General features: G+C 45.1%; 1 protein-coding gene across 1 annotated transcript; it reads left to right on the top strand.

Annotated features, from left to right (window-relative positions):
• Positions 1-48,857: 48,857 nt before the first annotated feature.
• GRIK3 (glutamate ionotropic receptor kainate type subunit 3) lies at positions 48,858-278,641 on the top strand (the record flags this gene model as incomplete). The annotated part of the gene is made up of 16 exons (XM_081335134.1): positions 48,858-48,981; positions 166,597-166,773; positions 182,716-182,973; positions 185,068-185,249; positions 188,485-188,538; positions 205,575-205,748; positions 206,117-206,260; positions 212,739-212,846; positions 221,366-221,479; positions 228,871-229,074; positions 253,021-253,244; positions 262,908-263,026; positions 265,749-265,966; positions 275,676-275,898; positions 276,834-277,084; positions 278,125-278,641. 16 exons carry the CDS (start codon positions 48,858-48,860, stop codon positions 278,317-278,319), a joined length of 2,769 nt encoding a protein of 922 aa, XP_081191260.1. The 3' UTR covers positions 278,320-278,641.
• Positions 278,642-288,358: the final 9,717 nt, after the last annotated feature.

Here is a 288,358-nt window from a genome sequence, read left to right as displayed (position 1 = left end):
TTTTAGTCTCCAGGTCTTTGATCATCTTAGTTGCTCTTCTCTCTCTGTGTCTCCCTCCCCCTCTACATGCACACATACATACAAACACATATATACTTACATGTGTGTGTGTGTGTGTCTATGTTTCCAAGTGAGCTGTTATTAACTGCTGTACATGTTTTCTGCTAACAAAACCTGAAAGTAGCACATCAAACTCGCTCTCAGCAGCAGATTGTCAGTTCATAAAAAAAATCTGGAATCTTAAAATTATGGTTCCCACAGCAACTGCAAAATAGCAATTATCTTCATTTTGACCATTTCTTTAGCAGAAAGTTGTATTGATTGCTTAAATGCATAGCTCCCCTCCCCCCTTTATTGAAGCTGAAATAGGCTTTTTTAGAAGTTGTGAGCTGTGTGTGTGATGCCTGGAAGAGCCCATTGACTCTCCTTTTCCATCTGTGCATCTCGCTTCTTCTTGCCTTCCTGCTCGGTCCTGCCTTAGCAAATAATATCCAATCCTGGTCCAAATGCTGAAGCCCTTTGAAGGGCTTGTGCACAATTTGTTTCCAGTTAGATTGTGAGATTCTTTGCGAGGCCTGTAATTTGTGGGATAGACTGCATCAACCCCTGTCTTTCTATATATCATGAGTAATAAATATTGCCACGATAAAATTCATTGCTTGTGACACTTCTTATTACTGGCACCGTGGCTCAGCAAAGAGATAGCAACAAGGGAAGAATTTATGTAGCTGCTGGACAGTGAATTGGCTTCCATCTTGCACCTTCCAAATCCTTCTGTGATATAATTAAACAAGAAGCACTTTGTGGGACAGCACAAAGTGATGCTGAGCGTAGAGGAGCACAAGCTTATGGGTCCCCAGGAAACTTCTTTCGCTGATCCTAAAATAAAAGTTTCTTTCCTTCTCTCTCCCCTTTCTCTAGTCACACTTCTCCTGGACTGACTGGACCTAAAGAACAAAAAGTAACTGGAAGAGGGTCTGTGCTAGGGCAACACGCAGAGATATAAAGAAAAATCTTCCCCAGCACAGTTTTTGGGGAGGTAAACTAGTTCAGAGCCCAACCACAGATTTCCCAGGTAGCTTTGCCTCAATATATTTCTGTCTCTGAACATAAAAACAAATAAAACAAAATGAAGAGACTTTGGAATATATTAGTCATAGTATTTGACACAGAGTGATAAGTAAAGAAATGCTAAGAAAATTGTAAAGATTACAATTTTAGAAGGCATCAGAGCTATTATTTGTAATATAATTTTGCTTCAATTTCTTGCTATAGTCAAAATGTGTATGTACAATGAAAAAAAGCATGTAGAATAAAACAATTTAAATAGAGACTAGAATCAAAACCCAAATTTAAAAGAGTCACCTGAACCACTCTCTGTTTCAAATTTTGTCAAGACTTCAGACTCACTCACTCCATCCATCCATCCATCCATCCATCCAGACTTCAGCAAGGCATTTGACAAAATAGACCACAACCTATTCCTTGGTAAGATAAAAAAACAAGCAAACTGTAGGATAGAAAGCATCGCCACCTGACAGATTCACCACTGATCAGCTGCATTCAATGTGTAATCCTCAATGGAATTACTGTACATCTTCATGGAGGGAAGCATGCAGTAGGCTAACTCAAGGTTCTGTTGGGACCAGTACTCTTCAACGTCTTCATAAATGATTTAGACAAGAGGGTAGAAGGGGAACTTGTCAAATTTGCAGATGATACCAAGCTTGGGGGGGGGAGAGGAATTGCTAATACTTTGGAAGATAGACTCACGATTCAGAAGGATCTTGACAGATGAGTGTGGGCCCTATTCAACAAGATGCACTTGAGTGGTGTGGAAAGTAAGGTTTTACCCTTAGGCAAGAAAAACCAAATGCACAGGTACGAAACAGGTGGTCCTGGCTCAACAGCAGTAACTGTGAGAGGGATCTGGGTGTCCTACCTACTGGATCATCACTTGAGCATGAGTCAGCAACATGCTGCAATTTCCAGAAAAATCAATGCAGTCCTAGGCTGCATCAACAGAGTGATAGTATTAAGAACACAAGAAGTGATAGTACTGCTTTATACTGCACTAGTGAGGCCACACTTGGAATACTGTCTCCATTTCTGGTCCCCATGATACAAAAAAAAGATGCTGAGCACCTAGAAAGAGTACAGAGAAGAGCAACAAAGATCATCATGGGTCTTGAGACTAAACAGTTGTGAGAATTTGGTATGTCTAACTTTTCATTTGACAAACTGTTGAGAGAGCTGGGTAGGTCCAGCTAGCCTATCGAAGAGAAGGATTAGGGGGGACCTGATAGCTGTCTTCCAGTATTGATGGTCTGTCACAGAGAAGAAGGGATGGACTTATTTCCTAAGGCACTAGAGGGCAGGACAAAATATAATTGGTGGAAGCTTCTTAAAGAGAGATCCAACTTAGAACTAAGGAGGGATTTCTTGACAGTAAGAACAGTTAATCAATTGAACAACTTGCCTCCTGGACTTGTGGGTGCTCCATCACTGGAAGATTTCGAGAACAGACTGGACAACCATTTGACTGGGATTGTATAAGGCTCCTGCATTAAGCAGCGGGTTGGACAAGAAGACCTCTAAGCTCCTTCCAGCCCTAGGATTCTATGATTATAAATTGTACCAGAGGAATTAAGGAAGTCTAAAAATAATGAGAATCTTTATAATACGATCTTTAAGAAACCCAGATAATCTCACGCAGAAGCAAGTCAAGACTGTTTTCACCCCAGAGTACAGGAATAGATTCGAGCTACAGAAAGGCAGAATCTGAACGAATATCACAGAGATCTAACAGCAGCCTGAGATGGAATCAATTAACTCAAGAAGTGGTGGTTCCCCTCCCTGGCCCTATGGGCACCCTCTTCTAGGAAGTCTGCTGCCGATTCTTGCACTGAACAAGACATCAGACTCCATGACCAAATGGCCCCTTTCTGTGGCTATGATTTTCCTTGCAACCCTTGAAGGCAGTGAAAGAAAATCGGCTTAAAACGATTGCCAGGTGGATTGACCGAAGAGGAGAGACTGCACAGGTCTTCTGTGTAGTTTGTGAGTTTTCCCTTCGGCCAAGGAGAGAGGCCAGACTGCATTCATCTCGAGGTAGTTTTTCAGATCACGAGCCCTCCATTTAGTTAGCATTTTATTTGTCTCTCTGAAGTCGTGATTTATGAGCAGCCATCAGCTGTAGGAAATGCCAAACGGAAAAAAAAGGCAGATATTTGGCAGGCTTTGAAGGGGCGCTTTCAGATGGACTGGGGGTAGAGAGCACACCATCGGCTGCAATTTCAACCCCAGTGATGCCGCTTGCCATGTTCCTGGAAACTGCTCTCCGCTTTCTCTTTCGTAAAGTCAATTGTCTCAGTTTCCTTTGGGGCATGCAGAGTGTCTTGGCGCACCTCGCCAGGAGGGTCTCACTGCCTCTTTGTGTCAAGCACTCCCAGATCAGGGGGAAGCCTCTTCTAGGGAAAAAGCCCACCCACCCACCTGCCTGCCTCTCTGAAAGAGCATGAATATTTAACAGCCTCCCCAGCCCCCCACCTTACACACAGTGGCTTGTTCATCTTTAAATGGAATTAGTGTTGCAAACTGTCTCAATTGGTTTAACATTCGTTCGGTAGTCAAGCTTCTCAAAGGTGGTGGCAACTGATGCAAATTGCTTCTGTCAGTTTTGATTAAAAATTAAGTAGGGTACAGTTAAAAGGGAATTACATTAAGTTTTTTTTTACTCTTGCGTAATTTAAAGGAACAATTAATGTAGTTGGTAGATTTGCAAAGCTGTGATTTTTAAATGCACTCTAGGAAATATGTGTTCCTGTTGGGAACTCACTCACACACTCGGTTGTACAGAGAGAACAACAGCATGCGCAGCAAAACAAGATCCTTCAGAGATTGTGAGTGTTCTTTTTCTTTTTTCTAAATCCAACTGCGTTGTTGTCTCTCTTTCCTTTCAGCAATGGCTACCCCTTCAAAACACATCCCAGATGTTTTATCTGCAGGCTAAACATAACCAGCTCCTTTAATCTTTCCTCACAGGGCTTTATTTTCAGATCAAAGTGCTAATTTGTCTGAGTAAGAAGTTTCTTTTCTTTTTTGAAATGTCAAGTTTGCATACTTCAAGTACATCTTTTCAATAAGTTGCTTGGGTTCTGGGAGACATTAAGCGTGGGGGGAAGTTCTGTCACCAGAGTTTGTCTTTTGATCAGAGGCGCAGGAAATTAACATGTTTTATAACCCCAAAAAATACAGGAGCCTAGCTCTAAATGGCAGACTGCTGGCCTGAAGTGTATTGTCTCTCATATGGACTGGTCAAGATACGTTTGAATGAAACATCAGATGTTTCATTTAAACACATCTTGACTAGTCCATATGAGGCCAGCAATCTATCATTTAGTCAGTAAAGCTTCAAATGGAACAGAATGGGACAACTTGCGGCAGCCAACTCGCCACTGGACAACTCACCATGGCCAACTCGCTACTGGAAAACTTGCTGAGGGACAATTTAACAATTCAATTTAATTATTTAAAATAAATTTTAAAAAAATATTTTAATTTTTGTCATTCACATTTCATTCTGTCCCTCCTTTTGCATCCTTTCTTTAATGTTTCTATTCCACCATTTCTTTGATCTTAGTGTAACTCTTGTCCTGTGGCAAGTTGGGACCCATTGTGTATGGAGAGGAAAAATTTGAAGGAAATCCCTTAGAGAAAGACTCGCCCGTTACAGAAGGACACAGGATTGATGCAGTGAGACCCATGAAACCAATCTCACTCATCTCTCATCTATCTATCTATCTATCTATCTATCTATCTATCTATCTATCTATCTATCTGACTGCCCATCTTACCATAATGTAAACTCTGGGCAGTTTGCAATATTAAAACAATGAAAAAACTGGGATAAAAGTCATAGTCTTTGATGTCTGTACTGTTCATACCATGAGAAGTGAACGGGATGTGCTTGAGCCCTTATTACAGAAAGATAAATAGGACTTTATAGAGATAAACGTTCAACCGAAAGAAGCTGCTGTGAATGTAGAAATGCAAGAAGCATTAATAAAAGCGGTTTTGTCTATTAATTCCTGCACAAGGAATGAGCAGGATGATGCCTTCAAAAAACAAATTGCAGATCTCAGAATCACAAAGTAGCAGTGACTGCCCTATTTATCCCAACATCTTCTGGAAGACAAATTTGGCTAAACATGGCCCTTCCAAAAAATAATGGATTTGTCTTACTATTAAGTTTCCACTTCAGAGGGTAGAAAAAAGAGCAAGGAAAATCCATCTTTGACTTGGTAATACCAGGAATTTAGTCAAGGAACTGGAAATAGTAAGACTATCAGGGGGAGAAGCTCTTGTAATGTTCTTGAGGAAAATTAAAGCTTAGTCAGATGCTTAGGACTTCCATAAAAAGTAGATTTCAAAAAACGTGAAGAAATGATAGCAAAGGAGGGGGAGGAGGAGAGACATACAGGACAATCATACTATTTCTTTGTAGATTAAGCAACATTATGCAAAGAATAGATGCAAAAACAATAAACCAAAGAAATAAAGAGGAAATTACAGCTACATTTACTTTATATGCACAATATTCACTCTTTCTTGCAAATGATCCCTGCTTCCAATATGTCTATACAATTATTTTTACATTTTTTATCTTTCTTTTTGAGAACCTCATTAATTTCATCTGACTTTCTTGATCTTCTTCTTCCTTTTGACCTTTTATATATTTCTTTTGCAGTCTAATGCTCATTTAGTCTCTCTACAGCACCAAGCTGCACAAATATAATGCTTTGGTGCAACCAAGGTCACCACTTACTTTTTAATTCAATTCACATTCATTCCTGTCCTTCTTGACCCTATTTCTTCATCAGTGGTTACTCACACTTCTTAAATAACTTCCTTCTTGTTTCAATTTAATTTTTATGTTTCTACTGATGTACCCAACTCCCCATTCCAGGCAGAGACACACTCAAAATACTGTTCATTGATAGAGCAGTCGCCCAAGAGTCAAGTTCTAGGCAGACCAAGGCCACAGCCTGGATTGAATGTAAGAAAGTCTACAGCTCAATGCCACACTCATGAATCTGTGAATGCCTGCTGCTCTACAAAGTCAACAGGGCTATGGACCTACACTGGAAGTCAGTGACAGAAGTGGCCATCAAAATACAGCATCTACCAAGGCGATGTACTCTTCCTGCTGCTTTTCTGCAGAGGCCTGAACTCCCTCAGCCAGATAATGACAAGGACTGAATATGGATACAAGTGCAAAAGTAGAATTGCCATCAGTTACCTCTTCTACCTAGATGACATCAAGTTGCATGTTAAGAGTGAACAAGACATTGACCTGCTGATCTATCTGATCTATAGTGAAAACACCGGGATGTCATTCGAACTGGAGAAGTATGGCCAGATAATAGTCAGAAGAGGGAAAGTAGTTAAGACTGATGGAGAGAAATTACTACTGGGCCAATAGCAAACTTACAGATCAGCTGCAATTACCTTCTATCCCATAATCAAATAGGAACCACGACGAGAAGGAAATGAAGACAGCTAAAGTACCATCAAAGGATAAGAGAGGTTCTGAAGAGTCAGCTCAACGGGAAGAACAAGATTCATGCCATCCACATGTGTACCCTGCCAATCATTGGATATCTTGCCAGTACAGTGAGTTGATAAAAAGAGGACATTGAGGCTGCTAATGTGAAGCTCCTCACAAAAGTATAGAGACTTCCACCCCAAGTCCCAAAGATCAGCCAGAAAGAGGATGGATGGGGGAGGGCGGTCAAAGCCACTGTCCTGGAAGAAACCCAGAGCAACCAGAAGTACATCAGTAAGATGGCGCACAAAGGTGAGCTGCTGAGAGAATCCCTGAGGCAGCCACAGAAGTTCAAGCAGAGGAAGGAGCATGGCAAGACAAGACCCTTCATGGTATGTGCCATCAGCAGATAGCTGAAGTGATAGAACCTGGGAAATCCTGCCAGTGGCTGGAAAGGGTTGGACTAAAAGACAGTATAATCATAGCAATGCACTGAAGCACTAAGCATCCGATAAGTAGCGATCTACCACAATAGACAGGACTCAAAGTGCAGACCGTGCAGAGAGGCCTCAGAGACAGTCCAACATGAAGCAGACAGGGTGTACAATGCAGGCAGGAACAGCATACACTGAACAGCACAACCAAATAGCTGGCCTATTTGGTGTTGAGGACCACCTTTATGGTGTATGGGTTACACCTTCCCAAGTCCAGATGGTCTTGGAGAGTAAGAGGATTATGATTCTGTGGGACTTCCAGACATCATGTTAGTAGACAAGAACCAGAAGGCAGCAGTGGTGATAGATCGTGGTGCCAAGTGACAGGAGAGATGCCAGGGCCTGAAGAGAGAACCAGAGAGGATGAAAAGTCAAGGTCAAAGTGCTCCCAGTGGTAGCAGGAGCACTTGAGCAGGAGCACTTGCGGCTGTGACTCCTAAGCCTGGCTAGGGTGGCTCCAACAGATCCCAGGAATGACATCAGAGTTCTCTGGCTAGGAATAGGGAAGGTCCTGCACAAAACCCTCAAGCTCCCAGGCCTCCGGCAGAGAAGCCGAGATTGAGCAAGACACAGAGTGAGTGTGAAAAAGGAGTGAAAAGGGAACATCTGCTTCTCTGTGTCTGTCTCTCTCACTCTCTCTAATCTCCTTTTACTTTATCATTGCACAAAGCATCTTTTTCAATGGTTCCCATTATTAGGGTAATTTTATACACTTTTGTCGCACTGTAACATAATTCTTTTCATTTTGCTGTGAGCAGCTTCACATCCTTTTTTCTCTCTGCATTCAGTTTATTGAGAGAGTAATCAATTTTCTAATCCTAGTGTATAAAGAAGCTATAATACACTCTCATTTCCTGCTAATTTCTTCAATTATTTCCTTTATTTCCATGTCCATTTTCCCTAAGATCCATTCTTGACACTACAAAAAACAAAGCCCTCTGTGCCTGTTGCAGGTTGTCGTTTTTCCCCCTGAACTACAGATAATCAGGTTGACTGGGTCTCAATACAGAGACAAAGCATTAGCTTCCCCACCCACTGCCAACAGAAGGAATTGTAAATGATGAACACATTCAACTATTTCGACTATATTCTACTTTCTCTGTTTTGCACAGTCTCTTTATCTACACTACGTTCTTCAATGTCCAATATTTTTCTGTTCTACCTGTTCTGTACTAAAAAAGCAAAATCCTTCAATTGCCAAGCTTTCTGTTTCTATTGCCTTAATTCCAGTGGATCTCTGTGGCCATTCTCCGTGGAGCTGCACTCTTTCCCACAAGAGTTCAGTCTGTCATTCAGTTTTTTCTACATCCTGTTTTCTTTTGCAAGTCAGAATTTGGACTTTTCCTTCACCTTTCCTGCTTGTCGAGTTCCTTCCTGGTGAGGCCACATGTTAAGTCGTGGGCTCTTGGGTGCAGGAAGGAAGACACGAGGCTGAGTACAGGAGAACACATACTTTATTCTTGCTAGAACTGTACTGAAACTTGGGCTGCAACCAGCCACAATATATAGTCTAGCCCCTAGGCGGCAGCCAATGGGTTTGAACCCACTCTTGCCGCCTGGGGCTAGCCAATTGGAGGACCGGAGACAGCCAGTCTGGGTTGCTGGAGAGCCGTTGGCTGCTCCAGCAACGCACGTGGTGTATCACCACATGCCCAGTACATAACACCACACAATGCCTTTTGTGCTGCTTTCCTGCTTCCTCTTTCTGACATGCAGCTTCTGGAGCTTTGCTCTCCACTGGGGATCCTGGACCCCAACTCTGGGGACTCAGCCTCTGCTTCAAGATGCCCAGGACTGTAGAGCATCCTGGCAGCCATCTTGTCCTCCTTTTTCACCAGCGCTGCTGCCTGGCTGGGTTGTCCTGACACGAAGGAAGAGGAAGGAAGCCCCTCCCAAGTGCTTTGAGTCTGGTCAGGCAATCTGCCCTTCTGCAGCACCTTATTCAAAACCTCTCCGTGCAAACTGGGAACCAGACCCTGCAACAAACCCAGATGTCTACTTTGCTGCCACATCTATCCTAACAGTGCCATTACAGGCCGCAAAAAAAAATGCACCCGAGATTAGAGATACTTTAGTGATACTTCAGGATATGCTATCGTCTGCCACCAATACCAGTCTGGATTCTATAATCAACAGATAGAACATACTTTGTGCAAAACCGGTAGAATATATTAATTGTAAAAGGTGTGATCAGATTCTTGGGCTGACTAATGTTATCTAGCTGTTTTAGACTTACGCCTCAGCCTCTTTTCCCTGGGCAAGACCTCCTGCATTCCTCCATTAAGTCATCTTCCTTACCTTCTATGTTGCCTCCCCCATTAACCTCAGCCTCCCCCCCCATGTGTGCCCAGAAAATGCAGGGCCAGGGCCATGGGAATGAACTCTAGAGTCACTGCTCTCATCCTGGGCTGGCAACTCCCCGAAAACAAATTAATCACAAGCAGATACCTCCTACTCTTTACCTCCTTTCTCCTGTTCTGTTTATTATTTCACCCTTGCAGCCCACCCACCCACCTTACGGCCCCAAAGCAGATGGAGCTGGGAAAGTTGCTTCTTCCCCCTGCTGGGCCTGCACCATGGTCCATTTCACTCTGGAAAACCTGCATTCTACCTAAGTCTCTTGTAATGGTGGCGGTTCATGTTGATGGGGTTTCCTGGAAGGTTGGCGGCAGCTTTGCACAATCTTTCTCACTCTGGGTAGACTTTCTACTGTGTCAAATATTCTAAATATTTCTCATCTATCTAAAGTCCTGAACTATCTTCACTTCATACTCTTCCCTCTTGTCCCCCAGGAGGTGGGGAGATAGAGCTGCTCTAGTTCATAATCTGTGGGAGTGGAAAAGAGAGGGCATCCTGCACAACAATTAGCTATAGAAAATAGAATCCATCTTCACTGATGCTGGCAATTGCAAACAATTACAAATGAAGGTCCACGGGGTTTATTAGCCTAACCCAGGGGTAGGCAACCTTGGCTCTTTTATGACTTGTGGACTTCAACTCCCAGAATTCCGAGCCAGCACGAGTCATAAAAGAGCCAAGGTTGCTTACCTCTGGCCTAATCACTAGGAAGGGACTTAATAACCTTTGATTCTAGCTTTTTGAAGAGTCAGGTAGAAGACAATAACTTTGTAGAAAGCCTAACTGAATCCCTTTTACTAATTTTAATGTCTTCTCTAAGCTGGTTTGTATGTCTCCTTGCCAGGGTTAGCTGCTTCTTTAAGAAGCACTGGCTACTTTCTTCTCCCGCAGGAAGCCTGAGGCCTGAAGAACTTCCAGGGCCACCAGTTCTCCAGAAAAATGTGCAAGGGTGGTAACTGTAACTTACCTGAAACAGGCAAGATATTGCAATGGAGACTGGACAAATAGTGGCGAATGTCTGTAGCTCAGGTGTAGGATGAGAGTGGAGGTTTGTTCTCTAAGCTTGTGGGTTGGTTTCTGAACGTTTTGTTACCAGGCTAGGTAGCATCTCCAGTGGAATTTAGGGAATATCAGGGTTGGAATTTGGGTCAGATCAGACTTTCACCTGACGTGACCCACATGTGACTCCTCACAAGACCCATCACTAGACCTTAAATTCCATTGAAGATGTTACCTAGCCTAGTAATCAAATATTCAGAAACCAACCCACAAGCTCAGAGAATGAACCTCCACTCTCACTGGACAAATGTCCAGTCCTTACCATCCTTACCCTTACCATCAACAGAGGAGAAATAGTGACAGTTGAAGGAATCAAGAAGCCCTACGGAAATAACATCAAGAGTCTTCATGAAGAGGATCACTACAAATACTTGAGTATCCTTCAAGATGACATCAAGAACACTGAAGTCAAGAAGAATATTACAGTTGAATGTATTGTGAGAGTGAAGAAGATCGTAAAGACCTTCACCTTTCAGTGGAGGAAATGCCATCAAAGCAATGAATACTTAAGCAATTCCAGTCATTAAATACACAGCTGGAATAGTGGTCTGGATTCAAGCTGAACTAAAAGCCCTGGATAGGAAGACCAGAAAAATAATGGCAATGAATCATGCCCTTCATCCACGCAGTGATGCTGACAGATTCTATTTATCAAGGAGCATACAGATAGTCTGTGGCTTATAACCAGTCTCTTAACAACCATTTAAAATTATAACAGGTCGGGAATGGGTGCTTTACAGCCCATAAATAGGATGGAATGTGCACTGGGAGAGGCACCAAGCAGGCGTTCTCACAACAAAGAAATTTCACAGAGAGGGTCTGTATTAAGAGATTGTGTAGTCCTGAGCTGGAGTGGGGGGTGGGGGTGGGTGGGGGAGAGGTTCAGGGAAGCCATACCCTAGGATCTACTATATCAGGAGCTTAGAAAGTTATAGCTTGAGTCTGACAACATTCTAGAAGCAAATAAAGGATTGGGTTTCATTGGATGTTGACCTGTCATCTTTGGCTCTTGACTCACTCACACTCTCTCTCTCTCTCTCTCTCTCTCTCTCTCTCTCTCTCTCTCTCTCTCTCTCTCTCTCTCTCTCTCTCTCTCTCTCTCTCTCTCTCTCACACACACACACACACACACACACACACACACACACACACCACAGTCCCTTGACCACATTTTGGATCTTGACAACTGGCTCACCCTTAAGACTGGTTGCAGTATCCCATAATAGTGTGACTGTGATTTCTGATGTTTTTTGCTGCCTATTCACACTTAAACCAGTGTTCACTTGTGCATTCACAATGTGGTGATTCACTTAATTACAACCGAAAAAAATATTATAAAATCAGGTCCAGTCACCTGGGTGCCTTTAAGGACAACTGTATTGGTTTATGACTGAAATCCGGTGCCAACTGTAGGTGGGGGTAGAATGTTTGCAACTATAGCAGAGAGCTGAAGAAGAAAAAAGCGCATTGGAAGAATATATGAAGTTCAGTGAAGAAAATGCACTGAAGCTAGTACAGCGTGAAGACGTACTGAATACCAAAGAGGCCAAACCTGTCTACAGCAAAGGCCAAATGAAGAAATGAAAAGGGACATGGCAAGCAAAAGTATTCCATGGAGCACAGAATAACAGGATTGGATGGGACCTGTTGTTGTCCACAAAGGCATCTAGTTCCCTCTCTCAGTCACTACTATTGAGCTAGATGCCACCTATCTGTGCATTTTCCTAAGTGTAAGACCTTACATTTCTCACCACTGAGGCAAATTCTTCAAGTCTGTAAAAATCTTGAGTTTATCATCTAGAGCAGAGGTTCTCAACCTGTGGTCCATGGTCCCCTGGGGGGCAGGGCTGCGATATTGTCATAGGGCATCCATGAAGGCTTGAACAAATGTTATGATTTAAAATCTTTAGCCAAGTCTAAAGGGTACTTAAAGGGGAAGAAAAGGTTGAGAACCACTGGTCTAGAGTGTTGGCTATTACCCCAGCTTCCATTCAACAAGAAAAAAAAATTGAGGAAACGATCGGTCCACTAAGGGGAGGCGATGGCAAGAAGACGACGACGAGCAGCAGAGAGAAAACAGCTTCATTCATTCTTTGAAGCTGCCTTTACACAAAAGGGAGAAACAGTACAACCTACCAAAAGCAGTACTATAGGAGACAGAATAAGAATGCAACTCAAAATAGGCAAGAAAATAATAAGGCAACACCTGTCTACCCTAGTCAAATTCAAATCACCAGGACCAGAAGGATTACATCTCGGAGCTCTGAAGGAGCTGGCAGATGTGCTCTTGGAACCGTTCAAAGATCCCAAAGCACTGGGGAACTGCCCGTGGTCTGGAAAAGAGCTGATGTGGTTGTTCTGTACCAGCCTGCTACTGGCCCTGCAGAAAAGGCAGGGACAACCCCTTTTACAAGAAGGCAAGAGGCTGGAATTACGCCTGCCAAATTTATTACTACAAAAACAAACGGAACAAGACAAACCAAGAAACAGGAGCTTTAAGAAACATGAACTATCCAAGCGGTTGCCTTCAGCAAACCAGCCCTCCCAGACATTCCCCTTATATAGAGTTCAGGGCGTGGCTTCTCTCTGCCTCCTTCCGAGAAGCCCCACAGCCTTCCTCTGTTTACTCCTACTTGACTGCCTCCTGCGTCGGGCGTCCTTGAACAAGGCCAGCTGTGGGTCATCTTCATCCACACTGTCAGGCTCACACAGCTGGGTCTCCGTGGTGACCAAGTGGGAGGGGCCTGGCTGAGGGCTCTCATCAGCAAGATCTTCAACCCTCTCAGCAAGGTCTTCAACACCCCCCTCCTCCTCCTCTGAGTCGTCCGACCCAACTGCCGAACCCACAGGCTGACCCTGAATCACAACAGTGGTTCCCATCTTCAGAAAGGGAGGAAATGGGAAACTAAAAGACCAATCAGCCTGACATCAATACCTGGAAGGATCCTGGAAAAGATAATCAAGCAATGAATCTGTGAACACCTAAAGCAAGCAAATTTATAACTAGAAGCCAGTACGGATTTGTCAGAAAAGATCATGCCAGACAATCAATCAATCAATCAGAATAGAGCTGGAAGGGACCTTGGAAGTCTTTTAGTCCAACCCGTTGCTCAAGCTGGAGAACATATATCATTTCAGACAAGTAAGTGGCTGTCCAGTCTCTTCTTAAAAGCCTCCCATGTTAGAGCAGGCATAACTTCTGGAGGCAACTTCAGTTCCACTGATTAATTGTCCTCCCTGTCAGGAAATTTCACCTTAGTTCTAGGTTAGTTCTCTCTCTGCTTGATTATTGTATAATCTGATTATAATGCCACACAAACCTCATTGAATTCTTTGACATAAAAACTACACTTCCATTAAGAGCTACATGTTGAATGTGGTTAATCAGCCAACTGTGAATCCACCCAGTGTTGATGCTGTCTATCCCACACTGTTCTATCTTACCAAGAAGTACCCTTTGTCAAATCCTTACTGAAGTCCAAGTATACTATACCCACAACATTTCCCTGATCCACTAATTTAAAGCTTTATCAAATAAGGTAATAAGGTTTGTCTGGCATGATTTGTTTTTGACAAACCCACACTGGCTTCCAGTAATTGCTTTGTTCATTTTAGATACTTATAAATCTATATAAATCTATATGAATTATAAATCTGCTGCTTCATTATCTTTTCCAGTATTTTCCTAGCAAGCAGATTGGTCTATAGTTACGGATTATGTTGAATAATGCCAATTTGTTTCTGTTAGCACCATCTGTATCAAGCTATTCATTTGGGGCCAATACTTGCCATGTCCAGCACTTGCGGTGTTCATGGCTGGGTCTTTCCGGGTCACTTGTTCACAGGTGTATCAGTTGAAAGGAATATTTGTCAGTGCATTTTAAGAGCCCCGAGAGCGTCTGCCTTTGAAGAGCCTATAGACTGCTCTTCCACAGCCTTTGTGGCTTACAGCAGCTGCTGTTCATCGTAAATGTTGAGGCCCTGGAATCCATTTTGAAGCTGGAGAGTTGAAGAGCTCATCTTGGCCTGCTTGGGCCTTTGCGCCACCTCCACTTCTCTTTTTTAAAAAAATCTTTTGGAAACGTTTGGAGCTGTGGTCCCTCCACAAGACCTTCAGAGGAGATGGACGATTTTTCCTCCATCCCCTCTTCTTTGAGGGCAGCCAGCTTGCAACTATACCCTGCGTAGTTTTCAATGGTTTTTTTTAAATTCCATTTATATCCCGCCCTTCTCCGAAGACTCAGGGTGGCTTACAAGCTTAGCAGTTGTCTTCCAGGAAGAAAACAAACATGGCGTATCCTTGACAGATCACGAAACAGTTTCCTCCATTGCCATTTTCCCCTAAAGTTCCTCCTCTGTCAAACTTCTGCTTTCTCTTCTCTACTCTCTTGCCCATGAAGCTTACTCTCTAGGACACTGGCTAATATTTCCTGAAGGTGGTTGCTAATATTCAGTTTCAGCTACTCTGGTTTTCTTCTTATGCTCTAAGTATCCCACATCTTCTTCCAGTGCATCTGATATTTGTTTCCTACATGAAGAAGTTTGCACTTGTCTGTTCAATTTCATTGTTACTTTCAATACATTTCTTCACTCTCTCAAGATTGTTTTGAATTTTAGTCCGGTCTTCTCTAGAAGTAGTTATCCCACTCAATTTAGTACCATCTGCAAATTCAAAAAGTATTCATTCCACCTCTTCACCCAAATAATTGATGAAAGTATGGAAGAATACAAAATTCAGGTCTAACCTTTGGAGTATTCACTTAATCTCTCGTCCCATTTTAATAAGAACTAATGATGTCCTCTCTTTCAGTATGATTTTCAAGAGAACTTTATATCTGTTCCAATACTATGTCAAGTAGTCTACATTTTTTTAACGTGTTATTCAATATATCATAGAATACTTTGTCAAATGATTTTTTGAACTCAAAATGTATAGGCATATCACATACCCACAATCTACTAGAAAAGTTACCCATTGAAATGTGAAGATTAGGTTGGCAAAATCTATTCTTTAGAAATGTATGTTCACTTCCAATAATTTTTTCAAGGTATTTATGATGAATCTCTTTTTTTCCTCTACTGTAGAATCTTCCTAGATATTATTGTCAGAATGACTGATTTGTAGATTTGCTGGATGTTCTTTTTGCCTTCCTTGAAGAAAGAGTAGTCTTGAAGTCACTACATGGTTCTCTGGAATTTCTCAGAGATAATGCAATACTTTTTTCATGCAATGGTTACATTGCATCATTAGATACTGCCTATTTTTGAAGCATTTATTACTAAACTGAACATTTGGCAATGGACGAATATTATATATTTTTCTATTTTAGCTACCTGGGAACTTAAACTGTCCAAAAACACATTTAATGATGTGCTGTTGAGAGTGTTTGCTGATGGCAATCCACGTTTTGCACAAGGTATCCACTGAAAAAAGCCTCTTTTTAAAATATATGAATTAATTAGGAAAGTCTGCATTTCCCTCCAATTATCCTCCTTTTCCAGCCAATGCTACCTTTTAGTGATGTGCCCCACTGTGCTCTGTTTAATGGTGCAGATGAGGGGCAGATCCTGTTCTTCATCACTATTTCACTGTAACATCATTCCACTGTTTTTCTGCTTCTCATTTGTACAAAGCTGGTTGGGCCTGTAGAATTAAACAACTCCAGGACTGCTGGCAGAGCAGTCTAGCATGATTGCCTCATCCTGAGAAACCATCAGCAGAGCAATGCTTGTTCAGCTCCTGAGGGAGACCAGAGGAATGTCAGCACACCGGGCTCAGCGGGGACAGGATGGAGGGCAAGACATGCATTTGCCTGAAACAGCGAATAAGCACCCCTTGGATATTGGCCAGACAGTGGCCTCCAGGGTAATCATAGACTTTGCAACCTAGTTTACCACTGCCATTGGATGCTCCTGGCTTGAGGGGGATTACTCTTTTTTAATGGTATCCCAGCTAAGGGTGAATGAAGTACAGGTAATCCTTGATTTACAACAGTTGGTTTAGGACCATTTGAAATTACAAGGGCACTGAAAAAACTAACACAACCATTTTCCACACTTGTGGCCATTGAAGCATTCCCAGGGCTATGTGATCCAAATTCAGATTTTTGAGTTGGCCACTAACTCAAAATTATGACGGTCGCAGAGTCCTGGGGCCCCGTGATCATCACTTTTTGCAACCTTCAATGGGGAAGCCATTTAACAACTGGGTTACTAACTTAAGAACTGCAGCTATTCACTTAACAACTGTGGCAAGAAAGGTTGTCACTCACTTAACAAATGTGTTGCTTAGCAACAGAAAATTTGGGCTCCATTGTGGTCGTAAGTCAAGGACGACCTGCAATCGATGGCCAAGTAAAAACATGTGGCAATTCTCAAGTTGGACTCTGTGGGAACTGACACTTGGGAAGTGGCCAGCGTAATGGCAATTTTCAGGAAGGGCTCTAGGTAAGATGAAGCAATATGCAAGATGAAAAACCTTTTCCCTCTTTATTTTTTATTCTTCTGATTAAAATAGAGCCAAATGCCCTCATAAATTAAAGAACAACTCGTCTGCATTTCATCCTCTTCTGGGTGATGGGCTGATGAAGTGAACAATTCTGATAGAAAAAGGTTGGAAAGTATGGAAAAATCAGATTGATGGTTTAGATCTGGTATAAAGTGGTATGGTAGCCTAAGATTGGATGTGTTCACCTCTTTCCTCCATCTCTCTGCTCCTGCTTCACCTGGACACTTTTCCAGGGGGGAATGTTTGGTGCCCATCCGTGGCAAGAATGAGTCAGACATAGAACACAGAACATAGACTAATAGGATTGGAAGGGACATTGGAGGTCTTCTAGTCCAACCCCCTGCCCAGGGCAGGAGATCCTATACTGCTCCGGACTTTCTTTGGGCTTGATGGGATCATAGCAAGAATAACAAAATAACAAAAGAGAGTGATAGAGTTGGAAGGGACCCCAAAGGTCCTCCAGTCCAACCCTCCTCCCCAAGCAGGAGACCCTAGACCAGGGGTAGGCAACCTCGGCTCTTTTATGACTCATGGACTTCAACTCCAAGAATTCCTGAGTCAGCTATGCTGACTCAGGAATTCTGGGAGTTGTCCATGAGTCATAAAACAGCCGAGGCTGCCTACCCCTGGTCTAGGGTCTCCTGCTTGGGGAGGAGGGTTGGACTGGAGGACCTTTGGGGTCCCTTCCAACTCTATCACTCTCTTTTGTTATTTTGTTATTCTTGCTATGATCCCATCAAGCCCAAAGAAAGTCTGGAGCAGTATAGGATCTCCTGCCCATTTCAGACAGATGGCTGTCCAATCTCTTCTTAAAACCTCCAGTGATGGAGCATCCACAACGTCTGGAGGCAACTTCAGTTCCACTGATTAATTGCTCTCCCTGTCAGGTTTGTCTGCCTTTTCTCTGTGGCAGCCCTTCAAATATTGGAACACGGCTGTCATGTCACTCCCAGTCCTTCTTTTCACTAGATTGGACATCGGCAGGCAGTCGTACCTGTCCTCTGTTGCTGCAAGGAAAGCAGAAGAGTGAGGGTTAAAGTCAACTGTAATCAAGTTTTCAAACAACCAGGCAGAAAACATCTTTGTCTCCATTTTTTCCCCTCAGAGATGAAATGTAGTAGATCCTCTTTTGCTCAGCAACTTTGCTGCCTCCTGGCTTCCTATGCGCTTATTTTCCATTCAGCCCTGCCAGAGGAAGGACTGGTGTTTTGTGTGTCAAATACAGACAATATCTGCGGATGGCAGCTTAATTCCTCCTCTTGTAATGTCCGCGCTGCATTGGTGAAAAGCACCGTAATTACCCCAGCTTGTTGCTGGAGAGACAGTCTTGTGCGCACCTGAAAGGGACTCCAAATGGGAGCAGCTGATGGCCCAGAACAATGCCTCTCCATCAAGCAGCCTTCTGAGAGGCTTCTGAGCTTCCCATTTGTCTCAGGGCTTCGTGCTTCCACCTGAAGTGGGCTGTGAGGCCCTGGCTTCTGCCTGCAATCACAGCTCGAAGACAGAAGTGCCTCCCTTGCTGAAGTGGGGGCCTTTTAGCCAAGGGTCATTTCCCCTCAGCGTGGGACTGCCTCGTCCACCATCCATCTCTTCTTGTCCTACCTCCAAAGCATCCGAAGGCAGGACGAGAAGCAATGGATGGAAACTAATTGAGAGAACCAACCAGGAAATAAGGAGAAATTTCCTGACAATGAGAGCAATTAATCAATGGAACGGCTTCCCTCCAGAAACTGTGAGTGTTCTAGCACTGGAGGCTTTTAAGAAGAGATTAGGCAGCCATTTGTCTGAAATGGCATAGGGTCTCCTGTTTAAGCTAGAGGTTGGACTAGAAGACCTCCGAGGTCCCTTCCAACTCTGTTATTCTGTTAATATAAATTATCCAAGAGCTGATAGAAATCCTAAAGTCACTTGTTCTTTGGCAAAATGTTTCTGCTTAGAAACAGGGACACCCCATCAGAAGAATGGGTACTTGACGCAGGTAGTAATTTTCCCTATACGTAAAAACTGTGGTGTAACGTTTTGGATCTGGTTTAACTTGACCTGTACCATGTGGGTTTTGAATGCTGTGAGATTGCTTAAGCAGGGAGTTGGGTAACAGTCGCTGGCTCCTCAGACAGGCCGTCTCCAGGACCACCATTGGTTGGCTCTAGGGCGGCAATAGGTTCCTTTAAACCTATTGGCCGCCGCCTAGTGGCCAGAGTATAAATAGCTGTGTAGAAGCCCTGGTTAACAGTTCAGTTCCTGCATTCAATAAAGCATGTTCCTGCCTGAACTCTGTTGCCTCGTCTCCTGCTTTCAGCAAAGAACCCAGTACACAACATGTGGAATGTTTTAAAATGTTTTAGGCTTATTGGTGCCATTTCTCCCCAAAGCCTCTTTTCCCCTTGGCAGCTTTCATGACAGCTCCTTTGGGCAGGCATCACTTTCTTTTTATATACATATTTTTATTAATTCTTATAATCACAGCAACATATTGTCTGGGTTCCAACATTTAACTTACTAATACATATTAAGTTCCTTTCTCTCTACCTCATTTTTCTAGCCAATGATAAAAGGTATCCCATGTTCTAAAATAAATTGAATCTTCTTTCTCTTTCATTTTCAGTGTCAATCTATTCATTTCTGCACACTCTTAAGATTTTTTTTAATTAACTCTGTTGGTAAATCTTCCTTTTTCCAGTGCTGAGCGAATACAATTCTTGCGGGCTGCTGAGGGTGACACTTCCAAAGTTCAAAAACAATCCCTTTTATTTCTGAGCGGGTGCAACTTCTCTAAGCAGAGAAAATCATGCTGAGGATTTTATGCCCCCATTTTGAAACTGACAAGAAGGTGCTACAAACTTGACAGAACATGATAGCAGTGTTCCAATATTGGAGGGGCTGTCACAGAGAAGAAGGGGTCAACCTATTCTCGAGAGCACCAGAGGGCAGGACAAGAAGTAACAGGTAGAAGATCATTAAAGAGAGATCATGAGGAGAAATTTCCTGACAGAATGAACAGCATGCAAAGCTCATGAGATCCTGTTGTGAGGCACCTGAGCACTGAGGGAGAGTGAGTTATAGAAAACTAAAAACGGAAGGGACCTTGCAGGTCTTCTCATCCATCCCCACGCCCAAGGCAGGAATCTTCATATCATCCCAAACAAATGGATGTCCAATCCATTGTGAGAGGGATCTTGGAGTCTTACTGGACAATCAATTAAATATGAGGCAACAGCAGCCACCAAAAAAGCCAATGCAATCTTAAATTGCATCAACAGAGGGATTCAATCAAGATCACGTGAGGTATTAATACCACTTTATAAAGCCTTAGTAAGACCACACCTAAAATACTGCAACCAATTTTGGTCATCACACTGAGACTCTAGAAAGATGTTGAGAGTCTAGAAAGAGTGCAGAGAAGAGCAATTAAAATGATTAGCAGACTGGAGGCTAAAACATATGAAGAATGGTTACAGGAACTGGGCATGGCTAGTCTAGTGAAGAGAAGGACAATGGGAGACATGATAACAGTGTTCCAATATTTTAGGGGCTCTCACAGAGAGGAGGGGGTCAACCTGTTTTCCAAAGCACCTGAAAGTCAGACAAGAAGCAATGGATGGAAACTGATCAAAGAGCGATTCAACCTAGAAATAAGGAGAAATTTTCTGACAGTGAGAACAATCATCCAATGCTACAGCTTGCCTTCAGAAATTGTTGGAGCCTCATCACTGGAAGCTCTCAAGAAGAGACTGGACCGCCATCTGTCAGAAATGGTGTAGGGTCTCCTGCTTGGGAGGGTGATTTGACTAGATGACCTACAAGGTCCCTTCCAACTCTGTTATTCTGTTCTATTCTGTTCTATTCTGTTCTACTCACTCTACTCTACTCTACTCTACTCTGTTCTGTTCTGTTCTGTTCTATTCTCTTTTCTTGAAAACTCCCAGTGATCGAATCCCCATGACTTCAGGAGGGAGGCTGGTCTACTGCTTAATAGCTCTCAATTCCTACTTATTTCAAATTTCAATCTTTCTCTGTGTAGCTTTCACCCTTGCTTCTTGTCCTACCCTCAAGTGCTATGGCAAATTAATCCATACCTTCTGCTCTGTGACATCTTTTCAGGTATTGGAAGGCTGCTATTATAACAACCGAGAGCCTTTTTAATCAGTTGGCTAAATAAATAAATTGGTCTTCTGTCCTTTAAGCTAAATATGTCAAGTTCCTTCGACTGTTCTTTTATAGGACTTAAATTCTCAAAAGCACTCAAATTCTCTTTCAATCTAGAGCACGGGAATGAATTTCCATTACTGCAAGGCAGATATTGAGTGAATGTTAGGAACAAATCCTAAGAGCAGTTAGTGGATAGTAGAACCTGTTTCCCCCTCCCGTGGATGCAAATGGAGGCTGGATAGCTATATATCAATGATGCTTTGAACCTGATTCATGCACTGAAGAGGGGTGGAATTTGAAGGACTAATTCTTAGTCCTGAATTCTGCAATGGGCTGCCAGAATGACCTTGAGGAACAGGAGGAAGAGCTGCGGCCAAGGCAACAGATCAGAAAATCCAAAGCAGGTGTCTCCAAACGTGGCAACTTTAAGACTTGTGGACTTCAACTCCTGGAATTCCTCAGCCAGCCAGTCTAGAATCCACGTTTGGAGAAACCTGGTCCAAAGCAGGAAGGGAATATGACAACGTGTCTCGGACTGGACCTTCTCTAGTTCTCTGTTGGATAAAGGCCGGGAGGGGGGTGGGAGAGCCACGCAAATTTGTAAGATTCTGTTACTCTAACATTATAATAAAAGTATTCTTACTATTCATGACTTTAGTGTTCAGGTTTGGTCTGTCTCAAGGAGCTGACACTTCCTCGGACAAGGACTATTGTTTCCCCAGGACTCAGATCTGGTCTGGATGGGCTGAGATTTTGGATTTGAAAGCGAGGCTTTAAACTGCTTTGAGACATTCGGGGTCGGGTTTGGGGACCACGAGATGCCTTTCTCTCTCTCTCTCTCTCTCTCTTCCTGACGTGGCGGTGAGAGGCCAGTCTGCCTAACCAGCCTGCTTTCAGCTGGTGAAGTGAAAGCTGGTTGCTGGTTGATCTCCCAAGCCTGAGTTCTCACCTGCTTCAAGAAGCTCTCTGCTACGACGTGGATGGTCCACTGAGGTTAGCTAAGAGTGGTATTATCTGGCACCTTCTCACTCCCTTTTTAGCAGGCGGCACTAAAGAATTGAAAAAGAATTACTTTAATTTAGAAACACATGACAAGATTCCCCACCGAGTGCTTCACCCGTGAAGGGTGATGACTTTTCTGTTTTGCATGTGCAGAAGGCTTGAAATATGGTCTCTGCAGCCTCTCTGGGGGTGGGAGGGGGTGGTATAAGTGAGCTGGGGGTACCCTTCATGGGTGAGGTACTACCTACTTGTGATTCTCCAAAGGGAGGAGCGCTCAGCAAGAAGGCCTCTGAATGAATCAAAGGAAGCAGCAGTCGGTGCCACTTGAGTCAGATCACAGAATAACAGAGTTGGGAGGGACCTGGGAGGTCTTCTAGTCCAGCCCCCTGCTCAAGAAGGAGAGCCTGTACCATTCCAGACAAATGGCTGTCCACGCTCTTCTTAAAAACTTCCAGTGACGGAGCACCCACAATTTTTGGAGGGGAGCCATTCCACTCATTAATTGTTCTAACTGTCAGGAAATTTCTCCTTACTTCTAGCCTGGATGTTGCCTTGATTCATTTCCATCTGGTGCTTCCTGTCCTCTCTTCAGGTGCTTTGGAGAACAGGAATATATAATAATCATACAGAATGGAATTCTCGGCGTGGTGCTTCTCCCAAAGCAAAGCGGGATCTGCACCGAAGAGCACGTTTCCAGGCGGATCCTGGGATTGCCACTGAAAGACAAGGTTGCCAACAGAAGAGGAGGAAAAACTGGCAGACAAAATAAAATCAGATTCACACAGTTCACACCGAATGATGACTTTAATGTTGGCTGAAATAAATATCCCACTCTGCTTTGTTCTATTAGCACTTCACACCACAGCCTGTATTGGCTGCATGGCTCTTTTAAAATGGTTTGCATCTTGATGGCATTGAACAGGGAGTTGAGTGGAGAGAGTCCACCACCCCAAACGCCACATCGGTTCAGAGCAGGATTCTGTCTGCTTGTAAAGGGAGTCCTTCGGAAAGAACCAGTCACTGAATAGCCATGCAAAGTTACAACAGGACCCCCAAAGCTACTTATGACTCCATTTCAGAGTTGTGGCCACTGAAGGGCCCCAATCACAGGGATGCCACAGGATATGCCTGTCAACAGACAAGAAGATGGCAGTCTAGAATCCACAATGTACCGCAAGGCCAACATTTCGCACATTCTGAATTTCAACAGCAACCATCCATTGTTGCACAAAAAGAGTTGCATTAGCACACTGTTCTCACTGTAGCACCCAGCAAGCTAAACAATTGGAGAGCAGCTACCTATGTGAACAATGCAGGCAGAATAGATACCCACAAGCATTTGTTACAAGGTATCCGAGTAGCACAATGGGGAGGCTGGTTGAGGAATTCTGGGAGTTGAAGCCCACAAGTCTTAAAGTGGCCAGGTAGACCCCCTGCTCAGTGAATGGCATCCAGCCTCTCGTTGAAGACATCTTCAAACAGAAGTTGTTAGGCTAAGTCAGTTTTCCTACTCTCTTGTGGCCTATCCAATGGACACATATCAAGTGGGACAGAAGTACGTGACGTAAGTCGCCCATGTTCTTTGGAAAGGAGGAATAATGAAAACCAGTCAAAATGAACTTCAAGGCCTGAACCATGTGGACTTACAAGTTTGCAGTGATGGCAAGCGTATCGCAGCTGATCAAAGGTAGGTGAAGATTGTTTTACATATATTTTTGCGGCTCCACAAAATGAATGCATTTTCGAAAAATACGTTCAGTACTTCCTGTTTCTGGCAAACTTTTATGAAAGCATCATCTTTATTTCATTGTTGTTGCATTTTAACTACCAACAATTGTCCTTTAAAAAAGAAAACAAGACCTCCATCAATCCCGTATTAAAATCAGATCTCACGTTTTGCAGTGAAGATGCTCAAAAGGATCAATAGCGGCATGTTCCCCTCCATTCTGTGTGTCAGACTCATTGTTTCTAACAAAAAGTGAATCGATAACAAACGTGACTTACGGTTCATTTTCAGTGCTCAATAACCACAGTGCAATTTTGAGCCGCAGTTATGAATGATCTGTTATCTTTTCCAGCCAATCTTCTGCTTTACAGTCTGCTGGCAATCACGGGTGTGTATCTGCATGGAGGGTATGGGGAAGGGTTGAAACATTGACGATTTCCCACATTTTTACGATAATAATTTAGAAAAAGGTGAGGCGCGTTGATCAATTTCTTCATCCAAATGGAAGAGTTATTAATGTCTTTAAGATGAGAGCCAAAACTTTTCAATCCATTAGCCATGCAACCTATTGATTAAATAAATAAAGTACAGCCACCTGCTGAACAAACAACAATTGGAGACTTGTGCTTTTCAAAGCTTCTATGATAATGCAATTACTAGAGCCGCATGAAATGATCATGTACTTCCAACACAATTACTTCCTCTTGTGGTGACAAAAGTTCCAATAGTCCATGGAATTGTCTCGCCTGCCTCTCCCCAAGTCTTGTTTTCTATGTGCGCGGCGTTTTTCCCCCAAAATGTTCAAAGAACGTTGCAAAATTGTTAAAAGCAAGCAGGAAGCAGAACATTATTGGACAACTTCCATCACCATTTTCACTTCCCAATCTCTCCGAAACACGTTGTGGAGGACCAGCAATTTTCTTTTGTGTCGATCTGGCACCTCTGAGAACAAAGAGCGAAGAATTGCCGCCTTCTTTGACTTCTACAGGTCCTGAAGAAACAGGATTCCTCTTATCTCTAGATGAATAAAACAAATTCTTGTAGAGCAATATTCTCCTGCCTTTATTTCACCTGGTCTATGCACATCTGGTTGTCTGCTTATCATCATCATCATCTAAGTGGATCTTCTCTCAGGCTAATCCTAAAGTCACTTTTCCCTTAGAAAACCTTAAAAGCCCAGGAGCTGGAAGGAAGGTGAGGCAGGGGCTAACTGCACATAGACCTGGGGCTTACAGAGTAGGAAATACAGATCTCAGGGCAGAGGTCATGCCCCATGGTAATCTGGACATGTAGTAGCCCAGTTCTTGAACTCTGCTGACCCCAGGGGACGGTAGATCAGACGGTCTTGATCTGCTCCAAATTGCACTTTCCTCTTTTCAGCAGCCTGGAAATAGTATATATATATCAATAAATTCAAGCTGGAGTTCCTTAGCTAATTTATTTTCATCAATTCTGCAAACCACTGAATAGTTGCATTCACATCATAGAATCCTAGGGCTGGAAGGGACCTTGGAGGTCTTATAGTCCAACCCCATGCCCAAGGAAGGTGTCAGAATCCATTTATATTTCATTCCTAACTCCCTATTTGGGCAAACCTAAATCTCACCCCCTTACTGGATTCTGCCATTCCCAAGGAGGGGAAGAGAAGACAGGATGCTAGTTGGCCATCTCTATCCCTTAGACACAAGAGTTGTTTATTCAGCCTGCCTGGAGGCCATCATCAAAGACCAGGGAAAGAACTTTTGAATTGAGAAGAACAAAGAAAGAAGTGGGGGGGGAGATTCTGTTTTGTATCTCCGATTGGAATTTGAAGGGGAGGAAGCAACGATGTTGTAAATGCATGGAAGATTCCTTTTCCCATGAAGGGTTTTGACACATGAAACTTAACTGATCCAGGACTGACCAAATGGACTGAGGGGAGGGGTTTTTACTCGGGGACAATTTAAATGTGTCGACCTGTGAGACAGTTTCCAGATCCTGTCTAGATTATCCACTGTCAACCAGGTTTTAGTAAAAGTTCCTGCTTGGACAATCCTGTCTCCAAGAGTTCTTCTTTCCTGAGAGGTGGATTGGGGTGGGTTCTGACAGAAGGAATTCTTATACCATTCCAGACAAATGATTGTCCAATGACCACAGCCTACTTCTTGGTAAGACAGAAAAATGTGGGATAGATAGCATCACCACCTGATGGATTCCACAGCTCGGCACGTGGTCCTTAGTGGAATTACATGGAGGGAAGCACACAGTAGGGTACCAGAGGACTCTGTTGTGCCCAGTGCTTTTCAAGCTCTTCATAAATGATTTCGATGAGGGGATAGAAGGGGAATTCATCATGTTTGTAGACAACACCAAGCTGCTGGGCTGGAGAATTGCCAACACTTAGAAGATAGACTCAAGATTCAGAAGGATCTTGATAGTCTTGAGCACTGGACCTGATCCAAAAAGATGCAGTTCAGTGATGAGAAAAGTAAGGCCCTGCAGTTAGGCAGGAAAAACCAAATGCATAGGTATAAAATACATGGTACCTGGCTCCAAAGTAGCAACTACAGAAAGATTTAGGTGTCCCTAGTGTGGGGCTTTTCAACCGGTGGTATGCGTACCACCTGTGGTACTTTGCCACATGGCAGGTGGTACGCGACTGCTAGCCAAATGTACCAGGGGAGAGGAATGAGCTGAAGTAACCAAGCCTGAGGGAGAGAAGCCCCAGGAGCAAGCAGAGCTTCAGCTGGAGCCAGGAGCTTGCAGGGCTCCAGCTGATTGGCTCCAGCTGATTGGTGCTTCAGAAGCAGCCGGAGCTAGAGGTGAACTGAAGAAAAGGAGTGGGGAGGAGAGGAGAGGCTATAAAAGCAGGTGGTTTGGGCGGGAAAGGGGAAAAAAAGACAACAGGGAAAGAGAAGGAGAGGTCAGCTGGCAGGGGAGGAAACAGGGACAGAGAAGAAGAAGCACCTGTTGCTGGAAGAAAAGGTTCCTTGTTCATTTTCTCCAGCCAGGAGAATGCAATCAGTGCTGATGAAATGAAAAGCCAGCATGTCGGAAAGGAGGTGGGTTTATTTAGTTCTGGATCAACTGGCAGCTTGATTGGTGCTCCTCGACCTTTGACTGTTAATGATGTTCAAGTGGCCTCAGAAAAAGTGGCTTACAACCCGTCCTCGGAGTCACAAGCATGGCACCACCCCTGCAGTTGCATGACGGCAACTTGGGTGCTTGGCAACCTTCTCACCTTTAGGGCAACCGGAGTGTCTTCCAGTCACAGGATCCAGATTTGTGACCTTCCTGTGGCTGCACCAGCCTGGCCTCTCTTGCAGGGTTGGGGAAATGATGAAGACAGCAGGGGAGAGTCACCGCAAGCGCTTGCTCAGCTGGCCACAGGGGAAAGATCCAACGTACTTTGCTTTGGTTTTCAATGTTAACAATTATGTTTCTAATTATTGTGTACTGGCAAGCAAGCTTGGTAGGGTTTGCTCACCTGAGCTGCTGGTGGTGGAAACACTCGGAGGATCCTCTCCTTGCCTGCCCCAGACTTGCCTGAGAAGGGAGGCCCAATGAAGCCAGGGTGTGGGTGTAATGTACTGGGCCCAGTTTAATTTGAGCTGTACCAAATGGGTTTTCAATGCTGTGAGATTGCTTAAGCAGGGAGTTGGGTAATGGTCGCTGGCTCCTCAGACAGTCAGTCTCCAAGACCACCATTGGTTGGCTCTCGGGCAGCAACAGGCTCCTTTAAACCTATTGGCCGCCGCCTAGTGGCCAGAGTATAAATAGCTGCATAGAAGCCTTGGTTAACAGTTCAGTTCCTGCATTCAATAAAGCATGTTCCTGCCTGAACTCTCTCGTCTCGTCTGCTGCTTGCTGCAAAGAACCCAGTACACAACAGTGTGTGTGTTTGTGTGTGTGTGTGTGTGTGTGTGTGTGTGTGTGTGTGTGTGTGGGCAGAGCATTGCTGCTGGCTCTGGGTCTTCAGAGAGCTCTCCTGGACCATCTCCTTCTCCGGCCCAGCTGGGAGGCTGGCAGCTCTGCCCTTGGCCAGCAGCAGGGATTCCTTGGGTGCCCCTTTATTGCTGGGAGACTCAGCATGAAAATTGCAGCAGCAGCAGCATCTCTGGGTCTTTCTTCCAAGCAGTCTATGGGGAGAGAGGGCAGCAGCTGAATACATTCTTTTCTGCTCTGTTTCTTCTCCATAACCTTTAAAGCCCCACGGCCAGAAGCTCAGAGCCAGCTTGCCTCAGCATCCAGCTTGCGTTGCCAGCCAGCGCAGGCTGGGCTGCTCACTTAGAAGCCAATGCGTCAAAGCCTTGGATAGCCAGCCTGACCCTGGCACATTTTGCCTTGGAAGCATAAAGCTTCCGATGTATTTTTTTTTTCTTGGCACGGGTGGCCTGAGAAAGCCTCCCTTTATGGGCAGATCAAAAGGTTGCCTGGAGAGGTGCCCAGGGCGAGAATTCATTTTTCTTGCCAGGTGAGAATAACTGGGAAATGGAAGAAAGTTGCAGAGCTCCATAATCAGCAGAAGGTCCATAGTCTAGCAGGCAGCTCTTAGGAAGTTTGAGAATTTGGTCTTCAGTAAACAAAGGAATGCCTCCTCCTTTCCCTCTCCCTGCCTCCCTCCTCCCTCCCTCCCTCCCTCCCCCCCACTTTCTTAACTTACTCTGTACTCTTGACACAGCGCTGTAAAGACGGGGGTCTCGGAAGCAGCTCCGGACTCCAGACCCTCTTCTCTCTGTCAGCCGGGGACCGTGCAGCAGTTTGTATCTGAGCATCTCTGGGCCGGAGGGCTTCATCCAGCCCCTTGAGGAAGCCATTGTGCTCTCTCGCTTTAGCTTCAGTGAGGTTTCTGGTGCAGACAGAGCTCTTCCTGTGGATGTTTCTCCCCTTGAAAAATGCTCGGGGAGACACCTCAAGGAGGGGAAGAAGTGGTACGACCCTCCTATTGAGCCCGGCATCTGCTCCTTAGACTCCTTGCCCAAAGACCCAGCTGCTACGACAATTGGTGGCCAGGTCCTTTTCAGTCCCCAAATCTTGCTCTTGATGCTGGCATCTGCTTTGGCCTGGCCATACACGGTCACAGTCTGCGTGGAGTCCTGGGCAAAACAAATCAGTTTAACCCTGAATGCTTGCTTGATATCTGTTCTGTACCAGCCTGCTACCGGCCTTGCAGAAAAGGCAACCCCTTTATAAACGGCAAGAGGCTGGAATACGTCTGCCAAATTTATTACGAAAACAAACAAAACACATACCAAGATACAGGAGCTTTGAAACACTATCTGAGCGGTTGCTTTCAGCAAACCAGCCCTCCCCAAACATTCCCTTTATAAAGAGTTCAGGGCGTGGCCTCTCTTTGCCTCCTTCCGAGAAGTCCCACAGCCTTCCTCTGCTTGCTCCTACTTGACTGCCTCCTGCGTCGGGCGTCCTTGAACAGGACCAGCTGTGGGTCATCTTCATCCACACTGTCAGGCTCACACAGCTGGGTCTCCATGGTGACCAAGTGGGAGGGGCCTGCCTGAGGGCTATCATCAGCAAGATCTTCAACACCCCCCTCCTCCTCTGAGTCGTCGTCCTCCTCTGAGTCGTCATCCGACCCAACTGCCGAACCCACAGGCTGACCCTGAATCACAACAATATCCTCTTAACACATTCCTTGGCTTGCTGTCTGGCCTTGTCCCTGTAGATCCCCTACCCTGATCCTCCTGGTCTTTGCTGATCCCGGATGCTTCTTCCGCCCTTCATCCTGGCCTTGCCGAGTCCCTTTTTCCTCCGTCTGATCGGGGCTGCCTGGTGAGCACTTAGCATCAACCAGAAAATTGGAATCCTGTTACGGTATTTAAAACTGTGCCGCAAATCACGGCTTTAGTTATTACACCGTGTAGATTACTGCCGCTATTATGGTCTCACAGGAAGACTTAGCAAGGGAAGGTTTTGAAATCCCATCACGAAGCACCTTCTGGGCAGAAAGCGAAAGGGAAAAGCAAAATTGTCATGAAAAAAAAAAAGGCTTTTCTGGAGCACAGTGCAAGATTAATGCACTGCCCTGATCACCGCCAGTCACCATGGCGTCTTGCTTGGCCTTTTCACCAAAACAGAATTTTGTAGAAAGAAAAGAGAGAGGGAGCTTCAACTGAAAGCTGAGCTAGCCGAGAGGGCCTATCTGTCACATTTTGTGAACTCTCAAAACCTTGCCCGGAAGCATCTGGTCATCATCTGCTTGGGCACTTGATGCCACGTTAGTCCTTGGCAAGTCCTCGGTTAGCGCCTGATGTTTTGGCCAGTGGCAGGGAGCACCGGATCTCCAGCAGAGAGAGATCCTCTCAGCCCAGCCTTCGCGTCAGCTTGGGAATACGGGCACAGCAGCTTCTCCTGGCCTCCTGTGTAGAGAGAGGCCTCCAGGAAAAGGGGGAGAGCCCCCCCAAATTCAGGCCTGGGCCAGCCGTCTTCCTTTGCACAGGCAGCAATTCTTTTTTCCCCCTTTACCAGAGGGAGTCACCAGAAATCCTTCCGGACAACCTTCTATAGAATCAAGAATGTGCTATAAAGACCCACATTTTCTAAACTGTGTCTTTCTTAACCCTGAAAAGTTCTGCTCCACTTCACATCCGTTTTGTTGAACAGAACCACATTTCGGGGGGTGGGGGTGGGGTGGTCTGTATTCCTTAAAGCAGATGGAAGCTTATTTTATGAACTTGGGGGGGGGTCCAAAAAGAGGGGCAGAAGAGATGCTTCCAGCAGGCCAGTATCCTTGAGTCTATTCATAGGGCCTTGTCAGAGAAGGTAGTCCTAGGCTTACAACAGTTCATTTAATGACCATTCAAAGTTACAACAGCACTGACAAAGGTCACTTATGACTGCTTTTCACACTTACAACCGTCGCAGCCTCCCCACGTTCACCTGATCAAAATTCAGACCCTTGGCAACTGACTCACGTTTATGACGGTCACTGTGTCCCGGGGCCATGTGATCCCCTTTTGCAACTTTCTGACAAACAGAGTCAATGGGGGAAGCCAGATTGCTGAGTAATTCACTTAACAACCGTGGCAAGAAAAACAAAAATGGGGCAAAACTCACTTAACAACTGTCTCACTTAGCAATAGAAATTTGGGGCTCGGTTGTGGTCATAAGTTGAGGACTGCCTGTAAATGTTTTGCTAAGCCAGGAACCTTTGTTGGCAGACTGTGAAAAACATGGAGAAAATTTCTCAGCAGAAACAGGAAAGAAGGCCTTTTGCTGCTTGGAAACTTTCCCCTGGGGGTGGGGTGTCGTTGGGGGTTGGGGGGAGGCGCGTACCAGAGGGACTCATAGCTCTTTGGGGACGAAGACAGAAACCCACCGTGGCCGTTCTTCATTTGCCACGCAGAGATTCTGAGACGGAGCCTTTCAGCGGCTGGCAGTCAGATCCTTTGAATCTACACCCAGCCGCCCTGCCCTCCTCCTTCGGTGGCGACACACGGACATTAATTTTCCCCCATCAGTGAGGTGATTCTCACATCAAGAAATTAAGAGTTGGCCTTTTGCATAAGCCAATTTTGCAAATTTTCCTCCCTGGGTTAATCCTCCTAGCACTTCAAAAATATTAGATAAACACCAGATTGTTCGGAGATAATTAATAAAAAAGCAGCTCTATTCTTGGGCAACAGTATAGTGCTGCTGGGTGTTATGTAATGCATACCAACATGCTTCTTCCAGGCTCACGGAAATCTTCTCAGCCCGGCACAGTTGCTCCTTGCCAGGCAAGGATCAACTCTTTTACAAACAGCCATGGATCGTTTGAGTCTCAGAAACCGTGTTCCTCATCTGCTGGCTTGTGAACTGCGCCATTGTGCTGGTTGGAGAGGAAGAAAATCTTGCAGCTCCTAATTCAAGCAGGGGGATTCAGTGGGGGATGGGGATGGCTCTGGGGATTTCCCTAAATTCAAATTGTGGGTGAAATTTTCCCAGATGCATTTTATTTCGTACAGGCTCAAGCCCTGCTTGATTTTTTTATTTTTATTCTTGACACCAGCATTTCTCTCCCCTCCAAAAGGACTAATCGGCATCTTTGGAGGACCATCCATTGATTCTTGACTCCTACCTCCTCTTTGGGAGCCCAATACTGTTTGCTAATCCTAGCATTCATTTCTTTCTTTTGATTAGTTTATTGAACTAATAAAAAGCAGAAGGTCCATTCATTTCTTTCTTTTATTAGTTTATTAGTAGAAAAAGAAATAAAAGATAGAAAGCTAAGAGAAAGAAGTTGTTGTTGTTCAGTCGCTAAGTTATGTCCAACTCTTTGCAACTACATGGACCATAGCAAGCCAGTATCTCCTGTCCCCCACAGTCTCCCGGACTTCGTTGGATTCTTGTTCATGGCATCGATGTTAGCATTCAACCATCTCATCCTCTGCCATCCCTTTCTCTGTTTGCCTTTACTCCCTTGGTAAAACTAGTTAGTTCACAATCCAACTCTTGCACCCTTTAGATGTTCTCTAGTGTTGCATATATGTACCCATATCACGCTATTCTCTTTTGGAATAAGTAATTTTAAGCAAAGTGCAGATCCAGAGCAGGAAACAGTAAACAGAAAAGATTAACAGAAATAACAAAATAAGTAGAAGACTTGGAGGTCTTCTAGTCCAACCCTCTGATCAAGCATGAGACCCCCATACCATTCCAGACAAATGCTTGTCCATTTTATATATATATATATTCCAATCTCCTCGCCTCCAGTGTGGAGCATCCACAACTCTGGAGGGGAAACATTCCACTAATTAATTCTTCTAATAGTCAGGAAACTTCTCCTTAATTCTAGCCTGGTTCTCTCTTGCTTAGTTTCCATCCATTGTTTCTTGTCCTGCCCTGAGGTGGTTTGGAGAATAGGTTGACCCCCCTTCTTCTTGATGACAGATGAATGGTAGGAGATAAAAGAAAGACTAAAGACGGTTATTCACTGCATCTCAGCATTCTTTTGCTTACCCATAAAACTTACTTTTACAGTAGTTCTTTAAGCATCTCACCTCTCTCCTTAGGTTACTTATTATTTGCATCCAGCCCTGACTCTCTTGGCCTCCTCATTGTTCAACTCTTTCTTTATTCCTTTTTGCCTTCAGTTTCATCATCCTATGTTTTCTCACTATGACCAAGCCACCTCAACGTGTGTCTTTTGTAGGAGTCCACAGGGATTCCCCACCTCTTCGCTGTAGACCTCTTAAGAACCCGACTCCTATTGCATTCAGATTATTTGCATGCTTCTTCATCTCCTACATGACACTTTCTATCAGCATATGCATATCTTAAATCTCTCCATCCATTCCCTCCTTTTTAGTAAACACTTTACCACAGTGCGAAAATTCTCCACTAGCTGTAGTTTTTCATATTTCATGGATTTGTGGCAACAGTTCACTCCATTTTCCCTGTCAGATCTAACAATCTTGGTTTTCGATCCTTTTTAAGCTTCATGCTCCCTGTATCACACTGGCTTCCTAACATTGCTGCAAAACCCTTACGCCCACGGCCCTGTATTTATTTATTTTATTCAGTTATCAAATGTATATTCTGTCCAGTTTACTATTTAGTGATTCTGGGTAGTTCATAAAGAACATGAACTGCAATCTTTTCTTACATTCAGATAGTTCTCCATGACCTGGTGAGGGGCAAGGAGCTGCTTTGTGCCCTCTGCCTAGCAGAAAACTGTGTTGCATTTGTCAGATTGTGTTCATTGTCACCAAAATAATAGAATAGCAAAATAACAAGAGTTGGAAGGGAATTTGGAGGTCTTCTAGTCCAACCTCCTGCTCAATCAGGAGATCTGATTCAAGTAAATAGCTATCCAATGGGAGCTTCTGAAGGCAAGTTGTTCCACTCATTAATTGTTCTCACCCTCAGGAAATGTGTTCGTAGTTCTAGTACATCTTTTGTATCCATTTAATTTGCCAAATACCTTCCCAGGCATAAATACCAAATTTAGCCTCTGGTTGTTTCTGCATTTCCTCTTGCTGCTTTTTTTTAGCTGCCGTGGTCCAAACCATGGCACTCTTCCACATGTTCCCATCAAGCAGCCACTCCATAAGCAAAGCTTTGGCCACCTATATAGCTATCTTTCTTGTTGAACCACTTCAACTTGCAACCTGACCCTTTCCCAACATTCTCCCAGCTTTGAGGACTTCCTTATAATTCCACCCCCTTTGAGCATGAACCTGTGTTACATTCATTTCAATTCTATTCTTTCACACATCACCACCCTTCCCATATATAAGTGCTCCTTCCAGCATGCACTCACGTTGGTTTCATTCCAAATAATTTATTTTCTTTCCTTTAAATTCTGTTAACTCTACTGAAGTCTCCTTCTTTAGTTTTCTTCATTCACTTCCCAAACATTTTTTTATTTGCATCAAAATTGCTCCGTATTTTCCTTGCTTTTTTCAATCTTAAACACTCCTTGCTCTCTTTGACTATATTCTTTGCAACTATTTATTTTTTGACTGTGCCTTTGAGTCAGTCTTGACTTCTGGTGGCTGCAGTTTCCTTGGCTTTTCTTGGTGTGCCCTTGCCTTCTCCTTCCTAGGGCTGAGAGAAGCCACTGGCCTGAAGTCCCACAGTTGGCCTCGTGCCTAAGGCAGGACTAGAACTCGGGGTCTCTCCATTTCTAGCCTGATTCCTTAGTTATGACACCAAACTGACTCTGTTTTGTCTATATATACATTATAAATGTCATCCATCTGTTGTACCAAAGAACAATTAAAGCATTATTTCAGTTGTCAGCCACAGATACAGCTATTACAGGCACATTAAACAAACTATGTAGCTACATTATAAGCAAAGCACATCCTAATTTTAATCTTTCTCCATATTCACCATCAAACCCTGAAGCTTTGTGTTTTTCTTTCCTAAGCATTTATGATTTTTTTTTCATTAGGAAAAAATAGATTTGAAGGAACTCTCTGCATTTCGCTTGGAGAATAATGGATGAGAGATATCCCTTTGTCTTTGCACTAGGCTGGGGCATCTGCCCGGTGGAAGGAAAGGACCATTTCCATACTTGGCCCTGAACATCTGGGTCAGGTCTAAAGGGGTTGGTCTGGATGGGGGATGAATCAGGATGAAATCTCCCTTCAACCATAGAGCTCTTCTGGAGCTCTCCTGGATGACTCTGGCCTAGACAGTCCCTTTTAGAAACTTCATTATGAGTTTAAAAATAGTGAAGACTAGAGAAACAGTATGAATCCTCAAAGAAATGTTAGGTGCTAGTGGAAGAAATAAGTAATAAATATAAGAACTTTTGCGGATTCTTGATCTAGATAAGAGGATAGAAGGAGAACTCATCAAATTTGCAGATGACACCAAGTTACAGTAGGGGGAACTGCCAACACTCTGGAAGACAGACTCAAGATTCAGAATGACAAGAAGAAATGGGTGGAAGCTCGTGAAAGGGTGATTTTACCTGGAAATGACCATAAGAACGATTAATCAGTGGAAGAGCTTGCTTCCCAGAGTTGTGGGTGCTCCATCACTAGAGGTTTTCAAGAAATGATTGGACAACCATTTGTCCAGGATAGTATAAGGGCTCCTGCCTTGGGCAGATGGCTAGACTAGAAGACCTCCAAGTCCTAGGATTTTGTGATTCTGTGGATCCGAGGGACAGAATGACCAAGCCCATCGGAAAGCCAGCAGATGACCCCAAGGATGAGCACACAGCAGCTCCAGACCTAGGATTCGGCATTCTCTTGGCTGACGAAAGGAGCCCTCCAGCACAGCCAGTCAGCAGTCCCAAAGACTAGTTTTCAATATCTTTAGAGAAAAGAAAGGGAAAAGGGAATTTCCCAGATGCACAGGAAAGGAACAGACATGAATCTGCACCATATCAACCTCATTGGGTCGCTCCTTCTCCCACATAGGAGGTAAATCTGGAGGGAGAACGTCAGGCCAAAGAAGCCCCTTAGGAAGAGAGGAGAAGCAGCCACACCCAGATAATTATTCAGAGACACAGAATTATTTATCCTCTTGTGCCCCGCTGCCCTTTTCAAGGCATGAGACATGCTGTAATCTTTTGGTCTCTGGGCTTACATCTGCTTAACTGGTACGTGGCTGACGACAAATGAGTGGGCTGGAGCTGCAGCCCAGTCATTTGGTCTGACCTCATATTTCTTCCCATCCATCACTTGGCAGAATCCACTTTTGGATCTGGGGAATCATAGGGCTTGAATCAGAGACCTTCTAGTCCAACCCCTTGCCAAGGCAGGAGAGCACGTATTGCATCCTGGACAAATGGCTGTCCAATCTTTTCTTCTGTGATGGAGCATCCACAGCTACTGAAGGCAAGCCATTCCATGGCTAACTGTTAATTGTCAGGAAATTCAGTTGAATCTCTCTTTGACAAGCTTCCATCCACTGCTCCTTGTCTTGAGCATCCTCCAATGCTCAAGTCTGTCCAGATCCTTCTGAATCTACTGAGCATGAACATTCTGAATGCGAGATACCCAAAGAATGGACTGCAAAAGGTATTCATTTACTTATTTACGCCTGCTCCATTGTGATTTTAACAGATTCCCAGGACTATCGGCCACAAAGCACTGACGCTAGCTGCAGTGATTTCAGCTATATAATGGTTGAATAATTTCAGCCAGAGAAGATGAAAGTCCAACAGCACTTTAAAAATTAAATTGGTTCCAGCAATCATCATCACAACTGAAGTGCATCCCTGTTTCATCTTGGAGTTGCCGGTCATCGATGGAAGGCATCAAAAGATCTGCTTAGCCCTGAGCCAGCAGCTGGCAGCATGTGATGCAATCTCTAAAAAGGCAAATGTTACTGTGGGGTGCATTAAGAACAATGTAGTGCCCACATCCCAGGAATTAATTAACTGCTGTCCTGCTCAGACCCTGTTTAGAGCACTGGGTTCCAGTTCTGGGCAGGTCAGTTCAGAGTGGGCATTGACAAATGGGAGGTGGCTTGGGGGTGGTGGGGTGGTGGAACTCCCAAGATGGCAAGGAGACTGTAGTGCTGGTTAAAGGCTCTGGGTTATGTCTGGCTTACAGAAAAGAGGAATGAGGGAGAAATGAAAGCCATCTTCAAAGGGCTGCAAATACGTGTGTGTGTGTGTGTGTGTGTGTGTGTGTGTGTGTGTGTGGTTCCAGCGGGCAGGACCAGCATCAACTAATAGAACTACTGCAAGAGGCTCAGGCTAGACATTGGAGGCATTTCCCGATGTCTCAAGTGTCAGCCAGTAGGAGAGACTTCCCTAGAGTTTCTCAGAGTGATGCTGTCAGAAATGCAGAGCCTGCATCCCTTCAAATTGCCTCCACCTGGAACAGGCGGGACAGCCCAAGTCCTGGGTGACAGAGCAAAAGCAGAAGCCACAGAAGGTCATTGAGCATCTGCAGCCTGGCAGCTGTTCATGCCCTGAGGTGTTCACTTTCAACCTAATGCCTCCAGTTCTACCTCGGGACCTCTGGGAAGCCAGTGCAGTGCCAGCAAAATGGGAATTAACATTTGTAAATGTTGCTCCCCGTTTCTGGGTAGCCTTTAAGGACATTGCAAGAATCCAGTCGGGTGGTAATCAGGGCAGAAGAGTCTCATTTCCAAGAGTTGGGGCTGCAGTTGGGTCAATGGGTCAATGCCCCCGACCTCCGATCATTCCGCCGGGGCCTGAAGACCTGGCTCTTTGAGCTCTCGGGCCCAGGCTGAGGAGAAATTTTTAATTGGGGTTTTAATCGTGTACAGGGTCAATTTAATATTTTTTAATATGGTTTTAACTTTTGTATGTTGGATTTTTTTTAATTCCCTGTAAACCGCCCTGAGTCCTCAGGGAAAGGGCGGTATACAAATGCAACTAAATAAATAAATGGGAACTCTACCTGTAGCTCCCAGGTGGAGCTAAAATTCAGGGTGATCTTGGCTTGTGGCTTCTTCTTCAAATCCAGCAGGAGAGCCAACCAATTATATCACATTACTGCTGAACAAACTGCCACTCTGGCCTGTTGGGAGTAAGCCTCAACTTGCTTAGCCCATTCCAAGTCCAGGTTGTAGCCATCAAAACCTGGCTGAGGACCTACCTGACAGAGTTTGGGTGTGAAGAGGAAGGGAGGGGCAGAGGGAGGGAGGGAGGGAGCACAGGTGCCAAGGTGCCCCCTCCCCATGAAGCAGCTGGATGTGGGTCAGGGAGAGGAGAGGGGTTGAGCTAGTGATGTTCTGGGCTGGGGAATGGCACACTGGGATTGCCTCCTGCAGCCGGGCACTGAATCACAGTGCTGTAAGGCTGGCAAAATCGCACCAGGCTCCTCTTGTGAGAAGGTCAGCAGAGCAGAAGGGATTTCACTGCTTAGTGTTTAATCTTTTAAAATCTTGTTTATCTTTAATTCACTTTAGTGCTTTATCCTGTGTGGTTTAATGGATTCTAACTTGTTCCGAGATCCTCGGGATAGCGGGCTGGCTGTTAATATTTTAACACGCAACAGTACACAACATACAAACAAACGCACAATATACAAACAAACGCACAGTAGGTTGTAAGACAAATTGAGGCAGAGAGTGAACAAGAACGACTCTTTTTCGAAAGCTCTCCATCTTTTCAAAGTGCGGTCGGCACAACCGACTGTCTTTGGGTCAAACGAAAGGCTCAGTCACCAAAGTTCACTTCACAAGGACTGAAGCCATTTTGGGAAGAGGGAGAGTCTAGCCCAGGGGTAGGCAAGCTCGGCCCTTTTATGACTCATAGACTTCAACTCCCAGAATTCCTGAGTCAGCTGACTCAGGAATTCTGGGAGTTGAAGTCCATGAGTCATAAAAGAGCCGAGCTTGCCTACCCCTGGACTTTATTAGCCTGATCCTGATCCTGGCACTCATCACTTGGGATGGGCCTTGCTAGTCACCAGCAGAAACAGGCCCCAGGCAGACGGGCCTCTGACCAGGACAGGACCGGTCTATCAGACTGGCTCCTGGATGCAGGCTTTGCTGGTATCAAAGCCATTCTCTGCCAGGGCGCATCCATCCAGTTCAAGGCCTTGATTCTACCTATAAACAGGGCTGAGTACCCCCTGCTGCTCAGTTCCTTGTAGTCACAGAATCGTAGAGTTCCAGGCACCGTAACTCAGAAATGGCCTCTCTCTAAGGCTGCAATTTGCCCCTCCCCACCACCAGGAAGTACCCTGAGCAATCCAAAAAGGCGAAGGATCCAAATCCAAACATCTCTGGCTTATCTGGCAGGCTGGAGAATAGAGACACCCCCCCCCCCCCCAGCTTTGGTCATTATTTTTCCTAAGCAACCATACCCAAATGTTGCTCTCCCGTCCTCTTTCTAGGGCAGAGGGGACAGGCAGGGAGTGTCCTGTTTTGCTTTTTCCACTTTGTCCCCTTTGTACAGGAACGGTTTTGCAGGGCAGCATTTGCTTATTTCTTGATTTTCTACTGCAACGTTGGAGCAGGTAACTATTGCAGCTGGGGTTCAAAATGCAGGACCTGCAGTTTTCGGCTAAAACCTTAGAATGCCAGCTGGACATGACAGGAAATAATGTTTGCAATTTAAAGGAATGGGAAACCCCACCCCCTTGCCTCCCCCTGGGGTGTGAGGGAAGAAAATAATAATAATAATAATAATAATAATAATAATAATAATAATAATAATAATAATAATAATAATAATAATAATAATAATAATAATAATAATAAAGTTGGAAGGGACCTTGGAGGTCATCTAGTCCAACCCCCCACTCAGGCAGGAAAGAGAAAGAAGAGAAAGAAGAAAAGATCCTATTCAGAGCCAGCATCCCAAGAAAAGAGCAGCACACTAACTTTGCTTCCTGGGGCCCTTGAATGGAGTCTGGATTCTCCAGGGACAACTCCCTTGCAATCCTTCCAGGGATTCCCTGGAGGCCCAGATCCTGAAGGATACAACTCACCTGGCTGCTCTGAGACCAGCCACAAACACCTGGAATTTTTTTTTTTATTCCAGAAGATCCCTGAGCTGATTTCCACACCCCCAAATGGTCCCAGAACTCCCAGTGGATTTTACACGCTTGACAGAATTGCCCAGAGCCCCCAGCTGAACTCTGCCCTGCTTCCACAATGAGGGGGGGGGGCTGCAGCTTTGCTGTCAGGACAAGGTTTTCTGCCCCCTCCCGAATTGCGGGCAGGAGATGGTTGGCACTCTGGAAGCCCTCTGCGCCCCCCACCACTCCCCAGCCAGGCAGCTGAAAGCGTTGGCGGTTAATTTTGGCAGGTCTATTGATTTGCTTGGAGGTCAATATTCCTTTGTCAACTCCCTTCCCCCACAGAGAAAAATTGCTCTGTCAATCTTCCTTCAATCTGGGGTGTGTGGAAGGGAGTGTGGGAGGGGGGAGGCCTCCTCCTTAGGAAGAAAGTGTAAGAAAGTTGTGATTGTTTTTTCTAATAAATATATAAGGCACAACAGACTGGAAGAAATAGATCACGGTGGAATTTTTTGTTTTTGTTTTGCAGAACTAGATAATTGTGGCAAGTTACCTGGGAAAGTCAAAATAAAACAGCTGGGAGCTAAACCTCACCTAAAGATGGGTGGGTGGGGGGAGTGGATTTTCTTAGAGATGTGGCTTCATCTGCACAATATATTTTTTCTTTTTTCTTTATTAGTTTTATTCATTTACAACATAAAATGTGAAAATACAAAAGCAAATAGTAGGGAAAAAGGGTACGAGGAAGGGGGTGGGGGGAGAAACAAAAGGCATTGACTTCCAACTCTCTCCATTGCAGTAAATTGAGACATTAAAATCAGATTTGAACTTTTTACATTTCTATAGTAATATGCACTAGACTAGCCATTTCTGTATTGGCAAATCAGTCTAATCGGTAAAACCCAAAATCCTAATATCATTTATTCCCACCTGAGGCACAAAGTCCAGAAGCAGTTTCCAAGTAGAAACAAAAGGACTTACATTCTTTTCTTTTATCAGCACAGTCAGCTTGGCCATCTCTGCTAATTCCGTCAGCTTTTGTAACCCTTCGTCCATGGTGGGAATCGAGGCATCTTTCCACTTTTGAGCATACAGCAATCTTGCTGCCGTCACCATATATAAAATCAGATTTCCAATTTTTTCTCCCCCACCGTTCTCTTTCCATTAGACCCAGAAGGAAAGATTCTGGTTTAATCTTTATGTTCACTTTAAGAATTTTCTGCGTTAATATATGAATCCTATCCAATATTTCTTTGCCTTATCACATGTCCACCATAAGTTCCCCTCAGTGCAACATGAGCTGCTGGTGGCCGAAGGAGCAGCCTTCTTTGGTCCTCAGGCCTCCAGAGAAATCAACAACTTGGGTGTCCTCCTGGATTCACGGCTTAATTTGGAAGATCATTTAACGGCCGTGACCAGGCGGGCCTTCGCACAGGTTCGCCTACTGCGCCAGTTGCGCCCCTTTTTGGACTGAGATGCCCTATGCACGGTTACTCATGCCCTCATCACCTCTTGCCTGGACTACTGCAATGCTCTTTACATGGGGCTGCCCTTGAAGAGCACCCAGAGGCTTCAACTGGTGCCAGAGTGCGGCCGCGCGGGTGCTCATGGGAGTATCTCAGTATTCCCATGTTACACCACTTCTGCGCGAGCTGCATTGGCTTCTGGTTGCCCTCCGGGTGCGATTCAAGGTGCTGTAATGGCTTAGGCCCGGGGTACTTGCGAGATCACCTGCTGCCATTGTCAACATCCCATCGCCCGGTTCGCTCCCACAGAGTCAGCCTCCTCAGGGTACCATTGGCCAGGCAATGCCAGCTGGCGACCCCCAGGGGGAGAGCCTTCTCTGTGGGTGCGCCGACCCTCTGGAACGAATTACCCCCGGAGCTGCAGATGACCCCTGACCTTCGGTCCTTCCGCCGTGACCTGAAGACTTGGTTGTTCCAACAAGCGGGTCTGGACTGACTACGGTTGTTTAATTAGGTTTTTATCGGTTTTTTTAAATTGTCACGTAATTATTGTATTTATTGTTTAATTATTTTAAAAAACTTTTCATCTTATGTTTTTTAATTTTTATTGTTGTGAGCCACCCTGAGTCCTTAGGGAGAAGGGCAGCATACAAATTTAAATAAATAAATGAATAAATAAATAATCCATGTCAGCCAGGGTCCTGCAAGTACTGGCGGATCTCAGTCCTCACCCAGCACTACTTGACTCCAGTGCTTCCTACCAAAACCCACCTGGCCGCCTTCCTTCGAGAGAGGCAGAGCCCTCCGCACTGTTCTGTACCAGCCTGCTACCGGCCCTGCAGAAAAGGCAGGGACAACCCCTTTTACAAGAAGGCAAGAGGCTGGAACTAAACCTGCCAAATTTATTAACATAAAAACATAAACAGAGCAAACAGAGCAAAGAGAGCAAACACGAACCATGAAACAGGAGCTATTCAAACTGTTGCCTTCAGCAAACCAGCCCTCCCACGCATTCCCCTTTTAAACAGTTCAGGGCGTGGCTTCTCTCTGCCTCCTTCCGAGGTGCCCCATTGCCTTCCTCTGTTTACTCCTGATTGACTGCCTCCTGCGTCGGGCGTCCTTGAACAGGGCCAGCTGTGGGTCATCTTCATCCACGCTGTCAGGCTCACACAGCTGGGTCTGTGTCGTGACCAGGAGGGAGGGGCCTGGCTGAGGGCTCTCATCAGCAAGGTCTCCAACACCCTCAGCAACCTCTCCAACACCCCCCTCCTCCTCCTCTGAATCGTCCGACCCAACTGCCGAACCCACAGGCTGACCCTGAATCATAACACGCACACTCTCAGGGGTGGCCTTGGCAGCAGCTTCCACTTCACAAGGGCAGCCTTGGTGCTTGCCTGGAAGAGTCACCTTCACAGGCCTGGCCTTTTTCTCTGCGCTGGACACTCAGCTTCCCTTGAACCCACGTTCAGCCCACTTTTCTGCTAGTCCTTGGAATTTACTGGTTTTAAAGTCCAATTGCTGGCAGAGGACCGAGGGAGGAAGCGTCCTGAGGAATCAGTGTTTTCTCAACGTTCAGGCTGAGCTCCTGGAAGACCAAAGACTCCAAGACAAACACCTTACCTTGTGTTAGAGCAGGGGTAGGCAACCTTGGCTCTTTTATGACTCGTGGACTTCAACTCCCAGAATTCCTGAGCCAGCATGGCTCAGCTTGGTAACCTCTCCTTTTCCCCTCAGCACGGCTGGCTCAGGAATTCTGGGAGTTGAAGTCCACGAGTCGTAAAAGAGCCAAGGTTGCCTAACCCTGTGTTAGAGAGCCTGTGGCAGCATCCAGAGCCTTTGTGTGTGTGTGTGGGGGGGGAGCGGTTAGTGTTCTGCAATTGCTTTTCCTGCAAGCAGCCTTGGCTGCAACTTGAGATTTGCCAACCCATTCCACAAGAAAGCCAGCTCTCTATTCCAATCGGAATCAGGATGATCAGGAATTCTCTCTCCCATCTTCTGGAAGAAAACAGCGCCTGTGGATATGGACCCGTACTCCTGTGGGTTGGAGGATGAGAAGCACCTTCTTCCAGCTCGGGCTCCAGGTGTTCTTGCAGGCAAGGCAAAAAGTCTGTTGTGTCCTGATGTCCATTGGGAAGAGGTGCTCTTGCAACAGACTTTTGAAACCATTGTTAGGTCTGGTCACATCCCAGCCCTAATTTGGCGTCTCAGCCTCATCACTGCAGCATCCTAGACCAGGGGTAGGCCACCTTGGCTCTTTTATGACTCGTGGACTTCAACTCCCAGAATTCCTGAGGCAGCCATGCTGAGGGGAAAGGGAGAGGTTTCCAAGCTGAGCCATGCTGGCTCAGGAATTCTGGGAGTTGAAGTCCACGAGTCATAAAAGAGCCAAGGTGGCCTACCCCTGTCCTAGACCAGCCCCCTTCTGACAGGAGAAGGGAAACACCACTTCTGCCCTGGAGCACGTAGAGTTGGTTCTAGGCTGCGAGGATGAGATGAAAGCAACGTCAGCGAGAGCCAGTTAGGTCTAGGGATGAAGTCACCAGGCTCGAAACCAGGAGACGGTGAGTTCTAGTCCTGCCTTAGCTATGAAAAGCCACCAGCTGGGTGACTTTGGACAAATCACCAGGAGAGAGTGAGTTTTAATCCCGCCTTAGGCGTGAAAGCCGACTGGGTGACTTTGGTAGCCCAACCCACCTCACAGGGTTGTTGTTGTGGGGAAAATAGAGAAAGAAAGGAGTAGGGTGTATGTTTGCTGCCTTGAGGTGTTTATAAAGATAACAAAGGCCGGATCTAAAATCAATCAATCAATCAATGTCATGAAGACCCAGCCCCCTCCCCCCAATGCTTAGCAAGGCCTCTTTGTGTCGTGGTAAACGGGTCATGAGCACCCTACGGGAAGAAGTCAAAGCTATGGGGAGGTAGAGGGACTGGAGTGCCTATACTACAAGTGGTAGTTGTGCGATTGTGAAGAAAGGCCGACACACTTCCAACGAGCGGTGGGGGGACACAGAACACCCGGCTGTCCTTCTAGGCCTCGATCAGTCAGAGCGAGGGGCCTCCTTCGCCTCAGGGCGCCTGATGCTTTTTACAGGGCAAGCCTTTGTTCTCCAGCCATGGCTTCACACGTGCAACACCATTCCTGCCTTGACCTCTTGGGTCACTCCGGGAAGGAGGCCCCGAGTGCCCTCGTATAAAAGGAGAGCCTCCCTCCACGAGACGCAGGCGATGAGATCTGCCCGCTTGGGGAGGAAATCAATGCCCGGCTGTCGGAAGGCCCGTTGAGCAGCTTCCAGCCTGCCTGGAGCATTTCAGCAGGGGGCACTCCAGGCTGCAAGATCCGGTCTTGCCAAATCCCAGGCACATTTACTGGCGGCATTTGGGAAGCTTCACGATGCACGCGCAGGGCCTCGTAACTCACGGAGTTTGTGCTCGTGTTATACCGGGTGCATATAAATTTGAAGAAAACGCAGGCAGCTGTGGCTAATTCAATGCAGGGCGGTTTTACCCACGTTCCTCTTTATCATCAAAAGCCCTCCTTTCGTCTTCATTAGTGTTAAACTCCGAACCGCCCCTGGGCAAAAACTGCTTATTCCAGCCTCTTTCTGGGCAGGTCATCCTTCAAACTCCATTTGAATTTGGACTTCAGATACTTTGTCCCATCAGCAGTTCCCCACCCGCCTGCTTCTCCCTTGAGATTAATAAAAAGGTTTCAACATTTGTCCTGTCTTGTAAGCAGTTTCCTTTTGTACTTGAAAGAGACCAGCCTTAAATTAATAGGCCCGAGTCTCTATAAATCTGCACTTTTTGCTCACAGTTGTGAGAACGTGAAATGATTTACCCGCTTAAGCGGCAGGAAAGGAGCATTAGCAGCCTCCGAGTCCGGAGCATGCAAACCAAACACAAACGCAGAGTTTGGGCCCTCAGCAGGGCTGGGCTGCTACTCCCTAACAAGGGTTGCGGAGGGCGGAGGGGCCGTCTGGCAGGTTGGTTACTTGCTTTGTATTCAGTGGGGAGGATGAGCACATTTGGCAAGGAATACACCCCCCCTCGAAATGACTGGCTCCCCCACTAGGTCTGTTCTGGCAGTTTCTGAAGAATCACTTCCCATCCCAACCCAGGAATCTGCAAAGGTGCTCAACCCACCCCGACCCGGTGGCTGTTTAAAAATAAAAACAAGAGTCACATTTCACAATGCTGCTGCCATCCAGTCCCAGCAGCTCCTTTGGTGCCTCCCTTTGTCTCCCAACCCAAAGGGGAAACATTGGAGGAGGAGGAGGAGGAGGAGGAGGAGGAGGAGGAGGAGGAGGAGGAGGAGGAAGAGGAGAAGGAGGCTGCCTTGAGCGCTGGGAAGAAAGGGGGATATAAGTTTGAGTAAATAAATAACTATGTCTCTCAACTAGTCCTTACACAGGGCAAGTTGGCTTTTGCACATGTGATTTGACTGAATGACGCAGATTTTGAGGCCAAAAATATTTTTCAGCAGGCATTAGGTTATTCTGCTTTCCAAGACTTTTCTCACTTTCTACTATTTCATTTTTAAATTTTGAATCTCTGCTCACAGTCACTCATGCCTTAGTGACACTTCCTGCCTTGACTACTGCAAGATGCTCTACATGGGGCTGCCCTTGAAAAGTATCTAGAAACTTCCATTGGTTTCAAAACGTGGCGGCCTCCACGGCTTTATGCTGGCCTCCATGTGCACATGTCATCTCTCCTGTGGGAGCTGCACTGGCTGCTCATTTGCTTCCAGGATAGTTCAAGGTGCTGGTTGTCACCTGTAAAGCCCTGAGTGGCTTGGGGCCAGGTCATTTGAAGGACCATCTTTTCCTGAACTACCCAACCCACCATCGGAGTGGGGAGGCAGGAAACGCTATAGGTCCCCTGTCCTAAGGAGGTCCATTGAGTAGATCTCCTCTGTGGTGACTTCCTCCTTGGGGAACATCATCTTTGTGGCACTAGAGGAACCCCTCGATTCGCCTTTGCGTGGTCTTCACTAGGCAGAATCTCAGCTGTGATTCTTTGCTTGCAACTCCTTTGCCTTCTTCTGCAGGCTTCCACTAAGGGACACCGTCCAACGTGACTGTTGGTTTTGTAGCATCTCTGAAACGAAATTAGGCAGGGCAGGGGCAAAAATAAGAAGCCCCCTTGCTGGATCAATTTGAAAAATATAAGTAACCCCCAATTCATAGCTTCTCTTAGGAACAATGTTAGTCCGGATAGAAGGATAGTGTTAGGAAAGAAATTTAGGGTGGGTGGGCAGAGGGGCCACATCTATGGGGGAATTCAGATCTAGAAGGCTCTTTCTGTGGTTCCCTGTGGCAAGACCCTGACCCAGGAACCCCAGTTTCCTGCTCTTTCTTCATGACGTTGTCTTGTCTCATCCCCAACCCTTGCCCATGTGGGGGCGGGGCAGTGTCATCCTTTGGAAGTTGATGCTTGATTTTCCTAACTGAGTTCAGGGACTGGGATCAGCCAAGCCCCTTCAGTGGATCCTCTTCTCTGAGGCTAGGCGGCTTGGGCTGGGCGCTCTCTTAGAGAGAGACCGAAGCATCCTACTGGGTTGTGTGTGTTGGTGTGTGTGTGTTGACGCTCCTGTCGTTTTCCACTGCTTCAGCTGGCAGAAATTTCATGGTGCTGCTTTTTTTACTATAATTTCCCAGGACACACACAGAAGTGCTAAAACCGTTGTCCTATTTAATCAGCCCAGCCGCTGGGCCAGCTTCCCACAACCACTATTGTCCAGGGACGGAGGGCAGCTCAGCAACCCCTTGCCAGAGAGTGCTCGGTGCAGGTCAGCCGCACGGGGTCAATCATCCGTTGCACTCTACGGAAGAGTGCTGCAGCACACTCATCTCTCCTGGCCATTAGCCAGCTGCTTCTAAGGGACTCTTTACCCACCCATTTTGCAGCGTTATTTGGCAATGAAGCTCTCTTGGTGTCCCTTTCACCTGGTGCTCCCCTCCCCTGGTTGTACCTGTTCCCCCCAAAATATTTTTGCATTCAGGTTAGCGCTCTTTCAGAAAATTACTCCAGCTATGCTAGAAGTTACCTGGCCCGGGTGGCAGAAGACGGACTGCATTGAGGGCTCCCTCCTGCTTCTCCAACACTTTGCAGGGTGGGCATCCAGGCGGGGAGTAAACATTCTAAGCATTTCCCCCCTACCCATTTATAGGCTGGCTGCTGCTTGGCCTTCCCCTGGGAGGTGATGCCGGGAAGGGCAGTGAAGCCCCGAGGTCATCCAGCCCTCTCCTTGGCTGGCACCTTTTGCCAGCCAGGGACAGAGTTTAACCCATCAGCGCCCAGGCTGCTCTAGGTACCCCCCTCACCCCCGCTCCCAGCCCCCTTTCCAGCCGTGCCTGGAGGACCAGTCTGGAGTAGGGATGCAGGTCCCAGACTGGGAGCAGGGAGATGGGGTTGGCTTCCCCCCGCCACGCCATCCCCCCCCCCGCCCACCTGGAGCGGACAATCGAGCGGCAGCACTTTGGACGGCGCCGCGACTCAAACCAAACATTTAAAAGCAGCACAAGAAGCGAAGGGCGGCAAGGACACCCAGGCCGGCTCGCTTCTGCTTCAGAGGACCTTCCCCCCCCATCTTCTCTTGCCGCCGCCTCCTCCAATCCCGGGAGCGCGGCTACCTCGCCGGAGCAGCCGGAGCAGCGACCTCCCTTCCCAGCCGCCGCCCACCGGAGGCCCGCCTCCACGTCGCCCGCCCGGCTTCCAGGATACGGGGCGCGCCGAGCCGAGCCCGCAGCCCTCCTTCTGCCCCCGCGCAGGTAGCAGCCGCCGCCGCCCCGGGAGGAACCGCGCCCTTCTGCCCCGCCGGCCCGGCCCGGCTGGCCCCGAGCGGCGAGTCGTCCTGCCGGGTCCCGGACTGCCCGCTCGCCCTTTCCCGGGCCGCTCTCGCTCCCCGGGTAGCCGCCCCTCCGGGCGAAGGGAAAGGCGCTCTGCACGTGCTCAGAGACCCGGCTGCCCTTGGTTCCTCCTCGAATCACGTGCGCAGGTTGCGCCCGGAAGTCCGTCTTCTGGAGTTGGGGCATTTTCTCCAGTGCGGCGCTCCGGACACTCCTCGGGAAGGCAGCCCGCCGCGCCGGATCTGCTGCCCGCGAGAGGGCCGAGGAAGACTTCGGCAAAGACCGCGGCGGCCGTTGAGCATGTGCAAAGTACTTCGCGCCCCACGCCGGCCCTCCTCTCCGCGCCCCGGCCTTCGGGGATGAAGGGGCAGGACTTCCCGGGCGGGAGGCGTGCCTCGCTCTGCGGCTCCAGCCCCGGCACCTTTCGGCCGAGCCTCTCCCGCCAGGTGGCCGCCTTCCTCCGCCTCGCCCGCTGAGCGGCCCTGCGCGACCGGGAGCGGCTCCGCGCAGCCTCGCCGGCCCGGGAGATCGCGAGCGCGGGAGCCTGCGGCACCGCGGACGGAGAAGCCGCGCCGGGCGTGGCAGGGCAGGCGGGGCGGCGGCGGCGCTCCGGTCGCACCGTCCTCTCCGCCTCCCGCGCCGGAGCCAGTACCATGCTCCCCGCTGCGTCGGGCGCAGCCAGCCCCGTGTCGGACGCGCCCTCGCCGCCGCCGCCGCGCCCAGCCGCCGGGCGCCCCGTCTTCGCCGGAGGTCCAGCCGGAGCCTGAGCCGGGCACGCTCGGCCGCGCCTCGCCCGCCGCCCGCCCGCCCAGGATGCTGACCGGCTGCCTCGCCCCGTGCCCGCTGCTGGCCCGCTCCTGCCCCGCCGTCGCCGCCGTCCTGCTCGGAGTCCTCTGGCTGCACGCCTGCCGCGGGATGCCCCATGTCATCCGCATCGGTGAGCCGGGCGGGCGGGGGCGGCGGGCAGGGCGCCCAGCGGCGGTGCCCGGCTGGGGGGGGGGGGCGGGAGCGCGCGGCGGGGGGCGGCCAGCGGGAGCCCGGCGGGCCGTTTCTGCCACGGGCGGGGTTCGGGTTCAGGTGCTCGGCCCGGCGGTAGCCTCGTGCGCTGGGAAGGCCGGCGCCGCACCGGCCAGCGGTGGGACTCCCCGCGTGCCCTTGACGGGGAGGGCAGAGCCGGCCTGGGGCGCGGAGCGGACTTTGGCGGGGCGGGCGAGGTCCGCGGCGCCGGCAAATCCCGAAGGGCTGCGCCGGTCCGCGATCCCTCTTCTCCGACGGAGAAACTAGCCAAGTGGACGTCTTCGTAGGTGCTGGGGGGGAAAGTGACCGGGAAAGTCGGGACTGGCCGGGCGGCTGCATTACAGCCTTCGCCGCCTCCCTGCTTTGCTCCTGGCGGCTCTCCTAATCCCCGCGGCCGCTCCGGGATCCGCCGGCGCGGAGTTCATCGCCTCGCCGAGTTGTGAGGGCTGGGGGGCAGCGGGGCGAAGGGCAGCCTGGCGCCAACTCTGCGACGGAGAGGTCGGGAAAGTCCGGAGCCGCAGAGCCCTCCGCTCCCCCCCCCCGGCCAAGGAGGCGCCCGGGTCGCCTTTGGGCTCTGCGGGGTCGGGGCAACTGGACAGCCTCCAGCCCGACTGGGGGCAGAGGAGGGGCGGCGGGAGGGGGACTGAGCGAGCCTCCCTCGCTCCCGAAACCAACGGAGTGGGTCAAAGCGTTCGGCTTCGGGGCGGAAGACCCTGCAGGGGCGGCCTTTCTCTTTCTCCGGGTGGAGGGAGCCGCTGGGCCTTGACCGGCTGGCAGAGCAGCTGCCCCCCCCCCCGCCCCGCCGAGGGCAGTGGCGACCCCGGCCTTTCCTCCCCGGGCGGCAGGGAGAGGGCGGCCTTCTCGGCAAAGGGGTCTTCGGCAGCCCGCCCTGCCTTTCGCCCCGGACTCCGTGCGGTCCGCCAGGCTCGCCATCCCGGCGGTTTCTCAGCCGCGGCTCAGATCAGCCTCCCCAAATTCCCCAGCTCTGCGCGGTGCGGCCTTGCCGTCGCCTGTGCGTGGATCGAGCGGTGACCTTCCTCTTGCTCTGCCTTTGGCCCGGCGCGCTTCGCGTGGGGCACCAGCCGGGAGCTGGCGGAGGGGCGGGGAGGCCGTGTCGGCCGGCCCCGCCGTGATTTCGGGCTGGGCTGGCAGGGCATCCAGCCGCTCTCCGGCTGGCCCAGTTCTTCTTGTATTCTCAGGGCTTTAGGCAAGGGATTCTCCTTCACGCTGAGTGGATAAGAGCCTTTATTTGAAAAAGTTGAGCCAGGTTGTGCCCAGAGAAAAACATTTATTGATTTTTTTGGAGGGGGGGGCCTGGATGTTTACTGTGTGTGTGTGGGGGGGACCTTAGGGTTTTTTCTTTTCCCTTCTGTTCAGTCATGTCCAGTTTTCTGAGATTGCCTGGACAAACCCCTGCAGTTTTCTTAGCAAGGTTTTTCCGAAGTGGATGCCATTGCCTCCTTCCTAGGGCTAAGAGAAAATGCCTGGCCCAAGGTCACCCAGAAAGAGTGGCCTGAGGCAGGATTAGACCTCAGGGTCTCCCTGTTTCTCACCTGGAGGCTTTACACCACCAGCACGGCGCCAAATTGGCTCTGTAAAGCTTGAGTCATATAGGCTAAATGAGGAATCTGGGGGGGGGGGTACTTTTTAGGAATGGAAGTTGCCCCTCCCTTTGGGGACTTGATCTCACCTGGTCATAGTTTGGGGTGGAATTTGGGCCAATGAAAGAAAAAAATGGATCCTTTGGGTGTCCAGACGTTTGGCACTCCGCTCAGGTGGATCACTTTCAGGTGCTTCTGCAAGTGTGGCTGGGCAACTGCAGACTTTCAGGTGCGCCCCAGAGATCTTCACCCATATGGGAGGGAAGATTCTTTCAGGCATTGTCGTGTCCCAGCTCTGTCTTGGTAGCGGTGCTGGGTTCAAGGAGCTGATATTCCAGGGTTGTTGTTTTTTTTTTTTTTAAAAAAAATGTTAGTTAGAAGAGCTCAAAATCCGTTTTTCCCCCAAAAATGCAGAATGAAAAGGAAACTCAAGAATGACAGGAGAATTTGTAGTAACTCCAGCAGTTTCAAAGACGACCGTCTTTCTGATGCTCTTCTGTCATCTTTCCTTTTCTAAGGAATGAAGAATTTCTTCTATCCTGTGTTCTTAATTTGTTCCCTTCTTTCACAGGGGCATTTCAAAATAAAAGGGTCATAAAAAAAATAAGCAGCTGGTTGGATTTTGATTGAACTGCCTAATAAATGGCTGTAGGAGCTTTGAAAACACCGTAGAGGTGTAAGTGTGGATTTTTGTGGTGGTTAAATTATTATTTTTCTTTTCGCCTGCAAGACAAAGCATCTCTCTTGTTTTTCAGTTCTGTTTCTAAGGAATCTTGTTCTTTGTGACTAAATCAACGCAGATGTTTTTATTTTTAGGGTTTTTTTTGTAGAATGTAATGTTGAGCATAATCCTTTCTAAGCGCCATTTGTAATGTCTGGTGGAGAAAATGTAATTGCTGTCACGGGAATGGCGACAAGAATCCACACATGGCGGAGTGGAATAACCTAATTGACTTAAGTGCTATTAGCTGGTGTCACCGAGGAAGCTTCTTGCATTTTGTGAGCGCCTGGGAAATCACCCTGTCTGGTTCTTTAGGGGAGTACAAAGCCTCTCGCTTGGTCAGGACCCTGAAGAGAATTTCTCATCTCCTCCTCCTCCTCCACCTCCTCCTCCTCCTCCTCCTCCTCCTCCTCCTCCTCCTCCTCCTCCTCCTCCTCCTCCTCCTCCTCCTCTTCTTCTTCTTCTTCTTCTTCTTCTTCTTCTTCTTCTTCTTCTTCTTCTTCTTCTTCTTCTTCTTCTTCTTCTCTCCAACTTCAGCGTCTTCCGGGAGTAGCACAAAAGGGGCCGTGTCTCACACCGTCTGCCTCCTTGCGCCCCTCCACACCAGGAACCATCAGAGGAAGGCAAAACTCTTGCAAATGGAAATAGCAAGAGCCCTTTTAAAATTATAGTAAGCCTTGAAATGCCACATTTGATATTTTGATAGCTGAGGCAAATAATTAAACAGACGGAAGGAGCTTCAGCTGAAATTCTGCCTTGTTAAAATGGGTCAGATATTTGTGGTTGGAGAAGGGAAGGGAAGGAAGCCACCTCCATCCATATCCTGGACCTGGGCAGAACCGTAACCTTGGCAAGAGGCGTGTCACGGCACCAGCAGGTCCCCTTGTGTTTGCCCACTGCAGCGTCTCCACCTTTCTCTGCATTGGGGTTCAGATGGGAGTGGGAAGTGGGTCTGGACCCTGGCCAGGAGCTTTTGGGGAGGCTCAACCTTCTCCCCCCCCCTTTTCTGGCAGGGCTGACTCGGGCTGTCGCCTCTTGCAGGGAAGGCATCTGCCGCTGTGGCGTCTCCTGCGGCTGCAACCTCCCAAGGAGACGGGATTGCGCGCGGGGCATCTGCAGCAGCTGGAAAAGGGGCCCCAGTTGTGTTTTTGAAACGTTCAGGGTGAAAGAAGAAAGAGACGAGACAGGCTGAGAAAGAGATTGTCCTGCCTGTTGTTTGGATAATGCACCGGGCAGGCGGAAGAGTTTGTGGAAATAAAATGCCTCATTTGTTATTGATGTGAACGTGGTCAATTTCAATTAATATTTCCTTGAAAATGGGCTGATTATTTTCAGGATTTTTTTTCCTGTTTGGAGGATTTGTTTTCTGTCTCTTGTTGTTTCCTTGAATTTTTTCCTTGATAACGATTTCACTGTTGGAAACCTTAGTTTGTTTAATGCTGTTTTAATAACATCCACTATTAAAAGAAAAAGGCGCACAGGCTAAAATAGTGATTAAGAACTCACGGGAAATTCGGCTTTTAAATGGAAAGATCAGAGGCAAATGAACCAGGAGGCCAATGGTGTCTGTGAACCTCTGAAATCCACAGCACAGGAATGTCGGCTTTGCATTTTGTGGTGTCAAGGCAGCTCTGCGAAGAAGGGGGGCAGTTTGGAAACGATGTGGGTTTTTCTCCCACATCTGGACCGGCAAAAAAGGACTCAACCGGTTCCCTTTGTTTTTCATGCAGTGTTGAATTCAGCACTGTGAAGTTTGTCCCGCTACAAACCTGGGTCAGTGCCTTGAAAAACAATGACTTGGCTTCCATTCGGTGGAAGCGTAATTGAAAATCAATATTATTGAAGTCAAGCTGGCGTGGAAATGTTTGCAAAAGATCAGGGTGGTCAGGATAATTCTCCGGGATGGCAGTTCCACTTCGGAGCCAAACTAGCCTTGGCCTCTCCTCTTGTAAGGCAGCGCTTTGGTATCTGGCTGCTGCTGGCAAAGCCCCTGCTGAGTGTGTGTGTGTGTGTGTGTGTGTTGATGTGTGAGGCTTCCTTATACAGCAGAGAGAGCCTGAAGAGAATTGGAGGTCACCCCCCCCCCACCTGCCCTTTTCCCCTCACTGCACCAGGCAACCAGCTCGAGACAAGGAACTCAGCCTCTCTTCCACCCCCCCCCCCGCACAGTCCCCTCCAGGCCTGGAACAGATAATCTAGATTAGGAAATGTTACCTTGAGGAGCTGCCCTCCTAGCTCCAAATGCTTCCCAAAGATCTTTTGAATCCCAGCGCAGAGAAGGTAGCCAATGGAAGGACAGGTGTTGCGTTCTGGCAAGGTGAACAATGGGAGATCCTGTGATTTATTTATTTCAACTGCCGGAAGGGTGACAGTGTTGGAAAACAGAATTTTTGTGTGTGTGTGGTGGGTGGGTGGGTAAGATTGCCTAATATTTTAAATGGTGAAATAAATGTAGATGTCCCGCAGAGTTTTCATCCGCAAGGAAGAAACTAGGGAGAAGATTCTGCGGTGATTCATCTGTCGAAATGAAAGGAGCCATCTTTCTTTTGTACCTGCCAATATTTAGATGCATCACCTGGATGCCAGTGATAAACCTGAGGCAAAAGAGTCAGATTTTGGTGAACCGCCAAATTAAAGCAAATCTGCAAATGAATCCACAAAGGCCTTTTCACAATTCTTACCCCCTCCCTGCTATGAACACAAAGCTGATGGGATTCATAGCAATAGTGAACTGGCTTCTCATTTTGCACACATTCCTTACGCATAAAACAATCCAGGAGAACCTGGAAAATTCATGCAGAGTCCTGGTGACTGTTGACATTCTGATTCTTTTGTTTTGTTTTTTTTACAAATTTGGAAGAAAGTCCTGGCAGGTAGTAAAATTTTCTTTATCTGCCTGAACCGAGGAGCAAGTTCATCGGCTCCTCGGCACGAGCAGATCCAGTCTTGCCTTGGTTTGGTCTCTGGGGGAAGTGAGTTCTGATTAGGTGAGGATCTTTGTCTTTTTACAGAGATGGGGAAAGCAGCTTTCTGAGGCTGACCCTGGCCGAGCTTTGCGCCGTTGGTTGGCCACTCCAGTTTCTCTCATTTCGGTATGAAGGCAGAGATGAATGTCAGGCTACAGTGTCAAGGGGGCTTCTTGGTAGCCAGCTGCTCCAGCGACTCAATCCTGGTCCTGCAGCCTTCAGGAGGAGAGGCAGTCGGCTTTGAGATGGAGTCAGGGTTGCCGTGGGAAAGCCGGCTGCTGTTTTTCCAAAACCAAACAGCTGCTTTCCTCAAGTGGCTGCGGCTTCATTCTAAATACGCTGCGTTAGGCTAGATGCTGGATTTCACAGCCTGGAAGCATTTCTGTGCACATATCCCGGGTAATTTCTGATAGTCTAGCCAAGCTCTAGGCATGTAGGCATGAGTGCTGTGTTCCCATTCTTCGTGCTGTGTAGAAGAATCTACCTCATGAGGCTGGCAGTGAATTTTCGCCATTTCTCCCTAGTGAACTCTGTGGTTTTGTGTTTGTAATAAATCCTTGGTTCGACCGTGGCTTGGAGAGCTCTGCAATCTACTCACAGCTTAATGTGGTCCATCTTGTCCTTTTAACATGATTGCAACTCCTCTCCAGCTTCTAGTTTGCCAGTTGAGAGGAAGCTGATCCCTTGCAGAGCCCAGGGCAGGCTTTGAAACATGGCAGCTGCTCCCGCTGTGGACAGTCAGCAGAGGGCAGGTGTGTGTCAGTGATAGCTCTTTGTCTGCTCATCACTTCTTGGCCTTTGGCTAAGATCAAGTGTCTAGTACCCTGGTTGGGACCCACCCACAACGGCAGCTCAAGATAAGATGCCCTCAAGTCACACTCAACGGCTGGAGCACTGGATCTTTTGCTTGGCAGCGTCCTGGCGTCTCTTGTTGCCCGACTTCTGTTGCTGCTAGGATGCCCTTGGCCCAACTTGCTGTATCTTTACAGCAGAGATGGGCAGAAAACGTGCCAGGCTTCGCTTGTTTGCCACCTAATATGGTGCATTTCTCAGCTCTTGTTGCGGAAAAGGCTTTGATTTTTAGGCAGTTGTATTCATTTCATTTCTTCAACTGTGTTTCCATTCTAAGCAGTACAGATTCCCCCTCTGTGCTTTGCAACCGCTCAAAATCTTGTAGAACCAAGGGTGACAGAAATGAGAAACAATTTGCAGAACACGAGGGGAAAGCCCCAAGTGATTCTGGCTACAGGGCTGAGCTGCCAACCACAATGCTAAACATTTTGCAATTCTTCCTCCCTCCCTCCTCATCCAAATTGTCTTTCTGCATAGGTTTCTTTCTTCTGCTCTCCAACTTCTTACTGTCTGGACACACAAAGCACATTTTTTTCAGGTCACGTGGCCACCCCCCTTCCTCAAGATTTTGTACACGTGAAGGAGAAGCTGAAGCAAATGGGAATTCCCGTCTATTGGGTGTTACACAGATTATGCCAAGAATATGGCATCCAGTTCTGGGCACAGCTTTTAAAGAAGCGTGTGGGAAAACAGCTGAGGGGATCCTGGAAACGAAAATGGAATGATTGGAGGTGCTGGGTCTGCTTAGCTTGGAGGAAACCAACTAGCTGGACCTGAAGGGCTGCCATCTAGAAGACAGGGCAGAATTCTTCAGAGATGTTCCAGAAGACAAAACAAGAAAGAAGGAGCAAGGAAGCAGAATTTGCTTGTACATCAGAAAAGGTAACCAAGGAACAGTCTGTCTTGGGAATCGCCTTTGCTGGAAGTGTTAAAATGGGGGCTTGGATGATCATCTGTCAGGGATGCTGCCGCTGCCACAGGGGATTCCTGCACCGGGCAGAAGGTTGGATTAAATGGTCCAGGATGCCTTCTACCCCCTCGCCTCCCCCCCACTTCTGAGGTTAGGCCAAGCCAGATTCCCGCCCCCCCCACCTGTGATCCTCTCTCCTGCCTCATCCTTTGCTTGCTGGAGGGAGGGTCCTGGAAGCCCTGGGAGCTCTGACTAGGCTAGACTCACCCCCCAGGCTGGGTTGCCCTCCCCCCGCCTGCTAAAATCTGAAGGTCTGACTAAATGCCCTCCAGGTTCAATATTAGCTGCTCCCCTTGTGCGATAAATGCTGATTTCAGAGCCCCCCCTTTCTTTCACAAATTGTTTCAGATACAATCTGGGGTGCAAAACTCCCAGTGTGACAACTTAGATGTTCAGGACAGCTTGTCCGTTGAGGGAACTGAGCAGCCCATGCTCCAGCTGAGTTGGGTGTAAGAAGAGAGCCCTTGCCAGCCCAGAACCGGAGTGCATTTTCTGCCGAAATGAATGCAAGCCTTATGGAGGCTACCTTGCCACGTCCTGGACTTGATGCGGTCAAGGCTGAGCCCAGAAGCCTTTTGCAGGTTCATTTCTGCCTACTGCGCTACCTGAAGCTCCAGAGGCGGCAGGGCATAATCTTAGCTTACGCATTCTCATTCAGCATGTGATTGAATCCAGACAGTATTCTTTGGATTCAGCTGAGGGGCTCCTGCAAACGGAGATTCTGTATTCCAAGCACCTCGGCAGCCTGACCAAGAGTTAATATTTCAGATTGTCCTATAATTCCCACAGGCTGCTCTGTCTAGGATGAGATTCTCGAACATTACATCTTTGAAATAATAAACTGTCGCCATAAGAGGCACTCTTATCCGCAAGGCCAGTTCTGCCTCGTCCAGATTATTAGCTGGAGAAGCGGGGTGAAGGGGGGAGCTCTCCTTGTTCATCTATCCACATCGTTCAAATCACCTGGCTGAAAAGAGGCTTGCCAAGATGGATTGACTCCCTCTGAATCTTCCTCTGAAGCCCACCTGGAAATAAGGCCAGCGGATCCCCGTGGTCTCCATTGGTCTTGGCTTCTCCTCCCAGGATTCTGGCGAAGGAAATTCCCTCCATTGGGGAAACCATCACAGACCGGCATTTGGCTATTTTCACTGCTGCAAAGAGCTCTTTGCTTGGGTTGGATTGTAGTTACTGCAATTTTCCCAGCCTGCATTCTTTCTGTTTCATTGCTGGCAACTGTTGCTGCCTCCGTGACTCCCTTCTGCGTCCATGACAGATATAATTGCCTGTGGTGTCCTTCTCCCCACAATTAGTTATTGTCAGCTACTGAAAAGTCTTTCCCTGCTGTCTGCTAGCAGCACAGGTTTAGAGTAAGCATATGATATAGCGAACAGTCTTGAATTATGGAAAAGGAATGGTGTCCCTGCGGATTTTACTCTGCTAGTTGTTGCCGACTCTGGGGGATGGTGCTCGTCTCCAAGGCCATTGAGCCAGTCTTGTCCGAAGATGTGTCTGTGGCCAGCAGAGTGCTGTTTTCTCCCATCTGTCTACTTGCATTCGCACGCTTTCAAACTGCTAGGTGGGCCGGAGCTAGGCAAAGGTGGGTGCTCACCCCATCATGTGGTTCTTGGGTCTCGAACCCGGGCTGTCGGCCTTCCAGCTGAAAGGCTTATGCTGCCTAGTGACTTGTGGAAAGTGATATGCAAACACAGGACTGAAGTAAGCTGCTGAATGCAGGAAGAGTAGCTATGATGGAAGTAGAGCATAAATGGAATTCTTAGCCGATGGGTCATAGGACACGGGACATAGAAAGGGACCTTGGAGGTCATCTAGTCCAACCCTCTGCTCAGGCAGGAAACCCTATACCATTTCAGACAAAGAGTTGTCCGGTCTCTTCTTAAAAACCTCCAGTTATTGAGCATCCACAACTTCTGAAGGGACCATTCCACTGATTAATTGTTTTAACTGTCGGGATGTATGTTATCCTGTTTGCATAAAGCGCTTACAGATAAATGTCGCATTTACTGACCTTGAAGAAGTATTGTTTGGGAAGTAAACACTGGTACTTTTGTATTCAGATTATGAGAGGTTGTTGGTTGAGAACCAAATGAGCAATGAATGTCAGATAGACTGTATGAAGCAACAAGAGTATGACAATGCATCCCTCGGGAGAAGGGCGGTATACAAATTTAATAAAGATAAAGATAAAGATAAAGGCCACAGGAATACAGTAAGTTTGAAAAAAGAATGGAAGGAATAAGTTATACAAAAAAGGCCAGAAAAAAAAGGAAAAGGAAGAATTTGTGTACTTTGTACAGTAGTAAAGGTGGAAAAATGGATGAAGAAATATTTAAATGTGCAGATGCTGGTAGGAAAAATAGTGGATAATACAGTTGGTCCTTGACTTACAACCATTCATTTAGTGACTATTTGAAGTTACAACAGTACTGAAAAAAGGGACTTATTGCCCCTTTTCACACTGTTGCTGCTTCCCCCAGTCACGTGATTGAAATTCAGACCATTGGCAACTGGCATGTACTTATGACGGTTGCAGAGTCCCAGGATCACGTGATCCCCTTTCGTGACCTTCTGACAAGCAAAGTCAATGGGGAAGCCAGATTCACTTAACAACCATGTTGCTAACTGAGCAGTTAACAATTCACTTAACAACTGTGGCAAGAACGGTGACAAAACTCACTTAACAACTGTCTGGCTTAGCAATGGAAATTTGGGGCTCAGTTGTGGTTGGAATCTTTATGTCCATTTGTTGTGCGGCACGCATCCTTGTTAAAAGAAGTGAACATAGTGCAAGAGCTCCTTTGACTGCTTCGCGATAGGACAGCGAGAGCTGAGCCCGTTTGTGCAGTTAAAAAGGAGAGAGACCAGCTGGATGGGAAATGAATGCGGCTTGAATACAAAATCGTGTAACCGACTCAAAAGAAGTAGCCTTGGCGATTTGGCCAGAGAGAGAGAAAGAGGATGAATCCCAAAGCGTGTGACATGAAGGAAGGAGCGATGAGCCAATAGCAGGGCTGTCCACACAAAGCCACAGTAATCCCGGATCATCTCCATCTGATCGTGACGTCCGCTTCCTCTTGATTTTGGGTGGCAGCAATGACAGGGGCAGATAAGGGCATGCACATGGCGCTGCCACTGCATGCTTGCCTCCTGATAGATGTAGGTAAGTTGTGCGCAGTGATTTGCATAATGGCACACACACACACACACACACACACACACACACACGGCTGTTTGCCTCCTTCCCCCCCCCCCCAGCAGAATCCCAAGACCAAGAGGAAGAGAAAGTCAGATAAAATCATGGCTGGGTCAATTATGTTGATGGGATTTGGGACAAAAAAAGGGTGAGGTGCTAAATGAACGAAGGACATCTTATGAAGTGCTGCGTGGACAGAATAGAAACAAAGATGGCTTGCCAGGATGGAGCCCCCCGACATTGGAAGTGGTGTTTTCCATGTTGTGCTGGCCCAAGATTTTTCATGCCAAACAATCTGGGCGTTATGGAGGAAAAGGAAGGAGGCTTGAGATGATGCAGTTGAGTCAGTGATCTGCTTGGATCCAGTAAGTCTGGCAGATTTGCTGTGAGATCGAGACCCCCTTCCTTCTGTTCCATAATGCTGTTTTGGTTGCAAGAACCCCAGCTTTCCTGTATTTTATTCAACATATTTTGAATGGTTGCTTGAGGTAGCCACCTATGCATACACAGGAAAACCATTTTCTCAAACACCAACTCTTCAATAATAGCTAGTGGTTGGGTCAATTGACCACTAGATGGTAGCCAAAAGACATTAGTGGTCAAGAGATTGGGCAGTTGACAGGAAGGATCCCATCTCTTTACATTCTCTCTCGGCTGCAAGAAGGCTTGGGCAGCAGCTTTTACTTGGGCGAATATTGTGTTGCAGTCAAGAGAGACAAAGTCTTTGTTGCTCTCTGTGCTTGTTAGATCAAGATGATAATATTTCTTTCAGGGAAGTGAAAACATTGGATGGAGTACCCAAACAATGGGGCACCCATCCCTACCAGATTCTGGTAGAGGTATCAGTTTTAGTCTTTTTCAACCAGGATAAACCATAAACCACTCTTTTTTATAGCATTGTGCAGTGTAGCATCCCCTGGTCCCATTTTGGAGGTGCGGAAGGCTGTCTGATGGGAGGAAGCAGGTCAGATGTGGCTGTGTGGATAAACTCACAGGGAGTTCTGTGGAGTACAGGAAGTCCTCGACATGTTTAGATGTGCAAATGCTTGTAAAAATGTAGTGGGCAAAACAGGTAATGCTCGACTTACAGCCATTCGTTTAGTGACCCTTTAAAGTTACAACGGCGCTGAAAAAAGTGACCTATCACCATTTTCCACTCTTAACAACCATGGCAGCTTCTCCCGTGGTCACACAAACAAGATTCGGACGCTGGGCAACTGGTTCATATTTATGATGGTCGCAGTGCCCCAGAGTCATGTGATCATCCTTTGCGACCTTCTGACACACAAAGTCAGTGGGGAAGCCCGATTCACTTAACGACTGTGTTATTAACTCAACAACTGCAGTGATTTCACTTAACAGCTTTGGCAAGAAAGGTCGCAAAATAGGACAAAAACTCACTTAACAACAGGCTCGATTGTGGTGTTGCAGACAATGCTGGTATGAGCTAAGTCCTGCTGTTTCCCTTTTTATCTTGTGCTTTTATTTTCTTTGGCTTCTTATGTTCTTGATCTTTATGGTGCCAATCTTGAAAGAGAATTGCATGAAGAGTAAGAGGCTGGGGGAGCCTCCTAGATAAGTAGATGGGGGCTGGTGGGGGGGCAAAGCTTCAGTCAGCTTTGCTTGGTGACCTTTTTTTCTAGGGCACGAGGTCCTGGCTATGGGCACCCTGGTCACTTGCCCATTTGGTTACTGCCAGGCACCGTGCATGGCACTGCTTCGGCGACATGCTTGGAAGCTGCAGTTGGTCCCCCTTGACTGCTTGTGGGAGGGCAGGAACGGCTCTTCATCCTTAACACCACGTGGCCAGAGGCTCTGCTTAGAACTGGGACCGGCCAGCCGAGGTCAAGCCTTCACGTCCACCGTGGGCGTCCCTGGCTGGGATGCTCTGGGCTCCTCTGCCCCGAGAGTCTGGGGCGAGCGAGAGAGCCAGCCCCACCGGGAACAGCTGCTCACCAGGCTGCCAGATGGCTCCATTGCCGCTGCCGACTTTTAGAAAAAGCCTTAACCCCTGAGCTCTCCAGAAGGAGAATCCATTTAAGATCTGGCACATTACTTGCATGACTATTATTAATTTATTTTATTACAGTGAATTATGAAAGGGTTTGACAGTTTTAAGGATCATTATTTCTATATCATTTCTGTATTGCTGTTTGTTTTTCATTCTACACTGCTATGAGACCATGTGAAATGTGGCAGGGCATAAATAAAGTAAATAAATAAATATTGCTCTCTCTTTCTTCCTGGTGTTCAAGACAAGCCTGGCCACTGAGTGGCTTATGGAAGAATCATGATCTCCCTTCTACGATTCTGGTTCTGGCAGTGGCTGCCGCCGCGACTCTGGGTGACAAAGGGGCCTTCCTAAAGATCTGTTTAAAGATCTTCCCTTGATGGATTCGGGCCCTCCTCAGCCACCCGGCTCTGCTCCTAGGAGTCGATTTTGCTTTGTGCTGTTGGACTGGAAAAGAAAGGCCGAGACAGAAGATTCTTGTGTTTAAGAAAAACAGGCAACGATTGCACATTAACTGCTTGGTCTTCCCTTCTTGCTTTTCTCAACTAATGTAATTACTTGAGAAAAATCTTTAAGTGGTCAATAGGCTTTTTAATTTTTAATTTCTTTTAAAGGAAAGAACTGCCCACTTGAAATTGGCTAAGGAGTCTTGAAAGTGTAGAAGTGGAGTAGCAAAGGGAGGGAATATATTTTTTTAACAGAGAGTGGGTTTGTAAAATGGAATGAAAAAAAAAAGCTGAATTTCTTCTACCAGTGAACAAGAGTTGGAAAATATTCTGTATATCTTTTGGGAAGGAGGTGAGTGAGTTCAGTATAGCCCATGCCAAGGAACTATTTATTTGTTAGATATTTTTTCTACCTTTATTTATGTGGAACTAAGGTTGTGTCCAGTGCCATGGCCTTTACATCAGAGTACACTGAACTGATACGTCCAAGCGGGATCATAAAATCTTATCGTTAGAAGGCCATCTAATCCAGGGTTAGGCAACCTTGGCTCTTTTATGACTCGTGGACTTTCAACTCCCAGAATTCCTGAGCCAGGCTGGCTGAGGAATTCTGGGAGCTGAAGTCCACAAGTCTTAAAAGTTGTCAAGATTGCACACCCCTGGTGTTATGTATGCAGGCACCTGCATAGCAACAGCCACCAGGGGGTGTTGGCCTGAACGGTTTTGGTGGGAAACCCAGTTTCGGCGGGAAACCTAGGGCCAACCCCATTGGCTGTCCGCTTACCTGGCTAAGTATTTAAGGAGGCCAGGTAACCCTCATTCCCCAGTTCGCTACCCCCCTCCAATAAAGAGCTGAACTCACACACCAGCTGGCGTCTCTTCCTTGCGTCGGACCCACTACACAATACCTGGGCTAGCCCATCATTCTCTTGCAGGGTTGTTGTCCCTTTTCCCTTCTCCTCCATGGGCCAGAAAGAGGGCCGAGAAGAGCTCCTTGAGCTCCAGCGGCTTCCGAGTTTGTGGTGATTCCGTTTGAAAAGCCACAGGAGGCTGTAGGCCTGGGGAGTTGCGGCCATGTGTAGGTCAGTGGCATTTGATTGTTCTGTGACCAGTCTCCCTTTTTTTTGGAGGGGGGGGAAATGAAGCATCAGGGAGGGTCTTGGGTGGAACTCTTTCTAGGCCTTCTGGATTTGGTTGAGGGGGGTGACGCAAAATGCCAGTTGCCAAGGAAGTTGGACTCTCAGCTGTGGAAAACTCTCCGTGTCCTCGTATCTCAGCCTAAGAGCCGGTGTGTGTGTGTATGCATGTGCAGCGGGGGAAGGCGCTGGGCTAAGAGTGGGGAGATGTAGGGTCAAGTCTACCTTCAGCCCTGAAAACAGCTCTTTGGCTTCGGTGCAGTTTCTAGCTTCTGTGGTTGTGTGGGGAAAAAAGGAGGAGGAACATTTTGCACACACACACACCCTTTAGCTCCTGTGCAGAAGTCGGGACGTAAAATGAGAAAGCGAGGAAGTGTGACGAATGTCCCTAAAGAGAAGCCACCTCAGACCATGAACGCCCCCCCCCCCCCGTGCTCTGCTCCCATCTCCCGCTGCGGGTTCCGGCCTGGGGCTGGAACCTGTTTTGCTTGGCTGAAGGTTTAGCTGAAATTATGTTATTGTTTGTTCTGTGTAGTTGTACTGAAATATTAATGTTGCTTTGGATTTTTGATTTTGGAGTGGAACCGTTTCTTTTCCCTGCTGCCTGGCTGTTTTACATTTTGAGTACCTGGCTTCTGGGGCCAGATCCATTTCTCCCAATTAGGAAGAAAGCAAATTGCACACTAAAAGCTGTAACCCAGCCCAATTTGCATCTCATTATCTGTAATACGGTCCATTATGAATTCACATTTAATTTTAGTACTTTTTTTTTTTGGAGGCGACGCTCAGCCTAATTAAATCTTTCCCTTAATCCAGGAATCTGCTGCTGCAGCTCTTCTGCTTCTCCCCCCCAAAATACCCCCCTGCACTAAAAGGCCAGCTGAGACCCAGCCAGAGAGACCCCACCTGTAATATTCCAGTCACAGGCCACCCTTGAAAACACTTTTAAGCTTTGGATCACACCCTTGTGATTCCCCACATAGGTCCAGTCCAATTCTTCTTGGAAATTAAATGGATTTTCTCACCATGAACTGCAACCAAGAACTGAATTTGGCCTGCAGATGCAGACAAACTGCAAGGCTTTTCCTGATGAAGTCTCAACCAAAGGGCCGTCCCTCTTCCAACCCTTCCTACAGCCTGGCTATGCTTTGGCTTCCCTCTCCTGCACGCCCACAATCGGATGGACTTCAAGGCCCAGAATTATTGGCCAATTAAAGAACTTGGGAAGCTGGCACGTCTGGAGAGGATGGGAAGACTTTTCCAGCCTGCACTTTGTACTCTTGACTCTGTCTAATGGCCAGAAATGGCCTTTAGCAAAACAGCCTTAATTACGGAAAACATGCCTATCCAAACAGCAGAAAAGAAACAAAAGCTTTGGCTCGGGAGACTGATTGCCACCATTTAATGAGCCAACATGGCTTGGTCAGACAAAATGACACCAACTCGGGAGCTGTGCAAGAGCATCAGTGTCTTAGAAGCCTTTGTGAAGCCCCTCCACATTATTTTTCCCATTTCTACATTTTTAGTTGTGCTGCATAATTTATTTGTGCCATCCATGAAAAAGGATAGTAGGACATTCCACATTTTGCAGCCTTTAAAACATTCATGTAAGTGCATATGTACACACACACACACAGAGAGAGAGAGAGAGAGAGAGAAAGAGAGAGAGAGAGAGAGAGAAAGAGAGAGAGAGAGAGAGAAAGAGAGAGAGAGAGAGAGAGAGCGCTCCCCTTTCCCTGATTTTGCTAGGTATACTTGCTCACTAATTTCAACCTCATTGAATCTAATTTCAGGCTCATAATTTCAATCACAAACAGAAAAACCAGAACATTTTCTCTTGCATTTTTTAAAAGTTGTGTTTTTCTCTGCATCTCAAATGATGATGAGTGTTTGTATACTGGTGTCCCCCACTGTGTGCCTGTTAAATGAAAAAAGGTCATTGCTCTCTACCACTTAAGGGAAACCTTTGGAATGAAGCTGTCAATTCTATCACAAGATCATAGATTTGTCTCCTCTAACCATGAATTCCATCTACACTCTTTTCTACTGATTTGCCTTTTCATAACGTGAAATTCAGGATTTGCATATCTTTGGCTTAAGATTTTCCAAGTTTTTACATAACTTGGATGTGCCCATCCAAGCCGTTAAATACTCCGAGGCTGAGCTGGCTTTCCTTTTGCAGTTTGACTTTGCCTGGTGGGATTTTTCCTTCCTTTGGATATTAACAGATTGATGAGGTTGGGGACTCCTAGGGACAAGAGAGCTGCCTAATGAGATGAGGACTTCCAATCAACCTTGCCTTGAATCCGAGAGGCATTTTCTTTTGAGAAGCAACACTGTTCTCATGCAAGATGCAGTTTGGGCTAAAATGGTCTCAGATGTTTTCTTGCAAAGCCATTAATGCTCTCCTGGAAACATTTGACCTTAAAGTCCGTCTTGCTTGCTGGCAGGGCTGTCATCTCCCTCTTTGTGCCCAGGGGGGTGGGGGGGGGAACCTTGGCACTTCTTTCCTGTGATAAGAAACAGAAATCTTCACTCCTGTTCAAGCTGACATGCAATAACATTTGGGGGAAGGCTGGGCATCATGTCAGGGATGGAGCCAATCTCATTTGGGCTGCTTCTATCAGAATCTTTCCACCATCTGCTTGACAACTAACTAGCACTTTTGCCTGTCAGCATCCTTCAACATGCAAGACATTATTTTGATGTGTTACAAAGATCCTGTTTGTGTTCATTCTTGCTGCCCAGAGTTGTTTTTGTTGCTCTTCCTCCTCCTCCACCCCTCCCTCCCTCCCTCCTCCTCCTCCACCACCACTTTTGATATCAAGGAAGATACACATTTTTGGTTCCAGAGTTTGGTGGGAAATATTTCCATCCAGAGAATGACTCTCTAGAAATTCTAAACAATATATCTAAACAATGACAATATCTAAACAATGACAATATTCATTTCTTTAAAGCAGGGGTCCTCAACCTTGGCAACTTTCAAGACTTGTGGACTTCAACTCCCAGAATTCCTCAGCCAGCTGAGGAATTCTGGGAGTTGAAGTCCACAAGTCTTGAAAGTTGCCAAGGTTGAGGACCCCTGCTTTAAACAAAATGGGAAGGAACCAAGGAGGAGAGGAATGCAAAACTTTGATGTCATTGGCAGGACTACATAGTTTACAAGACTGAGGTGTGGAATTATTGAAAATTACATATACATTTTAATTAGAAGAAAACCACTCGTAAACTGTAGGTGATGTAATGAGACCATTTAACGGCCATGTTTAATGGTTGTTACAAACCTAATTCCATTTATAATGGAGATCATTACCTTATTTATGAAATAATTGACAAGTTTTCAGAGTTCTCCAGCTTCATCTGTTCCAGGGGTAGGCAACCTCGGCTCTTTTATGACTCATGGACTTCAACTTTGGGAGTTGAAGTCCATGAGTCATAAAAGAGCCGAGGTTGCGTACCCCTGATCTATTCCCTGCAGATTTCTGGGAAGCAGGGAATATTAACTAAGTTCTTAGGTGTTTGCAGTCTGTCTGTTCCTCACTTACTTTTTATCTAGTAATTCAAGGGATTGCTTTAGCATGGCTAGCTGGGGAATTCTGGGAGTTCAAGTCCACAAGTCTTAAAGTTGCCAAGTTTGCAGCCCTGTTTTAGACTGCTGTTTTTAATGAAAAATAAGTTTCTTTTTTTTAAAGCAGTAAGCCTTTTTGCCAAATTGTGTGTGTGGGGGTTGATTTTATAAACTATGAGAAGAGTGAAATTACTGAGTCCTTTATCTGTAAGAGGAGCTATTTCTGAAATGTGGGTTGTGAGCTAACTTTTTCTCCTGATCAGGAAGGAGAGAAAAATTTGAGCTTATGGTTCAGGGTGGGTAAGTGAACGTTATTTTGCTGCTATCAGCAAAGTTATTCCTTACATATTGAATTATAACATCTATCCCATTGCAATTCTGTGGCTCCATATTATGGTGATTTTATTATGGCTTTATCTTAATTTATTATTTCCTATATTTTATTGTCCACATATCATTCATGTACGTATGTATGTACAGTATGTATGTATGTATATATGTGTGTATGTATATGTATGTATGTACACACACATATACACACACATAGATAAATTTGCTGACACTATTTAAATTAAATTTGTCTATCAGTGATTACATGACATCTGTAGATGCTATACGCAAAACAAATAAAATAAAGTTAAGCTATCTGTGACTTGTAAAACAGGTATTTTGGGGATAGCACACAAGTTCCTTTTGTTGATGTTAATGATTGGATGTTAGAAACAGAAATAAACCCATCCACTAAAGGAGCTGCCATCCCCATCCCCTACCAGCAGAAGAAACTTTTTTTAGGACAGAGGTCACCAAACTTTGTCGGTTGGCGGACTGGAGGAAAAGGGAGGGGGAAGCATTTTATGTGCGTCCATGCACGCTGCAAACGGCGGAGCTAGCACCCATGTTATGCTCGCTAGCCCTGCCCCATTCTTGCGTGGCGCAGCACCTTGTTTTTGTGCCCTGTGGCGTGGCGGCGGTGGCCCATTTTTGCACCCCACAGCGTGGCAGTGGCCTGTTTCTGCGCCCCGAGGCGTGGTGGTGGTGTCCCGTTTTCGCACCCTGAGCGGCAGCGGTGGCCCGTTTTTACGCCCTGCAGCTGTGGCACTAGCGCAAGTGAGGGGATGTATGCGCACATGCACGCACACTGGCCAGCCTGTCCTGTGGCCTGGTGACCAGCAGGCCACGGCCCACTACTGGGCTGCAGCCCACAGGTTGGGGACCCCTGCTTTAGGACATGCTCTCTTGCTTGAGGGAGAAGTCAGTGGCCCCAAATGGGTGGGGGGGGCATAGGCAGTGTTGTTGGAACTGTTGCCTCTTGATTGATCTTTGCTTTTCCAAGGATTTTGGGGATTGTGTTGTTACAAGTTATTTTCTCTCTGGGTAGTGGAAAATGCAGCATGTGAACATTTACACAAAACACCGGTCTGCGTCTGTACTGTTTTGCTGTGCTTCACCTTTCTCTGGAAGTTTTTCTTTTAAGCTTTGCTTGGCAATTATACTGTTCTAAATGCAAACAGGATTATATGTGACTTTGTCAGCATTAGAAGCATCACTATGCAGTTACAGAGTGATACGCACTAAAAACTACCTGTGGATCTTTGCTGTAATGGAATAGAGAAGTGGGCGAGAGAGGCTGGCTAGATGACAGGGAGCATCGTCTGAGAGGGAACCGATAAGAGGAGTGGAAGCACGGAGTTCCCTGGCTGTCTTATTTATGGACTATTTTGCATTTTTTCTTCCGTTTGTTTAGGATTCTGTGCTACATTAGATTTAGCACAATTACATTACATTAATGCAATTTAGGAGAAAATTGCTGGTGGCAGCTTGTTTACCTATAGGTACCAAGGCCGTTTGCAGGCTGTGTGTGTGTGTGTCTGCCTGCATATTTGTGCAGAAAAGCAAAAGTGAAGCCCCCGTTTGCTAGTCTCTGTCAACAATAATTTCTGAGGTCCAGTGGCCACTTGCAGGACCTGGCCGAGGAGGGTGGCCCATGACGGGTGGGAGAGCAGAGCTGTCCTCTGGCCTGGATCTGCCACTGCCTCAGGCCCAGGTGTGCTTTCTTCTTTCTTGCTTGTATAGGAAAAGAAAAGAAACACAATGCTAATTATCATGGAAATGCATACATTCGCAGAGAAAAAGACTATGCAAAAAATGCTTTGACAAAGTAAAAAAAATGCATCAGGAAAAACCCCCAGAAGAAACCAAACATAATATCAGTATAATAACAGTTACAATTCCATCTTATACATATCTAATTCATATCTGATATTATTCAAGTACCAATATGAATTTCTAGTACTTTTATATAACTATCACTCTTTTTTAACCTACTCTTCTTTATTTTATATAAGTGAATCCGGGTAGTTCATTATACTTGTGCATACTAAATCTACGTCTCTAAGCAATCCACTCATACTTGGAGATTGCAATCAGATCTGCAATTCATTCAGCATATGTGGCTTTGCAATGCCAGTCTTTCAGAGAGAGGAATGGCGTAGATTACAGAATAACAGAGTTGGAAGGGACATTGGAGATTGTTTAATCCAACCCACTGCTCAGGCAGGAGACCTTATGCTGTTCCATACAAATGGTTGTCCAATTTCTTCTTAAAAACCTGCAGTGTTAGGGCACCCACAACGTCTGGAAGCAATGGTTGATTGTTCTCACTGTCAGGGAATTTCTTCTTAATTCTAAGTTGGATCTCTCTTTGATAAGCTTCCATCTGTTTTTTTCTTGTCCTGCCTTCTGATGCTTTGGACAATAGGTTGACCCCATGTTCTCTGTGGCAGCCCTTCAGATATTGGAACATTGCTATCATGTCACCCCAGTCCTTCTTTTCCCTAGACTAGCCATACCCAATTCCTGCAACCATTCATTATGTTTTAGTCTCCAGGCCCCTAATTATCTTTGTTGCAATTCTCTGCATTTTTTCCAAAGTCTCAACATCTTTTTTATAATATGACCAAAACTGCCCCTCAAATATTGGAAGACTGCTACCATGTCACCCTAGTCCTTCTCTTTGTTAGAGTAGAGATACCCAGTTCCTTCGACTGTTCATGATATGCTTTAGACTCCGGTCCCCTGATCATCTTTGTTGCTCTTCTCTGCATTTTTTTCTAGAGTCTCAACATCTTTTTTGTATCATGGTGACCAAAACTGGACACAGTATTTCAAGGGTGATTTTACCAGTGTGGTATATAATGTTACTTTTCATGGCTGACTCACTACTCACCTCTGCTCAAACAACAGAAATGAGGAGGGGAGAGGGAAAGTATTAGAATATAAGGGAGGCTTGGGATGAAATTGAGGAGTGCAAGTGAGACAATGAACAGTGGGGAGGTCCAGGAGAAATGGGGATTTTACCTATTATGGTTGTTCCGTGAAAACTTTAGAACTGGCTTTGCTACTTCTGTGCCTATATGGGATTATCAGTAAAGTTATACTCTTGGTAAAATAATGTCCCAGGTGTTTCTTTTGCTGCATTTGCCAACAGGACGGTTGACAGTATTAATACTTCATGTAATCTTGAATCTATCCCTCTACTGATGCAAGCTAAAACTTGTATTGGCTTTTTTTGGCTGTTGCAGCACACGGCTGGCTCATACTTAAGTGATTGTCCACTAGGATTCCGAGATCCCTTTCACCGTTAACTGCTGTTGAGCCTGATACCATTTATTCTATACATGTGCATTTCATTTTTCTTGCCTAAGTGTAAAACTTTACTTTTCTCAGCACTGAACTGCAGCTTGTTGAATTAGGGACTAACGTTCAAATCTTTCAAGATTCTTCTGGATCTTGAGTCTATATTTTAAAGTGTTAGCTATCCTCCCAGCTTGGTATGGTGTGTAAATTTGATGAGCTCCCCTTCTATCCCCTGATCTAAATCATTCATGAAGATGTTGAAGAGTAATGAGCCTAATACAGAACCTTGGGCTTGCTTCTTATAGATGTGGTTCCATTGAGGACTACACGTTGAATGTGGTTGGTCATCCAGTTAGGAATCCATCTGGTGGTGATGCTGTCTATTGTAATTTTTTTCCCTTATGAAGAAGTAGGCTATGATCTACTATGTCAAATGCCTTCTTGAAGTCCCAAGTATATTTTGCTGGTATACTAATTTAGTCACTTTGTGACTATTATGAATACAGTAAGGCGTGTCTGGCATGAACAGTTTTAGACAAACCCATGTTGGCTTCTAGTAATAGCTTTGCTTGTTTCTAGGTGTTTGTGAATCCATTGCTTGATTTTCTTTTCCAGGATCTTCCAGAATGGATGAGAGGCTAACTGGTCTGTATGCATTGATCCTTTTTTTCATTTTTGAATATGGGAACCACATCTGTTCTTTTCCAATCCTCTGGTAGTTCCCCAGTGCTCCAGGAACTTTGAAAAATTTGTTACATTGGTTTCAAGATCACATCTGCCAACTCATTTAGAACTGTGGGATCTGATCCTGGTGATTTGAACTTGTGTAGAGTGGATAGGTGTTGTTTTACAATTTTCTTGCCTATTTTGACCTGTATTCCTAATAGGAAATGCAGAATCCATTTATGTTGTCCAATTGTCAAATTCCACATACTTGGTATGTAGTTCAAAAGATTATCTTCTGTGAATTTTAGATTTTGTCTCGAGTCACACGTATATAGTCTACTATTTTCTCCCGAAACTTAGTATTGTTTGTTTGTTTGTTCTGTTCAGAGTTGTGTAATTCTCAGCTGGATAAGTCCTGGGAGTTTTTTGGCAAGGTGGTTGTTCAGAAATGGTTTACCATTGCCTCTTTCCTTGATCTGAGAAGGAGTGACTGGCTCAAGGTTGCCTAGCTAGATTTGGGGCCTAAAGTTCTCCTGGTTTCTACTCTGGTACTTTAACCACTACAGCAAATTCTTAGTAAGTATAGGAGATTGCAAAAACATGTGTAATAAAAAAATATTATTCTTATTGTATCTCCAACATAAAAAACTGTTTTATATAATATCATACAAACATAATGGAGTCCAATAAATTCTAATTATTTTTAAGTCATAATTTGATACTCTTGCTAATAGAAATTAAAACACTCATGGTTTAGGCAATATCTAATTCTTTATTCCACTCACTCTTAACCTTTGCATTTCAAATTGAATTAGCATATATCTATAGAAATTAAGAGTAGGGGGTTTTTTTAGTTTTAAAGGATTTAGCAAGCTGTTCTAGTATCATAAAAAGGTAAAGGTAAAGGTTCCCCCGTCCAAAAATGTTGTTAACAGATGTTGTGGCTGTAACTATTGCTATTGGGTTACATCTGATGGATGATATTTATCTCTTAACAATTCATCTCCATCTTCTATCAGATAAAGTAAATTTAGAATGGGAAAAGGGGTCAAATCTTTTTCATTTTTTCTTAGACATCCTATCCTATCATTTTCTAAGGCTGTAATTGTTTCCAGAGATATTCGAGTTTCAGTATATTTAGATCCTAACAATTTTCCTCCAACCAAAGGTGCTCTGTGTGTGTGTGTGTGTGTGTGTATTCAAAAGTTACCCAATTCGGAAAATTGCCACCAATATTTAATACCTGATAGTAGTTGAACAGGATGATAGAGCTCCAGAGTTGGAAAACCGAATCCTTCCTAATTAATTGGTAATTGCATTTTCTGTAAGGAATCGAAGAACCCCATAGACATTTTCTAAAACCTTATTTATTTTCTGAAAATATTTTCCACATAAAGTGATCTAGAATTTCTCTCAGAATATAAATTATTCTAGGAATAGTATTCATTTTGAGAGTGTTCGCCTTTCCTCAAAGGGTGAGGTTTAATAACTCCCATCTATTGATATCTTCTCTATGTTTTATTTATATCACATGCTACTAACTGAGTTATATCTTTTGGTGTACACATACCTAGATATTTAAAGGATTCAGTACAAATACGGAATTGATATTCCTTAGGACTATAGTAGGAGGGTTAGAAAACTAACATGTTTAGTACAATAAATATGTACAATTTATATATTTTGTCAAAGGCTTTTTCTGCATCTAATGATAACATTAAAAATTGACCTTTATTTCTATTCGGGTCAATTATATATAAAGATAACCTAAGATAAAGTTATCTGCTTGCCAAGTTTTTATAAATCCTGCTTGATCATTCTTAATTAACATGGTCATTTGCTATAATCTATTCGCTAAAACTGCTGTTAAAATCTTTGTACCAACATTAATCAATTGCATGATAACTAGCACAAGAGTGTGATCCTTAACACATTTTGGTATAATTGTAATACAGGCCTATTAAATGCTGCTGATCAAAATTTCCTTCTGAAATAACTCGTATAATTGACAGTATTTGGATACCAAAACTTCTAGAAGTACTTTATATCATTGAATTGGGCAACCCATCCAATCCTGGTGTTTACTACTTGTTATTTTTAAAATAATTCCTTTAATCTTTATTCCTTTAATGGGTTTGTCAAAAACAGATCATGCCAGACAAATCTTATTGCATTCTTTGACCAGGTGACAAAAGTAGTGGACCAGAGGAATGCTATGGATATAATTTACTTGGACTTCAGTAAGGCATTTGATAAAGTAGACCACAACCTACCAATTGATAAGATAGAAAATGTCACCAGATGGATCTGTAGCTGGCTGACCGGCCATATTCAGCGTGTGGTCCTCAATGGAACTGCATCTACATGGAGGGAAGTGTGTAGTTCTGGGCCTAGTGCTCTTCAACATCTTCATCAGTGATTTGGATGAGGGAATAGATGGGGAACTCATAAAATTTGCAGATGACACCAAGCTGGCAGAAATAGCCAACACTCCAGAAGACAGGCTTAAGATACAGGAGGATCTTGGCAGACCTGAACATTGGGCGCTATCTAACAAAATGAAATTCAATGGTGAAAAAAGTAAGGTTCTACATTTAGGCAAGAAAAACCAAATGCACAAGTATAGTATAGGTGGTACCTTGCTCAATTGTAGCAACTGGGAGAGGGATCTTGTATTCCTAGTGGACAATCAATTAAATGTGAGCCAGCAGTGTGCTGCAGCTGCCAAAAAAGCCAACACAGTGCTAGGCTGCATTAACAGAAGGATAGAATCAAGATCACGTGAAGTGTTAATACCACTTTACAATGCCTTGGTAAGGCCACACTTGAAATACTCCATCCAGTTTTGGTCACCACGATGTAAAAAAGATGTTGAGACTCTAGAAAGAGTACAGAGAAGAGCAACAAAGATGATCAGGGGACTGGAGGCTAAAACATACAAGGAATGATTGCTGGAATTGGGTATGTCTAATTTAATGAAAAGAAGGGTGAGGGGTGACATGATAGCAGTGTTCCAATATCTCAGGGGCTGCCCCAAAGAAGAGAGAGTCAAGCTATTCTCCAAAACACCCGAAGGCAGGACAGGAAACAACGGATGGAGACTAATCAAGGAGAGAAGCATCCTAGAACTAAGGAGAAACTTCCTAAAAGTGAAAACAATTAACCAGTGGAACAACCTGCCTCCAGAAGCTGTGAATGCTCCAATACTGGAAGTTGTTAAGAAGAGACTGGACAGCCATTTGTCAGAAATGGTATAGGGTTTCCTGGCCGAGCAGAGGGTTGAACTAGATCACAGGTCTGCAACCCGCGGCTCCGGAGCCGCATGCGGCTCTTTCAGCCGTCTCCTGTGGCTCCCAGTCCTCTGCCATGTGCAGTCCAAAAAAAAAAAGTGGGACTAAAAAAGTTCAACCAATCAATTCAAATATGCAGGGTAGGTGCATATCTCGCCTTGGCTCCACTCTTCAGTCAAACCCTGTTCTGTGCATGCACGCATGTATACACATGTGCTCACATTTTTTGTGGCTCCCAGTTTTTCCTTTTGTGAGGGAACCGGTTCCGAGTGGCTCTTTCACTGTTTCAGGTTGCTGACCCCTGAACTAGATGAACTCCAAGGTCCCTTCCAACATTTATTATTATTATTATTATTATTATTATTATTATTATTATTATTATTATTGTTGTTGTTGTTGTTGTTGTTGTTGTTGTTGTTGTTGTTGTTGTTGTTTTGTTGTTGTTGTTGTTGTTGTCATCGTCATCATCATAATCTCTACCTTAAGTAGTAAACAGAGAATATATTGAATGTAGATATAGAGTCCTTTTAAAATAAAACTAAACTACCGTAATTAAATGCTCCTTTGTGAGAAAGAGTTGGACCAGAAGACCTCCAAGGTCCCTGTTATTCTGTGATACACAAAACTAACATTTAGTTACTCCAAATAAAAATTGGCTTGGTGCAGCATTTAGGTTCACAGCTTGATTATATTTTCCAGGATTTTTCCAGGTAATTGATATCAAGCTGATTGGCCTATAATTTCTTGGATCCATTTTTCCCTTATATAATATAATTCTACATAATTCTATACCATTCTAATTATTTTGTATGTAATTCAGAATAAAATTTTAGAAATTGACAACTTATATCCATTGAAGTTTTACGTATTTCTTCTCTTTGACCTCTAATAGATGGAATGATTGCCCTGTCTTTCTTTGCAGTAAGCAATTAAAAAGACTTAAAAACAACATTTCCAAAAAAAGAAGAAAAATAATAATGATTTCAAACTTACCAATTCAGACAAATACATTATGTGCAGAAATAAATGGTAGAGTTGGCAACATGCCCAGATTTCTTTGTTATCTTGAAATTTACCATAATAAAAAGGCTGTAGGGGGAAAAACGGTAGCACCTTTTTAAAAAATACAGTTTTCCAGTACAACTTTGGGCAAACTTAAACGTCTCCCTCCCAGCAGATTCCCTGGAATAAAACACAGTCAGTCTGATTTATCAATAGATTTCAAAGATAAGATAAAGGCCTCTCTCCATTCAAAGGGTTTTCAGATCTGTGAATTTGATCTTGGTGAATGCAGAAATGCAGTGGAAAGCACATGAAATATTGAAGTTGTATTGATCTGTGCTTTTCTCAAAAGACTTCTCTTTTTGGAGACTTCTTCAGTAAAGTCAGAATAAATTGATATCTTACTTTGGCCAGAAACCCACTTCAGTAGAGATCTTCCGATTCCTGGTGCTGAAAAAAAAAACAACCTCATCTCTTGCGGAAATATGAAGGAATTGCAGAATATTGGAAATACTTCCAAGCTTCCCTCTCGTTAAAGGAATTTGAACCGCACGATCAATGGCCACTGGAAAATCCCGGAGGGGGAAGCTTGCTGGAAAGCAACACTGCATAAATTCAGCCAGGTTTGAGTGACTTGGAGAGCTTCAAATGCCAATCACACATAGGATTTTTCCGGCGCAGTTGTGACTCTTAAGTAAGTAATTCGTTTATCCAAAATATTATGACTGGCTTGAGTAATTGTCTCGTGGGCAGATAGCCGATCTTCATAATGAGCTATTTTTTTTCTTGCATCTGTTTTAAGTCTCATTTATGTTCTGCCAGATCTTGTTGGATCAGCTTCAAGATTTGTACCTGAGCCAAGACTTTTAAAACAAATTAGCAGAAGACTCTTCCTCCACCATTTTTTTTGGCTGGCAGATGATGACGCAGCTGAAATTAATGTTGAATGTTGGGAGGGGGGAGTGTGTATGAGTATTCATGGAAGGGTAGCACCTCTGGTGGAGGGGGTCTGCTATGCCATTATTTGGCCTGCTCGCTCATGTTTGGTCCCACTTGTGACTTCAAGGAGCTGTAATGCGTATAGTAGCCACATCCTGGTAAACCGTGGCAGTTGGACCAAACCGAGTGAGGGTAGCCAATGGGTGTTTGACGCTTGGTGTGGTAGGGGATTTGTCTATCCAGCATGTGAAGCCTGGCTTAGCAGATTGAGTAGAGGAGACAGATCAACAATCCAATGGTGGAAGGAGGACCCAGCAGCCATTGTGGAATGCTAAGAGCACAAGAGAGTTAGATGTCCTGGCCATCTGCTGCAGCAAGAGAGGTCTTCAGCCATAACACACTTCCCTGACATTGGGTTAAGGTCTCTTCTGCCATTGTTGTAGTTGTTGTTCCACTGTTCCACTTAATCACACATATGTTTCTCTTGTGTAATTCATCTTCACCTACAACTCGTCTGTAATACTCCCAGTATAAACATAATTTGTTGAGTCCTGCATCAATGGAGGAGTGGCAAAGCAAAAGGTGGAGATGACCACTGGACGTTGCAGTCACAGACCTGCCCTTGGACCAGCAGTCATTCACCTGGGGCAGCAGAGATATTTGCAGTATCCAGTGTAACTGGACAGGCCTTCTAGGATAGCACTGTCCATCCCGGCATGAGGGAGGGGGTTAGAAGAAGTATCCTAAACACTGTCCCACAACAACATCTGGTTAGTTAACTGTAGATAGTAGATTGTAGCTTTGATGGTTGACAGTCAAGACAAACAAATGTAAAAACCTCATTTCTGGAGCCTGGATGCCTGTCTGTGGCTGGACAGAGGCAAGGTGCCAGGGCCTGAAAGACGAACAGCGCTCATAGCAGCCAGACGTCACTGTTATAGCATTGACGCTGCCGCACTCAGTGAGCCCAGGCTGGCAGACGGGGGTTCATTACAGAAGCAGTGAGTGGAATATATTAAAGGGAAATTGGAGGGAAAGGGAAATCGGAGAGAGACAATGGGACTTACGTAGTACGTTTTGTAATCAAGAGTGCTCTGCTGAAGAACATCTCCACTCTAGCCACAGGAATAAATGAATGCATTGTGAAGTTCCGCATGTCCTGTTATGTCACCATTGTCACCTCTTATGCACCAGCCCTCGCATGTCCAGACCAAGACAAGGACCAAATTATTCCAACAACCCCCCACTAGTGATAAGCCTGTCGCTCTGGGCCATTAAAATGCTAGGATGGGAAAAGATAGTGGGATGGAGTCCTTGGGAGACATGGGGCAGGAAGAGTAAATAGCAATGGCCTACTACTCGTATGCAAATGTGTCAAGCACAACTCATGCATCGCTAACATAATGTTCAGACTTGTAAACAATTACAAAACTACCTCGATGCGTTCTATTTTGACTATGTCGGCGTATGTCAGTGCGATCGTACTATGACAGTATGTCACCATCACAGTGTCATGCTGGGCACAGAGGAGAATATTGGCAGCTCAAGGTTGAAATGAGGGGTCCTTGGTGGTCTCTGAGCTTGCTTGGTTTTTTTTGCAGATGTTTCATTACCCAAACTAGGTAACATCATCAGTGGAGTGCTGGACAGATTACAGACTGGTCTGGTCGGTCATCAACCATCATACAGCTCCTTTATATTGTAAGCAACCAAGAACTGTCAGAAAGTCATTCACCATCAGAAGAGTACAGGACCCCGGCCAAGTCCAACACGTTCAACTCTCCGGCAATTTATCATTTGTAGCAACCTGAAGGCATTTGACACTGTAAGTTGGGAGGCTCCGTGGACCATCCTGAAATGTTATGGATGCCGAGGAAATGGGTGAAGTTGATTCAACTATTCCATGATGGAGTGACAGAACAGGCTTTTTGCAGTGGTGATAGATCAGCTGCATTTGCCATTTCCAGTGAGGTGAAATAAATTTGTGTGCTAGTCCCACTCCTACTGTATGCAAGCTACTCTTAGATTGCATGTTGTCACATGCTCTCCAGGGTCTGAAGGAGGGAATGTACAGTGCACTAGGGACTGATTGGACGGCTCTCTCTTTGACCTCTGCTGCTTTTTTTTTTTAATCCCATTTATATCCCGCCCTTCTCTGAAGACTCAGGGTGGCTTACAATCTAAGCACAAATCAATGTGCTTAGCTTGAATGCATGGATGAAGTGCCTCCAAACCTCCATACCAAGTGCCTCATTTAAGAAATCCTCTTTACTGATGACTTTTTTGCCGGAGGTCTTAAGCAGTGAGGCATGAGGGTGCCCTCAATTTATTCCCACAATATCAACCTTTGGGAGAGGCTCAGTGGAGAGTGGATGCCCACTCCTTCGTGGTCGCATTAACCTGATCTGCCAAGTCCTAGTCCAGCTACCTAACCATGAATGATAATTGACTCTCTACCAGAAGTTCATGGCAGTGTCCTTGGGAGAGACCCCATCTCATCATGATCAGGAAGGGAATGCTTTGCAGATCAGAGTAAAAGGATTCACAAGACTTTGTTTTTTCTAACCTTCAGTTGGAATCTGCCTGCCTGTTGCTCCGTACCTGGCAGTTCGGGAAGGGGGAATGGCTTCTCTTTCTGTGTCTGCTTTGTGGAAGTTTCTTCTGTGGGACATCCTTCAAGGTGTCTCTCTCCTTGAATCTTCTCCTTAGAAGTCTGAAAATGCCCAGGTCCTTCAGCTGCTCATCATGTGATTTATTTATTTTGTTTATTATTTATTTTATAATCATCCTTTTGCTCCTTCTCTGAATCTGTTCTGGTATGTCAGGAGTCCTTAAAGTGTGATGCCTAAAGCTGAACAGGTGATTTGAGATGGATTCTGACCAAAGAAAAATGTGGTAAAGTATTAGCATGATTTGGAAGTGGATCTTCTGTTGATGTAGCCTAGCATTGTATTTGCCTTTTTTGCAGCCGCATCACATTTCTGATTCATATTCAGTGTGCAATCAGTTATGATTTCAAGATCTTTTGCATAACTACTATTACCAAACCAGGAATCTCCAAATCATATCTCTGCTTACAAAGCTGGGGGGGAGCCTATGTTTCTTTGTGCTAAATTGTGTTCTTTTGGATGGAGTTTTATTTCTGTTAGGGCAAGGTTTTTCAAACCTGGCCCTTTTATGACTTGTGGACTTCAACTCCCAGAATTCCTTAGCCAGTCACGCTGGCTGAGGAATTCTGGGAGTTGAAGTCTACAAGTCATAAAAGGGCCAAGTTTGAAGACCCCTGTGTTAGGGTATAAAATTCCTCTCTTAATGTTATTATCATCTGCATATTTCATGTTGTTTAACCAAGTCATTCATAAAAATATTGAAAAAGTATTAAAATATTGAACAGCTAGAGAATACAGTACTGAGGGTATTTGTGGCACCCTACTTGATATATCCTTGCCTGGTTTGAAAAGGAAGCATTGATGAACATTATTTGAGGATTGTTTTCAAGCCAGCAATTATCCACTTAATTGTTATGCTATCCAGTCCACATTTAATTAGCTTGCTAATCAGGGTGTCATAAGGTAGTTTGTCAAACGCTTTACTGAAATCAAGATATATTATGCCTACAGTATTCCCACAATCTAATAAGGAAGTTACATGATTTAAAAAAATGAAATAAGGTTAGCTTGATAAGATTTATGACAAATCCAGAGGGATTTCTGGTAATTAGTGCCTTGTTTTCAAAGTGCTTAAGGTTTGATTGTGTCATGACATCTTTTAGAATCTTCCCAGGTATTATTGTGAGCTGGTTTGATGCATACACTCTTTCATTCTCTTCTTTTTAAAGATGGGCCTTCCTCTAAATGCCTTCTATCTGGCATTTAACCAGCTTACATAACAATCCATGAAATATTAAATCGACCTCTGCAAGTTCCTTCAAGATCTCGGGATGAAGTTTGGTCCAGCAAAAGACCAGCAAACTTTGAAAATAAAGAACTGCAAAGTAAAATCAACTAGATGACAATAAATAGTAGCATAATGAAAATAAAGTAACAGAAATGAAATACATAATAATATAATACAGAATAAAAGATTTGGAAGAGAGCTTGGTGGCTTTCTAGTCCAACCCCCTGCTCCAGAGAAACGGTTGTCCAATATCTTCTAGAAAACCTCCAGTGATGGAGCACCCACAACTTCTGGAGGCAAGCCATTCCACTGGTTAACTGTTCTAACTGACAGGAAATTTCTTCTTAATTCTAGGTTGGATTCCAAGTGTGGTATAAAGCGGTACTAACCCTTTCTATGACCTTGATACTATCCGTTGATGTAACCCAGGACTTCATTGGCTTTTTGGCAGCTGAAGCAAACCGCTGGAACATACTTAAATGGCCCAATTGTGATAGTCGGGGATTACCTGTAGTAGAAATTCCTCAAAGTATGAGGAACAAAAAGGGTGAGGAAAAACGGTCAGAGGTTGCTTTTTTCAGTGCTGTTGTAACTTTGAACGGTCACTGAACGAATGGGTGTAAGTCGAGGACTATCTGTGTGGGGCTGGGAGAGTAAATCTATGATGAGTTTGTGTCAGGATAATGATTTAAAGGCTAAGCAGCTGATGTAATGTAATATAAGGTGGATAATGCAATGATAGGAATGACTCAGCAGGGACTGTCTCTCTGTCTGTATCCCTTTAAGAGCCTGAATATAAAAGGGAAGGCTTTTGCTGCTGTGTTCTCTCTCATTTGTTTCCTGCTGTAACTGCTGTGTGTTGGAGTTTGCTGTATTTTATCACATGTATGTATTTTGTTTATAGTGCATATTGTAGATAAAGTTTCCCCCGCACACACGTGTTAGTCGTTTCCAACTCTAGGGGCTGGTGCTCATCTCCGTTTCAAAGCCGAAGAGCCAGTGCTTGTCCGAGGACGTCTCCGTGGTCATGTGGCCGGCATGACTAGACACCAAAGGCGCATGGAACGCTGTTACCTTCCCACCGTAGTGGTCCCTATTTTTCTACTTGCATTTTTTACGTGCTTTTGAACTGCTAGGTTGGCAGAAGCTGGGACAAGTAACAGGCGCTCACTCTGTTACGCGGCACACGGGATTCGACCCGCCAAACTGCCGACCATCTGATCGACAAGCTCAGCGTCCTAACCCACTGAGCCACCGTGTCCCTATATTGTAGATAGTGTAATATAAATCATCGTTTAATACAAACCATTGTTTACTGTATTTACTCCAGGGTTACCTCAGTGCAGTAAGACTGTGTGTGCTCTGACAGTTTGTAAGTCAAATGGGGGAGGTCCTGAGCCCTTTGGGCCCACCACCACCTGCTGTCATGTGGGGGGTGGGGGAGCGACGCCATGGGTCCTTTGTCAACAAGCCTTCCCCGAAACCATTTGGGCAGAGGCTGTTTGCATTCCTGTGAGCGCTGACAGAACAGCCATGGCCTAATGTGATCCAGGGCTCCTCCCTGGACCCAGCCAAGGGGCGGGTGTGGGTGGGTGGGGATTAGTTTTAATTAGCCCTGGAAAGCTCCCCCTTCTGCTGGGTATGCACATCAGGTTACCCAAATTTAGGGGCTGCCAGAAAATCTCCGACCCATTGCTTTCCATTTGAAATGCCTTCTCCGAGCGGTGAAAATCCCTCCTTTTCCCCAAGTCCGCACATCGCTCGCTGTGCCTTTGCCAAACTGAAGAGGCGTCAGGAAAAGCTGCAGCTGCGTCGGGAGTAATTACAGCCCTGGAGGCTTGTCAAGGCCTCTCTTGTCTGGCTCCACTGCCATCTGTGGCAGGCTGAATGCAGAGAGAGCGGTGGAGCCTTGGAAGCTTCATGCCGAGCATAATTTGAGAGCTTTTAGTTATTTATGGTAAATTATTTAACTTTGGAGTTCAATTTTGATAGCTGCACTACGCTCTTGCAATAAATCCTCTACTTTGGACTTCCATGATTGCAGCTGCAGGAGAAGTTCAGAACTGTAGAAAGTGCTCAGGAGGCCTTGGGAGGGGTGAGAGCTGGCCTTCCCCTAGAGCCAGCCTTCCTTCCTTCCTTCCTTCCTTCCTTCCTTCCTTCCTTCCTTCCTTCCTTCCTTCCTTCCTTCCTTCCTTCCTTCGTGCTAGTTTCCTTGGGAAAAAATTCATAACATACCACCATTTCTCTGCCACCAGGATCCCGTGCTGGAAATGTTGAGTCTGCTGCCGATTGGCCGGAGCATCCCGTCTCTTCCAGCCTGACCCCAGTGGTGGGTGGAAGCCTCACCTGCCTGGTGACCAGCCTTGACTGCGGGGATGAAGCCGCATCTCCCTTCACTGGGCACTTGTTTATCCTCATTAAGCATCCCTTACAAGTATTTAGTTCATTTATGCTTTCAAGCTATTTGTGGAGAGGAGAAGACAATTGAGATGGAAAGATTGTGTGAAGAATTCTTGAGGGCAGGAAGCATCTGGGCAAAGGGTCCCCAAGGTGTGCAGCAGGATAAGCGAGTCCGAGAATGTAAGGCTTGGAGGGACCTCTTCCTTGGGCAAGTTCCATCCCAGTAAATATCCCGAGTAAAAGAGAAGCCCGCCCACTTCCAAAGCAGGTTTCCACTGGTGAACAGCTCATACCACTAAGGAGATTTTTTTCCCAAATATTCAACCAGAAATTATTTCCGTACAGTTTAAATCCCTTTCTTGTCCTGTCTTCTGGAGCACGACTGAACAGTTCTACCCCACCTTCTGCATGACATCTCTTCAGATGCTCAAAGACAACCATCGTGTCTCATGCAATCTTCTCTTCACCAGGGTAGAGGTACCCAACAGCACCAACTCTTCCTTCTAAGGATCCTGCTGTTTTAGTCATGCTCCAGTTTGCCAGCATGTGGTACCTAGGATTGGATCCCGATTGATCAATGTAGAATATGAAGAAGAAACCATGATCTTGGTACTTTACTTCTGTCTGTGCTGCCTAGGATTCCAGTTTCCCATAGGCTTAGACAGTTTGTGATCTATGAGACACCCAGTATCCTCCCAGTTAGGTGGACCATCCCCTCAACTCCACAGGGAGGCTAAGACTCCCTTTCTTGAGATAGGCTATCAAAACATAATCTTGCAATCTTTGATTATGCTTTACCTGTGTCAGTCTTATAGGGTAGACCAGGTTAAGAAGCCAATGCCGTATAGATTTGAAACCAGTTTTATTAGAACAGCTATAGAAACATGATCCTGTGAACTTGAATATGCTTCCCTCACCCCTCACTTTATCTTAACAGAGTAACAGAGCTGGAAGGGACCTTGCAGGTCTTCTAGTCCAACCCCGTGCTCAGGCAGGAGAACCTATACCATTTCAGATAAGTGACTGTCTAGCCTCTTCTTAAAAGTCTCCAGTGATGGAGCATCCAGAACTTCTGAAGGCAAGCTGTTCCACTGGTTAATTATTCTCACTGTTAGGAAAATTCTCCTTAGTTCTAGCTTGTTTCTCTCTTTGGTTAGTTTCCATTTGTTGCTTCTTGTCCTGCCTTCAGGTGCTTTGGAGAATAGGTTGAAACCCTCTTCTTTGTGGCAGTGCTTCAAATATTGGAACAGTGCTATCATGTCACCCCTAGTCCTCCTTTTCACTAGACTAGACAAACTAGACTAGACAATTCCTGCAACTGTTCTTCATAAGTTTTAGTCTCCGGGCCCGTAATCATCTTTGTTGCTCTTCTCTTCACTCTTTCCAGAGTCTCTACATTTTTTTATAATATGTGACCAAAACTGGATGCAATAATCCAAGTGTGGTCTTACTAAGGCTTTATAAAGTGGTACTAACACTTCACGTGATCTTGAGTCTATCCCTCTCTTAATGCAGCCTGGGATTGCCTTGGCTTTGTTGGCAGCTGCAGCACGCTGCTGGCTCCTATTGAAGTGACTGTCCACTAGGACTCAGAAATGCCTCCTGTCTGAGGCACTTTCTCAAGTTAGTTTCTTGGAATGGTCTTAAGCCATGTTTCTTTATACCCTCTATAACCTTTGCCCCCCACTTACACTCCAGTGAGTCAGAGAGGCATCTGCCCAATATCTTCCAAATATCATCTCATTTCTCAGGACTTAATATTTCTGTTTCTCTGAAATAATAAAAAAACCAGCCTCTTTTGCCTAGGTAATAGGTCTTGTTGTTTCCATCCAGATCACCTTCCCCCCCCCCCCCCATTTACACTTTTTTCTCATGTCCGGCTGTCTCCGTCTGATACTCATAGTTTACCAAGAACATTTTATCAACCCATATTCTAAAAGGTCATGAAATCAACTCTTTAACAATCTGCTCTGGAGTTCTAACTGGGCTTGGTACGATATCTCTATCTGACACTCATAGCTTTGATTTTTTTTCCTTGCTAAACAGGATTTTGCATTTCTTCCTGTTGACATTAAAGTTGCTGGAGATTTGGAGATTGACAACTGTCCTCTAATATAGCATTTATATTCTGCGGCACTAGGAATTCCGGTTAATGTGGTGGCTTCTTTCTTTCTTAAAATGGTTTACAGTTTTATTGCAAACTGCAAGAAAATCTCTGGCTGTTTCTCTGGCTGGTGTATAAATGATTTATTAACCAAGGCCTGGATGCCGTTTTGGTGCAAAGCTTAAGTTATCAGTATACAATCTGGGAGATGATGAGTTTTGGACCCATTTTGGGCACAAAGCTAGCTGTGTGATCTTGGGCCAGTTGTTCTCCATTGGCCCTAAGGAAGGAGACAAGCACAAACCACTCCTGAAATGTTGCAATCATCAGTAGTCCGTGCTGATTAGAGCCCCCCCCCAAAAAAAAAACAGAAAAAGGAAAGCCATTCTAGTCACAAGTGACTCCCAAAGAGTGTACAGTCCAGTATACAGCCGCAAACAAAGTACCAAGGTCAAAGGTCCTCTCTGTCATTGCTGCTACTGGCTCTTTGCCCCAAAACTGTGTGTCCAACCTTGGCTCTTTTATGACTCATGGACTTCAACCCCCAGAATTCCTGAGTCAGCTACGCTGACTCAGGAATTCTGGGAATTGAAGTCCATGAGTCATAAAAGAGCCGAGGTTGCCTACCCCTGTCCTGGCTGATAAGCCACTTCTGCAAAGAAAAGCCTGCCCCCCTCCAGAAGCAGTGAGAAAACCTTCCTGGTATCGGTCGGTTTCTGGACCAAGGGCTGCACCGTCCTGCTGTGGTTCAGCTAAGCCTCTTCCTCTCCATCCTTACCTAAACATCTCTGGACCACGGGACAGAACGTCAACCTTGCTTCTTTTCGGGTCAAAATGTACAGCTGAGTTTCACCAGCAGCTTGATACCTGAGAGATGCTGTTAGGACGATGAGAGGTTTGAGCCCTGTGGTGCCACGGATTGGAGAGCTTGGTGGCTTGACCCTCCTTCTCAGCTCGGACCGGAGAGAAGCAACCTGGAACTAAGGAGAAACTTCCTGACAGTGAGGACAATTAACCAATGGAACAGAAGTTGCCTTCGGAGGTTGTGGGTGCTTCATCACTAGAGATTTTAAAGAAGAGAGTGGACCGTTACTTGTCTGAAATGTATAGAGTCTCCTGCTTGAGCAGGGGGCTGGACTAGAAGACCTCCAAGGTCCCTCCCAGCTCTATTCTGATTCTTCAGTCAGTGGTCTCATGGTTGTGTAAACAATTTTCCGGGTACAAGTAAAAAAAAAAAAGAAAAAAAAGAAAAAGAAAAGGCTGCGGCTATGGTCTTCAGTGCTACGTGGCATATTTCGAAGAGCTCTTAATTTAGAAACATTACAGGGTGTCTTTGTTCTTTGTTGTAAAGCACCCAGTGTCCGTGCTATGGGAGGAGAGTCCTTGAAGGTGACCCTGGAAGCACTTGGAGGATAGTCACTTTTATCCCAGCCTATGTGGTTAGTTTATGGGTCAGCGGTTTGTGCAGACTCAGAATATTGAGTTGAATTGTCTGGGTATTTGTTTCCTGATGGTTGGTTTGCCTGGATAATTTTGCTGGTCACTGTGCAAACAAAATATGGGACTAGGTCACCCTGGAGGCTGATTGAATGCCAGGGCTTTTCTGCCTTTAAGGCTGGTCAGACAGCATGAAACCGGGCAGGGCAAGAGGCCAAAAAGATCCAGCTGGTCACAATGGTCAGTCCATCTATCTTGGGTCAGGATGGGAGAGCAAGGAGGGAACAAAGCTTGTTAAGGGTAACAAACCATATTGATCAGACAAAGAAAGTAAATCAGCTTCCTTTAGCCCTTTCATAAGATTTCAGCTATTTTAAAATGATGCATGAAAAATGTTTGGGAGTGCTGCGGAAGTAGAGGCTTTTTGGCATTCCAGGACTCTCTGGTGTATGTAGGCGGGGAGTCTCTGGCACGGTCAGTGTGTTGGACTTAATTTCTTGATGGATGGGTAAAGTCAACAAATGAGCCTTGTGGACTTCAGGCGGTCATTTCTGCTGCCTCATCAATTACAGGAATTAGTTGTGTCAAACATTAGGAAGGGTCTGTCTCTGACCCTGCCAGCACCTCAGGAGATGATGGATGGGAGGGCTGGAAGAGAAAGACAAGGCTCTCCTTGTATTCCTGGCAGATAACATGAATGATCGCTTCATGCTGTCATGAAATGGTATTTGATAGAGGTCTGTTGATGGCTATTATCACTCGGGGAATGTTGCACTCTTGGCACACTCCATACCTTCTTCAGTGGCCTGTCTTATTCAGGGGAAGACAAGAGAAATCCTCTGTAAACAAACTGTAGATTATCCTTTTACAAACCACACTCCATGTTTGCTTTTCTCCCTTGTGATATTGAGTTATCCTTTATAAATTTTGCAAGCAGCCTGTGGATGACATCCCTCCAAAGCCAGTTCATTAACATCTCATCCGCGTACAGGGAAAACAAATCAAAGGAGAACAAAGGCACACATCCACATTTGTCCACTTGCTCAGGTGGAACACGATATCATCTGGATTGGGGCCAGTGGAGATGGCAACTTCCTGAGTGCTCTCAGCAGGACAGCCGTGTAGTCCCTTCTGTGACCTTGATAGCAGACAGAAGGCGTGTACCCGTGAGCTTGCTAGGACATGATGTGGGAGAGTCACAATTTGACTATTGCTTATTCAAGATCTCAGAAAAAGAAAGACAGAACGAAGCAGACACCGTTGTGTCTGTGGGCGCTCCATCCCTGGAGGTTTTTAAGAAGAGACTGGACAGCCACTTGTCTGAAATGATTTAGGGTCCCCTGCTTGAGCAGGGGGCTGGACTAGAAGACCTCCAAGGTCCCTTCCAGCTCTCTTCTGATTCTGATTCCCCAAAAGCCAAATGCAAACTCAAGGCAGGGTTCCAGATTACAGGAGTGGAGATCAAACAGGAGAAATTGGAAAGTGGTTAATTGAAGCAAAGATTTCTAGTCGGGGGGGGGGGCAGGAGGGGAGATGAGATGCTTGGGCAAGACTTGGTCAGGTCCTCCAGCAATATGGCAGCCACATCGACTTCCTATCTCACTAAAGCTACATCTGTTTAGTCTGCAGGCAGCAGCCTTTCCTGTGACCACTCTTCAGGCTCTTGGTAGTCCTCCTCCTCCTAAATGGAGGCAGGCTGGGGCTGGGCCAGGCAACCAAATGGCTGTGGGGTGTATCTGAATGCTGCAAGCCAGGTCTGGAGCACTACAGGAGCCTGAGGTTCCTGGGGCTTCATTACACCACTGGGGCTCTATCTTGGCACTTTTTCTCTTGCAGCATGAATGGAATAAAGCAGCATCCAGATGTGTTACTTGGCAATCCTGGAGGGATTTGTCATTTGGGGAGTGACAAAAATGGACACCTTCACCCATGTGTGGTCTGCCTGAATTCTGACATAATGCAAAGCACTTGCGGGTGTGTGTGTGTGTGTGTGTTTAGTTCAATTCAATTCAGAATATTGCTGGAAGGGACCTTGGAGGTCTTCTAGTCCAGCCCCCTGTTCAAGTGCCAAGTCCCATGCAAGTTCCCCTGTGCAGGCAGAACATTGAGCAGTGATGCTGAAGAGACAGGCCTGCACAGCCCAGCAACTCCCCTTAGGGAGCTGCTTCCTAAAGATGCGTTGTAGTGGGGCTGTTTCCCCATCCCCTCATCTGAGATCCCTGCCAGGCCTGTCCCTGAACAGGGTCGCCCTGCATGGGTTAAAGACTTTCCCTCTGACTGTCCTGGCCCTCTTCTTCTTCATCCCCCAAACAGCGGTTTTGTCCGTGCTGTTGTCAGACTTTCCGGCACAAAGGATCTGGGAGAATATAATTCTGCCACAGCTCCATTAATACGCTGTAGTTTTCCACCTCTGCCTGTCCCTGCCAACTTTTCTTCTCAGTCTCATAGAACTGCAACATGCCAACACACAAATACACACAGGCTGTTGAGTTTTAATTCAATTCCCAGGAATCCAGACCCCGGGGTGGGGGGTTGGGGGGGGGCTGCAGAAGACTCTCGGGAGCCCAGCCTGCTTGCCAGTTCCAGGCTGATCTGATCTGCTTCTCCCTTCCTTGACCCTGAAGCAATTCACACAATCCCTTCACGGAGGGGCGAAGGGTCCTACTCTCATGAGAAGGTCCTTGACTCCCAGCTGACAGACAAGTGAACTCCCCACTGTTCCAGAGTTTCTCGTCCTCAAAAATAAGTTTACGGTTTCAGCTCAAGGACGGGCTGAGGGGGCAACTGGCTCTTGGCACAGGAGATATGCAGATGGAGGCCCCGTCAGCCAAAACAGATGCTGCTTGCACAGGGGATGAAAAATACTGAGAAACAGTCAAGTGGAAACAATTGTTCTTGGCTGCTCTCATGGGCTGCTGGTGCTTTGCCCTCCTATTTCCCATTGGAGGATTCCTGGAGTAACTCTGGAATCCAGTTGCACCTAGGCTGGTTAAGGAAACAGGTGGCTGTGGTGTGGCCATTGCACATGCCATGGAGAGCAGCTGTTTATTGGAGCTTGATGCTCCGTGGGTTTTGAAGATCACCGTGGCTTCCTTGAGGAAAAAAGCAAACTCTTGGCAGGGAGAAGGCAAAGCTCATCCACTCCTGTTTTGCTTCAGTCTTTTTCCGAAATGGGAATGAAGGTCAGGTGGATCAGGACAGAACAATTGACCCGAGGAAGTCTATGGAGATTCTCAATCATAGCTTATCCCAAAGGTGCCTTTTCCAACAGGCAACTGGATTTGCTTGGATTTTTCTTTCCTTTGAAAATGTTTTGCTTCTCATCTAAGTAGCTTCTTCAGATTAGAACTGAAGGAGCTTCTTGGATGAGAAGTGAAGTGTGAAGAGTTTCCAGATGTCATTTTGGAGTCCCTTTCAGTGATCTATGAAGGAAACACAAATGTTGTTCCTAATTTCAGAAAAGGGAGAAAATAAGAGGTAACTATGGAGTGCTCATCTTGGTACTGATTCCAGTTCAAACTCCAGATCAGATGGTTAAAGAGTTGATTTTATGGCCTTTTAGAATATAGGTTGATAAAATGTTCTTGGTAAGGAGGAAAATGAATACAAGTCATGCCAATGCTACTGATCTCCTTTTTGATTGTGTAATCAATTTTAGTTAACATTGGGGATGCAGTGGACAGTCTACCTGGATTCCAGCAAAGCTTGCAGTAAAGGTTTCCATGAGATCATAGTAGAGTAGGAAACAACATGTATTGAATAGCACATTATGTTGCACAATGAGATTATCAGCGGCTTTGCATCAATCTGCAAGGAAGTGTTAAATGACATGTTGCAAGATTCCACTCAACATACTTATAAATAACTTGGATAAGGGGTGAGAAAATACAATTATCATTTGCAGATGACAACACCCTACAAGATGGTATTCACTGACAAGCTGGAACACTGGTCAAAATCCAGCAAGATAAATTTCAACAACAACAATTACAAAGTTATATATTTTGATTCAGAATTATAGCATGAGCATAGGATTTGAAATGTCTGTGAACCACTTTGGACAGGAGTATATGTGAGAAGGATCTTGGTGGTCACAATAGTGTAATGTAGATAAAAAATGTTAGAGTTAAGGTTAGACATTCTAGGCTGCATCCCAAGAAGTATAATGCTAGGGCCCTGGGAAGATCCTGGAGAAGATAATCAAGCAACAGATCTGCAAACACCTAGAAGCAAAGTTATAACCAGAAGCCAACATGGGTTTGTCAAGATTATTTCATTCTTTGACAAAGTGACTAAATTAGTGAACCAGGAAAACTTCAGTAAGGCATTTGACAAAGTAGACCACAACCTACTTCTGAGTAAGTTAAAAAAATGTGGGATAAACAGCATCACCACCAGATGGATTCATAACTGGCTGACAAACCACACTCAACATGTAGTCCTTAATAGAATTACAGCTACATGGAGGGAAGTAAGCAGTGGGGTGTCCCAAGGTTCTCTCTTAGGTCTAATAATATTCAATATCTTCACAAATGATTTAGATGAAGGAATAGAAAGGGAACTCCTCAAATTTGAAGAAGACAGGCTGAGGATCCAGAAGGATCTGGACGGACGTGAATGATGGGCTCTATTTAACAAAATGAAATTCAGTGTAAAGAAAAGTAAGGTTTTACGCTTAGATAAGAGAAACCAATAGTATTGGTATAGAATTAGTGGAACCTGGCTGAATAGCAACTGCAAGAGGGATCTAGATGTCCTAGTAGACAACCGTTTAAATATGAGCCAGCTGTTTGCTGTAGCTGCCAAGAAAGTCAACGCAGTCCTAGGCTGCATCAACAGACAGATAGAATCAAGATCACGTGAAGCATTAGAACTGCCTTGGTAAGACCACACTTGGAATATTGCATCCAATTTTGCTCACCGTAATATAAAAAAAGTGTTCACATATTTGAGAGGCTGTCACAAATAAGAGGTGCTCCGCCTTTTTTCCAAAGCATTAGAAGGCAGGACAAGAAGCAGTTGGAAATTAATCAAAGAGATTTAAGGAGTTTCCTGACTTCTTAACAATGAACAGCTAACCAGTGGAATGGCTTGCCTTCAGAAGTGGTGGGTGCTCCATCACTGGAGGCTATTAAGAAAAGTCTGGACAGCCACTTTTCTGGGATGGCGTAGGGCCATGGTGGCGAACCTATGGCACAGGTGCCACAGGTGGCATGCTGAGCCCTCTCTGTGGGCACATGCACAGTCCTAGGCCTTCAGCTGGGCTTTATAAAACCTGTTTGCTTTAGGCCTCCACCGCCATGTGCAAAAAAAAAGGTTCAATCAATCAATTTCAACTTCTCACGGGAAAAAAAGTTCTTGCAAAGTTGGAATTGATTGATTGAACTTTTTAGTCTCACCCAGTCTGCTGTTACCACTGCAGCCATGCCCACCCAAAGGGCCACGGCCACCCAAAGGGCCACGCCCACCCGGCACCCGATAATACCTAAGTGGGTTTTGGGTTGCAGTTTGGGCACTCGGTCTCTAAAAGGTTCGCCATCACTGGCATAGGGTCTGCTGCTTGTGCCTGGGGTTGTACTTCAAGACCTCCAAGATCCCTTCCCCAAATTGTTATTCTGACCAAGAACATTCATTGTTCCTCTCTAATTAGCACCAGTCAGGTAGAGCAGGGGTCCCCAACCCCCGGTCCACAGACCGGTACTGGGCCGCAGCATGCCAGCAACTGGGCCGCACAAACAAGCAGAGCCCCATCTGCAGGATGCAGGCGGCACACAAAACCACGCCCCCTCCGGTCCGCGGAAAAACCACGTTACCAGTCCCTGGTGCCCCAAAGGTTGGGGACCTCTGAGGTAGAGTATCCCAATTTGACCAGCACATGAGCACAAAATGGGCACATCCAGAAGACGGATAAAAGGATCAGGAAGAAAAGAGGAACGATTGGAGGGATTGCCCTGGAGAAGAGAAGCGTGCGTGGAGTCACGCTCTCCTCACATATATGAAAGGATGTCATGCAGGTTGATGGGGAAGAATTGTCGAGCGTTGTTCCAGAGGACAAGGACAAAAGACAGAAGCATATTGGGATGGTTAACACAAAGACTTTCCTAGTGATATGAGCTATTCCAGAATGGGATGCCTCCTTTCCCAGCAGGTGAATGAATGAACCTTTATTGTCAAAGTACAACCATGTATACACTGAGATTGGCTGAGCCTCCCTTCATGCCCCCACACCTCCCCAGCTTACAGTGACACAAACCCTCCATCTTATTACACCATGTGAACTAATTGCACAACACAACGGCCTCGCAAATCAATTATGCATATAGTTTATAAAAATTATTTCCTGTTCAAAAGCCTAACAGCCCATGGATAAAAGCTATTCTTCAGCCTGTTGGTGTGGCTGGCTATACTCCTATATCTCCTACCCGATGGTAGGAGAGTAAAGAGATACCGTCCAGGGTGTGAGTCATCCCTGAGAATCTTCCTCACTCTTCCAAGGCAGTGAGCCCTGGCGAGGTCATCCAGTGGTGTCAGGGGACAGCCCACAATGTCTTGTGCTGTGCTCACCACCCTCTGTAATGCATATAGACTCTCCTCCTCTGAAAGTGTTTCAACAGAGGCTGGGAGGGCATCTCTCTGGACCGCTGCAGGCAAAGCTTTCTGCACTGGGCTGGGGGAAACCTTTCAGGCTTTCAATTCTGTTATATTCTTCTGTTTTTCTTGAACTTTCCCATTAAAAAGTTTGCCTCCAAAGCTGGGAACAACTGTTTTATGCATCTTGACATTTGGCCGGCATATCAGTAAAGTTTTGGGACTCCTTTACAAATTCAGAAGTGACATCTGAACATATACAAAGGAGGTAATTTCAGATTCTGCTTGTTTGAGTGGGATCTTCTGTAGAAACTCTTCCCGTAGATGGACTGAAGCATTATCACGAAATCATTTTCCCTTTGGGGGGATTATTAAGTTCCACGTAGGGTAGAGGTTCAAGGCCCTGCCTTTATTGGTTGGGTTGGTCACCTTGAATGGGCACCATTGGTGGTAACGGTCTGCATCAGTTCTGTTGAAATCCACTTCAGTTCAGACCAGTCCAGTTCTGCTCACCGTTCCTGCCCAGGGTTCTGATGGCTTGACCTGAAGCCACTTCAGAGAGTCCCGTCTGCATGGAGGCACCTTGCATAAGCTTGCAAAGTATTCAGCCAAGATGGAAAGAATGGTAAAGCAATGCAGCGCCCATGGAACCGCTTGTCTCCAGAGGTTGTAGGTGCTCCATCACCGGATGTTTTTATGAAGAGGTTGGACAATCATTTGTCTGAAATGGTGTAGGGTTTCCTGCTTCAGCAGGGGGTTAGACTAGAAGACCTCCAAGGTCTCTTCCAAGTCTGGTATCCTGTTTTTTGATGTACAGGGAAAACCAGGAAGTTCAGGGAAGTGGGGGGGGGAAAGCTAATGATAGAAAAAAAAATCTGGGTAGGAAGGAAGGATGGAAAAAGAGGAGAAGGAGAAGGAAGGGAGGGAGGAAGGTAGGAAGGACTTTCAACTTCAAATAGAGCACCTCTTGCAATGTGGAGTACCGGAGTCAATGATTGACAGGGCTGTTATAGAGCTCTTGAAACCAGACCCAAAGGCACTTTTTGAACAAGTTGGTTTGTGGGGGGGAGGGGGAGGCAGAAAGCAATTGGTTTACGTTTGTAAATTCATGAGTTCCTATTCAATTGTTGCAGCCTCTCCCCCCCCCCCTTGCATCACTTCCACCCTGACTCAGTCATTGCTTGTGATTGCCCGAGGCAAGGATGGACACAGAGGAAAGGGGGGCAGTGGGCAAGAACCAGGGGTCAGGCCCGGAAGCCCCCCCCCCCGGGGCCCTTGAGCAAGTCCTGTGCTCCGGGCTAAGAGGAAGGGAGGCCCTGAGCGCCTGCAGGAATAATCCACGTTCTGCCCGTGGAGCCGAAACTGGGGCTGCAGATCCCGTGCTGTTTATTGATAGGGCTGTAATGTGGTTGAGGAGGTATCGGTAGATGCGCTTCTTGGTGTTTAAGAAGAGCAGTAACATATTGCAGAGCATTAGCATAATAATTGGTAAGCGTTCACCGAGGAATAGTTTACAGACTGAGAGATTTTGTACAGAAACCGTGAAGGTTACGCGGAGAGTGAAAACACTTTGCTGTGTCAGTGAACGTATTTAATTTTTCTGGGAGTGCTGTTGGAATCATGCAGCACTCTTGACATCAGCCTAACAAAGACATACGCATTGGGTGGTATGCTGTAGTGTGTGTGTGTGTGTGTGTGTGTGTGAGAGAGAGAGAGAGAGAGAGAGAGAGAGAGAGAGAGAGAGAGATCTTCCTTTGCGCCCCCCCATTGCTCAGCCAAGCCCAACAAGAAGGATCGCGACCCTCATTTCTCCCAGCAACACTGCAGTCCAGGCTCTCCTAGGTTGTGGTCCTACATGGAAAACAGATGTGCCCATCCTGCCCTTGCTTCCTCTGTGAGACTGTCCAGCCCCTGGCTCCCCTCTTTGTCTCTGGATCAATTGATTTTGGGTACAATGGCAAAATATCTGGGACTTAACATTATTGGGACTTCCTTCTGCCCGCCCACCTGCCCGCCTGTCTTTTTTTCATATGTTGCTGGAGAGGGGAGTAGTGGTGAAAGAGGGTGTTGTATCTTGAGGGATGACAGCGAGACAGCAGGCAGGTTCAAACAACAGCGTTTATTTGGGCAGAGGTCCCAGGCGAAACACCGCCGGGAATCTCTCGTATTTATAGTGAACAGGGACAACAACAATAACTCTCAATAACCAATAAACAGGCAAGAATCTCCCGCCAGATAGGGACACCCAATAAGCAGGAGACCGGCTGCGGCTGAGGCGGCTTGTTGCCGGGGCCAGCTGGCAGTTTTGACAGCTCCGGCCGAGCTGCGCATGCGCGGTTCTATGGAGTTTGACAGCTGTCAGTGTACTGCGCATGCGCGGCAGTTTGACAGCTGTCAGAGTCGGCCGGTTTGACAGCTGTCAGTGCACTGCGCATGCGCGGCAGTTTGACAGCTGTCAGAATCGGCCGCTTGCCGCGTGTGTGTGGGGGGGAAAGCCGCGGCAGCCTTTTGACGGCTGTCAATGGCTGCCGGGGATCCCTTATGAGTGTGAGGGGTTGTTTTGTGTCTGAATATATAACACCCCTTCCCCCCTTGCCCCTGGAAGTTTAGGTGGGGTCAGTTCCTCTAGTCCTGCTGCCGGCCCATTCATAGTCCGCCAAGTACAAGGGAGCCTTCCGCGTTCTGGTGGAGCGACGGAGGTTAGGGCTGGGCTGACTTGTGCAGGGCTGGTCTTCCCTTTCCCCGGTGGGGGGAATTTCGGAGTCAGTAGGTTGGGGGTCGTCGTCGGCATCAGGAACGAGTGGCAATGGGCTGGGTGGCGTTGACGGTGCTGGTGGGGAAAATAGAGTGCCCGGTTGGGCTCGGGAACTGTGGTTCTGTGGTGTGCGCTTCCTCAGTTGGTCAGCGTGTCTCCGGATGAGCCTTCCGTCACCTAGGTCGACGAGGTAGGAGACTGGGCCAGTCTGGTCGGAGATCACGCCTTGCAGCCACTTGTCGCCGACCCCGAAGTTCTTTGCCCAAATGGACTGGCCGGGAGGGAAGACCTTTGCAGGCGGTGCAATGGTTTGTTCGGCGGCTGCCCTGTCGGGATGTAATCGGTCCAATTTTGTGACTAAGTGGCGCCCCCAACGGAGTTCTGCCGGAGACCTGCCGGTGGTGGTGCATGGTGTGGAGTGCTGGGCCAGGAGGTATTTTGCCAGTCTGCAGTGCCAGTCGCCGGAGATGATTTTTCTTAAGGCATCTTTGGTCGCCTTTACCATGGCCTCTGCGAGACCGTTCGAGGAGGGGTGAAAAGGCGCGGAGGTGGCGTGCCTAATCAAGTTGGCCTTGATGAAAACCTGGAAGTCAGTGGAAGTGAATTGGGGGCCGTTGTCAGATACGATGACATCAGGCAACCCGTGGGTGGCAAACACCCTCCTCAACCCCCTAATTGTGGCTGCTGAGGTCGTGCTGGTGACCGGGATGACCTCGAGCCATTTGGAAAAACTGTCTACAATTATTAGAAAATTTTGTCCCTGGAAGGGGCCGGCGTAATCGACATGTATTCGGGACCAGGGGTTTTTTGTGACCTCCCACTTATGGACAGGGGCGTGAGGGAGCGGTGGCCTGGTCTGTTGACACATGTTGCAGGTTGCGACAAAGTGTTTGATGTCTGCATCGAGCCCTGGCCACCACAAGTAGCTGCGGGCGAGGGATTTCATCTTGACCACCCCTGGGTGGCCTTCGTGAAGGGAGGCTAGAACTTGTTGCCTGTGCGGGGCGGGTACGATGACCCTGCTGCCCCAAAGGATGCAGCCGAGGTGGGCTGACAGTTCCAGGCGCCTTTGGAAAAAAGGCTGAAATTCTGGCCCCGGGGATGTGGATTGCCAGCCGCTGTGGACCCAGGTCAGAACCCTGCCTAGGATTTTGTCCTTGGAGGTTGCTGCAGCTATTTCTTTGGCTGAAATAGGGTGGTCAGGCAATTCTTGGATGGCCATGATTTGGCCGGCGGGTGCAGGGTCTGGGTCGAGGTTGGGCAGGGGCAGCCTGCTAAGGCCATCTGCGTGGCCCATTTCCTTGCCTGGCTTATGCTCAATTTTGAAGGAGTATGCTGCTAGGAATGTTGTCCAGCGGAGCATTCTGGGGGATAGAATTTGTGGGGTCAATTTGTCCCAGGTGAAGAGCCCTAGCAGGGGTTTGTGGTCAGTGAAGATTGTAAAATGGCGGCCGTATAAGTAATCGTGAAATTTCTTCACGCTAGCCACCAGTGCTAGGGCTTCCTTGTCAATTTGCGCGTAATTGCGCTCGGCCTTAGACAAGGTCCTGGAATAATATGCGATGGGCGACTGAGTCCCATCGCTGTGGAGGTGGCTGAGGACAGCACCTATGCCGTAGGGGGAAGCGTCGCAGGCGACACAGAGGGGCATTTTGTCTTTGTAGTGTGTGACGGTGGACTTGCTAGACAGAAGTTGTTTTAATTTATTGAAACTATCTTCGTGGGCTTGAGTCCAGAGCCACTGGGCTCCTTTGTCTAAGAGCCTGTGGAGCGGCTCTGCTATGGAGGCTTTATGGGGGAGGAAAGCATGATAGAAATTTATTAACCCCCAAAAGGCTTGTAATTCAGCCTTATTTTTGGGGGGTGGTGCTGCCCTGATGGCTTTGACCTTGGAATCCGTGGGGTGGATTCCATTAGCGTCAATTTTGTACCCCAGGAATTCCGTAGAAGGAACTCCGATGGAGCACTTTTCTTTTTTTAATTTGAGGCCGGCGGTGCGAAATCTTTGAAGCACCTCTCGCAGGCTGTCAGCTAGTATGTCTTCCGATTCCCCTGCGATGAGCACGTCATCGAAATAGGGGCAAACCCCAGGGATTCCCTTAAGAGTCCGCTCCATGGTTTCCTGGAATATTCCAGGTGCTACAGCTATTCCGAACTGCAGGCGGTTCACTTTGAACGCTCCGCGGTGGGTGACTATAGTTTGGGCAATGGCGGTATGATCTGAGACTGGCAGCTGCAAGAATGCATGGGCCAGGTCCAGTTTGGCAAATATAGTGCCTGCCTGAATGGAAGAAAGCACGTCCCTGACAGCTGGGACTGGGTATGTGTGGGGGTTTAAAGCCCTATTCAGGGTGGCTTTATAGTCCGCGCAGAGGCGGACCTCCCCATTGGGCTTGACAGGGGTGACTATGGGGGTCTCCCAAGTGCCCCCGTCTGTTGGTTCTATGACCCCTAGCCCGATTAGTCTGTTTAGTTCTGCGTCAATCTTGGGTTTGAGGGCGAAGGGGACTTTCCTAGCCTTAATCCTAATGGGCAGGACTCCTGGATTTAATTTTAAATCAATGGGGGGGCCATTGAATTTCCCCAGCGACCCGTCAAAAACGTCTGCGAATTGTTGGCAGACGGCCTGTAAATGGCGAGGTTGGAAGTGGTTTATGTCCGAAATTTTTATCCCTAGGGGCTCAAACCAGTCGAGACCAATGAGACTGGCTCGTTTCCCTGTTGCAATTTGGGCTGTTAATTCCCCCTGGAAATGTTGATAACTAATAGGGAGCCTCGTTTCCCCTTTTAATTTGATAGGGGCGCCCTGGAAATCGGCTAAGAGAATTTTTGAGGGGGTAATAGGAAAACGGCGCCTGCATTGGCGCGCGATCCCTTGGAGGGTGTCCCAGGACAAAATTGAGACTGAGGAGCCAGAGTCCACCTCCATTTCGCAGGGGATCCCTTGGATCCGGACCAGGATTTTAATTTTAGGGCGGATAAAGCTGGTAGTCAGGGTCCCCTGGGTCGTATTGGTGGTCATAACGGATGACCGGAGGGCCTTTCCTGGCAATTTGGGGGAGGTCATATTACCTTCCTGGGCCGCCTCCAGGTCGTGAAGGGTCTTGCGGCCGGTGCTGCGGCAGGCGGAGCGAATGTGGCCAGTTTTGCCGCAGCCATGGCACTTGGCGTTTCGAAATTTGCAAGATGCCCTGGCATGGTTGCCGCCGCAGCTGGCACACTTGGAGCGGTTGGTGGTCTGCCTTTGGCCTCCGGCCGGACGATCTGGCCCTTTTTCTCCCTCCCGGCGAGTTTGGAGGTTGGAGGGTCTCGGACGAATGGCGTCCACATCAGTCTTCTGCTCGGTTGTTTCTGGGTCTGTACTTCTAGGGCAGTCGTGATGGACTGACCCCGTGAAGGGATTACCAGGTGGCAGTGCGTCTTCCCGATGGCTGTCTTCGTAAGCCATAATTTCTATGGTTAGTTCGGCCAGGTCCATCGTCGGCTTTGTGACGAGCTTTTTTTGGAGCTTCAGGTTCCTCAGACCGACGATGACCTGGTCCCTTATGCGGTCCTCGAGGTCCGGGAAACGACAACGTCGGGCCGCTTGTCGGACCGTGGCTATGAACGCCTTGGCCGACTCGCCTGGTCGCTGATACTGGCGGGCGAAGTACAAATGCCAGTACAGCTCGGACCGTCTCGGAGCGAAATGGCGGTTGAGGCAGTCGACCAGTTTGGCATAGGGCACAGAAGCCACCGGAGCAGGGTCGCAGAGCCCTACGGCGACATCGTAGACCGCCGGGCCGCTGAGGCAAAGGAGCGCCGCGGCTTTGGGGCGATCCTCGACAATGTTGTTGACGAGGAGGTACCCCTCCACTTGCCCGAGATGTGATTCCCAGCCCTCGGGCTGGGAGACATCAAATTCACGGACGTGCCCAAGGTTTGACATGCTGTCAGGTCCACGGGTCTGCTTAGGACGGAGTGCGTGGAGGGCTCTCCCGACCAGCAAGTGACTTCAGCGGTGTCGGCTGGTGGGACGGCTTCCCTCCTTCACTTGTGGCTTCAGCTAGTGACTTCAGCTATCAAGCAGACCCGTATCCCACCTTCGTCGCCAGGTGTTGTATCTTGAGGGACGACAGCGAGACAGCAGGCAGGTTCAAACAACAGCGTTTATTTGGGCAGAGGTCCCGGGCGAAACACCGCCGGGAATCTCTCGTATTTATAGTGAACAGGGACAACAACAATAACTCTCAATAACCAATAAACAGGCAAGAATCTCCCGCCAGATAGGGACACCCAATAAGCAGGAGACCGGCTGCGGCTGAGGCGGCTTGTTGCCGGGGCCAGCTGGCAGTTTTGACAGCTCCGGCCGAGCTGCGCATGCGCGGTTCTATGGAGTTTGACAGCTGTCAGTGTACTGCGCATGCGCGGCAGTTTGACAGCTGTCAGAGTCGGCCGGTTTGACAGCTGTCAGTGCACTGCGCATGCGCGGCAGTTTGACAGCTGTCAGAATCGGCCGCTCGCCGCGTGTGTGTGGGGGGGAAAGCCGCAGCAGCCTTTTGACGGCTGTCAATGGCTGCCGGGGATCCCTTATGAGTGTGAGGGGTTGTTTTGTGTCTGAATATATAACAGAGGGGCTGGGTTATTAATTAATTAATTAATTAATACCATCAAACATCCATATCTGCCTATCCCAGGTCCTTGGTAAGGACTTGATAGGTAGACAAAAATGCCAAATCCAGTGTGAACATCTGGCTGACTGTGTGAATAATAATAATAATAATAATAATAATAATAATAATAATAATAATAATAATAATAATAATAATAATAATAATAATAATAATAATAATAATAATAATAATATCAGTGGCGAGTAGTAGAGTAGAGCAGAATAGAATAAAATAGGACAGAAATAGAAATAGAATAGTCATATTTATGACAGTCGCCGTGTCCCGGAGTCATGTGACTACCTTTTGCAACCTGACAAGTAAAGTCAATGGAGAAGCCAGATTCACTTAATAGCCATGTTCCTAACTTAACAACCACAGTGATTCACTTAACAACAGAAGCAAGAAAGGTTGTAAAATGGGGCATAATCCGCTTAACAACTGCTTGCTTAGCAACAGACACTTTGAGCTCAATTGTGGCTATCGGTGGAGGACTGCCTGTATTTTCTTTCCCATGTTCGTTCCTTAATGTGGAGGCCCCCAACCTTTTGGGCACCAGGGATCACCGGTTCTGTGGAGAGAGGTTTTCCAAGGATCGGAGGGGGCCTGGTTTTGTGTGCTGCCTGCATCCCACGGATGGGGCTTTGCTTGTTTGTGCGGACTGGTTGCTGGCATGCTGCAGCCCGGTACTGGTCCACGGATGGGGGGTTGGGGACCCCACCTTAATAAACCAGTTGAAGATCACCTTACCCTGAGTGGTGACCTTGCCCTGAGGTCGGAGGCTGGCTGGCGGGCGGGCGGGCTGCAGGGAAGAGGGTTCCCGCCACTGGTGTCCTCTCCACCTGGAGGATTGCCTGCCTGGACACGTCCGATAGGTGGGAAGCTTGGAGGGAGGGCTTGCTCATTACTGGAGATTCTGTGTTACACGACAACCGGCATTTTCCCCTAAAGAATCCTGGGAATTGTAGTCTGGTGAATGCAGATCAATGTCTGTTACCATACAGATACTCCTCAACTTAACAACCATTTGTTTAGTGACCATTTAAAGTCTCAGTGGCACTGACCAAAAGGACTCATGATCATTTTTCACGTTTACGACCGTTGCAGCTGCCTCATGGTCACGTGATCAAAATTCAGAGGCTTGGCAACTGGCATGTACTTAGGACGGTTGCCTCTACCCAGGGTCACGTGACCAACTCTTGTGACCTTCTGGCAAGCAAAGTCAATGGGGAAGCCGGATTCACTTAACAACCGTGTTACCAACTTAACATCCGCGATGACTCACTCAACAACTGTGGCAGGAAGGATTGTAACATGACTTACAAAAACTCACTTAACAACGGTCTTGCTTAGCAGCAGAAATTTTGGGCTCAATTGTGGTCGTAAATTGAGGAATACCTATATAACTTCCAGGATTTATTGAATGGTTGCTAAAGCAGTTCTAAGTCTCCAGGTTAGCCCAGGGTTCACAAGCCTTTATATTTACAAAAAGACGTTCGCTTATATGTTTGTGATCCTTTTTTGCATCTATTGTGTCCTGCCAGGCTAATACAGTATTTGCAAAGCAATGGACTAGAAAATAATCCCAAAAGCAAATTGTAACTGGAAAACCAGAAAGTAATGCCGGATATCCATGCGCTGGATCAAATTATCCACGCTGCCTGGTGGCACCTCCAGATTTCAGAGGAGAGGTGTTTCCAGCCCAGCCGCGTGCTGAGCAGCTGGGTGGTGGCTTTTTTCTGGGGAGAAATCTGCAGCCGGCCAAACCCTCTGCCGTGAAGCAATGGGGCGCTTCAGCCTCCAGTCGTGGCCCCAAATGAACACCCCAATCGTGGGCTCCCCGCTCAGATACGAAGGCCAGGGTGCCTTCGGGGGGGGGGGCAGAAGGGTAGGGTGGCAACGACTGTAATTCACTTGCCTTCTAGTAAACTCTACTTTTCTCAGCAAAGGGAGTTAAGGATTGTTTTCATTTAGAAGTCCAAATTGAGGCGGGCCTGACAGACAGTTGCCTTATCCTGGGTCACGCGATCCCCTCTCGCGACCTCCTGACAAACAAAGTCAATGGGGAAGCCAGATTCACCTAACAGTTGTGTTACTGACTTAACAACCACAGCGATTCATTTAACAACTGTGGCAAGAAAGGTCATAAAATGGGGCAAAACTCACTTAACAACTGTCTCACAGCAGCAGAAAGTTTGGACTTGATTGCAGCCATAAGTCGAGGACTTACCTGTATGTTGGGGGGCGGGGGTGGGGTGCTGGGAGAAAAGGCAGCCACTGAGCAGAATGATTGGGTGACACCAAACACCTTTTTGCCTGATGCTGCAAGTTTGATACGGAGTTGCTTTCAGAGAGTCAGCTGCTGCTAACTTCTCTGGTGGATCATTTTTTGGCCTTCATATCACTTAGTTAGATCTTTTCTTTTTGGATACAAACCTATGATGATTGTGAGGGATATGAGTAGTAATTTGCAGGAATTTACCACACGGTGTGTTTCTTCCTTGAATCGTCGCTTTTTAAAAATGTGACAGATGATGCTTGGTGGTGCTCTGGACCCTTCACCAGCGATACGAATGCTGCAGGGTGTTAGTTGCGAAGACTCTCTGGAGTGTCATATCAAAATGTTCAAGCTGGCCACTGACACGGATGACTGCATTTAACCTACTCTTCTTGCAAGGATACACAAACATTCCTACGTTCGTCCCAATGGAAGTGTGTGTCTTTAGGACTGCTTATGTGTCAGAGAAGACCATAGATTATTCTCAAAGTATTAGTCTCTGCTTCTGCAGGATCAGGCCCGTGCCTTTTTGCCCTCTGTGCTTTCCAGCAGGATAGGACTAGCCTGGGTCTTTTACTCCTCAGCATAGACATGAAGCAGAGATACCCACAGCTGGGCAGACAAGGTAGAACCAGTCACCAGACGATGGAACAGCTGTTTCCCAGAGGACATTTTCTTGGTCTCAGCCCTGACTTCAGTCTACCCTGGGCAAAGGGACTGAGGAGGAGAATTTGTTGATCAAAAGCTTCTGCTAAATCAGGGGTGGGCAACTATTGCCCCTTTACAACTTGTAGCCTTCAACTCCCAGAATTCCTGAGCAAGCATGGCTGGTTCAAGAATTCTGGGAGTTGAAGTCCACAGGTCATAAAAGGGCCATAGTTGTCCACCCCATGCTAAGTGATCCCGAATTGCCAGTTCCCACCATGTATCGATCAGTCAGTGTCACCAAAGACATTCCTATTCCCAGTTGCATCCAGATCATCAATCATCAATACTGACAGATGATTTTGAATTCAGAAGCTACTAAGCAGTGGAGCAGTGGGCTAATGCCTCCGTAAGTAACACCAGCTGCCTGCAATTAGTGCAGGTTTGAGTCCCACCAGGCTCAAGGTTGACTCAGCCTTCCATCCTTCCCAGGTAGGTAAAATGAGGACCCAGATTGTTGGGGGCAATAAGCTGACTTTGTAAAAAAAATGCCGCTTGGGTGTGTGTGTGAAAGCCCTAATAAGCAGGCATATACATAGAATGAAGGCTATTGCTAAGCACATTGATTTGTGCTTTAGATTGTAAGCCACCCTGAGTCTTCGGAGAAGGGTGGGATATAAATGGGATTTTAAAAAAAAGCAGAGAACTGTTATGTTTATTAATTTGCTTCAGTTCTTCAATTGCTGCTCACTCAAGAGATGACTAGACTGATGCACAAATTGTTTGTTCGCTCATATTTTATTGGTTAAGTCTGGATTGGCTGGATGAGAAGTCAATGGGCCTGATGTGCCAGTTTGACTGGTGAGGTCAGAAAGAGCTGGGCGGTCCGGAGGATAAACTCGAACTGTGACAGATTTTAAACTCCAGGAAATATGTCAATATAAAGAGCAGCTGGTGGGTCTCAGACCTTGTACAAGAACGTTTTATCAACAGCCTGCCTGCCTGTGCCAACGGACACCCCTTCAAAATGAAATAACTGGCTGGGACTTGGCTGCATCCACCTTTGACTTTGCCAAACAATGGACTTCTGAAATGAAGTGAATGCACAGGATTTTGCCTGTTAAATGTGATGATGGAAATTGGTCATCACAAGCCTCCGGAGGGGCCCTAAGAGACAGTCTGGGAAGCTCTTGCTGGTTCTCCTTTTGGTTTGTTTCTTTTTTAACCTCAATGGAAGGTGGCTGGATACAGATAGGCTTTGTTTAATGGCTACAGTTGAGGCCAGCAACTCGGTCATTAAGCAAAGCAGTGACTGAGTGAAACCATAACAACTGCTTGCGATCTTTCCTGAGTATTCCTTTGCTTTGTAGAGTTGTGGAGATCATAAATGTGAGAACTAGTTGCAAAGTTATTTTTTTCATCATCATCATAGTAACTGAGAAGAGGCAATGGCTAAACCAGGACTGTCTGTATCGATAGACATCATCGGCAAATGAGGGAGATTTTAGGTTCAAACCAGATGTGGTTGCGAGAACTTGCAGTAGTTACTTTGTTCTTCCGTTTCTATTGAAAACTGTCCACCCTAAATCACTCATGGTGCAACTTTCCCTATGCCAATTAGCCTAATTAGCTGGTTCGATTTTTCTGGAAAAAGGTCATTAGTTCAAACCTTGATTCAGTCACACCATTGGCATTTGGTCTGCAGCCCAACCAGCCGAATTGTGGCTCCTGTGCAGGTTCCACACTGGGGAACAAAAAGGCCCGTCCCAAGAGTGCTGATAAGGGGCACCAACTTTGTATCTACTGTAGAGCAGTAGGCTCTTTTTCTGTAAAGAGCTGGATCCCGCCTCTCCTCCGCCTCTCCGCGTGTGCCTGGCGGGTCTGCAGGCCGAGCAGTGGGGCAGTCATGGGGTGGTGCCAGCCCTCCAGAAGAGAGGTTGCCGATAGGCTGTTCTGGGTTGCACTGCAGCAAGGTTAATGAAACGTCTGCAAGAAAACAAGCAAGCTCAGAGAGCACCAAGGACTCCTCAGTTGCGTAGCTGTTGTTAACCTTGGACAATCTTTTTACAGCTTAGTAAGTTATTGCAAACCCATCTGGGTTGGAGGTTTTTTTTCTGCAACCTGAGAAAATGAGATAATCAGTATTTACCTGTGGCTCCTCTGGAAGGTGGGAGTGGGAAGGAACATGACTCCCCTACAAGGCAAGGTGGGGGAGAAGAGCCTGGGGTCCCCCTCTTCCTAGCTGACTTTTTACCTCTTTGGTTCCCAACTTGCTGGATCACTGAAGGGCTGCTTAATATAGCCCTAGGCTGCATGAACAGGAGGATAGAATCAAGATCACGTGAAGTGTTAGTATCACTTTGTAATGTCTTGGTAAGACCAACTTGCAATACTGCATCCAGTTTTCGTCACCACGACGTAAAAAAGATGTTGAGACTCTGGAAAGGGTGCAGAGAAGAACAGTAAAGAATGGTTGCTGGAATGTCTAGTTTAATGAAATGTCTAGTTTAATGAAAAGAAGGACTAAGGGTGACATGATAGCGGTGTTCCAATATTTGAGGGGCTGTCACAAGGAAGGGAGGGTCAACCTATTCTCCAAAGTACCAGAAGGCAGGACAAGAAGCAATAAATGGAAACCTATCAAAGACAGATCCAACTTAGACCAAAGCAGAAATTTTCTGACAGTGATAACGATTAACCAGGGAAATAGTTTGCCTTCAGAAGCTGTAGGTGCTCCAAAACTGGAAATTGGGACAACCATTTGTCTGAAATGGTATAGGATTCCTGCTTGAGCTGGGGGTTAGACTGGAAAGATCTCCAAGGCCCCTTCCAACTCTGTTATTTTATTTTGTTATTCTGGTTCTCGTGGGGAGGGCAAAGGAGCTCCCGTGGCAGAAGGCCCCAGAGCAATTCAGTCCTTTGCCATGGAAACTGCAGCAACTCAGCCTCTTCAACTGGTAACTAGCCTGGTGGGATGGTGAGGGATGCCTGCCCTTCACCACCCTTCATGTCTGACCGTCTCAGACTGAAAGGTATTAATGCAGCGGTGTGCATGACCTCATAATTAAACAGAAGGAGAAATCTGTAGATATATTTTCTGCCATGCATTTCCTCCTTCACTGAGTCAGTGATGCTGAAGGATCGTTCAGCTACATGTTTGCTACCCTTGGATGACCAAGAGCACGGCACCATCTTCTCTAGAGCAGGGTGCAAACCCTGAACCGCGCCTGGCGCTCATTATGCCGCCTCATTGCCTATGAAATTCTCTAGGAATCCAAGGGAAAATTGATTTATGTGGTCTTAGTTGGCTTTAAAAAAATTGATGGCTTTAGACACACTTTCACCCACATACTAGATGAATCTATAGGGGGAAAAACCCCCCAGAGCTTGACGAGTATATGCAATTTCTATAAATGAAATACGGAAAGACTGGCTTCTCAAAACGCGGTATTCTTAAAGATTATTTTTGTAAGAACTACAAAATTAGACATTTGTTCACACCTAGAAAGCCTATATTGTTGCATATTTTGGGGGGATGACATAAGAGTTGGCGACACTTTGATTTTTGCAAAAACCTTCTAGAATGATAATTTTGCAGACTCTGGGGATTATGCTTCACTTGAAGAGTTTCCTAGATAAAGGCACAGGAAGCCATCCTTACCATTTGATGGTTCCTGCGGATTCTTAAAATAATAATAATAATAATAATAATAATAATAATAATAATAATAATAATAATAATAATAATAATAATAATAATAATAATAATAATAATAATAATTTTTTGAAAGGTACCTTGGAGGTCATCTAGTCCAACCCCCTGCTCAGGCAGGAAACCCTATACCATTTCAGACAAATGGCTGTCCAGTCTCCTCTTAAAAACTTCCAGTGTTGGAGCATTCACCACTTCTGGAGGCAGGTTGTTCCACTAGTGAATAGTTCTAACTCTCAGGAAGTTTCTCCTTAGTTCTAGGTTGCTTCTCTTCTTGACTAGTTTCCATCCGTTGCTTCTGGTCCTGTCTTCGGGCGCTTTGGAGAATAGCTTGGCTCCCTCTTCTTTGTGGTAGCCCCTGAGATATTGGAACAATGCTATCAGGTCACCCCTCACCCTTCTCTTCGTTAAACTACATATACCCAATTCCAGCAACTGTTCCCTATATGTTTTAGCCTCCAGTCCCCTGATCATCTTTGTTGCTCTTCTCTGTACTCTTTCTAGAGTCTCAACATCTTTTTTACATTGTGGTGACCAAAACTGGATGCAGTATTCCAGGCGTGGCCTTACCAAGCCATTGTAAAGTGGTATTAGTATTTCACATGATCTTGATTCTATCCCTCTGTTACAGCAGCCTAGCACTGTGTTGGCTTTTTTGGCAGCTGCAGCACACTGCTGGCTCATATTGAAGTGATTGTCCACTAGGACTCCAAGATCCGTCTCACAGTTACTACTATTGAGCAAGGTACCACTTATACTATACCTGTGCATTTGATTTTTCCTGCCTAAATGTAGAACCTTACTTTTTTCACCATTGAATTTCATTTTGTTAGATAGCGCCCAGTGTTCGAGTCTGTCCAGATCCTCCTGTATCTTAAGCCTATCTTCTGGAGTATTGGCTAGTCCTGCCAGCTTGCTGTCGCCTGCAAATTTGATGAGTTCCCCATCTATCCCCTCATCCAAATCGTTGATGAAGATATTGAAGAGCACTGGGCCCAGAACAGAGCCCTGGGGCACCCCACTACACACTTCCTTCCATGTAGATGCGGTTCCATTGAGGACCACACGCTGAGTACGGCCTGTCAGCCAGCTACGAATCCATCTGGTGGTGTTGCTATCTAACCCACATTTTTCTATCTTATCAAGTAGTAGGTTGTGATCTACTTTATCAAATGCCTTACTGAAATCCAAGTAAATTATATCTACAGCATTCCTCTGGTCCACTAATTTTTTCACTTGGTCAAAGAATGCAATAAGATTTGTCTGGCATGATCTGTTTTTGACAAACCCATGTTGGCTTTTAGTGATGACTTTGTTTGTATCAAAGTGTTCGCTGATTTGTTGTTTGATTATCTTTTCCAGAATCTTCCCAGGTATTGAGGTCAGGCTGATAGGTCTGTAGTTTCCTGGATCTATTTTTTTCCCTTTTTTGAAGATGGGAACTACATCAGCTCTCTTCCAATCCTCTGGTAGTTCCCCAGTGCTCCAGGATCTTTGAAAAATATAGTTCAGTGGTTCTGAGATCATGTCTGCCAGTTCCTTGAGAACCTTGGGGTGTAATCCATCTGGTCCTGGTGATTTGAACTCGTCTAGGCTGGACAGGTGCTCACTTACCATTTTCTTGCCTATCTTAACTTGCGTTTCTATTCTGTTTTTTATGGCACTGTTTTTAGTAGGTTGGACTGTTTTTTCTTCTTAGTTTTATTATGAATGCTTTCAGGGGAATGCGAGGTTGGTTGAAAGAACCCGAAAAAGTCACCGTGATCCTAAGAATAATATGCTCTTAGGGAAAGGAATCAGGAGAATTAATTATGCAGTTATTTGGCCAAGGAATTTTAATGAGACCATTAACATTCTTCCAGGTCAGCTTTCTGTGCCTTCCAAATTCACCCTTAGACTGGAAGTTCTCTTTCAGCAGGTGCATCTGAAAGTCCATTTGGAGAAATGCTTCATTTTTAAAAAATCAGGGGTCTCCAAACTTGGGAACTTTAAGACTTGCGGACTTCCAGAATTCCCCAGCCAGGTCAATTCTGGGAGTTGAGGTTCACAAGTCTTAAGGTTGCCAAGTTTGGAGACCCCTGTTTTAGATCATCAGTGGAGGACTAAGGGGGGAATCTCTCCCTTCTGCTGTGATTTCTTTTTTCATGAGGAGCTTAGAATTCTACTCTTTCCTTCCCGTAGTTGGTCTTTGCCCATATTGCCCATTTAATGAGCAGCTAGGTGACCGTGGGGTGGGTGGGAAGGAGTCTCTTGCCCTCCAAATGGAGAGGGTAGCATTAGACTTGGCACCCCTTTATCTGTGGGGTTGGGAGATGCTGCAAGACATGCAAGGTTGGAACAGATTTGTACTCTGTGGCATGTCTGTTCTGTCATGCTTCTTCAGAGAGAACAATCCAAATCCTTTAAACTGCCAACCAAATATGCAAGTGGCCCCTGAAGTCTACTTTCCTAGATACTGTAATTGCTGGGGGGGGATCCTGGAGGCTAATCTAGAGTAGCTAATAGCCCTTTACCTCTACCCTCCAAATGGACAGAAGGGTTGAGTCAAGAGGGCAAATGGTGCTCATGAGGAAAAGTAAGGCAGGGAAGCATCCCCAACAGTGGAAGTGGAGAGTCTGGAGCAGAAGAGCCGAAGGCAGCCAGCAGTTGGGGAGAGGGTTGAGGAGAGGGAAGGCAAAGCCTAATAAATTGGGACCTGGAGGAGGTAGGAGTGAGCCAAGAGACAAGGAGCTTTTTAGTTTCTTACACAGAGAGAGAGGGGGGTGGGGGGAGAGGGAGAGACCGTTCATAGAGAAATTGATAGCCAAAATGAAAAGAGCTGCTGGATTCTGGTACCAAAGGCATTGCAGCCACGGCTCTCCCTCTACTCCACAGAACAGATTCAGAAGCTCTAGAGGAAGCAGCCGTACAAAAATTGCTGGTTTGGGGAGGAAGAGCTCAGGTAACTTTAGAGTTTATTGAAGCTGAGCTAGCTCGTCTCCCGAAAGCCACAGGGATTGTCTACCTGCCAAACATATTTCCAACAAGATGTTGGTGTACTGTCTCTGTGTATTCTGTGGGGTGTCTACGTTCTTAGAAAGAGGCTAATTTATGTGTAAGAAAGGTCCCTCCAGCACAGGAGACAACAAATCTATCGAATGCAAATAGAGCAGGAGGAGAAGGCAAGAGATACACGGGCAGTTTTCGTGCTGTACATTTGGTCTATTTCCTGAGTTAGCCATTTTCTGGCTGTAAACAATATAGCAAGAGCACTTAGACTTATATCCCGCTTCACAGCCCTTTCCGGCCTGCTCCAAGCGGTGTACAGAGTCAGCCTATTGCCCCCCCCCCAGCAATCTGGGTCCTCATTTTACCGACCTCGGAAGGATGGACGTCATGAGTCAACCTTGAGCCGGTCAGGATCGAACTGCCGAACTGCAGGCAGTCAGCAGAAGCAGCCTGCAGCACTGCATTCTGACCACTGCGCCAGCACAGGTAGTCCTCAAGCACAATTGAGCCTAAAATGTATGTTAAGTGAGAAATTTTTTAAGTGACTTTTGCCCCCTTTTACAACTTTTCTGGCCACGTTTGTTAAGTGAATGACTGCAGTTCTTAAATTAGTAACACGGTCGTTAAGTGAATCTGGTTGATTTTGCTTGTCAGAAAGTCTCAAAAGGGGATCACGTGATTCCCAGACACTGCAACCATCTTAAATGTGAGTCAGTTGCTAGGCATCCGAATGTAAATCACCTGACCAGGGGATGCTGCAACGTTCGTAAGTGTGAAAAACGGTCCTAAGTCGCTTTTTTCAATGCTGTTGTAACATTAAATGGTCACTAAAGGAACTATTGTATGTTGAGGACTACCTGTACCGAGTCATAAACAAATTGTCTTACGCAACCTTGGGTAAGATTCTTGTGGCTTAAAGACATTAAATTAAAAAAAACAGCTAATCAGTTAGCTAAGATGTAATTGTGGACTTTAACTCTGCTGACCTCAACTAGTAGGTAAACTCTGCACCAGGTTGGAGATCAAGCAGGCTCCCGACCTGCCTGGGTGACAACCTTGTCACCCAAAAGGTGGAGGAGAGAGCAAGAGGGTCAGCTATACCGCCCTTAATTCTTACTAATAGGGATGTTGACACGAACAGAAGGCACAGAGGTTGCAGGAACCTTGCGCAGACGTGTCATACTGGCCTGCCACACAATGCAGGCATGGCTAATTGAACCAGGCCAAACTAGTGTTTTAGACACTATGCAAAGGATGGGACAAAACCTCACTCTCCAAAACGTGGAAAAGGAGTTTGGATAGAACGGAGGCGAGGAAGATTACCTGGCAAGTCTTTTGCAAAAGACAGGAAATGCTTTCAGCCGCGTGAAATTTGGCTCCGTTCTTGTTTCTTTCCATTCCTTTGGAGCACAACCTGAGGGTAAAAACATTTTTTTTAATCCAAAGCTCAACAATGTACTGTTTTCTACTCCTAAAAAGCTCGTTTGCTTTTGACGAGGCATTGTATATAAAAAATATCTCACTGATGCATTGTGGGCTTGTGAAACCTCGGTACCCAGTATGGGACAGGATCAGGGCCGCCAAGTGTTCCCTGCGTCCCTCCCCAGGCCTTAATCAAGAACCTTTCTGAGGTGGCTCTGCCCTTGTCTTTCTCCGCTGGCAGCACCACTCTTGCCCAACAAGATCCCCAGCTGGATCCCCAACAGGAGCCCTGTTTTTCAGGCCTCTTCTGCTCTCATAAAGTGCCATTTGGAAATCTGACCTCAAACGTGAAGGGGAAAGGATCCTATTCTCCTCCCAAGGTGAGCTGGGAAGCAACGATACAAGATGAAAAGGTGGTGCAGAGAGGAGCTACTAAGGCGGCCGATCGGGAAGGAGGATTCCTGGATATTGGATGGTTGCTGTCACTCGGGGATCTCCTGGACCAGGCAGCATCCAAGCATGGGGCCATCAAGGCCAGGCCTGAGAGGATGGACCAGAAAGACTGGGGACATGCGGGGACAACATGAAGCATTTGCGGCAGAACGTTGGCTGATTTTCTAGCCCGGCTTCCTTCCAGTTCAGTAGATCAGGTGGTTTCTGATTCAGTCAGTTTAAGAGCTGATTAGTTTTAATTTATGTTTTAAAACTTTTTTGCATTTTAATCATTCTTAGTCATTTGAATCAGCCGGCAGGGTAGTGGGAGCAAAGCCAGGAATGTGCAGTGAAGAATGAGATGCCCCTGTGCACATTCTCTCCTTCATCATGGGCTGTTTCTTTGAATTTCTCTTCTCTTTCTTTAAAAGAAAGCTGGAGGGCAAATTCTCATCCAATCCGAGTCTTGCATTAAAAAATGAAGTGTCTGACCTCCCTGAAACACAGGCAAGTCCATGGCTACCAGGACCTTCTATGTGGGAAGGAAGAACCAGGAGACGGGGGCTAGCTGGCTGGCTATCTGAAGGGCTGTGGAATCCTGCTTTTCCCACAGGAGGCCCACTCGCTCTTCTCCAGACCCAGGGGATAAACAGTGAAGTGAAAAATAATAATCCCCAAATAAGAGAATGACAACCATTTCTATATTAGGTAAAGGTAAAGGTTCCCCCGCACATGCGTGCTAGTCGTTTCCGACTCTAGGGGCCGGTGCTCATCTCCGTTTCAAAGCCGAAGAGCCAGCGCTTGTCCGAGGACGTCTCCGTGGTCATGTGGCCGGCATGACTAGACGCCAAAAGCGCACGGAACTCTGTTACCTTCCCACCGTAGTGGTCCCTATTTTTCTACTTGCATTTTTACGTGCTTTCGAACTGCTAGGTTGGCAGAAGCTGGGACGAGTAACAGGCACTCACTCTGCTACACGGCACTCAGGATTCGACCAAACTGCCGACCTTCTGATCGACAAGCTCAGCGTCCTGACCCACTGAGCCACTGCGTCCCTTATTTCTATATTACAACTAAGGAAATGGATATCTCCATGAAGTTACCAAGATCCAAGAGGACTTGAGGAAAAATGTTCTACAGTTTTAAAGAAAATGGCTGCCATGGAGCTCTTGTCCATTCAGAAATGACCCGACACAGTCCATGTGGTGATTTACAAGATACCACTTTACCAGAAGAAAAATCGGTAGGATGGTTCCAGAGATCTTCTCTAACCCCAGAGACTTGAAGAGTGAACTTTCAGGAGTTAATGGTCAATTAAGGTGCCTGGTCCTGGGTCTTTGGTCATGTGTCTGGAGTAGGATAATTTGAGCCTAGCAATTTGTGCCCCAAGTGAGAATCATAGATTCATAGGACTGGAAGAGACCCTGGAGGTCTTCTAGTCCAACCCTCTGCTCAAGGCAGGAGTCCTTATACTATCCTGGACAAATGGATGTTTAGTCTTTTCTTGAAAACCTCCGGTGATGGAGCACCCACAACTCTGGGAGGCAAGCTCTTCCATTGATTGTTTTCATTGTTATGAAATTCCTCCTTGTTTCCAGGTTGGATCTGGGTTGATTTATTTGATGATCCTTGACTGCCCACAGTATTATTAGGAATTTTCTCCAACACGAATGTCCAAAAGAGTAAAGAATATCTTGCTTCTTCAAAATCCAACTTTCACTTCCATAGAATGTCAAGGAGTACCCATGGCTGCACAGTTACGATCTTTTTAGGTACAGACACACACAGGACATCTGAATACATTTTCTCAGGTCTTCACGGTTGTTCTGCTCTTCGGCATATTTCTTGACCGTTTGTTCCTTTCCTGTTTATGGTTGATCCTAAAAGGCAGAAGATCTCCACCATTTGATATCTTCATGATCAATTCCCAGATTGGTTGTTCTATCTGCTTTCATTGAGCCGTGCTGGCGCAGTGGTTAGAGTGCAGTGTTTGCAGGCTACTTCTGCTGACCGGCAGCTTTCACCAGTTCGGCAGTTCGATTCTCACTGGCTCAAGGTTGACTCAGCCTTTCATCCTTCTGAGTTCGGTAAAATGAGGACCCAGATTGTTGGGGGCAATTTGCTGACTCTGTAAACTGCTTAGAGAGGGCCATAAAGCACTGTGAAGCAGTATATACATCTGAGTGCTAATGCTATTGCTATTGGTCTTCTTTACATTTAATTTTAGTGCCATTTTTCACTGTGCTTTTTGAGTACAGTAATACAAGTAGCAGGGCTTGCAGATTTTCGGCTATGAGGATAATAGCGTCAGTATAGTAGAAATTATTGATGTTTCTTCCTTCAACTTTAAAACCAAGCTCATCTTCCAATCCAGCTTCCCTTAATATATATTTGGCATATAGATTGAATAAATAAAGGGAGAATATAAAGTCCTGTCTCCCTTTGCTGTCCTGGAGCCAGCCTGTTTCATTTCTGCTCTAAGCAAAGGGTCAAATACAGTTTACAAGCAATGCACGGTGACAGGTCCCTCGTTCCCCCTGTTCTCTCCTGGAAGTTATTGAAGGCTGTTTTATTTTCCAATAAATCCTAGTTCCCTTGACTGCAATTGTCAAGTCCTAAACAAATCCACTTAGGGAAGATGAAGAGAGATGCCTTCAGCTTTCAAACTGTGGCTTCTGATCCAGGCATTGGGAAGAACAGAGTTCTTTGCACTGCAAAGGTAGGGTATAATCCAACAGACATTCCTTTTCTAACATGCAAATCTAATATGTGGTTCTTTGGGTACTTAGTTACTCTGGGTCTGCCCCACTGCTCCATTTGCTTCCATCTTGCTGCCCTGAAAAGGGTAATTGGTTCTCACCGTGGTGGCTGCCCTTTTTGTCTTGTCCGCCTCTGCTGTGACTCAGGCTCATTCCTGAACACAATTTGACATATCTGTTAATTATTGCAAAGCCTTTGAGTTCAAAGCTTTCCCTCAGATCAAACGGCTTTGTCCTCTATGTTTGTCCTTTGTTAAATGTTATAATTTTATAGCCTCAACATTGTCTCTCCTGCTGTTATAATTGCATTGTTTTAAATTTTTTTATCTTTGTATTTCTTTCAATATGTTAAGCACTTACCATCCTGGGAACATGGTGTTTTGTTAGATTACCACATAAGTACATGAAATGTTGGTGTCCAATTCTTTGAGGATAGTAAGCCATGCAGCCAGTTAGGATCTACAGACATGGAAGGCCACATGATTCTGTGACAGTCTCTCTCTATATATATTCCCCTTCCCCCCCCCAAAAAAAAAGCCCACATGAAAACCACACCATGAGATGTGGTACCAGCTTGGATGGCTTCAAAAAAGTGACTTCATAGACAACTCGTGGAAGTCAGGGGAACAATGGCTGTTAGTCTTGATGTTAGCGAAACTGCCTCTGAAAGTCATCTGCTGGGAGACTCATGGGGCTTCCTTGGCAACTGGGAGAACAGACTGCTGGACTAAATGGCCAAGGGTCCAATCCAAACAGGGCATTGCTGATGTTTTAATGCTCTTAAATGTTACAGGCTAGGGCCATGCTATGTAGTTGCTGCATTAGGACCATTCTGGTGAGGTGATTGGTTAAGCAGAAATCTTGACATTAATAAACATTGAACAAAGCCAGATGTTGGGTTACGTTACCTTGGGTAAGATGAATGGCTTATTCATTCATTCATTCATTCATTCATTCATTCATTCATTCATTCATTCTTGGGGCCCCGTAGAATCATTTCTGATAGCTTTCTTTCTTTCTTTCTTTCTTTCTTTCTTTCTTTCTTTCTTTCTTTCTTTCTTTCTTTCTTTCTTTCTTTCTTTCTTTCTTTCTTTCTTTCTTTCTTTCTTCTTTCTCTCTCTCTCTCTCTCTCTCTCTCTCTCTCTCTCTCTCCCCCTTCCTTCCTTCCTTCCTTCCTTCCTTCCTTCCTTCCTTCCTTCCTTTCTTTCTTTGCAGCTTTTGCTTTTTCTGGAAAAGTATCAGGTGAAGTTAGAACATAGAATAACCAAGTTGGAAGGATCTTGGATGTCTTCTACTCCAACCCCCTGGTCAAGCAGGAGGCCCTATACCATTCCAGAAAAATAGCTGTCCAATAGCTTTTTGAAAACCTCCAGTGAAGGAGCACCCATAACTTCTGGAGGCAGGTTGTTCCACTGATTAATTGTTGTCACCGTCAAAAAATTTCTCCTTAGTTCTAGGTTGCTTCTCTCCTTGACTAGTTTCCATCCGTTGCTTCTTTTCCTGCCTTCAGGTGCTTTGGAGAATAGCTTGACCCCTTCCTCTCCATGACAGCCCCTCAAATATTGGAACATTGCTATAATGTGGCTCCTGTTCCTTCTCTTCACTTGACTAGACATACCTAGTTCCTGCAACTGTTCATCAGGTTTTAGCCTCCAGTCCCCTAATCGTATTTTTCTAGTGTCTCAGCATCTTTTTTGTATCATGGTGGCCAAAACTGGACACAGTATTCTAAGTGTGGTCTTATTAGTGTGTTATAAAGCAGTACTAACACTTCATGTGATCTTAATATTATCCCTCTGCTGATGCAGGCTAGGACTGCATTGGCTTTTTTGGCAGCTGCCACACACGGCTGGCTCATACTGAAGTGGATAATCCACTAGGACAGTGATGGCGAACCTTTTAGAGACCGAGTGCCCAAACTGCAACCCCAAACCCACTTATGTATCGTCGGGTGCCAGGTGGGCGTGGCCCATTGGGTGGGCGTGGGCACAGCTGCGGTGGTAACGGCAGACTGGGTGGGACTAAAAAGCTCAATCAATCAATTCCAACTTTGCGAGATCTTTTTTTTCACCGCAAGACGTTGAAATTGATTGATTGATTGATCCTTTTTTTTTGCACATGGTGGCAGAGGCCTAAAGCGAAAAGGTTTTATAAAAGCCAGCTGAAGGCCTAGGACTGGGGTGACGGTGTGCGTGCCCACAGAGAGGGTTCTGTGTGCCACCTTTGGCACGCGTGCCATAGGTTCGCCACCACAGGACTAGGACATCTAAACCCCTTTCATAGCTGGGTAGCACCTGTTCTATTTCTGTGCATTTGTTTTTTCTCGCCTAAATATTAATTTGACCACTATGGAAAAGAAACATCGGTGCCTCTCCTGTGTAGAAGTAGAAGGCAGATGGTGGACCTGGGGCTGCTTTCCAACCCAAGATGCGCCCCGTGACAACGTGAGGAGCTTCCTAACTGTCTTCACCAGGCAGACACTTTTTCTGGCCTTCTGCCTCTCTTGTCCCTGCAGCAAACTTTCCCTTGAAGGGTGTAATCCCAAAAATGGGGGCTGTCAATCTATCCAGTCCTATGAGCTGTCAGTACAATTGCCACTGTCATGTATCATGAATAGGATTTTTTTTTCAAGAGTGTTGGAAGTGTAAATCTATCTGGCAGATGAAAGGTAGTCTGTACTAGCACATACAAAATATATGTGACACTTTGAGAGTCAGAAGGGCTATTTTATAACCATAACTATAAAAGGATCCAGGGTGATAAAGTTGTAAAATAAACTGCCATCCCTTTCCTGGGTGCTCCACTGGAATAAGCCATAGTTTCATTAAGCAAATAAGGAATGGAATGGAATAGAATAGAATAGAATAGAATAGAATAGAATAGAATAGAATAGAATAGAATAGAATAGAATAGAATAGAATAGAATAGAAGGAATGGAATGGAATGGAATGGAATGGAATGGAATAGAATAGAATAGAATAGAATAGAATAGAATAGAATAGAATAGAATAGAATAGAATAGAATAGAATAGAATAGAATAGAATAGAATAGAATAGAATAGAATAGAATCATAGGGCTAGGAGGGATCTTGGAGGTCTTCTAGTTTATCCCCCTGCCTATGTTAAGAGGCCTTATATCATCCTGGTCAAATGTTTGTTCCATCTTTTCTTGAAAACCTTCAGAGATGGAGCAACCACAACTCTGGGAGGCAAGCTGTGTGAACTTGTTCAATTCACGCAGCTTTGCCTTGATTTTATAAATTTCATGGAACCAGGTTCCCTGAGAGAATGAACGGTAAGAGCCAATAAGAGTTTGGCAGGATGACGCGAAAGAAGAAGCAGAAGAAGGAAGGAGAAAGTGAAAGAGTGGAGGAATGGAAAAAGATGGATGGATTGCTCCTGCCTCTTGCTGCTGCTCCTGACAGTTCCCCAAATGCTCACGGACATGATTAGAGCACTGCTTGCCGGTGACCTAGTTGAGGCAGCTAAGGGGGGCGTAGATGGGAGCCCATTCCCCAAGAATGAGCTCACTGAGCAGAGGAGCAGAGGGTGGGCAAAGGAGGTCAAGGAAGAGCCACCTTTTGTTGTTGTGCAGAGGAACACAGAGGTGGAGGGAAATATCCTCATGATCTGCAAGGATCCTTTCCTCCCCGACAGTGCCGAGAAATTCGCATGTTACAAGTGCCAGCTGATTGTCCGCTGGGAAGGGAAGGTGAAGGGGCTAAATGCAAAGTTGTCAGTTTCCCAGTTTATCAGAGAAGCTGAGGAAGTCTTGCATTAAACTCAGGAAGCCCTTGAGGAGGGACAGTGGTGTCAAGAAGCTTTCCAGAAGATAGAAGAAAGCCAGGCAAGGGTAATCGGAGGGCGAAGGGTGTCAAGAAAATGCACTGGGATTTGGTGATACTTTCTCTTTGGGTTATTAGCAATATTCTTTTAACCTCTTGGAAATCTGAAAGATTTGTAATTGATGGGGAAGAAAAGATTTCCTTTGAAAGGGAATGTGTGAGTGAAGGATGGAAAAATAAAGGAGAAGCCGTGGCAAGGTGGTATATGTAACAAGCCTGAGCAAGCCTTGTATGAATCTTGGACAATAGGAATATTTTGAAGATAGGTAAAGGTAAAGGTTCCCCCGGACATGCGTGCTAGTCGTTTCCGACTCTAGGGGCCGGTGCTCATCTCCATTTCAAAGCCGAAGAGCCAGCGCTTGTCCGAGGACGTCTCCGTGGTCATGTGGCCGGCATGACTAGACGCCAAAGGCGCACGGAACGCTGTTACCTTCCCACCGCAGTGGTCCCTATTTTTCTACTTGCATTTTTACATGCTTTCAAACTGCTAGGATGGCAGAAGCTGGGATGAGTAAAAGGCACTCACTCTGTTACCCGCCAAACTGCCGACCATCTGATCGACAAGCTCCGCGTCCTAACCCACTGAGCCACCGCGTCCCTATTTTGAAGATAAGCCTCCTTAAAAACAATTTTAGCACGTTCCCTGAAAGAGCTGAAATGGTGGAGAGGAGCAAATATGTGAAAAAAGAAGGAAGACTTCCAATTGCACGGTGGATCCGATGAAGGAAAAACGTGAACATGTAGGAAGATGAAGAAGGTGATATTGGGAGAAAATGTAAATGTGAAGATTGTAGAATTGTAGTGGTAAATAAACATTTATGAGGAGGAAGCTAGAATGGAGAGAAAAGTTATGGTTTCAGGGAAAACAACAATTCATAGAATCAATAGAGTTGGAAGGGACCTTGGAGGTCTTCAACTCACACTTCCCCCAAGGCAGGAGACTATACCATCCCATTGAACAAATGGTTGTTTAATCTTGAAAATTTCCAGGAATGGAGCAACCAACCACTGGGAAGCCAGCAGTTCCATTAATTAATTGTTCTTATGGTCAGGAAATTCCTCCTTATTTCCAGGTTAGATCTCCCTCTGATGAGCTTCCATCCATTGCCTCTTGTCCTGGCCTCAGGTGCCATGGAGAATAAATGGATACCCTCTTCCCTTTGACAGCCCTTCAAGGATTGGAAGACTGCTGGCGTGTGAGCCTTCTCTTCATTAGGCTAAAGATACCTAATTCCCTTAGTTGTTCTTCTTTGGTTTTAGCCTCCAAACTCCTTACAATCTTTGCTGGTCTTCTCTGCACCCAACATCTTGTTTATATTGTGGTGTCTAGAACTGCTCAATTAGACTAATGGAATTAAGCAAGGGAAGGAAGAAGGTAAGGAGAATGTGTGATGGAGCAAACAGGAGACTGTGGGTTTCGGCTGTGCAATGACCCTTGAATGTTCAACCAAAATTCACATGACAAAGGTGCCACCCATTGATAAGCTGGCCCACCTTTATCATGGGATTTTGGTTAAAAATTACAGGGTCTGCTTAGCTACGAAAGGTCTTACACACAAGTATAAATGAGAAATATTGGTAAGTATTGACATATATACAGACATATAGGCCTGTCCATGGTTACGTGAAAGCCGTTTGTGTGTGCATGTGTGTGAATTCTTTGTCCTGTCTGTGAATATATGTGAATATATATGTAGGGATAGTTGAATTGGAAGGAAGGGACAAGTTGAAATGTGTGGATGGAAGGCAGGAGTGGTAGAAAAGGAGGATGAATGAATGGGAGATTGAAGGAGAGCTTGAAAAATCCTGGTAATGTGATTTGTGCAGTTAACTGCATAAATAAATTCACTAAGCTGGACAGTTGCATGTGATTTTGGTGTGGCTGATGGGGGTGAGGACTTGGGATGAAATTTACTGCAACCCTTTTAGGGGAAAAGAACTGATAGAGCTATTTACATACTTTTTTGTTTTATTTTTAAGTTGTTAGGGATAGATGACGTCAGTGCTTTTTTTGTAAAAGAAAAAGGTGCTGGAACTCACATATGTCATACAACCCGCCTTGCCTACCCTACAAGGTTCCATCCAAAAAAGGTGCCGGAACTCCGTTCTGAGCGTTCTATGAGAAAAAAAGCCCTGGATGACGTTCAGATTTTAATTTTAGGAATTGCTGGGGGGAGGTCTTTTTAATAAGGTCAGGATATTTTGGTTTCCAAATGTATCTGTATTGATAAGCCTGGGAATTATGTTACTGTACTATCCCCCCGTCTGAATTGGTAGATCTGGTAGCATTGCAGGTCCATGGAATTTTGAGTCTGAGTGCCTCCAGCATCCACATGGTTAACAATTTTTAATATTTTTTTTAAAAAAGGTTTATTTTGGTCACAGACGCTCATAAGACAAATATAGAGGTAAAGAAAATCAAAATGATTAAATGAAATAAATAAAAAATAAACATTATTAGTAGAATGATGAAGGATAGGGATGTGGAGTAAAATAAAGGAATTTCTCCAGAGCAGCTCAAAATTTTGTAGCTGCCATGAATTTCAAGGGCCCTGCCTTAAATTACATCGTGGCTCACTCAAATGCCAAGCTTTTTCCTGCTCTAGGAGGGGGGAGGTTTATCGTTTGGGGTGTTCAGTTGTGTGGGATGCTGCAAAGTGGTTACTTTCAATTATATATGATTTGATGACTAGCACTGATGACGTTACCTAGTTTAGATTAAGAAATGTCTGCAAGAAAGCCAACTGAAAAAAACACAACGGCACTAAGAAAAGTGACTTATGACCATTTTTCACACTTATGACTGTTTCAGCATTGTGGTTACCATGGGGGGGGGTTCCTTCCCACCTCCCACCCTCCCAGCCTGCCTCCTTCCCATCTCCTTCCTTCCTTCCTTCCTTCCTTCCTTCCTTCCTTCCTTCCTTCCTTCCTTCCTTCCTTCAGAATAACAGAGTTGGAAGGGACCTTGGAGGTCACCGATCATCTGGAGCCCGGCGCTGATCCTGGCACTTCTGCTGGGCCCTGACAGCTGATTCGCACTTCTGCAGGGCTGTCAGGGCTCAGCACAAGCACCAGGATCAGCCCCGGCCTCCAGCTGTTCGGCACTTCTTCGGGGCTCAGCAAAAGCGCCGATCAGCTGTAGCTGCGCCTGCCAATCCTGAGGCTTCTGCTGAGCCCCAATAGCCCTGCAGAAGCACACGCCGATCCTGGGCCTCCTGCCCAGCTCGCTCACTTGCCCTTCCGCCAAAAACACGCCGCTTGCTCACTCATTCTTCCGAAAACTCCCTGCTCGCTCGCCCTTCCGAAAATACGCTGCTTGCTCCCTCGCCCTTCCCAAAAGATGCCGCTCGCTCCCTCGCCCTTCCTCTGAAAACAGGCTGCTCGCTCACTCATCCTTCTGAAAACATGCCGCTCGCTCGCCCTTCCCAAAACATGCTACTCGCTCGCCCTTCCAAAAACAGGCTGCTCGCTCGTTTGCCCTTCCGAAAACATGCCGCTCGCTCCCTCGCCCTTCCTCTGAAAACAAGCTGCTCACTCTGTCTCTCCTCACTGCTTTGCTAAGAAACACCTGTTTGCTTCTCGCTCTTTCTCTCCCTCTCCCGCCAAAACCTGCCCCTTTTATACCTTCTCTTCTCTCCGCCCTCCTCCTCCTTTTCTTGGTGTGCCAGAAACTCCAATTACTATGTCGCCACGTGCGCCAATCCTGGTACTTCTGCCAAGCTCTTCAGCTCCAGCTGATCTCCTGGCGCCGCTTTAGCTGGTTCCCTCCCCCGCTACACTTGGGTAGAGATCGCGTACCACCTGCCAGGTGCTAAAGTACCACTGGTGGTACGCGTACCACCGGTTGAAAAGCCCTGTCTTATTAGAGTGGTGGCTCCAAAGGCTCTCTGCACCGGGGGTGGGGTTATTGCAGACGTCTGTGTGACCAATGTCACCACCCCCCTTTGAATGGTGGAGCTTCAGTTTGCAGTCATGGCCATGATCTTGTGAAACCCTTGCTGGTCTTCAGTAGATTTCTGGGTTCAGTCAAGTGCTGTGTCTGTCCTGTTAGAGGTTGATGCCCACTTACTTAAAGAATGGTGGCCTTCCATGTCGCAGCCACCCAAGAGTGGTCGTGAGCAGTTGTTGAGCCAAAATCACCGAGGTGCTCCAAGATGACCTCCACAAGTTCCTTTAAGATTTTCCAAGGAGTTGGTCTCCTCCAGGAAATGCCTAACAACCTCAATTCTAACTGGATTAAAACTTGCTTATAGAATTACAGAATAACAAGATTTGGAAGGGACTCTGGAGGTCTTCTAGTCCAATCTCCTGCTCAAGCAGGAGATCATATACCCTTTCAGACAAGTGGCTGTCCAGTGTCTTCTTAAAACCTTCCAGTGATGAAGCACCCACAATTTCTGGAGGCAGGTCATTCCACTGGTTAATTGTTCTCACTGTCAGGAAATTTCTCCTTAGTTCTAGATTGGGTCTTTCTCTGACGAGCGTCCATCCATTGCTTCTTGTCCCGCCCTCAGGTGCTTTGGAGGATAGATTCCATCAGTTCTTCTTCAATGCGCTTAAAGACAGTTTAAAACAAAGGAGGAGATGTGGTGCTCTGCCTTTCAGCATTGCCTGGTGCTGCCTTTGAGGACACGGCTGGCTTGGTGGGTGAGAATGTAAGGACTCGGACTTCCTTCCTCAGAGGTCCTCTGGATGTGTGTATCCCGGGCACTACTTTGGTGTAGTTGCCCCCACCCTTTTCTCCAGAGATACGCCTTTAGCTGCCCACCCAACCTTTTTAAGCCTGGCATGGAGGGAGGGGGTCGGCCATATTTCTTGAGGGCTGATAATAGGAAAAGGCAACTGTCAAGAAGGAGATGAATTGTCTAATGCAGCGGCTCCCAACTTTTTCTATACTCCACACCCCTAGAACACTTCTGATATATTCTCGCACCCCTTACAAAAGTTCCGAGTAATAGCAATAAATTATCCATATACACTATAATTTTGAAAACCCAAGTTTTTGCACCCCCTGGAATGTCGTCTCGCACCCCCAGTTGGGAACCCCTGATCTAATGGCTCCCAGTGTGAGTGTCTGGCGAGGGAAAATGCCTCATGCCTTTGGAAACAGATCCATCCTACAAGTGAGAACCAAAAGTACTTTATTAAAAAAGGGAAAAATAAGGGCCAATTTACTTTTGTTGCTTTGAGTAGTTGCGTGTAAAAACATTGAATGGGAAAGGAGATAAAAGTTTAAGATAAAAATAAAAAACTGCTCCAAACCTGTCTGCATCTGAAAAGTGTATCTCAGAAAAATAGAATAATAATAATCAGAGCTGGAAGGGACCTTGGAGGTCTTCTAGTCCAGCCCCCTGCTCAAGCAGGAGAACCTATAGCATCTCAGACAAGTGACTGTCCAGTCTCTTCTTAAAAATCTCCAGTGATTGAGCGCCCACGATTTCTGGGTGGCAAGCTGTTCCACTGGTTAATTGTCCTCCCTGTTAGGAAGTTTCTCCTTAATTCCAGGTTGCTTCTCTCCTTGATTAGTTTCCATCCACTGCTTCTTCTCCTGCCCTCTGGTGCTTTGGAAAGTAAATTGATCCCCTCCTCCTTGTGGCAGCCTCTCAAATACTGAAATATTGCTATCATATCCCACCCCCCAGTCCTTTTTTTCTCTAGACTGGCCATACCCAAATCCTGCAACCATTCTTCATCTGCTTTAGTCTCCAGGCCTTTAATCATCTTAGTTGCTCTTCTTTGCACTTTTTACAAAGTCTCAACATCTTTTTTGTAATATGGTGACCAAAACTGGATGCAGTAAAGGAGAATCCAAGACATAAGCAACGTTGATGAACAGATGTGCCAATTTGTATACAAAAAACACTATTTACTCAGTAGATACAGGCAGCCCTTTACTTACCCCCATTTGTTTAGTGACTAAAGTTACAGCGGCACTGATTTTGTCAATGCCAGTGGTATTCAATGGTGCTCCAGTTGTTTTGGGATTGCATGCAAGGTACCTATTACTGTTGGCATTTCCTTTGCTTTTTTTGCCACAGTTGTTCTATTTCTATTTGCAGGTCTTTGTATTTTGTTATCTTCTCCAGTTCTTTGTCTTCTCTTCTGCTCTTTCCAGGTATTGCCACATCCACTATCAAGACTTTTTTGTCCGTCTTATTGCCAGTTGTTAAATCTGGAGTGTTATGTGACAAATGTTGTTGTTGTTGTTATTGTTGTTGTTGTTGTTGTTATTATTATTATTATTATTATTATTATTATTATTATTATCATTATTATTATTATTATTATTGATCATCACACAGTCAGCCAGATGTTCAGACTGGATTTGGCATTTTTGTCTACCTGTTGAGTCCTTACCAAGGATCTGGGATAGGCAGATGTGGTTGTTTGATGGTATTATAGATATCATCGCAGTATGGAAGCAGTTCCTAGTAAGGCCGCCTTTTGCAATTGACTAATGGTGAATTTGTCAATGCTAATGGTGTTCAACTGGTGCTCCAGTTGTTTTGGGATTGCACCCAGGGCTCCTATTACTATTGGTACTACTCTTGCTTGCCTTTGCCACAGTCTTTCTATTTCTATTTGTAGGTCTTTGTATTTTGTTATCTTCTCCAGTTCTTTCTCGTCTATTCTGCTGTCTTCAGGCACTGCCACGCCCACTATCCAGACTTTTTTGTCTTTCTTATCGACAATTGTTAAGTCCGGGGTGTTATGTTGCAGGTGCTCGTCTGTTTGAATTCTGAAGTCCCAGAGCAGTTTAACTTTATTATTTTCTATGACTTTCTCTATTTTTTGACCCCACCAGTTCTTGCTTACAGGCAAATGATATTTCTTGCAGATCTTTCAATGCACCATTGTTGCTACTTTGTCATGCCACTGCTTGTAGTCAATCTGTGTGATCTTCTTGCAGCAGCTTACCAGGTGGTCCACTGTTCCTTCAGCTTTTTTGCATAGGCGGCATTTAACTGTCTGTTGCTGTCCTCTCAATTTTGACTTTGTATGAATTTGTCCTTAAGGCTTGATCTTGTGGAGCCAGAATTAGTTCCTCGGTCTCTTTCTTCGATTTTCCTGCTCTTAGCCATTGCCAGGTCTTGTTATTATCTGCTTTCCCAGCTATTTTTAATGTACTGGCCATGTAGTGCTTTGTCTTCCCATGCCTCTATTCTGTTCTTCATTTGGTCTTTCTTGTAGGCCAGTTTGGTCTGTCCAGTAGTCAGTAAGCCTTCTTGATATACTAATTTCAGTGCATCTTCATCATTGTCCTTCAGATATTCTTCCAAAGCCATTTTTTCTTCTTCAACCATCTGATGTACTTGCAGCATTCCACGTCCACCTATTTGCCTTGGTAGTCTGTCAATGTCACTGCGTGGATGAAGGGCATGATTCATTGTCATTATTTTTCTGGTCTTCCTATCCATTGCTTTTAGTTCTGCTTGAGTCCAGTCCACTATTCCAGCTGTGTATCTAATGAATGGAATTGCCCAGGTGTTGATTGCCTTCACGGTATTTCCTCCATTGAGTTTGGACTTTAAGATCTTCTTCACTCTCTTGATGTATTTAATCTTTTTCTTGACTTCAGTGTGCTTGATGTTGTCAGCTTGAAGGATACCCAAGTATTTGTAGTAATCTTCCTCATCCAGACTCTTAATGTTATTTTCGTGGGGCATCTTTATTCTTTCAGTTTTCACTAATTTTCCTTGTTTGAGAGTAAGTGTGGCACATTTGTCCAAGCCAAACTCCTTTGCAATATTTTGGCTATATATACGGACAGTGTTCAGCAGTGATTCTATTTCAGATGATGTTTTTCCATACAGCTTCAGATCATCCATGTAAAGGAGGTGGGATAGTCTGGCAGATGTTTTTGAAGTTTGATAGCCATGTCCTGAGTTAGTCAGTATTGTTGACAGAGGAAATAGTGCAATAACAAATAGTAGTGGTGATAATGAATCTCCTTGAAATATGCCTCTTCCAGTCTTTCACCATTTGCAACTGTGTCTTCCGTTGTGCCATCAATCTTTGCACAAATTTTCCGATGTTTCTACTGACTCCTGTTATTTCTAGGCACTTGATTATCCAGTCATGTGACAGAGAGTCAAATGCCTTTTTGTAGTCAATCCATGCCATATTCAGGTTGGTCTTCCTTTTCTTGCATTTTTCCAAGATCATTTTGTCTATTAGGAGTTGATCTTTTGTTCCTCTGCTATTGGGGCGGTTTCCTTTCTGTTTGGGTGGAAAGAGATAGTTTTCAACTAGATGCTGTTGTACTGCATCAGCTACCACACAGTTAGCAATTTGAAAGTTGTTGGTAAGCAGGTAATTGGCCTGTAGTTGCCTGGTGTTGCCCCTTTTGCTGGATTTTTCATTATTAGGTAGGTTTTCCCAGTTGTTAGCCACTTTCAATTTCTCCTCCTTGTATTATATTGTTGAACTGCTTGGCAATGGTGGGTATATAACAAATGTTTCAACCAAAACCCATGCAGTTCATCTTCACCTGGTGCTGACCAATTCTTGATCTTCCTTGCTCTTTTTTCTACCATTTTTGTCGTTATTATTAGTTCTTTCATTTCAACTTCTGTTTTATTTGCATCCACCTCTTTTACCCAAGCCGCATCCTTGTTGTGTTTCTTTGAGTTATCCCATATCTGCTTCCAGAACTGCACTGTTTCTTTTTTGTCAGGCACTGACAAAATACACACACACACACACACACACACACACGGACTCCAGAAGATGGTAGAGGACAGGAAGGCCTGTTGTCCATGGGGTTGTGATGGGTCGGACATGACTTCGCAGCTAACAACAACGAGTGATTCATTGATTCATTGCAGTTTCTCCATTGATGGATTGGTAGAAATGATTCTGATTGGATTGAAATTGGAGGTTCTGCCTATAATTTGCAATTCGAGCTTCATATCTACTGATTTTCCTGGCTATAGCTGTTATTTGCTGCTTTATTATTTCCAGTGCTTCCTTGATCTTCCTTGTTTCTAAGTGGTATTTCTTGATTAGGTATTCTTTGGTCTTCTTGTTCTTCAGCTTCTTTTCTTTCATCTGTTCTAGCTTGCTTACGTGTGATCTTAACTTGATGATCTTATTTTCTAGTCTAACCTTCCATTTTTGTGGTGCACCGTTTGTTTTTCTTGTTTGTTGATTCTGCATCCCAGGTATTCAGTTATAACTGCAGCTGTGCTGTACTTTAGTTGGTTTGTTTCTTGCAGTGAATTGGTGCTTATACTTGATATTGCAGTATTTGCATCTTTTAATGCTTGTGCTAGCTGTTTCTTTGGAACCAGTTTCAATGCAGGCAGCCTTATTCTGTTGTTTTTGTGCTGTTCTAGATGCTCAGTTATTCTTTGTTTCAATTCTTTTATTTCTTTAGTTAGAGGGCTTTGTTCTTCCTGAGGAAGAGGTGCCTGGTTTCCAAATGAGAACAGTTGTATATCTCTGCTGGATTCCTTCACTGCCAACTCCCCCTGGCTTGCCTCTACATTCTGAATTACTTCTGGCAAGGCTTTGATTTCTTTGCCCTGGTTAAACCTCTGCAGTTCGTCCAGTTCTGTTCCTGTGAATACTTTATTTTGCATTATAAACCAACGTTGATCTGCTAGTCTCTGTTCTGTTATTTCTGATTCTGGGTGTTGTTCTTTCCAGAACTGGTGCATTCATTTTAGATAGCCTCTTCTTGTTGGACTTGATCTGTAATAACAGATCATTATTTCTTTGTTTTCAATCACTGTGTATTTGCGATGGGTAAACACCTTTTCTTCCAGTAGTTCTGCAGCTGCTGGCCCTGGTTGCTCAGCCAACAGTCCTGAGTCCTGTAACACATTTTTCACCAGATATCCAGGAACTCCAACATCTAGCACGGACCTTGTTAACCTGGGTGACATCCAAGCTGGTATGGCATTCTGAAATTTACGTCTCACCATATTTTTTATGGGAGAGACATTCTTTGTCTGACTCCTCTGATGAGACCTTTCCAGTATGGTTGAACCTCTGGCATAGCTCTCATCTTCCTCAGAGTACACAAGCCCCACAAGCACATCAAGGTAGTGCCTCACTGGGGGATGATGATGATGATGATGATGATTATCCTCCTGCTTCCTTAAATTTCTAGCTTATTATTGAGGATGAAGGCAAATGGTAAAGCCCACAAGTTTTCATGCCCCTTGTATAAGCAACTTCTGGTTTTATTTATTTATTTTTAAATTGAACATACATTCCTCAAAATCATAATCAATTTGCAACGGTTTACAATAAAATAACACAAGTAATGCCACTGCAATGGGAACTCATCAAAATAACAAATCACAATAAACGAAGCGTGATGCTAATCAACTAAATAATCCACTAATTAAAATCAATAGATTTACAAAAAGCTGAGAAGTTCCAAAGGGCTTTGCTGTTCTCATCCTCTTTCACCTGTTACTCCCTGTTGTGTGATCTGCTCCTGAGGACCAAGGAGGCTCCTTCCCTATCCCGTGGCTGCTTGCCTGAGAGCTTGGGGACTTTGCCCAAAGTCTTGACAATCCCAAGCAGCTGAACCTCCAGAACGGTACCTCTGATGGAACCTGTTCTAGAAGCCACTGAGGGACAGCAGTTGCTTTCCACTGAAGGTGGGAGTGAGGAAGGACGATCAACGTGCCATCACCCAAATCAACGAGAAGAAACAGCTCGGTCAAGGCTGTCCATTCCTTGAGATGGCTGGTCTCCCTCCAACCGTTACCTTGAGCCAGCTTAGGTTCCCCTCTTGCTTTTTCTTCCCTGAGTCGTGATGCCTGAAAGATTTCCAGAGCCAGAAATGCCAGGTGCTGTGCGACAGGAAAGGAGGTCCCCTCTGCCTCCTTGCCTATCTATACAGGCGATTTCTCAGCGCAGACAGCAAAGGTTGCTGACCAAGGAGTGGAGAGTTATTTGCCACATTAAGTGGACCATCAGGCGTCTTCTGACCCAGGCAGGAGGTGACCCACGTTGAGCCATCATTAACTCTGAAAAGAGTCTCTGCTCATTAGCCCCCAGGCATATTTCAGTCTTTTTAAAATGAGAAGAGAAAGGAAAATTGCCATTGGCTATTTTTCCTCCCCATACATATTTATAGGAGCTGGAGAAATCTCTTCTGAAATGTAATATCTCGCCGCCTGTAATAAATAATATATGCCAGAAAGACTTAAAAACAGTCTATGTACATCCTCCGTAAAAAGAAAAAGCCCTATTAAATAGAGTATTCAAAGTGTAGGAAGGGGATAGAGCTGTCAAATCGGGGATTGAAAAAGAGAAGCTCCTTCCACTATGTTGTAGAGTGGCTGAATTATGTCTCTCCAACGTCGGTGGAACATCATGTCCTCAACGTGCCTCGTAGAAAACCAGATGACAAGGAGTCTCCTTTGGCCCCCTCTGAAATTGGCCTGTCTCTTCTCGCTCTCTGCTTGAAGCTGAAGGACAAGCAGGCAGTTCTTGGCGCCTGCAGGTTTTCTGCTGACTTTCGCCCGTCCTCCGAGACTGATCACTGCTTCCTCGTCTCCTTTATTGGGTTCTGTAGATCCAAGTGCATCTTCTAGCTGTCATTTGATTGAGAGGGATGCTCAGGTGCATCAGCTTTCTGTCGGAGCTGCTCGTGACAGCCTCCAGATATTTGCAATACCTAAGGAGCGATCCCTCTGAGACGCCGATTCTGGAGCTGACCGTCTCTTGGAAACTTGTAATCTTTCTTCACAAGCAGCCTCAAGTGTGTTAACTCTGTTGTCGTTTGCCACCCAGCATCTGGGAAAGAAAATCAACAGTGTGTATGGAGGAAGGTCACTACAATAACAGAGAATAATGAGCAGGAGACCCTATACTATTTCAGACAAGTGGCTGTCCAGGCTTTTGTTAAAAGCCTCCAGTGATGGGACACCCACAATTTTTAATCGTTTTCACTGTCAGGAAGTTTCTCCTTAGTTCCAGGTTGCTTCCAACCATTGTTTCTTGTCCTGCCCTCAGGTGCTTCGGAGAATAATTTGACCCCCCTCTTTTTTGTGGCAGCCCCTCAAATACCGGAAGGCTACTATCATGTCACCCCTAGTCTTTCTTTTCTCTAGGCTGGCCATACCCAAATCCTGCAAGCCTTCTTCATAGGTTTTAGTCTCCAGGTTCTTAATCAACTTAGTTGCTCTTCTCTGCACTCTTTCCAGAGTCTCAACATCTGTTTTATATTGTGGGGACCAGAACTGGACACAGCGTTCCACTAGCCAGCCATCACTACCTTTCTGGTTTTGACACCAAATTCTATGGCTTCCCTAGTTACTACTTTTCCTAGTAAGGGAGAGGAAACTACAACAGAGCGTCATGATTTCATTTTGGAAAGGACCCTCCCAGGTCCCTTTCCTACTGGGACTCTGCTCTTGACTTTAGATTCCTTCCCCTCCCTCTCCCCCCCCATTATGCCCTTAATTTAAGATATAATCTACTTTGTTCTCCCTGGCAGGAGATGAGGTGGGAGGGGCCAGATCATGGTCCTCTACTGCAGCGTTTCCCAACCTTAGGAACTTGAAGATGCGTGGACTTCAACTCCCAGTTGAAGTCCACGCATCTTCAAGTTCCTAAGGTTGGGAAACGCTGCTCTACTGAGTCCCCTGGAGCTGGAGTTAGCGTACACTGGAGATGGGACCAGCGAGAAAAGCATTGATTTTTCCAAATGGCCAACTCGTATATTTTAATTATTGTGGCCGTGAGATTCATTTCTATGAGTTACTGCCTCTTTTTAATTAAAGGAATCTATTACAGCATTGCGTAACGTTGTTGCACTGTTGGGAGCAGATTGTTTGTGCGAGTTGGGAGTGTATGTATGAAGGAGAGAACAAGCTTTTTTTTTACTGTGGAAACTGTGGTTTTGTGCAAGAAGCTGAACCGGTTAAGGGTGCTTACTGCCCAAAGGCAAACATCAGGTCTGTGAAGATCTCTGGTCTGGTGTTTGGTCTCTCCCCATCCTGATCCCTTGCAAATTAAATGCCAAGAACGAGCCACGAGCACCTGGAGCCGGTACATGCTCCCACCAGGGGGAGGAGGAGCAGAGCAGGGAAGGGCGAGGAGGAGGGTCCGGGGATAAGAGAGAGTCTGGGAAAGTTCTGCCTGCGGAACAGCGGGTGGGGATAAGGTGGTCCTCTTCAGACGCAGTCACACAAGGACCTATGAAGATTCTCAGTCATCTTCTAGGCCATCACGGTTGTCCCAAAGGCGCTTCTCCAAAGGGTAACTGGACTTTCTTTCTTTCTTTCTTTCTTTCTTTCTTTCTTTCTTTCTTTCTTTCTTTCTTTCTTTCTTTCTTTTCTTTTTTTTGGAAAACATTTCACTTCTCATCCAAGAAGCTTCTTCAGTTCTGAAGAAGTTCAGTTCTTCCTGGATGAGAAGTAAAATCTTTTCAAATAAAAAGAAAGGCAAGAAAATCCACTTGTCCTTTGGGACACGTCACATAAGTCAATGTCTGCTCTCCAGGAGCCAGGATATGGAACAACACATTTCAGGAAAAGAAAATAGACTCTACTTCAGTGTTATAAAGCAGGGGTCTTCAAACTTGGCCCTTTTATGACTTGTGGACTTCAACTCCCAGAATTCCTCAGCCAGAATGGCGTCTCCTTTGCAACGTCAGCCTCTTAAGCAAAGCACTTCAAAGCAGCCTCAAGTGGCATGATGGGAAACCAGTTGCAAAAACTGGGATCAGGTTTGCTAATACAGAAGCCCATATTCTCTGCAATATCCTATGCCGCAAAAGGCATGGAAGAGAGTAGAAAGTGCTGGGCAGTCTGGGGGTTGCTATTTTTAATATGTCTTGGCTCTGCTTTTTATCTTCATTTTCTCCTCTTCTTATTCCTTTCCTCCCTGACCAATTTACCTTTGCTTTAAAAAATTGCACTGTCTTCATGTATTTTATATAAGCAATCATGCACTTTATTTTCAGTTCAAACTATACCAGATTCCCAAGGAAATACATTACTCTGAACAGTAGCAGAGGCAACAAAAAACAGCAAGATTATAAGAACCCATTTGGTCTGCTGGTGAAGACCCCAGTCTATAAAGCAAGGAACCATGAGTTCAAGTCCCACCTTAGCTGTGAAAGCCAACTAGGTGACTTTGGGCCCGTCCCTCCGAAAAATAGGCTATATTTGCTCGAGTTATTTATAAAAATAAAAATAGAGGTGGGATATAAATAAATAAATACAAGACCTCTAGCAGCGCACCATCCCAAAGGTCTGCCCGCCCGATTGCCCTTGTCCTGTGCGAGGAGCCCAGAGATTCTTCCCCAGCCCAGCTTGCCTTCCAAGAGTACCGACCAAGAGTTCGTTGCACTCAGAAGTGGAGGCCTAATATCGTGGCGACCAAAACTGGAATATGGAGTATAAAAAAGATGTTGAGATTCTGGAAAGAGGGCAGAGAAGAGCAACAAAGATGATTTGGGGGCTGGAGGCTAAACCATGCTGTATGAAGGAACGGTTGCAAGAATCGGGTATGTTTAATTTAGTGAAAAGAAGGGTTAGGGATGTCATAATAGCAGTGTTCCAATATTCACGGGGCTGCCACAAGGAAACGGGAGTCGAACTCTTCTCCAAAGCATCTGAAGGTAGGATAAGAAACAATGGATGAAAGCTAACCAAGTGGAAAAGCAACCTAGAACTAAGGAGAAATTTCCTGACAGTGAGAACAATCTGGAGGCTTTTAAAGAAAAGATTGGACAACCACTTCTCTGAAATGTTATAGGGTCTCCTGCCTGAGCAGCGGATTGGACACTAGAAGACCTCCAAGGTCCCTTCTAACTCTTGTTTTTCTGGTTGTTTTTTTTTAATGAATCCAGAGAGAAAACTGCCTCCTACATATCAGTTCTCATGCACAGTACCCAGTGGAAAGATTATTTCTGATTTGAGACAGCAGAAAGAACCTCCTTGGCTGTGTACATTCTGACAGTTCTTTTCAGAAGCAAAGCCCCCTACCCCAATCCCAGTCATTTACTGAAAGACCCTGCTCTTCTTGAGAGAGACAGCTTGATGATGCCCTAGAGCTTCTACCATTCATATCTCCTGCAGTGGGGAGTGGGGCTGTCCTCAGCAGCTCCCTAGTCCGCCTGTCCTTCCTTCCTTCCTCCCCCCCTCCCCCCCTCCCTTCACCACCCACCTTATCGCAGGGTGGTAACTGGTCGGTTTACAATATTAGAAAAGATAAAATTGTACAAACCTATACACCATACAAACTAAATAATGTAAAATGATAAATATTCAATCCTAACCAATACACAAAATATAAATAAATAAACAAAAACAAACAAACAAACAAATAAATAAATAAAAATAAAGCATCTGGAAGGGGCCAAGCCAGGGTGACTGGCTTGGAGCTTAGATCAAGCCCAAACACTCTTGTGATTCCTGTAAAAAGCTTTGGCTAAACCAGGGGTAGGCAACCTTGGCTCTTTTATGACTCGTGGACTTCAACTCCCAGAATTCCTGAGCCAGCACGGCTCAGCTTGGAAACCTTTCCCTTTCCCCTCAGCGTGGCTGGCTCCGGAATTCTGGGAGTTGATGTCCACGAGTCATAAAAGAGCCAAGATTGCCTACCCCTGGGCTAAACCAACATTGTTCAACCTTGGTGGCTCTCAGATGGATGGACTCCAAGCAATTCCCCAGCCAGCAACCCTGGGACCTCCTGCCCTTCTAGCGGCCATTTTCTTTGATGCTGTTGAGCTGCAGCAGGCGAGGGGCTCTCCAAAAGCTTGTATGGCCTCCTGGATGGAGACCCTCCCCTCAGCCAGTTCCAAGCTGACTGGAGAGGCTGCGTTCAGGTTAGTTGCCTTGGGCTGGAGCCGGGCTAAATGGGGCGGAATGTGTGACTGAGCTTCCAGAATCAGCTAGCACTCCATAGAGCAGGCCTGCCTTTTACCCATTGTAACTCTGCCGAGGTGACTTAAAAGGGTTTGTAATTCGATTTGCATCCGTTATCAGCTTTCTCCTGCTTTCCTTTTTTCACAATTGGCGATAAATCCCAAGAGAGTTTCTTATGGGATTTTGTAATGGGCTTTCTTAATGCCTAAACTTTCTGTTAGTTTATGCTGATGACGGGGGAAGCCACGTGAGTCGTTCCACCTGGGAGGCATCGCCGGCTAGGCTGCCTCCTCTCCGGGAGTCTCTTCCTGCTATATTGTGCCGCCTGCTTCTGAGGAGGGCCTGAGATGTAAGATTCTGCAATTTGCATTCCAGAAAAAAATCCGAAAATCGCCATTTTGTGAGATCCACTCACAAAATAATGAAAAAGTGGGCAGTTCTTGAGTTCACCAACTTAGACCGTAAATCATTATATACAGAGGAAGAGGAAGAAAGATCACTCCCTGCCTCTGAGGTTTATAATATAGACCAGTGATGGCGAACCTTTTAGAGACCGAGTGCCCAAACTGCAACCCAAAACTCACTTATTTATCGCTGGGTGCCAGGTGGGCGTGACCTACTGGGTGGGCGTGGCAGATTGGGTGGGTGTGGTGAAGATGGGCGTGGTCACCTCAATGTTGCTCATGGGGAGGGACACCTGTGGGGGGTGGACAGGGTTGGGGGAGTTCCAGGAGGTCTCTGCCAGGTGGGGCGGTAGGCAGGACGCTTATCCTGTGGGGTGAGGCGAGGCAGGGCGGGGGTGCCATTGCCATGGGGCAAGGCAAGGGCTGGGGTGGCTGCTGCCTGACACCATTGGCCCTTGCCCCACAGAAGCCAGCGAGCACATGGGGGCCAACGGTGTCCTTCAGTAGCCACAGCCTGCCCGCCCCTCGACCGGCACACTCTGGGGCTCCGCAGCCCATCGCCAGCAGTTCAAAGAAGCCGCCTCTGAGCTGGATGGCTGGCCGACAGCTGAGGAGGCGATGCAGTGGGTCGTGCCTGGGAAAATGAGAGCGTGCGAGGCCAGGAGGGATGGGTTGCAGGGGGGAGGGAAACCAGCCATGCTGGGATGCATCCGGCCCCGTGGGACCTCGGCAGATTAGCAGGCGGCTGGTTGAAGAGGGACAGTTGTCACCTCCGAGAGGGCTCTGAGTGCCACCTCTGGCGAACCACTGATATAGACACTAGAATCAGATCTGCCCATGCACGAGTGAATGGCTGTGAATTGAAGTTAACCAGGATAACGTCTCCTAGGAGAAAACTTCTGCAATTTTACTATCGAAATCTTGGCTTGATTTCTCCTGCTTTGAATAATTGAACCTTTACATTTACAAAGTGAGGCTCCTTTGCAGTATTTCAAGCTGGAATTTGCACCGAGTATTACGGATGGAGAATGTTACCGTCCGGTCTGGCATTAAAAATTCTCACTGGTGAAAATGCATTCGGAAGAGCCCTGCCAGATGGCCACTTCCAACATCCCCTGGGCCCAAGCATGAACCCACACAGGAAGGCCCCACCAACAGCTTCGCGCCCTCAGCTTCCTTAGGACTTGGGAGTGGCTCTTAAATCTACAAGGTGTTCTGTCTGTCTCTCTGTGTCTGTGTGTGTGTGTGTGTGTGTGTGTGTGAGAGAGAGAGAGAGAGTTCCTTTATTCAGGAAATAGTTTTGCAGAAAGGGGGAGTAGCAGAAAAACTGAGTTGGAAGGGACCTTAGAGGTCATCTAGTCCAACCCCCTGCTCAAGCAGGAGACCTTATACCGTTCCAGACAAATGGTTGTCCAGTCTCTTACTGAAAACCTCCAGTGATGCAGCACCCACAATTTCAGAAGGGAAGCCGTTCCACTGGTTAATTGTTCCCACTGACAGGAATGTTATATGAGCTGGGCACGTACCTGTCCTGGGGATTTCATTGTAGATGCCTGTAATTCTTTTGCACATGGCAGCCTCTGGACGACTGCAGCTCAACTGGCTGGGAATGAAGGCGATTTAGGAAACCCCTTTCCACATTTTAGCTCCTTCCTCTGCTTTGGGCAGGCAGTTCCACCCGCATAATTCCCACTTTGCATCTGCATGAAGCCCAGTTTGGTGGATACACAGGCCTTCCTAGACCAGAGAGAGAGAGAAAAGAGAGCATGGGAGCCAATCTTTCTGTCACTCAGTCTAGACAGTTAAGGGAACAGAGTCCATTTCACCTGTTTTTAAAAGGGAAAGAAGCCCCAAGACAAGGTCCATCCTTTTAGCCTTCCACCAACAATTTTAAAAGTGGGTGGGGGACCTCCACCATCTCATTGTTTAATCCATGAAGATATAGGTGAAAGCCGTTCCTCTCATGTCTCAAAGGTGCTTCTCCAAAAGGCTACTGGACTTTTTGTTTTTCTTTGAAAATGTTTTGCTTCTCATCCAAGAAGCTCTTAAATTCCTAAAGAAGTGAAATGTTTTCAAAGAAAAAAACCCCAAGAAAGTCCAGTTGCCCTTTGGAAAAGCACTTTTGGGACAACCGTGACCTGGAGGGTTGAGAATCCCCATAGACGTCCCACGGATGAGCTTGCAAAAGGAAAGGCATCACGTGTGGTGTTCCTCCCGCCACAGTGCAGCAGAAGCAGCTGAGCGGAGAGGATGGCTCTGGAGAAGGGAAGGGCCCTATGGAAGGGCAGCGGAGGGGGCCTTCCCAGTGGGCTCAGAGAGGGAGAGGACGAGGCTGTGTGCTGCTGCCTCAAAGAAGGGCTCTGTGGCCTGCGCTCTTGCTTGGCAAATGGCCCCATGGATTGGCCCAGGGAGGCTGCTGGCCAAGGACATGTACAGAAGAGGAGCCGAGAGCTGAGCCATTCCTGGACAGCAGCTGGAGGAAGAAGATGAGCCATCCTATCTTGGCCATGACTAAGTCAAGCAGGTTCTCCAAAATGGCGGCAGCGGGGGGGGAATAATCAGGCAGGTGCTTCAGAGGGAAAGATGAATTGAAATATAGTCAATGGTTAAGGCTTTGGCTCAGCCTCCATTCTCTTTCAGCACGAAGGAATTCGGCCCTGGTGGGCCTTACAGAATAGAGGAGAAACAGATATTTCCACTTTGGGGGAATTATGGTAGACACTCTTTGGTGTCCCTGCGCTTTTGTTTTGCAAACGGGAGGCACCTGGTATGCAGACCATCTGAATACCTCTTTCCCTGCAATTGAAGCACTGTGTGTGCATGTGTGTGAGTTGCATAAGACCATGATAGAGAGCAGACAGGAGGACCATCAGTGGTCTGGAAACCTTTTGCAGTCTCTCCTTTCTTGCGTTTTCCAAGGTGGGAAAAATACAAAGCCTCTTCCTCAAATTAAAAAGCCTTGGTTGGGCCAACAATGCAGGTCTTTGGAAACCGGCCAGTCCTGGCCTAAAGTTATTGCTGTTCTGCCTTTGAGCTTTCCCTGTATCATGGCCAGATTCCAGCTCCGGTCTGCACAAACAAGCAAAGCCCCATCCGCGGGATGCAGGCAGCACACAATAACACACACCCTCCAGTCCGTGGAAAAAGCTCTCTCCATGGAACCGGTCCCTGGTGCCCAAAAGGTTGGGGACCTCTGGGTTAGAGGTTCTACTTAGTGTGAGATAAGCAGATAGTAAAACAGAGGTTGGCTTGAGTCAGTTTTTGTGGTTAGCTATATCATAATGCCCATTAAAAATACAAGTGCTGATTTAAGATTAACTCATGGCGCCAGCATCTACAAATACCTCACAAGCTGTTCAGGAGGCTTACTTGAGTTCAGGAGCCTTAGTTTGGAGCTCTTGGTTCAGTTGTTTGTTTTAGAAGTCTTTATAACCTACAATTGGGGGCAAATGGTGTATTGTAGGCCAACAGTTTTTGAATCAATGTATTTCAAATGGACTAACCTAAGAAATGCATCCAACTCCAGGACCCGTGACTCCTGTGGGATTGAAATTTGGCAAAGTTGTGGCTGCTGCTTTACTGTCACCGTGCTACACTATCCTGGTAGGCTGCAATCACCTGATCTTCAGTTCTGATACTCCCTGCCTGCTTCCACAGGGAAAGTCATTGGGGAAGCCAGCAGGAAATCAGAAGTTGCCCCTGCGCCTACTGCTTTTTGCCCACCCAGGGTCATTCTGTTTCTCTGTTTAAGTAAGGCAATATCTCTGAAATGATGATCCAACAGGACACGAGCTGTCTAATATTCTAGATGGTATTCTAGTACAAATGAACATATATTGAAACAAGCTGTAGAGCAGAGAGTGGCCCTCTGTGGGCTTTCTGTACCATCCCTAATTTCTTTAGAGTATGGCCAAACCCAATGGCTGCTCACTCAAAGACTAAGGGATGTGGAGTTGCAGGCCGCAGTAATACAGGCACTCGGGAACCAGACAGGTATGTAGAAAAACCTCACTTCCCCCAAGCCGAGGAGAGCAGTTTTCAAAGCCTGGCGTAACACTTCATCATCTGCATGGCTGCGAGGCCCAAAGCCCATTAACCGACATACCTGTCCACAAGGCATAACTGGTCACAGGAATAACCACTTCGATTTATCACTTTAGACTTAATACATGCTATCTATCTTGTTTCAGGCGGTATGTATTTTTTACTTCATGGATTGTGATATTTTAGATCTAGGCTTGCACAGGTAATTAACACACCATTACAGAAGCATATGTTACATTATTATTACGCAGACTCATTAGTACTTTTTCTCACCCAGGTTTGTGTGTGTGTGTGTTGTGCTTTTTCAAACTGTGTTTCATTACATTTTATTTCATTTCAATGAAAACGTACTGATGTTTGTTTGGGGACAGATTATTGTGAGACCAACGGCCAGCAGCCCCATCCCCTGTGCTCCATGTGCTGAGTGGGGGTGGGAAAGTTTGTGCAGCTTGGGGTCCTTCTGCAGCTGGGGGGTCCTTCTGCAGCTGGGGGCCGCCAGGAAAGGAAGAAAAACACTGGATTATTTCAGAAGCGGCTTACTAAGGCACATCCTCCACCCTATCTTGGGGGAGTTAAATTACCAATCGTGACACCCCCCACCTCGCCGAGAGAATGAAGTTGACCTCCCCCCTTTTAAATAAGTATTTGAAAAATTGCTACATAAGTGAGGTTAAATACATGTTGCACTGAAAAATCAGGAGCGTAGTAGGGGAAATGCAGAACTGGCAAACATTAAAGCTTGGAGTTGGGGAGCAGTGAGATCCGTCTTTCCCTAAATACTCTGCTCCTTTGTCTGCTCTTGGTTGAATTTATCGAACTGATTCTTGGTGACTTAAACAGCATCAACGTTTAAGCGGCGATATCAAATGCCAACGTAAGCGACAATAAGGAAGAGAGTGAAATGATAGACGTGGTGAACAGTTTTCCACTTGGGGTCCCCCACATCCTGCTCCTAATGGCCCATCCTCAGAGAAGATATTCCCTGTGATTTTGGAAATAGGATGTCTAGAACAGGGTTGACTGGGCTTACCCTGAGTAGCTGTCCATCAAGCAGCTCCATCCTCTGCGTCCGTCTCTGGGTGTGGTGCCCGTGTCCCTCCTCCTCTTTGTGGCAAGTGTAGCAACTACCTGGCCCAACAGACCCGTCCCCAAGTGAGTTTGGAGGAGAGGAAGAGCGGGCAGGGCTGCTTGGAGCTCTTCTTCTCCACAGCCACGCCAGAACTGAGGCAGGGAGATTTTCAGCCTGCAGAGTTTTGCTCCAGAAGGTGGCAGACGCTGCCTTTGAGCCCCTCTTGCAGAGAGGACTTTGGGGGTCACCTCTGAACTCTGCTAAGCCAGGAGGAGGAGGAGGACCCATTTTGACCTGCCTATCTTGACTGCTGTGCCTGGTCTCAACTTTCTGCTGGAGGAGAGAGTTGTGTGCGAATAGGGCCGCCTAGCGAAATTCTAGTATTTCTGTCGGAATTATCTGCAATTAGTTTTGTCTGAAAACTTGATGCGTGCTTGTAGGGTGGGAGCCAGCTGTACACCCCAGGCCTTTATGCTTCTGATGTATTCTTGAGTTCAGCCACTCCACTTTCAGGGAGTGAGTGAAATAAACCAACATAGGACTTGCTCCTGGGACACTGGAGCAAGGGATTTGAGTCGCTGGAGAGGCGACTCAGTGCTGGGCAATTCTTCACATTGGGGTGGGGCAAAAGTCACCGAGAGCAGGATAATGCTGCAAAATGAGAAGGACTGTGTCGAATCTTGGGCAGGGCTGGGATTTTCCATGGTTTGCCAAGTTTTGGGAAAGGCTGGGAGATTTTCTCTCCTTAAAATGGCACAGAACCTGTTTTAGGATTGGATTACTAGGCTTATTCAAAGCAGAAATGAGCAGAGCTCTCTGTGCTCCAGCTGCAAAGAAACACAGAAAACTTACTTTGCTGCTAATTCATGGTCACCTAGATCATAGGTGGTGGTAGCCCAGTTGGTTGAAGCCTGGAGGAAAAAGTGCTGAAGGGGACCCCCATGACCCTCCTCCCCGGAACCTGTGAGCCCCAATGCAACCCTTCCCCTGCCTCCAGGCTATTTAGGCCTGGGCTGATGTGCTTTGGGGTTTCCCTTTGCACGTGGCCAGTGGTGCAATTCTCTGGGTATGTAGTGGGAAGTATCGGAAACAGTAGACTTGGCTTCAGGCGGGGCTGCTCGTGATCACTCACTTTGTCTCCAGGTCTGGGGCTTCTTCTTAGTTACTGTAAGCTGAAGCAACAGTCTGGGGAGTAAAAGCCCAGGGCTGCTTTGTAGATCTGCTCAGAGGAGATGATTCATTGCATCTTCTGTGGATCACATCATTTGCTGAAGCTCTGCCTGGGTAGACTTTGCACCAGGTCCTGTTAAAAGTCAACACTAAGCAAATCGTAGGAAGAGTTCTGGTCTGGCCAAGGAGCCATTCCCACAACATCTGAAAGCCTTGGCTGAGCTGTGAGGTGCTTCCACGTTGACCATTTTGACCAGCTCATTTATTTTATTTTATTTTTATTTTTTTGCCTGATGGGATCCTCCAGTCAGACCAACATGTTTTCCCTACAGTTATTGCTCTGGGCCAAAACGCTTCTTTTCAAAATTAAAAAATAGTTGGATATTTTGCTGGTGCTTTCCCTGACTCAGATTATTCTTATGACTATTTTCCCCCCCTCAGATTACTAAAGGCTCCCAGTAAACCTGGGGGAAGATGCCACTTTCATTTATTTATGGTTTATTCTAATGAGCAATGTGAACCTCCTCAAGAATTGTATTACTAACTCAATTCCATTCGGCTGCACTGAAGTCCTTTGATCTCCAACTTCCACTTCAGCAAAGAGCACACATGAGGGGCACTGGAGCCCCTTATGGATCAGGGCCGTCCTGAATGGCATTCCTGCTCAGTAAGAACCTGACGAAGGATCAGTTCCCTTAGCCACCCTATGGAATGAGCGGTCTTGATTGCGGGAGATGCAGGAAAGGCTGGAAAAGTTCGTGTTTTTCCCGACGGGGAGCAGATAATTGCAGACTCCCAATTCTGCCATGTTTATTGTTTGCTCTTTAGACCAAAATTTATCTGTGCTCCTGTGCGGAGTATGGTGAAGTGCATTGTAATAACAGGTGAGTCCTTGCATATGTTCAAACTTCTTGTCTGCTCTCCCAGGTAAATCAGACACAATGGCATGAGTTAATTTTACTTCATTGTAACAGAATCTTGCAAGCCTGAAAGTGCAAACTTCCCACTGGCATTTTTAATGGCTTGATCCGTTAGTGTGGGTGCTTCTAAGTTTCTTCCTCCGACCGTTAAGCCCCTCTCCTTCTCTGATGGTTTGCTAGCCAGCATCTCTTCCCCTCTTCTGTCAAGGTCATTCCCACATACCATGAACCTTATTTTCCTCTATTTTTGACCACCAATCCCTTCCTCCTTGAAGAGCTGAACAAATGACCTGTGTCTGGGCTGGTCATGCTAAATATCCGTCTATTATTTATTTTTGTTTTATTTTATTTTTATTACATTTATATCCCGCCCTTTTCCGAAGACTCAGGGCGGCTTACAAGCTTAGCAGTAGCCTTCATTCTATGTATATGCCTGCTTGTTAGGGGTTTCACACACCCCCCAAGCGGCATTATTACAAAGTCAGCTTATTACCCCCAACAATCTGGGTCCTCATTTTACCTACCTCGGAAGGATGGAAGGCTGAGTCAACCTTGAGCCTGGTGGGACTCGAACCTGCACTAATTGCAGGCAGCTGGTGTTACTTAAGGAGGCATTAGCCCACTGCTCCACCAAGGCTCTTTATTTTCTGCTCTTGGTGTTCTTCCTCCAAGCACTGCACTCGCAGTGGACACCTGGACAAAGCTGGGTAGCTGTTGATCCAGCTCGTTTCAAGGCAGTGGAGCAGTGGAGGTTGGACAGAGGAAGCTGCAGCCTGGGCTTCCAGGAGTAAAAGCCGGGCTGCTGCAAGGCAGGGATATTTTTTCAGGCTCCCTTCACACGCTGCTTTTGCTCACAAGGCCTGTGTGCTTGCCCGTGGATTGCTACGGGATCAGAGGCTGCTACAGAGACCTGAATATTGAAGGCTCTGATCCAGAGAAAGATCACATTAGATCGTCTTCTGGAAATACTTTAAACGTTGTTTTGGATCTCCGTTGGTGTGCATCTCCATCTCTTTCTTATCTCTCTCTGCCGTGGAAATCCCATTACTCTCCTAGACACTTTCTGTTTTCTGTTTGTTACAAAATCACCTACCATATTCCATTAATTTCTCATTTAATCTGCATAAAGCGCTGATATGTACATTTTACCTAGGGTGTGTGTGTTTTTTTAATCAGTTAATTTAACTTGAAACATTAATAATGTAGTTCCACTGCTCCTTGACTGCTCTTCTGTTAAATGGCTTGTGCACAGGAGAATACTGTCACCCCAAGTGACACAAAATATCTAGTATAATGAAAACAGAATGTTTCATGCCAAAGGGAAGAAAAAAATTAGTTGTCTCCTGGGAGGATGGATTACGGTTTGCTGCAAAAAAATATTTTTTCTCTTCTCTTCTCTTCTCTTCTCTTCTCTTCTCTTCTCTTCTCTTCTCTTCTCTTCTCTTCTCTTCTCTTCTCTTCTCTTCTCTTCTCTTCTCTTCTCTTCTCTTCCCTTCCCTTCCCTTCCCTTCCCTTCCCTTCCCTTCCCTTCCCTTCCCTCCTCCCCACCCCTCCCCTCCTTCCCTTTTTCTACATCTTTATATAGATGAGACATATTTAAAATGCATCAGGTGTATAATACAATACAATATCTCATTTACAGCAGATAAACTTTAATACTTTTAATTTGGTCCTAAAATATACATACATAAATACATGCATACATGTATACATCTACATGGATACCTATCAAATTATTCAAAGGTAACCCATGTATAAAAATGCAGAGTTTAATCACCATCTCTGCCACCTCAGCTCTTGTAATTCTGTCTCTGGCATTATGTTTCGTTTTAAATCTGCCAACAACAGCAAACATAAAAACACCTACCTGGAAATGACATAATGGGGATATCATGCACCTGTGACAAATGTCCTTCTATAACAAACAGTATAATAAAACATGGTCAAATGATTATTCACTACTCTCTGGATATGAACATAATGCTGAGCATAAGGTATCTTTCTGCATCCTCCATGCGCTACAGTAGTAATAGGGCAGGGGTGTCAAACTCAATTTCATTGAGGGCCGCATCAGCATTGCGGTTGCCCTCAGGGGGCCGGGTGGGTGTGGCCAGGGTGGGCGTGGCCTACTGGGTGGGCGTGGCTAGAGTGCATATGGCCTACTGGGTGGGCGTGGCCAGCTCTACATGGTTCGCATCAAGGGTGCCTATGGGGGCCTGGACAGGAATGGGACAGATCTGAGGGTCTCTGGCAGAAGGAGGGTCTCTGGGCCAGGGCCAAGGCAGTGGGGGCCGTTTCCTCACTGTTTCCAGGATGGCTTCACGGGCCACATGAAACCACTTTGCGGGCCGGATCCGGCCCCCGGGCCTTGTGTTTGACATGTCTGTAATAGGGCATCGGAACAGCCAGGATGAATGTTCTGCATTGTTTTGGGACCTCCATAATATTTGAATAGTTTCCTGGTGAAAACAATTTGTTTCTTCTATGTACCCTGCTAATAGGGCTTTGTATTATTGCATTCTTTAACGACTTCTCCGGCTTTTTGTGGGCCATCTCCCTCGGAATGGAAGGAAAGATGCTGAAGTATTTTCCCTCTAGTGTTTTTATCCAGCCTGATCACAAATTGTCAGCAGATATAAGGGGAGCCAGATATTCTCCAAAGTAAAAAACAAATTTCAGCTAATAGCTGATCTTGATTAGCTGGGCTCTTGCCTTCAGGGAGATGAAGCCAGCCTGTTCAGCGGGTATATGAGATGGGAGCCTGAAGGCAAGTCTCAGAAGAGATTTGGATGGTTTCTAGAACAGAAAAATCTCCCAGAATGCATCTCTGGAGGGTTCAATTCCCTTCCTTTGAAGAGAAAAAAACATCACAACCGTGCGTTATGCTTGATCCCACAATGTCTGCCACATGGGCTCATTTTGACTCTAATTCTTAGAGGTTTACACTAGAGGCAGATTCCTTCACAATATCCAGATGGATTCTACAGTCACAAACAGAAAATGTAGGCCCTTTGTAGATGAAACAAGGATGTTTGTTTGCTAAAAGGAGAAGACTACAATGACCTTCTGCATGTCAGGTAGACATAAAAATTGGTACCAGATGATGGTGAGGATGATGATGTTGAGAATGATGATGTTATCCATTTAGTTATTTCCAACTCTTGGCAATTCTATGGGCCAGGTCCCTCCATATCTTCTTTGCTCCTTTGCTTCTTTGCTCTGGCTGGTGTCAACTTTGGTGGTGTCCATCCACCATGTTTTTGACAGCCTGGTACCAGTCAAGATCCCTATAAAAGGAACAACCTCCCCCACCCCAAAAATCTTCTCTGAAGGTTTCCAACTGCTGCTCATCTGTATGTTCTTGAATTTGCCCTCTAGCAGAGTAATGAAGGACAAGTACAGGCCTTAAAGAGCTGTCTTCAACATTTGGGCAGAGCCAAGGTCTTAAAATAAAAGGCTAGTTGACTGCACAGAGGTTTGGGCTCCATAGTTGAAATCTCCCTGAGTAGATCAGTTTGTGACCATGTAAAAAGGACCCTTCCCTTTTCTCATACTAGATTACAAAAGCTCAAGTATGAACAAGGTGTGATTGTGCAAATTTCCTGCTGCCACTTTTAACGGCTCGGCCCATCAGGGTGGGTCCTTCCTAAGTTTCTTTTTCTACCTTCAAGCTACTGGGGGTTCCTGCCTCTCTTCTCTCATGGTTTCCTAGGCCAGGGGTGGGGAACCTTGGCTCTTTTATGACTCGTGGACTTCAACTCAGAGAATTCCCGAGCCAGCCATGTTGAGGGAAAAGGGAGAGGTTTCCAAGCTGAGCCATGTTGGCTCAAGAATTCTGGGAGTTGAAGTCCAGAAGTCATAAAAGAGCCAAGGTTCCCCAGCCCTGGCCTGGGCAGTACCTCTTCCTCTCGTGTGTCAAGGTCACGCGTGCACACACACACACACACACACAAACACACACACAAACTTGCCTTGGCTTGGACAAAGCTCTCCAAAATTTGAATTGGACTTTGTATTTGGGCTTGCTGAGCTCCATCAAAGAGTCAGCACAGAATCTTGGTTCATGCATCGTCAGGGCTTTCCTGTCAATACCACTGCCATAGAACACTGTTGATGTTTTAATCCAGGAGTACTTGGTGACAGAGCTTTCAGATCTGTACTTCTCCCTACCTGCTGTATCCATCGGGGTCAGTATACATGCTAACCTCTGTTACGCCTTCATTGTTTTGCCTTTTTCTTTGTCTTTGTCCTGTGATCTGTCATCATTCTGTTGCCATTTCCTGCCTGCATGGGACACCTAATTTCACATCCTTGGCTTGTCTCACACAGGAGTGGAGGGGGTCTGCAAGGCTTCTTCAGAGGCCAGGCTCAGTATCAGGTTGTTAATGGACTCTTCAAGCCCCAATTCCACTGATCAGGCATCCCCCTTGCCCAGTGTTCAGGCGACTCCTGGCCAGATGTGTTTCTTGAAGGATTGAAAGGGAACTCTCTGCTCCTTCTCCACAAAAGCATCCCTGTTTGCCACCCCCCCTCCATCCAATAAAGGCATTTTGCTTCTTGAATGGCTCTTTGGAGCCTCATCTGCTCACAACGTGGCCAGTAGGAATATTTTTCCAGACGTTCAAGTACTGTTGATGGTCAACATTAATGGCCATCTGCTGCCGCTTCGGAGTGCCAAGCTTATGGCTTCTTTCAGATGAATTATGGCGCCTCAGGGGTTTGTGCATATGCGCAGGATGGTGTGAGAGACCTACTGGGAGGGGGAACTGGCTTTCTGCTGGTTCAAAGGAAAACAGCAGCACGAAGAAGACTGACTTATGAGTATAAAAGTTTCCAGTGAGTTAAACATCTCTTCTGGTTGAAAGGGAGCTGATTCTAATTAGCTTTTCCTTTTATTTCCTGATTGAGGCACCCCAGGGAACAATTAGCCTGGTTTTGAATTCCACCAAAGATTGTTAAGTCCTTTACCTGCCTGCCTGTTGATATTTAAACTGTAAGAAGAATTTATATCAATACTTCTTATACAGCCTCCACCATTCTTCCCATTCAGCTCTTTACATATTTTGATAATGCAGCATTTCCTTCGAGATATAATAGCCCCTTGGAGGAGAAAGACAAAAGATTGGGAAGGGTGCAGTCCCCTTGTGGAAAATGGGAAGCTAGTCTTGACTTAAGTATTCATCAATTAAATGTACTTGTTTTCCGTTGGCTAATGAGCAGAGGTTCTCTCTTGATGCCAATTGCCAAGTTAGGGCTTCATCGCCAGAATGTGTCAGGCTGTCCCTGATGCCTTTCACAAAATGCGCTTATTTGGGGAGGAGATCCATGTTCCGGCTTTCTTATCCAGTCATGCAGACGATGTAGCTTCTGTCTCCAGAGCCCTGTCTTCTGCAAGGTTACAAATCTGTTGCAGCTGGCATTGAGTTGAGTTGAGCTAGCTCCTGATTCCTCCAAATGACTCTAATTCAGTTGTAGGGACCATTTGCAGGATTCCTCTCCTCCCACCGCTAGTGTGGAAAGAGATGGAGGTAAGGTCTCACTTTTCTCCTAATATTAGCAAGAGATGGAGGAGGAAATAATGGTAGTGTTTAGTTTAATAGCTGTATAATTACGAGTGTGTGTTTTGAATTGGAGTTGAGTTGAATTGAATGTCTAGTTTAGAAAAGAAGGACTAGGGGTGACATGATGGCAGCGTTCCAATATTTGAGGGGCTACCACAAAGAAGAGAGGCTCAACCTATTCTCCAAAGCACCAGAAGGCAAGACAATAAACAATGGATGGAACTAACCAAGGAGCGAATCAACCTTGAACTAAGGAGAAATTTCCTGACAGTGAGAACAATGAATCAGTGGAATAGCTTTATTCCAGAAGTTGTGGGTGCTCCTTCACTGGAGGCTTTTAAGGAGAGGCTGGACAGCCATTGGTCTGGAATGGCATAGGGTCTCCTGCTTGAGCAGAGGGTTGGACTAGAAGACCTCCAAGGTCCCTTCCAACTCTGTTATTCTGTTCTGTTCAACATACTCTGGTACAATTTTGTCACCAAGAAAAGTACAGGTAGATTTCCAGAAATGTGCCAGATTTCAGGAAAGAGGGCAACATATTTTGGGGGGAAATGCTCCAATTTCTTTACTTTTCTGTGGAAAATTTCCCATTTTTTAAGATTATTAGTATGAATAGATGATACAATATTAAGAATGTTTGGCAATTTCCAGGTTTAATTGAAGTCTTTCAGGAAATTTTTCTTAGCAAATATATAAAGAATGGATGTATGATTAGAAAAACAATCCGAAAAATGTCCCATGGCAAAGGGAAATATTCCAATGTAAATGAAGTATTTTCTGTGCAAATCTCCCTATTCAAGTCAGTTCAGTTTTCCAGAAAACTAGTATCACCTAGCCCAGGGGTAGGCAACCTCAGCTCTTTTATGACTCATTGACTTCAACTTGAAGTCCATGAGTCATAAAAGAGCTGAGGTTGCCTACCCCTGAGCTAGCCATTGTTTTTTAACCTGGGCCGCTTTAAGATGTGTGGACTACAACTCCCAGAATTCCCCAGCCAGCTTTGGGAGTTGCAGTCCACACATCTTAAGGCAGCCCAGGTTGAGAAGTCTGACCTAGCCCTTGTTTAATTTATGGCTTGTGGAAGGCACATCTCTTCCTGTCTATTAAAACAGAAAAGCTGTAACAATTATTTTCATAATTAACTGGCTCTCTAAATTAACATCAATTACACTGTGTAATCATGATTAAGATTATGCATTAATCAACAGCTCTAAGTTGGTGATTAGGTTCTTTAATGACTTGCAAAGAACTTGCACAGAGGTGTGAATGGCTGGGTGAATACAGCTGCCTCACAGCAAAGAGGGGGAGGGGGATGTATTGGTAGTAGTCCCAGGATTTGAAGCTTGCTAATACTTTTGAGTCAAGCACTTCATGCCCAAGAACGTTGTTGGGGGAAAGCAAAGCCTCACGTCTTGTGTAGGCTTTTGGTTGATCATGCCAGGATTGTTGCACAATTGTGTCAAGTTCTGATCGGTTTATATTTGCCTCCTGTCAAATCGTGGACAGCATTTGAGAAGCAAATCCCCCGTGATAAACCTCAGCATTCTGCTGAGCCATCCAGATGGTAGAAGGTAATGGTGCATCGTTGCTTTACTCCACAGATCCTTACCCCCTACCTCAGATATCTCCTCCTCTTCCTCCTCCTCCTCCTCCTCCTCCTCCTCCTCTTCTTCCTCCTCCTCCTCCTCCTCCTCCTCTTCTTCCTCCTCCTCCTCCTCCTCCTCCTCCTCCCACCACCACCACCACCAGAGGGCACGATAAGAAGCAATGGATGGGAGCTCATTAAAGAGTGTTCCAATCTGGAACCAAGGAGAAATTTCCTGTCAATTAATCAGCGGAACTGCCTGCCTTCTAGAGTTGTGGGTGCTTCACCACTCTAGGTTTTCAAGAAACAAATTGAACAACCACTTGTCCAGAATGGAGTATAAGGTCTCCTGCCTTGGGCAGGGGGTTGGACTAGAAGACCTCCAGGGTCCCTTCCAGCCTTAAGATTCTGTGTCTTCCTCCTCTATTGGTTTTTGCCATTGGCGGACTTTCCAATTTCTACTGTCTGATTCTCACTGGCTCATCTTCAGAAAGGGAGATTCAGGACAGGTCCTCTACTTTCCCTTTAGGGTGTCCTGAGTTCACCATGTTTGTTCATTGGCTTCAGATGTCGCCCAGTTCAAAAACAATCAGGTGCATGTCAGAGAATCAACCGGTCTCGTGTCCGCTCTGTTGCTGAAAAGGGTGATCTCTGTTTAATTCTGGGTCATCTCACTCTCCCGTAGAGCAGCTGATTGGTTCTCCCAGGCCCAGGACAGGCGTAGTGAGGCAGACTGTTATTGCTCCCCCCCCCCGGCTCCCCGCATTTTCTTGAATTCAGCTGGCCAGTCCTGCGGTGGAGCAGGATAGGCATGGGGATGTCTCTGTTTCGTCCTCCAGAGTCTTCTGTGTTCCAAGGCGGTCCTTTGAGACAGATGCACCGTCCGATTTGCAACCCGGCATGGCTTCCCCCCCACACACACAACTTCACCCTCTCCCTCTCTCACCCAGTTGATAGTGACAGTCCTCAAGCCTTGTATGAGCTGAACAGCGACTCCTCCCCATTTCTGGACGGTGCATTCTCACGAACAGCTTTTTTCTGGGGCATTTCCTCCTGTAGTTAGGGGAGCTCAACCCTCTACCTAGCACAGCAGACTTGACCTTCAGTCCCTAAGAGATGGAGCCTTTGGAAGGACTCCCCTGTCCCTCACACCCTTTTGTCACTTTATGACGACTGGATGCTCCTCCAAGCAAGAAGCCCACTCTCCATCGTGTGGGTGAATCTCAGTTCTGATGAAGAACAAGCTACTTACCTGCAACTGTAGGCATGCAGATAATCACTTGAAGAACCACGGTTAAAGAAACCGACCTTTATTATTTCATCCTAATGCACAGTTAGTGCTTCTTCAAGGCTACTTTATCTACGAATCTCCGTGAATGTGCAACATTGGTTTAATCTCAGGGCAGGCGAAGGAGGGTTCGGGGCCTTGAGGGCCACCCTTGCCAATGGGCCTTTCCCAGAGTTCTCACAATTGGGTGCTTCAGACCCACATACCTTTTTACCCTCCCCCTAAAAAAAAAAGAGCTTTTTCTGATTCCCTTATCCTCATGGCCAAGCAGGCAACCTTGGCTCTTTTATGGCTCTTTTATGACTCCTAGCTGGCTCAGGAATTCTGGGAGTTGAAGTCCACGAGTCATAAAAGAGCCAAGGTTGCCTGTTGTTGTTGTTAGTTGCAAAGTCGTGTCCAACCCATCGCGACCCCATGGACCACGTTCCTCCAGGCCTTCCTGTCCTCCACCATCTTCTGGAGTCCATTTAAGCTCAGGCCTCCTGCTTCAGTGACTCCATCCAGCCACCTCCTTCTCTGTCGTCCCTTTCTTCTCTTGCCCTCAATCTTTCCCAGCATTACGCTCTTCTCCAGTGAGTCCTTCCTTCTTATCATTAGGTGGCCAAAGTATTTGAGTTTCCATTTCAGGATCTGGCCTTCTAAAGAGCAGTCAGGGTTGATCTCCTCTAGGACTGACCAGTTTGATCGCCTTGCAGTCCACGGGACTCGCAGGAGTCTTCTCCAGCACCAGAGTTCAAAGGCCTCAATTCTTTGGCGCTCAGCCTATCCCTGGCCAAGCTTAACACTAGGCTTTAGGGTGATAGAAGCTCTTCCTATCTTCTCTTACAGTGTGCCTTATATGATGTCCTAAAATTTGCTTTGCTGTCTCCAATTCTAGTATTTCCGAGTTTGATACATAGACAGAAGCACCTCCTGTTCATTATTTTTTTTAAAATGGTGTTAACCCTTCATGGGTGTTCCTGGCTGCCTACTGCCAATTTACCGAGCCATACAAGTACTATTAAATATTTGACTTAGATGTATGGTTCTATTGTTTTACGATAATTTTGGGTAATGGGTTTGCCGTAGCAATCCATTTTCTTTCTCTTACTAGTAATGTTGGTCAAAGTCCGTAATGAAGTCATTTCAATTTCTAAGGCTTCCATTTCCTTCCCAGCGGAAGCCAGCTCCTTACAGCCCAGCGAGCATCAGACGACTGGGCCGCCTGGAACAACTCAGGAGATGAAAGACTCTCCTCGCCAACTTTTCTGTGGGGTCGGTTTTGAACGGCATTTTCTTGCGTGAGCCACTGAATCATTTTTGATATGCTGAATAAAGAAATATATAGCAGCAGAGGTGTTGCATTATATCTGAATGAAGTGCATAACTCTACTGAAACCAGGAATCAGCATTAAAAGATGAATTCACAGCCCAGGATAGCTAGATAAGAATACAAAAGAGGGGAAACAGAGATATTATTGTATAGTTGTACAGTAGACCACAAAACCAGGCAGAAGATCAGGCTCTCCCAGATCTAATAACAGAACTTTTAGAGAGGAGAGACACAGTAATAAATGGATATTTTACCACAGTCCCCTAAATTTACCAAGATTTAGAAACAGATAATCTTTCTTTCTTTCTTTCTTTCTTTCTTTCTTTCTTTCTTTCTTTCTTTCTTTCTTTCTTTCTTTCTTTCTTTCTTTCTTTCTTTCTTTCTTTCTTCCTTCCTTCCTTCCTTCCTTCCTTCCTTCCTTCCTTCCTTCCTTCCTTCCTTCCTTCCTTTCTTTCTTTTTTTTTTCTTTCTTTCTTTCTTTCTTTCTTTCTTTCTTTCTTTCTTTCTTTCTTTCTTTCTTTCTTTCTTTCTTTCTTTCTTTCTTTCTTTCTTTCTTTCTTTCTTTCTTTCTTTCTTTCTTTCTTTCTTTCTTTCCTTCCTTCCTTCCATCGCCAGGATCTTATAGCTCACCCCAAGCCCCACCATACCGTCCAGCACTCAGGACAGGGGATGCCCACCTGATCATGCTTGCACCACATCAATTTCAGAACCTTGAACAGAAGCCTCCCTGGTTTGACTGGGATTGTCTCGGCTTTGGACTCCAGTGCTGGCATCTGGCTTGGGACATGCAGAAGTGCCAAAGGGAAGCTGTCACAACGGGTTCCCCTTTGCCTGTAGGAGCCATCAGGCTAATGGGAGTCAATGTGCTCTTCCTTTGCCTGTCGAGAGCCGTGTGGGTTTCTGAAGGCTGCCCACGCCTTCCCTCCCTCCCTCCCTCCCTCCTTCCCTGGGTTTGCCTCTCACCAGTCGTGACCCAGTTTAATTGCTTGAGAACATGACGGGCCTGTCGATGGGCTGAGGCACGGGCCTGCCTGCCTGCCTGTCTGTTTTTTGGAAGCCAGGCAGAGCAGGGGGGTGCTGGGGCCACAATCTAATGAAGAGGCAGCAGGTTGAAAGTGGTGCCCATCTTTCAGTCTGGTGCATCACAAAGGATTGTTGTGGGATTAAAAGTGAAAAGAAAAGCACATTTTAATACTCTGCGAAGCCTTTCACAGTAGAAACGGGGTTCATTGGTCTTTCCACGCCTTCCTTTCTTTTTCCAGCTGGGTCTCATAAATGTATAATCTAACTGGGGAAAAGAAAATCGAATATAGAACATGGAATAAGTGATTTGGAAGGGACCTTGGAGGTCTTCTAGTCCAACCCCCTTCTCAAGCAGCAGACTTTATACCATTTATCATAAATATTTATAAAGCATAGCTGCCTGAAAATGGGGGTGTAAAATATTTTTCTTCTAGTCAATACTGTATTATATTGCTTTACATTAGGACATGTTTACATCTCTTTTGGGAGGCTTCACTAAAACCTTGGCAAAGAGACAAAAGCGAGGTCCTGGGACAAGGTGGTGGGATTAGAGCAGATTAATCAGCAGAAACGAGTATCTCTGCCAACTTCGGAACAGCAGGATCTGGCCCTGGCATCCATTCTGGAGTGCTTACAGCTGCAAAGTTAAGGTCAAAGAATTAGATGAAAATTGAGAGCCTGACTAAGCACATCTTAGATGAGGGAATTGAAGGGGATGACACCAAACTGGCAGAGGTAGCCAACACCCCAGAAGACAAACTCAGGATCCAAAAATATCTTGACAAACTTGAACAATGGGCCCTATCCAACAAAATGAGTTTCAATGTGGAGAAAAGCAATTTTTTTACATTTAGGCAGGAAAAATCAAAGGTATAAATACAGATTAGGCCAGATCTTGCTCAAAAACAGTAACTGTGAGAGGGACCTTGGTGTCCTAGTGGACGATCACTTGACCATGAGCCAGCAGTGTGCAGCAGCAGCCAAAAAAGCTAATACAATTCTGGGTTGCATAAACAGAGTCAAGTTCTTGCAAGGTATTAGTACTGCTTTATAAAACCCTAGTAAGACCACACCTGGAATACTGCAATCAATTTTGGTCACTGTACTAGAAAAAAGATGTTGAGATTTTGGAAAAAAATCAGAGAAGAGCAACAAAGATGATCAAAGGCCCGGAGGCTAAAACATAGGAAAAATGGCTGCAGGACTTGGGCTTGGCTAGTCGAAAGAAAAAAAGAAATAGGGGAGACATGATAGCAGTATTCCAGTGTTTTAGGAGCTTCCACAAAGACGAGGGGGTCACGTTATTCTGCAAAGCACCAGAGGGCATGACGAGAAGCAATGGATGGAAACTAATCAAGGAGAGAAGCAACCTGGAATTAAGGAGAAACTTCCTGACAGTGAGGACTGGCTTATCCTCAGAAATGGTGGGCGCTCCATCACTGGAGGCTTTTAAGAAGAGACTGGGGGGAGGGGCTAGACTAGAAGGCCTCCAAGGTCCCTTTTAGCTCTATTCTATTTTATTATATTTATAAATCAGCAGACAGGATTGATTACAGGCTTCTCTTCCATATACCCCAAAGAAAACAGAATATATGTGCCGACATATTCTGCCCCCTTTCTCTTTCCCCTCCTCTCTTTCCCCTCCTCTCTTGTTTTTGTGTAGGGACAAGCTCACCCAGAATTCAAAAGGAGATTCCCTTACATATCCAGGGTATTGGGAATAAGTATAGAAAAATGCTGGGTTGAATGCCTGCTCGCAGCCCAGCTAACCGAATGAGCTTGCTCTCAGCCTCACCCAGTTTACAGGATTGTTCGGAGAACAGAAGGAGGGAGACCTTATATTTTGCTCCTTGAGCTTGTTTGGAGGAAGAAACTGAGAAATACAAATCAATATAATCTAATTAAGTGCCTAGAGAATTGCAAATGTTAAAATACAAAAGCCAACAAGGTCTCCTGACACTGAGAGAGAAGATCTGCTTTCTGCTAATGAATTGGGGGATCCATCTGTTCCTGGCTGCCTTTGCGTTTTTCATTCATCTATTAATTATTTTGAGTTGCTTGTTACTCAGCGCGAGCGGGGGTTCAGTCCCTCTACGCAGCCCTGGGGGGGGGGGCGGAGGCTTTCTACCTATTGGATACAAGGCAGCCATAGACGTGCAAGGTCCTTCATTTTTTGGAGGGGGGGGAGGGAACCCCCGGACAAGAGAAACAGTTTATGACCCAAGGAAAAAGGAGGAGTAGAAAAACTCTCACGGCTATTTCGTTTGCCTGGTTTTGTTTTGTATCATTTTTAAAAGTGGGGATAAAGTTGTTTGGAGATTAATTTTAGGATTTGCTTAAGGTGGGTCATTTTAATAAGGTCAGGATATTTTTTGGCTGGAAGGGTTTGAGTTGTTTTGGGGAGGGGCTTCCGTTCATTTTGCTCAGCGGGTGGCTGAGGGCAGGAGGTGATGCGTCTCCAGGGAGAGGAAGGACAGCCAGGGCGCAGCCACTGAGATGGGGGGAGGCCGGGGGCTGCTTGGGCGGCTTCGGCCTCCCCTCCGTCCGGCTGGCTTGTCAGCCCAGGAGAGGCAGGAAGGCCTCTTAGTGGCCCTTGTGGTGCCTCTGCTCAGGTTCAGTGCCAGCTCAGCGGACAGGAAGACCCGCCTCCTGGCGGCCCTGATCCAGGATGGACTGGCCAACTGGGTGAAGCTATCTGGGCCCTGACTCTCCTCCCCTCCGGCCCTCCACATTCAAGATTAGAGTTACAAAGGTGACCCTCATCATAAAGACCTCCCTTCTAAGAAACTTAGAGGTAAATGAGGTTCTCAAGTAAACATATCCGGTTGCCAAGGTTTTGGCAACCAACCTCTGTTTTTCCACCTTCGTTAAGACTCTGTATCCAAGTAGGCCACTATGGAAACTTTACAACCTGTGGACTTCAGCTCCCAGAATTCCTGAGCCAGCCATGTTGCCATATTTGCACATCCCTGCTCTAGGTCAGTCAAAGTCCCGTGGGGGTAAGCAGCCACAGGGGCTTGGCAACAGCCCAGGACCAGCCCAAGGTGTACTGGGTTTTTTAGTGTGTCAAACACGACCCGCAGCAATTAATATTTCATTCTGGTTTGCATCTTGACTGAGCACTGAGCATACAGACCTGAGACTTAACTGCATTTGGGCTCACTTGATTGGCAGCCTAATGGATGTTCAGCTTTTCTAATGCTGCTCTTTGTGTCTTTTAATCTGGATAAATTCCTGTGGTTTGAGCATCACCACAGACAAAGCTTTTTGTGCTTGCATGGATTAGTTGACAAAGAAGAAGAGGGATGCCAGCACATTTCCTGGGGATAAACTCTTCTGCTGAATCCACCATCAACCTGGCCACCCAGCTCAGCAATGTTTCAGTGAGCAATCATTTGTATTCGTTCAAACGGGAGCTTTCCATAGCAGCACACAATGGTTAACAGTGTTGTATGTTGTCCAAAGGCCACAATGACTATGCCTATGATTTGACAATGATTAAAACTACATTGGGCAAAGTTCAGTATTTTGCCCACATCTGGCTTTCCTGATTGAAATCCTGTTTCTTTAGTTTGAATTACTTTGGGTGAAAGAGTGGCAGGGCTCTTGCAATGTGGTGTGCAAATAGTGTACCACACAAGGACATCACTTGAAGGATGTGGGGGTGCCAATTGCAGTGCAGTTATAGAGGGGGAGACCATCTGAGAAAGGGAAGAAGGCAACAATATTTTGAATAATCTAAGCACAGGGATGAGGATGGTGGTCGTGGTTGTGGTGGTCGTGGTGAATTCTGCACAAGGGCACTTCGAATACCAGCCTCAGTGGGTGTCCAGAGGCAGGTGACTGGCACCTGCTAGAGCTGGTCCCAGCAAGGTGGCAGTGAGGGACTCTTCCAAAGCGAAGTCGCTGGCCTTCCTTTGGAAGGAATTTTGGCAGAATTTCAAGAGCCGTTCCAAGTCTGAATGTCACTCGAGCCAGGCGCTTTGCTAGATTTCATAAGCTTAATGGCATTTTCCAGCTCCACCATTACAAAATGTATTTAGAATGTTCATTCTCTTGATGTTCTTGCCATTAAATCTCTCTTCCTGTGATTTGTTTGGAGGGTTCCCGTTTACAAAGCAATTGCTTTATTGTTGGGCTGGCTGGTATATTCTGATGCGGTTCCATTTTCCTTGGGTTATTGTTCAGCTTTCTTCATCTCCCTCTCTCTGTTTCTGTGTGTGTGTGTGTGTGTGTGTGTGTGTGTGTGTGTGTGTGTGTGTGTGTGTTAAAGACTGCTTAAAAAGATTAAAAATACCAAGTGAGAAAAAGAAAAGAAAAAGAAATCAAAGAGAAAGCTAAAAGTACAAGAAACAGCAAACAAGAAAAGTTAGAAGAGAGAGAGAAAAGATACAAAGAAGTAGCTTTCTATTTTCTTGACAGCAGATGCCCGGATACGATACAATTATAAATTTACCTCTTAACTCTATTGTTACATTTCTCTTCCTTCTATAATCTATTATCAAAACATGAATCATGCAAAACAGGCTAGAAAGGTTGTCCAGTCAACATTTTCTGATCAAAGAAGTTAATCTGCATATCTCAGTTCCTTCATCTTCACCAAATGTTCCTCCATTGTGGGTGATACCAGATGTTTTCATCTTTGTGCATGCAATAATTTTGCTGCACTTATCTTGTCTCATGCCCTTTTCCCAACAGTTTGCCTATCAGTCCCCCCCAAAAAAAGCCTCCGGTTTCAATTGTATATTAACCTTTACAATCCTCTGAATCAGTGTATGCATCTGAATCCAGGATTTTCTAGTTTTTTTACATATTGACCAAGCATGATAAAATGTCCCTTCTTATTCAGATTTCCAACATAAATTTGAAGTGCCTTTATACTGCCACAGAGAAGAGGGGGGGGGGGGTTCAGCCTATTCTCCAAAGCACCTGAGAGTAGAACAAGAAGTAACGGAAGGAAGCTTATCTAAGAGAGATCCAACTAGAGTTTAGGAGAAAATTCCTGACAGTGGCTTACCTCCAAAAGTTGTGGGTGCTCCCTCCATCACTGGAGGTTTTCAAGAAGAGACTTTCATTTGTCCAGAATGGTATAAAGCCTCCTGATCAAGCAGTGGGTTGGACTACAAGATCTTTAAGATTTTCATCCATGGAATCCATCCCAAGTTCTAAGTTTGTTGAAATCAGGTCTCCTAAAATCTAAGACACGTTTGATTTTGTTCTGTCGTTTGTGTCTGCATTACATTGAATTCCAATATGACATGGCCATTCTCTCCCAAAGTTCCTGCAATTTTAATCCCTTCTATCATTTTATCTCTGTTAGTAAGAATTAAGTCCAATATAGCTGACCCTCTAATTCCCTTCTCTACTTTTTGGGAGACAAAAGTTGCCTGCTAGGTTTGTCAGGAATTTGTTTGATGTCCCACTTGCTGCAAAGTTTGTCTCCCAGTGGAGAAAAGGATAATTAAAGATCCCCATTACTACTGTGGTGTGTTTCCTACATACATTTGTTAATTGTTTGGCAAAAAGTTCATCTGTTTCTTCTGGTTGGTTAAGTGGCCTGTGGTATACACCTATGGCAATGCCATTTTTTCCCCTTTTATATTAATTCATATGCACTCTAGGAGGTTTTCACCTTTTGTTTTTTTGCATTTTTAAAGAGGTGTAGCTATCTCATATATATTGCAACTCCACCCCCTCTTTTATTAGGTCTGAGCAATTCAGATCCCTCTAGCTGTACGTTCCAGTCATGGGAGCACGACAGTGTTGACATCCTGAAGAGAGCCCTTGGCATCCCATTTTTGTAGTGCTAACTTTAAGTCTATAACTATCAGGCAGTCTTTAATTTCCCTTTTGGGGGAAGGTTATTGAGAAAAGGGTAGGCTGGCAATTGCAAAAAAGAACTGGATTATCTGTTGCAGAATTCAGATCCAGGCACGAGAGGGAAACTATTGGTTGTTCTTATGGATGATCTGTTATGGACTGAAATGGTGGAGCACTACCCGACTAATCATTTCCCTTCACTATCGCTGTGCTATTTATTCTTCTGCGCCTTCTGTGAAACCTGTTGATTGGAAGCACCATTTTGCAGTGGTTCTGCTCCTTCCTGACGAGGCCATAACAGTTGATGTGTGCGAGAGAAGAGAGATCAGGCCACCAAACTTCAGTCACTTCACTTGTCATAAAATTGAGTTCAAGCCACTCAAAGTGAAGTTTTCCAATAGTTCTTTTATTCTTGTGTTATTCGGGCAAAAAGCAAGCCAAGGGTGCAATTAAACTTAATTAGTTCCTTTATGTCTGTACATATACTTGTCTAATTTCAAAGTTATCTTACTACAATAAGTTATGCCCAACAAGGCAACTCAAACAACTGTGGCCAACAAGGCTACTCAAGTTGCTGTAAGTATTGCTGCCCAACTAGGCTACTCATTCACACAATACTCACATACACTCTCAACACAGGTGATCAGGCTGTGTTAGAGTGGGCTGGGAAGCAGACTCAGGGCATCCCCTGCTCCAACAAAAATCGTCTCAAACTTCGGGGTCTGGGTTCATTCCAGTCTTCTCTTTATACCCAACTTGTTTATTCAGAATCCATGTGTATCTGTTTTACCCCAGCCACGTCAGGAACTTTACATCCTCACGCTTTGTTCCAAGACTCTTATGAAAAGTGCAACTCACTATACTCCTTATGCCCACTAATGTTCTACCTGGTATCAACAACAATAAATCATTCATACACACACTCAGAATCTTTCCTTATCAGTAGTACACACATTCCAGCAATGTGAGTTTCCCACTGAGTTCATGAATGGTTGTATTACAGGTCATTTATATTCATAACTTATATGTGATATATTCATAACATATAACAAAATATGTAGCATGCTTTATGATGCCCTCTCCACTTTATGGTGCTCAATCCTCTCTTTTATTTGTTCAATATCCATATAAAGCCACTGGGAGAAATTGTCTGATAACTGATATATAACTGATGATCCCCAGTTATACAGTATATCCATCCCAGAGCAAATGCAAGATAGAGTGAAAATCTTGATCCAGGGTCCAAACTCTATAAGGTTTGGATGAGGATAAAGCTTAAGCCAAAAAAAAAAAGCGGATTGTCAACTGATTCCAAAATGGTTCCAGATTTAGTTCTAAATATAGTTGAATTTCCCACAAAGGAACTGTTTCGTAATCTGGGGATCTTTCTGGAGTCACGGCTCCTGCTGAATTGCAGTTGATCTATCTTAAGTCCCCACTACGTAAGATTGGCCTTGAAGATTACCGTGAAACTAGACCTGTGCAAAATATGACAGCCCAGATACTAACAAGAGCGTTGTATCACTTCCCACATAACCTTCCTACTATAGGAATGTCGTTGGTTGTCATTTTGTTTCTAGGTGCAATTTAAGGTGGTAGTAGTAACTATGAAGTCCCACATGGCTTAGTACCTGTCAAAGTGCTTGTTTCTTAAAGACTGTGACTGCCCAAGACAGGCCAACAAAGAGCAGGTGTTAAAAGAGTCCTCACCCTCCTTGAGGTATGTAAGTAGGGATTTGGAGATTAGTGTGTGGAGTATCCTTCCTCTGAAATCATTAGAAGCAAGCCTTGCAGCCTTACTATTACTATTGAGAAAGCTGTTAAAGAAAGCTGTTATGCAGATATTTAGGGATTAAGGATGTGATAATTAGCTATCTCAGATTTGTATGGTGTTATTTACTATGATTATATACTATTTTGTATTGCTCAGCTGAAGCAGCATAGAAGTACTCTTAACAAATACAATCCAGGTGTAAGACTAAGAACATATCTTTGTGTATGTAAGACACGGGTGTCAAACTTGCCACGTGACGTGTCGCGATGTATCGCAACTTTTCTTGCATTGCCAGAGCTGGGGCGTGCACGGCCTCAGTATGATGCAACTGGCCCGCGGGCCGGCAGTTTGACACCACTGATGTAAGGTAATATGCCAGTTTGCTTAAATATTTGTCATTGTATTAAGAAGAGCTGTGAAACCCTGAAACTTGGCTTTTAAAATCTAAACTAGGCTTGAAAAGGTGTAACTTTTAGGGTGAGCTTGAAAAGAACAAGCCAACATTGAGGATTTGACGGGATCTAAGACTTTCTTAATCCTTAGTATTACTTCTGACAAAAATGAAATCTCGGCTGGAACCTTCTTCCTACCGAGAGTTGAAGAATCTTGTATCCGGCTCTCCTTAACATCCTCCTTTATTCAAGCCCTAGCCGCAGTTATTGCTACAGTTTGGGTCTTACTTTTTTACAACTAGTATTGGGTGGGCTTCCTTTTGCATGGCAATAGTCATGGACTCTCCAGAAATGCCACCTGAGCAGAAGTCCGTAGATACGATGCGCCTCATTTAGTATCTTTATTGCAATCAAGGAAGAACCATGATCTGTGTCTCCTGCAGAAGAGGCATTCCAGCCTCTCCGTGCCTCACTTGCAGCTTTTCAATCCTAGGTCCTTTTGTTGAAGGAAAAGTCTTCATCATGGTTCAGTCCAAGTGAGAATAAACAACATGGCAACTGCTTTAGGAAGAAGGTTGCAGTTTATTGAAGAGGAGAGCCAGACAGGAAGAAGGCTCTGAAGAAAAGAGAGAGAGCACATGTAGGGAGTGGGGTTTTATACCCTCTGGAGCTCCTGAGGTTGTTTCCTGTTCCTGTTTGAGACTTTGTATTTCCTGTGTCGTGTATTCTGACCTGTGTCCCTTTGGCATCTGTGGGTTAATCCTATTATGTCCTGTCTTAGACTTTGGGTGGGAAATGTAGATTTTAGGTGTCTTTGTCTTCTTAATCTTCTAGCTGGGGGCCTCCAACCTTCCTGGATGGTTTACATCTGCATTTCTATAGAGCTGGTTTCTGCTTGGGGGAGGGAGATTTGGGGGTATTAAGGAAAAACTGGGCATGCTTTTCTGCCTCTTTAAGATCCTTTGAGGAAATATATTTTTCTGCCCTTTTAATATTTCCTTCTCTGGGGGGCTGACTTCCCACTTTTTCCCCTGCCTTTGAAGTCAGTGGAGCCTTAGCTGTTCTCCTCCCAGTTTGCATGTTGCAGGCCCTGGTTCCACATTTAGACAGCACTTCTGCCTGGCCCAAGAATCACGGCTTCCTGACTTGCCTGCTAGCCTCAACCCATGGCCAATTATCAGTTGACCTCATTGAAACCTGCCCTCCCTTTCCCCAGCCTCCCAATTTAAATCCGGATCTGTTTAGCTGTTCTGTGTATCCGATGAGGTGGCTGCAGCTCACAAAAGCTTTCACTTTTAAAAAATAAAGCTTGTTTATCAGAAAAGATGCCAGCAATTTCTTCCAGGATATCTATTGAAAATGCTTAGATAGAAATATGGAAGTTTTAAGTGTTCTTTTGAAAATTTGACATCCAGGGCAATTACATTTTTGAACGAAAGAAAAGATTTTACACTATCTGTATACTACTAAAACTCTCCTGTCTGTTTGTAACCTTTAACTGTGCGAAATTGAAAGACATAGGGCAGCAATTATTGAACCAAGGTAACTTAAATGGGTTAACTTACAGAATGCCATTGCCCATGACTCACAGGGGAATAAAATGTAGGAAGTTGTGGGTGCTTCAGTGTTTCCATGTTACTGCTGCTGCTTCATTGCTGTTGCAATGCTGCCACAGTCAGCTGTGATCTTACAATCCTCACTTCCAACAATCCCTGACAGCCCCTGAATAGTCAGTGGGGAAGCCGGCAGGAAGTCACAAATTGCTCCCCTTCACACTGCTTGTTTGCCCACTGATGGTCATTTTATTTCTCCGTTTAGTTAAGGAATTATCTTGAAAGGATGACGCAATAACGTACAGGCTGTCTAATAAAGTAGAAATGAATTCAGGGCAATGTCTGCTTTCAGAAGTCAGAGCAAGTAAGACAACTGTCACCAACGCTGCACACAAGGGAAGTTGCAGGACTGCAGTACCATCAAAGCACAGAAACTTTGGCATCAACTAATGATGATCATTAATTCTAAGGCTGTTCTTGTTTGTGTACTTCATGCTCACCTGAAGGTGCTTTTCTTTGAAATGCACCTGGGAGGGAAGAGACATTTAGGAAGGTATGTTTTTGTTTCTTTTCTACCCACCAACTTCTACCCTGAACTAATTCAAGTCTGAAATAAATGCTGTTAAAAAAAAACCCTTGCATTAAACTGTAGTTTACTTTTCTGCTATGTTGAGATAGGGGAATGAGAACAGACGACTTAGCACCCTTTGAGCAGACAGCAACAAAGAGGTCTAGTTCCATAAATCACAGAATCTAGCGGAGAAGAAAAATTCTGGTCCCACCACACAGCCACTTTGACCTATGACAAGAAATAAGAGCAGGCAAGACTGCCTGGAAAGAGTGAAAACAGCTAAAACTGGATTCAGCTATAGCCTGATGAACTTCAGAATTATGTAATTTGAGGAGGAATTAGTTAAGGGTAACTTGAGTTAAATTAATCACTCCAGGACTCTTGAAGATGACAAAAGCTTATTGTGTGGTTCAGGCCCAGAATCAGGGAGGTTTGTGCACTGAAAATAAAACAAAGTAGAAATGTGTCAGAAAATACAGAAAGGTCAGAATAATTTCTAACAATTGAAACATACTGGAAGCAGAATATTAGCCATGAAATGGCTTGGTCTATTAGAAAATAATGGATTAAAACACCTGGCTGAAGAAGGGGCCAATTTATTTTCCAAAGCACCAGAAGACAGGACAAGAAACAATGGATGGAAACTAATCAAGGAGAGAAGCAACCTGGAATTAAGGAGAAACTTCCTGACAGTGAGGACAATTAATGAGTGGAACGGCTTGCCACCATAAATTGTGGGTGCTCCATCACTGGAGATTTTTAAGAAGAGACTGGACAGCCACTTGTCTGAAATGGTATAGGGCAGTGATGGTGAACCTATGGCAAGTGTGCCCTCTCTGTGGGCACGCACGCCATCGCCCCAGTCCTAGGCCTTCAGCTGGGTTTTATAAAACCTTTTCTCTTTACGTCTCTGCCACCGTGTGCCAAAAAAAAGGTTCAATCAATCAATCCATTTCAATTTCTTGCGGGAAAAACGAAAGATCTCGCAAAGTTGGAATTATATTGATTGAACTTTTTAGTCCCACCTAGTCTGCCGTTACCACCACAGCCACGCCCACCCAATGGGCCACACCCACCCGGCACCCAATGATACATAAGTGGGTTTTGGGTTGCAGTTTGGGCACTTGGTCTCTAAAAGGTTCACCATCACTGGTATAGGGTCTCCTGCTCAAGCAGGGGGCTGGACTAGAAGACCTCCAAGATCTCTATTCTGATTGATTAAAACTGAAATTGCTACCACTGGCAAAGCAATTCTGTCAAACTATACCAATATTGGCTTATCTTGGAATACCATACTCGGAAAAGAGAGCCCCAGTGACTGGGGAACTGGTGCACCTTTTCCTAAAAGACCAAGATGTTTGCCTCTTGAGCTTAGAAAAAGACTCTGGTCAGGCAAGTCACATTCTGGTGTGAAGCCTTTGCAGAGATCTTTGTCTGCTTCTCTAACAATGGTGACGAGTGAGTTTGATCAGCCCTGGCAGCAAAATGCAATTTCTGGAGCTAAGACTTTGCTAAGGTTGCTTTGTTTGTTCCGAAGACTCAGAACCTGAATGCCTCAAGAATAGCCTGCTAAAGTCTGTCTTGAAGGGTCTGCTCTATATTTAACATTGCTCTAAAAAGGAGGAGCGGAACAGCAGCAGAGAGGAATTGCAAGGGTAAGAGATGCCTGGTGTGCTTGCTGGAAGAACGCAAAACTCGGAGGAGGACTGACGTTTTTCTCATCCTTCTTTCATAATATCAGTGATAGTCTCATTTATTATGTCAGATCCTGTTTTTTCACCATTTAGAAAGATAAGACATTTGTCAGAATCCATTTATATTCCATTCCTAAATCCCTATCTGTGCAAACCTAAATCTCACCCCCTTACTGGATTCTGCCATTCCCAAGGAGGGGAAGAGAAGACGTCAATTGGCCATCCCTATCCACTAGATGCAAGGTTGTTTATTCAGCCTGCCTGGAGGCCATCATCAAAGACCAGGGGAAGGACCTTTGAACTGAGAAGAACAAAGAAAGGGGGGATTCTGGTTTGTATCTCCGATTAGAATCTGAAGGGGAGGAAGCAATGATGTTGTAAATGCATGGAAAATCCCTTTTCCCATGAAGGGTTTTGACACCTGAACCTTAATTGATCTGGGACTGACCAAATGGACTGAGGGGAGGGGTTTTTTACTCGGGGACACTTTAAAAGTATCAATCTGCAACACAATTTCCAGATCCTGTCTTGATTATCCACTGTCAATCATGTTTTAGTAAAAGTTCCTGCTTGGACAATCCTGTCTCCAAGAGTTCTTCTTTCCTAAGATGTGGATTGGGGTGGGTCGTGACAACATTTCTGGGTTCAACATTGGTTGGTTTTCCTAAGCAGACCAATCAGCATTCCTGGTCCGTATCTGGTCATAACCCAAATGGAGGTTTCCCCTTCAGTGGAAATGTTCACACAGAGGCTGGTCTGACATTGACTGGGATGCTTGAATTGAATTCCTGCACTGGAGCAGAGCTTTGAACTCAGTTGCCCTGTGTGTGATTTCCAGATGTTTCGCCTATGGGTTGTGGGCAACTCACGTAACACCCAGAGCATCGAAGAATGTGCCACTGAAAATTAGCAGCAAAATTGTTATTTTATGGCAGTTCTCGTTGAGCCACCCGGGGAGGAGACTGTGGGAACTGAGGGACGAAATGGTAATAATCTGTTTTCCCACCCTCCGTTTCTCAAACAAAAGAAAAAGCTAGAAAACCCTCACTCCACCTCGCACCCCTTGCAATTTCAGGCACTCTTCTGGGGACATCACTGGAAAATCTTCCAGAACTCCAGAAAATGCAGAAGTTGAATTGAGGTCTGCAATTCCAGCACAGCAGTTGACTCTAAAGGAGGCCTATTCTGCTCAGTTGATTAGTATCTATAGCAAAGGAGGGTTAGTTAAAAATAGGGCATTTCACTCCAAGAATGGAGAGCAAAGCAGACAGTTGTACATTCTGTTGATATTGAAGGAAATACAGGGTAGATGAAAGGAAGCTATTCACACAGTAGGTTGTCGGCCTCCCAGGTAGAAACCTGACCAGGTGAGCTAATCCTCCTTTATTCTACGGCTACATGAACAGAATCCTGCAGGTCTGAAAATACAAATCTCTCACTGCTGCTTTTTACTTCCTGCCCAACCTCCGGCAGATCCTTCCTAAGTTTCTTCCTCTGCCTGTTACTCACCCGTGGGCTCCCTCCTCCTTTCGCGTGGCCATTCCTTAGGCAGCATCTCTTCCCCTTCTTTCCCAAGGCCATTCCCACATGCCACCACGTAGGCACAAACCCAGGACAAAGAACACATACGTGTGTATATGTCTGCCTGAGACATATTCCCTGCGCGCAATCATTCGAGCCCTGGTCATCTCACTTCTGGGCTACTGTGATGCGCTCTGTCTTGGGCTACCCTTGGAGAGCATTTGGAAGCTTCAACTGACACAGAGTGTGGTGGCACAGGCAGTTCTTGGGCTCCTTGGGGTGACCCCTGTTGCACTGCTGCTCTGCATGCCGCACTGGCTGCTGGTCTGCTTCTGGGTGCAGCTCAAGGTGTTGGTTATTACCTTTAAAAACCTTCATGGTATCAGTCCAGGCTTCTTGAGGAACTGACTCACCCCACTGAGGCTGGCCCACCCCAGTGGAGAAGGCATGCAGTGTGCCATGTTGGCCAATGTGAATTCTGGCTGGCAGGGTCCAGGCTGTGGCTCTTGCCCTTTGTAGCGTCTTGCCCGTCTGGTGACATTGGCTCCCACCCTTCCGTCCTTCTGCCATCTGGCCTGGGGCCCTAGTGGGGGAGCATCACATGGACGGTGAGGGAATGAGGAGGAAATTCCACCTGTTCCCCCCACACACACGCACACACACATCCTGTTCGCTCCCTCCCCATCTTTTAAGTATATTTTTTATCTTGATTGGGATTTTATTTTTATTCTTTTAAAGATATTTATTTGTTAGGATTTTAATATTTAATATTTTAATGCTGGAAGCTGCCCATAGTTAAATTAAATTAAATTAAATTAAATTAAATTAAATTAAATTAAATTAAATTAAATTAAATTAAATTAAATTAAATTAAATTAAATTAAATTAAATTAAATTAAATTAAATTAAATTAAATTAAATTAAATTAAATTGTGTTTTTTTACTGCACTGTTTGAGGTTTCACATATCTTATTCGCACTTTATTTTATTCTGAAAGTGCAATCTCAGCTTGGGCCTGACTGGAACTGGAAGGTGGCCATAACAGTCTCTAATTGTCTTGCAGGGGCAATCTTTGAATATGTCAATGGCTCAAATGCCCAGATAATGAACGCCGAGGAACAAGCATTCCGATTCTCAGCCAACATCATCAACAGGAATAGGACTTTGTTACCCAACACAACCTTAACCTACGATATCCAGAGGATACACTTCCACGATAGCTTTGAAGCCACTAAGAAAGGTGAGTGTGGAGGATCAATTTTCTTCCTTGGCAGCCTTTGGGGTTTTGTCCGATGAAGGGTTTTACGTAAGTGATTTGGAGAAAGGCGATCCTCTTGGGTCCAAAGTCCATAGAAGCTGGGAGTTCATGAAAAAGCCCCAGATTGATTGTCAGTCCCAAATGGGGAATCGAGGAAACGAAAGTCAGTGATGGAGAAATTAAGGGCGGCAGAGACTGTGGACTGGGGAGAAAGGCGGCCGGTGAGGAAGCAAGGGAGGGTGCTGGGGAACGAGTTGTGAGACAGGGTGCCAAATTCTTCAGGTGCCTAAGGAGACAGCAGTGGTAAAAGGTGGAGAAAAAAAACACCAGGGATGAAGCCAAGGGGCTAAACTGGAGGTTGTTTGGGTCCTTTCAGCACTTCAGCATCTGAGCGGCCGCTTGGCTGTCCCTGATTGTTACTTTCCTTGCCTTGAATTTGCATTAAAGCCAGATCTGCGTTCCACAAAGAGCCCTCACTCTGTGCATGGAGAAGTCAAGGAATTGATGTGCAGAAACCAAAGTCCAATACCTGGAAAATTTGGTGGAACCCCTTGTGGAATCTTTTTTTCATTACGGTGTACCTAAATTTATCTGATTCTTTTTTGCTGAAGAATTTTAAACTTTTATGTCATTCTACTTAGAGGCAATACTTATGAAAGGTGATGAGTAAATAAGATTAACTAATCTCTTTTTAACAAACAAACAAACAAGCAAACCCATCTTCTTTGTGTTAGTGTTTAATGTTCTTCTGCTTAAGGCTTGTGAATAAGGTTATGAAGACGGCTTCCTTTGCACAAGAAATGTAAATGTGCATTATGCACAAGCGCATCTGTATTCACACACTCACGGAGTGAAGCATCGGAGCAGAGGGTTGGCATATTGCCAGCTATTTGTCTCCCATTGATGGATCACCGTTAAGGGCCGTGACCCAGGAGAAGAGGGAAATTCTGTGCCTCAGGGGACTCGGCTGGCCTTAGCAAGCTCAGAACCCAAGTAGCTGACCCAAATTCAAGATGGGAGCCAACGTTTGCCTTTTTAAAATATAATTTATTCAAACTTTTAAGGAAAAAGATAAAAAAATGAATAGAAATTAATGTAAAGTAAGATAAAGAGAAAAAGAAAACACAGATCAATGGAAAAAAACTAAGTGCAAAAAAGGAAGAAGTAGCTTTCAATTTTCTTTACAGCAGTTATAAATAGAATTATAAATTTACCTCCTGCTTTGTGGTTACAGAAAAACTCATTTTTTCTATAATCTATGCTGTCTAATCATCAAAGCCATAAATGTTCTCCCCCCCCCGTTTCATGCAAAAAAAAAAAAAATCTATGCAGGTGCCCACTTAGCATTGTCTTTTCCCTGATCAAAGAAATCTCAAAAGTTCCATCATCTTCACCAACCATTTCTCCACTGTGGGCAGGACACAATCTCTCCCGTCTTTGCGCATTCAAAATCTACTTGCAATATAAATTTGAGGTACCTTGAAATGCTGACAATTTCTCTGGTGACATACGATATGCCTGCAGTGCACCATTTGATAAAAACTCCCCTTAAGATTATAACATTTAGAACAATTAATCAGTGGAACAACTTGCTTCCAGAAGTTCCAACAATGGAAGTTTTAAAGAAGAGATTGGACAAGCATTTGCCTGAAATGGTATAGGCTCTCCTGCCTGAGCAGAGGGCTGGACTAGAAGACCTCCAAGGTCCCTTCCAACTATTCTATTCTATTCTATTCTATTCTATTCTATTCTATTCTATTCTATTCTATTCTATTCTATTCTATTCTATTCTATTCTATTCTATTCTATTCTATTCTATTCTATTCTATTCTATTCTATTCTATTCTATTCTATTCTATTCTATTCTATTCTATTCCACTCTACTCTATATTCTATTCCACTCTACTCTATATTCTATTCTATTCTATTCTATTCTATTCTATTCTATTCTATTCTATTCTATTCTATTCTATTCTATTCTATTCTATTCTATTCTATTCTATTCTATTCTATTCTATTCCACTCTACTCTATATTCTATTCCACTCTACTCTATATTCTATTCTATTCTATTCTATTCTATTCTATTCTATTCTATTCTATTCTATTCTATTCTATTCTATTCTATTCTATTCTATTCTATTCTATTCTATTCTATTCTATTCCACTCTACTCTATATTCTATTCCACTCTACTCTATATTCTATTCTATTCTATTCTATTCTATTCTATTCTATTCTATTCTATTCTATTCTATTCTATTCTATTCTATTCTATTCTATTCTATTCTATTCTATTCTATTCTATTCCACTCTACTCTATATTCTATTCCACTCTACTCTATATTCTATTCTATTCTATTCTATTCTATTCTATTCTATTCTATTCTATTCTATTCTATTCTATTCTATTCTATTCTATTCTATTCTATTCTATTCTATTCTATTCTATTCTATTCTATTCTATTCTATTCTATTCTATTCTAATTCCATATTTTCTATTCTATTCTATTCTATTCTATTCTATTCTATTCTATTCTATTCTATTCTATTCTATTCTATTCTATTCTATTCTATTCTATTCTATTCTATTCTATTCTATTCTATTCTATTCTATTCTATTCCGTTCCATCCTTTCAACTGCATATGTTCTCAGTGTTCCATGTTTATATTACAACCAAAGTGTTTAGCCCACTTTAATCATACATCCTTTCACTTGTGTTTCTTCTGCTTCAAATTTCAGTAACAATTTATACATTTTAGCAATTAAATGCCCATTACACACAATTCTGCTTCAGACTCAATACTACAATGCTCAAACCTAAAAGCTCTTGTATATACATTAAATCTTTTTAATACTTGTACTTTAGAAAAGCAATGATACTGTAAGCATTTCCCTCGGCCATGACATCTTCTTTGATTTTATCTTGTGATTTCTTTTTTTAACATTTCATTTTTATTAAAAAAAAATAAAGGGAATATAAAAATGAATGCAAACCAATTCAAAATAAAGAAAACAGAGAGAGAAAAGCAAATGTGCAGAAGGAAAGAAAGAATAAAAACGAGGTTCCATTTGCCTCTGTAGCAAATGCAACTATTATTACAAAGTTATCTCTTAATCTGTGATTACAAAACAAGCTCACTTTTTTCTTGACCCTTTTTTTTTCCTAATCTTCAAACCACAAGTCATAAATGCATTTTTTTCTGTTTCATGTAAAAAGTTCATTAGGGGTTTCCAGGCAGCCATAAATACAGATGCTGTTGGTTTTTTTCCTCAAAACAAGGAAGCCATTTTACCCATCTCTGCCATCTTCACCAACCATCCCTCCATTGTGGTAGCATCTAATCTTTCCACTTTGGGGCATATATAATAATCTCACCGTGGTTGTCATATATATATGACTCTTTTTCTAGTTGCCCGTTCTTTAGTCCAAAAAGAAAAATCTCTGCTTTAGGTTGTATTTTAGTCTTTAAAATCTTCTGAATTAATGTATGCAATCGTATCTACATATTTTTGGTTTTTCAGACATCTATCAAATGATAAAATCTCCCTTGATAAACATTCTCTTTCAGATTAGAACGTAAATTTCAATCTTTTCAGCCACATATTGAAACCACATAATGAAATATTGACAACCAGTATGGTCCACTGGTTAAGGTGCCAGCCTAGAAATCAGGAAGCAATGAATTCTAGATCTGCCTTAGCTAGGAAAGCCAGCTAATTGACCTAGGGCCGGTCATTCTTTCTCAGTTCAGCCCACCTCCTCACAGGGTTGTTGTTATGGGGAAAATATGAGAGGAAGGAATATTAGGTATGTTTGCTGCTTTGGGTTACTTATAAAGTAATAATGGTGATATAAATCTGATACATAAATATTCTCCCATTGATCCATTTGTATATTATAACCAACCTTTTTATCCCATTTTCTCATACATTCTTTCAGTTGTTCTTCATCTGTTTCCTATTACTACAAAAGTTTATAGATTTTAGCAATAGCATATTCATCAATAGTACAAAGTTCTGCTTCAATATTATATTGTTTGAAACCATAAAATATTTTATCCACATTATTTATATTTTATCCACATTTTTTATAATCATACATCAGAAAACAGGTATATCCTTACCATGGTAAGCTAATCACTAACGTTTACTTACCAAAATGCTGTAGCTGCCAAAAAAGCCAAAGCAATCCTAGGCTGCACCAACAGACAGATAGCATCCAGATCATGAGAAGTGATAGTACCGCTTTATGCCAGATTAGTGAGGCCAGATTTGGAATACTCTGCAAAAAAGAAACTCAGAGACTAGAAGAAGTTCCGAGAAGACAACAAGAGGTCTGGAGGCTAAAACAGGGGTCCTCAACCTTGGCCACTTTAAGACTTGTGGACTTCAACTCCCAGAATTCCTCAGCCAGCTTTGCTGGCTGAGGAATTCTGTGAATTGAAGTCCACAAGTCTTAAAATGGCCAAGGTTGGAGACCCCTGGGCTAAACTATTCAATGAATAGCTAAGGTAATTAGGTATGTTGAGTTCAGGTTTTTAAGAAGAGACTGGACAGCACCTATCTGAAATGGTACAGGAAGCGAAATGTCTTCAAGGTACAACAAAGTCCAGTTGCCTTTTGAAAAAGCACCTTTGGGACAACCATGATTTGGATGATGGAGAATCTCCATAGAGGGTCATATGTCACTTTTTCAGTGCCGTTGAAACTTCAGACCATCACTAAACGATCTGAGGGTTTCCCCAGAGAATCAATAGGTCAAAAGAATCAATAGTAACCCCATCCCAACTGTCCATCCGGATGGTTCAAATAGGCCAATCCGCAGGTGTGAAAATGCTGTAGGAACGGGGCGGGCGATAAGGCGCCTCTTCCAAGGTTGTTAGGTCTCTCTGCACCGCTTCTTCCGTGCTCAGAGATAAGGCAGATGGCCAGAGGCACATTCCATTCTCAGCCCAGTGGAGAAACATCAAAGAGGATAGAGCCAGGAACAGAGCAAAAGGAAGTACACATCAGCAACCCAAAGCTTCCCCACCCCCCAGAAGAATGGCAGAATCTGAAAAGAACAAGAAACCCTGTGCCTGTTCTGTTCCAGCCTACGACCATCCCAGTTTACTTCAAGAACAACCCCTTTTTTCTTTTTAAATCAATAGGCTGGAAAAAAACCAACCCAAATTTATTTACAGTTCCAAATAATAAAGTCCTTCAAACAAAAAAGCAGCAGAATATTTTCCTTAACAAAAATAAATGATTCAAACGTCAAACAAGAGTCAAACAGGAAGATTAGCAAGAACAGACCAGGATTTTCTTTGGATTTCCTTCAGCAACCAGCACCGCCCACACCTTCCCCTTTTATTAACAGCCCCAAGGCGTGACTTCTCAACGCCTTCTCCTCCTTTCGCTGAGTTGCTTCATAGACTTCCTCTGGTCTGGTCTGCTCAACTGCTTTCTGCTTCTAGCATCTCTAAACAGATTCAGCTGTGACTCCTCTGAGTCTGAACCCTCCTCCTCACACAGCTGAGCCTCATAACGAACACGACTGGAGGGGCCCAGCTCTTGCTCTGACTGAGAGTCCTGCAGTGCATCAGAGCCTCCCTCCAACACTGAAGGCTCTCCAAACCCCTCCTCCTCCTCCTCAGATCCCTCGGACTCAGCTGCTGGGAGCACGGGCTGACACGGAATCACAACAGTGCCCATAGAAGGATCGGGTTCTGACAAAGGATGCAAAAGGAGGGACAGAATGAAATGTAAATGGCAAAAAATTAAAAAAAAAATTATTTATTTTAAATTGTTAAATTGTCCCATAGTGAGTAGTCCTGTGACAAGTTGGCCATGGCGAGTTATCCCGCAGCAAGTTGGCAGTGGCGAGTTGTCCCATTCCCTTCTCTGCGCTCATCAATTGACCTGTCATTGTTCCAAGCAACGTACGGAATCTTCCCAGGGGTTTTGCCTACAACCATCCAGCAAGGAATTGTTCCTAGCGCAGCAGGAACAGCAAGCAGCCCGTGACCTATTAAAGGAACAATTGCTCAGGGCAAAGACCGCATACAGGCAAAGAGCAGATGCTGCTAGGCAGTGATTTCAGGAGAGGACAAACTATGGCTTTCTATTAATCTCAGCCAAGCCGTGAAAGAATTTGGACTCTAAGCTTGTGGCCCCTTTCACCATCATGCAACAGGTGAACCCAGTAGCCTTTTACTTGCAGTTGCTGGATTTCAATGATGCTCCACCCTCTTTTTCATTGCTCCTTGCTGGTCAAGCAACCACCTCCCAGTTCTCTGTGGTCCTGGCATCCACCACCCTCACCTGTGATTACGGATGGGAGAGAGGAAGGAGTCTGAGATGGAGGCAGTTTTGCATTCAAGGAGGAGAGGAAATGGAATTTGGTGTTTGATACATGGAAAGCCTCCCCAGAGACAGAGCGTTTTGTAGGAGAGCACAAGGCAGGTCCACACCACAAGATTTCATCTGCCTCTCCCGCTCCTCCACTTTTACCAGGTGCCTCCAAGCCCAAGGAGGCGTTTGGGAGTGGAGTGGGAGTTTGGTCACAGGGGAGCCAAGGGCAAGATGAAACCAAGGCTGGAATGTCCCGGTCTTCTGCCACAGGCATTCAGTTCCCAAGGGAAAGCGGGGCAGTTTTTTTGTAACCCTGTAGCTGTTTTGCAGGACGAGTCGCTGGACTTAGAAGGGTCGTCAGACGCGTGAAAGTTCAACACTTGCGCCCTCCTCCCTGCCGTCCCTGCCCAACTCTCCTGAGAACTTGGGGAGGGGGTGGTGGAACGATTTTGAGGAGGGGAATGATGTGATGGAATGTGCAGCTGGAGAAAGAGGGGAGATCTCAGCAGTTGCACCACGGCTTCTTAGGGAGGAGGGGAAACACATTCCAGAGAGAGGTCCAGAATCAGAGCCTGCTCCATCCCCAGCTGGATGGGAGAGGGAGAAAGCAATTCAGGGTGGCCACACAGCCGAGTCTCTCAGGATACACCTAGTAACTTAATCTGGCAAGGTTCTGTCTATTAGAACGAGCAAATAAAAAACTGGGCTCAATTGGATTTTGCTTTTTAATCTTTGGATCTGGCAGTTGGATCTTGTATTTTTATATATATATATTTTGTTAACATCTGTGTTTCCTGATAACACACCAAATGCTTTTAATGTAGCCATTAAAATTTCAAGTTTCTTTAAAGAATTGTCCAAAATCAAGATAGAGTCATTTGCAAAAGCTCTTAGTTTATAAGCTCCTTTTTAAATCTTTACTCCCACAATCCTCTTATGTGTCTACTCAGTATTTCAAGAACCAGAATATACAGGAGAGGAGACAATGGATGGCCTTGTCTTGTTGCTTTTTGTATCTTGCGTAGTTTTGTTAGACTTCCATTAACAATGATTTGTGCTTTCCGTGAAGTGTAAATCGATCTCACCCATTTAATAAAATTCTCTCCAAAGTCTTTCAATATCTTAAACAAAACAGCCCCATTCAAATTGTCAAAAGCCTTCTCTGCCTCCAAGAAGATCAATTCAGTTTGCTTTTCATTATGTTGCTCCACATATTGTCCCTTAATTGTCTTTTAGGTAAAAAGTCATTGTCAGAATCCATTTATAATCCATTTCTAGCCCCCTATCTGTGCAAACCTAAATCTCATCCCTTACTGGATTCTGCCATTCCCAAGGAGGGGAAGAGGAGATGTCAATTGGCCATCCCTATCCACTAGATGCAAGGTTGTTTATTCAGCCTGCCTTGGAGGCCATCATCAAAGACCAGGGGAAGAACCTTTGAACTGAGAAGAACAAAGAAAGGGGGGATTCTGGTTTGTATCTCCGATTAGAATCTGAAGGGGAGGAAGCAACAATGTTGTAAATGCATGGAAGATCCCTTTTCCCATGAAGGGTTTTAACACATGAAACTTGACTGATTCGGGACTGACCAAATGGACTGAGGGGAGGGGGTTTTACTCGGGGACACTTTAAAAGTATCAATCTGCGACAGTTTCCAGATCCTGTCTAGATAGAATTCATCATGTTTTCTACCTGGTTTAATCTTTTTATAGCTTCAGAAATTTCCCTTATTGTTATAGGTCCATTTATAAATTGTCTCTGTTCTTTTATAATCCCTTGGTAAATTTTGTTTCTTTAGATCATGTATTTTCTCTGTGTATTTTACTTTATGCAAGTTAAAATAATATTGATAAAATATTTTTACATGGACATATTGTACATTATTACTGAATATCCCTCTTATCCTTTCAACATCATTCTCTTTTCTTTTTCTTTTCATGATTTATGTCCGAGTTACTTCCTTGGTTTATTTGCAAATTCAGTTTTATTGCTTTGCATAATTTATTTTACTTTCCATTTCACCTACTGTTAACATAGATAACTGTCATTGTAATAGCATAATCTATCGAGAAATGCTAATCTTCTGTGGGAATTTCTTTAATTCTTTTTTTTATTCAAAATAGCTTATATTCTCTCTTGACTCTTCTTTTTGAGTTCACTATTATATTGTATAAAATAGCCTCTGATAAAAGTTTTGCTTGCATCCCAAACCATTCTTAAATCGGTGCTTTTGCCCAAATTATCTTTAAAAAATTATTTTAATTTACATTCCTCCACTACTGCTTTATGTAACAGCATTTCATTCAATCTCTTATGTAAAGGAACTGGATTTCTTTTTATAAACCAAATTTATAGGATTAAAAGTCTTTAGTAATATCTCTGCTTTAGAAACCTTAGTAAACATGTTCTTTGAAATGCAAATCATATCTATTTTTGAAAAGGATCTATGTCCCTTTGGGAAGTAGGTCTACTCTCTTGAGTTGCCATTTTTCTGTTGCAAATATCAACCAGCCCAAACCTGTTCATTAAATTAAAAAAAAATTGACAATTTGTCTTGAATGATTTTACTCTTTTTTCTCACAAATTCTCCAATGTTTCTCAACCTGCGCCACTTTAAGATGTGTGTGGACTTCAACTCCCAGAATTCCCCAGCAAAGCAAAGAATTCTGGGAGTTAAAGTCTACACATCTTAAAGCAGCCCACGCTGAGGAACACTGTTCTACCCAGTTATGGAAAATCACTCCATTCCGATCCCCTGTCAACACCAATACAAGTTCTGGTTTTAGTTGGGGATAATATATAAAACATCTTCCAGCTGTTTTTTTATTCTGCTGAATAATTTTTTCACCCAAATTTTTATAAATCAAATGTTTTATATATTTTTTTCTAATATGTGTCTCTTGTAGCCAGATTGTGTCTTGCTTCCATTTTTTAAAATAAGAATATTTTATCTTTTTTGAGGAGGAGTTGCTCCATTTATATTCATGTTAAGATATTTGTAATCCATAATCAAGCCAGTTTTTTTTTAAAAAAAATCAATTCCAGTAACAGCTAGTACCATCCCTTCCAGTTTCTTTCTCTGATGGATTATTCTGTGTGGTCTCCTCTGAGTGCTCCATTTGAATCTCCTCCAGTTCTTCCTCGAATATAATTTGTCTCATCATCTGGACAGAAATCAATCTAAATCTCTGCTGTTTAAACGTAACAATCACTCTGAGATTCTGATAGAAATTTCTTTAAGAACAATTACATTTGCATTATCAATCCTTATATTAAAATCCTGCTCCAAAATCTGATCCCTTGTCATCTTGCTTTTATTTTTTATTTTTATTTTTAATTAAATTTCATAATATAAATACAAATGAAAATAAAGATTAGGGAAATGGGGAAGGGAAGTGACAAAAGTGTAGCCAAAAATCTCTTGGAACATTTCTTGTTTTTTTCAAATCTTGAATTTATTCTATAAATATCATCAGTTTCTGCCTCTGCATCCTACTCTTCATTTGGATTTGGAAATCCAAAAAAATTGCCAAGACTTCAATAATCTTTTCTCCAATATCTTCACCAGAATAATAATAATAATAATAATAATAATAATAATAATAATAATAATAATAATAATAATAATAATAATAATAATAATAATAATAATAATAATAATAATAATTTTATTTGTATACCGCCCTTCTCCCGAAGGACTCAGGGCGGTGAACAGGGCAAACATATAAAAATACAAAAATACAAAAGTTAAAAAAGAATTAAACACAATGCCCAAGCTAAAACAATAAATAGATATATTAAAACAACAATAAAATCCCAACCCATCCCCCATCAGGCCAGGCCGGCTTGTTCAAACAAGTGAGTCTTCAGATTGCGTCGGAAGGAGCAAAGGTCGGGTGCCATCCGGAGCTCGACCGGCAACCGATTCCATAAATCCAGGGCGCCCACAGAGAAGGACCTCCCCCTGGGGGCCACCAGACGAGAGATCCATCTCAAGGAAAATTCCTTCACTTTCACTTCCAGTAGAGCCAATTTGTCTGTCTTTCCGATCTCCGTCTGTGACTTCTATTTTACTCAGTATAATTTCTTTTGTCATTCGTTTGTTTTAAAGGTAAAGGTAAAGGTTCCCCCGCACATGCGTGCTAGTCGTTTCCGACTCTAGGGGCCGGTGCTCATCTCCGTTTCATAGCCGAAGAGCCAGCGTTTGTCCGAGGACGTCTCCGTGGTCATGTGGCCGGCATGACTAGACGCCAAAGGCGCACGGAACGCTGTTACCTTCCCACCATAGTGGTCCCTATTTTTCTACTTGCATTTTTACGTGCTTTCAAACTGCTAGGTGGGCAGAAGCTGGGACGAGTAACAGGCGCTCACTCTGTTACGCGGCACTCGGGATTCGACCCGCCAAACTGCCGACCTTCTGATCGACAAGCTCAGCGTCCTAACCCACTGAGCCACCGCGTTTTATCTCACCAGAAATTGGTTGTCCAGAGCTTTCCATCTTATTAACTTTTTGTTTTATTTCTTCTTTCATCTTTACAAGTCTTTCAGCTAGTGGTGGGATTCAAACAGGGGAACAACCGGTTCTCTGTGTGGATGCTACTTCCGGAAGTCCATTCTGGGCCTGGGTGACAAAAAAAATGAGCTACTGGTTCTGCGGAAGTGGTGCGAACTGCCTGAATCCCGCCACTTCTTTCAGCCACTCTTTTTTTCAAAAGCTGTCAGTTTGGTATCATGTGCTGTGCTTCTAATTACAGTATTACTCATGAGCTCAAAGAATGTCTGCAGAAATTCTGGTGCAATTCCTTCTTGCGCATTGCTCTAACAATCCCCTCCTCCACTCCATTCTTGCAATTTTTCAAGTAGTTGCCATTATGAAAGAATCTCACTCAAGTAAACAGGTAAAAGCAATCTTCTCCCCCTTTCTTTTTTTCTTCCCTCCCTTCTTGTGCCTTTAATACTTTTATCTTCATTTGTACTTCAAAGTTGCAATCAATATTACAATCTACATCTCCATAGTTACAATCAACATTACAGTCTGTCTTATATTATGCTTTTGTTTTGTATCAGTCACTAAATGCACTCTTTGACAATAAAAAGCATTTCCATGAGGACCCAATTCTTTTGTCTAATTTAATTTAGTACAATTTGGTCTAAAGTAGTTTCACTAAAAACAGTCTTTCAAAATAATTGTCCCGTTTAACTGTCAAAATCTTTCTTACTTTAATTCCTTGTTATGTTTTTTGTCAGGAGTTTGTAAGTCTTTAAAGTCATTTCTTTTTCATTTATTGCTTTCTAATCCCGAAAAAATGATAACTCACCAAGTAGAATCTTTTCCTACCACTCAAAAAATCTCTTTACAGTTATAAATTGATTAAATCCAAAGGGATTAAGAAATGAAGTTCACTTGAATGTTTTGTCCGCATAGGCTACACCAAGGTTGTGAGTTTAAGTGGTTAGAGCTCAGAAGGTGAGCTGATTGGAAAAAAAATCCATTTCTGCAGTTTACTCATGAGGAGCAGCTGTCCAGAGTACAAGTGGGCAACCTTACAAACTCTCCTTTATCCAGAGAGACTTTACCAGCCACCATTCAGCCTATGGCTGCTGTTCGTCTCACAATGTTGTCCCATTCCTTCACAAACGTCTAAACATAGATATGGACATAGAATCATAGGGCTGGAAGGGACCTTGGAGATCTTTTATTCCAACTCCCTGCTCGAGACAGGAGACTTTATTGCATTCCAGACATTATAATGGTGGTCAAATCTTTTCTTGAAAACCACCAGTGATGGAGCGCCCGCAACTCCAGGACACAAGCTGTTCCATTGATAATTGTTCTCAATGTGAGAAAAATTCTCATTACTTCTAGATTGGACCTCTCTTTTAGAAGTTTCCACCCATTACTTCTTCTCCTGCCCTTTCGTGCTTTGGAAAATAAGTCAATCTCTTCCAGTCTCAAGTACTGGAAGACAGCTATCATGTCCCTCCTAATCCTTCTCTTCCCATGTTCTGTAGTTCACCCCGATCCTCACTGGAAGCCAGGAGCCACCTTTTTCTGTTGTTTCTGTGCATTGCAAAATTGACATTAATCAGTACAGATTAATTCTGCTACTGTATTTGAGCTTCATGTTATGGCAGAATCATTTCCCAGGTGTACTCGGGGAAAGACAGTTCTTCATTGAAGAGCCTCACGTCCACACAGAAATACACATGGCATTGCTTCTTTAATGTTCTACCTCCCTCTCTCCCTCCCTCCCTCCCTCCCTCTCTCCTTCCCGCGTCTCTCCATCATGACCTTTTCTTTCTATAGTCTGTTTTATCTAATTGTCAAAATCACAAATCATAAATTCATTTTTTCCTATTTTACACAGTTTCCAGTCAGTAATAAATGTAGCTATTGTCTTTGCTCTGATCAGACAGGGCAGTCTGACCATCTCAGAAAGTTCTGTCATTTTCACCAACTCTTCCTCCATTGTGGATATTGCAAACCTTTCAATCTTTCTGTGTACAATAAGCTCACTGCAGTTATCATATATAAAAAGAAAGTTCCATTTTCCCCCAGCTATTTATCCAGCAGTCCCAGGAGGAAAAGTTCTGGTTTCAATTGTATATTAATCTTTAAAAACCTCTGAAGCATTTGAACCTAAAATCTAATTTTTTGCACACTCACTAAGAGTGATAAAATGACCTTTCTTCACGCTCACATTTCCAACCTAGATTTGAAGTACTTCTAAATACATTTTCTAGTATCATATACGAACAATACTTGATTTTATAAAAGTTTTCTTTAAGATTATAACTTAGTATAAATTTCAATCCTTTCCCTCACTTATTTTTCCATTGCTCCCTCTGTATATTACAACCAAAATTTTAGCCCAATTTATCATACATTCTTTTGTTCTTCCGTTTCAAATTTCAGTAACAATTTATACATTTTAGCAATCACATGAGAGGTTAATAAGCTGGTTAATATTGGTAAATTGGAAGTGGTTCTCTTGATCCTGAACTGTGGCTATATGAACCATTGTTTGATTGTAATTTTGGTTTTTGGTACACCACTCAGGTTATTTTTGAGATGGGCATCCATGTCAATTGTTTAAATAGATAATAAAAAGGAACTGACATGCTCAGTAAAAAAAAGGGTCCAGCTCTTCTTCTGCATATGTAAAGATCAGTTGCCACAGTTCTCTAAATAATAATAATGATAATGATGATGGAAGGGATCTAGAGTTGATCTAGTCCAACCTCCTGCTTGGGCAGGAAACCCTATATCATTTCAGACAAATGGCTGTCCAGTCTTTTCTTAAAAACTTCCAGTGTTGGAGCATTCACAGCTTCTGGAGGCAGGTTGTTCCACTGGTTAATTGTTCTAACTGTCAGGAAGTTTCTCCTTAGTTCTAGGTTGCTTCTCTCTTTGGTCAGTTTCCATCCGTTGCTTCTTGTCCTGCCTTCAGGTACTTTGGAGAATAGCTTGCCTCCCTCTTCTTTGTGGCAGCCCCTGAGATATTGGAACACTGCTATCATGTCTCTCCTCGTCCTTCTCTTCATTAGACTAGACATTCCCAATTCCAGCAACTCTTCGTTATATGTTTTAGCCTCCAGTCCCCTGATCATCTTTGTTGAATTAGCAATGCCATAGGTTTCAATGGAGGGGTTTGATTTAAAAAGAACGGTTGCTGGAATTCGATATGTCTAGTTTAATGAAGAGAAGGACCAGGGGGCACATGATAGCAGTGTTCCAATATCTCAGGGGCTGCCACAAAGAAGAAGGAGTCAAGCCATTCTCCAAAACACCTGAAGGCAGGACAAGAAGCAACTCATGGAAACCAATGAAGGAGAGAAGCAACCTAGAACTAAGGAGAAATTTCTTGACAGTTAGAACAATTAATCAGTGGAACGACTTGCCTCCAGAAGCTGTGAAGGCACGAACACTGGAAGTTTTGAAGACTGGACAACCATTTGTCTGAAATGTTACAGGGTTTCCTGCCTGAGCAGGGGGTTGGACTAGATGACCTCCAAGGTTCCTTCTGACTTTGTTGTTGTTGTTATTTATTATTATTCTTTTGAATAAAAATCAGTCACAGAAATGGATCCATGGCACGGCTGTCAAACCTGACTCGACTCCATAGTTTGGGGTTTCTCTGACTGGCAAGGCAGGTCAGGGGGCTTTGTATGGCTCAAAATGAAGCACCAAGGCTGAGTCATGCCTTCTGCATAGGCCTGATTTGCCTTCTTGGTCTAGTGATGCCTGAAGCCCATTTCTAAAGGCTTTGTCAAATCATCTCCCTTTGGAAATCTTTTTCCTCCATTTTTGTGGTATTCTGGAAACTTTTCAGTATCACAAATCATTTTGCTGAAGGATGTGTGTACTCAGTGGTGTTGCAACCCAGGGAAGCTGAGGGCATAACAGATATAGAGCCCTGGGCTACAACTCTGAAGATACACAACTCTTCTGATCTGCCTTTAATAGCAGGGAATGGAAATTGCATATATTTGGACCATAGCTGAACCCAAAGCCAGAGCTGTGGCTGTGTTCTTTTTGCGGTATTTGTGAAATGCTTGCTGTAATATAGACTTTGCATATAGCCTTATAACGATAAAAGAAAAATGACAATATATACGTAACTCCAGGATATTCAGATAGGAAGAGGGAAGCAACGCAGGTTGGGCTCTTCCCATGACTTCAGAATTCGTTCTCCTGCATGCGACTCCTAACTAAACTAAGTTTTACAAGTTTACCTGTCTGTAGAAGGATGAGGTTTGGGGTCTCGCCAGGAGCTGTTCAGGCCAAAGAGCAGAGCCAGCCTTAGCTGCTGCTCCAGAAGCCATCTGGCTGACGGCTTTCACCACCTGCCCTCTGGATTCCACCCTCCAATCATTTCCTATGGTTTGTCTGTTTGTTTTGTATGGAATAGCGGAATACAGCAGTAGTGTATAGAATTCACAAAAGCGGCATATAAACTGTGTATCAAAATATAAACACCAGTACAGTGAATTATTTTAAAAATGCACAATAAAAACGATGAATAAAATTCTGATTAAAATTAAGCCATGTATGAGCTGGTACTAGAGTGGCTGAGCTTATGGCCATTTAGCCATTGGACAGCACTGCCCTCCAGACGATGCGGTTCTTGCAGGGGTCCAGGAAGCCTTCGGAGAGGGCAGGGCATCAGTTTGCTATGGCGCTGCACCAGGTTCACAACAAGCAGCGTCAAGGGATGGCTCAGGCCGTTGTTGTTTAAGCACCTTTGCATCATGTGATTCGTGCCAACTGCACAATGCACACATCCCTGAAAAGCTGTGAGCGGTACTGGTGATGGATGGAAACACAGTAACAGTGTGCAAACCACTAGGGAAAATGAAAATGTAAAGTAAGAATGAAAAGCTAACAGGTACAGAAAGAAGCACAGAAAAACGCATCATCTTAGTACTAAGAGCTAAATGAACTTTACGATTACTTGCTGGGTGAAGTGGACTAACACCTGGGAGTCTCCTGGGCTGCCTAGTCAGTAGCGCCATGTGGCTTCTGTAAGTCACAGCTGATGTCCCCCAGATCAAATCTGGCTGACGGTCTTGATCCTTTTCTTCCCAGCTTGTGACCAGCTCGCCCTGGGCGTCGTAGCCATTTTTGGGCCTTCTCAGGGCTCATGCACCAACGCGGTCCAGTCCATCTGCAATGCGCTGGAGGTTCCTCACATACAGCTGCGGTGGAAGCATCACCCTTTGGACAATAAGGACACCTTCTATGTCAATCTCTACCCGGATTATGCCTCTCTCAGCCAAGCCATCTTGGACCTCGTCCAGTACCTGAAGTGGAGGTCGGCCACTGTTGTGTACGATGACAGCACAGGTAAGTTGGACCAGGGATGTGTCCCTTGTCAAAAATGTCCCCATCGACCCCAAATGTGGATGGCGGCCTCCGCGGAGGGGAACAAGTGTTGCGGTTGCCCACATTCAGGATAATGGATTGGCCCGAACCTGTCGCCAGAGTCTCTTGCAGCTGCCTCCCGGGCTCTTCCTATGCAAGATACAATGGTGATAGTCCAGTTTCCACTGCTGTGGGCTGCCCTTGTGCTCCAGCATCTCTTTCATGGGACAACCCTTAATTTTGTCTCCACCTCATACAAGAGGTTCTGTCCTGTGATGGAGTCCCAGAGCAGAGCTTTTTCTGTAGGAACAGGAAAACAGATTCCGCCTGGCAGACTTTTCTTGGCTGCCTCCTCACTGAATGTGGGGTGGGGGCGGTTTCAAATTGCTTGTTTTAAATTGTCGTTTAAAATGTGCCATTGTGGCTCCAGTGGGGGGAGCTTCACATTGGGATGGTTGACAGGCTAAGAACCGACCTCTCACACACCCTGCTCATCCTATTCCCTCCCTCCCCATCTTTTAGTTAGGGTCGAGTATTTATCTTTTTATTATGTAATTCCTATTGTGTATAGGTTTTGTAAAATTTTATCTTCTTAATCACCCGGAGTTGCCTTGGGGTAAGATGGGCGGTCAATAAATTTAATAAATAAATAAATAAATTAGGAGTATAAATATATTAAAAAACATTAACATGCTACTAAATAGTATTTCTAAGGGGATGCAGTGGCTCAGTGGGTTAGGACGCTGAGCTTGTTGATCAGAAGGTCAGCAGTTTGGCGGGTCGAATCCCGAGTGCCGCGTAACAGAGTGAGCGTCTGTTACTCATCCCAGCTTCTGCCAACCTAGCAGTTCTAAAGCATGTAAAAAATGCAAGTACGGTGGGAAGGTAACAGCGTTCTGTGTGCCTTTGGTGTCTAGTCATGCCAGCCACATGACCACGGAGATGTCCTCGGACAAGCGCTGGCTCTTTGGCTTTGAAATGGAGATGAGCACCGACCCCTAGAGTTGGAAACGACTAGCACGCATGTGTGGGGGAACCTTTACCTTTACCTAAATAGTATTTCTAACTCACTTTGGAGTGGCTGCAAAACGAGTGCTACTAGAATAGTAAAGAATAATGGTCTCCTCTTCTAGTCTGCTGAAACGTGTTCATTTCTTTTCGTGGGTCTCCGTGGTAATGTGTGCGGAGAGTCTCATTCATCCAGGTCATGGTTGTCTATGTTGCCATGAACTGAAGAAGCTTCTCGGATGAGAAGCAAAACCTCTTCAAGGAAAAACAAAGCCCAGTTGCCTTTTGAAAAAAACACCTTTGGTTCTCCGTGGTAATGTTTCTCCTTGGCTGCAGTATGGAAAGGCTGTCCATGCCTTTTGTCTTTCTCCAAGCAGTCTGATGACCACCCTCAGATGAAGCTCTGCCCAGCCACTTTGACTGCTAGGCTGGGCTTCCTCCTTCAGATCTCAAACGGGAGGGTTTGATTCTGCTGTCTTTCCCCAGAGGAGAGAGAACAGAGCAAACAGTATGCAGACTGTTTTTTGCAGGAGAAGATGTCCACAGATTGCTTCTGGCCCTAGATGCCATTTAATCACTCTTATTCTTCTCAGCTTTCATTTCCTTAGCTTAAGCTTGCTGCTGCTCCTGCTGCTATTAATTGTAATTACAAAGCCTGCTCACCTATGTAGATTTCAGCAATGCTTTATCTGGGCCAGGTGTTTTTCTGAATTGTTTTGGGATGACACAGTAGCATAATTGCAACCGCAGATTGTTCTTCTGTACAATGGAATAAATTTCCCCTAATGAGCTTTTGTCTGAAATTTCAAATCCATTTGACAATGGGGAGATGGCTTTTTATGATACTCCCCAGGAAGGGTTTGCCCTGCATAATTCAGAGCTCCGGATTCACCAGCCTGGATCAGTCTGCGGCACACCAGGAATTCTCCAATGAAGGAATTCTGCCCTCGTGCGACCCTGTACTGCCTTGGCCTCTCTGGATGTCCTTGCTTGGGAAGCAGTGGCGTGGGTCAGAATGCCGACACAACTCATGCCTCCTGTGTTGTGTTTGCCCTTGTCTTCCCCAAGGCCTTATCCGGCTACAGGAGTTGATAATGGCTCCATCCAGATACAACATCCGTTTGAAAATCCGCCAGTTGCCCCTCGACACAGAAGATTCCCGGCCTCTGCTCAAGGAAATGAAGCGGGGAAGAGAGTTCCGGATCATCTTTGACTGCACCCACACAATGGCTGCACATATCCTCAAGCAGGTAGGGTGTGTGTGTGTGTGTGTGTTACAAGGCCTTGCAGTTCTGATGGTACTTTTCATACCTTCACTCAGTGATGAAGCACAAGTTTGTGACTGTAGTTCAGTCTTTCAGTTGCTAGCCATACTGACCTCAGTTTGGAGCATACACGAGAAGTGCAATGTGGAGCCATGTCTGGGAGCAGCTGTAACGTATATCTGTAATTTCTGCTCCTGGTTTTTTCACCATGGAAATAGTTCTTGATAGTTCATTTTCCTTGCAGCTCCTCATGTACCTGAATGTGGCTATCGTGTCTCCTTTAAGTTGCCTTTGCGTCAGGGTGAGCATCTGAGGTTCCTTCAGCCTTTCCTTATCATGCGTGCCCCCAAATCCCTGAATTCTGTTCATTGCCCTCTTCTCAGTCCCTCCTATCCTGTCAATGTCCTTCTGGAAATGGGATACCCTGGACCAGGGGTCGGCAACCTTAAACACTCAAAGAGCCACTTGGACCCATTTCCCAGAGAAAAGAAAGCACTGGGAGCTGCAAAACTTGCGTGCACGAGGGAGAGAGCTTGATTGAAGAGTTTAATTTAAAAGAAATAGAGGCTGCTGTGCATGATTTCTCCCTCTCTCTCCCTCTCTCCGATCTTCTGCTCACCTGGCAAGCTGGCTTCACGCTGTTTTCCGACAAGCTGACACACATTCTTATTGGGTTGGCTCTCCTGCCCTTGGTCTGCCAGTCCTCTTCCCCCACTCAGTGTGAGGGTGTGTGTGTGTGTGTGTGTGTGTGTGTGAGAGAGAGAGAGAGAGAGAGAGAGCTGCTTCCTGTGGAGATGCAGCAAAGGCAGGAGCCCCGCCCAATAAACTTGTCAGAGAACAGCGTGAGGCCACTCTCTTTTTTACACACACACACACACACACACACACACATACACACACACACACACAGAGAGAGAGAGAGAGAGAGAGAGAGAGAGAGAGAGAGAGAGAGAGAGAGAGAGAGAGAGAGAGAAGCGCAAGTGCCTCTCTGTCTCTGTCTGTCTCTCTCTGCAAATGGCGGAGGATGACTGGGAGCCTCAGGAGAAGGCTGAAGGAGCTGCATGCGGCACTAGAGCCGTGGGTCGCCGACCCGTGCCCCCTGGACCATTTGTGGCATTTCAGGCTTGGTCTCACCCAGTTGTCAATTTATGACTTCCAATTCCAATCTTATGGCAATATTGGATGCAGAACAGGGAACCTACAGAATCAGACCTAGGAATTTAGATTGCGCCCTCTCCCAATGGGGCAGGCACTCAGTTGTGTACCACACAGTAAATGTGCTATTATCTTGCCCTTATAAGCTTCAGCTGAGCAGAAATGTACTGCTTTCCCCTGGCATTAAAAAGAAAGAACGGCCAAAGTTGCTTTCCTGAGCCACATGGGGGAAATAATTGGACATCCTGCCCCTCCCTCCCCCCATTCATGGAAGATATTGCAGGAGGAAAGCTGGATGAGTGGTTGATAGCCAAAAAAATCAGAAAGAGTTTGATTAAAGAAGATACATGGAGGATTACACTTAAGTGATTGAGGAACTTGATCGATTTTCATTGTTTTGCTTGCTCCCTCAGGAGTAATGGTATTTGTGAAAAAGATCATGGTATAGTTGTTGACTGCAAGCTGGACACAACCCAGCAGTGGGATGGTGCTGCAAAAAGGGCAAATGTAACCTTAAATTTCGTCGACGGAAGCATCCTTTTCAGATTAAGGGAAAACGTTCCACTTTAGTCTGCTTTTGTCAGAATGCGTACCTAGGACTTGGGCTCAATGGTTAAAGAAGGTTTTGCAGAAATTGGGAGAGAGGCAGATAAGGGGATGATTAGGAAAATAGAAACTAAGTCCAATGAAGAGAAGCTGAAGGAAGGAAAAAACGTCCAAGTGGGGGAATGGGCCAGGCCTATGACAGCTCACCATGGGACAAGAGTTACACTAAACTCAAAGAAATAGTCGAATAGACTCATTAAAGAAAGGATGCCAAAGTAGGGACAAAATGAAATGAGAATGACAAAAATCAAAATATTTTTCCCCCGTTGTTTTAAATAATTAAATTGAATTGTTGAATTGTGCCGCAGTGAGTTGTCCTGTGGTGAGTTGGCTGTTGTCCCCATTCCTTCCCTCTTGCTTGAGGGACAGATTGGCAGATGCTCATTGAATATGAGAGAATGTCTTAACAGTCAGACCAATTTGACAGCAACATTGACTGCCCGGGGGGGGGGGGCTTTCCTTTCTTGGAGGTGTTGAGGTGGAAACTGGTCTCTAGACTCTAGTAGACTGGGAGGCTTGAACTGGGATTCCTGCCCCAAGCAGAGCTTGGTTGGGCTTGGCTGCTCTCCGTAGCTCTTTCCCTAGGAAATGAGTCCACCCAGTGCTGGTGGCCTCATTCCCAGCATCCCATTCCCAGCTGCATATTGATTTCTTTCCCAATTTCTTTGACCCAGGAAATGTTTCTAACAAGACTGGAAGATGGGCGATGGCAACTGAACTTATTTTCTTGTTGGTTTGAAATGTTTTGCCGTTTGTCCAAGTAGCTTCTTCGGCCTGAGCAAGTTGGTTAGGGAGTATCTAGTAGGCAGAGAGTTGTTGGAACGTAGCAACTCCTAAAATTCTAATACTAAAAATTCTAATCCTAAAACTGGAAAACCCTTTCCTCAATAGAGGTGGAGACTTCATACACAATCTGTCCCTCTCTCTTCAGTCCCCAGGACGATTAAGACCACTTCACAGGTTCACCAGGATTTTAGGAGTTGTTACATTCCAGTGAGTCCAGTTGCCATGACTCAACTTCCAGTCAACTGAGAATCTTCGTTGACATTTCTAACTAGAGTTTCCTCACTTTGATGAAGAAGGGACCTCGGATTATTTCTTAATTAGCTGTGCTGTACACGATAAACCAAATCTGGCTCCAACCACCCCATCTCAGTGTTGTTCTCATAAACCTTCGTCTTTTGATCCAGTTTGGCTCTTAATCCCTTTGTAGTTGTCAAGATGGCAGCCGTAATGGTGCAATCAAACCTCTGGGAGATGTTTCATATTGCAAGAGCGGTCCTCAGGCCTAACAAACGTGGACTCTTGACCAGCATTGGTCCTCCTAACAAAAGGGATGTTCTCAGCTCTCAGGGACTGCTTGTCCATCGGCAACGTGGTCCTTTCTGATCAGAGCTTTGGGTCCTTTGGGTCCAATTTCTCAGGTGGTCTTTTAACCTCCCTCTCTGCATTTTCCCAGGCCATGGCGATGGGCATGATGACAGAATACTACCACTTCATCTTCACCACACTGGTAACGTATCTTGACTCATTTATCAGCCTTGCCTTCCACAAACCGAGTGTGATCACCCTCAGTCTCTGAGGAAGCCAGCCTAATCAGGGCCAGAAAGAGGAAGATGTTCTTGAGCGACAAAGAAATGAGGATTGTGCACACAATATTTTTGTGAATGAGTTTAGGCATTCCAAAAACAAATGTGCTGAAGTGGATCTTGGGTTCAGATTTATATCTGGCCAACAGAGTAAACTTAAATATTGAATATATTCTCCATGGACAAGCCAAACACAATTTTGGGGGTGCATTTTTGAGCTTACAATTCTTAGCTTATGTGTGACTATATACTGTAAACGAAAAAAAGAAATCTAGAATACATTTTCCCATCAGAACCGCAATATCCACTGAAAAGACTTTGGTGCAGTTTTTAGTCCTTGACGTATGACAACAATCAGGTCCACAATTTCAGTCGCTAAGCAGTGTGGTTCTTACACATAATCAGAGCCAACTTTATGATCAGTTTTATCACAGACTGAGCAAATGTAATGGGATGTGCAGATAACCTTGGGGGATGAGGGAAGAGATGCTAGCTGGGAAACAAAGAAGAGAGGGGGGAGTCCCTGTCACCTAACGGTCAGAGGAAGAAACTTAGAAGCATCAAGCAGTTAAAAGTGGAGGGGGGTGCGGTTTGTGCCTTCAGACTTGCTAGTTACTGTGGTAATGTAGCTGTCAGGCTCAGGAAACCAGGAGCCAGGATAGAGTTCAAAAGCACACGTGATTTTTATACACAAGAATCTGATCCACTAACAGTCAAGTCAAATTGGCACCTGATAATAGTCATCAGTCTTCAAAAGGGGCTGGACTTAGGTCTCTTTTGGGGTCACAGAGATTTCAAACTCATGATGCGCTCGACCTCCACCCCCCACCCCCACCCCCTTGGGCTCAGCCTGGTCATCTCCTACATCAGTCTCGCCATAAAATAAAATCAGTTCATCTGGTCGTGTCTCCTGTCTGGTTTACCTGGGAGGGTTGACAGGACATCCCATGGTCCTTAAACAAATCGCATGGTTGTTAAGCAAATCCAGCTTTGACTTTACTTGGCAGGGGAGGTCACAAATCATGATCCTGTAGCGTAGCCAGAAGACGCTGCAACTGTCACAGGTGCAAGTCAGTTGCCGAGCACCTGAATTGCGATTTTAGCTGACCAGGGGATGGTGCGATGCTCATAATTTCAAGGACAGGCTGTCAGCGTCTTTTTCCAAGGTTGTTTTAACTGACTTTAGACCGTTATTAAATGAATGGCTGTAAGTTGAGGATTTCCTGTATTGTAGCTGGAGTTACTGCCTCCCTTCGGTGCTTTGCTGCAAGGAGGCTTCCCTAGTCTGGGTCAAGGAAAGGAAAATAGCTTGGGAAGAGACGCAGAGGGATCTCTCAGAGACAATGGGATGGCCCCTTGGTTGAAGAAATGCACCTCTTTTGGCCACCTGGGAAATAAATCTAAAGGGGGGGGGGGAGAAAATCCCCTCGGTTTCTCTTGTTGTCCCACTGTGTCACTTCCAGCCCCCGTCACCTCAGCTGGGGTCTGCTGGGGCCTGCTTTTATCTCCAGAGCAAAACGTGTCCATGGAAACAACACATTTAATTTTTAAAATTACATCCTCCCCCCCTCCCCCCATGCCCAGCCCTGCCATTAAAGTGATATTTTGCTATTGTTATCTTTCCGGAGCAGCTTTTGCAACTCTCTGATAGCCTCAGAGCTGGAACCTTGTTTCTGAAGTCAAACCTGAAGATAAGGAAGACAGTGTCTCTGGGCAGCCAAAAATGATGAAAATAAAAGACCAGATAAACCATTGTAACAAGGCCCGTTTTCCTGAAATGTGAGCTGACGAGATGTAGGTCCTGCTCACAGGCACTCAGGCTTCAGATTACTGCAGTGCTCTCCCCCTGGGGCTGCCCTTGGAGAATATTCAGAAGCTGCAGCTGGTGCGAAGCACAGCACCAGGCCCACTGGTGGTGCCCGTCATCCAGCACATGTGGCGTCACTGCTCTGCAAACTGCATTGGCTTCCTATGTGAAGTTGGATCCACTCAAGGTGCTGGGAACCAATCTATGAAACCTTTCGCGGCTTGAGCCAGGTGACCTCTGGGACTTTCCCTCCCTGCTGGTATCTACCTTGCCCAGGGGTAGGCAACCTCGGCTCTTTTATGACTCATGGACTTCAACTCCCAGAATTCCTGAGTCAGCTCCTGGCCCATTAGCTCGAACAGGAGAGGCAGGCTCCGTGTCTCGTCTGTGAAGGAGAACCATCTGACAGGATCCAGGAAGAGAGGAGGTTTTTGACCATGAGGCCAGCCTGTCGACCCTCATCCCCCTGGAGATCAGACTGCTACTGAACATGCTGGCTTTTTGCAAGTCATTTAAAATCAAGTTGGGCGGTTGAACCTGATAGTTTTAAAGCTATGCTGCAAAAAAATTAGATCAGGGTGTGCTATGTGAAATATATCAGCAGCATCAAAAACAAAGCCAAAAGCAGAACTGGGTAGAGTGGAAATGAGGGGATCGAAGAAGCAACTGAAGGAGGCATTCCCTGGCTTTACCTCACAAGAACGATGGAAATCTGAGGATTCACCCAGACTGCAAAGAATTAAGCAAATATAGTCAACTAGAGTCTTATAATAGCCTGATATTCTTAGCAGAATCTCCATAGACATTCTTAGCCGAACTTTCAGGTACAAAGTTGAATGAATCAGCTAAATTTTGATATATACTAATGGATGAAAAAAGTACAGAGCTACCAGTAGGTATTTTTAATACCTTAGATCAACTTTTAATGCAGGCGGGCAGTGTGGGTTGTGTTCTGGGCCTGAAGTGTTTCTTTGCACCACACAATTGATGAAAGGCACTCCGGGAATCAGGATATACACAAAGGGCACTCCTGTGTGACGCTGATGAAAGCTGATTTAAAGAAACTGAATTACAAACAGGTTCTCCAATATTAAAGTACAAGAAGTATAATATTTTGTAGGAATATTAATTAAAGATGGCATTAAATCAGACAAGGTGAAAGTAAAGGCAGTTGCACTTATGCCAAAACTGACATGCTAGAAACAAGCCCAGAGGTTCGTGGGAAAGGTAAATAATGTCTCAAAATTCAAGAATAGCTTGAGTGCTGTTTTATTCCAGGAAAAAAGATGCTGCAACAAGACACTCGTTTCAGGAAACTACGGTCAGATTGGAAAAAAAAATCCAATATGTTGGAACGCTGCTTGGATACAAATATTTTAATTTCTTTCTATATGGAAGAAAGTTGGTCGTGTAACCAATCACGAACCCTTGATCATCATCCTACAGAGAGAACTAATTTATATTCAGAATAATGGGTTGAACTGTGATCCTAAAATCTAGGTAAATAGCATAGAGCAGAACCACCCAGTGGGCCGTCACATCTGGCAACAAATCACACAGGCCACTAAAGCAGGTGAAGTTCTTCAGGCAGTTTGTCAGGTGATTTGAGGGTCTGCCGGGGATGGTGGATGTTTCACTCTCCTCTTGTCTGACCTGTCTGAATATAAAGGCTTTTTTGTCAACATCACCAGAAGATCATACCTCCCTTATTACAGCCTACAAATTTAGCTTGCCTATAAGATGTTAACATAGGGACTGAGAAGTCCAGTGATGTGCCAGAGACATTCTGCACCAGCTTATCATAGACACTAATAAGATTTAAGTGTGAATTTCAAGGTATAAGGTTTATCAGATTTGTCATCCTAGCTACCAATCCTTCAAAGAGGAGGAGGAAAAGGTAGACACTGAGTTGTTCACACAACATGATAAATACTATGTTAGGATAAAGGGTTATTATTCAAAAGAAACTCAACTACAGGGTTTGTTAGTGTAAGCAACTATTCAACACCTCAAAACTGAGATTGCTAGTCCATTGCTCAAAAATGTCCTTCATTATGTTCAGTGTTAGGATATTTTGCTTTATTCTGTATTTGTAATTCAAATTCATGTGTTCTTCTCCTTTAATTGCAGTCTTTAAAATGAAGGACCTTGCTGGGTCCTTCAACAGGCTTTGCAAAGAGCCACTTGTTTTTATTTTTATTTTATTTTAATTCCCATTTATATCCCGCCCTTCTCCGAAGACTCAGGGCGGCTTACAATCTAAGCACAAATCAATGTGCTTAGCAATAGCCTTCATTCTATGCATATACCTGCTTATTAGGGCTTTCGGGCCCCCCCAAGCGGCTTTATTACAAAGTCAGCTTATTGCCCCCAACAATCTGGGTCCTCATTTTACCTACCTTGGAAGGATGGAAGGCTGAGTCAACCTTGAGCCTGGTGGGACTCAAACCTGCACTAACTTGTCCACACAGAGCAGTGGGAAGGCAGGCAGGCAGGCAAGACGAGTGTATATCTGAACCCTAATTGTACTGAAAATACTGGGGATTAAGCATCTAATGAAGCATTTAACTTCTATTGATTCTTTTTAAACAAAACTTGATGTGCATAATTATGGTTTAAGAATGAAAGTTTGTCCCAGATAGTTGTATGCATGTATAATTATTTGCTTTCTGTTGCATTTGGGGCACAAAATTGCAGTATCCCACAGTCAAAGCCAAAGCAAATTTTGGGTTGTAGCTGATGCATCTTATTTAGGAAGGACTTTGGAATTATTTTAATTTTTCACAATCGTGCAGCTCTCCATGTAGTAAACCATTACAAATCCATTATATAAATACTAAATGAAAATAGAATACAAGAGCTAAAACCAACAATCCACAACCTTCCAGAAGCAATATTATTTCGCTATGTACCATATCAGCAATATTAGAAGCAAGATGAAGTTAAATGGGAGAAAACACCTTTAAGCATTCTTTCACCACACACTGAAGAGGGATATCAAGATACCTCTCCTGTCTTCTGCTTGCTGAGTAAAGGGCCAGATTTTCTAAGCTTTTATTATAAAAACATAGGTAAAGGTAAAGGTTCCCCCACACACGCGTGCTAGTCATTTCCCACTCTAGGGGCCGGTGCTCATCTCCATTTCAAAGCCAAAGAGCCAGCGCTTGTCCGAAGACGTCTCCGTGGTCTAGACTAGACTCCAAAGGCGCACAGAACGCTGTTACCTTCCCACCGGAGTGGTCCCTATTTTTCTACTTGCATTTTTACGTGCTTTCGAACTGCTAGGTTGGCAGAAGCTGGGACAAGTAACAGGCACTCACTCTGTTACGCGGCACTCGGGATTCGACCCGCCAAACTGCCGACCTTCTGATCAACAAGCTCAGCGTCCTAACCCACTGAGCCACCGCGTCCCTTATAAAAACATATCTACCAGCTAAAAGGAAGGTCCTTGCACAGAGTACCTTTTCCATTAGTCTTTCATCCCAAGGCCACCATATTGCTTGAGGATTTCAGCTTATCAATTTACATTGTATTTTTGTGGCAAAAGCATTGTCTGGATTCCTAAATGGGAGGGGCTGCTTTCCAGAGGACAAAGAGGAAGCAGAGCTTGGAATGTCTGGTAGTGGGGAAGAGGGTGAAGGCAGCCCCTCCCTAGCACTTCACAGAGGATATCTATTGGTATGCAAACAGTTCACTTGAATCTGGCAAGATTCTGTCTATAGGTGAAGAACAATAAGGGAAACAGCTCAGAAGTAGCCCCACGGGTCGTTCTTGGGGCCTGACAGTTTTAGAGCAGATTGCTGAGATTGTGATGCCAAGGTGATCTTTCTTTATTCGTGTCAAAAGCACCTTCAGATTATAGACCTATAACGTTCAACAATGAGCCAGTTTTAAAACAATGCCAAGACGATGAAAAAAAGGCAGTCCTGTTTGAGGTGGTGGTTGATTCTGGCCTCACAAAATTAGAGAAGCTCTTCCTTATTGGTGCTGAAGTAAACCGTGCATGTTAATGTATGTCAACATAGTGCAGCTTTTTAAAGGAAATTGTTTCATTGATTTACCCACTAGCTATTTCTCACTTTAAATGACTAGCTTGGCAAATGACTGTGCCACCCTCTGCCTGGCAGTGTGTTGCTCTGACTGTTTCCAAGAGGAAAGCCAGGGCAACCCTTTGGGAATTCCCAGGAGGCTGGGAGCAGAGCTGCGAGATTTGAAGTTGGGACCGAAGAGAGCTGCAGCTTTTGGTAGGCTGGGAAAGAAAAGGGCAGGATAAATGAGGTCATAAAATACAACATGAACTTTTGGTTCATGCCTTTTAGCCAACGAATGTATTTAACGGGGTTAAGGTTTTAAATCATGCCACATAAAGGAAGAAAAGTAGTAGGGATGTTATTATATGTAAATAAAGGATGTAATAAAAAGATTTTTTTAAATGGTAAAGAAGCGAGAGGCGCATAATGAGCGTTCCAGTGAATGTTAACCCCCGCCCCACCCCAAATCCCCTTGTGGCTGTCACATGATGACACCTTTCTGAAAATGATAGCTTGTAATTATTAATTACTTTAATTACTGATGGTAATCAAGATCTTGATTTTATATTTGTTTATCATATTTATATTGCCGCCTGTCTCAGACCATGATTCCGGGTGGCTTACAGTTAAAAAAAACCTATAAAATAGTAATATAAAAAAACCAATTAAAACAATAATATATGATTAAAAGGCAAGGAGAGAGCGTCAGACCTTACAGGCAATGCAGTCATCTCATTAACTCACCAGTCCCTCGAGACCCCAGTGCCTGATGACACAACCATGTCTTGAGAGGTTTACAGAAAATTAAAAGCACCTATAAAATATGGAGCTTGGAGCGTGTAACATATGAGTTTATACAGCACAGTTATTTACAAATAACACAATAACCAGCTCCTGTTCTTTTGTAACTGGCTTGGGATGCCTGTTGGGCAAAAGTGAGCAGATGCAAAATCCCACGTGATGGCTTCTGCCAGATTCATAGTCAGTTTGCAGTACAGTGACCCAGTGGATTTCTATTTCATCTGGCAATTTGCAACTTCATTTTTTGATTCTTTGAATTGTCAGGAAGAAGGAGATTAGTTTCTACTCTCCTGGTTCTTTGCTCGAGTGACTCAGTCTGGTTATCCAAGCCTGAGCAGGGGGTTGGGCTAGAAGACCTCCAGGGTCCCTTCCAACTCTGTTATTCTGTTCTGTTCTGTTCTACTCTATTATTTATTTTCTATTCTATTCTTTTTTTAAAAAAAATATTTTATTGAATTTTAAAATACACATTAATATTTGGTAAACAGTGTGTTCTCTGGGTTAGTGTTTAATTAACTAATAATAATTAATTTCTAGGGACGCGGTGGCTCAGTGGGTTAGGACGCTGAGCTTGTCGATCAGATGGTCGGCAGTTTGGCGGGTCGAATCCCGAGTGCCGCATAACAGAGTGAGTGCCTGTTACTTGTCCCAGCTTCTGCCAACCTAGCAGTTCGAAAGCATGTAAAAATGCAAGTAGAAAAATAGGGACCGCTCCAGTGGGAAGGTAACAGCATTCCGTGCACCTTTGGCGTCTAGTCATGCCGGCCACATGACCACGGAGACGTCCTCGGACAAACGCTGGCTCTTCGGCTTTGAAACGGAGATGGGCACCGGCCCCTAGAGTGGGAAACCACTAGCACGCATGTGCGGGGGAACGTTTACCTTAATTAATTTCTATAATTCTATAGTCCATATAGTAGCTTTACTTGGTTTCCTCTACTTCCAATAATATTCTCTTTTGCCAACCTTAAATTAATACAGTTCTTATTTAAATAAATGACAATTAAATATAGACATTTTTCTCATGTTTCTGGAAATAATAGCCAGATCAATCTAAAGTTTCTTTTCACTGATCATCTTGATTGCCTCGTCATAAATCCTGTTTGTATTCTTATTTAAATTTGTTTTCCCCACAATATTCAAAACATTCTTACTGGTTAAGATTTTCTCAAAATTAGTTACACCTAAGTATTTAAGTCTTTTTTTCACATACAAGCCATCACATTTTTACATTTCTCACATCTTAAAGAAAAATAAGAAAGAAAAAAAGACAAAACAGAGAAAAAATCTGTTATATAAACTATCCCAACTTTTTTTATATTTCTCATGTCAAAAAACCAAACACAAAAGAAAAAAGAAGGCATACTTTATCACTTGAAGGGTTCATCCCTCTTTTTTTAAAAAAAAAGTTTTATTAATTTTCCAATTTTACATCAAAATGTCAAGATATTTAGAAAGCAACGTGGTGATTGGGTCATTAATAGTCCAATAACAAAATCATTTGTACATATCTCAGGTTAGATTCTGTTGCTTTTTGGACCGTAAGTTCATCAGTTGAAATCAGGGCTTCATTTTGTAAATTTAAACTGGCACCTTTGTCTTTCAGTCTGGAGTTCAATAACTCAGTAGCTTCAAGGATTTTTTTCAAGTATAAATTTATAGTTAAGTTGTGGGTAGTATTCCTCCATTTCTAAGGTGTTTACAGATAGTTCTTTGGTGGAGGCTATTTTTAATAAAAGTCAGTGACCGTCCACCTCCACAGTTCCTGCGAGTTGTTTTCACCACCAGCTGTTTCAAATTCTTATCTTTTTTTGATAGTGCCAAGGACAACTAGGCTGCAACCAGGTCTCACAGTGAAAAATAAATTTCCTTGCTGTACCAGGCTTCGCCACAAGATGTCCTCAGTAGCATAAGAGCCTTGGTGGAGCAGTGGGCTAATGCCTCCTTAAGTAACACCAGCTGCCTGCAATTAGTGCAGGTTCGCATCCCACCAGGCTCAAGGTTGACTCAGCCTTCCATCCTTCCGAGGTAGGTAAAATGAGGACCCAGATTGTTGGGGGCAATAAGCGGACTTTGTAATAATGCCGCTTGGGGTGTGTGTGAAAGCCCTAACAAGCAGGCATATACATAGAATGAAGGCTACTGCTAAGCTTGTAAGCCGCCCTGAGTCTTCGGAGAAGGGCGGGATATAAATGGAATTAAAATAAAAAATAAAATAAAAATAAAATATAAAATCTTTTTTCAAACTCCAATTATGCTTTTATCCAGTTTAAATTTTTCCCTTTTTTCCAGCTTAGCAAGTAGATAGGGTAATAGGTTCCTGTAGAAATAGGGACTTTTTGGGACCCCAAATATCCAAAAGGTGCAAGACCATTTTTTTAGTTGTTTAATTTAGTTATATTTTTCTTTTCTTTTCAAAGCTTTAACTTCCCAAGTAGACAAACGCCGCTATTCCAAGGGGTGGAGGGAAGAAATTTTCAAAACGCTCCCACAGGAAAGTAGTTGGGGGAATAAGAAAGGTAGGGTCTCGCCCAGTTCCTCTGCGTTGCTTTCTTCATGCTTGTTAGTGCTTTTGGCTTTTGGCTGGTACGGCTTAGTGATCGGCCATGATGATGGCTGATCTTTTCTTCGTTGGTCCAAAGGAGCATCTCCAGATCAAACAGAGGGGCTGCTGCCCCTCCACGATCAATTGGAGGGCCTCCTCACAGACGTTGCCCCTCCAGAGCGACTTTCAACCTTTTTCAGGGTCCCCCAATGAAGGAAAGCCGGGCGGCAGAGAGGAGAACTCTCACTGCACATCCGCCAGCGCCACGAGCACAAAACGGAAGCCCTGGGGGGGGGCTTTCATTCCTCTTAAATTAATATTTATTTATATTCAAAAATTTTCTCTTTCTTTAACCATATTCAAACAAATGTTTAATTATTAAATACTCCCTCTGGTAATTCCCATCATCTAATTTCTTAATTCTCACTTTAGCCTTTTTTTTCCTGCCCAACATCTTCAGTATGCTTCATTGAATCAAAGAATCTTCCCATAATCTTATAACTGTTATTGTAGGTACAAAGGGCAAAACAGGTAAGATGTTTTTATAGGTAAAGGTAAAGGTAAAGTTTCCCCTGCATATGCGTGCTAGTCGTTTCTGACTCTAGGGGCCGGTGCTCATCTTCGTTTCAAAGCTGAAGAGCCAGCACTTGTCCGAGGACGTCTCCGTGGTCATGTGGCCGGCATGATTAGACACCAAAGGCACACGGAACGCTGTTACCTTCCCACCATAGTGGTCCCTATTTTTCTACTTGCATTTTTACGTGCTTTCAAACTGCTAGGTTGGCAGAAGCTGGGACGAGTAACAGCCCATTTTAATTCACGCTTCTTTCTGCAGGAGGGTGGGGCAAAGGTCCCCCTCCTTCTCACTTTCAGAGGCTTTTTACTTCTTGGGTTTTTCTTTTTCTTTTTCCAGGAAATCAATTTCCAAGAAGAAGAAAGAAAATCACTATTCTTACCTAGTTCCTAACACGTTTACAGTCAGCTTAGAGTAGTACTTTTGGACTTTGATTCCTTGTAGCTTGGGCTAGACTCGGAAGTTAAGATAGCCTTTTCTCCTGCCAGTTTCTGGAAGGCTTTTCCCACACCAATCAGATCAACTGCCATCTCTCCGCAATTGGTCAGACTTCCCCCCTTCTATGTTGCCTCTAAGGGACGCGTTGGCTCAGTGGGTTAGGACACTGAGCTTGTCGATCAGAGTGAGTGCCTGTTACTCGTCCCATCTTCTGCCAACCTAGCAGTTTGAAAGCACGTAAAAATGCAAGTAGAAAAATAGGGACCACTACGGTGGGAAGGTAACAGCATTCCGTGTGCCTTTGGCATCTAGTCATGCCAGCCACATGACCACGGAGACATTCTTGGACAAGCGCTGGCTCTTTGGCTTTGAAACGGAGATGAGTACTGGCCCCTAGAGTTGGAAACAACTAGCATGCATGTGTGGGGGAACCTTTACCTTTATGTTGCTTCTACAGGGCAACTTCAGGCCCATTTAGGGTCCCCTGGCAGGCAGAAATAAGCTGTAGGGTGCAGAGCCCGAAAATTCCTCGACTGCTGTGCTACTGCGCAAAACCGGAAGTCCTATTTTATATTCTATTCTACTCTATTCTATTATTTATTTTATATTCTATGCTATTTTCTATTTTATTCTATTATTTATTTTATATTCTGTTCTGTTCTATTCCCGTGAATTTCAGGCCTTTCTTTATCCATACAACAAGCTCTTGTTTTATTCATACAGCTTATTTAGGCCACTTGACTGAAGAAGAACACCACTTGGAAGAGTTTCTTCTTTCTTCCCTTTGGGTCCAGCTATTTTTTCTCTTCATCAGGCAGAGAAGCTGCCATTTAGAATTAGAGTGACAGGGGTGGAAGAGACCTTGGAGGTCTTCTAGTCCAACCATCTGTTGGAGTAGGAGACCTTGTACCATTCTGGATAAAATGCTGTCCATGCCTCCTTGAAAATCTCCACTGAGGGACCATCCACAATATCTGGAGGCAATCCATTGCACTGATTAATTTTTCTCATTGTCAGGAAATTTATCCTGTTTGAAAGTTCCCATTCTGTCACTTATTCTTCTGCCCTCAGGTGCTTTGGATAATAGGTTGACCCTCTCTTCTGTTTGACAGCCTTTCAAAATTGAAAGGCTGTCGCCCCTAGTTCTTCCCTTTGTTAAACCAGACACCCCCAGTTCCTGCAATCATTCATCATATGGCTTAGCCTCCAGTCTTCTAATCAACTTTGATGCTCTTCTCTGCACTCTTCTAGAGTCTTAACAACTTTTTGTATCATGGTGACCAGAACTGGACAGAGTATTCCAAGGGTGGTCTCACTAGAGCATTGTAAAGTGGTACTAACACACTAACATGTGATCTTGATTGTTTATCCCTCTGTTGTAGCCTAAAACTGCTGGCTTTTTTGGCAGCTGCAACACACTGCTGGCTTATATTTAAGTGATGGTCACATGGATTCCTCTCAGCACGATTACTAGTGAGCTAGGTATCACCTATTCTATACCTGTACATTTGGGTTTTCTTGCCTATGTGCAGGACGTTACTTTTCTTACCACCAAACCGCATCTAGTTGGATAGGGCTCAATGCTCAGGTCTGTCAAGGTCCTTCTGTATCTGTCTTCTAAAGTGTTGGCTATTCCCCCTGAGTTTGGTGTTGTCTGCAAATTTTATGAGTTCTTTTTCTATCCTCTCATATAAATCATTTATGAAGATGTGAAGAGTACTGGACCGAAGACAGAACCTTGAGGTATCCCACTGTATGCTTCCCTCCATGTAGATTAATTATTTAAGGACTATACGTTGAGTGCTGTTGATTAGTTACAAAACCATCTAGTGATGATGTCTATCCCACATGATTCTATCTTGCCAAGAAGCAAATTATCAAGTGCCTTTCTGAAGTCTAAACATTGTCAAAGAATGCAATAAGGTTTCTCTGACAATTGTTTTTCTTTTTTTTCATAAACCCATGTTGGCTTTTAGTAATAGGTTTGCTTGTTTCTGTAGATCCAACCTAGAAGCAAGGAGAAAATTTCTGACATTGAGAACAATTAATCAATGGACTAGCTTGACTTCTGGGTACTCCATTGCTAGAGGTTTTCAAAAATAGACTAGACATCCACTTGGCTGGGATGATATAAGTTCTCCTGCCTTGAGCAGAAGGTTGGACTAGGGTTGGACTAGAAGACCTCTTTTCCAGTCCTATGATTCTATGTTCTAGGTGTTTGCAGATCCATTGCTTGATTATCTTTTCCGGTTATTAGTCAGTATATGTTTTCCTGGTTCTATTTTTTCCCCTTTTTGAAGATGCGAACCACATCAGCTCTTTTGCAGGCTTCTGGTAGTTCTCTATTGCAGGGCTTTTCAACCAGTGGTACGGATACCACCTGTGGTACATTAGCACCTACCAGGTGGTACGCAGCCATCCTAGAAAAGTGGTAGCGGGGGAGGGGAATGAGCTGAACCGGTGGCAGCACCGCACAAGCCTGAGCAAGAGACGGCTGGAGCTGCAGGGCTGTCAGGGCTCAGCGGAAGCGCCAGGATCAGCGCCAGGCTCCAGGCGGAGCTCTGCGCTGATCCTGACGCTTCTGAGCCCAGAAGAAGTGCCAATCAGCTGGAATGTTGCAGCATCTCCAGGGTCTTGTGATTTACATTCAGATGCTTGGCAACTGATTCATATTTATGACGGTCACAGTATCCCAGGGTCATGTGAAGTGACCAAAACCTGCTGCAATCACCCCGCCACCCCACCCCCTCTGCCAATCCTCAACAGAAATGCTCACAACAATGAAAACCTTGGATAGGAGGAAGAGCGCCGCCGGGCGGGCAGGCAGGTGTCTTGCTCGGCAGTGCCTCGGGAGGCACTTTTTTCAGTGCCATTGTAACTTTTAACAGTCACTAAGCGAACTGTTGTAAGTCGAGGACTGCCTGTACTTCATCACTTTTTTCCTTTTTTTTTTTTTGGTCATCAAGTTTTTGACACCTTGCTAGGCGACTGGTGGTACTCAGATGCTGCCATATCCTAAAAGTGGTGCAATGGGTGAAAATATTGAAAAGCCCTGCCCTATTGGTCCAGGATCTTTGAAAGATGCGGTTCAATGGTTCTGAAATCACATGTGTCAGCGCCTTCAGATCCCAGAGGTGTAATCTGTGTAGTCCTGATGATTTGAAGTCATCTAAAGTGGGCAGAATATAGACTATAGAATTATTGATTACAGTCTTCTTCCTTTAGTTGGAATTTCTCATTTTGTTGTTGAGTTTCAGAGTGGCTAGACTTGTCGATAGACCCTTAATTGTTTCCTTTAGACTCAAGTGATTCAATTGATTTGTATTTGGTACAGATATAATTTCAGTCTTCTATGGGTATGAATATATACATGGCACATTTTTTTGCAAATGACAACAACTTTTTCCCCCGTGGTTATGATAATGATAACTTTATTGTCACTTTGAATGTGCACCAATCGGCATACATCAAAATGAAATTTCGTTGCGTACAGCTCTCAAAGGGTCACCACCTCCGATATATGCTCCTTGTTTGGGGCCCGCTCAAATTTCACATTGTCCATTTTAGTCTCTAGGGAGTGAACGATGGCAAACAGGACAGATGGAAATGGGGCTCCATGTGGATTAGCCCTCAAATTTGCTTGTATTCTGACAACCTCGCCTTGTTTCCTTTTTCTGATCCTGACTCTTCTACCTTTTCCTTAAAGAGGCCTTGCTTCTTTTTGCCCCTGGAGCACGCTGCCGCCGCCACCAACTCCTCCAAAAGCCTCTCTCTCTTCCTCTGGGCCTGCCGGCAGCCTCATCCAGTTCCTTCGCCCCATAAGCTCCAGGTCCTCTCTGCCTCCTCTGGAAACAGCCCTGATTTGCAATACAATCCATCACTGGGCCAGCAGTCAGATCTTGCTGCTGGTAGAACAAATTCAAACAGCGCCAACGACTTTTAACGGTCTCACCAACAGTTCCAAAACAACTAGAAACTCGCCAGGCCAGCAAAGATTGTGGGTCGTATGTTACCTTAGTTCCACCATGTTGCTCAAACACATTAAAATCTTCCTGATCATGTGGCCTATAGCCCTTACTATCCCTCCCAAAACTATTCGCCTTCAAGAGCCAACGCAGCCACAGCCATTCCAGGTGCCGCCATCTTAGAACACATCTGTTTTTCCATGATTATGTTATTCTTGTAAACACTCCCAGTAATTCTAATACAAGGTCCCTTATTTCTTTCAAAATAGGTTTTATTTTTTTAACATTATTTCTCAGCACACAGGTATTGCGTAGAAAAATTGCAAACTTATAAATATTCTAATGTTTAAATTTTCAATTGCTCCAAAACAAGGATCATTTTTTTCTTAGCAGTATTTCTAATATTGCCTAATTTTGTGCAATTTATTAGCCTTTGGGCTCTTTGTTTTAAAATTTTAAAAATTTAGATTTACAATGTATTTTATTTTTTTAAATGAAAAGTTTAATTAAAATAATTTCCCCTTTTTCTTTTATTTTTTTAAAATATATAAAAATTCAAAACAAATTTTTAAAAAAATCAAAATTTAACTAAAATTTTATTTTTGTAAATTAAAGATGGATTTACGGAGGGTTTCAACTTGTTGAGGCTGAAGTTAGTCCTGTATTCAAATATTCTTGAAGTGAAACAGTTTATTCTCCTTGGTTCCCTCTTGTGACAGAATAGAATAGAATAGAATAGAATAGAATAGAATAGAATAGAATAGAATAGAATAGAATAGAATAGAATAGAATAGAATAGAATAGAATAGAATAGAAGAATAGAATAGAATAGAATAGAATAGAATAGAATAGAATAGAATAGAATAGGAATAGAATAGAATAGAATAGAATAGAATAGAATAGAATAGAATAGAATAGAATAGAATAGAATAGAATCCAAAAATTGTGGTCATTTCTGTCTAAGCATTAGCAAAAAGTCTATAAAGGATTTCCAGAATTTTATAAAAGTATTTTTAATTTTAACCCTGATCTAAACCCAGTTTTATATTTCTTTTCTTTTTGATAATCTTGATCCTTAATTCCTCAAATTGCTCTCACAAGGCTGAATGTGCTTTCAAACTTTGTCACATCTTCAAAGCTTTTTCCTTAATTTCCTCAAGGCATTAGAAATTTTATTTTATAAATCCAATGATTCTTTGTCCAAGTTTTTACCTATTAGTGTATCACTTGCGTTTCCACTTTGGCTGTCATCTCTACCTTATAATCCATAATTTCTTTATTTTACAATATTTGTACAGAATAATTTGTTTCACTCTTCATTCTATTGGTCCATAATTTCTTCCATGTCGTTCTCTTTCTATCGTTCATTTCTTCTTTAGAATGCCTTTCAAAAATGCATTAGCAGGTGCAGTAATTATTGTTATCCCAATTCTTCAAAAACCTTTGAACTATCTCAAGCGTCATACTTGCAGCATCCCTGTGCTCATGTGATCAGAGTTCAGACGCTTGGCAGCTGGCTCATACTTATGACTGTTGCAGTGTCCTGGTGAGTCAGTGGGGGAATCCAGATTCACTGAACAACCGTTTGACTAATTTAAGAGCTACAGTGATTCACTTAACAACTGTGGCAAGAAAGGTCGTAAAATGGGGCAAAACTCACTTGACAAATGTCTCGCTTAACAACAGAAATGTTGGGTTCTGTTGTGGTGGTAAGTCGAGGAATGCCTGTACACAGGGATTAAAGGGGCCTATATGGGATCCCATGTCAAACCGTAGATCACATTGTGATTGGCTGTAAGCTAAGGGCATACAGATAGTCCTCGACTTATAAGCGTTCATTTAGTGCCCATCCGAAGTTACAACAGCACTGAAAAAAGTGACTTAGGATCTTTTTCCACACTTATGACCATTGCAGCATCTCCCTGGTCACGTGATTGAAATTCAGACACTTGGCAACTGACACGTACATATGATGGTTGCTCAAGTGATCCCCTTTTGCGACTGCCTGACAAGCAGTCAGTGGGGAAGCCAGATTCACTTAATAACCACATTACTAACATAACAACTGCAGGGATTCACTTAACAGCTGTGGCAAGAAAACTCATAAAATGGGGCAAAACTCATTTAACAATTGTCTTGCTTAGCAACAGAAATGTTGGGCTGAATTGTGGTCATAAATTGCGGACTACCTGTACACCAGTGTAGTATCTGATTTTTTTTTAATATAAACGATGCTGCACTTCAGTGGTTGGATAGCCGAGAGATTGGTATCTGAATACAGATCTTTTTAACATTCATATTTTATTGTGTTACTTTTAATCTATATTTAATCCATGTATATTGCCATACGCTAAATAATTAAATAAATAAGGCACATATGGAGAGGGTGATTTCTGGGGCTAGAGGTTCACTGCTTTTCTACTTACTTTGGCATTTCACACAATTTTTAATTCCTGTGAGTGTTAATAGCAGCACGACGTAATAACGTAGTTTCCCATTCATCAATTTTCTTTCCAATATTTTATCTTTTCTCCTTATGCTCAATTAATCATCACAATTAACTGATTCTTGGCTGAGATATGCTTCCTAATTGGAACCAATGCTGATTTCTGCACCTAAATTGTAAGGTTGTTTGCTCAGGCAAAGCATCTGCGAATTCTCCAAGTTCAGAAACGTGGATGACATTTCTCAGCAACATTTCTTTTCCTCTTACTTTGCAAGAGTTTTCACGTTCATTCATGCCAAAAATAAGAGCAGGCAGAGTGCTGAGATGAAGAGTTGTTGTTTTTCCCCCAACAGGATCTGTACGCAATCGATCTTGAGCAATATCGCTACTCTGGAGTAAACCTGACTGGCTTCCGCATCTTGAACGTGGATAATCCCCACGTGTCTGCCATCGTTGATAAATGGTCCATGGAGAGGTTGCAGATGGCCCCCAGACTGGAGCCTGGATTGATCGCGGGGGTCATGATGGTACGACGGTCACTATGAACTCCTAGTCCTTTTTCTGCGGGTGTCAAATCGGAAAAGGTTTGCAGCTCATTCGGCTTATGCCAGGCTGCGCCAAAAACTTTTTAGCACCCTCCGCTTTTGTCAGAAGAAGAGTCTGGCCAATTTGCAGGCTGCAGCTGAAGGGAGTTTTTCCTCCTAATATTATCCTGGATTTGGGATGATTGCCTGGAAGTCCGCCAACCGCAGGCGTTTCGGGTAGAAGCAGTGGCTCCCCACAGCGGCCTTAACAGCCCTATAGAATTGAGGGAACGTTTGGGGATGGGGAGGGGGGGATGGTTTTCAGAGTGGCTGCATGTGATCAAAGCAATTACTGTCCCCCTTCATTTTAGACAGATGCTGCCCTGTTGTACGATGCCGTCCACATCGTCTCTGTGTGTTACCAGCGGGCCCCTCAGATGACGGTCAACTCTCTTCAGTGTCATCGGCACAAAGCCTGGCGATTTGGTGGGCGCTTTATGAATTTTATCAAAGAGGTAAGAGGAGCCCCAGACTTGGGCAGATGTTGCGGAGGAGGCAGTCACAGGGAGAGGGTGTAAGGCCCTGCCTCTGCTACCTTTTCAGGAAAGCACCACTCTTGAAACGAGTACCATTTCAAAAGGAACCGTTACTGAGAGAAAGTGATTGCAGAGAAGGCAGGCAGAATCTGAAGTTCCTGCTCAAACCGTTAAACTAAAACCCCCAATTGGCAAACACCCCCCCCCCCAGTGCCCCAGTCCATCCGGAGCCAATCCGCTGGCATGAAGGTGTTATGAGAACTCCCAGCCGAGAAGGTGATCAGTTGTCTTCCTGGCGCTGCGATCTTGGTAACAGGCTGGAACTGCAGGCTGGAACTGGATGGATAAGAGTCCATCCAGATAGCCCTTATGGCCCACCTCCCCCCCTGCCATCAAATTCCCATGCAGATACATCAAAGCAAACCAGTAAATTTTCTACTTCCCAACCTTCATCTCCCCTCCCCTCGGAATGGCAGCATTCTAACAGGGACCTGGCAGAGGGGCTGGGGCTGGGCTGTTAGAGACTCACAGGCAGTGATGCTTCATGTCATCAGGACCTTTTTTTAGATGAAAGGAACGTTCCAGTGGAGCTACTCCTTGGCCTGGTTTGTTTAGCCAGCTAGGTATTTATCCTGATGTTTCTCAAGCAAGCAAGCCTGAATCCCCTCAATTGTAGACGGAGCCCACTAATTCATTTGTCACCCTCTACCAGATGCATAATTTCAAAGGGTCCCTGCTGGCTCAAGAAGAAGTAATTGCCACGAGAGCAGCAGCTACGCTCAAGCACTGTTCAGATTGTTGAGGAGGTCATGCAATGACCTCACAATTGTGTGCATGAAAAATTGAAGTGCTTCCTGCCGGCAGGCACATAAAGACAGAAGACAGGGAGTCAGTCTGCAAACATTTGTCCTTGGATTAAGACTCAGCTTCCTTTGAATGGGCTGGCCTACGCAGATTCTTCTCTTTTTCTCAAAATGCTACGCTTGACTCATGTCCCTTTCGCTGGAACACCAGGCGACATTGCTGCCAAATCATTGTAACCCACGGTTCCTTTGAGGCTTCCTTGTGGTTTCTCGGGCTCGGTTTATCATCGCCAAATGGTAATGAAATGAGTAGAAGATCAGGCTTTAAGTGGCTGCTGGCTGCAGTGGCAATTGGAAGGAAGTGATACCGGTATGAGAAATTATGCACAATGTGGAGAGAGAGAGAGAGAGATCAGCCAGCAGAGTGAAATGGCTCTGGCTGGGAAGGAAATATTTTTGCTCACAAGCTGTGGAGCTTCTGCTCGCGGTGGGAGAGATGTCCAGCCACTTGAAAAGCTTTAAAAACAATCCAGCCGTATCATGGGGAAAGATGGCTGTGCAATTACTTGTAAGGAGGCTGCACCTATTACTTTCAGGGTCAGAAGAAGGTGGCTACTCACAACTGCTTCTCAAGGAGCAGGAGGTGTGGGACACAGCCACCGGCGGCCTCGCTATTCAGTTATGAGTGAAGCCTTCAGAATATGACCTGCTGCACGACTTTTGTGAACAGTCTTTTAAAGGAAGCTGTTCTGACCTGGGCTAAATAATTGCCTCCACTGTTGTGGGAGGGGGTGGGATGTGCGTTCCTGGCTTCCTCCCATTTTTTCTTACAGCTAGTTTTGAAAGGAACCAAATAATGGGAGGCAACTGATAATTAGTCTTCTGTGCTGCCTTCAGCATAGAATTCAGAGGGACGTTAGCAAAATTCAGGCTGGTCAAGGTGCAGTGCACAATCTACCCAGCAGTGAGCAAGGATAGAACTTGGGCTAAATGCCAGAAAGGAGATCCAGAGGCCTGGATGCTTTTCTCGCTTTCTTCCCAGTTCCCAGACTATCTGGATGCCAGGGCTACTTTGGATGCTCTTAAAACTGTCGTGTTTCCTTTGGGTTGTCTTATCCCAGGGTCTCCCGCTTCCTTGTGTTCTAGCTCAGGGGTCTGCAACCTTGACAACTTTAAGACTTGTGGACTTCAGCTGAGGAATTCTGGGAGCTGAAGTCCACAAGTCTTAAAGTTGTCAAGGTTGCAGACCCCTGTTCTAGCTAGTTGCAAATTTGCAAAATCTGCTGCTGGAAGCAAACACCATAAAACAGCCGCTGCAGCATCCCTCTTGGGAGCGGCCCTGAGCAGAAGGCATTTTTGAAGCTGGCCGTCCCTTCCACGGCACAACAGATGCTTTTGATGAGAAGGGACGAGTTGAGCTGATCTAAAGGAGGCGGGTCAGGCCCTGTAAAATCAGAGCTGAAGCCAGGCAAGGCTTGCAAGTTAATCTGCTCTGTGTGCTCCAGACACCATCGAGACCTTAGACCCCAGCCAACCTGTTTTAATTTACCCATCAGATAAAATGGAAGGGGAAAGGAGGATGAGCAGGAAATAGAAGCTCTTCTGTCTCTCCTCAAAAGCTGGAGAAACAGACGTGTTTGCTCTGAGAGGAGAAGCAGGAGGTCATAATAAGCAGGAGGGTAGCCTATGACAGCCAAAGGTCAGGAGGAGCCAGGAAGTAACATTAATGGTGTTCTGTCACACTGCCATGAAGTCCTCATCTAACCGTCTCCTCTGCCATCCCTTTTGCCTGCCGCCTTTCCCAAGGAGTCCTCTCTTCTCTTTGGGGGGGCCAAAGTATTTGGGCTTCAGCTTCCAAACACTTTGGCCACAGTCAGGATTGACCGATTGGATCTCCTTGCACTCCAAGGGACCCTCGAGCATGGGTGTCAAACTCACCACATCACGTGACGTGTTGCCACGTGTCGCAACTCTTTTTGCATTGCCGGCAATGGGGCAGATGCGGCTTTGGTATGATGAAACCGTCCCACAGTTTGACACCCCTGCTTCTAGAGTCTTCTCCATCAGTACAAATTTTCAACAGATTTGATTAAAAGGCATACACTTTCCTAAGTGGTAGCTGCCTGTCACAAAAGCTTATGCCTTTGGGAAAAAAATCTGTTATTTGAAAAGATACTATCTGACTCCCCCTGATTTAACGTTCTGCATCCAAGGAGAGCCACATGTAAGGAGGAATACCGATCTTTCTCTCATATCAGAGTTCAGCGCACCAGCTGTGCCTTTGAAGATCCCAGGACAACAGAGTTCAGTCACCTGGTAAAAATCAAGAGCAGAGGGGCAGATCCTTCCCCCTCTGAAGGTTTAGAGCAGGGGGAGGCAACCTTGGCTCTTTTATGACTCGTGGACTTCAACGCCCAGAATTCCTGAGCCAGCCATGCTGAGGGGAAAGGGAGAGGTTTCCAAGCTGAGCCGTGCTGGCTCAGGAATTCTGGGAGTTGAGGTTCACGAGTCACAGAAGAGCCAAGGTTGCCTACCCCTGTCCTATGCCGCTTTATGACTCGTGGACTTCAACTCCCAGAATTCCTGAGCCGGCCATGCTGAGGGGAAAGGGAGAGGTTTCCAAGCTGAGCCGTGCTGGCTCAGGAATTCTGGAAGTTGAAGTCTACAAGTCATAAAAGAGCCAAGGTTGCCTACACCTGGCCTAGGCTGCTTTATGACTCGTGGACTTCAACTCCCAGAATTCCTGAGCCAGCCATGCTGAGGGGAAAGGTAGAGATTTCCAAGCTGAGCCGTGCTGGCTCAGGAATTCTGGGAGTTGAGGTCCACAAGTCATAAAAGAGCCAAGGTTGCTTCCCCCTGGTTTTAGAGGTTTGTTTTTTTAATGCCTTAACAACCCAATGCTCTTCTCAATCACACAAGGTGGACTCCCTGGTTTGAACACTCATCTTACGCTGTCATTCCAGTTTACGGAATAATGGCCTTTCCCAACTCTTTCCACTACATCTTCACATTGTGCAAAATCTGTCATGCTGTGCTGGAGAGCCAGACAAGTTACCTGGATTGCAGGAAGGGCTGCTGTGTGGCGTGGCCTCTCTTGGTCCCTGGCCAGCTTTCTCAGCAGCTCCTTCTTTGCAGCTTCCGGCTCTCAGGTAATGCCTGCCTCCTCCAGGTGGAACCCTTTACCCCACCCCACCCCAGGCCAACCTTCCAGCCAGAAAGAGCAGAACTTTGCAGTTGACTGGGAAAGAAGGACAGCTTGGAAGAGGCAACGCGGCTGTCAAGTTTCCGACGTGTGGGCTTTTCAAGTGACTCTGAGGCATTGTTTAGCCTCATACACCGGCAAATGCTTGCTCAAAGGAAGCTGGAATCTGAAATCTCCGCCCCTTGCACAATATATTAAAACACAATTCTCCACCTTTCTAATTTTGTCATTAATCATATTCTCCAATTAATTTAAAGAATCAGTTTCCCTTCCCTTAGAAGAACCGCCAAAGCCTTATCTTCTTTAGAGAGACAAATGGCCTTGAAAGTGCATTCCTACTCTTCCCTCCTCCCAATTTTAAACTAAAGCAATACACAAGTCTTAAAGCAATACTCAAGTTTAACATATGAAATGGCTACTTCTTCATCTCTTGTCAAGCAATAACATTCGGTGTTGGCAGCATTGACAGTGGCAGCCTGCTTCTTCTCATCTCAGCACCCTGGCCATAGTGAAGGATGAGCAAATGGGCTTTTGTCACTTAGCCACTTTCCCTGTACTTGTCTATCTCAGTCACCTGCCCTCTGTTCGTTAAGGAACTGAGGGTGATGGGCGCCCAGGAGTTCTACGGGACGAAACAGCCACCCCATCCCGGGGCCTGTTCTCCCTCCACCCTTTGTGCCTCTGATTATCCCTGCTGTGTCAGAGAGTGCACGTACCCCACAGGCCTGGGGGTGGTTGACCCCTGGCCTAAATTATGATTTAAATATGATCCAGGATCTTTCAACGTATGCCACCTTAGCTACTCACGCTTGGAAAACCGCTGAGAGGAGAGCAGCATTCCAGTGTGCAATTGTAAACAAAAGAATATTGAGAACAGTAAAAAGTCTACTTTGGGCACGTGATACGGGGGGAAAAATGCAAACATCGATGTGTATATCCTTCCCACTGAACAAAGTCACGGAGCAGTATTGCAAATCTAAAGAAATTGGTCTTCCTGTGATCTGAGGCCCAGGAAGATTGCCAGCCTGCCCTGGCACCATCCGACTTTGCTTTCTGCCATCCATGATGGCTGCTAATCACGATCCGAGTGGCTGTGAGAGGTTTTCTGAGGGTCCTTTTACCTGGCTCCCAGGGGCCCCATGTTTTCCGCCCAGACGTGGTAGAGCAGAGCAGGGCAGGGCAGAAGAATGGCAGGGAGGGTTGGCGGGAAGGAGCCAGTAGCAGCAAGGGAAGATCTGTTGCTCTGGCTGTCTCTCCCTCCGCCGCAGTCAAGTCAACCCCACGCAGAAACCTGAAGGCCCCAAAGTTTTCCCCGCTCATTTCTGTGTTCCTTGGAGATGAGGAGAGCGTGAATCGCCATGTCATACACAGGCTGTAAAAATGGAAGGCCACCACAAGAAGCCAGAAAAGAACAGGCTCAACCCTGTTTGCTACCATCCAGTGATGGCCAAGGGTTTCAGCCCAGATCCAGCAGACCAAAGAGAGGAGGGCTAAGCAGGTCCTTCTGGACTTGAAGGGCCAGAGTGTCCCCTGGAGCACAGCAGGGGGGAACCCTCATGGGACCCGGGCCCACTTCTACTGTGAAGAAGTGTCTCTGTGTGACCTCCCTCTTTCTCATCAGCCTCTTTCTGCTGCCGCCCCTCGGGGGCCACAGCCAAGAGGTTTGCCTTGGGCCGCTGGAGATGAACCTGCCCCTATGGCAGAGATTGCTCGTCTAGTTTTCCAAGGCTCGTGCCAGACCTCTCCACACCCACGGCCAGGAACGGAAGCCCACGACCAGCTCACTCTTTAACGGATGGAGCAGCAGATACCAAACCAAGACTCAGAACAGTTTTTAGGTTGAGTGAGCCAGGACTGGTAGCACTAAATCTCTAGCCTCACTGCCAGTACAGAGTTTGATTTGAGCAGTCTGCGCGTACACACACACACACACACACACACACACACACACACACACACACACGCACCCTGCCTACAGAAAGTCTGCTGCTGCATTGGCCCAATGGAATTGCAGGATGAAGCCAGGGGGATCTGGATGATAACATTAGGGAGGGTGAAGGGGAGAAGAGGCCATGAATGGATCGTCTGGATAGCTCCAGAATGCACGCTGGTCTTGGAAGGAGCATCTAGAAGTGTGGCCCGGGATGGCTTGGAAGGGTTTCCTTGCTTTCCCTCCAGGCTGTCTCACCCAAAGCTCCAAAGGGTTTCCCCCCTTCGGGGCTTAGAGCCCAGCACCATCCTCTCCAGTGAACCAGAAGCTGTGAGCATCGGCCATTTCTGAAAGGTGGGGGTGGGCTATGGATTTCTCTCCAGTTTTGCAGAACAGGAAGCGGCGAAGGGTTTGGCGAAGCTAAAAGAGGCAGCTCGCTCCTGACTTGGCGCAGGTCTTCCTCGCCCCTCCGCCCCTGCTGCTGGCCCTGGTGCCCACCCCTCCTTCCTCTCTGCCTTTCAGGCCCAGTGGGAGGGCTTGACGGGACGGATTGCCTTCAACAAAACCAGCGGCCTCAGGACGGACTTCGACTTGGACGTCATCAGCCTGAAGGAAGATGGGCTGGAAAAGGTGGGTGGCTCCTTTGCTTGCTCGTCTCTTGGCACCTCTGCGGAAGGGTCTCGGCGGCTACCAGGACCCCCCCCAACTCGGGCAGCTTCAGAGAGAGGGGGACGTGCCCGAGTCCCCAGAGAAACAAATGCCTCCCCTCCCCCCCAAGATGGCGGGCTCTGCTGTGGGTTCCTCGCATGAGTGGGGGCTGGCCCCAACTTGGGTACAGACTCTTTTATCTTTCCTTAAAGCTTTGTTTAAACAATCACGTTTTTTTTCCAGCTTCTCCAGCTCCATAGCTCTGACTAGCCTAGAAAATATCCTACAGTCCTAGGGCTGGAAGGTACCTTTGAGGTCTTCTAGTCCAACCCCCTGCTCAAGGCAGGAGAGCTTTGACCATCGCAGTCAAATGGTTGTCCAACCGTTACTTGCAGCTCAGGCCTTGAATCACCATTGAAGGGTTTGGCTAGATTGGTTGGAAAACTCTTGCATGTTTCCTAGGGGTGAAAGGAGGCAGCCTTACCACCCCTCCCCGTTAGTTGATACACACACACACACACACACACACACACACACACACACACACCTGGCAATCCAGCCTAGGTCATTCTGGGGAGTGGAAGGTTTGATGTGGCCACAGCAACCAACCATCGGTCCTGGGGGCTCATGACTTCCCTTGTGCCCATCAGGCATCCTGTAGTGGTGACTTGTGCAAAGAGGTGTCTATGAACTGCAGAGGGGAGGGGGAAAAATCCCCCCTTGTGACATTTGGTGCCAAGTCACTTTTTGGCATCTCCTCTGCCGTCAAGAAGCAAAAATCATTTGTTCATTTTCCTTGTTTCCTGGTTGTGCCCCCTGCAGAGGTGCTCCTCCTCCTCCTTCTCCTGTGTGTGTGTGTGTGTGTTTAAAGCTTTTTCCGAGCTCAAGAGAGGCTTTAAAGTGGCTGCCTCAAATCTCGGCAGAGTCGGCCTTACAGCCTTGTCAGGATGTAATGCGAATTAATGGCGTCCCAAATGAAAACAAATCCCTGTGGATACTTGTGCCTTGTGTTCAGTATTTTACATTTGCTAAGGTTTCGGATTTAGCACTTTCCCGCCTTCTGCAACTTGCAGATTGGTAATGCCGTATTCCGTGCTCTTGAGCTACCACAGTTAGCGGAATCGTGTTAGGGATTTGCAAAACAACAATGAATGCAATCAGCTTTTGGGCTCCTGCAGAGATGACCTCGTCTTGCTGAAGTCATTGTAGGCGAGGGGAGTGGGGAGCCTTGGTGTTTTGCTTCCCAACAGTCCCACAAGTCTTCCCCCCACATTGCTCATTGTCAGATAAAGGGGAGGGGGTAGTTCTCAGATAAGCAGCAAACCAAAAAGTGTGTTCACTAAACTCTTTCACTGTATGGCTGCACACTTCTTTTTTGTGGATTATTGTATAAGCAGGTGGATAGTGCGGCTTCCTAAAATACTATTTCAAAAAGAAGATTTTGAATATTGCATGGTTTGACTGAGATTGGATCCTTTGGTCCGTCTAAGAAAATGGGGAAATAAATCTTTACGTTCTGCTTTCTCATTTGTAAGCTTTATGGACATCGATGATGTATCGCCTAACATTTTTGGAAAGATCATTTGAAGTCATTATGCACACATTCCACGTTTTCTGCTTATTAGAGCTGCCCTTTCAGAGACCAACTTGTTTCAAGGCTGGACTGGAGTCTTCAGATGGCGCCGGCCCTGCCTGACCCCCCAGGAGATCCGGCCCTTCCAACCTGGGGGTGGGGGGTGGGTGGGAGCAAAGATGAAATGTTGCCAGGACTCGTGAGTTCCATATTTGCTTCTGACACAGTTACCAAAGGCTGGGGTTGGTTGTGATGTTGCAACACATCTTTCATTATTTTTTCAACATGCTTATTGGCAGCCGAGCTGGTGGATCTGAAGTGTCTCTAGCTGAGGTTGTGTGCTGCTCACTGAAAAAATTCAGGTGTGTGTGTGTGTGTGTGTGTGTCATTTCAATGAATGTTCAAGCAAAACTGCCCAGCAAAGGAGCTTTGTGACACCCCACCGAAGATAAAACCAAGTGGTCCCCTTGCTTTGCTCATCTGTGAGGCAGAGGCAGCTCCCAGATAGACATATACATTTCCAGTTTCTGCAAGGAACAGCCACCAAGCAAGTCAAACCCATCTCAACAGATCAAAGGGCTGTTCAGAAACCCAGGATCCTGCCACTGTTCAAAATGGGGCAATTGACTGTGATCTGATTTCAAAAGCCCTGGTGACAGCTGAATGCAGCAGCTCGCTCCCTTGCAAATCACTGGTGGTGTCTGCATAGCACCAAAGGTTGCTGGGAGAGCAAGGAGTTGCTCACCATGACCTGCAAACAACTGGGACTTAATCCAGTGGATCACGCTACCGGCCCATGGACCTAAAAGCCTACAACTAAAAGTCTAAAGCAGAAAGTCTTTAAGAAAATACATATTTGTGCACCAATCCTGAAGAGTAACAAAGCCATAGCTACCAATGCACTGACTTGCAAGGTATGTGCTATGTTTGTACTCCTGCCCAGGGAGGAATTAAATTACACCTGCATCAGGTGCAAACTGATCTGATCGCTAGAGGAGAAAATGGATGGTCTAGAGCAGGGGTCCCCAACCCCCGGTCCGTGGACCAGTACCGGGCCGTGGTATGCCAGCAACCGGGCTGCACAAACAAGCAAAGCCCGATCCGCAGGATGCAGGCAGCACACAAAACCACGCAGCCTTCCGGGCCATAGACACACACCTCTATTCATGGAACCAGTCCCTGGTGCCCAAAAGGTTGGGGGCTGCTGGTCTAGGGGCACGTCTTGCCACTCTGAGTCTCGTCTGTGAAAAGGAGGAATTCCTTGGAAAGGCAGAAGTCAGCACTCAAACTAAATGCAGCAAGGAAGACACAACTACAAGAAAAAGAAAGAAGCCCTGGAGGCAGACTGATGGCAGCATGTCATTCTAAGAAGAAAAATACCAGGAGATTGTCCCTGCCACTGGAGCTGAACAATCGCTTTCATATCCTCCCCCTGGAAGAAAACACACAGACATCTGGAGTATCAAATGTTCCCATGAGGACGAAAAGTAGCTCAGATTGTCACAAAGACAAGTCTGAATGAGTTCCCCAAAAAGACATGAGCAGGTGATTGGTGACTCACTTTGGAGGAACAGAATCAGCAATTTGTAGACTGCACAACCTATTCACAACCTATCGAGAGTTGTCTTGTCTCCCAGGTGCAAAGATCCAAGGTGTGACAAGGCTTATCCATATAATCAATCCCATTATAATCTCTTTCTCCTCTTTCACGTTAGGAAGAATGATACAATAAAAAGAGCCTGAAAAACCTATCAAGCAACTATGAACAGCTAGGCAGGAAGGCAAAAGGGTTAGGAGCACAGGTGGTGTTTTCATCTGTATTGCGAATGAAAGGTCAACATACAATGAAGTAACAGAGAATTTTAAAGGTAAATCACTGGCTTAAGAGATGGTGTTGTCAAGAGAAGTTTTGATTTCTGAACCATGGCTTACCTAGAAGAAGGGCTTCTGGCAAGCGATGGGATGCACCTCATTGCAAAGACTGGAAGAATATATTTGGGAAACCTCTGACTTGGCTCATCCATAGGTCTTTCAACTAAAATTGGAGGGGGAGGGAGACCATTTTTAGGACCAAACCCAAAGCACAAATCCCAAGACAACAAATCAGACAATGAGGAAAGGGGTTGTGAGAAAGGAGGGGCACTCAGGGATGTAACAGGAGATGCAGGAAGCAAACATTGGGTCAACCATAAAGGGCTCAGTTGCTTGTACACTAAAGCTCAAAGCACGGGGAACAAACAGAGAACTTGAGGTCCTCGTACATGAGGATTGGCATGACATTGTTGCTGTTACTGAAACTTGGTGGGATGGAAGCCATGATTGGAACATTGGGCTAGAAGGCTATACACTGTTCAAAAGAGACAGAACCAACTCAAAAAGAGGGGGAGGAATTGTATGTAAAGAATTACTACATCTCTACAGAAATACACAATACCAAGGACAAAAGCCAATTTGAAAGTATTTGGGTGAATATTAGGGTGTGTGTGTAAATGACATTTCTATAGGTGTTTACTACAGGCCATCTAAACGGGTTCCCTGACATGTCTAGCTGACAACTTTAAATCTCAAAAGATGGAGGGAAGTAAAGGGCCAACTATAGCAGACTTAATTCTTACTAATAGGGACAGAATGGTTGAGGGGGTGGAACTGGTAGGAACTCTGGGGGAGAGTGACCATGTCAGACTAGAATTCACCATAATGCAGGGACAGGTAACAACAAAGTCAAACTAGTGTTATCATCTTCAATAAACTAAGGGAGAGAATAGGAAGGATTCCATGCATAGGAATCTTAGAGGGGAAAAAAGTACATGATGCTTTTAGATACTTTGAAAACAAGATGATAAAGGCCCAAACAAAAACAATATCACAGAGAAAGAAAAATAAGAGGCTCCAGAAAACCTAGCACGGTTGCACAAAGAGCACTCTGACACTCTGAGGGGCAAGAGGACAAGTATAGAAAATGGAAAGAGGGGCATATAACTAGAGCAGAATACCAGCAAATAGTCCAAATTTGCAAAGATTGAGTCAGAAAAGCTAAGACACAGATGAACTCGCAACAAATGCTAGAAATAACAAAACAAGATTCTTTCAGGTCCATTAATGGAAGAAGATAGCAAGAAGGTGACACGCAGCAGGGAAAAAGCAGAATTGTTTAATTCCATCTTTGCATCTGTCTTTACACAAAAGGAAAAAAGAGCCCAACCTATCAAGAGCAGCACTGTGGGAGACACAATAGGAATGAAGATCAAAATAGGCAAGGAATTGATAAGGGAATACTGTCTGCTTTGCATGAGTTCAAATCTCTGGAGCCAGATGTTTACATTCGAAGGTACTAAAGGAGCTGACAGATGTGATTTCGGAACCAATGAATTAAATCTTTCAGAGCTTCAGGAGCACAGGGGACTGGGAAAGAGCTGATGTGCTTCCAATCTTCAAAAACGGTAAAATGGATCCAGGAAACTATAGACCAATCAGCTTGACATCAATACCTGGGAAAATTGTAGAAAAGATAACCAAGCAGTGGATTTGTGAGCATCTAGAAATAAACAAGAGATTACTGGAAGGCAGCCGAAACAGGAATAGGCTGTAGCTCTGGTGTTCTTCTAATGGGTTTCTTAAAAAGAGATCATGCCAGACAAACCTTATTGCCTTTTTTTTGATAAAGTAACTAAATTAGTGGCTCAGGGAAATGCTGTGGATATGGTATACTTGAACTTCAGTAAGACATTTAACAGATCCGACCACAGCCTACTTCTTGGTGAGACAGAACAATGTGGAATAGGCGACACCACCAGATGGATTGGTAGGACTTGGCATGTAATCCTCAAAGGAATTCCATCCACATAGAGCAAAACATGCAGTGGGGTACCTCAAGGATATGTCTTTGGCTTGGTGTTCTCTAATATCTTCATAAATGATCTAGATCAGACATGTCAAACACAAGGCCCGGGGGCCAGATCCGGCCCGCGAAGTGGTTTCATGTGGCCCCCGAAGCCATCCTGGAAAGAGTGAGGGAACGGTCCCCGCTGCCTTGGCCCTGGCCCAGAGACCCTCCTTCTGCCAGAGACCCCCAGATCTGTCCCACTCCTGCCCAGGCCCCCATAGGCACCCTTGATGCAAACGATGTAGAGCTAGCCACGCCCAGTCAGTAGGCCATACGCACTCTAGCCACGCCCACCCAGTAGGCCACGCCCACCCTGGCCATACCCACCCGGCCCCCTGAGGGCAACCGCAATGCTGATGTGGCCCTCAATGAAATTGAGTTTGACACCCCTGATCTAGATGAGGGGTTGGAAGGGTAACTGATCAAATTGGCAGATGACACCAAGCTGCAGGAAAGTGCCAACACTCTGGAAGATCAGCTCAAGATTCAGAAGCATCTTGACATACTTGAGGATTGGGCACCATCTAACAAGATACAGTTCAGTGGTGAAAAAGTAAGGTCCTGCACCTAGAATAGGTGATACCTGACTTAACAGTGAGATGGATCTAGGTGGCCACACTTAAATATGACTTATGCTGCTGATGCTGCCACCATAAAAGCCAATGCAGTCTCCTAAGCTGCATCAATAGAGGGATAGCATCAAAGCAACAAAAAGTGATATAACCATTTTACATCACGTTGGTGAGACCACACTCGGAATAATTCCTCCAGTTTTGATCACCACAATACCAAACAAATGCTGAGGCCCTAAAAAGAATGAAGAAAATAGCAACAAAAATGATAAGGGGTCTGGAAGCTAAACCATATGATGAACGGCTAAGGGAACTAGGTATATTTAGCCTAATGAAGAGAAGGTTTAGGGGAGACATGATAGCATCTTCTAGTACGTGAAGGGCTGTCAAAGGAAAGAGGGTGTTGTATATAGCAGCTGAGGGCAGGATAAGAAGCAATGGGCAGAAGGGAGATTCAACCTGGAAATAAAGAGGAATTTCATAACGGAATGATTAATGGTTAGCTTGCCTCCAGGCATAGTGAATGCCCCATCGCTGGGGGTTTTGTAGAAGAGGTTTTACAACTTGTCAACCATCCGGCTAGCGAATTCAACACTGAGGAATCTTTACAGCTTTGAAATGCCATAAAAGATAAACTTTATTGAATATACATCTCAGTACTGAAGAAGCAAAGTCAACTCTAGTCTTCCTGTGCGAAAATCTGATTAGTTGACAATAGTTTTTCATAACCCCCACCCACCATGTGTTCACATTGCCCAATCACACCTATTCGGTTTGTTATGGGAACGGTCCATTTCTCCGTCAAACACCTGCTTTTGTGACCTTGAGTCTCACCGTCTGTGGACGGCTTCTTGAAACTCCTGTTTCTTTCCCAAGCTCTCCCTCCCTCCTATTTCTATGGCAAATTGAGTAGCGACAGAGGTTAGCAAGCATCTTAGCAACTCAACCTTGACACAACCATTTGTCTGGGAAGGTATAAGGACTTCTGTCTTGGGCAGGGGTTTGAACTAGAAGACCTCCAAGGGCCCTTCCAGCCTAGGATTCTGTGATTCTTAATTGCTTGCTTGCTTTCCCAAAGCTTTACGCAAGCAGGCCTCCCCTTGCATGCCTTTTGTTGGTATGGCTGCCTCATCTGCATGCATAGTGACCTGGAATGACTGTGGCTGGGCTGGCCTGAGTCAGCCAGTGGAGAGGGAAAGGGGGAGAAGGAGCTGGTTCTGCCCTTGAAGGGCAACAGTGCTGTCATGAGGGCTGAGGAGCTGACCTGGCCACTAGCCAGGGCTGTTGTAGGGAGGTTCAGAGTCCCATTGGTCCAGCCTACTATAAGTGGTTGTAGACTAGAGCCTGGGACACACCAACCTCCCTAATTGCTGCTGGTCTGACCCAAATTGGAGGGAGAGAGGAGGAGAGGAGAGGAAAAAACCTGCAAAATAAAGTGCTGGAGAGGAAAGTTGGAGAGTCACGAATGAGCAGAGCAGTTGTCATTCCTGGTTGGAAGAAGGGAAGGGAAGTCTCTGAAAGTGGAGATCTTTGCTCAAAACCAAGATGACAGATGCTGTTGCTGGTGAAACCATGGTATCTGGGGAAAGACTGGGTGGGAATTCCAGAGAGTTCTTCCCCTGGAGATTCAGGAGGTTTTGCTGGGCAGATTTAAGAAAGGAGACAAGTTGGTCTCCGTTCTTTCTCATTTTGATAAAAAAGAAATCCATATTCTACTTCCCCTTCTCATCTACCTCAGTCAAATCATTACAAATGATTGGAAGCGCCACTGCTTCAGATGGGAAGGCGGTGCAGAGAGTGGTGAGGATGGCAGAAAAGATCATTGGCAGTTCCCTCCCTTCCATCCAGGACACGGCACATAAGTGTTGCTTGAGCAGGGTCTGCAAGATTGTCTGGGACACGACGCACCCTCTTCACGACCTGTTTTCCTTGTTACCTTCTGGGAGGAGTCTCTGTGCTATCCGAAGCAGAACATCCAGACTCAGCCACAGTTTTGTTCCATACAGCATTAACCTGGTGAACCCTAAAGCTTCTTCTTTGCATTATGTATTCAAGTTGGACAGTGATTAATATTTATACGTTGTTTATATGTAAGGGTGAAAGTTTATAGATCTATTGTATATAGCAGGTTTAAATGTGTGTTATGTTTGAGAGCAAGGAACTAAATTTCATTTTTAATGTGTGCCAATGTGCCCACAGTAAAAAATAACAATAAAGGTTATCTTATCTGTCTTATCTTATCTACATACAAACTATTTGCCTTCAACTGATGGAAATACTCTCTGAACAAACATGGGTGAGCTCTCCCTTTTACTTTTTTCCAGGTTTACTGCTGTCAGCATTTGAGGACGTTTTCTGTGCCTTCATTTAGGGCCTTCACACTATCTGACCGCCTTTCTTTGCCACCTGTTTTTTCAGGACCAAAAGCTCTAGTTTGGTTTCTCCTCACTCTTAGCCTTTGTTTCCATCCCAGGTTGGTGTGTGGAGCCCCTCGGATGGGCTGAACATCACCGAGATCACCCGGAAACAGGGGCCCAACGTGACGGATTCCCTGACCAACCGATCTTTGGTGGTCACCACAGTTCTGGTAGGTTACTTGGGAATCCTTCTGCTTTCCTGTACTGCTTCAGATGTGAGATAAATACATTCCTCAAAAAATGAATAAAGAAAACCTTAAACTCTGAGCTGCTCTGGCTCACCAGGCAGGCAGGGATTCTGTAAACTCTTGCCTGCCCAAGAATTTCTCCTCATGGGTTAACAGAGATGACCAATGGGTTGCAATTGGCCTGCTGTGGATTGTTGTCCTGGGACCTCAGGCTCCCTTCTTGAGGCCACCCGGCCAGGAGTGGCTCAGAATTTCTATGAATCCATCTCAGTCGATACCTCCCCCCACTGAGGCACAGCTGGGTGTTCCCGGTGACCGGAGGAGCTTTCGGTAACTCAGCTGCCATAGCAGGTTGGTCTCTGGTCACCTAGTGACTGGTAGCTTCTCTGAACCGCTGCAGGGTGGGAGAGCCATTAAAATCGTTAGTTCCAAGCATCCCTGAATCTGGATGGTTTCCTAAATATGCCTGAAGAATTTAATGCGCTGAGCAGCTAGTATTTTTCTCCTGTGCGTGTTCTTCCCTTTTATTTTATTTCCCAGGGGGCTAAGTGCAATGAAGAGGATTGGGGTGGGGTGGGGGTGGAATAGATTAGGGCTCTTTTTGAAGGGCCCCACTGTGGGGGCAGAAAGAGGAGCTTTCTTCTTTGTTTCTCCTATATGGCCTAGAACAGGCCTGCAATCTTTTCTGGGACGGTCCCAAATATTCCATTCAAGGGTGTCATGACTGAGAAAGTGGTGTCCTTGAAGTTCTAGATCTGGATCCATTTCAGTCTCTTTCCTCAGATCCTGCAGTGTACTCCCAGTCCTTTGTGGGTCAGCCAAAAGAGAGCCGGAGTTTGATTGTTGGGCCAACTGGAAGTTGTTATCTGGTGTGTTGCTGTTTTGTGCTTGAGCTCTGACTGGCTCCGAGAGGGTCCTTGTACCACTGTCGTTTTGAGTTTGGAAAAGCAAGCCTGTGTGGCAGGGTGTCCACAAGGCATGCCTCAGAGAGGCAAGATGGCAGCAGCAATGATGCAATAAAGCACCAAGTGTTTTTTTTAATGTTCTCTAGACATTTTATCTGTTTAGCTTTCCCTGATTCTTTGTTTAATTGAGGAGCCCCAGTTTTGTTCTGGATTAGCCTATCACTTTAGCTCCTGGTAAAGGAAGAGGGGAATGGAGGCTTTGTATGTGGACCTATTCAAGGGGTTTCAAGCAAGGCCTTCCTTAGCGCTTTTTTGGGGGTCAGAAATAAGATGGAAGAAATTGCAGGAAACCACAGAAAGATTCCTAACAAAAGATGGAATTGATTCAACTTCCTATGATGGAGAGCAGTTGCAAGGAAAAATCTCCTTCAGAAGCACCCACAAGTTTGAGAGCATGAGAGTGGCAGGGAAGGGAAGCTGATGGCCCTCATCGCCCTCTTGGAAGGAGGAAAAGACTCGGGGGCGCTTGTCACTTGCCACCTCAAATACCTTTCCACTTTCTGCCTCTCCCCTCAGCAGCAGCACAGACTGTGGCCATCAGCTTCCCGTTCTCTGCTCTCAAAATCCAGTCCCAAATATCCCTTTGAGTCAGCCATACATGCTAATAAACAGTTACAAGCCTTAATCACGGTAATTTCTGGTTAACACTTTTATTAAGGCCAATTTCAGGTTAAAAGAATAGCGAGCAAGATTTGAGTTCCCTAGAACTTCTCTCCAGGTCCTTTTTTCTTAAAAAAATATATATTCAAGAATAATAAATTCTCAGAATCCCATTCAGCTTCTTGCCTTGTCTACAAGGCAGGCTTCTCCCTTTGTCCTTGGCCTTTTTAAATGGAGGCGCCAGACCAGGAGAAGGCAGCCGCACCCCTGCAAGCCTTGGCTGGAGGAGATGCTGCAGTCAAGATGTACCGAGGCGTTCCTAGAGACGGACTCTCCCAGGTCCTTTGCTGCCTCCGAAGCTTCGACTCTTCCAAATGCTGAACATTTGCAAATGTATTGCAGAAGATTCAGCCTGCTGTATTTTTAGCGCAGATTCATTGTTGCCAGAAATTAAAATGCGCACCTCTGAATTTTATTCTCGTTAGGGATAGTAAGTGGAAAGACACATGGGAAGTCTCTGTTAACAGTAAGAAAAAACAAAAGGGAGGAACAGAGGGGACCCACTAATGCTTCATCTGTCTACCTAAAAAAATGTGACTGATACAGACCAGGAGAGTCATGTTGACTCAGATGTTGCCTGGATTAACAAGGTCTGCATGAGATGTTGAGGTACCAGAACAATCTGGTGATAAGTGGGCTACTTTGCAAACCATATATGGGCGAGACAAGAGAACCTGGAAACAGATAGGATGCTACTACAAGAATAGATCTAATAAGAGGGGATATATGAAATGTCTTTTGGAATTATGGATAGACAGAAGACCTGCGTCCACAGTAACTGAGAAACAGCTAGTTACTCAATGCTTCAACATAATGAAAAGAAAGCTATTCTCCTAATTTGAAGTAGACCAACTAAACATTATATCCCATGCTTAAAAAGACCCAGAAGAACAATTGAGTGTGCACCCAACACCTGAAGCTGGAGTGTCACTACCACCCTCTCCATGACAGAATGGGAACAGAGAAAGAAAAACAAGAAACTGCAAACAAAATCACCGTGAATGCCCAAAGAGCTTGCTGACAAATTGAGTGGGGGGAAAAAGGTCAAATATAAAAAATGAAAAGAGGGACACATAGCTAAAACAGAATACCAGCAAATAGCCTGAATCTGCAAGGACACCTCAGAATGAACTAAGATTTGCAACAAATATCAAAAATAATAAAGTTTCTTTATTACATGTAAGAAACAAGAAAAAAAGTCAAGGCAACGATGGGTCCACTAATGAGAAAAGATGGTAAGGAGGTGAAGGGTAGCAGGGAGAAAGCGGAACACCTAATTCATCTTTTGCATCCTCCTTTACCCAAAAGAAAAAAAAAAAGGACTGAAAGGTCCAACCTATCAAGAGCAGTACAGTAAAAGATAGATTAGGAATGCAAGTCAAAATAGGCAAGAAAATGATAAGACAACACACCTATCCACTCTAAATTAAAGTTTAAATCACTAAGAACAGATGGATTACAACCCAGGGATCTTAGGAGATGTGATTTTGGATCCACTGAACCAAATCTTTCTAAGCTTCAGGAGCACCAGGGAAATACCAAAGGACTGGAACAGACCTGATGTGATTCCTATCTACAAAATGGGGGGGGGGGGGAGACACCATACCAGGCACCCTCTCCTCTGCCTTCGCCTCAGGAAGAACAAAGTCTTTGTTCTAAAAAAAGAAGAGTTAAAGAATAACTAAGCATCTAGAACAGCACAAAGCAACAAGGTGGTCTGCACTGATGTTGTTCCAAAGAAACCCAAAGAATACCTGGTCAAGAAATATCATCTAGAAACAGGGTAAGATTAAGGAAGCAATGGAAATAATAAAGCAGGAACTAACAGCTATAGCAAAGAAGATCAACAGACACAAAATTCAAATTGCACACTATAGGCAGACTCTACAATTTCAGTTGAATTTCTACCAATCCATTTAATGGAGAGAATGCAAGGAACACCTGACGAAAGAAGAAACGGTGCAGTTCTGGGTGCAGCTGTTTGACAACCCAAGCAAGAATGCAGATTGGAAAAGAGGAGGTGGGTAAGAATAAAAAAGAAGCTAAAAGGAAAAAAGATCAAGAATTAATCAGCACCAGGTAAGAGGAACTGCATTTGATTGGTCTGCAGCCATTCATTGCCAAGCAGTTTAACAAGAGTCACCTGAATTGTGAGATGGGCAGCAAATAAATTGGATAAATAAATAAGAAAGTGAAATTGGAGATTGGTTATAATAAAAGATCCAACAAAGGGGCAGTACTGACAACTACAGGCCAATTACTTGTTTATAAACAGCTTTGAAATTGCTAACTGGTATGGTAGCTGATGCATCCAACAGTATCTAGTTGAAATCAAACTCTTTCCACCTGAGCGGGAAGGTAACTGTCCAAACAGCAGAGGTACAAAAGATCAGCTCCTACTTGGCAACATGATTCTGGAAAACTGCAAGAGAAGGAAGAGCAACTTGAATCTAATGTGGATTGATTACAAGAAGCCATTTGACTCCTTGCCACATGACTAGATAATTAAGTGCTTAGAAATAATAGGAGTCAGTTAGAAACATCAGAAGCTTTGTGTAAAGATCAATGGCACAATGGAAGGCACATTTCCTGTTCAATGGTGATAGACTTACTCTCACCACTGCTGTTTATCATTGCATTGATTCCTCTGTTAATATTGGACACATCAAGCCATGGCTATCATACATCAAAAACACCTGCCAGACTATCCCACCTGTTTTACATGGACAATCTGAAGCTGTATGGAGAAATACTATCTGAAATAGAATCACTGCTCACTACTGTCCATATATAAAGCCAAAATATTGCAATAGAGTTTGGAGTGGACAAATGTGCCACCTGTACCATCAACAGGGAGAAAAATAATGAAAACTGAAAGAATTAATATGCCATATGAAAATAGAATCAGGAGTCTGGATAAAGAAGATCACAACAAGTATCCGGGCATCCTTCAGGCTGATAACTTCAAATGCATTGAAGTCAAAGTAAAGTTAGTGGTGAATTGATCAGAAAAATGAATAAGATTTTAAACTCCGAACTTGGGTAAATGAAATACCATCAAGGCGATTAACAGCTGGGCATTTCCATTCGTTAGCTGTACAGGTGGAATAGTGGGCTGGACTTAAGCTGAACTAGAAGCTTTCAATAGGAAGACCAGAAAAATAAGGACAATGAATCATGCCCTTCATGCAGCAAGGTTGGCAAACCTTATTTACCAAGGAATGTTGCAAATACATCACATAGTTGAAGGAAAAAAAGATGGGCATTGGAAAAATACCTGAAGGATAGTGAAGAAGATGCATTCAAACTAGTATACCATGAAGGCTTATTGAATAGCAGATGGTCCAAAATAATCCACATAGAAGACCAAATGAAGAATAGAAAAGGGACATGGCAAAGCAAAGTATTACATGACCATTATATTAAAAAAAAAAACTAGCCGGCAAAACAGATAACAAGACCTGTCACTGGCTAGGAGCAGGAAAGTTGAAGTTGAAGAAAGAGACACGGGATAATTCCGGATGCAGAAGCCAAGCCTTAAGAACAGATGCATAGAAAGCCAGAATTGAGAAGACGTCAACAGACAGCAAACGCCAACTCTGCAGAGAAGTTGAAGTAACAGTGGACCAGCTGCTGCAAGAAGATCGCACAGACTATCTACAGACAACGGCATGACAAAGTAGCAACAATTGTGCATTGTAAGATGTGCAAGAAATACCATTTGACTGCAGTCAAGAGTTAGTGGGACCAAAGAGTAGACAAAGTCATAGAAAATGAAGAAGGACAAATGAATTCAAAGAGACAAGCACCTGCCGCATAACACATCAGACTTAACAACTGTCAATAAGAAAGACAAAAAAGTCTGAATAGTGGATGTGGCGGTACCTTGAGACAGCAGAACAGAAGAGAAAAAACTGGAGAAGATAACAAAATGCAAAGTCCTATAAATAAGGGACATTAGAAGGGAGAGAACCGACTTGGGTCTAGGAAACAGTCCTGATCAGGCTGCAAGAGAGGAAAAACCTAACAGACACCCCACCCCTGCTGGATTTTCCTTCTTTCCTTGCTCAAATCCCTTGCGGACAGTTTCTGCTGGAGGAGCCTCCATATTTGCGAGATTTGAAGCCAGTAGAATCCCTGATGTTTGTAGGGACTCTATTTTCCTTCCATGAGAGCAAGGACAATCCCCTGGAGGAGGGAGGGAGGGAAGATCCAGATGCAGATGCTCTCTTGTTCTTGGCTGCTTTGGGTGTATAGTAGCGTTGCTGGTGGGAACCGCAATCTAGAAGGGGGAAAAAAGGGAAGAGAGAAGAAGGCTGCCTTCAGTCGCTCCCTCCCTCCCTTTCACACTCTTTTTCTCATAGATTGCAGCAACGTGTTGGGAGCAGCCTCGTGTTGCCCAACAGACGGTTGGTTCTGCTTTCCCCAGGCCCTCGAAGAGCTGTGAAGATCTTGGAATTGAGGGCACTTTTGCTGATAAATTTATTAGCAAGTCTTGAAAGCTTGCAAATTGAATGCCTGGCCATTTCCAGTAATAAATTGTGAAATAGCCTGAGAATATGTGCCTGGCAGAGTTCAGGAGTGACTCTGTGTTGGAGACCTCCCGGAAGGGTGCCAAGGGAAGAGAGCTTTTTGCACAGAGAGTCGTGGCTGCTTTGTTGGAGGTTAATGTGGACGGCCTTGGAGCCTCCTGAGGTTCAGGGGACCTCCAAGCGCTTGCAGATGGGTTACAAACCTGGCCATTTTGTCAATTTCATGGCACGTGGGATCTTTTATATATACCACGTGTTCAGTCTTCACATCATTGTTTCTGATACTGTCCACTTCTCTCAGTTATTGCACTCTTGAGACAAGTCACAAACTTTGTGTCATCAAGATACACCAGAACCCATTTGTATAAATGATCATGTAGGACCTCATTAATTAACTGCATAAACACGGCTGGGTCCCCTGCAGTCCCATTGGTAGCTGGATGAAAAGCAGATGATAAGCCTTGAGATGATCCAATTAATTTAAGGAAACTCCTCCAAAATTTCACTGTGAACTACACTCCTCTATCTGAAATTATTCGCTTAGGGGCGCCGGGCAGTCGGTAGATATGTTTCAGGAACAATTTAGTCAGTCTTTGGGCAGATGGGAGTCCTTTGCAGGCGATAAAATGAGCCTGCTTGTAACCTCACAGGTTTGGAGAGCAGTTTTGGACGTATGCCCAGTTTCGTGGCATTGACACTTTGGCTGTCTGGTCTGGACACCAGTGTTCTCATGCTATTGAATAGTGCAAGGCACGCATTGCTTTTTGAGTTGAGTGTGGGTTTCTATGCAATGTGGGGAAGAAATAGGGCAAAGCTTCATGGATGCAGAAATCTGTATATGGGAGGAATGCGCGACTGAACATAAAGTGAGACATCCACCAGCAGCCTGGTCTTCTGCCATATGTTCTCAGTTGAGCACTAAGAGTCGTCATCCAACGTAAGAGGCCAGGACATTTCAAAATGCTTAACTTTGCTTGAATCTGACCAGCCAAATCTGCAAAACACAGCCAATTCTACATATGCTAATGCTGGAATGTGGGGGTGTTAATGATCAAGTTGGTTAGGAGGTTAATGCCAGAAAATATTGTAGCCATTCCAGCTGGCCGGGTGATTGGGGTACATAACTCCCTGGCTCAGTGTGTGTGTGTGTGTGTGTGTGTGTTGAATTCAGTGTCTATGTTCTTCATGTGGCTGTGTTATCTTTTCTGGCCATTAGGAAGAGCCGTTTGTCATGTTTGCCAAGTCAGACACAGTTCTGTCCGGGAACAGGCGCTTTGAAGGCTACTGCGTTGATCTCCTCGCAGAAATCTCCCGCATCCTTGGCTTCTCCTATGAGATTCGTCTGGTGGAAGATGGGAAGTACGGAGCCCAGGATGAGAAGGGCCAGTGGAACGGCATGATAAGGGAGCTGATTGACCACGTAAGTGAGAAGCCTTTTCCATCAGTGGAACTTTCTCACAAAGCATCCTCCTTTTTCTCATTTGCTTCTTAAAATACTTGTTTAAACTGCCATGAAATTCCATGAGAAACCATGCTCAGTGCAGACTTATGAAATCACTAAAACGAAGCATAAACAGGTAAAACTGAAACAATGATTGGATATAAACCAGGATTGGGAAAAATGTGCTTTACCTTATCTTTCATTCCAACAAACTTTGGCTGTGGAAATTCAGGGACTACATGGAAAAAAGAACCTGATTGCACTATTTCTGCCATCTCACTCACTCACACACAATGGCAGGGATTGCCCAGGCCAATAAACCAAGGGCAGCTGTCAGGCACAAGAAACCAGCAGCCTGCATGAAGTTAAAAAGCAATGCAAGTTTATTCCGTGTCACTTATACACAAGAATCTGACTTACTAACATTCAGTGTGAATTGGCGCCAGATAAGAGTCAATGGACTTCAAGGGGGGCTGGACTTAGATCTCTTTCAGGGGCACAGGGACTTCAGACTGATGATGCCTTTGACCCCACCCTCAGGGCCACCCTGGTCAGCTCCTACAGGCATACTGCTATGGCATCTTAAGTGACTTAGGGCCACTGAGCACACCAGACCTAAATCAGGCCACCCATATGCTCAGGCCTGGGAAGTGCGTCTTTGAAGCTGCCTGGGAAGCAATGAAGCCCTTTCCCCCCTCCACCAAAGAACAAAGCATCTGGACCACCTCTGGGGCAGAGGTGGAGAACCAGTCGATCCGAATCCGACCGATTGCGATTAAGAATCCTCACCAGGTCTTATCTCGCTGCGATAAGGGTGGCAAAATCCAACTACTTTTCCACCCTCATCGCGTCCGCAGATAATCGCCCGGCTGCCTTGTTCAGGGTGACTCGCTCCCTACTGAACCAAGAGGTGAGGGAGGAACCCTTGCAGGGTCGAGCCGAGGAATTCGGTCAATATCTGCTGGATAAAATTGCTCGGATTCGAACCGGCCTGGACTCCAACTGGGCTGAGTTGGAAGAACAAGACATGGACAGTCTTGTCGACGTCATCTGGGAGGAATTTGATCCTGTGACTCCTAAGGAAGTGGACAGGATTATGAGGAGGTTGAGCTCCTCCACATGCTTACTGGACCCGTGCCCTTCCTGGCTGGCTTATGCGGCTCGAGAGGGGACACGAGGCTGGTTCCTGGCGGTCATCTCTGCTTCTCTGAGTGAAGGTCACTTCCCCACCGCCTTGAAGGAGGCGGTGGTGAGACCTCTCCTCAAGAAGCCCACCTTGGACCCATCCTCATTGAATAACTTTCGTCCAGTCTCCAATCTTCGCTTCCTTGCGAAGGTTGTTGAGAGCGTGGTGGCGCACCAACTTCCTCAGGTCCTGGATGAAGCGGTTTATCTAGACCCATGCCAATCGGGCTTCAGGCCGGGCTACAGCACGGAGACGGCATTGGTCGCTCTGATGAATGATCTCTGGAGAGCCCGGGACAGGGGCCATTCCTCTGTCCTAGTCTTATTAGACCTTTCGGCGGCTTTCGATACCATCGACCATGGTATCTTGCTGCGGCGCCTCAGGGGACTGGGAGTGGGAGGCACGGTTCTGCGTTGGTTCTCCTCCTTTCTCCAGGGTCGCTCGCAGTCGGTGCTGGCAGGGGGACAGAGGTCGACTCCGAGGCCTCTCGTTTGCGGAGTCCCTCAGGGGTCGGTCCTCTCGCCTCTCCTGTTCAACATCTACATGAAACCGCTGGGTGAGATCATTCGTAGCTTTGGAGTAGGGTACCATCAGTATGCTGATGACACCCAGATTTCATCTCAACTCCAAACAGCATCAGTGATGCCCTCGACGTAATGTCCCGCTGCCTGAAAGCGGTCCAGGAATGGATGGGGAGGAACAGGCTTCAACTGAACCCGGACAAGACTGAATGGCTGTACGTACCGGCAAGCCAGGTTACTCAAAGCATCCCATCCCTTAACATCGGGGATGAGTTACTACCCCCTGTTGATAGGGCCCGCAACCTGGGTGTCCTCCTAGACTCACAGCTCTCCCTGGAAGATCACATAGGAGCTGTGACCAAGGGGGCCTTCTCCCGGGTTCGACTAGTGCGCCAACTACGGCCTTATCTGGACCTGGATGCCTTACGTACAGTCACCCATGCCCTTGTGACCTCTCGCCTAGACTACTGTAACGCTCTCTACATGGGGCTGCCCTTGAGATCCACTCGGAAGCTTCAACTGGTGCAAAGTGCAGCGGCACGGACACTCTTGGGAGCCTCCCGATACTCCCATATCACACCTCTCCTCCGTGCGCTGCACTGGCTTCCGGTTGCCTTCCGTGTGAAGTTCAAGGTGCTAACAATGACATACAAAGCCCTACATGGCATGGGTCCGGACTACCTACGGGAGCACCTTCTGCCAATGTCAGCACCCCACCGTCCTGTGCGCTCCCACAGAGAGGGCCTCCTCAGGGTGCCACCGCTCAAGGAATGTCGGCTGGTGGCCCCCAGGGGGAGGGCATTCTCAGTGGGTGCGTCAGCCCTCTGGAACTGCTTACCAACTGAAATCCGGATGGCCCCCGACCTCCGCACCTTCCGGCGCGACTTGAAGACTTACCTATTCCAGCAGTCCGGCCTGGCCTGATAGCTCTAATTGGGGTCCCAGTTTGTTTTGTTTATTGTTTTTTCAGTACTGTTTCATTATGTTTGCCTACCTTACTCTGTACACCGCCCCGAGTCCCTCGGGAGAAGGGCGGTTTATAAAAACAAATAAATAAATAAAATAAATAAATGTTTGGCTTAAGGAAATGCAGGGTCCTTGGTGCTCTCTGAGCTTGATTGTTTTCTTGCAGACATTTCATCACCTAACTAGGTAACATCATTAGTAATACCACAACCTCCTCTTCTTCCTCCTCCTCCTCCTCCTCCTCCTCAAACCTCACTCCCTTTTTGCACTGAACATGTTACCTAGATGGGTAATGAAATGTCTGCAAGAAAACATCCAGGCTCAGAGAGCATCAAGTACCCTCTCGCTTCAATCCTGAGCTACAAATATTCTCCTTTATTAAGGAAATGCTTCATAAAGACCCCACGGGAAGTGCCCAAAGAAGGCAATATGTAGCCAAGTGCCGCCGTCTTGCCTAATCCATGTAATTTGGCTCTGCCCCAGGTCAGAACCAGGCACACTGGAAAGAAATCCCAGCATGCCACAACTTTTCAGAGCATTGTTACAGACAAACCAGTGTTTCTCAACAAGGGGGAAGGGGGTGGGATTGAGAAGATTACCAAAAATTAAGCTTCTCTGGGACTTTGCTTGAACTTCACCTTCTATTGCAGAGGAGAATCTCTTGTCTAGTGTTGAGAGGATGACATTGAAAATAGGGGAAAAGTCCAAAATTACAGACCACAAGGATTATTTTAAAACTTCAAACTATGTTCTTCAGGACTATTGAAACAGGTGAGAATATTCCCAAAGGTTTTAATGCATTATCAAGCCTGCCTGGAGGAGGAAACTTCTTCATCTCTCTGTCCCAAGCCATTGAAGGTCCTATAGTCCATCTCAGTCCTCGGAGGGCAGGCCTACTCCTAGTAACTAGCTCCTCTTCACCGTCTTGCTTCCACACACTTTATAGCAGGTGATGGCAGAAGGGAGGCTAGGAGCCACGGAGAGCAGCTCTCTGGCTTACCGCAATCAGATTTGATGTTTCTAAATATGGGCACAGTTGGACACACCGAGCCAGCGAAGCCAGGCACTTCTGGGCATCACAGAGCCCGTGTATGTTTTTTTTCCCCTTCACAAGAGATGAGGCAGTCAAGAAGAGATCATGGTTTCTTCTTGTCCCTTTTCTTCCTCTTCCGATTCTGTTCCGTTCTTCATTGGGGTGCCCATTGCATCCAGCAGCTCTGTCTATAAGCAGCAGCCCTCCTTCTGTTGCTTAGCTGTCCCCATGTAACACTGCCCCAAAAACGTCTTCACCCCAGGCTATATTGTGCTGTATGATGCTGGTGGTGAATGAGTTGAAAAAGGAGCCAGCAGTCATCTTTCCATATGAATTGAATCATATGGAGTTTGGACTTTCCTTTTCCTGAAGGCGTGAACTGGAACTTGGTGCAGATGTTATCAAAATAAGTCCTTTGTCACGAAATCAAGCAGCTCTGAGGTTACATCTCCCATACTTGTGTACACTGGAAGGTCACTATGCTTTATGTGGATAGAGCAGGGGTTTTCAAACTTGGCCCTTTTATGACTTGTGGACTTCAACTCCCAGAATTCCTCAGCCAGCAAAGCTGGCTGAGGAATTCTGGGAGTTGAAGTCCACAAGTCATAAAAGGGCCAAGTTTGAAGACCCCTGTGATAGAGGATTGGAACCCTAAACTCTGCTAGTCCTAGTCTGATACTCTACACTTATACTATTTATTTAGTGGGGAATCCGTCCTCTGCCTCCCCCCCTCTCCCTTGGAATAGTGGCGTATCCTCTACAAGCAAAGAAGTCATTTTCCAATAGGAGAAAAAGGCTTGAGAGGGTAATTTAAAAGCAGCACGCTTTTAAGCACACTTTCAGAAAGTAATCACCACTTACAGTTATTGAAAGCATCTTTTGAAGTCATGTTTCCTCCCCCCCAAACCCCCCCCTTCAAGCATTAATTACCATCCCTCCCTCTCCACAACGCTAAGTGGGCTCCCTTTTAATTGAAGCTGTAAATGACTTTGCTCAGAGTTGCACGCTGCGTAATCAGGGGAAGATCGATGGAAGGCCAGAATCTCAGCAAGCCGGAATCTGCCTGCCAGAGCTGTGATGGGACTGGCTTTTGTCAGTTTCTGTCAGCCATTTGAAGAAAGAAAGGGGGGGGGGAAATCAGTCGGCAATGTAGGATAACCTCAGGGCAAATAGGCCTTGTTAACCTTGATTACCTGGGGGAGGCAGGTCCTTCTCCAGCTGTCTCTTTATTAATAAGGCCTTTGCCGCTGACAGTGACTTTCCGCCGTTTGATGATGAACCGGAGCTCCAAGTGCAGAAAGTCGTAGGAGGCCGGGCGCCTTCCTGGGCGCTCTTCATAATTGCGTGTAGAAATGCATCGAAGGGCTCAATAATCTCTCGTCCCGTTCTGTGTTTTTCATGCAAATTCAGGGCACCCCTCTCCTCAGACTGAGCCTGCGGAGGAGCACAATGTAATTAATGGCATAATTACCCTCTGAGCGCCGTTTCAAGAGGGCGCAGAGCAAGGGCAGGGCTCAGCCACCTGCAGATTAAGCCTTCTCCAGGAGGGCCTCAGTCACCCTCACATCACTGTAGCTGCACTTTGGCAACTTCTGAGTGCTTTAAGAACCTTCGGGGAGATGTGAATGGAGGACCCTGGGCAATATAGGGCTGGGAGTGGGGCAGGGTCCCCAGCATTCTGGGTGAGGAGGAGAACCAGCAGGAGAGGCTTCAGGCTTCCGTACCTCCTGGAGGCAGGTATGGGACTCTAGTTCACTTTCTGTCCCAGACAGGAAACGGTTCCCTTCCAGCTTTAGATCTGGACCGAGGCTGAGAAATCAAAACAGAAGGGACATTGAGCGCCACATTGCAAGCATACAGAAGAGAGCGTTGTGCAAAGCTTCAGACCAAGTCTGATGGGATTTAACCCGGAGGGGCAACAAGTCTCTGTCACCTTTGCTCGCTTGGTTTAATTAAGTTCTATAGCTGCCCATTTCAGCAACAACTCTGGGTGACAAACAGTGATTAAAAAATAAAATCAGATTCGTCACAATCATTAAACTACACAGCAACCCAGAAAACCAACAATCACCTGCATTTCCTTCATGCACTTGGGGCTGCAGACCAGGCAGAGAGCTCACAGAAGGCCAGCCAAATTGGCCATCCTGATACCCAGTGGAAGAATGTTCTCAAGGAAGGGGTCCTCAGCAGAAAAGGCCCTCTTTCTGGGCCCAGAGTTGCAGCAGTTGAAGCTTCCAAATACTCTTCAAAGGTAGCTCCATGTCTACCGTTTTGCAGTAGTCCAGATGAGAGGTCCCAAGTGCATGAGGAGCACGGGCAAGACCACCCAGTCCAGGTAGGGGCACAACTGATGCCATAACCAAAAGTGTGCAAAGGCCCTTCTAGACAGGGCTGCTCTTTCAGCAGGAGCCATGAGTCCAGAAAGACCCGCCAGATTACACACTGGATCTTCTGGTGCAGTGCCGCCCCATCCAGAACCAAAGGTGGAAGCTCTCCAACAGAAGGTCCAAACACCCAAACTCACCTGGTCTTGCCTGGGTTGAGCTGAAATCCGTTGCTCACCTTCTGGGCGCCAACAGCCTCCGACCACTGGGATGGGACATTCAAGGCATCATTCAGAGGCCTCGGGTGAAGCACCATTACCACATCAAGGACCTCATCCGATCTCTGCACGTAGATGCTAAGCAGAAGAGGGAGAGACAACTGAGGCCTGTGGCACCCCGCAAAGCAAAGGCCCTGGAGGAAGGAGAAGAACTAGGGCGGCCCAGTGCTGCCCGCCCCCAACCCCTGGAGACACCCTAGAAGAAGCTTTCCCAGGGAAGAGGCAGCAAATCAGAGAGAAGCCCATATTAAGAGACTTCTTGCCCCAAATCGAATGGGGGAGAGAGGAAGAGCTTCAGGGTAGCCACAACCTAGAATCGCTCAGGATATATTGAGGGGGTTAGAAGGTTTTAGCTTTAATGTGGCCAAATTCTGTCCTTTAGGGGGAAGCAAATATGGGATTGGATTCAATTACATCTCAAAGTTTCATCTCTCAGCTTGGGCCTGGCAGTACATCATTGTATAAAAGCCGTCTGTCGGGACTTGGTCCTTTAAGCAAAAAGGAACCTCAACTCCATTTGTAGTGAAAGATATACTTTACTAAAAGCCAAGTGGTTTACAATGTAGCAAAGCCAGAACTAAAGTTTGTGCACCAAACTTTGCCGGTTAAGTTGAGGATCTATCTTGCCTAAAGCAGGGGTCCCCAACCCCCGGTCTGTGGACCAGTACCTGGCTGTGGCATGCCAGCAACCGGGCTGCACAAACAAGCGAAGCCCCATCCGCTGGATGCAGGCAGCACGCTAAACCACGTCCCCTCTGGTCCGCAGAAAAACCTTTCTCCACATAACCGGTCTTTGGTGCCAAAAGGATTGGGGACCTCTGGCCTAAAGGACCAAGTTGGGGTAGGTCTGGCATTAAGCCAGAACTGAAGTTTGCGCATCAAACTTTCCCGATTAACTTTCCCCATCCAGTTCCTCTCCCTTGCTGGTCCAATGAGTAGTTAGCCTTCCCCCCTTCTTGACCAGCTCCCTCCCCACATGGTTCATGGCAGACTGGCAGCTAGTGAATGCAAAGCTCAGGCGTATGATGGCAGTCCTGGCACCCTCTTTTAAATTATAGCCCAAGGTAAATTACAATCCTTTCAGCCCCATATTTTCTGCCGGTGCCTTTGGATTGATGCCAACATTGTTCAGGTGACATGCAGGATGATCCTGGCCCTTGAGGCTGTGGTGTTCCTCCCTAGGGATGAGCAAGGAGCCCCTCTGGCATCTCCTAAAAGTCCTAGGAATTCTGAGTGCGAGGCTGATCCTGCACCCAGGCCGAGACTGGCCGTAGTGTTGCCCCAGGAAGTGGACGGCAGCATCTCCTTGAGCACTGTCGCTTCCAACTCTCATTGACACCTCTCAGATGAACCTGGATGGTCTTTGATGATGGTGCAGTCAGAGTGAGTGAAGGGCAAGTACTGCCAGCTTTTTTTACAGTGGCCAATTTCTGATTCTGTTTTTCCAAAGGTCACGACCTTTTGCCCATCCTAAAGTGGAACGTTAGGCTTGAGGGTGAGGGCACCAGATCTAGAACGAGGGATAAACATTGCCTCTGACTGAGAGGAAAGTGAAGCTATGCCAAGACCACTACCTCCTGTTTGAATAAAGAGGGGGTTACTTGGCCTTTTGTCAATGGGGCTGACCTATGACAGGAGAGGGTCACCTTATCTATTATCAAATTCATGGATTTGGCCATATATTTATTTAAATAAATATGGAATGCTGTTATCTTTCTTCTTAACAAGTCAAGTCAAACTATGAGAATCTTTGTGTGAGCATAGAACATAGAATAACAGGGTTGGAAGGGACCTTGGAGGACTCCATACTTGAGTAGGAGACCTTATACCATTCTGGACAAATGACTGTCCAATCTCTTCTTGAAAACTCCAATGATGGAGCTACCCACAACTTCTGAAGGCCAGCCATTCCGCTAACTAATTGTTCTCACTGTCAGAAAATTCCTCCTCCATTCTGTGTTGGATCTTTCTTTGGTAAAGTTTCCATCTTTTACTTCTTACCTTGTCTTCAGGTTCTTTGGAAAATAGGCTGACCCCTGACACCCTCTTTTAAATTATAGGTTCTTTACTTTTTCTCAGCACCTTGTTTGTATTGTGGTAAACCAGAACTGGATGTAGTACAAGTGTGGCCTCCCTAGTGCAGTATAAAACTATATCATCTCTTCTCATGATCTTGATGCTGTCCCTCTGTTGATGCATCCTAGGACTCCACTGGCTTTTTAGGCAGTTGCAGCACACTGCTGGCTCATACTTAACTGGTAATCTAGATCTCTTTCACAGTTACTATTTTTGATCCAGGTACCACTTATTCTATATCTGTGCATTTGACTTTTCCTGCCTACTACGGGACCTTACTTTACTCACCACCAAATTGCATCTTGTTGGATAGGGCCCAGTGCTCAAGTTCATCAAGATCCTTCTGACTCTTGGGTTTATCTTCTAAAGTATTGGCAATTCCCCCCACCCCGGTGACATCTGCAAAACTGATGAGTTCCTATTTGATCCCCTCATCTATATCATTCATGAAGATATTGAAGAGCTGGGCCTAAGACAGAGCCTTGAGGTACCCCACTACATGCTTCCCTCCGTGTAGATGTGGTTCCATTAAGGACTACACGTTGAGTGTGGTTTGTCAGCCAACTGCAAATCCTTCCACTGGTGATGCTACCTATCCCCCACCTTGTTCTGTCTTACCAAGAAGTAGGCTGTGGTCTACTTTGTCAAATGCCTTTTAGATGTCTCAGTACTTCCACAGCACTTCCCCCATCCACTAAGTTAATCACTTTGTCAAAGCAAGCAGAAAGGTTGGCCTGGCATGATCTATTTTTAACAGACCGTTAGAAATCAAAGGAGTGCAGCCTCTTCCTGTTTCAGGTAGTGATGTACCAAGAACATGCAGGATTCCCATTAATCATTAAGATCCAGTCAGTGCATGGATTCAACTAACCTTCTTTCCTGGCCCTTGAACATAGGACTTTCAAGGCATCTCAAGGTCATGAGGTGTGTAAATCAAGGCAGCTTTAACCATTAGAATAATTGCAACCATCATTACTCATCCCTGCTTCTATATTTTTGTCTTGCAATCTTCCTAGCAAGAAGATGTGTGCATTAAAGAAGAAATTAAAGAAATTAAATTAGCGGCCCTATTGGTAATTTGTTTAGGTTTTTAATCCAATCTGTTTCCCCCTCCCCCCCCCCTTTCCTGGGATGTTATGGCTAAGTACCAGAATACTTTTCTACACAAATACTGGAGCAGTTTGGGATGGGAAATTTGCCATGTTGATAACAAAGCTTCAGGCTAACCGCTGTGCCTCGCCTGTGATTCTCATCTTCTCAGAAACCTAAGCCCTTTGTGTTACCAAAAGCCTAAAAGTGTTTCTGAAAATGAAACCCCTCTAGGCAAGAGAACAGAAGCTCTGCTCCACTTCACCGTGTGTCTTACACACTGCCGGATTCTTCGTAGGTACAATGGATTGCGAGGCTGCCCAGACCTAAAGGAAATTCAGTGAGATCACCGAAAAATGATGTGCAGGATTTGTTCCTTGCTCATTAATCCCCCTTTTCCACACATTTGAGGAGGGAGGTTTGCCATTGTTTTGCTCTGCTATCTATATGCCCTCCATTCACATCTTTGAAGACAGCACGCAGCTAGCAGGTCATTCATTCATTTATTCATTTCTGGCACCTTCAAATCAGTCTTGACGCTGGGATGACTAGTCCCTGCAGTTTTCTTGACAAGATTTTGGACATGGTTTGCCCTTGCCACCTCCTTTTGGGGCTGAGAGGAAGGGATTAGTTCAACGTCACCCAGCTGGTTTTATGCCTGAAGTAGGACTAGAATTCACAGTCTCCAAGTTTCTAGCCTGATGCCTTGGCCGCCGTACCAAACTGGGTCTCTGTCAGGTCTGTAGGGCTGAAATCTGTTAAAATGGAAACTTCAATGAAACATGGCGATTAAAGGTTTGTGTGCATCATCTTACCTTAAAATTACTACCGTGGCACTTTGGGAGGTGCTATAATCCAGATGGTAGCCCCTTTTCAGGGACACCTGCATTATTTGTATGGTTGAGTAGCTCACACCCTGCTTCCCTCTGGAAGGAAGTTCTGGTGGAAATAGTCCACCTTTCATCCATCACCAGCTTCAACCTGCTGGGACTAACAGCTGCTTACTCCTTTCACCACGCCCTGCCTTCTTCAGTAAAATCAATGAAATATGCATAATTTATCTTGTTTTCCAGTGACACAGACAATTAATTTATGAATTAACTAAAGTAAATCTGTCTGGCTCTGTCCTGACCTTGGGGACTGTTGTCACCTGAGGGTTTAGACATCTTGCTTAGTTTGTTTCGTGTCTGTTGTACACATGCATTAATTGTGGAGCCAAGGGAGACTTTGCCGGCAGAGCGTCCAGGTGTGTTCTTTCCACCCTTAATCCAACCTTCTCCATTAGCAAGTGCTGCTTCCTTCTCAGCTGCTTTGTGGGGGATCATTCTGAAGTTCGAAAGCTCCTGTTAGGACATCCAGTGGGTCCCACCAAGAAACCAATAAAGAGGGATATTTATGGCTTTGGTGCTCTCTGAGCTTGGTGGTTTTCTTGCAGACATTTCATTACTCAGACTAGGTAACATCAGCAGTACTAGAAGGGAGGAGGAGGAGGAGGAGCAGAAGGAGCTGTGGGGTCCTTGGTGTTCTCTGAGCTTAGTTGTTTTCTTGCAGACTTTCCCTTCCAAACCAGCACTGATGAGGTTTACCTAGAGTAGCTTGGTTAATAAAACATCTGCAAGGAAACCGCCAAGCTTAGAGAGCACCAAGGATCCCTCACCACCAAGACAATCCTGGGGACACCTACCTGCTTGTAAAAGGGATCAGGGTATCAGAGTTTTCCAGGCTACGCTGTGTGCAGAGAACCCCATCAACTACACACACACACACACACACACCGGTGCTCCAGCCTCTACTTAAACATACCTATCAAAGAGGCTGTCCCTAACTTTTAGGGTATTGACTTCCACTGTTATTATAATAATTTTTTCCTAGTGTTAAGGTGTACCTTCCTGCAATTTAGTCTGCCTCGCGCTTGTGAGATTATTATCCATAAAATGAAAATAAGCCGTTCACTTTTATTTGTCTGCTTATATATTTCTCTTTTCTATGTAAAGTGCATTCAGAGGGGGTGGATACAACTAACTGTAATGTGATCAAGGTAGGGTCTAATTTAGCAGAGATTTGATTTCGGCTTCTAGTTGCTAGAGCAACAAAATAAACACCAGGATATTACCTTTAAGAAATAATGAAATATTGCTTATTTGGTCAGTGACCAGCAAAATTTGAACACATACAACACATAATAAAGTAGAACAAAGCTTTTCAACAGGTGGTACGCGTACCGCTGATGGTACGTCGGCACCTGGCAGGTGGTGTGCTTACGAGGGGTTGAAAAGTACTGTAAAAAATGTGTTAAAAAAAGTGAAGCGGTGGCAAGGCAGCACAGGCCGGTGAGAGAGGCAACCGGAGCCAGGGTGTTGCCGGGGCTCTGCTGAGCACCCAGGATCCGCGCCAGGCTCCAGCTGATTGGCGCTTCTGGAAGTTGCGCACAGCCTGGGGAAAGGAGTCAGTTCCAGCTCTGCACTGAAGACAAAGGGAGGAGGAGGGGATAGCCATGTCCAGCATGGCGGCAGGCAAGAGCACTATTCATCCGTGCTTTGCAGGACGAAGCGGATGGACATATGCCGGCAGGCCCGTCAGGATCAGGACTGCTCCGAAGGAGGTAGCTGCGTCGGGGAGGGGAAGCAGGAGGCTTTCCAGCAGGTGCTGCCAGGCCTGCAAACACAGCGCTGCCCCTCCGCTTTCCAACCCCGAAATTCCGGAGTAAAGTTGGGCAGCCTCTGAGGGCCCCTGACAAGCTGCAGATCTGATGTAGCCTCGACTGCCACCCTCCTCTTGGCTGGGCAAGGCTGCAGCGTGCGGCCTTTAGTCAGGGCTGCTGGAGTGGCAGCAGGTGGGATCGCCGGGGGAGTGTTGCTTTGCAGGACGGAGGGTTTTAAGAAGAGACTGGACAGTCATTTGTCTGAAATGGTATAGGGTTTCCTGCCTGAGCAGGGGGTTGGACTAGATGACCTCCAAGTTGATTTGTGCGACAGGGAATAGAAATCCATGGACTTACGCACTTCCAGTTGCTGACAGGTGTACCACTAATATTCTGACCAGACATCTGCATGCTCTCAGGGCCCAAAGATTATCTTCATTCTTCATAGGGCGGTATTGTGGATTAACTAAATTTTTCTGGATTCTGATTTTAAGGTGAGTATTCTGAGCTATGGAGGCCTTTGATCTTCTTCTTAAATACATAATAATAAAATAATGAGAACTAAAGGCTCAAAGGGAAGGCAGATTAGAAAGAAGAAGACCTTTGGGGGTCTTCAATTCCCTTCCTGTTAAGAGTTCCTTAATGGGGTTTGCTCTTCCTTCCTAAGATCAATAAAGGTGGTTTTTCCAGAAAATACACAAAGAGCTGTAATTAGTGATTTAACTATGTTTTTGTTTTGTTTTTTTGTTTTTTTTAAATTCCATTTATATCCCGCCCTTCTCCGAAAACTCAGGGCGGCTTACAAGCTTAGCAGTAGCCTTTATTCTATGTATATTCCTGCTTGTTAGAGCTTTCACACACACCCCAAGCGGCATTATTACAAAGTCAGCTTATTGCCCCCAACAATCTGGGTCCTCATTTTACCTACCTCAGAAGGATGGAAGGCTGAGTCAACCTTGAGCCTGGTGGGATGCGAACCTGCACTAATTGCAGGCAGCTGGTGTTACTTAAGGAGGCATTAGCCCACTGCTCCACCAAGGCTCTGTGTTTTAATTTATATATAATGTATGTTTAATCAGGAGGGTTTGGAGAGCTAGAAGTGGCCAATATGGAGGTTGCCCTTGCCCTCCAGATCTCTGCCTCCCCTGCAGATCTCTGGAGAGGAGGGGGGGCAGGGGAGCCGCAGGAGGGACGGCTGCCCCAACAAGCCAGCATCCTTACCACGCACCATTGGAAAGGGGAATTCCCTTTCAAGAAGGGCCAGCCTCCCTTCTGCAGGACCCAGGAGCTCTGCTCCCCTGCCGCCTCCTCTTGCTCTCCAGAGATCTGTCAAGACAGAAGTTGGACTTGGAGGAAATGGCTTTCTGCAAACGCCCTCCACCTCCTGCTTTGCCGGGAAGGCATCAGGCAGGGAAGCACCAACAATGTCTGGGATTTCTCCTTGTCACCACATAGAAGATATGCTCACCTAATGGGGTTTTGAAGTATTAAGGCAGGGTTCCCCAACCTCTGGGCTGTAGTTGGCTGGCCTGTGAGTGTCATGGGTGATCGTGGCCTCACTTGTGCGAGCAACAGGTGCTCATGTACATGCCTACCCCTCCCACAAAACCATCCCTTCTTCCCCCTTCACCCCAGGCCCCCACCCCGGAAAGGTTGGGAACTCTGCCTTAAAGTACTTTTTAGGTTAGCGTCTTTAAAAATTGTTAGCGGTATTCATAGTTGTATCTGTGGTGGAAAACTTTTTTAGGGATTTTTTCTAAATATGCTAGAATCCAGAGGGTATTATTGTAATTCAGTGTCAGCCTGTGCTCCCAGCAGCTGAGTCTGAGGAGGAGGAGGAGGAGGAGGAGGAGGGGTTTGGAGAGCCATTGGTGTCAGAGGGAGGCTCTGATGCACTGCAGGACTCTCAGCCTGGCCCCTCCAATCAAGTTCCTCATGAGGCTCAGCTGTGTGAGGAGGAGGTGTCGGACTCAGAAGAGTCACAGCTGAATCTGTTCAGAGACGCTAGAAGCAGAAGGCAATCCAGTAGAGCAGAGCAGAGAAAATCAATGAGGCAACTCAGTGAGAGGAGGAGAAGGCAGTGAGAAGCCACGCCTTGGGACTGATAATAAAAGGGGAAGGTGTGAGTGGGGCTGGTTGCTGATGGCAACCGTTTGGAGACATTCTAAGGCAGGGGTGTCAAACTCAATTTCATTGAGGGCCGCATCAGCATTGCGGTTACCCTCAGGGGGCCGGGTGGGCGTGGCCTACTGGGTGGGCGTAGCTAGAGTGCGTATGGCCTACTGGGTGGGCGTGGCCAGCTCTACATCGTTCGCATCAAGGGTGCCTATGGGGGCCTGGGCAGGAGTGGGACAGATCTGAGGGTCTCTGGCAGAAGGAGGGTCTCTGGGCCAGGGCCAAGGCAGTGGGGGCCGCTCCCTCCCTGTTTCCAGGATGGCTTCGCGGGCCGCATGAAACCACTTCGCGGGCCAGATCCGGCCCCCGGGCCTTGTGTTTGACATGTCTGTTCTAAAGGAATCCTGGTCTGTTCTTGCGACTTCTGTTTAACTCTTGTTTGTTGACTCTTGTTTGATATTTTGATTCATTTATTGAAGGAAATATTCTGTTGCTTTTTTGTTTGAACTGTAAATAAATTTGGGTTGGGTTTTTCCAGCCTGTTGACTGTAAAAAGGAAAAAGGTGTTGTCCCTGACACACAAACAGGGCCGGTCGTAGGCTGTAACAGAACAGGTATCATCTAACAAAGCTCTTTGGTGATGGATTCCAGATAGACAAATAGGGAAGTTTACACCATTTGTGGAACATAAATGCCTAATTTATGTATGTTCCTTAGCCACCATGATTAGTTTGCGTGTCATAGTTAGACAAAGGCAAACCACTTACATTATAATCCTTATTGGTGATCCAGACCGTATTGAATGATGTCATGAGATGGTTAGCTAAGCTCATGGAGCTGAGGTGGCTTTATCCTGAGCAACCAGGTCTGGAGACAATGTTCGCCATGAAGAATGCCAATGGGAGAAACTTCAAGTTCTGTTGTGGGTTTCCCAGGGATGACCATGAGGAACAAGAGGAAGAGCAGCTACCAAAACAATTGTCTGATAAAAGAAACCTGAGTCTGGAATAGAGCTGTAACTTGAGAAAGCCCCCTCTCCTTAACTTTGTATGAACAAGGGAGCGGCTTGTCTTGGACAGTTATCATATTCCTTTTCTGGACTCAGACCCCTTTTATCTGACCTTTGGCTCGGTAGAGCTTCTTCCTGCCCCTCAGGGCCATTCCCTCTGCTTCTGCATGGCATGGAGTATGATATAATCCATATGTCGTGGTTCCGACAAATGAAACTCTTCAAAGAACTTCAAGGCATTGTTTACCTTAAAGAACCTTTAATAGAATAGCATAGCTTCGGCAGATACATGGTTGAAGCCGAATTCTGAATTTCCCTCCCCTAAACACACAGTACCAAAACCCAATTCACTCCCCTAATTTACAGTCTTAAATCACATTCTCCAGTTAGTTTGAAATGCAGGCTTTCCCTCCCGTTCTCCAACCCGCCATTCCTTTATCATCTTTTCTTTCAAAACAGCCTTGAAAAATGCTCTACTGCTATGTTGTTATGTCTTAACTAATCCCCATACACATTCTTCCTGCCCCCAACATCATCTAATTCTAACTCTAAAAGTAACGCACAGGTTAAAGAAAAAATGGCTGCATCTTCATATTTTGTCAAAGCAAGAACATCCAGTGTTAGCAGCATTGACATCATATGCTGACGGTACACAGTTAGACATCTCCAACGCTAGCCAGGCAGGTGATGCTGTTGCGGTGCTGCCTGAGTGTCTGGAGGCTGTGAAAATCTGGATGGGGAGCAACTGGCCTTATCCAATCCTGGCAAGGCAGGGTGGCTTTGGGTTTTAATCCCCCCAGGGTCCAGTCAGATGCATCCTCTTTCACTCTGGAGAGGGCAACACTTCCCTGGGCTAAGATGACATGTAATTTAGGGGCCCGGCTAGACACACAGTGCCTGCTTAAGGAGCAGGTGATAGCGGAGACTGGGACACTTGACAGAGATTTGTCTTATGTGCCACTTGCACTATTTCCCAGATTGGGAGGCCTTGCTCAAAATCACTCATGCCTTGGTCACTTCCTGTTTGGACTACTACAGTGCACTCTACATGGAGCTGCCCTTGAAGACCACCTGAAAGGTACAACTGGTCCAGGTTGTGTCATCAAGCATAGCGATGGGTGCTGCTACGGTAGGTCTGCCCATGTTATACTACTGCAGCATGAGTTACGCTGGCTTCTAGTTTCCTTCTGGGTGCAATTCAAGGTGCTGCTTATCGCTTTAAAGCCTGGCCTGGCTGGGGGAAGGTTTTTAGAAAGTTGGCCAATGGCTATCCTGGAAGTCTGAAGTTCACTTTTGCCTCAGAAAAAAGAGAGGAATTCAGAAAATGAGACAGGAGGGGGGAGGAGACAACTTAGCTAATGAAGCTGATTTAGTTTCTTAAAACATATGATATTATATGCAATATTAAATCAGCTAGACTTTAAAGCTCGATGTTTATGCGGCTGAAATAGACCTAAGCCTATTCATTGTATGGAAAAATCAGTACAATTTCTCTTTAGGTTTTCCTTCTTTGTGGAGACCGAGAAAAGTCAGTTGGAAGAGAGAATTGAAAGCACCAAGATCCATAATATTCTCCATGTTATTTATTTTATAGTTGCATTACATCAAACAAAATGAAAGGAAGGATCACACGACACATAAACAGAGTTAGAAAATTTTCGAGAAACGAAAAAAGAGAACAGAAAAATACTGAGTTGCGAGAAACCTGTGCTTTGACTCTGCAAATTCACAAATGCTCCAAGTATTATTATTTATTAGCCAGGATTAACAATAAAGTTTATTTCATCTGATACTTTCTACACACTGGGAGACCTCAGTCCCCTAAAATGATAGAAAATAAATAGCAATTAAAACAAGGATTTGAAACAGAAGGGAAGAGGAAAGGCAAATGCCAAATCCATCCTGAGTACACTCATCACAACAAAAGCATTCCAGACCCGCTCAACCTGGAGGCAACGTTGCCAATCTGAAATAGCCTGGATGGCTGCATGAGCAGATCTCAACTATGTTTTCATGTGTGGATTACTTGAACCTACTCTGAAGCTGCTCGAGTGGAATCTGCCTTCCTAAAACCTAAGTCAACCACAGTCAAAGTCATAGATTAAGCCGGTAACCATCTATGCGGCGTTCCTAGGGATATGTGAAAAGTGTTGACTTTTATAAAAAGGTTTCCAGAATTTTATAAAAGTATTTTTTTTCATTTTAACCCTGATCTAAACCCAGTTTTATATTTCTTTTCTTTAATTCCTCAAGTTGCTCTCATAAAGCTGAATGTCCTTTCAAACTTGGTCACATCTTCAAAGCTTTCTCCTTGATTTCCTCAAGACATTAGAAATTTTATTTTGTAAATCCAATGATTAAGTCTTTGTCCACGTTTTTACCTATTAGTTTATCATTTACATTTCCACTTTGGCTGTCATCTCTACCTTATAATCCACAATTTCTTTATTTTACAATATTTGTACAGAATAATTTGTTTCAGTCTTCATTCTATTGGTCCATAATTTCTTCCATGTCGTTCTCTTTCTATTGTTCATTTCTTCTTTAGAATGCCTTTCAAAAATGCATTAGCAGGTGTAGTAATTATTGTTATCCCAATTCTTCAAAAACCTTTGAACTATCTCAAGTGCCATACTTTTATCTGTCATTTTATAAACTTCAATGTTTTTCTTTTTGTTCCAAACTAAAAGACAGGTTTCTCTCTCTTTATTTTAGAATAGAATAGAATAGAATAGAATAGAATAGAATAGAATAGAATAGAATAGAATAGAATAGAATAGAATAGAATAGAATAGAATAGAATAGAATAGAAGAGTAGCGAAGAGTAGCGTAGCGTAGTGTAGAGTAGAGTAGAGTAGAGTAGAGTAGAGTAGAGTAGAGTAGAGTAGAGTAGAAAAGAGTAGACCTTGGAGGTCATCTAGTCCAACCCCCTGCTCCATTTCAAACAAATGGCTGTCCAGTCTTTTCTTTCCAGTGTTGGAGCATTCACAACTTCTGGAGGCAAGTTGCTCCACTGATTAATTGTTTTCTTTTGTTTTTCTGTTCAGTCATTACAAAGTCTCATTTTTCTTTCTTATTTTACATTTCAACCTATCATCTCTTTCCTAAATGATTTATGTTCCTGTGAAGATATTATTTTGTTTAATTATTTCAAAAAACATTTTGATTTTTTTATAGTTTTTAAAAACTTGTTATTTGGAAAGCCTTTTTTAACATTAAAATTATTATAAATCTAAAAGTGTTTGGAACGTGAGGTTGAAAACTGGATATATTTAAGGGCTTTGCTACAGTTGATTGCTCGATGGTCCCCTTCGTTGCTCAACACACCAGCCTGTGGCTTGACCGCTGTGTCCTACAGACTCCTTGCGAGAAGCAGCCATCTCCCATCTCTCCTTCTGCAGAGAAGTTCTGTTGGACCAAACTCGTTGCCAGTCCCTCAGTTTAGCTGTATTGTCATTTCCCCTCCTCCAGAAACATCTTTAGCTTGCCAGTGCCTCCCCTAGATATTTCACAAAAGGTTGTACGTACTTATCCACTCTCTACTCTAACATCTCTCTGAGAGATAAATATTCCTTCTGGGGTCATCTCTTTGACGTTGTCCCAACATTTAGCAGGGTAAGGCAAGCCTGCATACTGATGTCCAGGCTTTTCAATGCTTGTGTCAATTTAATTAAAGGCACTCAACACTTTATACTTTATAAAGCCTTCGTAAGACCACACTTGGAATACTGCATCCGGTTCTGCTCACCACAGTACAGGAAAGATGTTGAGACTTTGGAAAGAGTGCAGAGAAGAGCAACAAGGATGATTAAGGGACTGGAGGTTAAAACATACAAAGAATGGTTGCAGGAATTGGGTGTGTATAGTCTAATGAAAAGAAGGACTAGAGAGACATGATAGCAGTATTCCAATATTTGAGAGGCTCCTACAAAGACAAGGGGATCAAACTATTTTCCAAAGCACCAAATGACAAGAAACAATGAATGAATGGAAACTAACTGAGAGAAGCAACCTAGAACTAAGGAGAAATTTCCTAATGGTGAGAGCAATCAACCAATGGGATAGCTGGCCATCAGAAGTTGTGGGTGCTCCATCACTGGAGGCTTTCAAAAAGAGACTGGGCAACCATTTATCTGAAATGATATAGGGCCTCCTACTCAAGCAGGGGGTTGGACTAGAAGACCTCCAAGGTCCCTTCCAACTCTTATTATTCTATGTTCTATGTTCTGTTCCTTGCTCACCATCCTCCTGTTTTAGCATAACAATTTATCCCATCACTTGTATGCAGATGATGTAGTTACCTGGTCCGTTTCTGAGATAGGAATGAGAAGAGCATTGAGGGCACAAGCATCCTTCTGCCTAGAAGAACAATTATTAAAAATATTTTAAAAAAATTATCATGGCTCATCACCCCCATAAAATCCATAAATGAGATATTAATCGAATGCTTTCTTATTGGACTCGTGTTGCTCAGCGCAACTCTGCAGCTGTTCTGAGACTTTCATTTTCATTCAAAGGGCGCTCAGCACATCTCTGCACCATGCAAGCTGTCCCTCAGCTTCTCTACGATACTTGAATCTGCCCTCTTGCCAGGTTCAATATTCTTGAAGTTGTTTAGTTTATTAAAGCCATTATTGCAATCCCCAATTATATTAAGGGTGCTATTTAACTTTTAGAGATCGGTTTAGTTTCTGTAGAGGCTGAAGCTTGATTTTGACTCGTCAGCTTTTGGTTAAAGTTAATCTTCTTCCCTACAGGACTGATCCCCTTGGTCCTTAAGAACCATTTTAAAGCACCGCGGCTTAAGAAAGCTAAATCCACTTTACTGGGTTTTTCAATGAAGAGTCTCTGCTTCTTAGGCTTTGAAAATGCCAGATGCGTTCTCGAGTAACAGCTCTGGGACACAGGTCTTCTGTCGAATCTAAGCCTATTGCCTGGACCTTCAATTCAGGGAGTTCTTCCAAAAGGGTTCATAAAGGTAAAAGGTAAAGGTAAAGGTTCCCCTGCACATGCATGCTAGTTGTTTCCAACTCTAGGGGCCGGTGCTCATCTCCGTTTCAAAGCCGAAGAGCCAGCGCTTGTCCGAGGACGTCTCCATGGTCATGTGGCCGGCATGACTAGACGCCAAAGGCTCACGGAACGCTGTTACCTTCCCACCGTAGTGGTCCCTATTTTTCTACTTGCATTTTTATGTGCTTTCGAACTGCTAGGTTGGCAGAAGCTGGGACGAGTAACAGGCGCTCACTCTGTTACGCAACACTCGGGATTCGACCCGCCAAACTGCCGACCTTCTGATTGACAAGCTCAGCATCCTAACCCACTGAGCCAACACGTCCCTTACAAACAGGGTTCATGCCAGCCATCTATTCTCATAGGAAGACACGCTGCCCTCCCCAGGCCCTTTGGGGCCCTAAACAATATTCCAGTGCGCCGGCGTCTCTGCCCATGGAGTCTTTGAGCCATGTGCTTCTTTGTTGCTCCTTGTACAGGGACTCTAGAATGACCCTCATCCACCCCATCCTGAAGACCTTTCCAGGCAGAACTTTTATTTGTTGGTCCTCTGCTCTAAGAAGGACTCAACTACATCCTGCCAGGTGGGCCAGCTTTGTGTGTCCATATGTGTTATTCATTCTATGTGCAATTGAACATTCTAACCAATTTACTTACTGGTATTTCATGTCATTTTATTCTGTTCTATTGTATTTCTATCAGGAGGGACGCGGTGGCTCAGTGGGTTAGGACGCTGAGCTTGTCGATCAGAAGATCGGCAGTTTGGCGGGTCAAATCCTGAGTGCCACGTAACAGAGTGAGCGCCTGTGACTCGTCCCAGCTTCTGCCAACCTAGCAGTTCGAAAGCACGTAAAAATGCAAGTAGAAAAATAGGGACCACTACGGTGGGAAGGTAACAGCGTTCCGTGCGCCTTTGGCGTCTAGTCATGCCGGCCACATGACCAAGGAGACGTCCTCAGACAAGCGCTGGCTCTTCGGCTTTGAAACGGAGATGAGCACCGGCCCCTAGAGTCGGAAACGACTAGCATGCATGTGCGGGGGAACCTTTACCTTTACCTTTATTTCTATCAGAGTATTTTATTTTATATTTTATTATATTTTATTCTTTCTATTTCTTATGTAACATAACTTTTTATTTAAACATCTATATAGTCATATCTATATTTACCTACTTTTTAGGTTGCATATTGTTATATTTTCTGGTCTTATGACTGTAATAAAGTTATTTGACTTGATTGATTTGGAAGTCTAGCATTCTGTGATTGTTTATCCTGGTATCTGAAGTTGCCATCTAGTGCCATTGCACTGAAGCCAGTCTGCTTTCTCAGAAATCCAGTCATTCAGAATATATGTTTTCTCTATCTCAAACAGAATAATCGTCTCGGTTTGGCATGTCTGCAACAAATTTCCCCAAAACCTTTTCTCTCAAAAAGGATTTTTATTTTTATTTTTTTTTAAAAAAATAGTATATAGAATTTGGATACTCAGATTAAGGAAATGGAAAGAAGCAATACTTCTTCTGAGCTTCTGGTTTTCAGGTTATAAATACTAGTATGTAAAAAAAAAATTCCAAAGGAGCCAGGTAAGAAATATGTTACAATAGTCCAGGGGTAGGCAACCTTGGCTCTTTTATGACTCGTGGACTTCAATTCCCAGAATTCCTGAGCCAGGAATTCTAGGAGTTGAAGTTCACAAGTCATAAAAGAGCCGAGGTTGCCTACCCCTGCAATAGTCTATCTATCTCTAGGAAATAATCTAGAAATATGCATAAGAATACTTCTTATTTAGAATATAGTTTGCTATTTTAGCTTTACAATCTTTGGTATTATCTCTCGATAAGGCCAGTTGCTGGATTTTGTTTGGAACCTGTTTAGAATTACCCTGAATTTGGAGCACTGCAAGAAGTTTATATTTTCCTGAATATTTTTGTTTTGGAGATTCTTTTAAAATTGCATTTTTTAACTGCTGTAGATTTTCACATCCTCCACCACTGAATGTTTTGCATCAGACTACTTAATTAAAAAAGAGGTTTGTAACTTTTTTTTTAATGAAGTTTGATTTTTTTTATACCTTTTCAAGTTAGTCTGTCTGCTAAAGGAGATGGGGGCTGTCTGCAGAAGCAGGAGATGGCGCTATTGAGTTTATTCTATTACTTTCTTTATACCAAGGCTGAGGGAGCTCTCTCCCTCCCTCCCTCCCTCCCCCCCCTCTCTCTCTAGGGCAGGGGGTGGGTGCGTGGGGCGGGAACTGCCTGGCTTCAACCCTGCAGGCTTGGCTCTAGCAGGCAAACATGTCCAGACAAGAACAGTGGCTCTGCTATTTCCAGCATGACAAATTGTGGGCCCTCTGTGGATAAAGCCAAAAAGTGGCCCTTCTCATTAAAAAGGAAAAAAAAGGTGGACTTAAAAAAAAATCTGGATCCGGTACAGCTTACAACGTTCATTTGGTGACTGTTCGAAATTACAATGGCATTGAAAAAAGGGGACTTACGACCGTTTTTCACACTTGCAACCGTTGCTTGCATCCCCATGGTCATGTGATCAAAGTTCGGCCGCCTGGCCACTGGCTCGTATTTGTGAAGGTCGCGGCGTCCCAGCGGGTCACGTGATCCCCTTTTGCGAACTTCTGGCAAGCCAAGTCCGTGGGGGAAGCCAGATTTCACTTAACAACTGTGTTACTAAGTTAACAACTGCGATGATTCGCTTAACAATTGTGGCAAGAAAGGTTGTAAAATGGGGCAAAATTCCCTTAACAAATGTCTCACTCAGCAACAGAAATTTTGGGTTCGGTTATGGTCATAAGTCAAGGACTATCTGGAAAGGCTAAAGTGGATAATCTGCACATATTTGCTTCTTAGGAGCAGGGCTTTTTTTCTCATAGAACGCCCAGAACGGAGTTCCGGCACCTTTTTTGGATGGGACCTTGTAGAGTAGGCAAGGCATGACATGTGTGAGTTGCGGCACCTTTTTCTTTTACAAAAAAAGCACTGGTTAGGAGCATAAAGAAGAGTTCCAAATATTATTTAATACGTTGCCCCTCAAACAATAGTCCCTCCCCAATTCCTTTGTGTCTGTTGTAAGAGAGACTCTTGTTTCCTTAAGAAACTGCTCATCTAGACAGTTCGATATTTTAATTAAAGAGGGGCACCTCAAGTGTGGCAGTGCCTGGCTAACTTACTCGGGCACAGATATTAAGCCCTGCCGGGACTGGTTAGTCATTAGACAAGATACTTCCAGAGAATCCTAGGACTGTTGGCTACATGAAATTTAAAAACAGCCCTGAAGGAGGAGGAAAGTGCTTCTGTAGGCTTGCCAGAAAACATCATAGACATGGCGTCATTAGGACTCTGGGCTACTTTACCTAAAGGAGATGCAGTTCTAAGACCTGCCCAGATCTCTATGGAGATTCTCAATCGTCCAGGTCATCGTAGTTTCCCAAAAGGCTTGTTTTTTTTTCTTTGAAAAGGTTTCGCTTCTCATCCAAGAAGCTGCTTCTTCTGAAGATGAGTAGCGAAACTTTTACAAAGGAAAAAGCCAAGAAAGGCCAGTTGTCTTTTGAAAAAGAACCGTTGGGACATCCGCCCAGATCGTATTGCTTTGCTCCACTGAGTCTTCCCCGCTTGTCTCTAACCACTCGCTGCTTTCTCTCCCTGTACTTCTCGCTGATTCGCTTTGCAGAAAGCTGATCTGGCAGTCGCTCCCCTCACCATCACCCACGTCCGGGAGAAAGTGATCGACTTCTCCAAGCCCTTCATGACTCTGGGAATCAGCATTCTCTACCGAAAGGCCAATGGAACCAGCCCCAGTGTCTTCTCCTTCCTGAACCCACTGTCTCCTGACATTTGGATGTACATCCTACTTGCTTACCTGGGAGTTAGCTGTGTGCTTTTTGTGATTGCCAGGTAAGGAAACCTGCCGGGAGGAAAAAAAAAGCCTTGGGTACATGGTGGGAGTTTTCCCCTCAGCCCCTCTTCCTGGATCAGCTTCTGTACCATATCAGACCCCCCTCCCTCTCACTAGAAGGGGTATTCACTCATATTTTACAAGGTTAGAAAAGAAGAGAAGGGGTGCGCCACTAGTTCCCACTCTCTGGCTAATAGTTCTGTGCAACAGAACTATCTCACCATCTCATAAAGTAACCCCTAATCTTTAAGGAAACCAACACAGTTCATGTTCTGACAAGACAACATTGGGGTTTGGTCTAGTAGTAGTTTCATCAGTTCAGCCACTGATAGCTTTGCTTAGAATCTTGTCACTGAAATGAATTTTCCTGTATCCTTGCCCTATACCAGGGGTCGGCAACCTCGGCTCTTTTATGACTCGTGGACTTCAACTCCCAGAATTCCTGAGCCAGCTATGCTGGCTCAGGAATTCTGGGAGTTGAAGTCCACGAGTCATAAAAGAGCCGAGGTTGCCGACCCCTGCCCTATACTTAATCATTTATGGTAGGGGTCTCTAAACCTGGCAACTTTAAGATTGGTGGACTTCAACTCCCAGAATTCCTCAGCCAGGATGAGCAACTCCCCAGCCAGCATTCTCAGAGCTGAAGTCCACCAATCTTAAAGTTGCCAGGTTTGGAGACCCCTGGTTTATAGGAAGACCCGATACAAAAAGGGGTGGGGCTGTAACTTCTGTACTTCTTCTTCAACGCCACTAGTGAAGGTGCAATATCCCTTCTCCCTTGCAGGTGCTCCCTGACCATGCATGGGTTGCATGGGTGCAACCTGCCCATTGGCTCTCCCTGATAATGCTTCCAATAAATTCTCTGCCACTTTTACACGTGGACTGGCATTTCAGCTGTCGGGAAGCGGCATGGCACGAGAACTTCCCCAAGACCTAGTGGGTGGCAGCTGCCTTTCTCTCTTCTTTCCCAGCAAGTAGCACCACCCTCAGCCTGATTAGGTTCACTGCAATGCCGGTGCTCCATAAGGTGTGGCCTTGACCCGGGTTAGGTGAGGAGTTGCTGGGAAATGAAAAACGGCATGTCACAGAGCACAGAGCCCTACGTGGCATCGGGCCAGACTACCTATGGAACTGGCTTTGCCCCATTGCCTCAGCCTGTCCCACTCATTGAGGCAGGGAAGGCAGAAGGCGTAGGGGAACTCACCGCGGGACAACTCACTGTGGGACAAGAGTGGCTCTGATATCAAAGGAAGGGTGGAATAGAATCATTAAAGAAAGGGGGCCAAAGGAGGGACAGAATGGAAATTGAATGACAAAAATTAAAATAAAGTTTTCATCATTTTAAATAATTACACTGAATTGTTGGATTGTCCTGCAGCAAGTAGGCCACGGCGAGTTGTCCCATTCCAAGGAAAGCATGCTACAGACCCGTCCGTCAGTGAATTCTGACTGGCAGGGTCAAGGAGGAGGGCCTTTTTTGCTGCTGCCCCCGCTTTGGGGAACATCTTTCCCCCAGAGGCAAGATAGGGGTGAGGAAAGCCCCCAGTCTTCTGACTTGCCATAAAGGGGCCAAAACCTAGCTTTGTAGACACAGGGACCCACACAGCCGTGGGGCTAGATGGCCTCAGGAGATTTCCCCCCCCCCACGCACACCTGTGTTAACAACTCTTAGTCTCCCCATCTAGGATCTCTCCATCTCTTGCAATTATATAATGTTTTACATTTTAAAATTTTTAATCTTAAATTATTTGGTTTTCATGTTTCATTGTATTGATTGAATTGTACCCCACCCAGAGTCCCTTTGTGAGGAAGATGGGCAGTGATAGATAGATAGATAGATAGATAGATAGATAGATAGATAGATAGATAGATAGATAGATAGATGATAGACAGACAGACAGACAGACAGATCTTTGTCATCAGGACCAAAACCCAGACAATTAAAAAGAAAAGATGCAGAAATTTGCAGTATCCCTCCCCCCACAAATACACACAGAGGTGCAAGCAAAGAGACAAATTTTGATAAAACCGTTCTTCCCTAATGTAAAACTGCTTGTGGTCTGAGATGCAAAGAGGCTGCTTTGGTTCGACTTCACCAAGAGTTTCTAACCGCAAGTGCAGTTCAGTCTTTTTGGAGTCCTGAATCCCGGCTCCCAGCCTGGAAAGGAAGCTTGAACCCTGCTCAAGGAGGATGCATCAGTTTGGCTTGTCAAGCCTGTGCGTTTTGCCAGGCTCCCCGTGTCTTCAGATTTCTTGGGCTGGTTCCCCCTTGGTCCCAACGGGGTCTCAAGGCCGCTTTTACTTTCCTGAATGGCCCTGACTCCGAAAGGACAGAGATTCGGCTAACCAGAAGGCCCTGATCCCCAGCTCTAAGTGAGGAAGTGGCCATGCTGGCCCACAGAGGTGAGAGAGGAAGAAGCCCCCTCCCAGGATGAGACCCTCCTTTCCCCCCCCGACCGACAGAATTCTTTTTCATTGAAAGGGAATTCTACTCTTCCAACGGCACAGCTAGAGGCAGCCAGGACACGGTCCTAGGTTGCAGGTCATCCAAGCCGACCTTTGGGGGCTGCGGCCTCAGACAGAACTAGCGATGGCCAACTTGGTTGCCTTTGCCGCATCTGTTAAAAAGAGAGAGGTGCCACATAGTCCGTGGGATGTTCTCTCTTTTGCCTGACAGCAGGTGGGGAAAGGGCTTCCCACCCCTCCCACTTCCTGCCGATGGGTTAATGGGAACTAATCGAAAGGTGGGAAACCTGCTGAGCACGCCCCCCCCCGTCAGTTTAGCAGCAGCCTTGTCCACTTGGAGATTACAGAGAAGAGCAGAGACTCGGGATGATTGCCTCCATCATCCTCAGTGCAGGGGGCGGGGGTGATGATGCAGTGCTGGCTCCCCGGAGCCATTACAGCATTTGGAGGTGATTACCTGAGCTTAGTGCCTAATACCCTAATTTTGTGTAATGTGCTTGTCAAAATGAGCTCTGCGGGGGAACAGACCATCTCCTGGTTTGCTCTGGCAGATCTGGATTGGCTGAGTGGTTACTGCAAAGGGTGTGAGGTGACGGAAGCGTTAGAAATGTCTTTTGCCGAGACTGAAAGGAGATACACCAAAGAAGTGCAGGACCGGGGCCACCCTCCCTCCTTCTCGCTCAGGGTCCCCTGGCAAAAACATAGTTCATGGGAGGGGCACTGGTTTCTCGGTCGATGTGTGTCTCTCTCCATACGGAGACCCCTTTCGCTGCTCTAACTGGACGCCTCGCGAAGTGGGCTTTGGGAATACTTGGCAGGGAAGCTTGTCACTCCCCCACTGGGACCCTGCCGTGTCTGTTGGTCTTTATCTCTCCTCCAGTGATGGATCCATGGCTTTTAAAAGCCCCGAGGTTTAAAAGCAAGCTCACATCGCTGCTGCAGCTGCTGATTTCATGTCTTTGCCATTTTCCGTACCAAGCGCTTTCAGCATTACTATTTGAGAGGAATGATAGGTCCTAACTATGATAAGGAGCAGCAAGAATTATTTATGCCCAATACTGGAAAAATGAAAATTTGCCACGTGAAGAAGTATTAATAAAGAAAATACTAGATTGTGCAAAAATGGATAGATTAGAGATTAATGAGAAAGAGGATTCAGTTTACTATAAAACTTGGACTAAATTTTATCAATGGCTAGATAACCGAATTAGAGAGAAAGGAAGGTGAATATATTTTTGAATATATTTTAGTAAGAAAAATATTATGGATTGAAAACTCAATATTTTTATTATAATTTACTATATTTATTATTGCTACCAATCATTAACTCTAATATTCTCATTTACATATATGTACCCAGACAATATGCTGTTTGCCAAACATTGAATGTTATCGGGGTAAACCCCAATCCCTAGCCCAACATTCCCTGTATTCTAACCACAATCCCCACCCCTCCTTTTTTCCTCCCCATCCTTATAAAAACCAATAAAGCCCTTTTAAAAAAAAGATTATTGAAGAAAGAGCTCATGGAAGGGGAGAATCATGGGACAACAAACTTTGTTGGACGAGGACAAATTGGCACCATCAGGACTAATCAAAGAAGGAAGACGGAGGACCGTGGTGGCGAACCTATGGCACGTGTGCCACAGGTGGCATGCAGAGCCCTCTCTGTGGGCACGCACGCCGTCACCCCAGTCCTAAGCCTTCAACTGGGTTTTATAAAATCTTTTCACTTTACGCCTCCGCTGCCATGTGCAAAAAAAAGGTTCAATCAATCAATCATTTTCAACTTCTCGCAGGGAAAAAAAAGATCTCACAAAGTTGGAATTGATTGATTGAACTTTTTAGTCCCACCCAGTCTGCCGTTACCACCGCAGCCACGCCCAGCCAATGGGCCACACCCAGCCAATGGGCCACACCCACCTGGCACATGACAATACATAAGCCGGGTTTGGGGTTGCAGTTTGGGCACTCGGTCTCTAAAGGGTTCACCATCACTGATGTAGGAGAAATTTCTAGTGAGTCTTTTGGAAGACAAGTCAGTTGTCCTGCTTCCCTTATTGGCCGGGAGACCCATAGGGAGCAGAGATTTCCAGGCCATCCCAAGGCTGTAGACTAGACTGGGGAGCTTAAACAAACCATTTCCACGTTGCTGCCTAGAAGACTACATGGACTATCCAGAAATTAAGTTTCACTTGAAGGAGATTTCACCTTTTATCAGTACAGTGATAGTTTGGGGATGGGGGACATCTTTACCCTTACTCAAGAGAAAAACAATTAGAGAAAATTGCCTGGGTCATGCTTGTGTTCTTGCACTTGTGTAACGATGAGATGGGCAAGGAAAATGTAGGCAGGAGTGAGAATGTTCTTTAATTGTGGGCAGCGAACATGACAAACTCTTTGTAAAGGCAGAAGGCTATATCTAAACAGAATACAACAAAGAAAAAAAACCCCAGAAAACAGGAAAGCATGTCACTCAAAGATAAAAAAAAATGGAAAAATGTCCCCAACTCTGGAACTGAACAACTGATTTCATACTCTGTCGGTGGAAGAAAATATGCAGGCACCTGGAGAAGAGTCTTTGTCAAGTGTTCCAGTGAAAGGAAGTAAAGTAGTGCAGCCTTTCTTGAAGGAAAAAAATCCTCTGTGTTGGTGATCAGGAACTCACTACTCAAGAGGAATAGAGTCATCCATTTGTAGACCAGACAATTTTTGGAGGGAGGAGTGTTGTCTCCCAGGTGCAAAGATTACAAATGTGGCAGAGAGGCTTACTAAAAAAAAAATCAAGACCACAGATTATAATCTCTTTCTTCTCTTTCGGGATGAATGATACAACTAAGAGCCTGAAAACAATTTCAAGGCACTGTAAGCAAGGGGTACAGGGGTGTCAAACTGCTGGCCTGTGGGCCGGATGCATCATAGTGAAACCGCGCCCACCCCATTGCTGCCACCCCTGAACTAGGAAGAAAAGCAAAACATCTGGGAGCACAGATGATGTTTTCATTTGTACTTCCAGTGAAAGGTCAATATCCAATGAGGGCAGAGGAGGATTCTAGAAGTAAACCACTGGCTTAAGCAGTGGTACCACTGAGAGAACTTTGGATTTTGGGACTGTAATTTACAGTACCTACAGAAAGGGCTTCTAATAAGAGATAGGCTGCATCTCACAAGAACTGGAAAGAAAAACATCTGGCTGGGCTCATCTTTTAGAGCTTTAAACTAAAACTGGAAGGGGAGGAAGACTAAGGTTTAAGACCAATCCCCAAGATAATCTCCAAGACAACCAATCAGACAATGAGAAAGGGAGTGGTAAGAAGGGAGGGTCAGCCATAAGGAGCTCGGATGCCTAAACACTAATGCTTAGTGTTTGGGTAACAAACAGGGAGAACCTGACATCCTAGTATGTGAAGGCATGTGTGGTATTGTTCTTATTACTGAAACTTGGTGGGATGGAACACATGATTGGAACATACTGCTGCAAGGATATAAATAAACAGAAACAACTCAAAAGTGGGGGAGGAGTTGCACTATATGTAAAGATTAGGTAAAGGTAAAGGTTCCCCCGCACATGCGTGCTAGTCGTTTCCGACTCTAGGGGCCGGTGCTCATCTCCGTTTCAAAGCCGAAGAGCCAGCGCTTGTCCGAGGACGTCTCCGTGGTCATGTGGCCGGCATGACTAGACGTCAAAGGCGCACGGAACGCTGTTACCTTCCCACCGTAGTGGTCCCTATTTTTCTACTTGCATTTTTACGTGCTTTCGAACTGCTAGGTTGGCAGAAGCTGGGATGAGTAACAGGCGCTCACTCTGTTACGCGGCACTCGGGATTCGACCCGCCAACCTGCCGACCTTCTGATCGACAAGCTCAGCGTCCTAACCTACTGAGCCACCGCGTCCCTTATGTAAAGATTACTACCACAGAAATACACACCACCAGGGATGTAAGCCTTCTTGAAAGTATTTGAATGAATATCAGAGGAAAGGGAAATGACATAGCCAGAGGTGTGTTCCTCTACCAAGCAGAGGAAATCAATGAACATTTTGCTAATCAGTCAGCCAATGTGTGCAGGAAACACACTATTGTAGTAATGGGGGATTTTAACTATCCACTGGGAAACAAACTCTGCAGTGAGTGGGAGATGGAATAGGTTTCTGACATGCCTGGCTCTCAGCTTTGTCACTCAAAAGGTGGAGGAAGTAAGTAAAGGGCGAGCTATACTGGACTTAATCCTAAGTAATAGGAATGAAATTGTTGGGGGAGTAGAAGTTATAGGAACTTTGGGGGAGAGTGACCATATCACATTAGAATTTGCTATAATGCAGATATAGATATTTTAGATTTTAAGACAGCTGACTTCAACAAACTAAGACAAACATTAAGAAGGATTCCATGGATGGAAATCTTAGATGGAAAAACAGTTCAGGATCCATGGTAAATTCTAAAAAACAAAATACTAAAAGCTCAAAAAACCCCACAACCCAATACCACAGAAGAGGAAAAATAAGAGACTCCAGATGAAACCAGCATAAATGCACAAAGAGCTCTCTGACAATCTGAGGGACAAGAAGAACAGATATAAAAATGGAAAAAGGGGCATATAACTAAAATAGAATGCCAGCAAATAGCCCGAATCTGCAGGGATAAGATCAGGAAAGCTAAGACTCAGAATAAACTAAGAAATGTTGTCAGGCTGGGGAAAATGTTGAAGAAAGGAGGGGGAAATTATGCATGCAAAGATATTCATAAGTAATAACACAATAGATGTCAGGTTCCTTCCTTCCCTTCTTTATCTACAGAGAACAACGGCCTTAGAAAAAACATTTGTATCTTGAGATTCACGGTTTGCAAAGGGGGATGTTCTGATAAAAACGTACAAGGGGCCTCTGCGAGCCAGATGTTGCAAAGCCACATTCTTTTTGTCTTAAAATGTTCCATTCATCTGAAAACTGATTTTCCGGACGGAAGGAAAGGAGGAAAATTTTCGATGCTCCCTGCCAGCTTCCCACAAGCAATGTTGGGGGGGGAGGGGGCTGCAGCAATTGGGAAGTCACTCCCAGTCTCATTGCCTTTTTGCCCACCCAGGATCATTCTGCTTCTCTGTCTAGGTAAGGGAATATCTTTGACCCAATCAATGACCCAACAGGGCATGGCCTGTCTAGTTATTAATAAACCCATACTAATTCCTGCTAAACAATTTTTTAATTTTTTTTAAACTTTTATACATACTGTTTTATATTTTGAAGTTTTATCGTACACTGCCCAGAGTCCCTCTTTGAGGGAGATGGGCGGTACAGAAATGTGAAAAATCAAATAAAACAAAAAACAATAAACTGACTGCTTAATAATCCACACTTTTACCTGATATCAATGTCAAGTTGACCAATCTGATTCCTCCTTTCTGGATCCTGCTTTGGTCCTTCTTCCCCCTATTTTGTGAAGATAGGATTAATATTCACCCTCCTTTAATTCGTAGAGACGTGCTCCAACGTGCAGCGACATCGTCATGCTCCTTCAAAACTCTTAGATAAAATGTGTTTGCTCCTGGAGACTCAGACTAATTCCTGATAAAAAGGTTGCCACTCCTTACGTTTACTATCGATGCAGCAGAAAGAAAGGAAACAAGGGGGAAAGAGTCCCTTTTGTACTTCCAGTATTTTACTTTGCAGTAGATTCACCCGCCCATAGACTTGATAATTCCCACCTGGTATTCCTCTTGAGTTTTTGCAGCTGGATATCCTGAAATCTCACTTTCAGGTGTGACTTTGTCTGTGTGACTAGGGGGGATGAAATGAATGTAGGAAGTTTGTTTTTTGTGGAGTTTTGCCAGGAGCAGAGGCTTTTGCTCCCTAAGGAATATTTCCCTCTTGGTTGGAACCTGTTCTAAAACAAAAAAAAAGCTTGTTTCATTTTTCTGGGGAATGGAAAAATCAACCAAACCACTGAGGATGGGGAGTGTGTGTGTGTGGGGGGGGTTGTTATGTTCCACCCTTTGAGGTGTACCGTTATTGTATTCCTGACATGCTGCAATAGCCATGTACAAATTCACCTATTTCATTCTTCCATGGAGCTGTCTCTCAGCTTTTAATTTTGTTCACATATATGGAAAAGATTTTAATTTTAATTTAAAATTTCCAACCGACTGGCTGGAAAGGATCCCTGCAGTTAGAGAGCCCCTCAAAAGTCCCCTTTATGCCTCTTTCCATCCTTTGCCAGTACCTTTTCTAGTAAAAGAATCCATTTGTACAAAAGTTGCAAGGAGAAAGGTTTTCCCAAATGAGGGTCTTTTTTTACAGCTAACCCCCCTTTCTGTGAGTCCTCCAAGGACAGAAAGATTTCTATCACCTGCACAGCTATTCAGAACCTCAAAGGTGCCTCTGCTTAAGGGCAGAGCCACCCTGGGTCACAAGTGGGGCCCAATCCACACTAGCCAGCAAGAAAATTGGTCCCACTGAACAGATGGCAAGCTTTGCTTAGTCTTGCTTCCATTTTATTCTCCTATCGGGCTCTGGTATCATTTCTCTTCTCCGGCTTGGCCTGCTCGCCTCTTTCTCAGCTCGCAGCTTGCTCGTTTGTAGAATTTCTATCCTGGTTTCCTCTGTAAATCACACTCTTTTAGTACAAATTGTTTCCTATTTGCAATCACTGGGAATGATATTTAACTTAAAGCAGGCTACAGTCTATCATGTCTAATGTTTGTAAGCATTTCTGCAATAGCCACATATCTGTACGTTGCTTTGAATTCCACGCAGGACATAAAACACCCATATGAAGCAATTTATTTTTATACACATCAAAACATGTTTATGCAAAGCCCCTTCCTCTTACTCATTTGAATTGATTGGGGTCTCCTCAGAACATGCAACTTTGCAAGACAAAGGGAGAAAGACATAGGGAAATCAAACTATAAAAGCTACTTTCACAATCCATCTGCATCTCACAGGTATATGGTGGCTGCATGCATCAGCCGACTTCACCAAAACATCCGTAATTTGCTGCCATGGGTCGCTTCTCCACTGATGGTTGGGCAAGGCTAACTTCTGAGTTCCACTTTTGCTCAGACCTGGATAGGGAGGCTAAACATGATTTAGGCTGCTTTTCAAATTGCCCAAGTGGTGCCCAGCCCATGGCATTTTTCTCCTGCCCATCCGTGCCCGTCCTGTCTGCAGGAGTGAGACCTCCCCTTCTTTCTACATGTAGGTTCAGCCCTTACGAATGGTATGATGCTCATCCATGCAACCCTGGGTCAGACATTGTCGAGAACAACTTCACCCTCCTCAACAGTTTCTGGTTTGGAATGGGAGCCCTGATGCAGCAAGGTAGGTCCTCCTCCTCCTCCTCCTCCTCCTCCTCCTCCTCCTTCAGTTTCATGTATTTTTCTATGCACATGTTGCATGCTTGTCGATTGACAGGTGCAAGATGAATGTTGTTGTTAGGGAAAAATGCCTTTGGAGCAAAAGATGTAATACAGTGTCTTCTCTCCTTCATGGTTACAAGCAGCAGCAGAGCGCCAAGGAGTTGCTGTCATCACACAGTGACAAGCGAAGACGTTGCTTTTGAAATGGGGGGAGGGAGTGTCTCTAGGCAGTCTCTGAAGAGCTTGTCAAGATCAGCTTCTCCGTCTCCTCCACTGGGGAGGATCTTTGGAGCAGAGGCAAGACCTCCTCCCTGATGAGCTACCCAGTCCAAGCGATCCTGAGGAGCGAGACTCCCTCTGCTCCACGCAGGAAATGCTCCTGGGTTGCTCACCAGCTCTTCCTGCCAGGGAGAAGTGGAAGTCCAGGGGCTTCCACAGGTCTAAATGGCCTGAGCTAAGCCAGTGGAAGGGTTCCAGCAGGCAGTAAATTTCCCTGTGCTTGAAGCCTAACAGGGATTACTCAGGATTTGCTCTGGGTAATTTTTCATTCACGAAAAAAGAATAAAGACCCAAGGATCACATGGAGGCCTCGGATCAGGACCAGAGTGCCCATGTGGGGAGAGTAAGAAAGTCAAGATGGCAGGTGTGGCCGCATCCTAGAAGCCCCACACTGTTGCATGCATGTGTGACCTTGATGTCAACACTACTAACATCGAATGTTCTTGCTTTGACAACAGATGAAAATGCAGCCATTTTTCTCTATTGCTTTTAGAGTTAGTTGATGCTGGGAGGGGGGATGTGGATGAGAGTCCAGCTAGTCATAACAATAACTCAGCCGTGGGAACTCAAGGTCATTGGGGCCAGAGTTGATAGAGTTTTGGTGGGCTGGAGAGCTGGGGAGAAAGCCTGCACTTCAAGCTAATTGGGGAATGTGATTTATGACTGTTTATTGGAGGAGGGAATTGTGCTTTGCTACTTTGTATCCAGGGGAGGGGAATTTAGTTTTTGGTTTCGACTAGTGCCAATACTTTGTTTCTCGAATAAAAGATTCTTTAAGGTAAACAGTGCCTCGAAGTTCTTTTGAAGAATTTCATCTGTCGGAACCATGACAGTTGATACATATGCCAAAAGAGGGAGACTGTCATCATGTTCTTGTTGAATTCTTTGCCCCAGTCTATGAACACCACTGATCAGAACCTATTTTCGGTTCCATCAGAAATATTTAAGAAATTTCCTTCTTTCTGAATATTAATCAGATTCTCTAATTTGCCATGCTCTATATAGTCACAGATCTGTTCTGAGAGTCATAGCCATACTGAAAAATGGCACAGAAAGAATGCAAGTTTTTGAGTTTTCAAGAACTCTGAATCAGGCAGGAAGTTGGCAAGTTGGTTGGTTGGACCTGATGGCCTCAAGGACTTTCCTGAAGAGAACAAAAGACGGATCTCACAACCCTGAGACCTGTAGGTAGAAGTCAGTCTGGAAATGGAGGTTGGGATCAGCTTACACTGTAATTCCAAGATAACAATGAGGGCGGGAGATTCAATGCTGTAATTCATGGTAGGGGTTGAATTTCCCTACTTTTTAGGAGCAAAGAAAGTGGTTATCTTGTCCAATTTTGAAAATGGAGACAATTAATGTCCAACTGACCCTTCCTTCCTTCCTTCCTTCCTTCCTTCCTTCCTTCCTTCCTTCCTTCCTTCCTTCCTTCCTTCCTTCCTTCCTTCCTTCCTTCCTTTTATATTGATACGGCTACAGTGCATGTATTGGATTAATTCCCCTTGTATCACATTTTCTGACCTTAGCGAAACTCCCTAACATTAGAGATAGGTGGACAGAGCAGCTTTTGACCCAGTGAGGTGTCATGCTCCTTTTTCTATCTGGAATGCTTCTATTTGGATTCTTGCACCAAGCAGGGGGTTGAGCATGATGGGCTCAGGAGGTCTTTCCACATCTGTGAATTGTAGGCTTCAGGAGGCTCACCAGGAATCTGGCCAGCCAGCACAGAAAGGAGACTTCTTGGATGGAGTAGACTAGGAATCAGCAAAGGGGCAGGTCCCCCAAGTTTTCAGACCTCCTATCTTGACCCCCACTGCCCCTGCCTCCTTTTAAACTTGATTCCACCTGGAATCAGGAGCAGAAGAGATAAAACTATCCATGGATGTCCTTCTCTCTTTGGGCAAAGTCACTGTAGGCCTGCAACACATTTTTAAATGGTATTTTCCTACACTTGGCTGCTGTTTGCCCAGAAGTCTGGATTTTTCTTTCTTCTTTTTTTAAAAAAGCTTGTATATTTGAAGAATGTCCTCAGAGTCAGAGGGAGCCCTTTTGAAAAGCAATCTACATAAAAGGAGTTCCTTTTTATTTTAAACGGTTGAACAAAAAGAGACATAAAAGTGCACAAATGGCTTGTTATTCAAATCACATAAAAGCTGCTTAGTTAATTACTCTGATTTGCAGCTCCCCATAAATTACTGGCTGTGCCCAAGGTCAGCGGGAATGGGCTGGGAATTTCTGCCAGCAGCAGAAGGAAAAAAGAGAAGCAGCAGGATGTTTTTCTTGGGGGTCTCTCAGGACGACCTTGTGTAATCATGGTGCAGCTCAGGACTGAGAGGTGGGCTGGGGGGAGTGGGGACTGTCCAGCCAGTGACTGCTTCCCTCTCTTTTCTCCCTTTTTTTCCCAGGCTCTGAGCTGATGCCCAAAGCTCTGTCCACTCGGATCATTGGGGGGATCTGGTGGTTTTTCACCCTCATCATCATCTCTTCCTACACGGCAAACTTGGCTGCCTTCTTGACAGTGGAGAGGATGGAGTCCCCCATTGGCTCTGCAGACGATTTGGCCAAGCAGACCAAAATTGAGTATGGAGCGGTCAAGGACGGAGCCACCATGACCTTCTTCAAGGTGAGCTTGCAACCTTTGTGCCTCTGTTTCCTAGGAGTCCCAGAGCATTTGTCACAGCCAAATGAGCCCCTGTGTCCACACAGACCTGTGTCCATGCCAACCTGCTCCCTCTCTTGGCCCTCTCCTCTCTGTCCATCCAAAAAGGGCTTTGTGGGGGACAGAACTGCCCCTCTCAGCCCCCCTCCACTTTCCAAGGGCCCCATCAGTGTAAGCAGGGAGTGATTTGCCCAGGGAAGCAGGGAGGGGAGCCCAGCAATAGGCAAGAGTCCCAAGGCACCGGGGGAAGAGGGTGCCGGTGGCTGAGAAGCTCACCAGGGCTGGGCATCCTTGTTCTTGCTGAAAGGGGGAGGTGGAGGCTGCCATTTGAGGGAGCATCATGGTGGGATCTCAGTTGCTAATCAAATCTGCAGGTCCTTGTCTGTGAAATACATTTGGAAATACAGTTGCCTACTTGTATGTGGGGCCCAAGGAACGGCAGGGGCAGTGGAACTTGGTATCAAGGGGTTTGTTAGTTGTGAGTGCCAAAGAGGATCCTGGCACAGCCTGATCTATGATCCCCAATAATGACTCCTCAAGGGGGGAATTGAGCAGGAGCATCGCAATCTGCCTAACTTGATGATGTCTTAGTTTCCCTGGCCAGGATTTTGTACAGTGATTTCCCTACTTTGCAATATTTTAATGTTGCTAATGTTGCTCTTGATTAAGCATGTAGTTAGGCCTGGGCATCTTGCAAGGGCCTGAGGAAATGAAACATGAGGGCAGCAGACTTCCGGTCCTGTGCAGCAGCACAGCACTTGAGGGGTCTGGGGCTCCGTGCCCTTTGGCTGAGTTTCTTCCTGTTAGGGGACCCTAAATGGGCCAGAAACCGCCCCGAAGAGGCGACAAAGAAGGAAGTATCGCGGATCAGGGAGAGATGGCGGTCGACCTGATCGGTCCAGGAGAAGCCTTCCAGAAACCAAAAGGAGAAAGGCTAGCCTAACTTCAGAGTCTAGCCCAACTACAAGCAACCAAAGTCAAAAAGCACTATTTTAAGCTGATTGTAAACAGCACATTTGAATCTGGGCAAAACTGTCAATTTTCTCTATCCTACTTATCAACTTTCCTGAAGAAAAAAAAATCCAAGAAGCAAAAAACCTCCGAAAGTGAAGGGGGGGATTATTGCAGCACCCTTTTACTAACAGAAGTGGCAAATTAAACCTTTTGTGGAGGACCAAAATGTATTGAAATGAAATGAAATGACTATAAAACCTAAATCTGGATAAGTTTGAAATTACTGAATGGTTAAGATTCTCATTTTGAAGGCAATTTGTTCATTTTGAAAATTTGAAAAATAAACCGGTGCTGACATCTAGTGGTGGATGAAGATTACGACAGCTACAGCTTTCATGCAGGACTTGGCAAAATCTGGAAAAAACAAATTTCTGCTTGTGACTTTCAAAGCTCTAACAATAGAGAACAGCTGTGACAAAAAAGAAAACAATCTGGGCTGCAGACAAAGTGAGACTTATAAACTTTAGGGTACAAAAAAAACTTTTTTGAACTTTATGGATTACAAGGATCTACTTAACTCTGACCCCAAAGCTATTTGCAGAGAAAAGAAAATTTGGATTCTTGGTCATCATGGAAAATCAAAGATTTATAGAAAGAGCTTATCAAGAAAAAATAAATACTTTTCAAGAGGAGACATATGATATGTTGCAACTAATTCAAATAACAATGATTTCAAACCACAAAGAAATCCAAAATAGCTTTGAAGATATAAACCAATTCATCTCCAATTTAACTTTACAACAACAAAAATCCCAGGAAACAACAACAGAGAAGGAACGGATAAAGCAGACAACTGAATACAAATTTAAGGACAGAGACTTAAAGATGGAACCTAACAAAACAAAAAAGTATGATTTAACCCAAGTGGAAAAAAATTTACAAGAAATACTGGATTTGGAAAAGACAACTTATACTTTAACACCGCAAACAAATTTGAGGATAAGAAAAAAGATTGGACAAAATGGACTGCAGAGATGCCAGGAAAAACACTAGAACTGGAGAGACAAAAAATGACAAGAGAAGCAGAGAGAAAAAGAAAGAAAGGTTTTCAACAAAAATGAATGGGCAACTCCCTCTTACAAAGATATTGTACTTGACTTACCTTTTATATCTACAGTAACAGCTACAAGAATATGGAAAGATTCTTTGATTCAGCAGAACATATTGATTAAGAAAGATACTCGGCAAAAGAAAAAAGCTAAAGTTAAAATTAAGAAAATTGATGATAGGACCTATCAGAGAGAATATGTAAAAAAGAAACACCTGTTCGAATATGATTAAAGAAATAGAAAGATTTTGGATATGAATTTTATTTTAAGAGGGAAGAGCCCCTCAAGTAGCATAGCAGTTTCTTTTTCTTCTTTCTTTTTATTTTATTTCTTGATATGAGTAATATAAAAGAGTTGGAATGGCTTATATAAAGGAAATGTTTTAGAAAAGGTGATTGATTTTAAGAAAATTACAATTGATGAAAAATGTTTTGAATAAGAGTTAAAAGACTAGATGATTAGATTTATTAAATGGAATATTTAAAGATTAAATATATTTTTAATTATGGTAAAAAAGAATGAAAACATTGGAAATAAATATGTATTAGCTTATAAGAAATAGGGATTTTAAGTAGCATACTATCCTTTTATTTCTCTTTATTCTTAATCTTCTTTTTTCTTTTTTTTGTCTTATTTATTCCTTAAGAACAGTAAAAGTATTGGGTTGGGTTGGGTTGGCTTACATGAGAAAAAATAGACTTAAATATTCAACTTTGAGAAAATCTTAACCACTAAGAATGTTTTGAACATTGTGGGAAAAACAAATGTAAACAAGAACTGTAAACGGGATCTATGATGAGGCAACCGGAATGACTAGATAGAAAACAAATATTATATTGATGTGATTATTATCTGTAGAAATATTAGAAAAAATTTTATACTCAGTCGTCATTCACTAAAATAACAAGAATTGTATTAACTTAAGGTTGGTAAAAGAGAACTCTGGGAAAAAGAAGAAATCAAGTAAAGTTATTATGTGGATTATAAATTATAAAAATTAATTGTTAGTGAATGTTTCTTAAATGTAAATTCAGACAACACACTGTTTACCCAATATTAAGGTAATTGTGTTAAAAAATTAATAAAACTTATTTAAAAAAGAAAAAAAAGAAACATGAGGGTAGCAGAACTGCAAGAGTCCCAGTCAAGAAATTGAAGCAAAGCCTGTTAGGCCCCAATAAGCCTTGCTGAAAAGGCGGGTACTGGAGCAGGGACTTCCCGATGTGGAGAATTCCCCGCTCAGGGAATTATGGGATGCCATGATAGCCACCATTCTGTCGGGTTCTCCACCTGCAAACACTTGGATGCTCGCAGGATGTCATGGCTGCTCAAGCCAGGAATGCTGCAGACTCAGTATGGAAGCAACCTCTGAACTGCTAGAACAGCAGGAGCCTGGCTGGAGGACCAGGAGAGTCCATGGATGCTCCTGGAATTACAGAGAGTCCCTGACTTTAGTGACTGTTCAAAGGTACAGCAGCACTGGAAAAAGTGACCTATGACCGTCTTTCGCACTTATGACCATTGCAGCGTCCCTATGGTCACCTGATCAAAATTCAGATGCTTGGAAAGTGACTCGTATTTATGACGGTTGCAGTGTCCTGGGGTCACGTGATCCCCTTTTGCGACCTTCTGACATGCAGAGTCAAGGGAGAAGCCAGATTCTCTTAGCAGCCATGTTACTAAATTGACAACTTTAGTGATTCACTTAACAAGTTTGGCAAGAAAGGTCATAGGTTAGGGCAAAACTCACTTCACAAATGTCTCAGCAAGATAAATTTTGGGCTCAATTGTGGTTGTAAGTCAGGGATTACCTGTGCTGGGTGAGTGCTCTGATGCAGCCAAAAAACAACCACCCCTTACTGGGATGGCTTTGGTTTCTTCTGCGACTGCACCCAGATCCCTTCCCCACTTCCAAGGAAGCCCTCCTGCCCAGGTTGCCTGGGCCTCCTGCCAGCCAGGCTACCCCTGGCCTCCCTTTCTACCATCTGGGCAGGAACAGAACGCCTGTTGGTGGAGAGGCAGAGTCAGGGGGGAGGGTCCGGAGCAGTGTTGAGCTGTAAATAAAGGTAAAGATAAAAGGTTTCCCATGTCCAGTCAATTCTGATTCTGGGAGTGGGACGGACAGTTCTCATCTCCATTTCTTGGCCAAGGGAGCCAGCATTGTCTGAAGACAATTTCCGTGGTCAGTATGAATATTTATTTATTTATTTATTTGTTTGTTTTTATAAACCGCCCTTCTCCCGAGGGACTCGGGGCGGTGTACAGAGTAAGGTAGGCAAACATAATGAAACAGTACTGAAAAACAATAATCAAAACAAACTGGGACCCCAATTAGAGCTATCAGGCCAGGCCGGACTGCTGGAATAGGTAAGTCTTTAAGTCGCGCCGGAAGGTGCGGAGGTCGGGGGCCATCCGGATTTCAGTTGGTAAGCAGTTCCAGAGGGCTGACGCACCCACTGAGAATGCCCTCCCCCTGGGGGCCACCAGCCGACATTCCTTGAGCGGTGGCACCCTGAGGAGGCCCTCTCTGTGGGAGCGCACAGGGCGGTGGGGTGTTGACATTGGCAGAAGGTGCTCCCGTAGGTAGTCCGGACCCATGCCATGTAGGGCTTTGTATGTCATTGTTAGCACCTTGAACTTCACTCGGAAGGCAACCGGAAGCCAGTGCAGCGCACGGAGGAGAGGTGTGATATGGGAGTATCGGGAGGCTCCCAAAAGTGTCCATGCCGCTGCACTTTGCACCAGTTGAAGCTTCCGAGTGGATCTCAAGGGCAGCCCCATGTAGAGAGCGTTACAGTAGTCTAGGCGAGAGGTCACAAGGGCATGGGTGACTGTACGTAAGACATCCAGGTCCAGATAATATATAGCAAAGGCACACAGAATACTGTTACTTTCCCAGTGAAGTGATACCTATTTATCTACTCACATTTGCATGCTTTCAAACTGCTAGCTGGTCGGGAGCTGGAGCATGGAACAGGAGCTCATTCCATTATATAGTGCTCAGGTCTTGAACCTGGATTGTCAGCTTTCCAGCTGGCAAGCTCAGCATCTTTAATGGTTGAGCCATTGCACCTCTCTGAGCTGTAAATATGAGGATTTAAAGGATCCAGAACTTGTGGGGCAGGGGCAGTGGGTTGTGTGCCTGGCAAAGGATGATCCCAGTTTTGAAAGCTCTGTGCCCATTAAAGTCGGAAGATGAGGCAGCTCCTTTGAAATGGAGGCAAGCCAGGCCCAGCTGTCTCTCCCTTGCAGCAATTCTGGTCATGCCTTTCACCCCATCTTCCCCCCAGAAATTGGAGAAGCAAGCATTCCAAAAGACAACCGATCTGGACTACGAGGGCAATAATGTTAATAAAACATAATAAATATGGTTTGTTTCAAGCTGGCTGAACCAGCCTCGCTATTGATTCTTTTGGCATGTTTTTGGTTTCTTGTTCCAAACTGTAAACTTGTAAGGTTACAGGGCCTTTTCCCACCAGCACACTTATCCTTGTAGAGAGTCCTGTGGCCATCGTGGTATCAGAGACCTTTCATTGTCAGCCCAATGGCTGGCTCTGCTATATGAGCCAGCAGTGTGCGGCAATTGCCAAAAGGCCAGCGCAGTCCTAGGCTGCATTAACAGAGAGATAGAATAAAGACCACACAAAATGTTAGTACCGCTTTATAAGGCCTTATTAAGACCACATTTGGAATATTGTGTCCAGTTCTGGTCACCACAATGTAAAAAAGATGTTGAGACTCTGGAAAGGATGCAAAGAAGAGCAATTTAGATGATTAGGAGGCTGGAGGCTAAAACATATGAAGAAGGATGACAGGAGTTGGGTACTATAGTCTAGTAAAAGGAGGATCAGAGGCGACAGGATAGCAGTGTTCCAATATTTGAGGGGCTGCCACAAACAAGAGGGGGGCAACGTGTTCTCCAAAGCACCAGGAGGTAGGACAAGAAGCAATGGATGGAAACGAATGAAGAAGAAGAGAAGCAACCTGGAACTAAGAAGAAATTTCCCAACAGTGAGAACAATTAACCAGTGGAACAACTTGCCTCCAGAAGTTGTGGGTTCTCCATCACTGGAGGCTTTTAAGAGACTGGATAGCCACTGGATAGGTATAGGGCAGTGATGGCGAATCTTTTAGACACTGAGTGACCAAAAACCACTGCCCACCCGCAGGGCCACCTACTGCCTCCAAGGCCCGCCGCAGATCGCCCATGTGGCCCCACAGTGCCATGGTGGCCACATCCTCTGGCCACACCCCGCAGCAGCATCTGCGCACGACGGGGTGCGAGGGTGGCGTCTTGTCCCTGCTGCCATGTCCTTGGCTGTGCTGCTCCGCACGGGCCACGCCCGGGGGGACTCTCCTCTGGGGGGGCTGCTGGTGAGGTGACCGCAGGGGAAGGCGGGGCTGGGGCACATGCCCATAGAGAGGACTCTGCATGCCACCTCTGGCAGGCATGCCATAGGTTTGCCACCACTGGTATAGGAACTCCTGCTTGTACAGGGGGTTGGACTGGAAGACCTCCAAGGTCCCTTCTATTACACTATTAAATTGTGGGTGTGGAAACATCCAGAACTTGCGCTTACTACAGAGGTTCATGACAAGCTGCACAGAGGTTTTTCCTTGTTGCCCAAAGGAAAATGAATCCCAAATCAGCAGCTTAAATGGCTGCAATTGCAAGATGCCCTCCATTGGATCAAAAGAACTCATTTAAAGTGCTTTTCATTTGCTTGAGGGTAGAGAAGGATTTGAGCACCCGGTTATGTTGTAACAAATTGTGGGGATATCTTGATAAATCTTTTGTTTGGTATTTTCAAAATGCTGTGTGGCACTTCAATCAATATATGCCAGATACCTGATTAACTTCAAAAGCTGATATTGTTAACCACCTATTGTGTTGATGTTGGCTTCTAATTGCTAGCAATGTAATCTCACATGCAAGGCAAGGCTGGAGCGAGTTTACATACATTTCTGGGGGCTAATTGTATATTGCCTTCTCTTAGACTCTGGTAATTTTTGTGGCAATGAGTGAAAATGTAGTGCTTTTATCACACACACACACACACACACACACACACACACACACATGCAAAGCCTACTTTGGCATGGAAGGTATAGGTTTATTTTTATAGGTGCCCTCAAAATTTGCTGGAAATCAATTTTTGAAGGCAATAGGCTAGTGACAAATACCAAGAGTCTGTGAAATCGGGGCAGGGTACAAATCAAACAAACAAATAAAGAACTCAAGTTGAAAATGGTAGTATAAAAGCCCTGTTACCTGTCAGATAGGATTTGCTTCTCCTCCTGAACCTCACAGTGAGAAGATCAGAGGATCTACTGTGTTTCCTGCTAAGTTTACGTGGTTGCTCCATCAGCTTGGGTTTATGGAGCATCTGCATGTTCAGAATGAGACTAAGAAGCAGGAAAAGGTGCGGGCCTCAAGATGAACCCAGGGCTGAAGGACCTTAGCCCACCTCAGGTTACCTTAGACATAAATCAGAGATAACAGGGTCACCAGTTTGGAATATTGAAAAGGATGATCCATGGATGATGATTGGAACTGCTTCTCCCTTGTAATGAGGTGGGGTTCAAGGCAGGATAGCCAGGCAGGATGAGCACCTGAGGAAGTGGCGTTGGCTCCCTCCAAGGTGACAGACTCTAGAAGTAATTCTAGAAGAGTCTAGATAGGGTTTCTGCCTCAGCATGGGGATGGACTAGATTACTTTGGATGTCACTTCCAATCATGATTTGATACGATGTCCTAAAATGTAGTGGTGAAAACTAAATGCAATTTGTTCTGCTTTGCCTGAAGCAATAAAAAGAAAATAGACATTTCCTCACAACTGTTGGGAAGATGGGAGTCCCTGAGTCCCAGGTGTAAACACGATTATCTAGAGCAGGGGTCTCCAAACTTGGCAACTTTAAGACTTGTGAACTTCAGCTCCCAGAATTCCCGAGACAGCAAGGCTGGTCTAATATTATGTACAAGCACTTTTCTTCTTTATTTTGTTTTATAAACAACTGAAATTGACAGCTTTATTTATTTATTTATTTATTTATTTATTTATTTATTTATTTATTTATTTATTTATTTATTATGTTTCAGATTTCTAAATCTCCCATCTCCCTCAAGGAAAGACTCTGAGCCATGTACAATATAAAGAATAAGCAAAATAATGTAGAAAAATTAGTATTAGTATTAAAAAATGGGGTTAAAAATGTAAAATTATAGAATAAAGATAATTAAACATCAAAAAAAGAAAAAAAAGTCCTAAAATGGCCATTTAACAATGGATTATTACAGGCTGGGAGAGGGGTGCTCTCACAGTTGCATTGTCCTCTGTGTCCCCCGTGCACGTTCTCACCCCTTTGTGGGAAATCAAGAGATTGGGGGCTTGGTTGTTCCATAAAGCGGGGGCAGCGACAGGGAAAGCTGTCTTCCTGGACTGTGCCAGTCGAAATTCTTTGGCTGATGGGGTCTATAGCACCCCTTCCCTGCCTGATCAATTGAGACAGGCTGATGAGATTGGGTGAAGCCGGATCTGTAGATAGCTTGGTCTTATGCCTTGTGGAGCTTTATAGGTGATGCCCAACACCTTGAATTGGACCCAGAAGTAAACTGGTACCCAGTGCAGTTCGCAGAGTAATTGGGAGATGACCAGGGCATGAGTTAGCAAAGGGTATAATTGGTGCACAACACAGAATTGGGCAGGAGGTGTGAGTCGAGGACCCCCAAGTTGCACATCATGTCTGCCTGGGATAGTTCAACCCCATCCAAGAGCAAATATAATAACCTCCTGGAATCTCTCTTAGTTGAGAGATTTACTGCCTGTCGTTTTGCTTTTTGAAAAAGAAATATTCTTATGTGCCTGTGCCGCTTTCTAATCTTAATGATTCTTACTTCAGTGACAATTAATCAGTGGAATGGGTTGCCTCCAGAAGCTGCGGGTGCTTCATTAGATTTATAAGAAGTGATTGGACAATCATTTGTCCGGGTTGATATTGGGGTCACTTGTTTGAGAGGATGTTTGGACTAGAAAAGGTCCCTTTCAACTCTGTTACTCTGTAGTTCTGTTCTTCTCCTCCATCACTTGCAAACTTGGACAGGATTATGGACAGGCCACCTGCAATCCGGAGCTTGTCTGCCTTAGTTACAGGTTGCCAGTCTAACCAAGGAACAGTCCATCAGGTTATGTATTGCTTGCTTGTCTTGAACAGTCCTGGCAAAAAGCTCTTTGAATTTTGGATGAGTTTTCTTTCATTCCACCTGCTCAAACTCTTCTCATTCATGACTTTCATGGAACGCCATCCATCACCAGAAACAGCAGAGGCACCAAAGAGCCAGGTGCATTGTAGAGGGACAGGGATAATTCTAGCTCGTGCAGAATTCTTCTGTGTAATCTGTGTAAAGGGGGAGTGGTTTTGCTTGATCCCCTTTTGACTGCTGGCCCATTTTGAGCCCAAATCTCCTCCTGTATGACTTTTGAGATGAAGGCAAAGGCTGGGCAGGAGCTGGGCAGCAGTGCTTTTTGAATGAAGTCTGCCTTATCTCTCATGCCTTGGCCTAACCCCCCACCCCACCCCTTCTTTTGTTTTCCATTGATCTGCCCTTTCAGAAGTCCAGGATCTCTACTTTTGAAAAAATGTGGGCCTTCATGAGCAGCAAACCCTCAGCTTTGGTGAAGAACAACGAAGAAGGGATCCAGCGTGCCCTGACTTCTGACTATGCCCTGCTGATGGAGTCCACCACCATTGAGTACATCACTCAACGAAACTGCAACCTGACCCAGATCGGAGGACTGATTGATTCAAAGGGCTATGGGATTGGCACGCCCATGGGTGAGAGCGGCAGGGTCCAGAGAATAGCAAAAGGCTGCAGGGTGGGAAGGCAGGCAGCCGACAAAAGCATGTCCTGGTGGGAAATGCAGGAATTTGGGCTCTCTAGACTGTGGTTGAATCCAAACTGGCTGCTATCAAGGCACATCAAGAAGGTTGATTGGCCCAAGACAAACTTTGCAGTTTGTCTTGGATCAATCTAGGATTAGGAATAATCTCAGATCATCCCATATGTCTACTGTAACAATCAACCAACAGAAGGGAATATTTGCAGCTCAGAGTTGAACTCCATAGTCCTTGGTGCTCTCTGAACTTGGTTGTTTGCACTGATGGTGTTGCCTACCGTAGTTGGGTGAAGAAGTCTCTGCAAGAAAACAACCACTCTCAGAGAATACCAGGGGCTTCAGAGAGGCCCTGGACTAAACAGAACAGTAGCCTCCTGCACGCGCTTTAGAATCACCTCTGAAGCTGCCTTTCTCAAGCTGACCTATCCTGCACCACAAATTGCAGTGATTCCTTTGAGGTGGTGAAAATTATCAGTGCAAAAAGTCCTGAACTTTTATGGCTGTATCAATCATGTCTGGCCGAAAATCCAATCAATAGAAATGTCTGCAACACGTGGGTTGCTTATCCAGCTTTGTGTGAGTCCGCAGATCTGGCTGAAAATTCTTCTGTAGGTTTTGTGTAGAGCAGGGGTAGGCAACCTTGGCTCTTTGATGACTCGTGGACTTCAACTCCCAGAATTCCTGAGCCAGCATGGCTCAGTATGGAAAACTCCATTTCTCCTCAGCGTGGCTGGCTCAGGAATATCTGGGAGTTGAAGTCCACGAGTCATCAAAGAGCCCAGGTTGCCTACCCCTGGTGTAGAGCAGTCTTCCTTTTAGCTTTGTCCTCTGGGTCTCCTGCAATGCTTTGCCCTCTGCCTCATCCACTTACAGGTTCTCCCTACCGAGACAAGATCACCATCGCGATCCTCCAGCTTCAGGAAGAGGCAAAGCTGCATGCCATGAAGGAGAAGTGGTGGCGAAGCAACGGCTGCCCGGAAGAGGAGAGCAAGGAAGCCAGCGCCCTCGGCATTCAGAACATCGGTGGCCTCTTCATCGTCCTGGCTGCTGGCCTCGTCCTCTCGGTCTTCGTAGCCACCGTGGAGTTCATCTACAAACTGCGCAAGACAGCCGAGCGGGAGCAGGTATTAGCTTCCTTCTGCCTCTTTCCTTTGGAAGAGCTGCCCCAGACATCTTGACTTTGCTAACTCAGAGCCAACCCCCAGGTGAATTCCATAGTGTGCGTCTGACTCCCCCCACCCTTTTTTTTACACTGATGTAGAGAAGATTGTCCTTCTTTGGGGGGGGGGGAGAATGGCTTTCTGTGACATCTGATGAACTGGTAGTTCTGTTCAGGGGTTGGGGAAGCACAGACTGTCCCAGGGACAATAATAGGTACACTAATCTGAACTAACATGCTCCAAATGGGCAAAACTCTGCTTTACTTCTAAACACTCCAACACAAATCAACACATCTGGCTTGCTGGCTCTATTGGAAAACACTCCCCCCCCCAAAAAAAAAACAGTACACAACTTCAGGGTGGGACAAAGTTGTCAGTATGTTGGGGCTTATGTAATAAAGAAATTGGCAATCAATCAGAAGAGCCAGAGTCTTAAAAGTCATAGAATCACACACATGTGTGCATCATCTTCTAGTTCAACCTTCTGTGATGTGCAAGAAAATCACTTAGCCCATCTGCCTGTCCAGACACCTTAAAAAGAGTTGGAGATAGACTGCTCCACTCTGGTACAGAGGAGACCATCAGAAATTTCTTCCTTATGTTTAAATGAAGTCTAGGGCGCTGCAACTTATCTCTTTCATTTCTGATTCTGGATGCTATGGAAATGGAAGAGAGTTTCTGACCATCTTCCCTAGGCCATCTTTGACATATTTGAACACAGGTATTCTGTCTCCCCTCCGTCTTTGCCAGACAGTCCCCATATCCCCTTGGTTGCCCTCCTCTGGCTGTCCTAACCCATCAGTAGCCTTCTGGAAATGGGGCGCCCAGATTCACACCACGCCCCCCTTACCTTCCCCCCCAGTGCTGCATGGAGGAGGGACTTCCTAAGTCTAGCTCCCCTGCAGCCCCATGGTACCCTACGGGTGGGCCTTTTGGGGTGCTGGGCTTGCCTGCCCCTGAGCGAGCCGAGCCCTGACTGGAATGTCCTCTTCCTCTGTTTCCAGCGGTCCTTCTGCAGCGCCATGGCCGAGGAGATCCGGCTGTCCCTCACCTGCCAGCAGCGCACGAAGCACAAAGCCCAGCCTCCCCTCATGGTGAAGACCGACGCCGTCATCAACATGCACACATTCAACAACCGGCGGCTTCCCAGCAAAGACAACCTGGCCTGTAACACGGGGCTGACCCCTGCCTTCCCCTAGCCAGCGGAGGGGTGAGGACTGGGGGCGCCGAGAAGAAGGCTCCCTGAGAAGCAGCCGGCCACTGAGCACGAGGCCTGTGGGAAGGACGGACCCACAGCAGGTGGCCCCACTCCTGCATCCAGGAGTCTTATTCTTTCCCTGCAGGCCTTGCCACAGCCAGCCCCCCATTCCTCACCTGGACACATCCAAGAGTCTCCATGTTTACAGATCAGGAAAGTGGGAAAGACAAAGCAGATGCCTCCGAGACCTCGGACCCCACCCTTCGGATTAAGTATGGCAATAAGCAAAAGGGCCTTGGGTCAGGAGATACACGGAGCCCCACATGGACCAGAATCCACACCGAGCCCCAAGGCAGCCTCCAGAGGCAACAGAGCAGAGCGGGGGGGGGGGAGGAACAAGGGAGGAGTCCTGGGCAGGGCAACCGCTCGGGCTGGGAGGAGAACAACTGGGTCTTTTGACTCCCTGCTGGGCTGAACGATGATTCCTCAGGAAGAGCCCCGTTGGTGGGGAGGGTGATGGCGACGCTACGGGAGCCCCCCCCTTCTTCAGACAGCAGGCGTGGGGGTCCCTCTGCTGTCAGGAGATGCAACAAGAAGGCAGCAGAGCACACCATGGCAGGTCAAGATGGTCCTGCCACCTTGGAGAGGAATTCTGTTTGCTGGGCTCTGCTCAATCTGGTCACCAGATCCAGCTGGGCAGAGTTCCCAGGAAAGAAACACGACAACATCTGCAAATAGGAAGCAATGACAATGTGAATTTGCGTGTGTGTGTGTGTGTGTGGGTGAACAGGAGATAAAGTTGGGCATTTGAGAGCTGTAGGACCTAGTGACATTCCATACATGTGAATGGACACCACCACCACCACCACCATGCTGGCAGCAGTGGCAGGGCACGTGGCTGAAACTAGTGCATGAATGCCCCTGGTTGGCCACTCTGGTAGAGTTCCTCAAAAGTGCCATGGTGCCCAAGGATACACCTCCAAGTAAGGTCCCAGGTAATTTCCAATATTTAAGGGGCTGTCACAGAAAAGAGGGGGTCTTGAGTTGCCAGAAGGATTCTTCTCCCTGTTGTTCACAGTTGTTCACAAAGGATGAACTGATTCCAAAGCTTGGCCCTGACCAGGCACCACGGACAGCACATGGTTTGCATTTTTCTTCCAAGCAGAGTTTTTTCTCTCCTAATGACCAAAGACCACCCCCCCTGCCGTTTGGAAGGAGCCAGGGGTGGGGCTGCTCTTTCCCACCCTCCTCTTTGTCGAATTGCCAGGTGTGGATGCTGGGCCAACCCCTGGCCTGGGCAGTTACTGGTAGATAAAAGGCTGATTGTGTAGCAGCTGCCAGAGCCAGCTGAAGATGGAGACCCATTTTTATTCAGCATCAGCATTTAGCATCAGCATCTTCGGCTAAGCTTACCACATTTCTGGAACTGGCACCTTTCCAAGCTGAAAGAAGTTCAAGAAAAGCAGGCCTGGGAAGGCGTAGCTGCTCTCCATCATTCCGAATCCTGGCATCAGTGGGTGGCCCGAGTGCAAGAGGGAGAAGGGTGTTCCAAGGCTGTTCTCTAAAGTGCCTTTTGAGATCTGTCCCCTTGGCCCCCTCCATGACCGGCTGCTGGCCATCCAGCCGCTTCACCAAGGTCACCCGAGAGGTCTGGGCCCAGCAGGCTCAGTGGCCCGTTAGCAGTCGAAGCAGAGCTTAGCCGGGAGACACATCCAAAGTTCTGTGGAGTCCTTGATATTCTCTGAGCCTGTTTGTTTGCTTGCAGACATTTCATTGCCCTTCTAGGCAGCATCGTGGGTGCTAGTGAGTGTGGGCTTGGCTCTCTCTTGACATGCAGCCGCTTGCCAAGTAACACCAAGAGTTCGTTATCCTTTCCCTGCTCCTCCAGCGAAGGCCTAGCACGCAAAGCTGCAAGGAGAAAGACAAGTACGTTGTGACCCAGAGGTCGAAGTGGGGGACCGAGCTGGGTCCAACGTCCTTGGGAAACAACAGGCTGAAGGAGAGTTTGAACCTAACTGCAGCTCAGGAAAGGATCTCATGTCAGCTCCAAGCAGCTGTTTTGTGATGAGAAGCTGGTGAAGGAAGTATTCTCAGCCTCTTCCTATCCGGAGTTACCCGTATCAGCAGTGACAACAGGAGGTCGTAAAAAGGAGCCCAGAGACTTTGGGAATGTTTCTCAAGGTGTGCAGTCACATCCTGAAAGGGAGGGTAGGTGACTAGGAGAACATGACCTCTTTTAGCTCATTTCAAACTGGGCCTCTTGGGGCCTTGGAAAAAAAAGAGATTTTTTTTAAGACCCTCTTAGGAGGGTCTTAAGGCCAAAGAGGAGATGAGGGAGGCCCCCTTCACTCAATCCCCGTAGAGTCCTTTTTGTACAGCATTGAGTGTGGGGATAAGCAAAGCCAGTTTGGTATATCCATTTCATTTACTCATTTTTAATTACCAGTTTGTTTCTCCCACTCCAAGAAACAGTAATGGTTTAGTTCCTCGGAAACAAGCTCTTTTAGTTATTGCATAATGGTTTCAAATGTCAGGCGTTCCTCTCTTCGTTTTGCATTTTGGTTTGGCCAAGTTACGTCGGTCCGGAAAAGCTCCCTTAATATGACCTGCAGGTGAAATGAACTCCTTTTCTTTTCAATTTTAAGCACGGCGGCAAGCTCTTTTTTCCTCCCTGCTGTCTTTCGTCCTTCCCAGCCAGTCTGCTTATGCTAGTCTTTTCAGTTTGGGTGTAACGATGAAGAGGAGGCTTCCCAAGGCTGAACTCGGAGGAAAGGCCATCAGAGGAGGTCAGCTGCCCACCGAGGGAGACCGGCCATCTGGCTGAGGGCAAACCGCCAGGTCTGAATCAGCAACCAGTTCTGGTTTTCCAGCTTTCCGAAAAGGAGGACTGAAAGAAAACACAAGGTGTGCCTGAAGACCCTGTTTTGATCCTACGCAACGTGTTTCTGGCTGAATGTGCGTAGAGAGCTGTGGAGCTGCTTGAGGTGGCTGTTCCTCCAACAGCACAGCCGAGACCCCGGCCGGGACAGCGCCCTGGAAGTCTGAGGTGGCCCGTCTGCTTCCCTGGCAGCCAGCAAACACTGACCCAGCAGACCAGACGTGCAGGGCCCTCCGTCACCTTCAACATCTTGGCTGGGAGAAGACTTTGGCTTTGGGCATTGAGCTGTCGGTCTACCACAAAAGTCGCTGTGCGAGCCAGTTGCAAAAGTGCACATGCTCAAACACAACCATGAGACTCATTCTTTATCCTTAGTAGGGTATCTTTGGCTCTTGGAACAATATATCGTTGCAGAAAAAGAGTCTGTCTGCAGTGACTTTGGGGGTGGCAAGTGAACATTCCTTTCACACACACCCCTCTCTCTGGACTGATTTCTGACAACAGCCACAGAACTGGTCTCTGTGACATTCAGGGGAAAATTCCTTTGTGGACATGCAGAAATTTCTATAAATTTAGTTTTTTGTAAACATTTTGTAAGAATTTTGGTTTCATAGTAACTGTGTTACTTGCAGATCATTCTAGGCAGATGTAAATAGAATTTCCAAAAAAGAACTATTTAAAGTTTTAAAAACAAACAAAAATGATTATTTTCCTTTTTAAGACACTGTGATATATCAAGTGCACAGTTTTGCTGTATGCGGTAACATTGTTTAAATTTTAAATAAAACATTTCTACAAAAGAAACCTCCAAACATTTTGCATCTTTTTATATATATTTTAAATATATATAAAATATATATTTTATATATATATTTATATATATATATGTCTCCCTTTATTCTTTGTTAGCAAGCCAAAAAAAAAATTACACAAATATGAGCTGCCACTGCTGTGGCTACTGCCTGTAGATGGCCTTCGGCTAGGCTGAAACAGGAAATAAGATTTGTCCCATGTCTGGGACTAAGCAAGTGTATTCTGAATGCTTAACAAACATTTAACACACACACACACACACACACACACATATTTGTTTTCTGAGGTTTTCGCGGGTGTTTATATGTGGATCTTCGGTCATTCGGGTTTCCTCCCGCGTAGAACTAAAGGTGTAGGTGCGACGTTTCGACGGAATCCCATCCGTCATCATCAGGCTGGTGGCTTCTGCTTCCTTCTTCTGGGAGAAGCATGTGGCTGTTTGTTCCTCTTTTTTAAACTGCCAGAGGGGGTGTGTTCTGTGGGTGGAGGTGTGCTCTGATTGGGTGGGGGACCAAGTGTGTTCTGATTGGGTGGGAGTGTGTTTTGAATGGTGGGTGTGTTCTGATTGGGTGGGGGTATGTTCTGAGTGGATGGGCTGGTCTCAGCTGCTAGCTCCAGACCTGAGCTGGTGAGTTGTGCTGTTTTTGTTCGGCTTCGTGTTTGTGGTGGTGCCATGTTTTTATAGTGGGTGTCAGTTTGCTTATTGTGTGGTTTGGAGGGGTTTAAAGTGGCTGATGTTGCAGCTGTAGTTAATCAGAGAAGCCATTGAGATAGAAAAACGCCCCCACAGCATGAACAAACGAGATGATACCTCTCGCTTACCAGCCATTTGGAAACCCGCCTTGATTGACAGACGAGTCCCAACCACCAAGTATGATACCAGACCCAAACTCATGATAACATCACATGACATCACCACCACACAACCATTCAAAAAGCAAATCCGAACCCACAATGATAACGAGGCACAACCACAAAACAGAAACCTAACTACAGCTGCAACACCTACACCTTTAGTTCTACGCACCTACACCTTTAGTTCTACGCGGGAGGAAACCCGAATGACCGAAGATCCATATATATATATATATATATATATATATATATATATATATATATATATATATATACACACACACACACACACACACACACACACACACACACACATCTTCGGCTTTGAAACGGAGATGAGCACTGGCCCCTAGAGTTGGAAACGAGTAGCACACATGTACGGGAACTTAGATGAGATGTGAGAAGAAATATAAAAGGAATAGAAACAGAATCAGGAAATTGGCAAACATTTTCTTTGCAATCAGAGGAGATTTAAACACCATTAAAGGAACAAAATTCTCATTTTAATAAAGTGTCAAAAGGGCCAGATTCTTCCTCTTTCAAAAGAGCTTGTTATTTGCAAGGGACTAAGGAGAGACAGTTTGGTGTAGTGGTTAAGGCATCAAGCATGGAACTATAAGACCGTGAGTTCCTATTCCTAAGCCAGCCACTCTCTTCCAGCCCTAGAAGGCATGTAATGGCAAACCATTTGGCAAGGAAACTGCAGGGACTTGTCCAAGCCATCAACAGGAGTGAAGGCTAATTGGGAAGTACCAAAACAGCAACAATAACAAAACCCTGTACAACCACATGGAATATGCACGTACATTTGGTATAACAACTCTTTTTATAATAAATATGTAAATAAATAATCTTAATTTCCACTTCCCTAAGGAGCTATCTGAATATAAAAAGATTGAACACTAAGCATTACTTGGTTTCTCTAAGCATACAAACAGGCTAATTCTGGCATTAGCATAATTGCATATTGACTATGAAGTTGTGAACTTTATCCAAAATCCCCCCCCCAAAAAAACCTCTAACATCACCCCCCCACCACCCACAAATCCTTAAGTTCCAGTTCTTTGAGTTTAATTTTTGCAGGGATCGACTTCAGGATTATTTCTGGGGAGCTCTGTATCTTGAAAATCATTCTACAAATATTGTAAACTAGGAAATAACTTACTGGGATCGTCTACCAAAAGTGAGGTCCCTTCAAAACTGGCCATTATTTTGAAATTCTCCCAATCCAGGGCGTCCCTGTGAGACGCTGAACCTAAAGTCTCACTATTTCTGAGGATGAGTGGAAACCTTGAGCTGTGACAAGAACCAGTAGCCACACTTTGGAGATGGACTCTGGAGAAAGGATGACTTCTCTGCAGGAGAGGACTATCCACTGGCACTTAGAGGGCGGAAACAACTTTTCTCCGTTGTTTCAAGGACAAGGTTATTCTGTGGAGGAAAATTCATACGGTCAGCTACAAGCTATTGAAGGATAGCTTTCATTTCGGTTGTTCCACAATTCACATAGCCCACTTGTGATCAGCCTCTAAGCATCCCTGAGGTGAGGTGAGGTTCCCCAACTTCTCTACAACTTTCAATAGACACAAACTTTTACACAAGAGAAACATCCCTGCCTCCTTGCCAGTTCAAAACAGTAGGTAACGTTCTTTCTCGTCTTCCATTCAATCTGTCTAAATATAATTAAAACGTCTCACTGGTGATCCCGACTCCAAAACGAAGGCCTGAAGTTTACTGCAGTTTGGAAAGGAGAGCACAAAATTGATCTCAGGGCGAACAGTAGCTGGGAGGTGGGGATGATAAATCATCATATGAGCAGCATTCATTTCCACTTCATTGTTGTCAGGGGGGAAAAAACCTCTCAACAATTCAGTTCTGAACTTGTCTTCCCAAAGGATTACTGTTGATTTGGAAGTCAGATTAAAGTCCAGTTTATCAAAAGAACCCTGAGACAACGGGCAAACCCACTTTATGGTCATCCCACAAGGCCTAGCCCCGTGTTCCCTTAACCTGGTGTATCTCTTAAACTAGTGGGAATTGGGAACTGATCTTTCAGACACTCCTCTGAAATTTCTACTTTGGGAGAGAAGGGAAAAAGCTGAAACTTTTTCCACATCAGCTACTGTGCAATTTCTCCTTCAGATATACAGTTTTTTAAAATCTCGTGGCCAAAGGGTCCTTCGATACCTCAGTGTTTTTTGCAACTCAGACTCTTCTCTGGATTGTTCTCCCTCTATATCAGGTATGTTACAAATATGGCAATGTCATGTTTATTTAAAACCAAAAAAAAAAGATAAACTAAAAATGATTGATTACTGACTTGAGTTGGTTAATCGCCAGAAAATTAGACTGCCTTTGGCATTTTTATCCACTTAATTGAGTCTTTCCCAAGGACCTGGGATAGGCAGACGTTTGATGGTGTTTTAGAGGTATTGTTGCAGGATGTAAACTGTTCCCAGTCCAGCTGCCTTTTGCAATTGACTGGTGGGGATTTTGTCAATGCCGATTGTGTTCAAGTGGTACTCCAGGTGTTTTGGGATTGCACCCAAGGCACCTATTATTATTATTATTATTATTATTATTATTATTATTATTATTATTATTATTATTATTATTATTATTATTATTTCCATTTATACCCCGCCCTTCTCCGAAGACTCAGGACGGCTTACAAGCTTAGCAGTAGCCTTCATTCTATGTATATGCCTGCTTATTAGGGCTTTTGGGGCCCCCCAAGCGGCATTATTACAAAGTCAGCTTAATTGCCCCCAACAATCTAGGTCCTCATTTTACCTACCTGGGAAGGATGGAAGGCTGAGTCAACCTTGAGCCTGGTGGGATGTGAACCTGCACTAATTGCAGGCAGCTGGTGTTACTTAAGGAGGCATTAGCCCACTGCTCCACCAAGGCTCTTTATTGGTACTATTTCACCTCCCCCTCCCAGTTGTTTTACATCTATCTGTAAGTCTTTGTATTTTGTTATCTTCTCCAGTTCCTTCTCTTTTATTCTGCTTTCTCCAGGTACCGCCACGTCTACTATCCAAACTTTTTGTCTTTTTTTTATCAACAATTGTTAAGTCTGGAGTGTTGTGCAGCATGTTCTTGTCTGTTTGAATTGTAAAGAAGCACTTTAGCTTCTTCATTTTCTATGACTTTGTCTATTTTATGGTCTCACTAGTTCTTGTTTGCAGGCAAATATTTCTTGCATTTCTTCCAATGGACCATTGTTGCTATTTTGTCATGTTATCGTTTGTAGTCAGACTCTGCGATCTTCTTGCAGCAGCTAACCATCTCTCAGAGATGGCACTTGCTGTCTGTTGCTATCTTCTTAATTCTGGCTTTCCAAACATTTCTTCTTAAGACTTGGCTTGTGCAGCCAAAATTAGCCCCTGTGTCTCTTTCTTCAACTTTCCTACTCTTAGCCATTATTAGGCCAGTTTGGTGTGTTTCATATTCAATAAGCCTTCACAATATACTAGCTCCAGTGATATTCACTGTTCTTCAGATATTTTACCAATATCCTATTTTTCTTCACATTTCTGGTGTACTTGCAACATTCCATGCCCAACTATTTTCTTGGTAAGTAGAGTGTGCTAAAATTGCTGTGTAGATGACGGGCGTGAGAATCATAGAAGCATAGGGCTGGAAGGGACCTTGTAGATCTTTTAGTCCAACTCCTATACATTATACAATTCTAGACAAATGCTTGTTCAATTTCTTCTTGAAAACTTCCAGTGATGGAGCACCACAACTTCCGGACGCAAGTAATTCCACTGATTAATTGGTTCTCACTGTCCAGAAATTTCTCCTTAGTTCTAAGTTGGATCTTTCTTTGCTAGGTTTCTAACCATTACTTCTTGTCCTTCCCTCAAGTGCTTTGGAAAGTAGATCCAGCTCCTCTTTTCTGTGGTAGCTCCTCAAATATTGGAAGACTGCCGTCATGTCACCCCTAGCCATTCGCTTCATTAGACTAGACATACCCAGTTCCTGCAACCATTCTGTCATGGTTCCGACAGATGAAACATACACTTGAGCTTCCAGACCCCTGATCATCGTTGTTGTTCTTCTCTGAACTCTTTCTAGAGTCACAGCATTTTTTTTTCTATGGTGGTGACCATAGATGCAGTATTCCAAGTGTGGTCTCACTAGTGGCTTATAAAACGGAACTATCACTTCTGTTCATATGCTTTTCCTCTGTTGATGCAGCCTAGGACTGCATTGTTTTTTTTGACAACTGCAGCACACTGCTGGCTCATACTTAAGTGATTGTTCACTGGGACTGTGAGATCCCTCTCATTGTTACGTCTGTTGAACCAGGTACCGCCTATCCTATCCTATACATGTGCATTTGGTTTTTCTTGGTTAAGTGTAAAACCTTGCTTTTCTCATCACTGAATTGATGAAGTCCATCAAGATGATCTGAATCTTGAGTCTTATCTTATAAAGTGTTAATTATTCCCACTAGTTTGGTGTTGTTTGCAAATGCGATAAGTTTCCCTTCTATCACCTCTAGATCATTTATGAAGATACTGACAAATGCTTGGCCAAAGACTAAACCTTGAGGTACCCCAGTGTTCCCCTCCATGCAGTTTCATTGAAGACAATACATTGAGTGTGATTGGTCAGCCAATTGCGAATACATCTGGTGGTGATGCTGCCTTTCCTACATGTTTCTATCTTAGCAAGAGGTAGACTGTGGTCTACTTTGTCAAACTGCCATATTTAGAATAGTGCACCTAGATTTGGTCGCCATATTATGAAAAAGATGTAGAGACTCTGGAAAGAGTGCAGAAAAGAGCAACTAGGATGATTAAAGGCCTGGAGTCTAAACATATGAAGAACGGTTGCAGGAATTGAGTATGGCTAGTCTAGAGAAAAGGGGTGACATGATAGCAGTATTCCAGTATTTTTTTATAAGTATTTTATTCATTTTCTATTATTACAAATCATAAGTGTTTAGTAAACAACCTGATATCCAGGTACATCTGTTACTCAATGTTGCATCTTAACTTCTGCAATATAAATCTGTTCACTGCTACACAATCCAGTGTTTTTCCCCCCTGATCCTGATCAGCAGTATTCCAGTATTTGAGGGGCTGCCACAAAGAAGAGGGGGTCAACTTATTTTTCAAAGGACCAGAGGGCAGGACAAGAAATGATGGATGGAGAGAAGCAACTTGAAATTAAGGAGAAACTTCCTAACAGTGAGAATAATCAACCAATGGAACAGTTTGCCTTCGGACATTATGGGTGCCTCAGCTGTCTGAAATGGTACAGGATCTAGAAGACCTCCAAGGTCCCTTTCAGCTCTATTCTGATTGATTGATCCAGAATCTTGAATTGTACCAGTAAATTGGCAGCCATAAAGCAGTGGTGACAGTTAAGCACAATAAGATGGGAACAGAAAATGCATTTTGGAATTTCTTTGTTCTTTCTGAGTATGCATCCTTATGGATGCTTCCTTCATTAATTTTGTTGAATAAAATATTGTAAA

The sequence above is a fragment of the Vipera berus genome (assembly GCF_964194415.1).
Source record: "Vipera berus genome assembly, chromosome: 9".
Classification (NCBI taxonomy): domain Eukaryota; kingdom Metazoa; phylum Chordata; class Lepidosauria; order Squamata; family Viperidae; genus Vipera; species Vipera berus.
This window is presented reverse-complemented; position numbering and strand designations above follow the sequence as displayed.